At 41.5% G+C, this 257286-nt stretch overlaps 1 protein-coding gene across 5 annotated transcripts; it reads left to right on the top strand.

Annotated features, from left to right (window-relative positions):
- The first annotated feature begins 19751 nt into the window (after positions 1–19751).
- Positions 19752–250609, top strand: LOC134351649 (protein bicaudal D homolog 1-like). 5 transcript variants are annotated; one of them, XM_063058089.1, is made up of 9 exons: positions 19756–21488; positions 111056–111268; positions 165131–165283; positions 175993–176430; positions 181691–182791; positions 197381–197532; positions 208141–208348; positions 233678–233763; positions 244231–250609. In XM_063058089.1, the coding sequence occupies exons 1-9, from the start codon at positions 21267–21269 to the stop codon at positions 244316–244318; spliced, it is 2661 nt and encodes an 886-aa protein (XP_062914159.1). In that variant the 5' UTR covers positions 19756–21266; the 3' UTR covers positions 244319–250609. The 5 variants fall into 5 exon arrangements, with proteins under 5 accessions (XP_062914162.1, XP_062914163.1, XP_062914159.1 ...); XM_063058090.1 differs by having other exon boundaries at positions 19757–21488; positions 233688–233763; XM_063058091.1 differs by lacking the exons at positions 19756–21488; positions 111056–111268 and adding an exon at positions 130999–131104.
- The last annotated feature ends 6677 nt before the right edge of the window (positions 250610–257286 follow it).

Raw genomic sequence — 257286 nt, 5'->3', positions numbered from 1 at the left:
AGCGGGAAGGAGTTTCTCAGCAGTTAACATAACAAAGAAGCCCTTTCAATTATAACATAACAAAGAAGCCATTTTAATTAGACTATGCAGTGACATAAAAAAAAGAAACCCCTTACACTCTCCCCCCACCAAATAAAGTCATGTCCTCATGACTTCTAAATAACTCGCCAACCAGTCCTACAGACACAGAAACCCATCCAGATACACACAGTGACATTGCTCCCCAAACAGTGGACCTTCCACCTGTCCATGGGTGCTACATAGGCCAACCTATCTGAGAGCTTCCTAATCCTCTGAGACCTCCGTACCCCCTCACCTAAACCCAAAAGGCTCAGACATTACTAGGGATACCTCGGGCCTGCTTGCCAACCCCACTCTCACTCAGGCCACCACTACAGCTCGGAGCCCCTGTCCCGTGTCCGGAGCCCCGCTTCTTTTCCTTCCTGGTCCTGCCATAACTCAGACTGCCCACAGCCAGCCCTCCCCACTACACCTGACTCAGTGGGAGAAGGGCTAAAGGTCTCTTCCTCAATCACGGGGAAGTTAGCAAAAGGCAGCATGTACCACAAGTCCAGCACATCATCCTTTGCATCCGTATTCTTCCTCATTCCTCCAATCGGTAGCTGCTGTATGAGTTTCTCCACACTGAAACATTTAGCTGGAGCTGCCCATTCAGCCTCCTGCAGTCGAGATGTCTGCTTCTTCGGGGACTCCTTCAACTCTCGCCACAGCCTCAGTAGTTCTGACTCGGTTCTTGGCCATCTCCATCTGGGACGCAGTTACCCCACCAGCTTCTTCCACCCTGACCTGAAAAGCAGCAGTTAAAGAATGTTCAGCCTCCGGTTGTTTCTTCCTGATGACGTCCTCCAGGTCAACTTTCAGTTTTTCCACTTCATTTAAACTCGCGATAGTCATCTTCAGGTTCCTTTCAAGCGTCTGCCTCCCTTTTCCGAGATCTGTCCTCCATTTCTTCACCTCCTCGGGAGTGTAGTCAAACTCCCCTCCTTGGGCTCTTGGTTTTCTGTTGGCCTTAGTCAGAACACTTCCTTGATCTTCCCCAACTTGTAAGTCTTCCAATCTTTTCTGAATCGACGTCTTGAGTTTCTGCTGATCCCTTCGCAGGTGGGTCATTGTTTCTTCTCGCTGGATTAATTCATCAGTACATGACTGCAGTGTTGGCTCCGAATTCCGTTGCTCCTTCTCCACGTTGACGAGCGTGAATTCCAAGTCTGCAATGATCATCCCACAAGTGCGGCACTCAGTCTCCGGCCGGCATTTCTGAGCACTCAGTTCAGCGGTGCAAATCCCCTCTCTCCCCTGTGTCTCATTCAGATTGATGACCTGGGTTTCCATCCCCAGGTCCACCACCGTCTGTTCCAACACCAGGAAGTTCAACTGGTATGTCGGGTCATTTTTCTCCCATTGCACCAACCTCCTCCGGCCAAAAACTCCTCCACATGCGACACTTCGCTTCTGTTGCCCGGGCTCAGCCACTCGCCTCGCCACATAATCCCCCCAGGCAAATCCAAGCTCTAGGCGGTCATCCACATACACCAAAACTCCACACACCTTCACTTCCCCCATGGTCTTCCTCCTGCCCCGCGGGAAGGTTGCAGGGGCTCCGGATATGCCCTTGGGCATCTTTTCGGATCGGAAGAATCCTAGAGAACTAATAACGGCCATCTTCGGCTCAACAGCTGCACTCCTCGGGATCTGGCAACATCCACTCCTCAGATCCAGCACATTAAACCACGTCACATAATCCACACACACGCTGCCTTCATCTTCCATGGCACCAGGGTCCAGTTGCCGCGACCTCTCTCTCACTGAGGTGTCTTCAGCGGTCAACTCCCCTCCCTCGTGGTAGTTTGGAGCGTCTACTAAGAGGGTCTCACCCTCAGCTACTTTCCCCATGCCGTACCACCGCTGGGTCTCGTTTAAATTCAGTACCGGCTCAAGGCTGCTACACACGTCTTCAGAAGCAACTCGACACGCTGGGTGCCCAGACAATGCCCCCATGAACTCCAGGGTCATTAACCAATCATCGTCTTCTGGATAACTACTGGCACTGGTACCCAAAGTCTCCGGTGCCCTTGCGGTTGTCAAGGGTAAATGCTTCAGACACCGGTTGTAAGACGAACTGTACAACAACTTGACCTGCGCCCCGGGGTCGAGGATGGCTTTAGCATCGCTTCCCTCTAACGACACCCTGAGGCGTGGTCCCACTAAGCCCTCAGGAATAGGGTCTTTTCCTTTCGGAAGTTCATTGGTACATTGCTGGGAACGTGCTTCCCCAGAAACCCCAAGCCGTTCGCCCACTGGGCCTCCACTAAGTCTCCCAACACCTCTCTGATCAGCTGATCAACTGAAGGAGGGGCTGATCCCCTGAAATGATCCCCCTGGCACTGCAAGCAATTTAGCCGCCCTCCTAGCCAGAAAAGACACACTGAAAACCTTTCCCCTCTCTTTCAAATAACTGACAGCTGTCACTACGGTGTAAGTGAACCTGACAGCTCTAACACCAGCCCACCTACTTAAACTTTCAACCAATCCCTGTCGCTCTCCCTCAACCGAGCACTGCCACTCATCTAACAACTGAGAGATCCGCTCCGCCCACGTCTCGCACGCCTCCGCCCCTCTTGGGGTGGACACTATCCCAAACGCCAGGCGGAGCCTGCCAGAGCGAGAATATTTATTCGCAGACACTACCTCCAAATCAGACCACGCTTTCCTCTCTCTCCCAACAGCATGGACAGCCCCTAGTTCCACCTCCAACTCGTCAATGCTAGTCTGAACTCGAACAAAGACCTCACCCACCACGCATGCAGCAATAACCAGAAAATAAGCCACAGAGACACACATAACTGACTTAAACAGGGCAACCACACAGCATACCAGTACATCCAATCCTGGACGAACCCCCAGTGTAGCCCCCCTGGCCAGTCTCAGGGTCGCTCGGCTCGCTGTCGTGTAGGGAAACAGCCCTTGGCCCCACCAAACTGGGGAATCAGTTTGTGTGGATGCTGTGTGATGTACCCCACCCCGCCCAAATAACAGACAATACACCAGATACGATTAAATGATTTACAGTTTATAGATATTACTGGAACTATATAATTAATAAGAATAAAATTTAAAAGGAAAATAAATGGCACCACACCTATCAAAGTTTAATCTCTTCGTACACAAACAGTTGGAGTTCAGGACCCAACTTCTCCTTCACCCTGCGATCCCTCGGACCACCTCAACCGGTTGCCTGGGACCACCACTGGTGGTCGACCAGCCGCTCCACACGAGTCCGTCTCCGTCTCCTCTCCTCGCCAAATGCCCCGCTCGGGGTCCGACCCCGTTAGCGGACTCACAGCACCTGGTCTATCCTCTATCTCTCTCTCCCGCCTTCTGCCCCAAAACCCCGTGCATACAATATCTTACAGTTACACCAAAAACATAACAACTATTGCAATTGGTTCATAACATCTCCTTATCAGTAATGTGATTCAAACAAACTGCTAGCGGGAAGGACTTTCTCAGCAGTTAACATAACAAAGAAGCCCTTTCAAATATAACATAACAAAGAAGCCATTTTAATTAAACTACGCAGTGACATAAAAAAAAGAAACCCCTTACATATGTTTGTAATATTATGATTCCAATGAAAGATCATAACTTGGTTTCTCTCTCTACTGTGCTTGAATGGCCTGCATTATGGTTTTACTTGTATTATGTTCAGTTACTTGGCACTATATTATTGTCCAGTGACTTATCTGTTACCATGACTATGATTTCTTTTTCATTTTGTCATGGATGGCAGTGTAAGTGAATGTTCACTGTTATCATAAACTGCAGGAAGATTACCACTGTAATTACCACAGTTCAATAGTACTCTACAATGTTGAATGATTTGGCTTCAGTAGTACCTCATATGTACACTTGGTGTCTCTCCTGCTACCTATGGTAATGTCTCTAGTTTCAGAAAATTTAGTGTGTCCTTTAATTTCGAGTTTATCGTCACTCAACCATATACATAGTTGAAAGATCAAATCAACGTTCCTCCAGACCAAGGTACACAATACAGTACATGTAACTCACACACACAACACATAAAATAATATTACCACAAATAAATTCGTAAATAATAAAATATTTTCCAGAAGATTGAAATCAGCATAAGGTGCATGTACGGCACAGATTAAAAAGTAAACAGTGTAATACTGCTGGTGCTTAATAAGTGATGAGACCTGGGTGTGGCAGGGAGTTCAGTGGCCTCGTGGCCTGGGGGAAGAAGCTGCTTCCCATCCTAACCATCCTTGTCCTCATGCTACAGTACCTCCTGCCTGATGGTAGGGGGGTCAAAGAAATTGTCGGATGGATGGGAGAGATCATTGACAATACCAATGGCCCTGAGCAGGCTGTGCTCCTGATAAATATCTCTGATGGGTGGAAGAGAGGCTCCAATGATCCTCTCAGGAGTCTTTACAATCCTTTATAGGATCTTGTGGTCAGATGCCTTGTAATTCCCGTACCATTTGGTGATGCAGCTGGTCGGGACACTCTCAATGCTGTTCTTGACTATTATGATTCTAAGGCAAGGGCATGTATTGCATTCTCTGGACAGGTAGACTTGTGCATTACAGACAGCTCACTGCCCAACTAAAATGAAACTAGAATTGTTAATTTTGATTCAGACTAATTGTTTTATAACCGGATTATTTACCGTATATCCTGATGCTGTTCATACACACTACCATTGCGAGACTCCAGACTCAACACCCCAATGCGTTCATTGCAGTATTGGGAGACTTCAGCCATGTTTCTCTCTTGACAACCCTACCCATCTTCAATTATTTTGTCAAATATCAAAGAAAAGAAAAGACTGGATCTCTTGCATGCAAATGTCAAAAATGCATTTTCCACAGCTCTCTCCCCACTTGGAATATCAGATCACAGCCTGGTTCACCTCATGCCCTTGTATAAGCCCTAAGTAGAGCAACATCTAGCTACCACCAAGACAGGAAAAAAATGGTGTCCAGAGGCCATCGAGGCCTTGAGGGCCTGCTTTGAGGTTACTGACTAGAATGTGGTTTGTGAACCATATGGGGAGGACATCCTGTGCCATGTGCGAGTGAGGCGAGGAACAGAAGGATTATACAGATCAATACATGGCTGAGACGATGGTGCAGGAGGGAGGGCTTCAGGTTTTTAGATAATTGGGCTTTGTTCCAGGGAAGGAGGGATCTGTTCCGACGGGACGGTTTACACCTGAACTGGAGGGGTACTAACATTCTTGCAGGAAAGTTTGCTAGTGCTGCATGGGGGGGGGTTTAAACTAAATTTGCAGGGGGCAGGGATCCAGAATGTGAGAGGATAGTGAGATGAAGTATAACGGACAGGTGGGGACTACGCGGTTCTGGAATATTAAGTGTGAAGTAGAGAAAGGTGAGGCGGAACAAGTGATAAGGAGGATACATGTGCAGAGGGATGGTCTGACGGAGCATGGAGTTAAATGTGCAGAAAGAGTAAGTAAATTTAAGAAGGACAACAAAATTCAAGGGGCGTATAGCCTGGTGAGAGTGCGGGGAGCTGGGTTATGCACAATAGGCAGCGATTTAAACAGAGAGTGGAGAAATGGGTTAAAAATTCTATATCTGAATGCACGAAGTGTCAGGAATAAGGCAGATGAGCTTGAAGCTCAGGTGCGAATGGGTAACTATGATGTTGTTGGGATAACGGAGACATGGCTGCAGGGGGATCAGACCTGGGAATTGAATGTACGAGGGTATACGTGCTATCGAAGGGACAGAAAGTTGGGCAAAGGGGGTGGGGTGGCCCTGTTGGTGAGGAATGAGATTCAGTCCCTTGCAAGGGGGGACATAGAATCGGGAGAAGTAGAATCAGTGTGGATAGAACTGAGGAACGGTAGGGGCAAAAAGACCCTAATAGGTGTTATCTACAGGCCCCCAAACAGTAGCATGGATATTGGATGCAAGTTGAATAGGGCGTTAACAATGGCATGTGGCAAAGGAAATGTCGCAGTAGTTATGGGGGATTTCAACTTGCAGGTGAACTGGGAAAATCAGGTTGGTACTGGACCCCAGGATAGGGAGTTTGTAGAGTGCCTACGGGATGCATTTTTGGAGCAGTTTGCACGAGAGCCGACCAGGGATAAGGCTATTCTGGATTTAGTGTTGTGCAATGAACAGGATTTGATAAGTGATCTTGAAGTAAAGGAGCCATTAGGAGGTAGTGACCATAATATGATAAGTTTTTATCTGCAAGTTGAAAGGGATAAGGGCAGATCAGAAGTGTCAGTATTGCAGTTGAACAAAGGAGACTATGGAGTCATGAGGGAGGAGCTGGCCAAAGTTGACTGGTCGGATATCCTAGCAGAAAAGACAGTGGAACAGCAATGGCAGGTATTCTTGGGAATAATGCACAAGGTGCAAAATCAGTTCATCCCCCGGAGAAGGAAGGATTCAAAGGGGGGAAAGTGGCCACAGTGGTTGACAAAGGAAGTCAGAGATAGCATAGCATTAAAAAAGAGGTATAACAGAGCTGAGGTGAGTGGGAAGATGGATGATTGGGAAATTTTTAAGGAGCAACAGAACTGAACTAAAAAGGCAATATGAGGAGAAAAAATGAGGTATGAACGCAAGCTAGCTAGGAATATAAAGGAGGATAGCAAAAGTTTTTTTAGGTATGTGAAGAGAAGGAAGATAGTTAAGAACAATGTTGGGCCATTGAAGAATCAGTTGGGAGAAATTGTTATGGGAAACAGAGAAATGGCAGACGAACTTAATAAGTACTTTGGATCTGTCTTCACTAGGGAAGACACAAGCAATCTCCCAGATGTATGGATGGGCCAAGGACATAGGGTAACAGAGGAACTGAAACAGATTGACATTAGGAAGGAAACGGTGATGAGTAGACTGATTGGACTGAAGGCTAACAAATCCCCAGGTCCAGATGGTCTGCATCCTAGGGTACTAAAGGAGGTGGCTCTGGAAGTTGCGGATGCATTGGTGATCATTTTCCAATGTTCCTTAGATTCAGGATCAGTTCCTGAGGATTGGCGAATGGCTAATGTTATCCCACTTTTTAAGAAAGGAGGGAGGGAGAAAACAGAACTATCGCCCTGTTAGCCTAACATCAGTAGTGGGGAAGATGCTAGAGTCCATTATTAAAGATGAAATAACGGCATATCTTGATAGCAGTGATAGGATTGGGCCGAGCCAGCATGGATTTACCAAGGGCAAATCATGCTTGACTAATCTATTGGAGTTTTTCGAGGATGTAACCAGGAAGATAGACGCGGGAGATCCAGTGGATGTGGTGTACCTTGACTTTCAGAAGGCATTCGATAAGGTACCACATAGGAGATTGGTGGGTAAAATCAGAGCTCATGGCATTTGGGGGAGGATATTGACATGGATAGAAAACTGGTTGGCAGATAGAAAGCAAAGGGTAGCAGTGAATGGGTGTTTCTCGGAATGGCAGGTGATGACTAGTGGGGTGCCACAGGGCTCGGTATTGGGACCACAGCTATTTACAATTTATGTCAATGATTTAGAGGAAGGCATTGTGAATAACATCAGCAAGTTTGCTGATGATACGAAGCTGGGTGGCAGTGTGACATGTGATGAGGATGTTAGAAGAATTCAAGGTGACTTGGATAGGCTGGGTGAGTGGGCAGAAACTTGGCAAATGGCGTTTAATGTGAATAAGTGTGAGGTTATTCACTTTGGGAGCAAGAACAGGAAGGCAGATTATTATCTGAATGGTGTGGAGTTAGGTAAGGGAGAAATACAAAGAGATCTAGGAGTGCTTGTTCATCAGTCTCTGAAGGTGAACGAGCAAGTGCAGCAGGCAGTGAAGAAGGTTAATGGAATGTTGGCCTTTATTACAAAGGGAATTGAGTACAAGAGCAAGGAAATCCTTTTGCATTTGTATAGGGCCCTGGTGAGACCACACCTGGAGTATTGTGTGTAGTTTTGGTCTCCAGGGTTAAGGAAGGACATCCTGGCTGTGGAAGAAGTGCAGCTTAGGTTCACTAGGTTAATTCCTGGGATGTCCGGACTGTCTTATGCAGAGAGGTTAGAGAGACTAGGCTTGTACACACTGGAATTAAGGAGATTGAGGGGGGATCTGATTGAGACATATAAGATTATTAAGGGATTGGACAAGATAGAGGCAGGAAATATATTCCAGACGCTGGGAGAGTCCAGTACCAGAGGGCATGGTTTGAGAATAAGGGGTAGGTCATTTAGGACAGAGTTGAGGAGGAACTTCTTCTCCCAGAGAGTGGTGGAGGTGTGGAATGCGCTGCCTCAGAAGGCAGTGGAGGCCAATTCTCTGGATGCTTTCAAGAAGGAGCTAGATAGGTATCTTATGGATAGGGGAATCAAGGGTTATGGGGACAAAGCAGGGACCGGGTATTGATAGTAGATGATCAGCCATGATCTCAGAATGGCGGTGCAGGCTCGAAGGGACGAAAGGTCTACTTCTGCACCTATTGTCTATTGACATTAACGGACTTACTGATTGCATCATTGGCTACATCAACGTCCGTGTGGACATTGTAATACCATCAAGGACTGTTTGCGGCTTCCCTAACAACAAACCATGGAGCGCCAGTGATCTAAAGGCGCTTCTCAACCACAAAAAGGGTGCCTTTAGATCAGGAGACAGGGAAGTATTGAAACATGTGCAGAGGGAGCTAAAGGAGAAGTTCAAGGTGGCTAAAGAGGAATACAGGAGAAATCAATTCTTTAATAGATTTGACAATTGCCCTGGTCTCACCCCACTCAGCACACCAGCCCAGGTGCCAAGGCAGCCAATGCTCCCTCAGTATCAAAGCCTCCCCTCCTCCCTTCTCCCTCGTCCAGATCAAAATGTGATGAACAACGCAGGCTGCCACTGTCCACATCCTCTCCTTGTCTCCTTGCCTGCACCTACCATCCACACCTTCACATACCAACTACTATCATCCTGATCTTCACCTCCCCTAGCCCCCACCTTCCACCAACTCCCCAGTCATCATGGACTCACCTTCACTACTGAGCAGATGAGAAGGGCCCTGGAGAAACTCAGACACAGCAAAGTATTGGAACTGGATGGTGCGAACCCCAAGGTCCTGAAGGAGTGTGCTGAGCAGCTGTGTGGAGTTCTCCAACACATTTTCAATCCGAGTCTCAGCCTGGAAGGGGTCCCAACTGCGTGGAAAACATCATGTGTGGTTCCAGTACCCAAGAAAGGCCAACTGAGAGTATTGAATGACTACCATCCATTGGCCCCGGCCTCACACATCATGAAGACCCTGGAGAGTTGGTCCTGGCTCACCTCTGACCCCTGGTCAGATCTGCCCTCGATCCCCTGCAGTTTGCCTACCAGGAGCACATTGGAGTCAATGATGTTGTAAACTATCGGCCGGACTCCCATTTGGATAAGCAGGGCAGCACTGTGAGGATCATGTTTTTTTTTGATTTCTCAATTGCCTTCAATACCATACAACCCTCATTGCTTGGGGGGGGGGAAGTTCAGTTCAATGTAGGTTGGCACTTCCATTGTATCCTGGATAGTGGACCATCTGACTGGCAGACCTTAGTTTGTGCGGCTTCAGAGCTGTGTGTCAGACATGGCTGTAAGCAGCACTGGGGCCCCACAGGGGACTGTATTAGCTCACTTCCTGTTTACTCCGTATACCTTGGATTTTAGATACAACACTGAGTCATGTCATCTGTAGAAATTCTCTGATGACTCGGCAATAGTTGGGTGTATGAAGGGAGGACGGGAGGGTGAATAGAGGGCCATTGTGGAGGACTTTGTCAGATGATGCAAGCTGAATCATCTGCAGCTTAACATCAGTAAGAAAAAGGAGATGATGATAGACTTTAGGAAGACTAAGCCTGCACTGATCCCCATTACTATTGATGGTGAGGATGTGGATGTGGTGAGGACCTACCTGTACCTGGGGGTGCACCTGGATGACAGATTTGAGTGGAGCACCAACACAGAGGCTGTGTACAAGAAGGGCCAGAGTCACTTCTACGTCCTGAGGAGATTGAGGTCTTTTGGAGTACGTAGGCCTCTCCTTCACATGTTCTACCAATCTGTTATCGCCAATACAATCTTCTATGCGATAGTGTGCTGGGGCAATGGCATCAACACAGTTGATGCCAACCGGCTCAGTAAACTGATTAGAAATGCTGGCTCTGTTATATGAGTCAAACTGGACACACTGGAGGTTGTGGTAGAACAAAGGACCCTCTGGAAAATCCTGGCAATTCAGGACAATGTTTTTCACCTTGGTTGAAAAGAGGAGCACATAGACTAGAGTGCTACAGGAGCCTCCGCTCCCACACCAGCAGGCACAGGAAGAGCTTCTTCCCTGAGGCTGTGACCCTGCTGAACCTCTCATCACAGTGCTAAGCAGTATTGCATCCGTATTGTACTGTTTCAGTACTTTTATATTTGTGTGCTTTAGCACTTTTTTATTTGCAGTTATTTTGTAAATAACACTATTCTTTGCATTTCTAGTCAGATGCTAAATGCATTTCATTGGCTTTGTATCTGTACTCGGCACAATGACAATAAAATCGAATCTAATCTAATCTAGATGTTTTTTTGATTTCTCAAGTGCCTTCAATACCATCCAGCCCTCATTGCTGGGGGAGAAGTTCTGTTCAATGCAAGCTGGCACTTCCATTGTATCCTAGGTATTGGAACATTTAGTAAAAGACAACTGCACTGTTCCAAAGAGCGCTATATGAGGTCATTCTTACCCTGGCCATTAGGCTCTATAATGAGTCAACCTATAACCAGGGAAGTCGTGGCACCTCCTGTTAGACTGAGGTAACTTTTTTTTATTCTTTCTTACTTCTCTTCTAGTATTTGTATATCTGTGCACTTGTAATACTACTGTGACTCCGTTATTTCCTTTGGGATCCTGTCAGGACACTGGAGCAGGGATCCAATCACAGACCCAGTACTGTGCACAGTGATATCAATTGAGTAACAAATCCCGAGGTGCAAGCAAAGTCAGTGTCAAAATTCAGGCAGAAATCAAAACAACCAGAGAAATCCAAAACCAGAATCAGGAAACAAGCAGAGTTGATATTCGGACGGACAGAGTTCAGATACGAATGCTGGAAAGGCTCAGGAAAATTCATTGGCACAATCTGGCAAGAAACAGGTGAAAATACAGGACTGAGATACACTGAGCAATAAACAGAGTGGTAGATGATAGGTGGAGCACAATGAGACACAGGTGGCAGCAATACAGGTAATAATGAGAGACAGATGAGAGATGGAGTACTCGGTAATACAGGGACCAGAGTAGAGCAGGATTGGGGACAGGAGCACACGGCAATACAAAACCACAGACTTGACAGCTAGAGGGAAACACTCAAAAAGACAAGAGTTAACTGGAGGTACTGACAGATCAATAAAGTATCTATCTCTCTCTCTATCTGTGATCACTATTTTAGACGGCTATGAAATACAATCATTGGTCTGTTAAAATTTCCTAGTTGAATTTCTGGATGTATTATGTCATGTTGGACTTCTTTATGTTCAACAGGTGTAGCACCTACCCGGGGTATCACAACAGTGGCTATCTGTCTATGGGACGACTTATTCAAAGCAAAGGGAGCCCAGTATTTTCATAACCCATGCTTTCAGTCAGTATGTACATAAAGAACACTTGTGAAACAGCAACACAGAGTGGCTATGTTTACCTGTGTGCTATTTTTAATTGTAGCATTCTTCTGCACCAACCAAGAGGAAATTTGCTTCAGCATATGGCTCACTGCTCCACCTGGTGGTGGCTTTGCTCATTAGGCCATCGAGCAGCTTTTTTTAAAAAAGTATGTGGTACGGAAAATTCAGTCAAGGTCGCCTCCTGCTAAGCTTTGCAGCATAGTACTGGTCTGGTAGGTATCCCTCTGAACTGAGTAAGGATGTAATAGTAACATTAAATGGATGGACACGATAGTTGTGGAGCTCATCATCAACAACAATGAGACGGCCTACAGATAAGAGGAGGAAGAGCTCGAGGCGCATAACCTCTTCCTCAATGTCAACAAGACAGAGCAGATGTTTATTGACTTTTGGAGAACTCGCTCCACTCACACCCCTCTTTACGTCGGCAGCACGGCAGTGGAAATTGCGGGCAGTTTCAAACTCCTGGGATGCACGTCTCGCACAAACTCGCATGGTCCCAGAACACATTCTACAAAGCAAGAGAGCTCACCAATGCCTCCACTTTTGGAGGAGGCTGAAGAGAGCTGGACTATGCACATCAATACTCATGTCCTCTTATACAGATACGCGGTGGAGAGCATCCTAACAAGCTGCACCACTGCATGGTATGGAAACTGCACAGTGGCGGACAGGAAGGCTCTATAATGGGTAGCCCAAGCAGCTCAACCCACCAGCAGCACCAGCCTACCTGTCGTCAAGGATGTGTGTACAGAAAGGTGTTGGAAAAGGGGCACATCATGAAGGTTCCTACCCACCCTGCCAATGGACTGTTTGTCCCACTCCCATCAGGGAGACCAGGTAGCATCCACACCAGGACCACTAGACTCAAAAGCAGTTACTTTGCTCAAGCAGGAAGGCTGATCAACACCTCCACCCACTAACCCACCCAACTACCAGTCAGCCACCTTATGTACAGACACTCCTGTACCTAGCATCACCTTATGGACAAACAATTAATCTATGTATATAAGCTGCCTTATGCGATAAATATCTATATTTATTGTGTTCTTTATCTTATTGTGTCATTTTTGTGCTGCAATGGATCTGGAGTAACGATTATTTAGTTCTCCTTGACACTTGTGTACTGGAAATGACATGAAACAATCTTGAAGGGGGGTCCTGCTGAAGGGTCTCATCCCGAAGCATCAGCTCATTAACTCTTTTCCACAGACGCTGCCTGACCTGCTGAGTTCCTCCAGCATTTTCTGTGCGTTGCTTGGATTTCCAGCATCTGCACATTCTCTTGTGTTTGTGATTAAACAACCTTGAATTATATTGTTCATAATTGATGTACTTAGTATCTTTAATAGTATCAATAACTATTATAATTTGCCAAAATATGTGTCTAAAGTGCGAAATATTTTGAACTCAGTCACATCTTTTAACATGGAATTGATTATTCAGAGCTGTGGGTCCAGGCTCTGTCTGTCTCCCTGGCATACACAGAAGATCTCTTCTTTCTCTCCTCCTTCATACGTTCTCCTGGTTCATTAATGACTATATTGATGCTGCTTGCTGCCCTTATACTGAACGCAGAAGTTTCATCACCTTTTGGTGCCATTTTTCACCCTGCTCTTACAGTAAGTAGGTTTATCTCTGACTCATCCCTTTCACTTCTCTATCTATATTTCTAGGGATTTTGTATTGACCAATATCCACTATCAACCCACTAACCTCCAGCGCTTTCCCTCATACATGTCTTCCAATCCTGTTACCTGCAGGACTTAATGCAATTCTATCTGTTTCTCTGGTTCCATTGTATCTATTGTGATGAGATCACTTTCCACGTTGTTTCCAAGATGCTTCCCTTTTTTCCTAACTCTACGCAGAGTTGACAGGGCTATTAAACTCATCGGTTTCACGTCCTGCACCTCTGCTCTCACTCCCTCTCATCACATCCAGAGAGAAGGATTCCCAGGTTGTCATGCCCTGCCCTCCACTCTCCACTCCCCCTGCGAAATGTCCAGCAGAGTCTGGGATAGTGCTGGGGGCACCTATAAGTGTTGCCATGCTTCTGACATCGACATAGCATGCCCACAACTTACTGACCGTAACTAGTATATCGTTGGAACGTGCGAGGAAACCGAAGCACCTGGTCAAGCCCAGCAGTGACACCTACCTGACAATCCAGAGGATTGTCTGGGTTGACCTGTCCACTAAAAGTAGCCATAATCAAGTTCAGCCAGTATCTACCTCATCAGTCATAATTCTCAACAGAATAATGAGGTGGGAAGATGGCGGTGCGACGCAGCTCACAGCGGCCACTCCGGTGGTGATGTCTGTTATTTGTCAAGTAGAGTGCCGTGCACAATCCTGATTTGATGGAGACGGATGTGAGAGCACAGAGGAACATCTGGTGAAACTTCTGAAATGCCTGCTTCGCTGCTGCTGCTACTGTGTGGTCCAGAATCTCCGGAGGGGAAGGCCCCGAGTCCTCGGCTTTGCTTGTTGCTCGGCGGCCGGGGCACGGTTGAAGCACTCGGCAGAGGATGGTGCTCGGAGAGGCTGTGTCGGAGGGGCTGGTCAGAGGCTCGAGGTTTTTGGATGGACTCAGAGTCCGCTTCCAATGGTGCTGCATCAACAAGTTGGTGGCGCTTGGAAGTTCATGGCAGGGAGAGTTCCTCCCTTCTGCCGCCTGCGTGGGATGATGAGTCTATCGGGACTTTGAGACTTTTTTTTACCGTGCCCATGGTCTGCTCTTTATCAAATTATGGTATTGCTTTGCACTGTTGTAACTATATGTTATAATTATGTGGTTTTGTCAGTTTTAGTCTTGATTTGTCCTGTGTTTTCTTATGATATCATTCTGGAGGAACGTTGTACCATTTTTTAAAGTAAGCATTTCTAAATGACAATAAACGGAAACTGAACTGATAATGGAAGCTGTGCAGCTCATGTAGAGCTTAATCACCATTAATGTGTTTGGGTTTAACCAAAATCACCTAGCTGCAGATTTCATTACAACCATTGCTGTGTGGGAGGAGGAACTGAATTCCACAGAGTGAGATGAAATAATTGCTCTTGGTATGAAGACAACATATGACAAGCACGGCAATAAGGAACTCTGGTAGGAATCAGACATAAAAGTCTCCACTAGTTGGAATGAAACCTTGTTCACTGAAGATGTAGTGGGTGTAGGTGAGAAGTTATTTCAGGCACAGGAAACTGATGCATCACCCCAAGGGCAATGTCTAATGTTTAATCATCTACAACTACTTCATCAACAACTTTCCCACCATTGTAAGGCCAGAAGTAGATATACTCTATTCATTGATAATTAATGATGTTCAGTCCTGTCCGTGCTTCCTAGGACAATAGGGGCAATTTTCTGTTGCTCTAAGATCGCTTACTCCCTGCCCCTAGAACCATGCTGGTTTTGCAGATTACTTTGCCTCCCGGGGCATTGGGAGGCTGCATTAATGTCATTGAAAGTTGGGAGGGATTTCGATCCCAGATATGGATGTCAAAGTCTCAGTGTTACTTAATGTTGTCAATGTTGCACCTAGCAGCACTCAGAACAGGTCAAATTTAAAAAGAACAATTTAAATAATTACATTTAAGTCACAAAATATATTTGGACACTGAAAAGCAATTAAGAACACCAAAATTAACTGAAGTGAATAATAAAAAATTTCTCAATGTATTTGGTTTTTTTTTCCTGTGAACTCTTTTCCCCTATACAATTGAACGGGGATGCTATGCTTGTTGGGAGGGTCACTGGGAAGGCTTTCTCTGAAAAGATCGGCTCAGTGCACTCCACGAGGAATTTACTGAGCAGTTGTTGCCAGTGATGTAAGTGTGGAGGATGTGGCCGCTACCTTAGGCCAGATCCGGAACTGCTCACTGGGACCTCATGGTTCCAGTATATGTCCTGCCACCGGGGCAAAAAAATCTGCCTCTTTGGAACAATGTGTGCCCGCATATAACTTAACCTGGGCAACATTGAGGTTTGTACTTCCAAGTGTATGGAACCCCCTTACACAGTGTCAGACTACCATCAATAGAATGAAATTTAAGTTATCTCTTATTAACATTAAATGGCATTGCCATCTTCAACTTGAGCACTTTCAATATCCTGGCATGAAGACTCACCAGGATTCCCAAAAGGAATTGCCATGGATACAGTGGCTTCAAGAAATAGCCAGAGACTTAAGTATTCTACAATGAATGACTGACCTGTTGAATCTTCAAACCTTCTCCAACATTTGTGATTCACAGCATGGAGGTGTGATGGTAAATAACTTGTAACCAAATCCAAAATATGCATCACTATCCAGAACTAAACAGACCACACCTGGCAGTTAGTCGGGCCACTAGTGTGCCATTGTGGCAGTGTGGGCCAGCTGCTAGATTCACTGCAGCAACTTACCAAGACACCTATTGCACCATGACCTCTACCTCTAGGAAGAACAAGATAACAACCAGCTCAAGGCTGCTCTCCAAGTCACAAAGCATTCTCATTTGAAATAGATCACTCTTTCTCCATTGTCACTGAGCCAAGTTCCTGGAATTCCCTTTAATTGGAAATACCTTCACCACACGGAGCACAGTGGTTCATGAAGCAAAGTGTTGACATCTTTCTCAGTGACAATCAGGGATGAACGCTGGCCTTGGAAGAGACATCCAATTCTCATGAATAAATACAAAATAACGTGATATTTGTTGAATCTTTAACATTCCGGTGCAGAGAAATCTTACAGATTGGCTTCTGGGCTGATCAGTGCATTGCCTGTTAATTACTGGCCTTAAAAAGTTTATTGCTGTTGTGAAGTCAGTCAATTGCTTGAATTTTGTTATCATTGTACTGATGCTGTATGAGAGAAGGAGGAGACCTTCCCACTTTCAAATCTCTTACTAGCTCTTCTTTCTGTTAGTCCTGATTTTATACTTATACTTTATACGTTTGTACTTTATTGTCGCCAAACAATTGGTACTAGAACATGCAATCATCACAGCGATATTTGATTCTGCGCTTCATGCTCCCTGGATTACAAATTTAAATACTAAAAATATTAAAAATAGTTAAAATTAGTAAATATTAAAATTTAAATTATAAATCATAAATAGAAAATAGAAAAATGGGAAGTAAGGTAGTGCAAAAAAAAAACCGAGAGACAGGTCCAGATATTTGGAGGGTACGGCCCAGATCCGGGTCAGGATCCGTTCAGCAGTCTTATCACAGTTGGAAAGAAGCTGTTCCCAAATCTGTCCATACGAGTCTTCAAGCTCCTGAACCTTCTCCCAGAGGGAAGAGGGACAAAAAGTTTGTTGGCTGGGTGGGTCGTGTCCTTGATTATCCTGGCAGCAATGCTCCGACAGACGAAGGGTCTCGGCCCGAAACGTCAACTGTACCTCTTCCTAGAGATGCTGCCTGGCCTGCTGCGTTCACCAGCAACTTTGATGTGTGTTGCATGCATTTTATCAATAGTTTTATTAATAGTGACCCCAAAATTACCAAGTTATGGGAAAAGCCCATCTCATTCACTAATTAATCCTCCATCCCTGCTTGGTCTTGTCTTTATCTGACTCCATATTCATCAACATGGTTGGCTCTTAATTGTCATTAGAAATAGTATTGTCAGCTCTATCTGCAATACATAGCTGGAAACACAAATAAAGTATTCTGCATTAAGAGACTGTCCCATTGCCTCTGCCTACCAGTCCCATTGACTTTGATTCACAAGTTAGAAGTCTGATGGCATCCACTCTATTGTCTGGATGGATACTGCTCCCACAACTATTGAAAATATCATTGCCACACAAGACAAAACCGTCTGCATCCCAGGAATATTCACACTCTTCATCAGTGGAACACCATTGATGCAATGTGGACCATGTACAACCTACAGTCCAGCAACTAGCTAGGGCTTCTTTAGTGGCACCAAATTCTGGGGGAAATTAGGTGTAATGCAGGGGTTCCCAACTTCTACCAATACCGTTAAGCAAGGGGTTCGTGGACTCCAGCTTACTAACAGTTCTGTTAGTATGGAGCAAGGCAGCTTCTATAATAACGTAACTCTCACACTCAGTGTAATAGCACTCTGACTACAATTTGATGAGTCTCACATTCAGAAGTGCAATATGCTATTAAAATACTGGGTGCTTCCTGGGGCCCAGGATCTGCCAGATACAAGCACATTTCTTTTTTTTTCCTGCTAGTAAAATGGGGCTCATTTTTTTCAAAATAATGTGCCTTTTGCAATGCAATTTATAGGGCTGTAGGTGTGATGCAGTTGTGGGCAGCTGTAATGGGTCTTCTTTTACACTGAGTAGTGTGCTTCCAACACCAGATATGACAGGGACCTGGCACCAGGCACGGAAAGAATCCAGAAGTAACAAAATGGAGTTTTGGCTGAGGTGAAATCGGTTTCCTGAGCTAAGCATAATAAGGCTCAAGCATGTACGTTCTTGGACCTGCCAGTGCTAGGTGTAATGGGGACCAGCAATAATTGCATTAAGAGCCCAGACCTGTTACAAAACATGAATGCCGATGTAATCTGACCTCTATTTCTAGTTACAATAGGGTGTCCAACTCTCCTGCACAATATGTAATAAGGTCTTGTGCCAAGGGCTCTGTCAATATTTGTAAGAAAACTCACACTCTGTTAATAGGTTTCTTGTTTGATGTGCAGTAAAGCTCTGACTTAAGCTATACTGGGACAATGGCATTGGGTGTTAGGTATGTTTCACACTGGGTATATCGAGCCTTTGGCAACTAGCTAGCTTAAGTAATAGAGTGACAGCAGATGGTGAAGTGCATCTGTGCGATTGTTATAACGAATCTTGTGCATATTACAATGGGACTCTGGCACTCGATGTAATAATTAACAGTCAGAGTGTAATGGGTTTTCTACTCTGGGTATAATTGAGTTTCAGAACAAGGATATATGCAGCACTCAGTGTAATGGAGGTCATATGGTTGATGCGATGAAGATCAGATACAATGAGGATCTAGCAATCATTGTGATGGTTCACCAGAAACAGGAATAATGCATACTGATATCAAGATAAACATTATTTATAATTGGGGCTCAGGCATTGACTGTACAGTGAAGAACCTCCTGCAATGGATGAAATGAATTTGTCACACTGGGTGTTGAGGAGCTCCTTCACAGGGTGCAATGGGCAATAAAGCTGAGGGTAATGAAGTTCGATACTCATGTAATTTGGCTCCAGGGCTATATGAAATGGGAGCCTGTAATGAGGGGCCAGCAACCGATGGAATGGTTAATGCACCAGATGTAATGGGGCTGTGTCAGAGAGTGTAATGAATCACTTGCACTGGCTGTAATGAGGCTCTTGCTCTCTTGGTCCACCACTCATTTGTAGAGATTGTTCCTCACAACGTACAATTGATGAGTTGCCTGGATGTAATAATATTCCAGTATCAGATGTAACTGATTTACCACACTTGGTATAACAGGTCTGTCACACTAGGATAAAGTGTCTCTGGCATGACTGCAATAGGACTCCAGAAGCTGAGATATTGGAGCTCGAGCTCATTGCATGACAGAGTCTGGCAATGGAAGTAAAGGAATTCCGGGGTAGGTTTAACGGGTTTCTCATACTGAGTGGATATGGGCTCCAAGCTAGTTACAGAGGATTTTGGTACTAGGTATAGTCAGCACCAGACTATTTGTATAGGACAGGGACCACAGAGATTAGAATATTGCTAATTTTATGGATGCTGAGTGATATGTGGCTGGTCAAGAGTCCTGGGAGAAGTCACATCTTAGAGTGATAAAGACAGGAATTTTGGCTGCAGATGATCTGAGTTGATCAATGGTACATAGTGGACTTCCAGATGGGAGCAGGTGCTGTTTCCACTTGTTCAACGTGAAAGACTGTGTAGAGTTCAGTCCCTTTATCTAAAAAGAGCACAAGCTTGCCTTATAGGGAGTGCAACAATGATTTGCCAGAATGGTTCCTGGGCTGGCAGTTTTACTGAACAGGTAGAAACTGAGCCTAGCAAACTAGAAGAATGAAGGGCGATTTTATTGAAAATTACAACACTTATATAGGGCTTGACTGGGCGAATGGTATGGAGGATATTCCCCTTGGCCGAGGAGCCTTGAACCCCGAGGAGTCTCAGTCACAGAATAAGTGCCATATACCACAAAAATGAGGAGAAACGTTTTCATAGAGCTATAAAGTCAATCAGATGATAAATCTGTCCCCAAGAGGGCTGCAGAGGTTCACTTGTTGAATTCATTCAAAATAGAAATGGACAGATTTAGCAGATATTAAAGAAATGAAGGGACGTTGAGTCAAAAAATGGAGGTGGAAGATAGCATTATCTTGGAAGAACAGCAGAGCAAAATAGTCTCCCCTTGCACACTTCGTCCTAACCTTTTCTCAGGTTTAAACTCTCAGAGTCTAACTAACTCTAACAAGTGTTTGTAGGGAAGGAGAGTAAAGTTATTGGACAGGGAACAGCATATGTGGGAAATCATCCCAGATTTTCGGTCAAGAGTTTTTCTGTTCACCCACGACCGGTTAATGAACGAGCATCGTGATAAATGAGATGGCGTGCTGGGGTCATAGGAGCGGTAGTACAAGGAAGGAGCTGGCTGTTGTCAGCACACGCCTAGAACTTGTTGCAATGTTTCCAGACGGCGTTGCTGAGACGGTAGGTGACTGGGACAATGGAGGGGGACGGGATTAGATCCTTGGTGGACACGAGGCCATTGCCGAAGAATGGATGGAGAGGAGGGATGGAATGCTTTACCAGCCGGCAGAGAGTGGAAGGGAGAAACGGGAGGAGGGTGTTGGCCAAGCAGGATGAAGAAGGGCGGTGTGCCATTATCGCATAGCTGACCATTTGTGGGTTTGATAGGAAATTATGACTCTTTCCCACCTTTGCCACTGAACATGGAAATGGATGCCTGGCCCATCTCTGGGATTGAACTTTCATCCTGCGACAGTGACAGTCTCTATCTAATTTAATTGGTTTACACCGGGATTTTGGAGGATTATTGCTCGGGATGATGGGATTACCCAGGCAGAGCAAACACCAGGCGCACCAGTTATTGGATTATTAAGTGTCGTTGGTTCTGGGGGATGATCCCAGCTGCGGTGGGGGATTCTGGAACTGAGTTGCTCCCAGGACTGTGAATTCAGGCGGGGACGTGAGCAGCGATGCTGAGGTGGGCGTCAGCGGTTTGGGGGTGATCTGCCCGTGCTGGGACTTTACCAGGGATGCTCAGGCTGCCTTGGCAATGGGTTTATTCCGCCGCCGTTGACGTCATGAGGCAGAGGGAGGTTTAGGCACTGCCTCAGCCGAGATGGCGGCTTGCTTCAGTCCGAGGAAGGTGCAGTCGTGCTGAACGGACCCACCGATAGAGGAGGCCGGCCAGATGATGCTGTGGGGTGGAATTTTGCCGATGCAGAGGCCGTGAATCATCTGCTCGCCGTCATTCCCCCTCGGAGCGCGTATTCGCGGCTGCAGCGAGCCGAGCCGGGCACGGCAGGTGGATCATCGCCCCGCACCCTTGCACCCGCTCGGGACCATGGCCGCAGAAGGTGAGCTGCTCAAGTCGCAGAGCGTGGAGCAGTACAAGGCTGAGATCGAGAGGCTGGCCAAAGAGCTGTCCGAAACGACCCACGAGAAGATCCAGGCTGCAGAGTACGGGCTGGTGGTGCTGGAGGAGAAGCAGTCGCTGAAACAGCAGTACGACGAGCTGGAAAGCGCCTACGAGACCGTCAGACACGAGCTGGAGCAGTTGAAAGAGGTAGGTGGGGAGGGACGCCCAGCCCCGGGCAGGCAGAGCGGAGCCGCCTGATGCTACCCTCCCCTCACCGTCTCCGCGGCTCCGGTCTGTGCCCGCTCCCCCAACACGGGACCGATGCGTCGGTGTTTTGTCTCATACCCTTTCAGGAGCTGGGTTCACGGTCTGCGGCAGAGCGGAATTCACCTCAGTGATAGAGCTACGTGGATTGAGACCCTAAGATTGTACGGGCCCTGCCTCTACTCTCTCTCTCCGCTGTATCGCCGTCCGTGGAATTATTAGATACTATCCGCACTATAGGATATTAGATCCCGTCCTGTCTGTTTCTGCATGAACGGTGGGGTCGAGCTGATATTTAAAAGAAATATAGTGACTGTGGGATAGGATTGCAAAACCCAAAGGCGTTCTCTTGACATTAGTCATCAAAGTAGACCCGCTGCTGTCTGCTTCACGTTGATTTCACACAAGATTTGCCGTCACCGATCCTGCAGAGAGGCTGGGATTAGAGAGCAATGTTTGCCAGCCCCGGACTCACCAGCGCGGAATGGCTTTCTTCATTAATAAGAAAATGATAGGCCACGTTTACCGAGCGGTAGCCGTTGAAGGCGATGCTTAAAGGCGGGGAAGCTCTCTTTCTAAAGGTGTGCCGATGATATGTTGAAATACACAAAAAAATCAACAACTCAATGTTTAGTGCGGTCAGTATTCGTGTAAGCTGCCATCTATCCCATCGCTTCTCTTAGTGCAGGAGGTCAGATGGAACACACAGAGAGACCATGAAACCCCTAATGGTCCTGGCTGGAGAGCAATAATGATTTACAGTTCGCCCCTCCCTTAAACTGTGCTCGCAGAGATAACGGAGAAAACAAACGGCAGGGAGCGAGTCATTTCTGTCAGATATCTGCCAAACGAGCCTCCTGAATCTTCCTCAGCTGTTGACTTAATCCCAGTGTTGGTCGGAGAATCTGTGATAAGGATGATTTTCCACACGGAATAATTGGGATCTGGCGATGGTGGACGGCGGTAGTTTAATCACAGGGTTTTACATGACGATTGTGAAATCAGAGTGAGTCCTGGCGATCACCTGAACCCTGAAATTGATTACACTCTTGAAATCCTCCAGCTATTTATAATCACACCTTGTTACCACCTTTCTGCTGTGACATTTCATCGCCTCCATCGGTTTTTATTGCACTGTGACCTTGATGCCATATGTTAATATTGATAAATAATGATCTTCAACTGTTTAGCAAAGCTTTCGGCAGTTAACATTCTCTTGTATTTAGCGTTGGATGCACAAGTCACACTAGTGAAATGATTTGCACTGACACTTTCATTGTCACGTATGGAAGCAGTGACACAATTAATACTTCTGTGCGTTTGGGGGTTGTGGGTTTCGTTTGGCAGCCCATCCCATTTTGCCTCTGAACTGTGGTCGTTTACTCCTTTCAAAGGTAGTGGTGGATCAGCGCGTTGTTGTGGGTTTGGGGGTCACAGGTAATGATGGAGGTTTACTTTCTGGACTGAAACAAATAGGCTTTTTACGTCAGTTTGATAGTTTCATAGACAATGATACCAGTGACTTGTTACACATTCATTTTATTGCTCGGGTACTTGGATTTGATTCATGAGTTGAACTTGTGTCTCCAATACACCAGGCTTCTGGAAACCAGTCCAGTAACATTACAATTGTGCTGGTTATGGGTGCTGGTGTTTCCATGTGTTTGAATAAATGATAGATGGGGGTGGGCTCTATCATTATTTGTAGGCCTTTTCTATACAGTAATGTGCTCAGAAATATACCTGTATTGGAAATAATTCAGAAGATGTGAAGCTTGGGTACATGCATATGCCTGCTTGTACTGAACAGTTACTTGCACTCAAAAAAGATGAAGTCATTTACTGACAGAAAATAACAGCGTAAGCAACTTGTGACTGCAGAACTTGTGTCTTTTATGTTCAGTGCATCTGTAAGGCAGCATTGCCCATCCTTAGCACACAGTGACTGGTGCAGTGTCATAATGAGGCTTTGTTCCTTCCCCTGCCCAGTTGCTAGATGAGCTCAGCGTGCCAATGTAATATGCTGTCTGGACTGGCAAAAGGAAAATAAACACCAAGAGTTGTGAGGCCCCAGTAACCATAAACTTACCTGCAGTGACTTTCTCTCGAAGAGATGTTGGTAGTAGCACATGGAATATTGGTACACTGGGATTGGGTGAGGATCATAAGATAGAAATAAAATCTGTGGCCAGTTTATTGCAACTTTACAAGGAGGTGCAGGAAGAAAGAGACTGGAATGATTGTGTTCAAAAACATTTGACTGTGGGAGGGTAGGTTGAAAAAAATTAAAATGTAGAGGGTATTGAGGATCTAAAGGACAAGAGCAAGGAGGCTATCTTGAAACTTTGTAAAACACAGATGACACCACACTTTAGGAAGGATATGGAGAATGAACGAACAATTCAATGGAATGGTTCTGTGGAAGAGGAATTCCAGCTACAAGGTTAGACTGAGGAAGTGGCTTTGTTGGAACATAGGAGATGAGGAGAATTTGATAGAGGTGTATAAAATCATTCCTGGTTTTGACTGGGAAAACAGAGAAATAGCCCTGATTAGCAGAGTGCTTGAGAGTATACAAAATTAAAAGTGAGTGGGGCAAAAATATAACATGCAAGCCTTTTTCATCCAGCAAGAAGTTATAAACTGAAAAAAAAACATTACCTGTTAATATGGTGAGTGCATTCAAATTGGAATTGGAGGGATAAAAGTAAAAAGCAAATTATAGGGCAATGGGGAAAGAGAGGGAATGGGATTCATAGGAATGATGTACAGGGACTGGCAAAGATTTGATTGTCTGAATGGTTTCTTTGTATGTTGTAACAAGTCTCTTCTCTGATTCAATATGAAAAATTACTGTCTTGGCAACGGGAATAAGGGATGACTAAAAACTGAAGTGCTGAAATTAATTTAGTACTCTAAGCTAAAGAGTGAGGGAAAATCAGTCAGAGTACCTGGTCATTACACACATTGTAAATCTTCTTACAAGTGCATGGATGTTAGGCAGGGTTGGCCACAGGGATGGCAACAGGCTTCACCACAGTGCTTTGGGTACCTTATGATTGTATTTCAGGCATTAGTTTGAGTGAGAGATTAGTGTAGAGGTATAACATGGAATGGAGGGATACTAGAATTTGAGGGACAAACCATTTATTTCATTCAAGGATCCTGCTAATGAACATGAATGTAAAAGTAAAGCACTAAGTTCAGACGCTGAACAAAAACAAATGTTATATTTGCAATATGTAAATTATACATTGACATTGTTCGAAGTTCTTCCCATTTCACCTTTGTACTTTACATCCCAATCCACGTGCAACAATGTGACATCACTGGAAGGAAGTACACTCAGGTCTCCTGATGGTGAAGCTACATCCAATTGTTGTTTTGTGGTTTTGTAAGTAATAGAATTTCATTCTGCAGAAATCTTTTCTCATTTTAACAATAATGGGAAAAGGAGTTGGATGTTCCACTCCTCCAATGAATGAATCTCTACATCCTTCAGGGTAGAGAATTCCAAAGATTCATCCCCTTCTGAGTGAAGAAATTATTCCTACTACTTATTCTCAAATTATTCTTCCAGGTCCCAGACTCCACAATCAGGAGAAACGTCTTTGCTCCATCTAACTAGTCAAATCTTTCAAGAATTTCAATGTGACTCTTATTCTTCTCAATTCTAGAATCTCTCCTTATATGGCAAACCCTCTACTTCTGGAACCAGTCCAATGAAATCTTTGCTGGATTCCCACTATACCAAATAAATCTTTCTTAGGCGAGGAGAACAACATTGCACACAAATATTGAGGTGGGGGCTCACCAAGGTCCTTACTCAACTAACCAAGCCCTCCCATTACAATGGTTAACACCCCATTTGGCCTGCCAATTGCTGGCTGTATCATCACATTCACTTTCAATGGTATGTGCACATGCATACTCAGGTATCTTCCATCAGCGTGATCCAATCACTTACCACTTAACAATAATCTGCTGTTAGTTCACCAATATGGATGACCCCATATTTTTCATCATTATACTTCATTGGCTACGTTTTTGGCCACTCAGTCAACTTGTTCATATCCCATGAAACTTCTTTATTAACTCTTTATACCGACAATTTCACCTAATTTAGTATCATCAGCAGGCTTGGAAATATGACATGTGGCCCACTCAACCAGATTACTGATATAATTTGTAGATACCAGTACCCTATCACTCACAAACTGCCAGTCCTTTGTACCCTCATTGTGCTTTCTGTCTGGTAGCCATCTTTCGATCCTTATCAGTATATTGATCCTGATCTTGTTAATTAAACTTTGTAAGCTTTATCAAATGCCTTCTGAAAATCCAAATCCTGTGGTTCTTTTTTAACCATTGTATGAGTCACATCCTCAAAGAATTGCACTCCAATAGTTTTTTGTTAAAATATCCATATTTTAATTTTCCTTATGACATAGAAGAGGCTATGCAGCCTCTGTGTAGTTACTATTAAATTATTGGCTCAACAAAATACTGGGAAAATGTCTTGCCTCATCAGCATCATCATTAAGAAAGAACATAACTTGGATTTAAATCCTGTTAAACTCATTTAAACTTATCCTAATCAGACCATGTTGACCATACACTACTCCCTTTAAAGATTGCATCATCTATCAACATAATTACATATTCATAAACACAGATGGGCGGTAATTGAAAGTTTTGATGCAAGTATTATGAACTCACTCTGGAACAGCTGACAAAATGATTAATTTTCTGACCATAAACTGTGTCATCTAAAAGAATGTCTGCAATTGAATATTTACTGCAGTTACTTTCACAACTTCTCAGTAGGTGGAGTGACCCTTGCCGGGATTAGCAGGTTTGAATAACGTTCAGGCATGCACAGATAAGTGGCAAGTAACATCAGCATAAGGCCTTAGCCATCACCAATAAGACAAGTAATATCAATACTTTTTGTTTAATGGTATTGCCATTATCTGATCTGCTACCAATTTCCTGGATGTTTCCTTGATCAGGAGTCTCAATATTGCATAAATATCAAGGCTATAAGAGCAGTCTGGAGACTGAGTAAGCAGTACTAAATGATACGCTTCCTGTTCCACCAAATTCTTTACACTATCTATAAGCCATAAATCAGGAGTGTGATCAAGCACATCAAATACTCTCCACTTTCCTGGAATAATGCCACTCTGTCAACTTTCAACACCATCCAGGACCAAACAGCTAACTTGACTGGCACCTCATTTACTCACTCCATCACTAATACACTGTGTCTGAGTTGTTTATACCACCTTCAAATTTATTGTAGTTACTTACTAAGGCTTTGTTGACAACCAAGTTGCACAGTATCCTATTCTGAAAATATCACACCTGGTAGTAGGCAGAGGGCAGAAGGTTGCTTTCAGAACTGGAAGACTGTGGCTAGTAGTGTTCACCAATGCTTGGTGCTTGGCCTATTGCTATTTATCATCTATGTTAATGACTTGGATGAAAATGTGCAAGGCATAGTTAGTAAATTTGCAGATGACACTACAATAGGTGATGTTATTGAAAATGATCTGAGCTGCTGAGTAAGGAACAGCATACAGAGTTTAATTTTGATAAGTGTGAGGTTTTGCACTTTGGGAAGACAAATCAGAGTAGGACGTTCACAGTGGACGGTAAGGCCCTGGGGAGTGTTGCTGAGCAGTGAGACGGAAGAGTACCGGTATGTGGTTCTCTGGTGTCACAGGCAGACAGGGTGATGAAGGAGGCTTGTTGCATTCTGTCCTTCACCAGTCAGGGCACTGAGCATAGAAACTGGGACGTTATGTTGCAGTTGTATTGGTGAGGCTGTGTTTGAAATAGTGCTTCAATTTTGGTCACTGTGCTGTAGGAAATATGGTATTCAACTGGAAAGAGTGCAGAGGAGATTTACAAGGATGTTTCTAGGACTCAAAGGACTGAGTTATGGAGAGAGTTGAACAGGTTTGGACTTTACTCATTAGAACATGAGGGGTGCATAAATGCTACTTTTAGGAACAATGTACTTGTGCTCTTGGGTTCCTCTGTTCCACAACACTCCCCATTCGCTGTGAGAGTCCTGAAGACAAATATACCTCACACTTATCCAATTTAAACTCCATTTATCATTCCTTGGCCCACTTACACAGCTGATTAACTCACGTTCACTGTCTGTAGAGATCTATAAAATCATGATGGGCACAGATTGCCAACGTGCGCAATCCTTTTCCCAGGGCTGGGGAATCAAGAACCAGATGATATAGGTTTAGGGTGAGACGAGAGAGATTTGATAGGAACCTGAAGGGCAACTTAATCACCTTAAGGGCGGTCAGTACATGGAATGAGCAGCCAGAGGTAGGTGCATTAACAACATTTAAAAGAAACTTGGACAGGTACATGGATAGGAAAGGTTTAGAGAAATATGGACCTAACATGGACAAATGGGACTAGCAATGATGGGAATATGATTGATATGGACCACTGGGGTCAAAGGGCCTGTTTCTATGCTGCCGTATGACCTTATGTTGGGCATAATATATCAAATATTTATGCCACATTTTTCAGGATGTTTGCTTTTGTAAATAGTGACATAGTAGGCAGGGTTTACGATCAGTAAGTGATGTGCTGATTGAAAGTAAGACTCCTTAACTTTGCTGCTGATCAGGACAAGCCGAGCCACTGCCTTCTCCTTTGGTGATGGGTTCCTCTTTTTTCTGAGGCCACCTCCATTATCTTATTACTTGTTTTTATAACTAGGCCAGCCAAGTGGCCCATCTGCCTTGCAGATCCAGCGACTCACGTTCAACGTGAACATCAGTGCTGTCTGTGTGGAGCTTGCATGTTCATCCTGTGCCTCATCCAGAACTTGCATGTGGCCTCTGTAAACTGGCTCCAGTGTTTGGATGGGGGGGGGCAGAAGGTGGGGGAAATAGATGAGAATGTGGAGAGAATAAAATGATGGGGTAGGATTCGTGTAAAATTGGATGCTTGATTCAAGGCCTGTTTTCTGTACTCTGTCCATGATTCCTTAACTCTGCCTTCAGTTGATTCTTAGCTATTGTTTTTTTTTCCAAAAAAATGTTCATGTGAATGTGGAAGTTGCCGTGAATGTTAGCTTCTGCTGTCTCTCACTCGTTGCCCCATGAACAGAAATGTTGGCTGGTCACTTCAGAGTCCTGTTAAGAACCTGCCACAGATTTCCTTCCCTGAGGAGATGAGAGGACTGGATGGCCTTTTATGACATTCTTGTAGTTTCAGTGTCACTGTAATGGTAGTAGCTTTTTGTTTCAGATTTGCTTAGATTTAAAAAAGCCACAGCTGCTATAACATGAATCAAACTCACACCTCTGAATCAATAGGCCAGGCTTCTTGCTACTTGCCCAGTAACTTCCCCTATCTGTGATGGAAGCTTTAATTTCCTGAGGTAGTGTGAGATGACTGGAGGGATTTAGGATGATGATTGTGTATCTTTGTTTCAATGTGGGTTATATAAACCGGGGAAAAGAAAACAGGGATGATAAAGCATATTTGCTGGAAGTGCAGCCAGTTGCTAAGAAAATGATGGAGTTTGATTATATTTCTCCTACAAGAGTACAATACCCAAAGCTACAATTTCCAAGCTTGGCTCGGTAAAAATGGCCACTTTAGTATAACTGCTATTGTTGTTTAGTCTAACTGCATTAGGATGCAGTATGTTGCATTATAATATTGGATTCAGTGAAACACTAACTCAAGTTCAATTTAATGGATGTCTTAATGCTTGAGTGTGTATTTCAAAGGAGTACTGATAAAGTGGTTGGAATTTTTCTCTTGCATTTAGATAATCATATTCAATTAAATGACTCACGGTGCATCAAGTTGAATCATTAACACACAACCTTCCAATGCACTAGCAAAACATAGTCCATTCTCCCTTCAAATTTTGTGCCAAATACTTAATAATGAAGGCTGCATCTTTAAGTTTGAGGATTATCTTTCCTCTATAAACCTTCAACAATAAATCAATACCGATTCGCAGGAAATCGCAGAGGGATTAGATGATTCGGTGATTCTGTGCAAAAGGCAACTTTCAGAATCTTGTTAAAAAGCACCTACAATAATTGGAGTCCTTGGTCTGTTTTTTCCATATGTAAAATCATGTATGCCCCCATTCCCTTGTGCTAGCCAATCCATCCTGTACTCATTGATAGCAAGTAATGGTGTGTTCCTTTCTTTCCTACAAGTCCCAAGCCGGTATTTCTGTGTACCAGTCACAAAGCTGATCTGCAATGATCCCTGCTGTACTTTTATGTTTCCTTGACAACCATTATGCTGTCCAGTAAAACGGCTGTACGCTCAGACGGAGCTGCCTCTCTGGGTCCAACCAGGGTGTGATTGATTGCCCCTTACCCTTTTTTATGATCGTAATATTAAGAATATTAAGTACTGTAGGTCTACCCCATCAGCAAGTTGCTTGATAGCAGTGGAGCTGGACTTACTGCATACGGTATTACCTATTACAGCCAGTCAAGGAGGAATGCGTCAAAGGGGGTGCATGGAGGTAGTGTATTGTGGTCCAACAATTGGAGCAAATGATTGTCTTGGGCGTTTTCCTTGTGATTGCAGGATCCTGTTGGACATTGATAATGTAGAATACTTCAAGTCTGGTTCACTGAGCTGCATGGCCTCGATTGTTGTGCGGACCAGGTCTCATGCTGTGGGGTTGCCTGTTGCAGCCACCCAGAGGAGGAGATGCTGGAGGCGGTGTGGCATTGCAGGCGACCATGCCGGGTTGGGGGGGGGGCCGGGGGGGCTAACCTTCTTGTCAATGCTACCTTCCAGTTTTCAGTCAGATTGCATCCATCTGCGGTTGCATTAGGTTGTGATGAGAAACTGTCGTGTATTTGTTATTGTAGAAACATGGCTCCAGGACAAATTCCCGTGCACCATCAATCTATAGGCCATGATACCTTGGCACCTGGGGCTGTATTATTTATATTTTTGTGGCTGTATGTGGTACTGCTACCGTAATTATGTGCTATGTGTGGCCTGTATTGTGTGTGACTGTTACTGTGTTTTGCACCTTGACTCTGTTTCATTTGGCTGTAATCATGTGTTTGGTGGAATGACAATTAAACTTGAACTTAACTTGACCAGAAAAACTGGGTATCCTGCAGTCGTTATTCTGCAATGTGAGACAGTCCTTTGGAATTGCTCCCAAACTGAGGATCTCCCTTCACTGGGCAAGAACATCTAGTTCAACAATGGAAAGAAAATGTTTTGTTGTAGGAGGAACATGTTGTTTGCTGCATTGCTCTGGTTGCAGGGAATTGGGGGTTCATTGGGTGCTGAGCACTGTTCTCTCTCAGCTATGGGAGGGCGCAGCTGCGCATTAACTGAAATGCTCCTGTGCACATACCCTTGGTTGCTGCACAGCTGGAATGATCTTTTATATAATGTTTTCAAGCCGTGTAAAAAAATTTTCAGCTCAGAGCAAGGGTTGATTGGTGCAGCTGTAAAATAATATTCGAGGGAACATTGTTGCTGAGTCTCAGTTTCAGCTGCAAACAGTTGTCTGTAACACATTTTTAACATTGGGTCTTGCATTTTCTAATTGTTTTTCTCAGAGTTAGAGCAATAGTATCTTACAGAATGGAAGCAGGAACTCTGGTCCAGCTCGTCCTTGTCAAGTGTGTTGCCCAGAGAGTTAGTCCCATCTGCCAGTGTTTGGTCCATTGGCCTCTAAATCTCTCCTATCCATGTGCTTATCTACATGGCTTTTCAATGATGCTAATGTCATGGCTGAAAGAAGGTCATAGTTGGGAGGCTAATATCAAAGGATATACTTTGTATTGAAAAGATTGAAAAGACAGGCAGGAAGACAAAGATGGTGGTGTGGCTCTGTTGATAAGGAATGAAATTACATCTTTAGAAAGAGGTGATATAGGGTCAGAGAATGCCAAATCTTTGTGGGTGGAGTTAAGAAACTGCAAGGGAGAAAAAAAAACCGTTATGGGAATCATATATAGGCCTCCAAATAGTAGCCAAGATGTGGGGTTGAGATTGCAAAAGGAGCTGGAAAGGGCATGTAATTAGGGTAATGTCACAATTGTAATGAGGGACTTCAATATGCATGGGGTTGGGAAAATCAGACTGGTGTCAGATCACAAGAGAGGGAACTTGTAGAATGCCCCTGAGATGGCATTTTAGAGCAGCTTGTGCTTGAGCCTACTAGGGGAAAGGCTATCTTAGATTGGGTGTTGTGTGATAATCCAGATTTTATTAGGGAGCTTAAGGTAAAAGAACCCATACTGTGATTTGAGAGGTAGAAGCATAAATCAGATGATTCAGAATCACAACAGAATAAAGTGAATTACAGAGGCATGAGAGAGGACCTTACCCAGGTGGATTGGAGGGGGATACTGGCAAAGATGACTGCAGAGCAGAGGTGGCTGAAGTTTCTGGGAATAGTTCACAAGGTGCAGGATAGATATGTCCTACAGATGAAGTTCTTAAATGGCAGGGGTAGGCAACTGTGGCTGACAATGGATGTTAAGGACTGCATAAAGGCCAAGGCAAGGGCATATAAGGTAGCAAAAGTGATTGGGAAGTTTTTAAAATCCAACAAAAGACAACAAAAAAAAAAGCCACAAGAAAGGAAAAGGTGAAATATGAGGGCGAACTAGCCAATAATATAAAGCAGGATACTAAAAGATTTTAAAAATTATTTAAAGAGTAAAAGGGAGGTGAAAGTTGATATTGGACCACTGGAAAATGACGCTGGTGAGGTAGTAATGGGGGACAAAGAAATGGCAGATGGACTAAATAAGTACTTTGCATCTGTCTTCAGTGGAAGGCACGAGCAGTGCGCTGGAGGTCCGTGAGTGTCAGGAGTCAAGAATGTCTGCCATTGCTATTACAGAGGGAAATGTGCTAGGCAACCTGAAAGGTCTTAAGGTGGATAAGTCATCGTGACTAGATGGACTACATCCCAGAGTACTGAAAGAGGTTGCTGAAAAGATAGCAGATGCATTGGTCATGAGCTTTCACAAATCACTTGATTCTGGCATGGTTCTAGAGGACTAGAAAACTGCAAATGTCACTCCACTCTTTAAGAAAGGAGGAAGGCAAAAGAAAGAAAATTATAGGCCAGTTAGCCTAACCTCAGTGACTGGGTAAGTTTTGGAGTCTATTATTAAGGATGAGGTTTCAGGGTACTTGGAGACTAATGATAAAATAAATCAAAGTCAGCATGGTTTCTGTGAAGGGAAGTCTTGTCTAACAAATCTGTTAGAGTTCTTTGAGGACGTAATGAGCAGGGTGGAAAAAGGAGATGCAGTGGATGTCATTTACTTGGATTTTCAGAAGGCATTTGATAAGGTGCCACACATGAGGTTGCTTAAAAAGATAAAATCCAATGGCATTACAGGAGAGATACTGGCATGGGTAGAGGAATGGCTGACAGGAGGCAGCAAGTGGGAATAAAGGAGGCCTTTTCTGGTTGGTTGCTAGTGACTAGTGGTGTACCTCAGGGGTCAGTATTGGGACCCCTACTTTTTACATTGTTTGTCAATTATTTAGGTAATGGAATTGATGGCTTTGTGGCAAAGTTTGTAGATGATATGAAGATAGGTGGAGGAGTAGGTAGTACTGAGGAAGCAATGCAATTGCAGAAGAAAGACAAATTTGGAAGAACGAGCAAAAAAAGTGGCAACACACATCAAAGTTGCTGGTGAACGCAGCAGGCCAAGCAGCATCTATAGGAAGAGGCGCAGTCGACGTTTCAGGCCGAGACAGTGTTGGGAAATGTACGATAATGCATTTTGGTAAAAGGAACAATAGTGCAGACTATTATCTAAATGGGGAGAAAATTCAAACATCAGAGGTGCAAAGGGACTTCGGAGTCCTCATGCAAGACTCCCAGAAGGTTAATTTACGGGTTGAGTCTGTGCTAAAGAAGGCAAATGCAATGTTGGCATTCATTTCAAGGGGAATAGAATATAAAAACAAGGAGATAATGCTGAGCCTTTATAAAACACTAATCAGGCTGCACTTGGAGTATTGTCAATAGTTTTGGGCCCCATATCTCAAAAAGGATGTGTTGTCATTGGAGAGAGTCCTGAGGGGGTTCATGAGGATGATTCTGGAAATGAAGGGGTTAACATATGAAGAGCGTTTGGCAGCTTTGGGCCTGTACTCACTGGAATATAGAAGAGTGCAGGGGGATCTCATTGAAACCTAGTGAATGTTGAAAGGACTAGATAAGGCGGATATGGAGAGGATGTTTCCCATGGTGGGTGGGTCCAGAACTGGAGGGCATAGCCTCAAAATTGAGGGGCGACCTTTTAGAACAGAGGGAAGTAGGGAACTTTTTAGCCACAGGGTAGTGAATCTGTGGAATGCTCTGCCACAGACTGCAGTGGTGGCCCAGTCTGTGGATATATTTAAAGTGAAAGTTGATAGTTTCCTGATTGGTCAGGATATCAAAGGATATGGTGAGAAGGACGGTGTATATGGGGTTGAGTGGGATCCGGGATCAGCCATGCTGGAATGGCAGAGCAGACTCAATGGGCTGAGTGGCCTAATTCAGCTCCTATGTCTTATGGTCTTAAGGATTTTGCTTCACCTTTCCTGCCAGGTCCTCCTCCTATCCTCTTTTAGCCCTCTGAAATTCTGTTTTAGTTAACAGGTTTAATTAAAGGACATTGCACCAAATCTAGTTGTCTCTCAGGTTCATTAATCATGATGGACCAGTGATTAGCAACAGGAGTGGAAAATTGTCCTATTTATTTTTCTTCTACCAACTTCCTTCATGTAGCAGTGTTGCAGTTAATGCTACCTCAGCTGAGAGAAACTAAGTCAGTACATGAGCCGTGTGGGTCTGAAATTGAGTGACTTATTATAGACCTCAGATGAAATCTTGGAACTTATTGCCAGGTGTAATTACCTATTTAGTCGCAGTGGGACTGCCACTGGCTTCAAGAAAATAATGGCCTGTTCTCTCAAGATAATGGGCTTTGTTGTTCTTGGTTTTCCAGAGATTCAAGTTAATTTCTCCTCCTACACTCTATTAAGTTGATTTTCCTTTGTATGCCACACCTCCTCAGCTTTGCCTCATAACAACTGTTCCATCCTGGTGAACAGCTTCCTCTCCCCAGCACAGCCATTTCAGCAGTTGTTCAAGATAACACCTTTGATTTTTGTGTGTGTGTGTGTGTGTGTGTGTGTGTGTGTTTGTGTTTTGTTCCACTTTCCAACAAAATACAATGAATGCTCTTGTCACTGTTTTCACTTTTAAGTGCATTGTCATGTTTTCTGATTGCTTGCATGACAATCTGGAGCAAGGCAGGTCCAGGAATGAGCAAAGCCTTCCTGGGCTAACCCAGCTTCAGGAATTTTTTCATCCGCTGCTGCTGTAGCTTCTCCTGCTTTGGTTCATCAGACAACACACATCAAAGTTGCTGGTGAACGCAGCAGGCCAGGCATCAAAGTCTGCAGTGGTTTATCATTGAGACCTCTGCATTTATTGTTGTCATGTTATCTGATTCCCCTCCGCCCTGTGGTTCCCAGTTGCCACATCTCTAATGCATACCTTCCTTATCTCCTGCCTTGATTTTACCAGCCTCCCAATCTCCGCCACGTGGAACGTCAACCCTTTGAAGACAACTCCTTGCTGCCAGTAACCTAGCTTTGACAAGCATTGCATTTCCAATGACTTACTGCTGGCATTGGCTCCACATCCCCAGTGTACTGAATCCTTAGTCCTCTTTACTGTTGATAAGTTCTCCTATGGCTTCCCCCTCCTAGCTGTGTAACTCATCTAACTCTACTGGATGGCTTTCATAGTTCATGTTTCTGACACCAGCCCCTTGTAAGTGTTGTCAAATGATTGCTTCAATCACAAGAAGAGCCTGGTCTTCACATGTCCAATGTACAAGCAGTTGCACTTTACTGATGGGGCCATTACACAGTGAACAGGTCCTCCAGCCCTAGCTTGGAGGTTCCTCACAAGAGTCCAGGGTGCTGGGACCTATTCTACAGATGAGATTGCCTCAATTTATCTTCAGATGATTAAGCTCTGACAACATGTTCAATTGAAATATTTAATTTTCATATCTGTAGACTCAGTAAGGATAATGTTGCATTTAGTTTGTTAGTAATTCTGTGTTTTTCAATATTTAGTGTTCTAATTCCCTAAATGGTGTATTACAGAAAGGCTTAGTAACCAAAGGTGTCAAATGAGATGTGTAGTTGATCAGTAACTTGGCTTGAAAGGGCTGATATTTGGCTAGCCTCCAGGTTGGGTGATTGTTGTGCTGGGTTTGTTGTTAGACAATGATAAAGATGTCATCACAATGATATAAAGTGCTTTGTTCCAACTGTATGCAGAGCAACAAAGTTTCTCTGATTTGCATTGTTCTTGACGAGCAATATTTGCATTTCTCCAAAAAAGAAAATATGTAAAGGAAGGTGATACTTGATATTTTTACAGATGATGTTTTTATTTTTCTCTGTTTCTTTCCTTCCTTGCTTTTTGCTAGGATATGGTTATAAAAATATCAGCAATCTTGGTACATGGCCTCAGCAGACAATGATCTTCTGAGGCTTGCTGGTGAAGATTCTGAAAACTATTAAACCATGAAGATGAGATTCCTGCAAACCCGCTCCTGCCTTCCCTCAGTGTGATTCCAGGGTGGCAAACTGGATCCCTGGTTTATTTTATTTTTCCCTAAATCAGGGGTCCTAGGTGCATTGTAGTAGTCCAGTCTACAGCTTACCTTAAGTTCCCTCTAACCAAGCACTATTTTAAATGGGTTTTTATCAATTTTTGGTGAGTTTGTATATACACAACCAGACATCTTTGAGGAGTATCATTTCCCCAAGGTGGGAAGCCATACTGGAGAAGAGAAAGGAGAGCAAAAAGTTTAAAATTGGTTAAATTTCCTTAAGCGTAAGGCTCTAAGATAAAAAATATATACATAACCAACTCTCTTTCATGCAGTTGTTTTTCAAAAAATAAATTCAATGCTTATGTTACCGATGGTCTACAAATTGGAACATGATTTGGCTTTTAATGGATCTTGCATATTAATATCAGTAACATTTATTGGAATTAGTCATGAAAGTGATATGATGAGTCATTTCCAAATTCCCACTTAAGCTGCAATTTTACTGGAAGTTTGAATGTGTAGAGTACTTCCTATCAGTGGTTATTCCTTCAGTCTGCCCTTCACCATGACTTGTAAATAATGGTAAATTACTGTTTGTCTCTCTAATGCCTTTTATTTAACTCTGCCATTGTTGTTTCGGTGATATTCTCGTGATTACTTTAATTACTTACTGTGGAAGAGCCAAATGTTTAAATTTACCCCAATAGGTACATATCCACTAGTTTGCATTTGATTTAATTTCATTTGACTAATCCAGTTGGTTTTGATGTTTTGAATTATGCAGGAGCATTTAACACACTGAAATAAATTACTTGGTACTATTTATTATTGGCCCCTACAAAGAAACACTTGAACGCAAAGCTTGAAAGCGTACATTCCTACCTTCAAGAGAATAATTAATAATGATTCATCAATAAGTCATGGATATGCAATTAGTAAGATAACTGGAGATATTTCTGAACATAAATATTAAATGCTAAACATTATAAAGTAATTTTCAGTATTCACCGCAAAGGCTTGCTCCCACCCAAAGTATTATAGATGGCTACTTTATTGATTCCAAAGGAAATTGCAGAGTCACAGTAGCATTACAAGTGCACAGATATACAAATATTAGAAGAGAAGTAAGAAAGAATAAAAAAAAGTTACCTCAAACAATCTAGTAGGAGGGGAGTCATCACTTCCCTGGCTATAGTTTGACTCATTATAGAGCCTAATGGCCGAGGGTAAAAATGACTTCATGTAGTGCTCTTTTGGAGCAGCTGAATGGTCTTAGTCTATTACTAAATGTGCTCCTCTGTTCAGCCAAGATGGAATGCAGAGGATGAGAAACATTGTCCAGAATTGCCAGGATTTTCTGCAATGGAATGGATTGTGGTGAGAAAAGTTGGAGGGAGAAGCCATTGAGTGTTTTGGCATAGTTAACAGAGCACAGTACAGGCCTTTTGGCCCACAATGTTGTGCCAACCTTTCTAACATAAATCTAACCCTCTCTCCTACATAGAGCTCCATTTTGGGGAACTATGTAGGATGGATGTTCATCCATCTGATATTCATTTAAGAAACAGGTTTATCTCAAAATATTTAGGGCTTATGTACTTGTAACTTGGTAACCTTTCAAAAATGAGAAGTAATATTCCTAAGATAATGTAATGTGTTTACTTTCTTTATTTTGAATTGATGATGGGACAGCTATGTGAGAAGGATGTTATTGTTGTAGGAGCTTCTGAGTAATATGGATCCCATGTAATGTAAGTGGAGACTGTTTATTGGTGGCTGTGGCTATATTGTTAGAGTGAAGTGGTAGTATTGCATTATTAGAAACAGATTGTAACAGGGAAATGGAGCAGCATTTTCTGTTTGATTCTTTACGGTGATCTTCAGAATCAGATTTATTATCTTTGACTTATGTACATGATGTGAAATTTGTTATTTTGTGGCAGCAGCCTGATGCAAAGACATAAAAATACTGTAAGTTACCAAAATAAGCGGTGCAGAAAAAACTGGAATAATGAGGAAGTGTTCATGGACTGTTTGGAAATTTGATGATGGAGGTGAAGAAGCTGTTCTTGCATTGTTGAGTGTGGATCTTCACATTCCTGTACCTCCTCCACAATTATAGCAATGAGAAGAGGGCATGTCTCAGATGCCCACCTCTTGAGGCACTGCCTCTTGAAGAAGTCCTCAATGGTGGGGGTGGTTGTGCCCTTAATGGAGTTGGTTGAATCTCCAACATTTTGCAGCCACGTATACATTGAAGCTTCCAAACAACACCTGTGATGCAACCAGTCAGAATGTTCTCCATCATTCATCTATAGAAATTTGTAAGAGTCTTTCATGGCAAACAGTACTCCTTAAGCTCCTAACAAAGTTAGAATGCCTTCTTAATGTGTTGGGGCCAAGATAGATCCTCCAAGACATTGAAACTGAGGAACTTGAAGCTGTTCACCTTTTCCACCACTGATCCCTCATTAGTTTCTTTGTGGACTAAGGTTTTGTTGTTCAGCTCAGTTTGCGGCTGTGCTTTATCATTTGAATGAAATTGTTTCTCTGTCAGTACCTTACATGCTAGCTCTGCTAAAACCCTTAACTGAACCACGGTTAGATGATTAGATTTCTAATTGGTTTACTAATGTCATACGTACTGAGATACTGTGAAAAGCTTTGTTTGTTTGCCCTCCAGACAGATCATACATTAGTACATTGAGGTTGTAAAAAAGAAAACAAATGCAGAATACAGAATATAGCATTATAGTTACAGAGAAGGTGCAGTTCAGGTTAACAAATAGAATGTAATGACTATGGCAAGGTAGACGCAGAGATCAATAGTTCATCTTTAGTGTATAAGAGGTCCATTCAAGGGTCTTGTAATAGCGGGATGAATACTGTGTTTGAGCCTGGAGCCTGCTCAGATTTTTATATCTTTGCTTGGGGTGGGGTAGTGTGGGGAGGAGAGACAATGACTGACATGGGAAGGGTCCTGGAGCCCTTGATTATCTTTTAAATTTCCCATACCACAGTGAAAAGTGGGCATTAGAGGACTGGCAGTTCATTCTGCACACTCCCTGATTTTCCTTGGCATTGGAGAACAGACCAGCAATCATCTAAGAGCCACTTCGGACTTCCAGTTAGTGAGTGTGAACCACGTCCAACTTTGGATCCATTACTTCTGGAAGGATATCAAGGCCTCAGAGAAGGTGAAGAACTATTCAATAGGAGAACACCAAACATGAGAGGATTTAGTGATTTAAAAAAAAAGTTGAGAATATTGAGAGGAGATCCAAAATAATGACTTAATGTTGAACGGCCGTTCAATTGTTAGAGATAAACTCTGAAATGAATCCTCAGCAAGAAGCTGCAGTTTCAAACTCAGCACCAAAACAATTGAGGGATAGAAGGACATAATAAAATGCAGGGGAAAAGCATTCACACAATTGTATCTATGCCAGCCGAAAAACAGTTTCTGTTTCCCTTCTCAGCCCTGGTGTATCAAACACAGCACAGGAACAGGCCTTTTGTCCCATCATGTCTGTGCTTAACACAATGTCAGTCCAAACTAATTTCATGTGCCTGCACATTGCTTATATTTCTCCATTCCCTGTTCATATGTATGTATAAGTTCCTCTCAAACATTGTTATCGTATATGTTTCACCCACTTCCCTGTCAGCAAGTTCCAGGCACCCACCACTCTACACTACAAAACTTGCTTCATAAATCTCCTTCAAACTTACTCCTCTCACCTTAAAGCCACGCCCTCTAGTATTTGATAAGACTCCATGGAGTCATAAGCTGAAAAACATCCCGGGCCAGTTGTGATTATCTGAAGAATTGATAGGGCTGGTTCTATTTGCCTTCATTAATTATCTAAAAATAACAAAAGAGGGATAGTCGCTCTTTGATAATGTTTGTTTATTTGAGGCTGCGAATACCCCTGAGGCTTTGCCAGTAGTGGGTGCTGTGTCTGCAGTGCACCGGGAGCACAGATTTATCAGCAGTTAGTCACTGAAATAGACACATTGCTAGTGCAGGCCTTGCTGTAGAGGATTGGGTAGGAGACATGAGAATAACACCAGAGTTCTCTAACCGTGCTTCTGGCAGCCACTTGCTGTCCTTGTAATCACTGCTGGGAAATACTAGATAGTCCATTAACCTGCTTTGATTCGCCAACATAATTGTAAATGTTCTTTGTTGCATGTTTCCCACCTTCTCATTGCCAAACAGGGACCTCTTCTTTGGTATCTTTTACTATCTGTCTTCAGAATGTTTTATTCTTTCTCTCTGTAAAAATGCCAGATGGCTGTTGTACTGTAAACAAATAATCCTGGTGGAGGCAGTTGAGACTGTAGGTGCTGGGATCTGGAGCATAAAAAGTACTAGAGAAACTCAGATTCTGTAGAGGGATCTGGGCAGTCGATGTTTTGGGTCGTCTAGACTATCATATCTAAACAGTCATAAATCATGTGATCTTGATATGTAGCTGCAAAGGTTTAATTTTGATCAAGTATCGCATACATCTCCAAAGGTGGCTTTGCTGAGCTTTTGTTTTTGGAACATTTTTACATCTTGGTACCATTCCTTTCTATTGAGTGATTGTTTTTGTGTGGAATGGGGCTGATACCTAGATATAGCTATGTGTTTTTCTCTCGTTGTGAAGTAAGGCAGATTCATCATGGTCATCAACTGATATGTCCACATCTGGTAGGATAACTGGCATTCCCTGGGAGAGTAATTATGCTTTAGATTCTGATTTCCATTTGCAATTTTAGTTTAAAGCATTGAATTTCCTTTAGATGAGCAGAACTACATTTCGAGAACTATTACTTGCTCTTACCTAACTCCCACTATTAGTAGTTACCTCTTTTCAAGGTATCAGCTTTGTCCCGGATGGTGTCCAGGATCTTCAGTGTTGGAGCTGCATTTATCCAGACAAATTGAGCCCGGTGACCTGCCTCAGTGACTACCATCTGGTAGCACTAGCATCAGCCATAATAAAGTGCTTTGAGAGGTTGGGTATGGTGCAAATCAACTCTTGCCTCAGAGATGACCTAGAACTGCTCCCATTTGCCTTTTGCTTCAACAGGTCAGCCTCATGTATAATTCCTCTGCTGTTCATTCTGCTCTGGACCATTTGGACAACAAGAACTCAAATACCAAGCTATATTTCATCGACTACATAATTATCCGATCAAAACTCACCATCAAGCTTCAAGACCTGGTCCTCTGTGCCTCCCTCTACTCAGCTTCCTCATTGGTAGATCTCAGTCAGTGAGGATTGGTAGCAACAGTTCTTCCTTGCTGACCATCAACACAAGTGCTCCTCAAAGCCCTCTGCTCTACTCTGTATGCACATATGACTGTGTGGCTAAGTGCAGGTCCAATGTGATCTTCAAACTCACTGATAATGCTACCGTCGTTGGATGAATCACACGTGGCGATGAGTCAGTTGACTGGAGTGAGATACGTCACCTGGTTGAGTGGTGCTGACAAAACAACCTCTCGCTCACCATCAGCAAGACTAAAGAGCTGATTGTTGACAGCAAGAAGGAGAAGGAGGGAAAACATGCACCAGTCTACAATGGAGAAATCAGCACTGGAGAGAGTCAGCAGCTTGAAATATAAAGTTGTGGTGGTAGGGGATTTTAATTTTCCATACATTGATTGGGTCTCCCACACTGTTAGGGGTCTAGATGGTTTAGAGTTTGTAAAATGTGTTCAGGAAAGTTTTCTAAATCAATATATAGAGGGACCAACTAGAGGGGATGCAATATTGGATCTCCTGTTAGGAAACGAATTAGGGCAAGTGACAGAAGTCTGTGTAGGGGAGCACTTTGGTTCCAGTGATCATAACACCATTAGTTTCAATTTGATCATGGACAAGGATAGATCTGGTCCTAGGGTTAAGGTTCTGAACTGGAAGAAGGCCAAATTTCAAGAAATGAGAAAGGATCTAAAAAGCGTGGATTGGGACAGGTTGTTCTCTGGCAAAGATGTGATTGGTAGGTGGGAAGCCTTCAAAGGGGAAATTTTGAGAGTGCAGAGTTTGTATGTTCCTGTCAGGATTAAAGGCAAATTGAATAGGAATAAGGAACCTTGGTTCTCAAAGGATATTGCAACTCTGATAAAGAAGAAGAGGGAGTTGTATGAAATGTATAGGAAACGGGGTAAATCAGATGCTTGAGGAGTATAAGAAGTGCAAGAAAATACTTAAGAAAGAAATCAGGAGGGCTAAAAGAAGACATGAGGTTGCCTTGGCAGTCAAAGTGAAGGATAATCCAAAGAACTTTTACAAGTATATTAAGAGCAAAAGGATTGTAAGGGATAAAATTGGTCCTCTTGAAGATCAGAGTGGTTGGCTTTGTGCGGAACCAAAGGAAATGGGGGAGATCTTAAATAGGTTTTTTGCGTCTGTATTTACTAAGGAAGCTGGCATGAAATCTATGGAATTGAGGGAATCAAGTAGTGAGACCATGGAAACTGTACAGATTGAAAAGGAGGAGGTGCTTGCTGTCTTGAGGAAAATTAAAGTGGATAAATCCCCAGGACCTGACAGTGTTCCCTCGGACCTTGAAGGAGACTAGTGTTGAAATTGCGGGGGCCCTGGCAGAAATATTTAAAATGTTGCTGTCTACGGGTGAAGTGCCGGAGGATTGGAGAGTGGCTCATGTTGTTCAGTTGTTTAAAAAAGGATCGAAAAGTAATCCGGGAAATTATAGGCCGGTGAGTTTAATGTCAGTAGTAGGTAAGTTATTGGAGGGAGTACTAAGAGACAGAATCTACAAGTATTTGGATAGACAGGAGCTTATTAGGGAGAGTCAACATGGCTTTGTGCGTGGTAGGTCATGTTTGACCAATCTGTTGGAGTTTTTCGAGGAGGTTACCAGGAAAGTGGATGAAGGGAAGGCAGTGGATATTGTCTACATGGACTTCAGTAAGGCCTTTGACAAGGTCCTGCATGGGAGGTTAGTTAGGAAAATTCATTCGCTAGGTATACATGGAGAGGTGGTAAATTGGATTAGACATTGGCTCGATGGAAGAAGCCAGAGAGTGGTGGTAGAGATTTGCTTCTCTGAGTGGAGGCCTGTGACTAGTGGTGTGCCACAGAGATCAGTGCTGGGTCCATTGTTATTTGCCATCTATATCAATGATCTGGATGATCATATGGTAAATTGGATCAGCAAGTTTGCTGATGATACAAAGATTGGAGGTGTAGTAGACAGTGAGGAAGGTTTTCAGAGCCTGCAGAGGGACTTGGACCAGCTGGAAAAATGGGCTGAAAAATGGCAGATGGAGTTTAATACTGACAAGTGTGAGGTATTGCACGTTGGAAGGACAAACCAAGGTAGAACATACAGGATTAATGGTAAGGCAGTGAGGAGTGCAGTAGAACAGAGGGATCTGGGAATACAGATACAAAATTCCCTAAAAGTGTCGTCACAGGTAGATAGGGTCGTGAAGAGAGCTTTTGGTACATTGGCCTTTACTAATTGAAGTATTGAGTATAAGAGCTGGAATGTTATGATGAGGTTGTATAAGGCATTGGTGAGGCTGAATCTGGAGTATTGTGTTCAGTTTTGGTCACCAAATTACAGGAAGGATATAAATAAGGTTGAAAGAGTGCAGAGAAGGTTTACAAGGATGCTGCCGGGACTTGAGAAACTCAGTTACAGAGAAAGGTTGAATAGGTTAGGACTTTATTCCCTGGAGCGTAGAAGAATGAGGGGAGATTTGATAGAGGTATATAAAATTATGATGGGTATAGATAGAGTGAATGCAAGCAGGCTTTTTTCACTGAGGCAAGGGTAGAAAAAAACCAGAGGACATGGGTTGAGGGTGAGGGGGGAAAAATTTAAAGGGAACATTGGGGGGGCTTCTTCACACAGAGAGTGGTGGGAGTATGGAATGAGCTGCCAGACGAGGTGGTAAATGCGGGTTCTTTTTTAACATTTAAGAATAAATTGGACAGATAAATGGATGGGAGGTGTATGGAGGGATATGGTCCGTGTGCAGGTCAGTGGGACTAGGCAGAAAATGGTTCGGCACAGCCAAGAAGGGCCAAAGGGCCTGTTTCTGTGCTGTAGTTTCTATGGTTCTATGGTTCTATGGTACAGACCTACACAGGACTACATAAAGTGCACAAAACAGTGCAGGGCAGTACAATAAATAATAAGACAATAGGCACGATAGAGGACAAATTACAATGTAATAATAAATGACGTAGATGTCAGTCTAGTCTCTGGGTATTAAGGAGTCTGCTGGCTTGGGGGAAGAAACTGTTGCACAGTCTGGTCATGAGAGCCCGAATGCTTCAGTACCTTTTGCCGGATAGCAGGAGGGAGAAGAGTTTGTATGTGGGGTGTGTGGGGTCCTTCACAATACTGTTAGTTTTGCGGATGCAGCGTGTGGTGTAAGTGTCTGTAATTGTGGGAAGAGAGACCCCGATGATCTTCTGAGCTGACCTCATTGTCCACTGCAGGGTCTTCTGATCCGAGACGGTGCAATTCCAGAACCAGGCAGTGATGCAGCTGCTCAGGATGCTGTCAATACAACCTCTGTAGAATGTGGTGAGGATGGGGGTTGGGAGATGGACTTTTCTCAGCCTTTGCAGAAAGTAGAGACGTGGCTGTGCTTTCTTGTATGGAGCTGGTGTTGAGGGACCAGGTGAGATTCTCCACCAGGTGAACACCAAGAGCACCTTGGAGCCCGACGGCTTCAGGCCACAGCTGTGGAGTCAGTGCAGCACTGAGGTGGGGGAAGTCAGGGGCCCGACAGCCGCAGGACAACAGCTACTCCCGAACCTGGCAGTGTGGGCCCAAGACTCCTGCACCAGCCACCCGACATTAGCACTGAGAAGAAAGGGAGACAGGTCAAACCCAGGCAGACAGGATGGGCACAAGTGGAGGATCTTGGCTGACACGGAGGAGTGAGCTGGGAACAGTTCATCCTCCGCCCTCGGTCTTGACACCTCAATCTTTTTAATCAGGGCCTTATGTAATTGCAAAGATATTGATGATAAAGGCCAACACACCACTTTCTCCCTAATTGCTTTCTGTACCTTCACATTAATTTTCAATGAGTCACATATCAAGTCTTTCTGAACACTAACACTTCAATCTCACTATTTAAAAGCTACTCTGCCTTTCTACTTTTATTCTACCAGAGTCAGCAGCACTGCCAGCCGTGCTGGGGGATGGGAGGGTGGGAAGCAGTTGTCCTGGTGCTGGTTGAGGGAACTAGGCAGAATAATAGTTCAGCACAGTCTAGATGGGCTGAAGGGCGTGTTTCTATTCTGTCGTACTCTATACTCCAGCTTCAGGCTGGTACAATGGAGAAGAGTGAAGCTGGTGGCTAGGGAAGTTATCAGTAGTTCGAGACGATAAGAGTCTCCCTCCTGTGTTTTGACTGGGTGTCATGGTAGTGTAGAAGTTAGCCCGATACTATTACAGCTCTGAGCATTGGAGTTTGGAGTTCAGTTCCAAAACTGTTCTCCCCATGAATGCGTGGGCTTCCTCCGGGTACTCTGGTTTCCTCCCACGTTCCAAAGACATACTGGTTAGCAGGTTAGTTGGTCATTGTAAACTGTCTTGTGATCAGGTTAGGGTTAAATTGGCGGGTTGCTGGGTGGTGTGGCTCATTGGACTTTAGGACCTGTTCTGCTCTGCATCTCTAACTATTCCTTCCAGCTCACTTGTGGGCAATCTGTGTTAACGATTCCAGACAGCCATCAAATAAGCTGGAAGTGTTCTGGTTGAAAGTAATGTGTTAAAATGGAATGTGCTGAAGGAGGTTCATTACCACTTCTTGAGAGTTATGTCATGATTTGAGCTGGAATGAATAAACTTGTAAGTTGGCAAATTCAGTCATTCTTCTAAACCCTGCATTACACTGGGAAGTGATTCTGTCTCATGATCGCTGTTGGATGAGGATGACAGGGCTGTGTTGTAGTGGATAACACTTTCACTCATGAACCAGAAGAATATGGTTGAAAGTACCTCCACACCAGCAGCGGTAATTAAACATGTATGTTGTCACTGCATTCAGGATGCTCAGGATGTGCTTCCTAAGAACATCAGAGAACAAGACTGCAAAGATATGAGTGGTCTACCAAGGGTCTGTGTGCAGATCGTAAGAGGCCCATCTGAAACTCTGTGTTGCAGTATGTGTGATGTGGCCAGCCCTTTGGCACTGAGGACTTCCCCAGTTCCCTGGTTGATATTTCCCCAAACAATGTCACTACACCGTATTACCATACTGGTGTTTGTGGGAGCTTGCCATATGTAACGTTTCCTACAGTAATATTCAAGATCACTTAAATGACTCTGGTGCACTTTAGAATGAGTTAGTGAAAGGTGCCTTTGTGTGTGGGCATATTGTAAATGTATTTAATGTGCAAGCTAGAGAAGGAGGAGTGACATCAGATTGTAGCAAGTAAGAGCCAACCAAACTAAGCTTACACATCGAAATGCGCTTTCATATCATTCCTAGGAGCTGTATCTAAGGTGACAGCTTTCAGATCTGGTTGTTGGTGTCCCATGTTATATGGCATTCCATGGCTGTTTGTACATAGTTTGTATGTCCTCCCCATAACTGTGTGGGTTTCCTCTGGGTACTCTGCTTTCCTCCCACATGGGGGTTAATTGGTCACATGGGCATAATTGGGTGGTGCAGGCTGATTGGGCTGGAAGGGCCTGAAACTGAGCTGTAATGTGGATAACGATCATAATCCTCGACAAAGCCCAACCATAGCAAATTAATGGAGTTTGGCTAAATTTATTGACACAAAATTGATAACCTATTAATAACAACATAAAATTGATAATCTTTGTTCTTCCAGAGGTGGATATTAATGTCAATCCTTATCACAGGAATTTAAAATGGGAGGAGGAGAAGATGGCGGCGTGATGCAGCGCGTGCGGCCACTCCAGTGGTGATATCTGTTATTTGTCAAGTAGGGGACCGTGCATAATTCTGATTTGATGGAGACAGACAAGAGAGTACGGAGGAACATCTGGAGAAACTTCTGAAATGCCCGCTTCACTGCCGACTGTGTGGTCCGGAATCTCCAGAGGAGAAGGCCCTGAATCCTCGGCTTTGCTTGTTTCGGCAGCCGGGGCGAGGTCGAAGGCGCTCGGCAGAGGATGGCGCTCGGGAGGCTGTATCGGAGGGGCTGGTCGGAGGCTCGAAGTTTTCGGACGGATGGACTCAGTGTTGGCTGTCGTCGGGTGCTTCCAATGCATCGGCAGTTGTCAGTGCCTGGAGGTTTATGGCAGGGAGTTTCTCCCTTTTGCCACCTGCTATTGGGGACTCGGGAGTTGATCGACTCGGGACTTTGAGACTTTTTTGTTACTGTGCCCATGGTCTGTTCTTTATCAAATTATGGTATTGCTTTGCACTGCTGTAAATATATGTTATAATTATGTGGTTTTGTTAGTGTTAGTCTTTGGTTTGTCCTGTTTTTCTGCGGTATCACTCTGGAGGAACATTGTATCATTTCTTAATGCATGCATGCATTTCTAAATGACAATAAATGAGGACTGAGTGTTCCCATTATCTGAAAGAGTTTTCTTCTCTGTATAAAAGCAGGAGAACACCATATGTCCACAAGGCCTGAAAAATATTTCTGTGCCTGTTATATAGGTACCTCTTCAATCACTTGTGTCTGACTAAAAATGGAAGAAATGAGACTAGACTTAGGTTATCATCCTGCCTCTTTTAATGCTGATGAACTACAGTTCAACTGTTAAGTTTCAATTCATTCTTCTTAATCAATACAACTTATCTTTGTGGAATAATATAAAATAATGGGCAAACTTTGCTTTCCTACCACCATGAGTCACTTTATCTGGCTTAAACTGAATAATAACCCATCTGGCGAGTCCATCTCCAATTTTCCCTGTTTCAAAGTCATTAACTGTCCTTATGATGTTCCTGCAATAAAGCTTTAGTCCAGTTTTAAACATCTTCACATACTATGGAGATGAAAGAGTGTGTGGTGAGATGTTGCATCATATGCTTAGAAAATCTAATGAATACTTTATTTTTTATTCTCTAAGGAGGATTTTCACCAGAGCTGTTCAATAAAGATTGTGGACCAGCTGACATACAAAGACTCATTTTAACTACATCGATTAATGTTAGGTGAAAACCAGTTAGCACGCAGTGGAAGTAAATATATTTTACATATTATAACCCATCATTAATTAACAATCAATAAGTTATCACTCATATTCACACTGTCTTCTTTATCTGACCATCTTGACATCAAATTCATAAAAAGCTGAAAGTTTCCTGCACTGCATTTGCAATTAGTGGTGTTATATGTATGTAGTCGAACTGTGAGTTTTTAGTTTATTGAAGTTAGTTACATCCTAATTCCCATTTTGCCCTGTGACAGATGTATCATACCTATATATGGACCTCTAAACTTTTATTTGAGAGCTTTTTTTACCCCTTTTTAATTTGCTAATACACTGTACCTTAAAATAACAAATATTTCCTGCAGGTTAAGGTCAAAATGTTGTCGGGAAATAATTAAATCCTGATCTCGCACCCAGATTACCAATCAGTTAGTAAATTGAAAACAAACCAGCAGTGAAACAGTATCAAAGCAATAAATAGCAGGAGAATTGAAAGGGCTGCAGTAAAAGCTGGTGTTTAGCTGGGCGATTTCATTGGTGAAATGGGGCCTATTGTTGGAACTGATGACACGTGGCCTACAGTGCTGCAGGTGTGTTTGATTGGTGGTGCTGACCCTGCAGTTGCCATTTGATTAGCTCCACTGGGACTGGAAAGAGAGATGCAACAGAAGGGCAGACCAGGGGGTTGCAAAGGAAACAATCCCTTGAAAGAGGGAGAGGAATATGTGTCTGTTGCCGGATTCTTCCTGGAAGAGGCTGGTGGATGGAAGGTAAGAATCTGGGGAACTCTGCCTTGCTCTGGCCAGTGATTGTGACTTGATTAATGGTAATGGAGCTGCAGCTGAAAGTTGATTGGGTGCCATTTGGTACTTGATCAGTGATACTGGGAACACGCCTCGTCTTTGATTAGCTTGCTGCTGGAATTTGATAAATGTCACTGGGACTGCTTGGCCTTTGCTATTTGATCCTGCGGGTTGAATGTGGTGTTTGATTGATCCGGCTTACTTTGGTTGGTGATGTTGTGCAAGAGCCACAGCTCGTTCAGACTTCAATCCACGGAATGTGAGTGGCTTTGACCAAAGCGGTAAGATCCCTGTTTCACTGCAGTTTCTGCTGATGGGGCATCACAAACGACAAAACTCTCGCTTTGGGAATATTGAAACAAAAGGTAATATGTATAGAGGCCCATATTGTCAGCACACTTTTATTCAGAAGAAAGCTGTATGTAACTCTTTCAATAGGATCTAGATTTTCCACTGACAACTTGCTCATCACTTTTGGTTTGTGCACTCTTGTACTTCAGTCTCCTGTTTTCACAGCAGTCTTTATTCTATTCTATCTTATCAGCTGAGTGTACTTACAAATATCCATTGGTAGTTAATTGGATTTGTTTTTTATGTAAGCATATTTTTTTATTGCGCAGCTAATTGATGAAATCAATCCCCTGGTCTTAGTGTACCGATTACACAATATTTCTTCAGACTTCTAGCTAAACAGCCACGGTAACTTTAGAGATCCCAGGGCTGTAGTTACAATGACATATATCTGTGTTACATAGAACACTTCATAGTACACATTCATTAACAACAAAGAGCAGTAAAAAATATATCTTAGGATGGTTGTTAGTATGCACACTTGCACACTTGTTCCTTTCAAATGAGTGAGGATGTGGCAGCATTTGTCAGCAAAACGATAGTCTTGTCCTCAGCGGGTGAAGGTCAAACCTTCTAAAGAGTAAATTTTTATTTCTTACTACTTCATTTAGAATATCTGGAGCTGAAATCGCCAGTACCCATGCACTGATATCTCGCAGCAATGGCTACGGATGCTCGCGATGTTTGATGCAGCACCAACTGATCTGACATTGATGGCTGCAGTTTGGGCTTTAGTCAAGCACAGTCATGTGAAATTTGAATTAAATTACTGGAATTTGTAGAAGTTAGCTCCTGAAAATCCTTGAACTTGAACAGTGAAGTTTCATTGTGTGCATATTCCAATTCATCACAGATTGTCCAGTGGATCTTGGTCACTTTAGAACCACATTGGATTTACTTTGTGTAGTGGTAATCTTTGTGATGTGGCTTCCTTCTTCCAAGGATTTGCACTATAAATATACAAGAATGCAGAAACAAAATGCTGGAGGAACTCAGTGAGGCAGTCAACATCTGTGGAGGGAAATGGACAGAGGATATTTTGGGCCAAGATCATTGGTGCTATAATTTTAGTTTTGTTTAAGGAAGAGACTAATGCAACACACGCTTACTTTCTTATAGAAAACCTATAGTACAATACAGGCCCTTCGGCCCACAAAGCTGTGCCGAACATGTCCTTACCTTAAAACTACCTAGGGTTACCCATAGCCTTCTATTCCATGTACCTATCCAGGAGTCTCTTATAAAATCCTATCGTTTCTGCCTCTACCACCCCATTCCACGAACTCACCACTCACTGTGTAAACAATTTACCCCTGACATCTCCTCTGTACCTACTTCCAAGCACCTTAAAACTACTGTATGCCCTCTTGTGCTAGCCATTTCAGCCCTGGGAAGAAGCCTCTGACTATCCACACGATCAATGCCTCTCATCATCTTATAAACCTCTATCAGGTCACCTCTCATCCTCCGTCGCTCCAAGGAGAAAAGGCCACGTTCACTCAACCTATTCTCATAAGGCATGCTTCCTAATCCAGGCAACATCCTTGTTCTGAAATTTAACTCTTGTATCTCAGTGCTGCCTTTTACTGTGGTGCTGATTCATTGTAAGAAATGAGGCAGGAGTATCGATACCATTATAATGACTCAAGTACTGGAAAATGGGATTAGTATAGATGGCTACATGATGGTCAGGCCAGACATGGTGGGATGAAGGGCCTTTTTCAATGGTGATTATCTCAATAATTAGCAAGTGCTACCTCTTTGTCTGTGGCGCAGTAAACGATGGCAGAGGGAGTGACATGCACCACAGATGATGCGGAGGCTTTTCTCTTCGCACCACGCTTGTCGGCAAGCGTTCCATTCACGGTTCTGGGGTAGAGCTCTGCTCATACTTCTCTGCAGAGTTTAGAAGTGTTGAGGCCAATTGCTCGGGTGCTGTTGGGGAAAATGAAATCGTAGTTTGTTTAAAGGCTTAGCTGCCTGTCATTTTATTCAGGATGATTGAGCTAGAGACTGAAAATGGAGAAGATGTTGAATTACAAAGGGGTTTGTTTCTGTGCTGGAGATGGAATCTGCAGTGGAGGTAGTGGGATTTCAGGACAGATGGATGTGCCTGGACAGAAGTTTCCGTAGCATTGGTGTTAACGTGGCAGACAAACAACTTACCTGTGTTATTATTTGGTAAAATGATGTGCATATCAATCAGATACAGACTGCTCCTTGAAATTCTGGCTGCCCAATAAAATATTGTAGAATGTGCTTTCTTTGGACCATGTTGATACATCACATTCTGATCATATAGCAGTATAGGTTGTGGTCTGGAAGCGTGAAGCCAAATTAAAACTAAACAACAGAAGGGTGGATCCTGCAGAGGACAGAGAATGGGACAGGATTTAGTATGGAAATTACATGTATCGTGTACAATTCCTTAGGGAAATTGAACTGCATTGCACATTCTGCATCTCATTAAAATGCCCTTATTTCACAGTATTGTGAAATGTATTGTGAAATATGCTGTAATAAGACCATCAGACTATAAAACATAGGAGCAGAATTCGGCCATTTGGCCCATTGATTCTGCTCTGAATCATCATGGTTGATTTGATTATCCCTCTCAATCCCATTCTCCTGCCTTCTGCCTGTAACCATTTGTGCCTGAATAATCAAGAACCTATCAACATCTGACATAAATATGGCCTCCACACCTGTCTGTGGCAAAGAATTCCACAGATTCACTACCCTACTGTTCCTCCACATCTCTCTTCTAAATGGACGTCCCTCAATTCTGTGCTGTGTCCCCTTGTCCTGGACATACTCACTATAGGAAACATCCACCCTATCTATGCTCAATTTTTGATAGGTTTTAATGAGAATCTGCCCCCCACCCCCGCATTCTTCTAAATGCCGGCAAGTTTTTTTCCTATGGTTTCTATGTGTACAGGTCAGTGGGACTAAGCAGAAAATAGTTCGGCATAGCTAAGAAGGGCCAAAAGGCCTGTTTTTGTACTGTAGTTTTTCTGTGGTTTCTATGGTTTCAAAGTACAGTCCCAGAGCCATCAAACATTCCTTGTATGTTAACCCTTTCATTCCTGAACCTCCTTTGAACCTCTCCAATGCCAGCACACCTTTTCTTCGAAAAGGGGCCCAAAACTGCTCATAGTACTCCAAGTGTGGTCTAACCAATGCCTTATAAAGTCTCGGCATTGCATCCTTGCTCTTATATTTTAGTTGTCATGAAATGAATGCTAACATTGCATTTGCCTTCCTTACCACTGACTCAACTGGCAAGTTAACCTTTAGGGAATCCTGTACAAGGACTCCCAAGTTGCTTTCCACTTAAGATTTTTGAATTTTCTCCACATTTAGGAAATATCTACGCCTTTATTCCTTCTACCAAAGTGTATTAACATGCACCATATTCCATCAGCCGCTTCTTTGCCCTTCCACCCAATCTGTCCAAGTCCTCTGCAGACTCCTACTTCCTCAATGCTACCTGCCCATCGACCTGTCTTTGTATTGTCTGCAAACTTGGCCACAAAGCCATCAATTCCTCCATCCAAATCATTGACATGCAAAGTGAAAAGAAGCAGTCCCAACATCAACCCACGCAGAACATCACTCGTAGCCAGCAGCCTATCAGAAAAGTCCCGCTTTATTCCCACTCTTTGCCTCCTGCCAGTCAACCAATCTTTTATCTGTATTATAGTACCTTTGCTATAATACCCTGGACCCTTATCTTGTTAAGCAGCCTCATGTGTGGCTGCCTGAAAATCCAAGATAAACACCATCCACTGATTCTCCTTTGTCTATCCTGTCTTTTATTTCCTCAAAGTATTCCAACAGATTTGTCAGGTGAGATTTTACCTTAAGAAAACTATGTTGAGTTTGGCCTATTTCCTTCAGGTACTCATCCTTAATAATGGGCTCCAACATCTTCCCAATCACTGAAGTTTGGCTAACTGGTCTATAATTTCCTTTCTTCTGCCTCCCTCCCTTCTTAAAGAATGGAGTGAAATCTTCAATATTGCAGTCCTCCAGAAACATTCCAGAATCTAGAGATTCTTGGAAGATCATGATTAAACCCACCTCAATCTCTTCAGCTAGGTCTTTCAAAACCCTGGTGTGTAGTCCACCTGGTCCAGGTGACTTACCTGCCTTCAGACCTTTCAGCTTCCCAAGCACTTTCTCCTTAGTAATCACACTACACTTCTGGTGCCCAACACTCATGTTTCTGGCATTCTGCTTGGGTCTTCCACAGTGAAGACTGATGCAAAATACTTATTTCTTTGCCCCCATTACTAGCTCTCCAGTGTTATTTTTCAGTGGTCTGATATCCACACTCTAGCCTCTCTTTTACTTGTTGTATATCTAAAAGAAACTTGTTGTATCCTCTTTTATATTATTGGCTAGCTTACCTCCATATTATATTTTTTCTCTCTTTATGGCTTTTTTAGTTTCCGTCTTCTGGTTTTTAAAAGCTTCGGGCTGATTTTTTGTATATTATGTGCCCTCTCTTTTCTTTTTATGCGGTCTTTGACTTCCATTGTCAGACGTGGTTGCCTCATTTTCCCTTTAGAATACTACTTCATCTTTGGGATGTACCTATCTGTGCCATCTGAGTTGCCCCCAGAAACTCCAGCCTTTCCCATTCTGCTGTTATTCCTGCTCGATTCCTCTTTAAAACAACTTTGGCCAACTTCTGTCTCTGATACTGATGAATGCTGATACTCCTGACTTTGCAGAAAGCAGGGTGAAATCTATCACATTATGATCTCCTCCCCCTAAGGGTTCATTTACCTTCAACTCCTAATCAAATCTGGTTCATTCACAATACCTAATCTAGACTTGCCTTTCCTCTAGTGGACTCATACACAAGCTGCTCTACAAAACCATTCTACAAATTCCCTCTCTTGGGATCCAGCACCAGCTTGGTTTTCCCAATCTACCTGCATATTGATACCCCCCATGACTATCGTAATACTGACCTTTTTATTTGACTTTTCTAACTCCAGCTGAAATTTGTATCCTTGCTACTATTCAGAGGCCTGTATATAACTCCCACAGTTTTTTTACTCTTGCAGTTTCTTAACTCTACCCACAAGTATTCTACACCTTCTGATCCTATGTCACCTCTTTCCAAGGATTTGATTTTACTTTTTACCAGCAGAGCCACCCCACCCCTCTGCCTACCTGCCTGTGTATCCTTGGATATTAACCTACCAACTATAATCCCCCTTCATCCATGACTCAGTGATGCCCACGACGTTGTACTTGTCAATCTCTCACTGCGCTACAGGATCACCTACCTTATTCCGTATTCTGCATGCAGTCAAATATAACACCTTCAGTCATCTGTTCACCACCCTTTCTGATTTTGCCCCCATGTTACACTTCACCTCATCCATTGACTGTAATTTTGTCCTTTCATCCGCCTGTCCTTCCTCACTGTCTCACTACAGACTACATCCGATTCTATACCAACTGCCACATCCTGAGCCCTATCTCTCCTGTTCCCATCCCCTTGCTGAATTAGTTTAGTCCCTTCCCAACAGCTCTAACAATCCTGTTTGTAAGGATATTGGTCCCCCTCGGATTCAAGTGCAACCCATCCCTTTTGTACAAGTCATACCTTCCCCAGATGAAAAAAACATTGATTTAGGAATCTGAAATACTGCCCCCTGTGCAAATTGCTCTGCCAAATCATCTGATTCTTATCCTCAATGGTGCTTTGCACAGGCAACAATCCAGAGATTTCCACCCTGGAGGTCCTGCTTTTCAGCTTTCTACATAACTCCCTGTATTCTCTCTTCTGGGCCTCATCCCTGTTTCTACCTATGTTGTTGGTACCAATATGTACCACGACTTCTGGCTGTTCACCGCCCCCCCCACCTTTAGAACGCTGTGGACCCGATCAAAGACACTCTTGACCCTGGCACCTGTGAGACCAAAATACAAACCGGGTTTCTTTTTCATGTCCACTCAATCCCCTGTTTGCTCCTCTTAAATATGGAATCCCCTATCACTACTGCACTTCCCTTTTCCCTCCTTCCCTCCTGAGCCACAGAGCCAGACTCTGTGCCAGAGACTCATTCACAGCAGCTTCCCCCGGTGGGTCGATCCCCATCCTAGCAGTATACTTATTATTGGTGATATTGTTAACCTTTTGTCGCCATGAACTTTTCTCTCCCTGATCATTGTTGGAAAGCTTTATGATTTTAGTTTCATGTTTACTTTACTTGATCTATTCTACTCTATTGAAAATCATCTGAGTATCTCCACATCTATCACCGTCATTCATTTCTTTTGTCCTTCCACCATTTTTCCCCTTTCTTTTTCTGTTCAATCCATGTTGCAGTAAGCAGGTAGAGAAATACAAATATATTTCTAGAAAAGCTAGACATAGGCCTGTTTTTTCATTGACATAGACTGAAAGTGACAAAGTTGTTTGTATCGTCCAGGATGATTTTTCATCTAATGGTATTTCAGTGACGAGACTTGAGCTCCCAACTGATACATTTTGTGTCAGTCTCTGTGTAGTGATTAAACCGAGGATCGCTTAAACATATTCCTACTGTTCATTAAACGTTGCCTTTGTTTGAGTTGCCTTGTGAAGATAATAAAAACAAAAGGTTGTATGGTCTTACCTTAATGGTCATAAGGATTGATACTGAAGTTTTGTTGGTGACATTCTGTCAAAGTAGACGATTTGTAAATGTTTGAGGGAATGAGAAAATTGAACACAGATATAAGGTTATTTATTTGGACCAGGAATAAGAGAAACATTCTTTCTGTTTGGTTTATAAATGCTGTTACGTACCCCGTAACTGGGTTGCCAAACCAGCAGAAATGGATTACTCAGTTGGAGTCTGGATTACTAGAACTAAGAAAGTTTTATTAAAGAAACAAGCAACACAGTACTCTAATCAAAAGGATAATAAATGCAACAGTTCAGCAGTGATAAGCACACATGTACACAGAATTAGGATAACAGGATCAATCAAGCTCTATCGTCGTCTAGAGGTAAATGACCAGTTTCAAAGTGACGCAAAGTTCAGTTCAATTTAGTTCAGTTCAGTTCACAGTAATCACTGCCGTGGGAGATGGACAGTGGGGGGGAAGGAGAGAGAGAGCAAAACGAATGAATATTCAAATGGCTTCCACACAGACCTTCGATATTCTTCACAGTCAGCTTTCGGGCAAGCCCTTTGTGATGTCTTCTGAGGTCACCGACCGTGACCCCTCCGTTTCCAGATACGATCGTTTCTCTGCGGTGAACCTGGCACCCAGGCAAGGGCGGACACACACCAGGTTCCCGCTGATCGTGCCTTTCCACCCTGTGTGTCTATGGCTTGGTCCCGCGACCAGCCTTCCAAAACTTCCCATGGACTTGTGGGAGACGCACCACTTCCAGGGTCTCGTTACCTCGGGGTGTCGTGTGTGTCTTGCCTTAGTGAACCTGTCCCTTTTTATCCCCCTGCTGGGGTATCGCCTGTCCATCACTTCAAACAGTTCAGGGTTCAAAGGGGGAGCCGATCTTGACAGCTCTCCTTCTGTTAAACTCTCCTGTCCCTTCATTAACATCTCCAATTGCTGCTCCATTGTTTTCCTTATCTCTCTTTCTCCTGAGGACAGGTGGCAGACCAACTGCTGATCCCACTGATGCCAGCACAGGACAGCTAACATCTTAATCTATGTGTATTCTCGTCACAATGCCTAAATGGAGCTTGTGATGGAAGTTGACACATAGCAGTGGACAAGGTAGGTCATTAACGTAAAGGGATATATGATCAGTAAAGTTCTGTGGAATTTGGACTGGTGCCGCTTTTGGAGGAGAAACATTTTTTATTGGCTTCTGTTTCCATTCTGTGATTTCCATGTAATTTGCCTTCATTTAACCTTGACTATATGAATAATAGGACGATTTTTGGGAAATTATAACCATGTACTGTGCCATCCGTTTAGTTGACAGAGTACTGTAATGGGATTCCAACATGACTAAATATTGAATAACAAACGTGATTATCATCTATCAGGCACGTACACAAACAGTATTGGAAAGAAATACTCAATTCATGGGTTTAATATTCCATGTCGTGTGACTCTGACATTTTATTATTCATATGGAAATTTTCCAAGAAAAATTACTTCCACAACCAAAAAACTGGTGAGATGAGATGAGAATAATTTAATGCATCTTTTTATTCCTTAACTTTCTTTGGAACATACTGTCATTTTAAATACTTCTACTGAAAATTATCACTTTGAAAGAAATGGATTTACGTCTATAAAAAAATCATTAAATGTCTTGCATGATTTCATGTTAGATTCTTCTTAATTCAGATTATTCACATAATGCTTACTCATTACTCCCAATTGTATACTCCAAAATAAACAAAATATACTCCAATATAAACAAAATATTACAGGTAATTGGATTTATCAGAATTGGTGAGTGAGCCCCATTTTCTATCTGGCTGTTATTTAATTGCAATCTTTTGCAGGACAATGCTGTTACTACAGCCCCCAAACAGGAAAACACAAGGGTAGGGCACCTGAAGCACAGCACGAGCCTCCTCTCTGTTACATGTGCTACCAGCTCCTACTCCACCTACAGACACAATATTAGCACATTTGGAAGATAAAAATAGGGAAGTTCTATACTGGGAAACAAAATCCCATATAAAATAACACCTGCCATATTTCCAATATTCCACAAATTGCCTAGCACTCCACATTTCCCCAACATTCTACACTCCTTGTGTCCCCAACACCTGCTGGAAACCCCAATACTCCCCATATCCCCAGTGGTCTATAAAACACCACACTCTTTATATCCTCACACTATTTGAAATGTCAACATTCTTATTTTGCCCAACATTCAACAAAGTCCCCACGCATTAGGTATTTCCCAACATTTTGCAAACCTCGTGGCACTGCTCACATTCCTCTGCAGTCTCTGTATCACAAATATCCTGTTTACCTCCCAACATTCCGGAAAACCCCATCTCCAGGTACCTGCCAACCCATGATACTTCCCCTAACGATTCCTGCATTCTGATCATGCCCCCAATTCCTTACACCCAGTATTATCCCCCAACTCTCCTTATATTCCCTGACTCACTAGCACTCCTGACATCTGTGAATATATAAAACAATGCAAAATTTAATGTGCAGGACTAGAGTTATACTGTGTTTAACACAATGAATGAATACGATTGACTTGACTCTGCGCGCTCATTATCCAACCAGGCTGTGTATTTCTAAACTGAAATGGTTGCCAATGCAATCTAAGTCACTACTGGGCCAGTCAACAGCTTACTGAGTGTGGGCTCCAATTATAGAGGATTATTCTTTTACTAGATTCTTGAAATTCCAGTGCAAGTTCAAAATTTTTGTGTTGTATTTGCAATCACTTTGCTGGTTTTATTTCATCCTGGTGTCTCGCAGCCATTTGACAAAAGCAGCAGCTTCAGCAGAATCTCACAGAGCAAGCACGTAATAGATTCCTCACAGTTTATGTGTAGGAATGGATGGATCTGGTCCAGTCTGTACTGGGTTTGCTGAGTCGGGGAGAAGATGGACCAGAACAGTGTACCCTTAGCACCACTCATTGCTGAGATCACACCCATTGTTTACATGAAAATGAAGAGTTTACATAATGTATAACTTGACTGGGGTTAGCATATTGTGATTTGGCTTGTAAATCAGCAAAATGCCTCACAGTGCACATTAAAACAATCATCCTTTTTAGTGATCTAGATCATAATCATTCTTGATGTGCGAATATTCCTTGTGTGACTTTCTGAAAATCAGTCTAATTTTTCCAGTGTGAGAGGCATACTGATAAATGATGCTTTGAAAGAGGGAATCTAGTCTTTCAGCATGTTGCACCCTTTGTCCTTCAGAAGGTTAATTGAATTTTCCAGATGCCTCATAAAACATGGATTATTTTCTAAAAAGGACACGCTGGGCTTGAAGCCTTGTCGATAAAATATGATGTCTGTGCCTAAAGGCTGCAGTGTGTTTAACCCCGCTCTCCCAGCAATGTCTACTTCACAGCAAATATTCAGTGGCTGCACACACGTACTGTCTGTCTCCCAGGCTCCATTATATAAGCAGTCAAGAGTGACCGGCAGCTCAGCCTTCTGATGAGTTAGTTGCAGAGAGCTCAAGGAAAAGCATTGAATGAATATGTTTACGATCTTTCTCATTCTTCCAGCTACTATTATGCCACTATTCTCCTTCCTTCATTCAAGGTCTTTGAATATGCTGTCATCTCCCTGCTTCATACTTTCCCTTTCTGCTCATCCCTTTCCCATGCTGTTGGCAGGATCAAAACAAGCCTAAGAATGCACTGGGCAAGGTCACCAGCAATCACTGTTCCCTCTAAGCTGTGTGGGCGCGTGGCGGCACAGTAACTGAAATGCTGCCGTGCACATAGCCTTTGTTGTCGTGCAGCTGGAATTTTCTATTGTAGAATGTTTTATTAAAGTGGCGCACAGTTTTCAAGCCGTGCAAAAATTTCCTGCTCAGTCTGCCCGGTGGTGTAAGAATAAATAAATTGGAGGGAATATTTTCAGCAACATCCTCATTGATTGTGACCTCAGAACCTCAACCTCTGTGAGCATTTCTCTGATGTTTGATGTGGTAATCAGTGCCAATCCTCCTTCCATCCATCTCTTCTTGGTCTATACGAGAACGGCTCCACACTGCCGATGATCCTGCTCCAATGAAGTGCCCAACTCCTGGTTGGCCACCTGGAGTTCTTAACCGTCCACTGTTGAGCCATTGTTATCCTGTATGCCTATGCTGTCTCTCTGGAACATCTGGTGATGGGACCAAAACCAACACTCACCCCTTACCTGAACCCACTGGCTCAAAGTCTATTCCCCTTGTCCCACGATCAGTTTTCTGCCCTGAATTCCCTTCAGAATTTCCATATTCTAAATCTGCCCTGTTGACTTAATGCAATTTTGTTGCTTCGTATTAGTGTGGGATTTGCACAAACTACCCCTATCTTTGCTCAACTGTGCTACAAATTTTGCAACACAGAAAAGTTTCAATCCTGCTGTATCTCCATTATGAATATGTAATTGTTACAACAGAAGTATATAATGTTTAGTCCAATTGTTGAGTATCAGCCACAAGAGTCTGTTCCTAGATAATCAATTTTGTGCTGGAGCTGAGGAAATAATAGATTTGAGTTCCTACCTCTCCCCTAAATACAGAACCACTGATGTAATGGTCTACGTTGCCAAAATTAAATGGGAACATTTGGAAGGGGACAGCTTTTTTGTAGGATCTATTGAGGCAAGATTGTGACCTGCTCTAAAATTACCCCATTGTAATCCAATCTGACTCACAGTGAGGGGCTAGAGACTCTTGGAAATTCATGGCCAACATGATTAACGTAACACATAAAGTGAATGAGTGAATAATCAAAACTTCATCCACAAGATCAAAACACAAATCATCTATCTAAAGGCATCCATTTCAAGTTTCAATTTTTATTTTAGGATTCTGGGGCTTATGCTACACCTATTGTGAAGGTAGTTCCATGGATCGGTTGCAATGTGTAAAAAGAATGATCAATCAGAACTTGTCTTCACCCTGACATTCATTTTCATGAGTGGGAAATTTAACTTCACCATTTCTTAACTCCGTCTGTTTGTAAGATTTCCTGTTGGATTTTCTTTCCAAGTTGTGCAGCCCAAATTTATCAGTATTTTCCTCAAAATTCCGACCTCTGACCCTGGTAGTTGTGTGGCTTTTGACAATGCCTGGGTAGGTAATATTAAAGATGGTGCTGATGGTGCCCAGTTTACATCTCTCTCGTAAAGTGAAACCACAGGGTAGAGGTGGAAAGGCAGGTTCTTTTCATTAACAGTGAATGAAGAGAAGGAGGATGATGGAGATTTGATAGATTTCAATTCAGCGGAATTCTATAGGGCATTTGGACCATTGGAAGGCATTTTAGAATTGTTTATACGAAGTATATAGTAGAAGAGAGAAACTTTTCTTTCAATTTCCAAAGGAACAATGCAATGTTGTTTGTTGTTAACATCATATTAAATATGGAATACCATTCACCAAGTGGTAACCCTTCTTTTGGTTTACAGTAACCCTATATTTATGAGTGGACAGAAGAAAGAAGGATACTTCTGATTGATGTATCACCAAACAAGACTATAAACAGGTTTCAATAGGATTTTGTTCCTGTGAACTGTTCATAATCCAAGCAGTTCATAAATTGAAAATGCAGTGACAAACCAAATTCTAACACAGCAGAAGATGCCTGCAGCCTGTAGCAGCCAACAATTCCTTCCCATTGATCTCCTGAACAGTTAACTCAAATATAAGGATCTTTGTACACTGGGGAAGGCCTTTTATAAGAAATCAAATTTGTGATGTTGTTAATAAAAGTCAGCTGATGAAATCGCTCCTCTTGAAGTTAGTTAAATGAAGTAAGGCATTTATTTTTCCGTGCCTTTGCTTTAAAATGTGAGATATGTTTGTGAATTTTTCAAAGCATGGTTTCAATGGTAATAGCTCAGGGGTACTCTTCATGCAAGTCTGTGAACGTCTTCACTGAATTTGGTAGGAGGTATTTCAAGCAGCAGCAGTACAAGTGATTGAGTGACTAGGCACCTCAAAGGGACTGGAGTACTTCTGGAGAAAGATGAGAAGACATCTGCTGGATAGGAATAAAGAAAACTGTTCAGTGAAAGAGTCACCATGGCAGGGCAGGGATAGACACTGTTAGCAGCCAGTATTTACATTCTCCAGAGCAGCACCAGGTCTTAGGAGGCACTGTATGGAGAAATTTCCCAAAAAATGGTGTTGATCACTTGAAAGAATTTCCTTCAGGCTTAATAGTTAAAAGAATGTATCTAGTCCATAGCTTTGTAATGTGATCTTATTTAAAACTTAGCCAGAAAACAGAAAAGAATTTAATTAATATTGTTGAATTAATAAGATTATTTCAAGGGAACAATTGATTCATTATTACTGAATGCAGCTTGGTACAGCTTGAAAGAGGAGGAGAAGATGGCGACGCGACGCAGCGCGCGCGGTCTCTCCAGTGATGAATATCTGTAATCTGTCAAGTAGGATGCTGTGCACAATTCTGATTTGATGGAGGCAGATGTGAGAGTTCGGAGGAACATCTGGTGAAACTTCTGAAATGCCTGCTTCGCTGCTGCAGCTACACTGTGATCCGAAATCTCCGGAGGGGAAGGCCCCGAGTCCTCGGCTTTGCTTGTTGCTTGGCGGCTGGGGCCGGGATCGAAGTGCTCGGCAGAGATGGTGCTTGGTGCTCAGTGTCAGAGAGCTGGTCGGAGGCTCGAAGTTTTCAGACAGACTCAGAGTCGGACTGTGGTCAGGTGCTTCCAGGATGCTGCATCAGCAAGTTTGCGGCACTAGAAGCTCATGGCAGGGAGAGTTCCTTCCTTCTACCGTCTGTGTGAGATGATGGGCTATCGGGACTTTGAGACTTTTTTTTACCGTGCCCATGGTCTACTCTTATCAAATTACAGTATTGCTTTGCACAGTTGTAACTATATGTTAATAATTATGTAGTTTTTGTCAGTTTTAGTCTTGGTCTGTCTTGTGTTTCTGTGATATCATACGAGAGGAACATTGTGTCATTTTTTAATGCATGCATTTCTAAATGACAATAAACGAGGACTGAGTGTCCTCATAATCTAATTTAATCTACATGATCTTCACAGGCCTCTAATGAATGATTGTGAAATAAGCCTCACTCTTCCTTTTTATTCTTCAGGAACATTTTTATACCTTTAGACTTAAGGTCCATTTTAACCATCTACAATGCTATTTTAATTTACCAGTGAAAGAAAAGAAAAAACTTGTTTTTATGAGGTCCTCTTCACATATCATCTTTTGCGCTCTCCAGCCAACCCAGTTCAGTAGCAGCTCAATTTTCAAATCTTTGTTATCTTCAGGACCTTTGGTCCTCCCTACCCACGTAAACTTCTTTCTCATGAGAGTCCTGAAAACCATTTGGTCACCTCACCATTAGTAGCTGCTTCAGTTGTCGATTCAAAGTTCAAGACTTTCCTCCCTCAACCTTTCTTTTGTTTTATCTTGCCTCAATCAGAATGCTTCTTAAAGCCTATCTCTTAATTGTTGCCCTATTATTTGGCTTGGTATCAATGCTTTGTTTGAGAATTCCACATTTTGCTTTCTTCCTTCTCCATCCTTAATTGGAGGCTGACTTTGGGCACTATCAGGACACAAGAAGCAGGAGCACGAGGGAGCCATTTGCCACTTGTACCAGCTCAATAGGATCATGTTTGCTCTTTTACCTCAGGGAACTACCCATATGAATACTAGAAATCTATTGGTCTCTGTCTTGATGATTATCAGAAATTGTGCCTTGACAAGCTTCATGGGAGAGAATTCTGGGTGAAGAAATTCCCATCTCATTTATCTCCTGAATGTCTGACCTCTTATTTTGCAACTGAGTGAATACTGGCACTGTTGTGTAAGTTCACACCCACCACTGGAGCCCAGTCTGGGCCACTGTCACAGAGATCAGCCCATGTTAGAGCAGCAACCCTACACTTGTTGAACCTCAGATAGAACAATTCCAGCAGGAAAGCACTTGGCTGACAGTATTTCCCAACAATGTTTGACACAGTGTTTTGTGCGTGATCATTTAATATCTGGTTTAATAATCTCCATGTAACTTCTCTGGTTCTGCAACTTCTGTTCACCGTAGCTAATCAAGTAACTCGAATGCTTCCATTGGTGAATAGAAGGAAAAAAGTCTAATGTCAAGTTTATTGTTGTGTGTACAAGTACATCTGTGCATAGGTGCAATGAAAATCATCACAGACTCTTCATTAAATTTGTTTTCAAATAAGAAATATAAATTATGTGTAAACTGTACACTTTTTTTACAAGAAGGAGCACAATTAGAACAAAAAAAGTTCATTTTAGTGCAAAGTGATCGAAATGGTCATGTTGCTGATTAGGGTTTTGTTGGTTGGTTCAAGAACTAAATAATTGAAGGGAAGTCGCTATTCTTGAACCTGTTGGTGTAGGGCTTCAGGCTTTTGTATCTTCTGTTTGGTAAGACATGTCTCTATTGTGCTGAGTCTGGTCCACGGCTGATACTTATTCCCTGCGCCACTTCTGAGGTAGCATCTGCCTTCCAAGATTCTGCAGCACCAGTCACACTCCGGGCCCCTCTGTCACAGTGATCCCAGAAGGTGGAGTGAACCGTCAGCTGTAAGCAAGCTGCATGTGGCAGAACTTGAGACTCAGTCTCTGAAATGCCCTGTGGGTCTTTGACAATATGCTGTGCTCAAGGACTTCTGAAGTAGTTCAAATGAATTTAAAGAATTTTTTAAAAATTTAAAAGATATATTTAATCTAAACTTAAAGTACTAGATATTAATAAAACACAAAGATGTAGTAAAATATATAAAAATGAATAAATCACACAACTGCAAATATTTTCAGTTACAGTTGATAAACACTCTAATAAGTCGAGCTACTTGACAGATGCCAGCCAGCCCTTGTTTAAACCCTTGTTCAAGAATGGCTAACACAAGGAGGCATAGTATTAAGGTGTTTGGAAATAGATACCGAGAGAATGTTAGGGGTAAGTTTTTCACCCAGAGAGTGGTGGGTGCGTAGAATGCACTGCCGGTGGTGGAAGTGGATACAATAGGGTCTTTTAAGAGCCTCTTGGACAAGTACATGGAGCTTAGAAAAATAGAGGGCTATATGCTAGGGAAATTCTAGGCAGTCTCTGGAGTAGGTTACATGGTTGGCACAACATTGTGGGCCGAAGGGCCTGTAATGTGCTGTAGATTTCTGTTCTATGACACCCCTGAGGCAGTATCTGCTGGCCCTAGACTCTCCCACCATGGAAGCATCCTCTCCACTTCACTCTATCAAGGCCTTTCACCATTCGATAGGTTTCAATGAGGTCATCCCTCATTCTTCTGAATTCTAGTGAATACAGGCACAAAGCTATCAAATGCTCTTCATATGACAAGTCATTCAATCCTGGAATCATTTTCTTGAACCTCCTTTGAACGCTCCCCAATTTCAGAATATCCTTTCTAAGTTAAGGGGCCCAAAACTGCTCACAATACTCCAAGTGAGGCCTTACCAGTTCTTCATAAAGTTCAACATTACATCTTTGCTTTTATATCCTGGTCCTCTTGAAATGAATGCTAACATTACACTTGCCTTCCTCACCACAAGCTCAACTGGCAAACTAACCTTTGTGCCTCAGTTTTCTTGTATTCTCTCTCCATTTAGAAAATAGTCTACCTTTTAATTTCTTCTACCAAAGTGCATGACCATATACTTCCCGGCACTGTTTTCCACCTGCTACTTCTTTGCCCATTCCCCTAATCTGTCCTTCTGTAGCCTCGTTACTTCCTCAAAACTACCTGCCCCTTCACCTATCTTCATATTGTCTACAAACTTTGCAACAAAACCATCAATTCCATCATCCAAGTCATTGACATATAATGTAAAAGGAATTGGTCCCGACACAGACCCCTGTTGAACATTGCTGGTCACTGGCAGCCAGCCAGAAAAGGCTCCCTTTATTTCCATTGTTTGCACCCTGCCAATCAGCCACTGCTTTATCCATGTTAGAATCTTTCCTGTAATACTATGGGCTTGTAACTTGATAAGCAGCCTCATGTGTGGCACCATCTCAAAGGCCTTCTGAAAATCCAAGTACACAACATCAACTGATTCTCTCTTGTCTATTCTGTTCGTTATTTCTTCAAAGAATTTCAACAGATTTGTCAGGCAAGATTTTCCCTTGAGGAAACCATTCTGACTATAGCCTATTCTATCATTTGCTTCCAAGAACCCTGAAACCATATCCTTAATAATCAACATCTTTAAATATATGGCTGTTTTGTGAATATAAAACAAATATAAGCTTAGACTAATAAGAAGGAACATCAGGCAAGGGTGATTTTTAACCACGGCATAACTAGTGATATTTTTGTGATGAGAACCACACTGGAAGGATTATGATACAGCAAATGAAAATCTCCCTAAACAGAATAGGAACTGAATTTCTCAATGGGCAGTTATAGCACCATATAACTTTATTGAATTAAATTGACTTTATTTCTTACATCCTTCACATACACGAGGAGTAAAGATCTTTATGTTACGTCTCCGTCCAAATGTGCAATGTGCAATCATAGTAATTTATAATAATTTTTAATAAATAGAACAGTCAATGTAATATAGAATACACTCAAATCAGCGTAAGTTAATTAGCCTGATGGCCTGGTGGAAGAAGCTGTCCCGGAGCCTGTTGGTCCTGGCTTTTATGCTGTGGTACCGTTTCTTGGATGGTAACAGCTAGAATAGATTGTGGTTGGGGTGACTCAGGTCCCCAATGATTTTTGACACCTGTCTTTGTAAGTGTCCTGAATCATGGGAAGTTCACAGCTATAGATGCGCTGGGCTGTCCGTACCACTCTCTGCAGAGTCCTGCGATTAAGGGAGGTACAGTTCCCATACCAGGCAATGATGCAGCCAGTCAGGATGCTCTCAGTTATGCCCCTGTAGAAAGTCCCTAGGATTTGGGGGCCCATACCAAACTTCCTCAACCGTCTGAAGTGAAAGAGGTGCTGTTTACTCCATTTACTCCTAGTTTTAGCTGTACTACAAAGTGTTTTTTTTAATTTCCTAAACTAAGTGAAGAAAATTTTTTAAAAAATGGAAGTCTTTGGGGTTCTCAATGCTCTTTGATTAGTGAAGTGCATAAATAATATTACAAGCCAAAGAGGGCTTTCAATTTAAAGATAAAGGAATGAAAAATACCCCAATTTAGAAAGAGCTCGGCAATGGTATGTAGGAATCTTATCTCTAACAAAATGTCACTACCATGGGAGTAAGTGTATTCCTCAGTATTCCTTATCTGGAGGACTGCCTTAATATTTATCAGGATTACTGGGATTTTAATGCAATGGAAGAGGCAGACCCAGCCTGTCAAGTAAATTAATCAAGGAATTATAACTATTTAGTTGTTGAATACGATAATGCAGGTGGAAACATTTGGCAATGTTCCTGGAAGGAGCTATATAATAGAGAATGTAAAGTGATTATAGACATTAATTGAGCACCTTTAACAAAAAAATCCCCCAATTTTGCTTCTATGAGAGCCATTACTATTAATGAAATTTCCAGACATTTTAGATAGCTTTTCAGTTTAGAAGTGGCAAACTTGGGCAAAGGCAGGATATTTTGAAATAATGATAATCAATTGGAAAGATCTCTGCCTATCAGCAGCTTGACAAATAAATCTAAGTGGCAATAGTGAGGAGCGTAACCTAATCCAATATAATACATAATTGATTTTGAGGACTGTAAATGAAATCCTATTCTGCAATGCTTCCACATCTTCTGCAAAGTCATTCCTTAAAAATTCATATTTGTGCATGGGTTCATCAATTCAGCCACATCCTTAAACGCACTTGATCAGTGATATCAGGCCATCCCTCAGACACTTTCAATAAGTCGTGTCCATCTCTAGCTCACTGATATGGGTTGCTCCACTGAAAAGGTGTTTTTAAAAAAAAAAAGAACACGGAGTATTGAGGGTGATATACCATTGATGATGAAGAATTGGATAATGGGAAAAACCCACACATTTCATCTCTGGGTCAGCACTTTCCATTCAGGGGGATTCATGCTAGTCTCAAAATAATAAAATCAGTAATTTGAATCAGGGTATCTAGTGTAATAGTACATCAATGTTTCTTGATATAACTGATGTGACAATGTGGAGAAGCTTCTACTACTACGTCGACTCAGGCGTAGGGGGCCGGCGTCGGGCACGATGACGCACTCTCTACTTCTCCCTCTCCCTCATCAGTGGGTTCGGTTCATCTACATTAGCCACGCCGCTGTCTTCTAGGAGCATGTTGACCATAGTCTTGGGAGGGCGCCCAGGGATCATCCTCCCGTGCTTGGGCTCCCATATGATGACTAGGCTGGCAGGTAGCTCGGGTGGCATAGACAATGCCCCACCAGTTGCAGTCTTCTAACAGATGGAATGTGATATAGAAAAGTGTGAGATTATCTATTTTGGAGGAGAAAATAGAACAGCATAGTTTTTTAATGGTGAGAGGTGAGTGGTATGTTAGCATTTATTGCAAGTCTGGAGAAGAAAAACTCTGATTTTAAACCTTCGCTGCCTTGCGGCCATACCCACCTATGGGAAAGGCTTCGGGAGTAAACCCCGAGGAAGAAATCTGGAGCCGGCAGTCCCTAAGGGAGTTTAATGTTGTTTACAGCTTCACTCTGGCAACCTCTGCAACGACACTGGTGCCATGCTGTATGGGCGCTTGCCCTTCCCTTGGGCTACATCAGTGACGTGGAGAGGGAGAACCCACTGCATGGGCAACAGCCAGTTCTTCAAATCTTCCCACCCAGGCTTGTGCCCTGGAGAGGACACAGTCCACCACAGGCGCAAACCCATGATCCCCTGGGATCAACGGCTACCTACCTTGCAAGCAGACCTAAGCATAATAGTACAGAGATTAAGGACCAGCATCTGGGCCCTGGTTTATCATATTTGGGAATAGTTCACCAGTGTTCACCATTGTCAGTATATTCAGATTTTTATACATGTGCTGATAATTTTATAAAGCTCTACAGTGTTCTCCATACTTAAGGAAGGATATACTTGAGGAAATGCAGCAATGATTCACCAGGTTTGCTCTGTGGGCGTGCTTGTCATATGAGGAAAGAATAAGCAGGCTGGGGCTGCGCTTTAGTGTAATCAGAGGTGAACTCTCTGAAACGTGCAGAGGTTTTTATGAGGCTTGACAAGGCCGATGCAGATTGGATTTTTCCATTGTCTGGAGGGTCTAGAACAGTAGTCATAGAATCAAAAGGTCTGGAATTTTAGGACAGTTATGGGAAGATTTTTTTTTACTCAACATAGTGAATCTTTGGAATTATCTGCATGTTAGGAAAGTGGAGCTTCTGTCACTGCAGATAATAAAGCTACAAATTGGCTTTTAAACTTAAAGAATCAAGGGATATAGTGTTAGCAGAGGAAAATGAATCTGAAATAAAAGATCAGCAATGATCATACTGAATGGCAGAACAATGGCTCCCTCCTGCTTCTTGCATTTACCAGAACGTTGTTTGTGGGGCTTTTGCGAGAGCAAATCGATCCTCGGTTTATTGTCTCAGGTGAAGCAATGTGCATTCTTTTTGAACAGTAGTAGTAAAGATTAGAAAGGAATGGTATTTAAGTAATGAACATAGAACTAGCTATGGCATCTTCACAAAGGTCAGTCAATTAGAAAAAGAAGGATTATGGCATTAGCAGCAAGATGAAAATGACCCAAGCAGATTCGAAATGTGGGTGTAAATTATTTAATATTCTTAAACATAATAAGCCAAGGCTAATCCCTTCTTTACTAGACATTTTAAAAAGATTGCGAATAGCAAAGCTTGCATTTTAAAGTCAACATTGTAGAAGTTATCAATTACACTGTAGATACGCTGTGCATTATGGAGCCTAACTGACATTTTAAAGACAATTGAGAATTGTTTTTTATGTTAGCGGTGATACATTCTTTTACCCTGCAAAGGCCAAATAACCCATGGGGTGATCACAAAGTCTATTGTCTGTGTGTTCACATATTTATACGTGAGCTGATAATTTCACAAAGCCAGGCAGGGGACCTTTGCAGGTCTGTGCAGTCTCAGTGAAAAATCGTTGTTGGAAATTGTTCTTGTTAAAACAAGGTCCTAACAGTGGCAAGTCAGTCCTGTTGAGAACTTGCTCACTAATACTTTATGCCCAGGCTGGGAAAGTAAGAAGGGATGGAATTATTCACAACTCTGTTCTATATCAAAGTACTTTTGACCTAAAAAGTAAAAGTGCTTGTGCAGTGAATTCCAAGCCGAAACAGGAGAGTTCAACAGTGCGTGCCTTGCCATCTCTTGAACTCCACAGTGCAAAGACAAGCATTCGCCACAGTGTATTCTTTGAGCTTTAATCTTCTGATTTATAATCGTGGTTCAGTTTAGAGATATTCCTTCCATATTCAATAGTGCTTAGCAAAATTGAATATCTTTGGAAATTAAGAGATACACTTGTGAAGTGCAGCCATGTCAACATTAGTTATAATAATAATAATTGCATCCTTTTACTATTCTGGTCTTTTTCAAAATATTCATGCCAGTGAGAGCATATTCCATTGACATTTGTGTTTGGATAGTGATCAGCATGAGTATTTCATAAGCTATGTGCAAAATTCTCAAAGCAATGTAAATAAAAATGCAACGTCTGCATCATTGATCTTTATTGCTGACACAGACTTTTACTGATGGAAATAAAAATGAGAAGTTATTTGCCAGGTAAGCACCTGGGGATGCTTTCTCTCAAAGCTGAAACTCCTAGCCACTGTATTTTCAATGAAAATTTCTTAGAATGGGTGAAATAAAACTCTCTAATATATTAAAAAATGAAAAATGTTGCCCTGGCCATATTTATATTCTTGTTTAATGGTGAAACAAGCTATTGCTCTTAAAACTGCAACTTGTTTATCAGCATGTGCAAAGTGACGCTGGGTGAATAAGTGAGTTAGTGACTTTTGTATTTGAGGAGAAAAGTGCTGAGAATTTTGAAATGTAGAAGAGAAACTGGCTAATCTGCCCACTACTAGTGGACACCACCCAGTCCATCATGAGTAAAGCCGACATCATTGAGCACATCTACTTGAAACACTATAGCAGGAAAGCAGCATCCCTCATCAGGGACCCCCACCATCCAGAACTGCAGCCATCAGGAAGAAGGTACAGGAGCCTCAGGACTCTCACCACCAGATTCAGGAACAGTTACCACCCCTCAACCATTAGGCTCTTGAACCAAAGTGGATAACTCCACTCAACTTCACTTGCCCCATCATTGAAATGTTCCCACAACCAATGGACCCACTTTCAAGGACTCTTCATCTCAAGTTCTCAATATTTATTTGCTATTATTATTTCTTTCTTTTTTGGATTTGTACAGTTTGTTGTTTTCTGCACACTGGTTGGAATGCCCAAGTTGGTTCAGTCTTTCGTTGATTTTGTTATGGTTATTATTCTGGTCTCTGGTTCTGTGGCTCAGAAGGGAAGAGGAAGAAGAGGAATGCAGTAGTGATCGGGGATTCCATAGTTAGAGGAGTAAACAGGAGATCCTGTGGATGTGAAAAAGGCACCAGAATAGTGTGGTCCCAAGGTCAGGGATGTCTCAGATCAGATCTACAGCATCCTGAAGGGGGAGTGTGAACAGCTGGATGTCATGGTGTTTATTGGTATCACTGACATAGCTTGGAAAAGTGATGAGGTCCTGAAGAGAAACTATACTGAATTAGGTAGATAGCTGAAAAGCAGGGCCTCTAGGATGGTAACCTCTGGAGCACTGCCTGTGTCACACACTAGTGAGGGAAAGAATAGGAGGATTTGGCAGATGCATGCATGGTTGAGGAATCTCCTCAGGGAACAAGGTTTCATATTTCTGGATCATTGGGATCTTTTATGGGGAAGATGTGACCTGTACAAAAAAGGATGGATTATACCTAAACCCAGTATCTTTACAGTCAGATCTGCTTTAGCTGTTAGGGAAAGTTTATTCCAATTTGGGGATGGAACTGGAGTGATAGGGCTGAGGATGGAGAAGTTAGTATAAAAGTAGATGCAGTGTGTAGTGAGACTGTGAGTAATGACAGGTAGATGAAAGAGCAAAGTTGCAGTCAGTAGGATGAGTTTTGTAACATTGGGAGATAATCGAAAAAGGTGAAAACAGGACTGAAGGTTTTGTATTTGATTGCATGCAGTATACAGAATGAGATAGATGATCTTGTAGTGCATTTAGAGATTGGCAGATATATCATTGTGGACATCACTGAGTCACGGCTGGAAGAAGGTTATCGTTGGGAACTTAACATCCATGGATACACATTCTATTGAAACAACAGGCAGGTAGGCAGATGGTGGCCCTGTTGGTAAAAAAATGAACTCTCATCCTTAGAATGATGTGACATAGGATCAGAAGATGTAGTATCCTTGTGGGTAGAGTTAAGAAACTGCTAGGATATAAAGACTCTGCTGGGAGTTACATGCAGACGTCCGAACAGTAGCCAGGATGTGGGCTGCAAATTACAATGGAAGATGGAAAAGGCGTGTAAAAAAGAGCAATGTTATGATAGCCATGGAGGATTTCAGTATGCAGGTAGATTGGGAAAATCAGGTTTATACTGGATCCCAATTGAGGGAATTTGTAGAATGCCTACGAGCTGGCTTTTTAAGGCAGCTTGTGGTTGAGCCCACTAATGAAAAGGCAATTGTCAATTGGGTGTTGTGTAATGAAACAGATCTGATTCATGAGTTTAAGGTAAAAGAACGCTTAGGAGGCAGTGATCATAATATAGAATTCACTCTGCAGTTTGAGAGGGAGAAGCTAACGTCAGATGTATCAGTACAGTATCACAGTGGAATAAAGGGAAGTAGAGGTATGAGAGAGGAGCTAGCCAATGTCAATTGGAAGGAGACACTAACAGGGATGACGTAAGAACAGTAATGGCTGGAGTTTCTGGGGGCAATTCATAAGGCGCAGGAAAAACACGTCCCAAAGATGAAGTATCCAAAGGGAGGATGAAGTGACCATGACTGACAAAGGAAGTCAAAAACAGCATTAAAGTAAAAGAGAGGGCATATAACACCACAAAAATTAGTGAGAAGTTGTAGGATAGGGAAACTTTTAAAACCCAACAGAAGGCAACTATAAAGCCATAAGGAGAGAAAAGATGAACTATGAATGAAATCTAGCCAATAACATAAAAGAGGATACCAAAAGTTTTTCAGATATATAAAGAGTAAAAGAGGTGAGAGTGGATATCAGACCATTGGAAAATGAGAGGTAGCAATGGGGGACAAAGAAATGGAGAATGAACTTAAGCATTTTGTGCCAGTCTTCATTGTTAAAAACACAAGCAGTATGCCAGTAATATGAATGTGACAGGGAGCGTAAGTAAGTGTAGCTGCGATTACTAGGGAGAAGGTGCTTGGGAAGCTGAAAGGTTTGAAGATAAATAAGTCTCCTGGACCAGATGGACTAACCCCAAGTTCTTAAATAGGTGGCTGAAGAGATTGTGGAAGGATTATTAGTGAGCTTGCAAGAATCACTAGATTCTGGAATAGTCCAGAGCACTGGAAAACTGTAAATGTCACTGCACTCTTTATGAAGGGAGATTCAACATTCAAAGTAAATTTTATTATCAAAGTACCATATACAACCTTGGGATTCATTATCCTATGGGCATACTCAGCAAATACAGTTAATATGAATATAGAATATTACATAAAATAGTAACTATAACAGGGTCAATGAAAGATCAACCTGAATGCAGAAGACAACAAACTGTGCAAATGCAAATATAAATGATTAGCAATAAATGAGAACATGAGATAAAGAATCTTTAAAGTGAGATAATTGTAGTAGGAACATTTCAATGATGGGGTAAGTGAATGTAGATATCCCCTTTTATTCCAGAGCCTGATGGATGAAGGGTAGTAACTGTCCTTGAAACCTGTGGTGCGAGTCATCAGGCTCTTGTAACTTCCACCTGATGGTAGCAGTGAGAAGAGAGCATGAAATGGGTGGTGGGGATGTCTGATGGATGTTGCTGTCCTACAACAGCATTTCATGTAGATATGCTCAATGGTTGGGAGGGCTTCACCTGTGATGTACTGGGCTGAATCCACAATCTTTTGTAGGATTTTCTGTTCACAGCCATTGACGTTTCCATACCAGGCCATGATGCAGCCAGTCAATGCATTCTGGATCCAGGACAGGACCTCTGAAGTAGTAACACCAGGAGTTTAAAGTTGCTAACTGTCTCCACTTCTGATCCGCCGATGGGGACTGGCTCATGGACATCCGGTTTCTCTGTGCGGAAGTCCATAATCAGTTCCTTGGTCTTGCTGACATTGAGTGAGAGGTTGTAGTTATGACACCATTCAGACAAATTTTCAATCTCCCTTCTGTATGCTGGTTAATTACCACCCGATTCGGCCACAATAATGGTGTCACCAGCAAACTTGAATATAACATTGGAACTGTGCTTGGCCGCAGAGTCATAGGTATAACGTGAGCGGAGCAGGGAGCTAAGCACATAGCCCTACAGTGCATCTGTGTTGATCGAGATCGAGGAAGAGATGTTGTTGCAATCTGAACTGACTGATGTCTACAGGTAAGGAAATCCAGGATCCAATTGCACAAGGAGGTATTGAGGCCAAGATCTTGGAGCGTATTGGTTAGTTTTGAGGGGATGATGGTACTGAATGCTGAGCTGTAGTCAATGAAGAGCCTCCTGCTGTATGCACCTTTGTTGTCCAGATGTTCCAGCGTTGAGTGAAGAGCCAATGAGATGGCATCTGCTGTGGACCTGTTGCTGCAGTAGGGAAATTACCACAGAAACCATAGAAAAACTACAGCACAGAAACAGGCCTTTTGACCCTTCTTGGCTGTACCAAACCATTTTCTGCCTAGTCCCACTGACCTATAGAAACCATAGAAAAACATAGAAAATTGGAGTGGATCCAAGTCGCCTCTCAGACACGAGCTGTTATGTTTCATCACCAGCCTCTCAAAAGACTTCATCACTGTAGATGTAAGTACAAATGGGTTATAGTAATTGAAGCTGGTCACCACAGTTTTCTAAGGCAGAAGAGATTATAGGCCACTTAGCCTGCACTCAGTGTTGGGAAGATGTTGGAGACCATCACTAAGGTTTCGGGGTACTTGGTGGCACATTATAAAATAGGCCAACGTCAGCATGGTTTCCTTAAAGGGAAATCTTGCCTGACATATCTGTTGGAATTCTTTGAGGAAATAACTGGTAGGATAGACAAAGGAGAGTCAGTGGATACTATTTATTTGGATTTTCAGAAAGCCTTTCCAAAGCAGCTGCACATGAGGCTGCTTAACAAGTTAAGAGCCCATGGTATTACAGGAACGATGCTAGGTTGGATAGAAGATTGGCTGAATGGCAGGAGGTAAAGAGTGGGAATAAAGGGAGCCTATTCTGGTTGGAGGCCGGTGACTAGCGGTGTTCCGCAAGGTTATGGTTAGGACTGCTTTGTTTCACATTATATGTCAATGATTTTGATGACAGAGTTGACGGCTTTGTGGCCAAGTTTGTGGATGATTCAAGGATAGGTGGAGAACAAGGTAGTGTTGAGGAGGTGGTGGCTACAGAGGGACTTGGATAGATTGGGTGAATGGGGAAGGAAGTGGCAGGTGGAACATAGTGCAGAAAAGTGTATGGTCATGTGCTTGGCAGACGGAATAAAGACAGACTATTTTCTATACGGGAAGAAAATTCAAAAATCAGAGGTGCAAAGGGACTTGAGAGTCCACATGCAGGATTTCCTAAAGGTTAACTTACAGGTTGAGTCAGTGGTGAGGAAGGCAAATGCAGTGTTAACATTAATTTCAAGAGGACTAGAATATAAGAACAAGGATGTAATGCTGAGACATTATAAGGAGTTGGTCAGGCAAGACTTGCAGTATTGTGAGCAGCTTTCAGCTCCTTATCTTAGAAAAGATGTGCTGCCATTTGACAGGGAACTGAGGAGGTTCTCGAGAATGATTCTGGGAATGAAAAAGTTAACATATGAGGAACATTTAATGGCTCTGGGGCTGTACGCGCTGGGGTTTAGAAGAATGAGGTGGGATCTCATTGAAACTTAGTGAACATTGAAATACCTGGATATAGTGGATGTGGAGAGGATGTTTCATACAGCAGGTGGGTCCAGGACTAGAGGGTACAGCCTCAGAATAGAGGGACATCCATTTAGAACAGAGATGAGGAGGATTTTTTTTTTAGTCTGAGTGTGGTGAGTCTGTGGAATTCTTTGTTATGGTTGGCTGTGGAGACCAAGCCATTGAGTACATTTAAAGTGGAGCTTGATAGGTTCTTGTCAAGGTGTCAAAGGTTATGGGGAGAAGCCAGGAAAATAGGGTTGAGAGGGATGATATATCAGCCATGATGGAATGGCAGCACAACCTCAATGGGCCGAATACTGTAATTGTGCTTTGATGTCTTATGGTCTAATTTGCAAATCAGGGACAATTAATTTACTGTGGCCAATTAATCTACAACGTGCTTGTTTTTGAAATGTGAAATGAAATCGAAGCTCCCTGACAGGAGCAGGTCAGGACTGAACCTAGGCCACTGGATCTGTGTGAAGGCAGCAGCATTACCTCTTCTAGCCACTGTACTCATCTAATTTAACTAAAAATGCTTTTAAGAGGTTTGCACTTCACATGAAGTAGTAATGTATGACAGAACAAAAGAGGAATCTTAACTGACACTACAGATCTTATTGAATGGCAGAGCAGGCTTGATGAACCAGATGGCCTACTCCTGCTCCTATTTCTTATGTTCTTATTTGAATTTTCTCAGTTGCTAGGTTGGAGTAACACCAAGAACTTCTACTTATTAATGCCCAATGTAACAGATTTATCCCAGATTTCCAACAGCACCATATCAGATGAAATTTGACTCCAAAACTTCAAGAATTAATAGGGTGAATTACCTGAAGCTTGGTCAAAGAAGTAGGCATTATGGTGCCTTGAAATGAGGACACAGTTCACTTATTACAATGGAGAAATTGTCTTGTTTCATTCTCATGGCAAGATGTATTAAGGGATTGGCAATTGGAATTGCCATCTGCACAGGCAGAAAATGATGCTTGGAGCCAACAAAAATCCCTCAGTTCTTCAGCTGAATGAATTTTTGGTAAAGTTGTTATAAGCTATCACAGCAAATTCCCACAGGCTTCACTTAAAGGCTAAGCCAAGCACTAAGTAGCAGGCAATGCCATTCGAGGTTATACCTCATTGCAAATTGCTTCGGTTCATTTCTCCATCCAATTGCTGGTTGGTGGAAGACTTAATAGAGCATATGCTTTCTTCCTCTGGTCCCTGGTGGAGGAAGTAACACAGAAGTTAATCATCCCAAAGTGAATCACTTTACAATATTTTCTAAGGGAAAGGAAGCAGCTGATTTGTCCCCCATATCTGTTGGACAATCAAGGGGAGTAGTCAGTTGGTTGATTAGGATGAAACTGAACAAACGTTAAAGGACTCGGACCCACCCAGTGATATTAATAGTTAAGCCGATAGTCCGTAGGTGTCAGTAGTGTTATCAAGCTGCATTCAGTAACCAATAACCTGCTCATGTGTTAAGTTTAGGTTTCACCAGGACTATTTGATTCCAGGCCTCATCATCCCTTGATCCAATTGTGGAAGAAAGAGCTGGATTCTAGGGGAAGGTGAAAGTGATCTCAAGGCAGTGTTTAACTGAATGTGACATTAAGGATCCTGTTGAAACTAACGTCAGTGGGCATCAAGGAGAAATCATGCTGACATCTGAAATCATACCTGTCTTGAGGGAAGATAGTTGTGGTTATTGAAGGCCAATTATTCAGCCCCAGGATATTAGTGCGGCTGTTCCTCTGGGTCACATGCCAGGCCCCTCAACCATATTCAGCTACTTTGTCAGTGACCTCCCTTCCATCACATGATCAGAAATGTGGATGTTCACTGATATTTGCAAAAATTCCATTTATACCTACGCAGAAAATGAAGCAGTCTGAGCACACGTGCAACATGTCTGTGTGTTCAGTGTGGGCTGCGAAGTGGATAAGTGGCAAGTGACACTGATTAACCAAAAGTCACACTATGATCATTTCTAAGTGGAGAAAATCTGTCTCTGACATTCAATGATACCACCCTACTCCCCCATCAACATCTTGCAGGTCAAAATTCACATTATCTCAAGTAGCCACACAAACACTGTCTGCAGGAGCGGATGGTTATGGTTATTGGACGTCCTGCCTCGAATCGCTCATATCCTGACTCTCTGAAATGTTCCCAGCCTCCTCACAGCACAAGTGTGGAGCATGACTGAATACTCTCCATTTTCCATGATGAATGCAGCTCCAACAGCTCTCTAGAAACTCCACGCTTTTCAGAACAAAGCAGCCCACTTCATTGGCACTCCATTCATCACCCTAAATGTTCATGCCTTCCACCATTGACAAGTGGCTACCATGTGTACAGTCATCAGAATGCACATCAGTCACTTAGCTCATTTAGTCTGATGAGCCTCCCGCACCTCTGACCTCTACCATCAAGAAGGATGGGAACACCACCACTTCCAGATACCCCTCCGTGCTGCACACTATCTCAGCTTGGACATTTGTTCCTCGACCTTCAGTTTTACAGAGTCTGAATGCTGGACCTCTCTCCCCACAGAGTTGTGGGAGCACCTGCACCTGAGCCAAAGTAGGAATTCATTTATGGATGGGCAATAAATGCATGAATTCCTAGAGATGTTTAATTAGACCAGGGGTTGCAAATCTTTTTTAGAGCATGTGCTCAAATTGGTGATAATCTTCTGAAATATTTTCTTGTGTGCATTGATAATTTTGAGCAGGGCTCATAATTGATTAATGAATTAGTAACAATAATTATGGTCTTTTCAAAGGAAAAAGGACGAGTCCTTGCTTATGTGTATTCCTCATTTTAAAACATATAACAGAAGCAGATTGAGTGAATCATTTTAGAAATTTGTTAAAATATTTAATATTAATCTTTTAAAAAGGCAATTCAGAAATAACATCATTTCTAAATAGCATTGTTATTGTAACTGTTTACTATCTATCTGCGAGGATTTCAAAATGTATCATCCAATGTCATGTGCTTTCATAACCGTCTAGCTGGTGCCAAGCTAATGTGAGACGTTTCCTGCGAAAACTGTTCACTGTTCTCAGGTTGTTAAAAAAAAACATTCATTGCTTCATTTGGTAGTAAAGACTACCTGGGTATCTTTTCATATTGGTGGGGTTTAAAGAATCAAGGGGCAGCACCATATGTCGCCTGCCAAACAAATTTTTGCACGTGCCATCCTGGGCACAGGTTTGCTGCCCCTGAATTAGACTAGCCACTAGTATAATGTTATAATTTCATTGGGCTAAGTCTTAAAGACATAACATCCTGCTCTATAGTCCAGAGGAAGATGTTATTGGCCCTCCACAGCCTGGAGTGCATTCATCATCATCATTATGTGCCGTGTTATATTTCATAGGCAATTATGTTCTCATGACCATGATTGTTCTTGGCAAATTCGTATACAGAAGTGGTTTGTCATTGCCTCCTTCTGGACAGTGTCTCAGTCCTAGCAACAGTGAAATAAGCCGATGGAGTGATGCGGCCCAACCTTTGACAGCTGGCAAAGTTAACTAATAGCAAAATTCATTGCACTTATTCAAGTATTTGACCACATATAATCTGCATTTAAGAATATGAATGTGAAATTAAATACCTTAAAGTATATAGCAATATATAAAAAATTAAGGTTAGCTAACAGTCACCAAAATTAATCCCAGTTTAATCAAGTAGTGATCAGATACAGATAACATAGGAAATCCTCATTAGTTCTGCCCATTAGACAAGGGTTAAGTTGTTAACTAATGAGAAGATCTCAAGTGATCCCATTCATTTTGCTTAATTCAGTCTGTATCAAGGCTTTTTGTACCCTAGAAACCATTCCCAATAAATAAAATATCTACTGAGTGCTGAATGGGTGGTGAGGAGGAGATGCGTCTCTATCAAAGATGGTGTAAGGCGCTCCTTCCCTCCACTAGCCTGCAGCTCACCCTTGGGCAAGGTGTAGCACCTATATTTAGCCCCTCTCCCCGTCTGAATCAGGGTCACATGAAGCCATGAGAGCAGTGGTGGATGGTCGTATGAGCAGCTGTTGCATATCACAAGTCCTGGTTATGCGACCACCAACACCAGGCCATCTCTGAAGAGTACTGATAATGGTTGGGTCACCTGTCTTGTAAAGAGCATAATCACCCATGTCAAACAACATGGCACATAACAAATGAACTAAATGCTGAAAAGTGGAATCTAGTTAATTCCCTAATATAGATCAGCACTGTATTCTCAAGCTGCCAGAAAGTGGATACTTATATAATCTCAAATTTGTTTTTCTAACATCTGTGTGCGAATGTTTTAAATACATTCCTTTTATGGTGCTTTAAAATTATTTTTAAGCTTATATGAGAACTAAGAACTGCATTGTTATTTTTTGTATTTTTTTTATTAGACAGTAGATGAGGGGAGGATGCTTTCTATAATGGGGGTATCTAGGGCCAGAAGGTGCATCCTCAGATTAGAGGATGTCCCTTTAGAACAGAGATGAATAGGAATTTCTTTAGCCAGAGGATGGTGAATCTGTGGAATTCGTGGCCACAGACCGCTGTGAAGCTGAAGTCATTGAATATATTTAAAGTGGAGGTTAATAATTTTTTGATTAGTAAGGATATAGAAGGTTATGGAGAGCGGGCAGAAGAATGGGGTTGCGAAAGGTAATAAATCAGCTATGATGAAATAGCAGAGCTGGCCCATTAGGTCAAATAGCCTAACTCTGGTGGGGTTAGGTTTTATGGTTCAGGTTCAGCTTAATGTCTTTAGCCCAAACCTTGTGTTCTGTCAGTGCTGCCTGACGCAGATCAGAAAAGTTCTGGAGCTCGTGGTGAAGTGCTCATTTTCATTCTGAATCACAGGCTCTTTATCAGCCTCATTTGCCAGTCCTATATCAGACATTAAAGGCTATTCTCACAAGAAGCATAGGGTTTCCCAAGGAAGCTTAATTTTGTTCAGAGCATTGCAGGAAGGACTATACCTCACAAGCTGTTTTAATCCCATGACTATTAAACTTATTTTTAAAAAAAATTAGAAAAAAGTGAAAGAAAAAAAAATTAGTGAAAGTCATCCCAATTACTCAAGCATCTGATCAAACACAAGCTTGCTTCTCATCAATGCCAACTGCCTGGTGACAGGGGCTGGTTGTTAACTGTAAAAGAAGTTCCACCATGTGGTTATGAGATCATGACTCAAGGAAGTTATCCAAATCGCGTGTATTGTCAATGTGAAATGTACTACTTTGCATTTGGAGTGCTCAGCAGCAAATCTGTATGGATGCACCTTGCTGTAATCCTTCTCACATGGAAAGAGGTACATTGACTAATCCATTAGCTGTTAGGAGAACCATTTACTGTTTACTTTCAGGTGAGAACCTGGAAGTAGGTTAAGCTCATTTCATTGGGGAAGGCAAAAGAGATTTTTGTATACCTCTTTTTACTCACTTGTAGCATCTGGGTTAACTGATTATTGTGCAAAGTGATCAACAACTGAGCAAGATTACGGGACTCCAGTAAACTTGATTTGTTTAGCTCAGTGTCTGCTCATCACTTTCTGGAAGTTTCTACAAAGATCCTTACCATCCAAGACCATCTGAAATTTTATTTGAAGAGGGAACAACCTTAAAGTATGATTTATTCTTTTTATAAACAATACTAATAATACACTGTTTCCTTTTGACATAAAAGAAAAGAATATTTGCCTAAATTCATGTACAGTTACAAATTCGCTGATTCTCTGGGACCTTCTCAGCAATATGGATGTAATTCTTTAGCATTCACTTCGGATGCTGACTGATTATCCACTTTAGGTTTCACAATGTCTTCTGGCTCTCAATCTGGACACCACCTACAACTTCTTTGTGTTCCACTGAAGGTACGTAAAACAAACTGTTGGAAGGACTTAATGGGTCAGGCAGCATCTGTGGAGACGAGGGGGATGGCCGATGTTTCTTAGTCAAACCCCTGCGGCAGGACTGGTAACTGTGAGATCTCCTTCTGTACACTTGCTGATTTGTGACTTTAAAGAAATAACAGATTTATGTGAACCTTCCTGAGTTTTCCACTAACTTTCAGTCAGTAACTGTTGGTTTCATATACCTCATGATTTCTCCCATATCCTACAAAGATATCTGACCGAGTCTAAAGGCCTGCAACTTCTCATCCACTTCAAACTTTTTCTTCCTTGGCTAGAAATATCTCTTTGCATGCCATTTCATCTCTTCCACTCTTCACTAAGTTCAACTAGGCCAGGCTTCACCTTGTTCTAGGTCAGTGGTTCATTATCAGCTGAGCCAGGGTTATTCAGTGATGGGAAGGGTTTTGTCCTAAATACCATCAGGACGATTGCCTTCTCTGCCACGTGGACCTGTCCACCTGCAACAGTTCTTTCTTTGGAGACTCTTTCCCAGACTCAATCGGTGTTTCTGCTCAGCATTCTCTGGTTCATTGTTTGCTAATAGTTCTTCTGGCAGTCTAGCTGTAATGAACGAAGAGCAAAGTCTGGATAATGTGTGGTTTGGAGAGGAACTTACAGATGCTGTTGTTCTAATGCACTTACAGCCCTTGCCTCTCTTGGGGAGAGATATTGTGGGTTTGGGAGTGTTGTTAGAATAGGCTGGGGTGGTAGCCATAGTGTCTTTTGTATGTTATGCACATTTCAGGTTTTGTATAGTATATCTGTGCTGGAGGAAGTTAATATTTGAAGTGGTGGATGGGATACTAAGCTATTTGGCTAAATGGGCTGTCTGTTCATTGCATCAGAATCTTGTCCAGACCAGATGTACTGCACTGGGAGAACATGTTTGTGGCCAGTTGAGCTTGAGTGCCTTCAGTCAATCACAGACCATGTTTGTTGGTCCATGGGTGGAAACTGCTACAATCACTGGCACTTTCTTCATCTTATGTAGAACAGTGCACTACACCATTCTGTCCCAGCATCTTCAGTACTTCATCTAAATTTTGTATGTACCTAACAACATATTTCTACTACAAATGTAATCTTGCTGAATTTCAGATTGTATTTGTTCACCCATAACCCAGCAATCTGCAGGTGTATCCAAATAATCCCAAGATTTTGACCATTTAATGTGATAGTGGTCTTGAAAGTTTGATTGGCAACAACTCCTCCACAATCACCAACAGCACAGGTGCACCACAAGACTGTATACTTAGCCCCCTGTTATACTTACTTTATACTTGACTGTGTGGTTAAGCACAGCTTCAATGCCATATTTAAGTTTGCTGATGACATCACTGCCATTGCCTGAATCAAAGGCAGTGATGAATCAGCGTACAGGAGGGAGATTGAAAATCTGGCTGAGTGGAGCCACAACAACAGCCTCTCACTCAATGTCAGCAAGACCAAGGAGCTGATTACTGACTACAGGAGGAGGAAACCAGAGGTCCATGAGGCCGGCCTCATCACAGGATCAGAGGTGCAGAGGGTCAGAGCTTTAAATTCCCCATTGTTATCATCTCAATGGACCTGTCCTGGATCCAGCATGTAAATGCCATTGCAATGAAAGCACAGTAGTGCGTCTGCTTTCTTAGAAATTTGCAAAGATTCAGCATGTCATTTAAAACTTTGACAAACTTCTGTAGATGTGCAGTCGAAAGTATATTGACTGGTTGCATCACAGCCTGGTATAGAAACACCAATGCCCTTGTACCAAAAAGCCTACAAAAAGTAAGGGACACAGCCCAGTCCATCACAGATAAAGCCCTCTCCAGCAATGAACACATCTAAAAGTAGTGATGTTGCAGGAGAACTGCTTCCATCCAGCCAGGCCATGCTGTCTGATCATCGCTGCCATCAGGAAGGAAGTACAGGAGCCTCAGGACCCATACAACTAAGATCAGGAACAGCTATTACCCCTCAACCATCAGACTCTAAAACCAGAGCGGATAACTTCACTCACCCAAACACTGAAAGTTCCTACAATTTATGGAAAAGTTTCTCGGTATTTATTGCTTATCTATTACTATTCTGTTTTCATGTATTTGCACAGTTTGTTACCTTTTGCACATTGGTTGTCTCGTGTGCAGTTTTCATTGATGCTATGCAGTTTCTTTGTAATTACTGTGAATACCTGCAAGAAAATGAATCCATAAGACAATGAGACATAGATACAGGATCAGCCTATTGGCTCATCGAGTCTGCACCACTATTCCATCATGGCTGATTTATTATCCCTCTCAAACCATATCCTCCTTCCCATAACTTTTGATGCCCTGATTAATCAAGAACATACCAATCTCCACCTTAAATATATCCAATAACCTGGCCTGTACAGCCATTGTCGCAATGAATTCAACAGATTCACTACCCTCTGACTAAAGAAATACTTCCTCATCTCTGTTCCAAATGGATATACTTCTATTCTGAGGCTGTGCCTTCTGGTCCTAAATTTCCCACTATAGGAAACATCCTTTCCACACCCACTGTATCCAGACCTTTCAATATTCGATAGGTTTCAATGAGGTCCCTCCTCAGTCTTATAAACTCCAGTGAGTTCTGGCCCAGACCCATAAAACACATTCCTGGGATCATTCTCATGAACCTCCTCTGGACTCTCTCCCAAACCAGCACATCTTGTCCTAGATGAAGGAAAGGTACATTGCATCTGGAGTTTCTCCGGTTAGCGGACGATTTCACTCCACGCCTCTCTGACGTAGTGGGGAACCGCGTACGAGGCAAGTTACAGCCTCTGCCAGCAGTGGTTTGCCATTGCCTTCTGCCGGGTGAGTTTCCAAAGAGATCACCAGCTCGTAACCCAGCACAGATGGAAAGCGTGCAAGGGAGCCGGCTGGATTCGAACTGGATAAGGGGCCCAAAACTGCTCACAATAGTCCACGTGTCTCACCAATGCCTTGTAGATCCTCGGCAATACATCCTTTCTTTTGTATTCTAGTTCTCTCGAAATGAATGCTAACTTTGTATTTACCTTCATTGCCACTAACTCAACCTGCAAGTTATCATTCAGGGAACCCTGCAAGAGGACTCCTAAGTTCCTTTGCACCGCTCATGTTTGAATTTTCACCCCATTTAGGAAATAGTCCAACACCTTTATTACCACTCTTTGCCTCCTGCTAGTCAGTCAATCTTCTATCCTTGCTGGCCTCTTTTCTGTAATCCGATGGGCTCTTATTTTATTGAGCAGCCTTGTGAGGCACATTGACAAAGGTCTTATGAAAATCCAAATAAATAACATCCACTGATTCTCCTTTATCTATCCTGCCTGTTATTTCCTCAAAGGTGCTAACTGATTTGTCAGGCAAGATTTCCCCTTTAGAAGACTTTTGCCCATTTTGTTATGTGCCTCCAAGTTCTCTGAAACCTCTTCCTTCATAAGAGGTTTCAGAACATCTTCCCCACTACTGAAGGCAGGCTAACTGGCCTATCATTTCCTTTTCTCTGACTTCCTCTCTTCTTAAAGAACAGAGTGACATTTGCAATTTTCCAGTCCTCAAGAACCATTCCAGATTCTAGTGGTTCTTGAAAGATTATTACTAATGCATCCGCAATCTCTTCAGCTACCTCTTTCAGAGCCCTGAGGTCTAGTCCAGCAGGGCCAGGTGACTAGCCTATCTTAAACACCTTCTCCTTAATAATAGCAATAACACTCACTTTTGCACCCTGACACTTGCATTTCTGCTAGAGTCTTCCACAGTGAAGACCGACTTATTCAGTTCTTCTGCCATTTCTTTGTCCCCCCATTACTACCTCTCCAGTATAATTTTCCACAGTCAAATATCCACTCTCATGCAACACACATAAAAGTTGCTGGTGAACGCAGCAGGCCAGGCAGCATCTCTAGGAAGCAGTACAGTCGACGTTTTGGGCCGAGACCCTTCATCAGGACTAACTGAAAGAAGAGCTAGTAAGAGATTTGAAAATGGGGCGGGGGGGAGGATCCAAAATGATAGGAGAAGACAGGAGAGGGAGGGATGGAGCCAAGAGCTGGACAGGTGATTGGCAAAAGGGATATGAGAGGATCATGGGACAGGAGGCCGAGGGAGAAAGAAAAGGGGGAGGGGTATAGTGAGAGGGACAGAGGGAGAAAAAGGAGAGAGAGAAAAAGAATATGTTTATATAAATAAATAACGGATATGGTAGGAGGGGGAGGTGGGGCATTAGCGGAAGTTAGAGAAGTCAATGTTCATGCCATCAGGTTGGAGGCTACCCAGACGGAATATAAGGTGTTCTTCCTCCAACCTGAGTGTGGCTTCATCCTGACAGTAGAGGAGGCCGTGGATAGACATATCAGAATGGGAATGGGATGTGGAATTAAAATGTGTGGCCACTGGGAGATCCAGCTTTCTCTGGTGGACAGAGCGTAGGTGTTCAGTAAAGCGGTCTCCCAGTCTGCATCGGGTCTTGCCAATATATAGAAGGCCACATCGGGAGCACCGGATGCAGTATATCACCCCAGCCGACTCACAGTTGAAGTGTCGCCTCACCTGGAAGGACTGTCTGGGGCCCTGAATGGTGGTGAGGGAGGAAGTGTAAGGGCATGCGTAGCATTTGTTCCGCTCACAAGGATAAGTGCCAGGAGGGTGATCGGTGGGGAGGAATGGGAGGGACAAATGGACAAGGGAGTTGCGTAGGGAGTGATCCCTGTAGAAAGCAGAGAGGGGGGAGGGAAAGATGTGCTTAGTGGTGGGATCCCGTTGGAAGTGGCGAAAGTTACGGAGAATTATATGTTGGACCCAGAGGCTGGTGGGGTGGTAGGTGAGGCCCAGGGGGACCCTATTCCTAGTGGGGTGGCGGGAGGATGGAGTGAGAGCAGATGTACATGAAATGGGGGAGATGCATTTGAGAGCAGAGTGGATGGGGGAGGAAGGGAAGCCCCTTTCTTTAAAAAACGAGGACATCTCCCTTGTCCTGGAATGAAAAGCCTCATCCTGAGAGCAGATGCGGCGAAGACAGAGAAATTGTGAGAAGGGGATGGCATTTTTGCAAGAGACAGGGTGAGAAGAGGAATAGTCCAGATAGCTGTGAGAGTCAGTAGGCTTATAGTAGACATCAGTAGATAAGCTGTCTCCAGAGATAGAGACAGAAAGATCTAGAAAGGGGAGGGAGGTGTCAGAAATGGACCAGGTAAACTTGAGGACAGGGTGAAAGTTGGAGGCAAAGTTAATAAAGTCAACGAGCTCAGCATGCGTGCAGGAAGCAGCGCCAATGCAGTCATCGATGTAGCGAAGGAAAAGTGGGGGACAGATACCAGAATAGGTTTGGAACATAGATTGTTCCACAAAGCCAACAAGAAGGCAGGCACAGCTAGGACCCATACGGGTGCTCATAGCTAAACCTTTAGTTTGGAGGAAGTGGGAGGAGCCAAAGGAGAAATTATTAAGAGTAAGGACTAATTCCGCTAGACGGAGCAGAGTGGTGGTAGAGGGAAACTGGTTGGGTCAAAAAGAAGCAGAAAGCTTTGAGACCTTCCTGATGGGGGATGAAAGTATATAGGGACTGGACATCCATGGTGAAAATAAAGTGGTGGGGGCCAGGGAACTTAAAATCATCGAAAAGTTTCAGAGCATGAGAAGTGTCATGAACATAGGAAGGAAGGGATTGAACAAGGGGGAATAAAACTGTGTCGAGGTATGCAGAAATGAGTTCGGTGGGGCAGGAGCAAGCTGAGACAATAGGTCAACCAGGACAAGCAGGTTTGTGGATCTTGGGTAGGAGGTAGAAACCGGAAGTGCAGGGTATGGGAACTTTAAGGTTGGTGAAATGGGAAGTGCGCGGTGTGGGAACTATAAGGTTGGTATCCACTCTCATCACAGTTTAACTCTTTATATATCGGAAATAAATTTTTGTATCCACTTTTAGTATATTATTGGTTAACTTACCTTCCTATTTAATCTTTTCTCTCTTTATGGCCTTTTAGTTGCCTTCTGTTGGTTTTTAAAAGCCTCCCAATCCTTCGCCTTCCCACTAATTTTTGCTGTATTATTTTCCTTATCTTTTCCTTTTTTGCTATCTTTGACTTCCTTTGTAAGCCATGGTTGTCTCATCCTTCCTTTAAAATATTTCTTTATTTTAGGGATGTGTCTTTCCTACACCTTCGGAATTTTTGCCAGAAACAAGCAGCCATTACTGTTCTTGCATCATCCCAGCGAGTATCCCCTTGCAATCAACGTTGGCTGGCTCCTCTCCCATGCCTCTGTATTTCCCTTTACTCCACCGTAATGCTGATGCAGTCAATTTTAGCTTCTCCTTCTCAAACTGTAGGGTAAATTTTCCCACATTATGATCGCTGCCTTTGAAGGATCCTTTACCTTAAGCTCTCTAATCAAATCTGGGTCATTACAAAACTCCCAATCCAGAATTGCCATTCTTCTCAGGAGCTCAACCACAAGCTGCCCTAAAATGCTATCTCATAGGCATTTTATAAATTCCCTCTCTTGTAATCCAAAACCAACCCTATCTACCTGCAAACAACAGGAATTCTGCAGATGCTGGAAATTCAAGCAACACACATAAAAGTTGCTGGTGAACGCAGCAGGCCAGGCAGCATCTCTAGGAAGAGGTGCAGTCAACATTTCAGGCCGAGACCCTTCGTCAGGACTAGTCACCTCTTCGTCGACTGCACCTCTTCCTAGAGATGCTGCCTGGCCTGCTGCGTTCACCAATCTACCTGCAAATTGAAATCCCCTATGATTATCACAACATTGCCTTTTTTCATGCTGTTTCTATCCCCCATTGTGATTTGTAATCCACATCCTGGCTACTGTTCAGAGAGCTCTGTATAACTCCCATCAGGATCTTTTTACCCTTGCAGTTTCTTAACTCTACCCACAAGGACTCTACATCTTCTGATTCTGTGCCACCTCTTTCTAATGATTTGATTTAATTTTTTCTTACCAACAGTGCCACCCTAACCCCTCTGCCTACCTGCCTGTTTTTTCAATACAATGTGTATCCTTAGATGTAAAGCTCCCAATTATGATCTTTCAGCCACGACTCCGATTCCCACAGCACCATATCTGCCAATCTAATCGTGCAACAAGATCATCTATCTTATTCCGTATACTGCATGTGTTCAAATATAACACCTTCAGTCCTGTATTCATCACCCTTTTTGATTTTGACCCCTTGCTGCACTGTAACTCATCCCACTGACTGCAATTCTGTTCTAACATCTACCTGTCTTTCCTCACAGTCTCACTACACGTGGCATCAACTTGTATACCAACTGCCCCATCCTTACCTCTATTACTCCAGTTCCCATACCCCTGCCAAATACCCTCCCCAACAGCTCTAGCAAAGCTGACAGTAAGGACATTCGTCCCCTTGGGTTCAATTGTAACTATCCTCTTGTACAGGTCATACCTTCCCCAGAAGAGAACCCAATGATCCAAATATCTGAAACTCTGTCCCTTGCATCAATTCTTCAGCCACACGTTCATCTACCAAATCACCCCATTCTTTCCCTCACTGGCATGTGGCACAGGCAGCAAACTGGCGATTACTATCCTGGAGGACCTGCTGTTTAGCTTTCTGTTTCACTCCCTAAATTCCCTCTTTTGGACCTCCTCCCTTTTCCTATCTCTGCTGTTGGTACCAATATGTACCATGACTTCTGGTTGTTCACCCTTCCCCTTTAGAATGCCATGGAACCGATTCGAGACACCCCTGACCCTTGGCACCTAGGAGACTACATACCATCCAGGTTTCTCTTTCAGGTCCCCAGAATCTGCTTCATGCTCCTATAATTATGACATACCTCATCTCTATTACATTCCTTTTCTTCCTCACCCTCCCCATCTGAACCACAGAGCCAGACTCAGTGCCAGAGACCCTGCCACTGCAGCTTCCCCTGGTAATTCATCCACTGCCTGACAGTATCCAAAGTGGTCCACACTGGCTGCCTATCCCTATATCCCCTCTCCTGGCAGTCACCCAGGTACCTGCCTCCTGCAACTTATGTACAACAAGAAGGTAGTCTCCTAAATCTATCCCCTGTCTTTTTTTTTCATATAAACTGAAGGTCATCGAGGTGCAGCTCCATTTTATAAACACAGTCACTAATGAGCTTCAGCTCGATTAACTCCATGCAGATGTAGTTATCAGAAAGATGGAGGTCTCCCAGAGTTCCCACATCTCACATAAAGAACACTACACCCAGACCCGTTCCCAGCACATCAGCTTACTTAGAACCTTCCCCTATACTCACCCAAGCAGTACTTGTCGAAATCTGTTGGGCCTAAACTGGACCACTCTAACATTGCCCCAGTCCAACAATGGCCACTCTGCTCACACCTCCTTTCTTTTTGTTGGATCAGTGCCAATTGCAGCCCGCCAAGAAAAGAGCCAAAAAGCACCCAAGCAACTTTTAACTCTTGTGCTGCATCATCACTGAACAGCCCCTCACACTGATTGCACCCCACTGAATCTCAGCATTGTATATGATGATATATATGTACTTTGATAATTTATTGGCACATTGAACTTTGAAATAATGTTTATTTTGTTGCTACCAGTCGTGTAAATACTATTTACTGTCTATTCCTCATTATCTTCATTCAGTTCAGTATTTGGCAGAGTCCCTACATTGTGATTACTTCATTGGTGTATGGACAGTGATGTAACCTGACAATCAGCAAAGTAATAGATAAGTTTAGTAGAAGCTTTAAGGAAGTGTAAAATCAGACTCGAAGACCTGGAGAATGTTGCTGCTGACCGTACCATGTGGCGACAGCTGTGTAGGGACGGGGGAGATGGAAAGAACAACCAGAAGACAGCAGAAGAGAGCCAGGAGAAATGCAGCCATGGTTGCCACCACTACCACATATACATGTCCCACCTGCAATAGAGCTTGTGGGTTCAGGATAGGACTGTATAGTCACCAGAGATCTCACCGTCAAAGGAGTGGACGTCATCATCAAATTTCGATGGACAACCGAAGAGAGAGTAGAAATGTATTACTGTCTGAAGTTGCTTTCTTTGGTTATAGGCTTTACAAAACAGTGATGGCTTTAACTGACAATTTAATTTTACCTTTAAATTGGGAGTATGCTTCTACCACAATCTATCAGTGAAACTTTGTCACTAAAATGTCAGACCGATACAACAAACTGGCTGTTGGTAGCTGATTCATATCTAAGGCGAGGGACATAATTGTAAGCTGTTGTGTAATTAATGGCATTTAGCTCATTGAATATATTTAAGCTTGTATCCTTTGAGTCTATTACTTGTGAGATTTTGCCTGTAATGGCAATTTAATTCTACAAGGTAGACCATTCCCATGAATGGGGCATTTCTTCACTCTATGGAACCAATGTAACTGAAACAATTCATTTGTTATTGTTGCCAAAATCTCACAATATATCTTCATAATATTTGGCTCATGGTTCCTTCTGAAGTCTCTTCATTTTAACTCATGGTTTGAACATTGAGGCTGAAATAATCTGAATGGTTATCCCTATTTTAAATTATGTTCTTGTTTTCTATTCTTCCATCCCTCTATCCTACCAATCATTCATCCATCTGTTCATCCTTCCTCCCTCCTTCCCTCTCGTTCAAGCTATGCCACCCAGTAATCGCCAATTTAATCCTAGCCTAATCATGGGATAAATTACAATGGCCGATTAACTTACCAACCAGTACGTCTTTGGACCGTGGGAGGAAACTGGAGCTTCGGGAGGAAACCCACGTGGTCAAGGGGAGAATGTACAAATTCCTTACATGTTAGAATTCAAGAGGGAGTAAGTTGTAATGTTGTTATTGAATTTCTTGAAGACCAGCTTGCTTTCATTAGAACTATGAGTTTTTAAAGAAGCATTATATACTGCTTCAGTGATACATTGACAAAAAAAGAGAACTGGTCATATACAAAGCAAAATAACATCAGATCATGAAACCCTATTGCTTCTGTTCCGTCTTGCAGAACTTGAAAGCTTGGACATTCCCCCTGTTAGAAATTGCTGAGTTTGGAATATTGGAAAAGACTGTTTCCTGTCTGATTAACAGAGTGGAAGCCTTGATTGCTGGATTCAGCTTACTTAATGCATGGGCTGAACAGGCTGAATCAAAGGAGTACTTTGTAAAGAATTGCAGGCGAAGATAGATGGATATTATGGATGTTGGAGATTTATTAATAGTGTGTAAGACTCCTTGAAATTAAATGTGCTGATGCTACAACATGAATAGTGAAGAATAAAACCTGATGAGTCATGTTTGGCAACACCCTTAAAAGTATTTTGATGAATTCAGAGGGACCTTTTAGAAAATCATAAAATTGGACAATTTGATAAAGAAATTGGAATTATCTTAATTTAAGAAGAGTTGTTATCATTTTGCAAATTAAAATAATTCTTGAGAAATCAATGTTTAAGATCCATTATCCAATCTTTTAAAAATAAAGGCCAACAGGCTGCCAGACCTATTGTAAGATATACAAAAGGCATGTTTGCACAAGTATTTAATAGGCCTCCCCTTAGAATCTATTTATAATCAGTTCTTATTGTCCATTATCAGATTCAATAGTAATAATTAGTACTTGTGAAAATGGAAATGAGGCAACAACTGTGGGGAATCTAGAACTAAAAGGTCACAGTTTTAAAATAGGGAGTTTGCAACATTACCTCATTTGAAAATTTTGTTTTTTCTCTTGGAGGGTCGTCAGTCTCTGGAAATCTCTTTCTTAAGCGTCTTAGATGAAAATAAAGGCTTGGAATATACTTAAGGCAGAGTTGGAGAAAGATATGATAAACAAGAGGGTGAAAGATTACTGTAGGCATATGAGATTATAGAATTAAAATTACAGTCTGATCAGCCATGATTTTATAAGTGATGGAGTATATTTGAGGGGCTGGGCGGTTTGCTGGAGTTTCTAATTAATATGTTCCATATGTACACGAGCGTGGACAGAAGAGAGCATTTCTCCAGAAGTATTTGGTTTTGTGGAAAATGATCTGTGAAGACCAGGTCAATAATCTCATCTCATTAGCAATCTGTTCACACAATAACTGTCTGGCAACAACAAGGCAGACATAAACCCCAGGGATTTTAAGGTTCTCCAATAAAAGACTTTACAAGTGAATTTGTGATGTGATGAGGCAAGATGTAGTTCATTTTCAGTGAATGCCTTTTAATTTTCTTTATTCTTTTGAAAACAAACATCAAAACAGTCTTCCCGCTGTTCTGTGGGCATGAATCAGTCAAAACCATATGCTGCCAGGAACTATCCTTCTGAGTAGCCTCAGTTGTATGTGCAGCCTGCTGTGTAAATTGCATCATAATGTCACCATGATAACCATCACACAGAGTGTATACGGCAGCAGTTTTTTAAATCTTAGAGCCCCCTGGATTGGACAACTGAGGCAAATGTAGCTCCTATTATTCTATCTGTATAAACCAGAAACTGAGCCCTGGTCGCTAGATATTTTTTAATCGCAGTGACTTTACTCCATTAATTATGCTGCTTCCCTCCTGCAGTAATTGACCAGGCAGTAAATCTCATTGAAATGAAATTGTGCCAATCAGCAGCTACAAGGGGAAAGAATTAACTCAAAATGCCAATTATTTGAGCACTTCAGTATCTGTCCTTTATGTGACTGCCAAACATCAGCAGGACCATCTCCACATTATGGGATTTAGCAGTGGAAAAGTGAACAGACTGGGGCCATAGGGATTCACATGGTAACCCAGAGGGCCGTGTAGTTTTATGCTAAAGTACCGTGTATTAGCCATCTCAGCTTTGATCAATGACCAGAGCACCAACACTTGCTGGGATGAATTCAGCAGCTTCTTATGGGAAGATGTACAAAGGTGTAATTGGATTGCCTTTACAAGTTGACTGCCTTTGGTAAGAAGCATGTTACTGCAATTATCACTCATTTGCTGCTTCTAGATTTTGGCTAATCTGATGGTGTATATTCAGCATTCCCAATCAATTCTTGTTCAGTGTCCAAGAGATTCCTGCCCCCATTCTTCTCCACCAACATTACTTGCCATGTAATGGATGTATTAACCAGAGAGCTACCTGTACTCATCAAGCACAATGGACAAGATTTTCCAGGTGGCAGCCCTCTGTATCTCAAAAGGATTCATTTCCATTTAGCAAATGAGACAGGTGTCAGTGCTGGGCAGAAAATCAGTTGCCTTGCTCTCTTGCCCCGTCATGTAATTTAACAGTAACAGCCCACTGATACTGTGGACATTCATAGTATCTCTGTCCTGCTCTAAAAGCCACAATCATTCCCAACTGTGGTATAATTTGTTACACATCATTTCTCACACTGTGGCCTTTTATAGTGAAACTGGCAAATTAGGCTCAATTACTGCAAACAGTGGCTTTCTCCTGTGGAATAACATTGCCTAGGAACTAAGCTGATAGAAGTGGAGTCCAAGATATCATGAGCAAAAAACCGTGTACCTTATATCTATTTGTTTAATAGCCATTCACAATATTAATATTCCTTCAAACTAATATTTTAGCTATAAAACAAAAAACTACTTGATTCCTGTCAGGAAAATAAAATCTGGAGAGGCAGAAAAAAACAATGTTTTACATTTCCCAAGTTCAAGATATCTTCTGAAAATCCTTCTGAAACTGTATTGTTTCTAAAAATTAAGTTAAATCAGATAATCTGGTTTCCAATGCATTTAGAGTTTCAAGGAGTATTACTAAATATGGATCAGCAAAATGCTGCTTATTCCTTGATACATGTATATGTTCAAAAATAATCTTTTGGGAAGAAATATTTCCCTTAAATGTTAATTTCTGTGTCATCATTTTGCTGTGGCAACTCGCAGTTGAACTGAAAATGTTTGATGTTTCCTCTGAGATTATAACAATGGCAACCTGTTTTCCTTTGATATCGCCCCAGAAATGTTTAGACCCACATGTAAATTAGGTAAAAGAGGAGTCAACAAACAAAGATGCAAAATCTCCATTTGTGCTGTGATCCTATAGATTTCTGGTTCTTCCTCAGAGTTATGCAGCAGGTCAGCCTTTCTAAGTATTGACATTTACCACAAGCTTCAAAACAGGAAATATTTGCAACTCACTGGGATGGTGGGAGCCGTGGAAACAGAGAAATGGCTGATTTCCTTCAAGTGCAGGAAATTTTGCAAATACTTTCAAAATGTTGCTGTTTCTGAAAGTGAAGCTGAACCATTGACGTAGAGAACAATACCGAATAAAGCAATTGGGTGCCCGACGCCTGTGAGTCTGAGCTGGGGACTGGAGATTGGAGGCCCAATGTCTGCTAGTCTGAGAATCTGGGGCCAAGAACAGGAGGTGGCCTTTCCTGGGATTGGAGACCTTGTGAATGGGAGGGAAAGGGGCATGTGACAAATAAATAAATCTGTATCTGGAAATATTTGCAACGTACTGGGATGGTGGGAACTGGGAAGGAAGAGAAATTGTTGATTTCCTTCGAGTGCAGGATATCTGCAAATTTGTTGCTGCTTCCGAAGATGAAGTTGGACCATTAACCTGGAAAGCCATATTGAATTAAAAAAACAGCAGCGACAGAGCAGGAACACGTCAGCGAACGTTGGGCTGCAATTAATCACTATATTTACAGGTAACATGGATGAAAATACGGGACAGCACATGTCAAAGATCAATGACAAAGGGATAGTTGGTGGTATAAGCTGTTTCTGGAAACAATAATTTACAGGGATATGTTTACAGATGAATTAGATGGGAAATACTGCAGCAACTGGATTTCTATCCATACTCTGAGACCCCTCGCATTGCACCTAGAAAGTTTAGAACAATGTAGTTTCTAAATGCTGAAAAGCCCTAGAGGTCCAATGCAGGATCCAGGACTCCAGATCACTGGAGTATAATGAGTAGATGTGAAAGATAATCACAAAGACTAAAGGACTTCTCATCTCCACACTACATGAACAGAAATGCAAGTGAAGGGAGATGGTGCAAGTTCAAAACAAATCCCTGGCAAGACCACACTGGACTACCTGTGGGAAGTTCCATGTATCACACTTTGAGGGTGTTATCCATGTATTAACTTTAAAGATTGCTGTACTTTTATTAAGTTACAAATGGAAATTATACAAATTGCCAATGAATGAGAAGGTTAAATGGTGATTTGTTTTCAGGATATTCAGGGGAAACTGGTTGAGTGAATAGAGAGAAATTGATTCTGCTGCTTGGGCCATAAACTACAACTAAAGCCCAGCCATTCAGGAATGAAGATGGAACACACTTCCACACAGAGTGGTAGAAATTTGGAACTGCCTTCTTCAATAGATATTTGATAGAATATGAACTGTAGGCTTTGAATCTGAGGCTGACTAGTCTTCAGTACTAAGGAATATAAGGAAAAAGCAGAACTATGAAGAGGCCACAGTCCAGACAAGGTCTTGGGGTCTTGTGATCTCTTACCATCCCTAAGTTCCAATGGGTTGAAAGAGAGAATATGGCCTGTGAACAGTCTTGATTCATTCCCCAAAGAGGCGAAAGAGGGCATTCTATACTGGAGGTCCATGGATGATAAAGATAATGCAGTCCCTGCCCAAGTATCCCCTTGAATAGAGCAAAATAATGCTATTGACATGCCTATCTCTGAGTAAGTCTGCTTGTTCATCACGTTTCCCCCTTATCACTTCTAGTTAATTCAGGCATCCAACATCCAGCAGGTAAAGGCTAAAACTTGTGAAGTGATCTGGGACATTTTAATCCCTAACCATTGCTACTAATTACAAATTCTTGTCTTTGATTACACAGGTTTAATTTACAGTATCTACAGGAAGGTGTGATAAATTACAATGTTTTATTATGTACCACAATTTAGAGAGAACCCGATAGATCCCAGGGCTATTATGCAACTGCTGCAGTTTTATGCTGATGCTAGCTTGGGTTGTTTTTTTGTGTCAAGAGATAACACTACATACAACTTACTTAAGCTTGAACAATTATTTAAAAAAACATTAACATTATTAAACTTGTCCCAAAATTTAAGAATGCTGCAGTATGGCTATAGTCATTTCAGTGCCATCTCAGTATAGCTGATGGCTTGGGAAAGGAGGAAATGAGAGAGTTTTATAAACATGGGATGGTATACATCTCCAACTGAAAGACCCCAAATTTAGAGCGTATATTTATCAGTACACTGGTCATGACCATGCCTATTGAGACACTAGCTCCCTAACCGAGTTGAAGGGGAAATTCGCTTTTTAAGATCTGGAGATGACACTTGGATACATACAAAAGAATCATTTTAAGTTATGACAGATCTTTATTTCCAATTTCCTTTTGTCCCTCCATTGAATGATTTCTTGAATTATTTTAGCCTGTGGTAGTGTGCTTGATTCTGACACATGTCTTTGCAAATATTCTATTTTGTAATATTCACTTTCAATAACTCGTGACTCCATGTATTTTCTCTTACCTAAGTTAGATATTGAGCATTTTCTATTTAACAAGTTGAATTAGTTTAATTGGATAGTATAACTCAAATTCAAATACAAATATGAGGTTAGGGTACTGGTGCCAGTGGCTTTCTGAATCAGAACACAAATGTTTGTTTTCACTCATGCAGTGGTTTCCACTTAATTCGGACACATTGGGACCAGTACATTTGGTCCAATTAAGCAGCCAAAGTTTCATGAAAATAGTTAAAAAGGTGTAAAAAAAAGATAAAATGACTGTTCAACTGAGTAACAAATTATGTATTTAAATGAAATACAGAACAAACAAGAACACTACCAACACTAGTACAGTACTATAATCCTAATAATTCCTAATTGTTATTGTCGGAGGAATTCATTTCATGTACGCTGTCGTATTCTTTATATTGATTTAAAACAAATTATAAAACAGAACGATCAAAAAATCACTATTTTTTTGAATCAGTGCCCTTGGCCCAAATGGAAAACATAACACAAGCACATGCATCTGACACTATTTAAAAACAGATTGCGCTAAGCACAGTGCAATGTCTAATGGCCACACTGACACCCAGTTAACTGTTCGTCATGTCTCCTGTCCCAATTAAGTGGTATAGTGTCCCAAATAAACAAAGGGAATCCTGTCTATTTTCTCAATTAGTTTTTGTTCTTCGTGTCTTGTCCCAAATAAGTGGCCACCCCAATTAACCGGAATCCACAGTTAATGAGGGACTCTATTATAACTAATTTTCATCTCTCAATCTGCTATTACCACTAACAGCACAGCCTTATTTTCTCTCCTTTGGAGAAACTGAACAAGCAAGGATTTCTGGCCCTGTTTTCCTGCATCCTTTCCCACAGTGAGGATTTTATATTCAAGGCTGACAGCTATACCAGATTGCACACAGGACGCCCTTAATGAAATTAGTCATAACTAAAATAGAAACAGAAAGTGTAAGAAACGTTCAGATTTCCAGGCAGCATATAAAGATGAAATTGAGTGTTTGAAGCTGATGGCCTTTCACTGGGCTAGCTTTACAACAGTAGTCACACGTCAGAGATACTTCATTGGTTGTGAGGCATCTGGAATGTCCTGAAAGCAGCCAGATAAATTATACACAGTGTCAGCCAACCATTCTGAAATCCAGTCATTGGCATTTAGCAGACTGTTCATTTATGCAGTCTTAAGAGTGAGTCATTTCACTAAAATAGGCCAATTCTGCCAACTATAAACAATTACATTTGAACTTACTTTACTCGGGAGTGTTTTTCATTTGTTCACAGAATGTAAACATGATGGGCAATTTTTTTCTCTTATTGTCCATCTCTAATTGTCTCAGAACTAAGGGGCAAGCTAACAGTCAGTCATATTGGTAGGTTTGGAGTCAGGTACTGCCAGACCAGGTGAGAATGATAGATTTCCTTCACTGAAGGCCATGAGTGAGCCAGATAGTTGTTATAACAATCTGTTGCTACAGATGCTAGCTTCTTATTTACACTGAATTGAAAAGACATCTTCCATAGGTAGCCACTCCTTGTGAATGCATTCATCACACAGATTTCACCAGTTTGTGAAGGCAGATCATTACCACCTCCTCAAGTACAGGGGTGGGAGTGGAAATTAACCATAAATATTGGTCTTACCACTGAAGGCCAAAACCTATTAATTAATTTAATGAGAAACAAATATTACCATAGAACTGTAGCATAGTAAAATGTGAAAGCTGAGGACCAACATACTTTGTATCTCTCTCTCTCCCCTCCTGCACCATTGGCATAGAAAAAAGGATCAGCCATGATTGAATGGTGGAACAGACTCGATGGGCTAGATGGCCTAATTCTGCTCCTATGTCTTATGGTCTTATGGCATTGTTGAATCATGGCCTGGAATTGCCACTGTATTGTATATATTTTAAATTGGGATCAATAGGCAGTTTTGTCTGATTGTGTTGACTGAAAATATGTAAGTGCTTTGCCATTTGTGAAGTAACTATTCCTCTTCTAAGGCTGTACTCATCCAACTACTAGTGCCATTCCCTTTGAAAGTACAAGGCTGCATTCTCAATCAGGCCTTGTGCCGAAGCATTGGTATGTCACGATAGATCCATGCAGTTAATTGATGTTGGTTTCCTCAAACTATTCACTCTGAGGTTTGAGACAGGACTGTGAGGTCACTGTTTTCTGTCAATTTCATTGCAGTTATACTTATAACCTGATGATATTAATTTTTCCTCATCCTGGTCAATACACTTCTGAGATTTCCTTGGACTACTGTATTCCAAGTTGGCATGGAGCATCTCTCTAAATTGATCATATTTTCAAAACTTTCTGTCCATTTCTCTGTAAAACAGGGGGAAAAGTTACGCTTCAAAACACTGGATTCTTCTAAAAGATTATTTCACTGCATCTTGAGACAACTTGGCTCCATAACAAAATTTTAAAAATCCATTTACCTAGATGTGGTTTATCTTGTTGGAGACAGGGTTGGTTTGTCTGGACCATTGAATGGAAACATCCACTCTGCTGCTGCTACAGCATTTAGCTTTGACCTACGAGTACCTTGTGTGAAAGATTGGCTTGGAACGGAATGTTTACTCTTCAGTGATGGTGAAGGACCGGAGAAAGTTTGAGTGTTAACAATGTTATGAACCATAAGTCTCCCACTTCTAATGGTGCTGAAGGCAGCTAATGGAACAACTATTTCAGAGCAGCATCACAGAAGTGCTGACACAACATCAACATAAATCATGATTTATTTAACCTTCTAGCAGAGTGATTTAAAATATATCAACTGGTTAAGCATATTCAGGCTTTGTCTCCCACCTGTCCATATCAATGGTGTCCATCTCTTGTTCAGCATTAAAATTTGAATGGCTTGTTTTAATGAAGCTGTAAGGCTGCATTTGCAACTAGGCTTCATATTTACATAAAATGGTTCCTGTGTGGTATAAATTAAAGAATTGGCTTGTTCTGATGAATGAGGAGATCTATACTGACTGCAGAGCACCAAGACCATGAAGAGCATATAAGACAAATCTTTGTTTCTGTATTACTGCAGAAAGAAAATAAGTTAACAAATTTCACATCACATGCCGGTGATAATAAACCTGATTCTGATTCTGAATCTGTGGTGGGAATGTAAAGGCAGCCTGGCACTGTATTTATAATGTAATTGTGTAATATTTAAAGAATGAAGTAATTCACTTTTGTAGAAAAAAAATCAGAAGCCAAGTGCCCCAGTATGTACTTAATATTCTTGTTAAACCAGATTGTCTGCTCTCTGCAATCTTTGCATTGAATAGACTATTACCCACAGACAGATCTGTCAGCTGTAGAAGCCCATATGCATGAAATTCCACATTATTTTTAAGCAGTCTGGCAATCTTGATGTATTAATGGAAGCACCTGTGTTTCAAATAGAAAATCCACATGAAATATAAAAGCTGACTTTACTTTATTCTACACTCCCCGGTGGCACTGTGATCGGTGTGTGGTCTCATTTATTCCCATCCCAATTTGGTACAATGTGCTATTTAAAAAAAACTATCATTTTCTTCCGTCTGATACTCAGTATTCGTGCCCACTTCCACATGCACATTACACTGGGTAAAAGTTGACAATTAATCTTGCCTGGCACAGGTGTCTATCAATTCTTTGCCAAGAAATTCACTCAACATTCTGCTCCTTTGAAGGAACATGTAACATGAACATGGCAGAATATAGTATTAATGGTAAGACTCTTGGCAGTGTGGAGGATCAGAGGGATCTTGGGGTCCGAGTCCAAAGGACGCTCAAAGCAGCTGTGCAGGTTGACTCTGGTTAAGAAGACGTACGGTGTATTGGCCTTCAATTGTGGAATTGAATTTAGGAGCCGAGAGGTAATGTTGCAGCTATATAGGACCCTGGTCAGACCACACTTGGAGTACTGTGCTCAGTTCTGGTGGCCTCACTACAGGAAGGATGTGGAAGCCATAGAAAGGGTGCAGAGGAGATTTACAAGGATGTTGCCTGGATTGGGGAGCATGCCTTATGAGAATAGGTTGAGTGAACTCGGCCTTTTCTCCTTGGAGCGACGGAGGATGAGAGGTGACCTGATAGAGGTGTATAAGATATAGATGAGAGGCATTGATCGTGTGGATAGTCAGAGGCTTTTTCCCAGGGCTGAAATGGTTGCCACAAGAGGGCACAGGTTTAAGGTGCTGGGGAGTAGGTACAGAGGAGATGTCAGGGGTAAGTTTTTTACTCAGAGTGGTGAGTGCGTGGAATGGGCTGCTGGCAACGGTGGTGGAGGCGGATACGATAGGGTCTTTTAAGAGACTTTTGGATAGGTATATGGAGCTTAGAAAAATGGAAGGATATAGGTAAGCCCAGTAATTTCTAAGGTAGGGACATGTTAAGCACAACTTTGTGGGCCGAAGGGCCTGTATAGTGCTGTAGGTTTTCTATGTTTCTATGTTTCTAAGTTCACTGATAACGCAAGTGCTCAAATGGGTTTAACAATAAAATACCAGATGCATAGTGGTCTGCAAATTGCCATTGAAAGTGTCGAGAGCATCCATTGCTTTTAGATTAGATTATGAGGACATGCAGTCCTCTTTTATTGTCATTTAGTAATGCATGCATTAAGAAATGATACAATATTCCTCCAGTGTTATATCACAGAAACACAGGACAGACCAAGACTGAAAAACTAACAAAAACCACATAATTATAACATATCGTTACAACAGTGCAACAATACCATAACTTAAACATAGAAAACAGGTGCAGGAGTAGGCCATTCAGCCCTTCGAGTCTGCACTGCCATTCAGTATAATCATGGCTGATCATCCAACTCAGAACCCTATACCTGTCTTCTCTCCATATCCCCTGATCCCTTTAGTCACAAGGGCCTTATCTAACTCCCTCTTAAATATAGCCAATGAACTGGCTTCACTATTTCCTGTGGCAGGGAATTCCACAGATTCACCACTCTCTGTGTGAAGTAGTTTTTCCTCATCTCGGTCCTAATAGGCTTCCCCCTTATCCTCAAACTGTGACCCCTCGTTTTGGACTTCCCCAACATCGGGAACAATCTTCCTGCATCTAGCCTGTCCAATCCCTTTAGAATTTTATACATTTCAGTAAGATCCCCCCTCAATCTTCTAAATTCCAGAGAGTATAAGCCTAGTCAATCCAGTCTTTCATCAGATGAAAGTCCTGCCATCCCAGGAATCAATCTGGTGAACCTTCTTTGTACCCCCTCTATGGCAAGAATGCTTTTCTCAGATTAGGGGACCAAAACTGCACACAATACTCCAGGTGTGGTCTCACCAAGGCTTTGTACAACTGCAGTAGTACCTCCCTGCTCCTGTACTCGAACCCTCTTGCTATGAATGCCAGCATACCATTCGCCTTTTTCACCACCTGCTGTACCTGCATGCCCACTTTCAATGACTGGTGTACAATGACATCCAGGTCTCGGTGCACCTCCCCTTTTCCTAATCAGCCACCATTCAGATAATAATCTGTTTTCCTGTTTTTGCCACCAAGGTGGATAACCTCACATTTATCCATATTAAATTGCATCTGCCATGAATTTGCCCACTCACCTAACCTATCCAAGTCACCCTGCATCCTCTTAGCATCCTCCTCACAGCTAACACTGCCGCCCAGCTTCGTGTCATCCGCAAACTTGGAGATGTTGCATTTAATTCCCTCGTCTAAGTCATTAATATATATTGTAAACAACTGGGGTCCCAGCACTGAGCCTTGCAGTACCCCACTAGTCACTGCCTGCCATTCTGAAAAGGTCCCGTTTATTCCCACTCTTTGCTTCCTGTCTGCCAACCAATTCTCTATCCACATCAATACCATACCCCCAATACCGTGTGCTTTAAGTTTGCACACTAATCTCCTGTGTGGGACCTTGTCAAAAGCCTTTTGAAAATCCAAATACACCACATCCACTGGTTCTCCCCTATCCACTCTGCTAGTTACATCCTCAAAAAATTCTATGAGATTCGTCAGACATGATTTTCCTTTCACAAATCCATGCTGAATTTGTCCGATGATTTCACTGCTTTCCAAATGTGCTGTTATCACATCTTTGATAACGGACTAGCATTTTCCCCACCACCGATGTCAGGCTTACTAGTCTATAATTCCCTGGTTTCTCTTTCCCTCCTTTTTTAAAACTTGATGAAGAACAGGCCATGGCACAGTAAAAACATTCAAAGTCTCTTGAAAGTCCCACATCTCACGCAGACGGGAGAAGTCTCCCTGCCATGCCCGACCACAGTCCGACTCCTGAGTTGTCCGAAAACTTCAAGCTCCGATCAGCCCTCCGACACCGAGTACCGAGTACCGAGCACCATCTCTGCTGAACGCTTCGACCTCAGCCTCGGTCGCCAGCAGCAGGCAAAGCCGGGGATTTTGGGGCCTTCCCTCTGGAGATTCTGAATCGCACAGTAGCTGCGGCAGCGAACCGGGCATTTCAGAAATTTCTCCAGATGTTCCTCTGCTTCTCACGTCTGTCTCCATCAAATCAGAATTGTGCACGGCATCCTACTTACAAATACGATATCATTTCAGCGGAGAGCTGTGCGCATTGCGTTGCACCGGCATCTTCTCCTCCCTCCCCAGCTGCTGTTATTTTCATCAGCACTGCGTAATCCTTCAGCATTATTCTTTCTTCGTGTGGCCTGAAAGGCATGTCTGCAATAAGCAAAATACATATTTTAGTAGCTCAAGTGACCCTCTGAAAGGTGGTTCTAGAAGATCCTATGGTATGATACAAGTGGTAGTGGAATTCAGCCAGGAGTTAGACCCCTTTTACCAAAATGCAATAATATAATCAGATGGTCTGATCTTCCATCAAACAGTTAGATAGTTCCAGTACTTGACATTTCAGAAGTGCTTTGTTGTAGAGAGATTGCTCAAGGAGTTTATAAATGCAAATTATATTTTATTCTTATTTGCTAGTAAAAGATATATTAGTTGGACTACAGTGTGCACGTTTAGGAATTCAAGCCAAATTTTCTGTTCACCATATGGTGCTTCGCAGGGAAACAATAGTAACAGGAAGACACTTGTGATATCAGAGCTACTTAAAATAAATGTGAAGATGAAGCTCAAATGAGAAATTTTAAGTTTCTGGAATCATTTGATGGAGTGGTGGTTGTGATTTTTCCCCAGTTACGGGATGATGTGCATAAAGTTATTACCAAGAAGAGGAAGCCAGGATAGGAGCTTTTGGTTGATTTTACGCTGAGGATTGCTGTAGATACTTTGCCACAAACCGTGGTTGGGGTAGAAATTATTGCATAGTTCAACATAGATGAAGCCACATTACAGAATACCACAGATTGAGAATTGGAATAAAAATAGCAACTTCGGAAATACTCAAAAGGTCAGGCAGCAACTATGGTGACAGAAACTGAGAAAAACTTAAACCCTGTTTTTGTCTCTACAGACAATTTTTATGTTTGTTGAAGAAAAATCCATTCCAATATGGTGATGCTTTTGACGAACAGTCCCGTACTCCCTCTCATACCCTGTATCTTTAAATCACTAATTTTTAAGAGAAAAATTGATAAGATATGAAGAAATTACAGTTACAATCTACATAGAAACATAGAAAACCTACAGCACAATACAGGCCCTTTGGCCCACAGCGTTGTGCCGAACATGTCCCAACCTTAGAAATTACTCGGCTTACCCATAGCCCTCTGTTTTTCTAAGCTCCATGTACCAATCTGTTGGAAAAGAATAAAGGTTTTACTTTAGATTGCTTTAACAAAAAGCTGGCACAGATTTGATGGTCCGTGGTCTCGTTCTATATCATAAACACAAAATAATCTGCAGATGCTGGGATCAAAGCAACACTCACAGCACGCTGGAGGAACTCAGCAGGTTGGGCAGCATCAATGGAAACGATGAGTCGACGGTTCGGGCCGGAACCCTTCGTCAGGACTCAACAAAGAAGGAGGGGGAAGGATTTGAAGAATGCTTGTGGGTTCAGTTGAAAGACCAGTAATTTGATATTCAAAGGGGTGGGGAGGGGAAGCAGGGTCATCATAGGCAGGAAAACAATGGGTAGTAGAAGAAGGAGGCAGAACCATGAGGGAGGTGATAGGCAGCTGGGGGAGGGGGCAGAGTGAAATAGAGATAGAGGGGAAGGGAATTACCGGAAGTTGGAGAATTCTATGTTCATACCAAGGGGCTGGAGACTACCTAGACGGTATATGAGGTGTTGCTCCTCCAACCTGAGCTTAGCCTTATCATGGCAGTAGAGGAAACCATGTATTATGGACATATCTGAATGGGAATGGGAAGCAGAGTTGAAGTGGGTGGCTACCAGGAGATCCTGTCTGTTGTGGCGGACGGAGCAGAGGTGCTCGACAAAGCGGTCCCCCAATCTGCGTCGGGTTTCACCGATGTAGAGGAGGCCGCACCAGGAGCACCAGATGCAATAGCTGACCCCAACAGACTCACAAGTGAAGTGTTGCCTCAACTGGAAGGACTGTTTAGGGCCCTGAATGGTGGCAAGAGAGGAGGTGTAGGGACGGGTGTAGCACTTACGCTTACAGGGATAAGTGCCGGGTGGGAGATTCTTGGGGATGGACGTGCGGATAAGGGAGTTGCGGAGGGACTGATCCCTGCGGAAAGCGGAGAGGGGTGGAGAGGGAAAGATGTGCTTAGTAGTGGGGTCCTGTTGAAGGTGGCAGAAGTTGCGGAGGATAATGTGCTGGATCCGGAGGCTGGTGGGGTGGTAGGTGAGGACAAGGGGAACTCTGTCCCTGTTGTGGTGGCGGGAGGATGGGGTGAGAGCTGAAGTGCGGGAAATGGAGGAGATGCGGGTGAGGGCATCATTGATGACAGCAGAAGGGAAACCACGATCCTTAAAGAAAGAGGACATTTGAGATGTCCTGGAATGGAAAGCCTCATCCTCGGAGCAGATGTGGCGGAGGAACTGAGAATAGGGAATGGCATTTTTGCATGTGCCGGGGTGGGAAGAGGTATAGTCGAGATAGTTATGAGAGTCAGTGGGCTTGTACATCGAGGTAGTTATGAGAGTCAGTGGGCTTGTATGTCGAGGTAGTTATGGTAGTTATTATAGTTCTATATCATATGGTTAACCCAGGGTATTCTTTCAATTCATTGGAAATTGGAAGAATTCAGAAGTAATATTTTGCCCTTATGTATGTGTTCTGTGTAAAATTTTATATATTCAGAACTCTCCCTCTAGACTTAATAGAAACATAGGAAACCTACAGCTCAATACAGGTCCTTTGGACCAAGATGCTGTGCCGAACATGTCCTTACTTTAGAAATTACCAAGCGTTACCCATAGCCCTCTTATTTTTTTAAACTCCATGTACCCATCAAGGAGTTTCTTAAAAGACCCTATTGTATCCGCCTCCACCACCGTTGCTGGCAGCCCATTCCACCCACTCATCACCCTCTGCGTAAAAACCTACCCCTGGCACCTCCTCTGTACCTACTTCCAAGCACCTTAAACCTGTGCCCTCTTGTGTTAGTCATTTCAGCCCTGGGAAAAAGCCTCTGACTATCCACAGGATCAATGCCTCTCATCACCTTGTACACCTCCATCAAGTCACCTCTTATCCTCCGTCGCTCCAAGAAGAAAAGGCCAAGATCACTCGACCTATTCTCATAAGGCACGCTCCTCAATCCAGGCAACATCCTTGTAAGTCTCCTCCGCACCCTTTCTATGGCTTCCACATCCTTCCTGTAGTGAGGTGACCAGAACTGAGCACATTACTTTAAGTGGGGTCTGATCAGGGTTCTGTAAAGCTGTAACATTACCTCTCGGCTCTTGAACTCAATCCCACAGTTGATGAAGGCCAATACACTGTACGCCGCCTTAACCACACAGTCAAACTGTGCAGCAGCTTTGAGCGTCCTATGGACTCTGACCCGAAGATCCCTCTGATCTTCCACACTGCCAAGAGTTTTACCATTAATACTATATCCTGCCATTATATTTGACCTACCAGTATGAACCACCTCACATTTAACTGGGTTGAACTCCGTCTGCCACTTCTCAGTCCAGTTTTGCATCCTGTCAATGTCCTGCTGTAACCTCTGACAGCCCTCCACACTATCCACAACACTCCAACCTTTGTGTTATCAGCAAATTTACGAACCCATCCCTGTTCCTAACTTCCACCCACATAGACTCAGTAGACAATCCCTCTATGACTTCCTCCTTTTCTGCAGCTGTGACACTATCTGTGATCAGCAGTGCCATGGCCCTGCTTCTTTTGCCTCCCTCCCTATCCTTTCTGAAACATCTAAAGCCTGGTACTTGAAGTAACCAATCCTGCCCTTGAGCCATCCAAGTCTCTGTAATGGCCACAACATCGTAGCTCCAAGTACTGATCCACGCTCTAAGCTCATCCACTTTGTTCATGATCTTCTTGCATTAAAATAGACACATCTCAAGCCATCAGTCTGAGGTCATCCCTTCTTTATCACCTCCCTATCCTCCTCTCACACTGCCTACAAGCTTTCTCTATTTGTGAGCGAACCACCCCTTCTTCTGTCTCTTCAGTTCGTTTCTCACCCCCCAGCAATTCTAGATAAAACTCTCCCCAATAGCCTTAGCAAGCCTCCTTGCTGGGATATTGGTCCGCCTCGGATTCAAGTGCAACCCGTCCTTTTTGTACAGGTCATGCCTGTCCCAAAAGAGGTCCCAATGATCCAGAACTTTGAATCCCTACCCCTGCTCCAATCCCTCAGCCACACATTTATCCTCCACCTCACTCTATTCCTATACTCACTGCCACATGGCACAGGCAATAATCCCGAGATTACTACCTTTGAGGTTGTGCTTCTCAACTTCCTTCCTAACTCCCTGTAGTCTGTTTTCAAGACCTCCCTTTTCCTACCTATGTCGTTGGTACCAATATACACCACGACCTCTGGCTATTCAACATCCCTCTTCAGGATATTGTGGATGTGATCAGGAGCATCCCGCACCCTGGCACCTGGGAGGCAAACTACCATATGTGTTTTTTTCCTGCATCCACAGAATCACCTGTCTGACCCCCTATCACTGCTGCCATCCTCTTCTTTTCCCTACCCTTCTGAGCCACAGGGCCAGACTCTGTGCCAGCAGCACGGCTACTGTTGCTTCCCCCAGGTAGGTCGTTCCCCCCCCCATCAGTACTTAAACAGGAGTACTTATTGTTAAGAGGGACAGCCTCAGGGGTACTCTCTAGTATCTGACTCTTGCCCTTCCCTCTTCTGACTGTTACCCACTCTCAAGGCCCCGGTGTGACTACTTGCCTATAGCTCCTCTCTATAACCTCCTCACTTTCGCTGACCAGACAAAGGTCATTGAGCTGCATCTCCAGTTCCCTAAGGAGCTACAGCTCGACGCACCTGGCTCAGATGTGGCTGTCCGGGAGCTTGGGAGTCTTCTGGACATCCCACATCTGACACCCAGTACAGAACACCGGTGTCTCAGACATATTTCCTATTCCTCACAAGTAGCTTACCTCACGTCGACCTGTTAGCACCGAAGCCACGTTGAACCAAAGCCCTACTCTGTCGCCGGCTCCTCCAGCACCCACTCTATAAAGCTGCCTTCTTTTAAATCCTTCCCGCCAGTCTAACTCGCCGACGTCCACACACTTGCACAGTCATGCCTCGATCACACCACTGAGGAAAAAACTATCTTCTTTTAAATCCTTCCCACCGGACTAACTTAACATTGAATGTTTTTTTAACTTTTCTCCTAACTCTTTCCCTTTATGCTTATTTATGATGATTTTTTCTGTGATTGCAAATGGTTACGCATTGTATTTTTACTGCAGTTTTGCCATCTAACAACTTCAAAGGGCTACATCCCATAGATTCCATGTTTTATTATTGAGTATGAGATAGCCAGAAACTGCATAATGAAAGATCCTGAATTCCTCCAGAGGTAACCTGCTTCCGATGTGCCCAGCATGGCTCTTGAGCTAAATATAACCATATAACAATATAACCATACAAATGACTGGCAGTACATCATTAATACTTAATCATCTTGACCAGTGATATTCAAAGATGCATTTCAGTGATCTGCAATATGGCTTAAGGCATTTATACTGCATTGATTTTATAATAGTGATTGGGATCTATGAGAGCTGTTTGTAGAGTTAGTAAATCCCAGTTGACCTTCAGAACACCTTGGATTTAACAATCATTTCTAGAAAAATTGTTTGCTAGTGATTGTGTTTGGATCTGCTGATTCCTAATTCAGGATGGATCAGCAACTGCTGGGCGGCATGAAAAGAAGTGAGAAAACTTTAAAAAATTTTTATATCTCTCAAAGTAGTAAAAATCTTAACTTCTCAATTTTCTGAACTAGAGGTTGTTTAGAAAGAAAGTTATATGTGCCTCTTTTTGAAAAATCCCAAGTGATTCAGAACCAGTGAATTATTTGTGAAGTAGTCTCAGCTGTATTGTACACAGCAGGCATTCATACAGAAAGCAGCAACTAATAATGACTAATCAATCTGTTTGAAAATATATTAATACAGTGATAAATATTTGTGAGGGAGCAACAGATAACTTCCACACTTTAATTTAGTACTGTGGGACCTTCCCAATGATGGCACTTCTGATAACATAGCACTCCCTCTACATGGTATGGAGCAGCTACCTAGGTTTCAGCACATACATCTCTGGAGTTGGACTTGAACTTGAAACTTTTTGACTGATCAATTGTGCTCTTCAGTAAACCACATGTGCAATGCCATTAAAACTTTACTTGGACAAGCCACAACATTTTTGATCAAGTTTCGTCAGAAAAGGCAACGACGTTGTGGATGTCCAGGTGTTTCAGTGTTGCGTCCTTAGCAATGAATGAATGGCACTTCTCCTGAGAATTAGACAAACCCACGACACCAGCTTTCAAAACTACATGTTTAGATGTATCTTTGTGGCTGTAGGAAGTTGCTGTCTACCCTTTGCGCCATTAACATTAACTGCCTCTGTTATTTTTAATCAAAAGTCAGAGCCAGAATTTATATCAATTTGTTTTTTGCGCAACCAAGGTTAGACCTTTTCATAACTGCCAACTGTTTTCATGGTAGTAAAAATACCTATTTCACATTCTATTTTGGATTTGTTTCTACAGGCTTTGGGGTGTTTATACTTTGTGTAACATTGATTCGTTTTACGCCATGTAATTCCCAGGCACGTGTCAATCAACCGTCTGTTCCTCTCCATAGATGGTGCCTGATCTGGCGAGCTCTGCCACCATTTTATATGTGTTACTCTGGTTTTCCAGCATCTCTTGTGAAGGTTTAACTTCACCCATGTTAATCAGTTGCAGTAATGCTGAATAACTCGGTGTGTACACAATCAAAAAGGATTAAATGTTTCAATGTCTTTATTTTTCAGGCATTTGGACAGGCGTATTCCAACCATCGCAAAGTCGCAGAGGATGGCGAGACCCGTGAGGAGACTCTTCTGCAAGAGTCTGCTTCGAAGGAAGCGTATTACCTGAGTAAGATTCTGGAACTGCAGACAGACTTGAAGCAAGCCAGGACCATTGTGGCAAACGTGCAGTCTGAAAATGAACGGCTCAGTGCTGTTTCATTGGATCTGAAGGAGGTAATGATGTTGTCTTTGATGCTCCCGGAGCAAACAGCGTGACACCACATGTAGGTGAAGTCCAGGGAATCAGGATAGGCCAAGGTAACAACAGTCACAGAGCCAAGAGTGCACTGTACGCTGCTCTCTTGTTTTCCTCTGAGATGACATGTAGGCCCTTCAGGGATTGAGTTCTGTTCCAAAGTGTTCTTTCGTTTCTGTCTAATGAGTGCTGGGTTGTAGTTACACAGGTGTTTGCAGACCTACAGTATTTTGAGCAAGTGGTCACTTTTCGCTAAAAGCTTCACTTAATGGTTTAGGCGACCATCTGATTACAGGATGGAAGCATAATTGAATCTGTTTCTGCTGGCTGCTTCCCAGCTCAAGTCTTTTCCTAGTGCAGGACCTAAAGCCAAACATAGCTTCCCTACCTCCACCAGAATGTGAACATTATATATTATTTAATATATATCACAACGGATACACCCACCATTGTAACATGGAATACCTGTTAAAGCAACAAAATAGTCAATGTCGTGATGAATTGTTTGCGATATCTATACATAATAAATCATTGGATCAAGAATATGACCTATATATTTGTCTTTTTAAATACAGATAAACCTCTGTAAATACATACCCACTACCTGTGTCCGTGGGCACTAGTTACCTTGGCGAATATATTCAAGTTTCTGAGTCATTTTATTTTGGAGTCTATCCTTTCTAGGAAATGTACAAATGAGTCTAAGTGATAAGCTTATTAACTCTTGAGTGCAGGGATTAATTAGGGAAGCATGTTACCAAAAAGATTCAAAAATTTTTATTATTAATCATTATTTGAAGCTTCATTCTTTACAGAAAATGGTATGATAAGAAAATCAGTGGTTTGTATTTATGTATCTTTACTGTTATTTCTCCCCTAAATTGTCATTGCTTTCAGTAACTTTCACTGAACTATTCCCAAGTGCGTCTGAGAATGCGTTCTGAGGCATACAGTATCTGACAAAGCATTCCTTTGGCAAATGAACTCAAATTCCTCCAACCTTTCCTTTTAGGGAATCAAAGCCTAATGTTTGTAAAATCTTTTGATAATCCAGTCTCAGACCACATCAGCATTCTGTACAGTGTCATCTTAAGGTTTATTTCCCAGAAATGTTCTCAGTACATTAGGTCAGGTCAAACCAGGGCATATTATAACAGCAGCAAAAATATGAGCCAGCTAGTTTTTGGGATAGATATTATTATGGTTATCCTTGATTATGCTGCTTCCTTTCAGTAGTCTATGCAAATGGACATTCAATTATATTGTCCAAATCATTAATAAATAAAGTGAATATTTGAGATTCTATTTGCAGAACACTGGTAGTCACTTCCTTCCATTTGGAGTATAAATATACTGCATACTGCCTGCTGTTTATTTTTGTCTTTCAAATTCATCTCTAAATCAGATCAATAATTTACTTTAGTCTTCTAAATTCATCTCCAAATTGGATTAATAATTTCTTTCTGGCTCTATGGGCTTTAATCTAAGAAAATTGTCTTTTATATGAAATGATTTCTGAAAGATCATCCAAATTACTACCACAGACATTCCTGTTTGCTGCTTTAGGTACTTCAAAAATACTTGTTAGGTACGACTTACACATTACCAACCATGTTTTCTCTCATTAGCCCAGATTTCTGCAAGTCTTCAGCCACTTTTCCCTAAAGTGTGAATTCCAATAATGATAAAAGGTGCTGATCGACCGAAGTTTCCACTTGGAGTATTGCAGTTTACCTTGTTTACATATTCTGGCCTTTATGTGAATGCAGACCCACAAAGTGATGAACTCACAGCTGCCTGCTCAGTTCAAAGGAAGCTAGTCTGCCAGCATTGCCGCTGCATCCACAATATGTGAACAATTAAATGAAAAGAAAAGTCACAGCGTAAAGGACAAAATACCGATCAGAAAGAGCTTTGGATGATTACATCTAAAGCCTCTGCCATTTCCCAGTCAATTATACCAACCAGGCTTCACTCTTTAAAAGTCAGGGTGAAGCCTGATTGGTCACTTAAGGTCACTATTTTTCAAACTGTTTTCTTGTTTATGTTAACTTTAGTGAACTTCAGTTTTTAATTCATCATCAGCTTTCTTCCAATGCTTGTTGCACTGATGGCCTTGCAACATGATACCTGACAAAAGCAACCATCATCTCTGTAACTGGTGCAGCTCCCTGCAGAAACTCAGTTAAAAGCACATGGAAGTTGAAGAACTGGACCACTTATGAAATGGCTCAAGTATTGCCATCTTTATGATACTGAATTTGTTTTCCCATTTATTTGTAGAATCAGCTTTGAAAATCTTTTAATGTTACTTCACTACCTTGAAATTTTCTGAATAGACACCACGTCTCCCCTCCTCTCCCCCTCACCAGAGGATGATAGACATGTTTGGAAAAAAATCAATGTTTGCTCATTCACAGGAGCTAAGGTATTTCAGACCACAAGAAATGAGCTCTGCCACTGGTTGAGAATGCCAAAGGGTATTCATCTAGCGCTGCTTATTTTGGAATCTGATTCTCCACAACACTGGCAACATAACTTCTGCTTGCCTGCTGCTGCCTGATTTTGGCTGCAAGTACACAATTAGCTAGTTAACTTAGACAACATTACAGGAATTTTAAATCTCTCTTTTTGAAAAAGGTATTAACCATTACAGTTGTTGTACCAGCAAAGGAACAAGTGGAAAGCCTTCAGAAAATTCCTTGGAAAACAAAGGCGAGATCATGGACTGTGTCTTCCTAATGAAAATAGTGAAATTCAAAGGTGGAATTTAAATTTCATAAAACTAATTTCATTTTGATATTTTTCCTACATTCTTTTTGGATTAAGCAACTTGGAGAACAAAGCTATAGTTTTGCTTCTTGGTAGTCTATCTTGGGAATGTTTGTACTGTTGTTCAGTAAATAGAGTCACTTCCAAACTTTGCTTTCCCTCGTGGCAGCCAAAATCCACAAGGACATTTATCCGTCAAAGCCTACTTCAGCTTTCCAATATTTGTTATCTGTCCCCAGATATTACAATGTATTCACTTCCTTCTTAGTGTAAATCTCATTTTGCCATCAACCTTGTCCAACATTTGCTCCAAGCTTTTCCTGATCTGCACGAGCTTGATATGAGTTTGGAAGTCCTCCGTTCTGGGGATATTTAATATGATACTGATGCTGCTATGACTTGGAAGAGCTTGATGTGATCTCGAGGGCTTCCTGCACCTGATCTGCAAGGGTGTAATACTGATAGGAAAATTTAGTGTAGTACTGAGTTTGTCTTACTTGGGAAAGATATGACATTGACTTCCCTCAATAACTGACTTGGAAGCTGGTGTGGTATTGCGGACACACTTAGCCTGACTAGGGAGATTTGATTCTGATGTGGAGAGCTCTCCAAGTGGAGAGCTTCTAATATGTGATCTGTGGTAGCTTGTTATGATATTGATGCTGCTCAATGTCACTATGTTCAGATATGGCCCAAGTGCGGCGCAAGAGACACTGAAGCAAGTCGATAGTTCAGGGACTTTAATGTGGACGGAGCTAGAAGGAAAGGAAAACAATAAACATTAGGCCGAACAGGGCTGTTAACTAAAACTCTCAAATGGAAAATGGAGCCAACACTGCGGCTAAAAGGAATAACTAAATATAAAATGAATACCGCTAGTCTTCAGAGTCAGTTGACTCGACAATCCAATTTCTCAGGCAAGGCTGAGTGCAAGCAGGCAGTGAAATGTTGCTGTGCTTTGCTCAAGTCTTGGCAAGCGCTATGACGAAAAGAATGGAGTTAAGTACCATCACAATGAAATAATAATTAGCTGACACGTGCACATTCAGGAGCGCAATTGCCATATCTGCTGCGATGCTGAATCTGTGATTGTGACACCCGATACCTGACCTGGAGGTGTTGTTGCTAACATTGTGCACTTCCTGACCTGGCTTTCTGGCCTAGCAGAGCTTAGTGCATAGCAGGAGTTCCCTACATCTGACTTATACAAGGTGCCCTATGTATGGTGTTATTCTATTTTGCCCCAGCTACAATAAACACAACATTCACAAACGTATGATTACCATCCAAAGGATGAAGTTAGAAAATGGAAGCTTTCTATTAAGCATGGAATTATATTGACTTCATGACCCTGTATTTCCACAGAGCAGTGTAATTCATGTAATCCATGCCAGTCAGCAGTTAGCAGCAGGTCAACAGTTCAAATGCAGGTCACAACATTGCCACTTCAATTATCTGACTGAAGACCAGTACTGAGTGACTTAAATAGTGTACTATTGCTGCCACATGCTGGAGAGTGTGAAGTGTTGAGCTAATTATGTCATTATACCTCGATGAGCAAGATTTTGAGGGAAGTTCTCGCTTGTGCCTTTATTAGCACATAAAGCAAATCTAAACTTCCAGCATCCCCACCTGGGTGGTTAGTTGTATGAATTTATACTCCTCCAGAAAATGAACAAATTGAAATCTCACTGAGAGATTTGGCATTGAACTACAGTGACTGTGCAGGCTTTAATTAATAGTAGTCACTAAACAACCAGCAAAAAAGTAGGGCTGGTGCATTTAGATGTATTTGAATTTTTTTAACAATGCACTTAGTTACTGACAAACTGAACATTAGCTTTAAAATTATGGAGATTTAAAAAGCAAGTTCATTACATTGCCTCTCTATTTCTCTTATTTCTCATTCTTAATTTTCTTACCCCCTCGGTTTCTTTGTCAGAAATGTTTCTGCACAGTCTGATATCCTGATTTAGGTACTGCCTATCTAAATGAGGACACTTTCACCCAGTAAAGATGACATTGTATCACGTAGGTTCCAGGTCCCTTGTTCAGAGAGTGATGCTGTTTTGATTCTCTAGTAATCACAGTCCAGTACAAAAGCCCATAGTGTGATGAAGAGCTGGTGCTGTTCATTTCCTACTGCCTCAAAATCCAGACATTGAATAACTGCTGATTTATTGCTCTTAAGCTTGCAGTACATGTGCTGCAATCATCACTATTTCTACATAGATGTCATTGGTAGGGCAAACAATTTATTGCAACACTGCCTTGTGTGACCCTGTAAAGAATTCTGCAATTTTGCATTAAAATATCTGAAGTAATAAAAAAAATCATCATGCCTCTGCTTGATGACATGATTTGGTTTCCAACTGAGCAGTGCACTAGTTTTTAAAATTTCATCATGGCTTTCAATTCTCTCACTTGCCTTCTAGCCTCTCCCGCACCCCTCAGCCCGCTATTCCTTCTGAATCTCTGCAACTGCTTGGAGTTGTTCAAGCATCACCTCACCGTTGCTGCCCTTCCTCTCCCCCACAAGCTAGCTCCCCTCCTCAATTCTGTTCTTTTGATTATCCTTTGTTCAATTTGTTATTGATGGTCTTGAGGCACATAAAGATGTTTAAATCTCCAACATGTAACCAAGTGTACTCAAGGACAGTTTGGAAAAAAACTGCTGGGTCTCTGACAGAGATTTTTGTATCTTACTTAGCCACAAATGGAGAACTGGGAGATTTGAGCGTGCTAATGTTGTGTCTTTGTTTAATACAGGCTACGAGGACAGGTCAGGGAATCCAGGTAAGTGAGCTAAATATCAGTGATGAAAAGTTACTGGAGGAGTTTGTGAGAGATAGGATATATCTGCATTTGGAAAGATGAGGAGTGGCTTTAAGTATGGTAAATTGTATTTCACACACTTAATCAAGCGTTTTGAAGAAGTGACCAAGAGTATTGATGAGGGCAGAGAGGTGGACATAACCTATATGGACTTCAACAAGGTTCTTGACAAAGTCCTGCATCAGATGCTGGTCCAGAAGGCTAGATCAAATGGGACCCAGGGTGAGCTAGCCAACTGAATCCAAAATTGACACTGGAAGGAGACAGAGGTTGGTAGCAGAGGTTTTTTGTCAGATTAGAGGCCTGTGACCTGTGGTTTAATGATTTGAATGAAGATGTCAGTGGACTGGCTAGTAGATCTGTGGATGACACCAGATTGGTGATAAAGTGAACAATGAAGTAGGTTGTCTAAGGATGAAAAAATAAGCAAAGGAATGGCAGATGAAATTTAACTCAGACAAGTGTGAAGTGATGGATTTGGATTAAGTTAAAACAGGGCAGGGAAGGACACCATAAACGACACAGCCATGGAGAGTGTTGTCGAACAGAGAGGTCTAGGGTAAAGTACAAAGTACCCTACAGGTAGTCAAGGAGGTAAATATGACATGTGACATAAGACATATGACATGTTTGCCCTCATGGGATGAGACAACAAGTACAAGAATTGGGATGTCTTTCTACAGCTGTGTAGCGTGAAGGTGAGATGCACCTGGAATATTGTGTACAGTTGTGGTAGCCGTACTATGGAAACATGATTAAGCTAGGGAGGATGTAGGAAGGGTTCATAAGGATGTCACTAGAACTGGTGGGTAAGGAGAGACTTGAGAGACTGGACTCTGTTGCCTATAGGGACAGATGCTGAAGGATGACCTGATAGAGGCTTTTAAAATCATGAGGGGCATAGAAAAAGTGGATTTTTGCAGGAGAGGGTAGTCTAACATTAGAGGGCATTGGCTTAAGTGAACAGGCCAACATTTAAAGGGAACACAAGGACCAAGTTTTTCCACGGAGGTGGTGGTGGATTCATGGAATATACTGCCAGAAGAAGTGGTAAAGGTTTATAAAAGACATTTGCACAGGTACTTGGGTAAGAAGTCATTAGAGGGATATGAGCCAAACTCAGACAAATCGATCTAGCTCAGGAAGGCACCTTGGTCAGCATGGAAGAGTTGAACCAAAGGACCTGTTACTGTGTGTATAACACTATATCTAGAGCAGAAAAATAGCAGGCAAACTAGTATCGTCTAACTGTGGCACACCAATGGTCACAGACCTCCAATCTGGGGGAAAAAAGCCCTCCATTATCACTCTCTGATTGTACTAGTGCAGGTAAGGAACACAGTAACATGGCTTTGCCAAGCTACTAACAGAATAACAACAGAATGTCATTCTCTTCAAGCTTAAATTGATATTCTTGGCACAGAGTAGCTTGTCGCAGGCTCTTTGTTGTACATTATACTAGGAATTTAAGATGAAAGAAAGAACGGCGGGAGCCCTGTTGGGTATCACTTGGGAATAAATACTTCAGTATATCTTGTCAAAGCAGATAATCTGCAAGTACAACTGAGCATTGAAGGTGAGTTCCTGGATGTTTTATGTATTAAAGGTGCTCTGAAAATGGCCCTTGAGTTATGAAATGTACCAACAGTTGTCTTCAGCTCTTTTTAAGTAAGTAGAGCTGGGAATGAAGAACATGTCTGAGGGGTTGAAGGCTTTGAGAAACCAAGGTGATATCTCTGTTTCCACCCCAGTCCTCCACTTTTCTACAGCTAATTTCAAAACCGAAGATGCACCAGAACGCTGAAGTGTAGAACAGATGCCAGTAAGACTTACAGAGCTAAGATAGGTTACAAAGATGGCAAAGTGGATGGGGAAGGATAAGAGGATGTAATGTCACTGAACTTTTGACAAGGTCCCATCTCGGAGATTAGTGCACAAAATTAAAGGACATGGGATCGGGGGAAATGTACTGACATTAATAGAACATATAAAACATATAGAACATATTGACAGATAGGAAATAAGGAAGAAAAATAAACAGGTGTCTTTTGGCTGACAGCCAGTGACAAGTTGGGTAATGCAGGGTTTAGTGTTGGGACCCTAGTCATTCACAATATCTGTTAACTAATCAGATGAAGGGATTAAGTGTCATATCTCCAGGTTTTTAGATGACACAAACGCGAAGGGTGAAGGGGTTACAGATAAGCCCTGATGTGATTTGTACAGATTGAAGATGTGGGCATATAATGTGAGTAAATGTGAGGCAATCTGCTTTGTGGCAAAAACAGGAAGGCAATTATTATCTGAATGGCGTGAGATTAGGAAAGGAGGTACAACAGGATCTGTACACCACTCGATGAAAGAAAACTTGCAGACATGGCAGGCACTTAAGAAGTTAAATGATATATTGGCCTTCATAGTAAGAAGATCTAAGGAAGGGAGCAGGGATGTCTTACTGCAATTGTGCAGGAGTTTGTTGAGAACCCACTATAAATATTGGGTGCAGATTTTGTCCCTTTATCAAAGGAAAAATGTTCTTGGTATGAAGGGAGCGTGGTGAATTTTCACTGCACTGATTCCTGGAGGGGCAGGACTAATGTACAAAGAGAAGTGGGGCTATCAAGATTATATTCAACAGCATTTAGAAGAATGAGAGGGGTCTTCATTAAAACTTATCAAATCCTGTCTGAACTGGAAGGGTTAGATGTGGGAGGTTAGCCCATGATGGCAGAGGAGTCCAGGGAAAACACGAGTCACAGTGTGGGGTATGCCATTGAGAACTGAGATGAGGAGAAAGAGTATTGAACTGTGAAATTCTCTACCACAGAATGCAGTTGAGGCAAAATGATCTACATTTTTAAAAAGTTAGAACAAGAGTTAGCTATAGTTCTGCTGGCTAAAGAGTTCAAGGGATATGCGGGAAAAAAAGCTGGAACTGGGGACAGTGGTTTCCAAAGTGGACGACATTACCTCCTGAGGGCAGTGGGAGTTTCAAAGGGGGCGATAAAGATGAAGGGGGTTGCTTGGTAGCAAGTGGTGCAGCTGATGGATTACTGGCTTAATTTAAGAAATTAATGAGTTATTTGATCCTCAGTGCCTCATAATTGATTACAATGATCACATAATCACCTCATCCCTGGCTATTCTATCATTCGCATAGACTTTGCTTGAAGTATGTTGTCATTGTTGAAAAGCAATGTGATACCTTGGTAACACACATAAAAGTTGCTGGTGAACACAGGCAGCATCTCTAGGAAGAGGTACAGTCGACGTTTCAGGCCGAGACCCTTCGTCAGGACTAACTGAAGGAAGAGTTAGTAAGAGATTTGAAAGTGGAAGGGGGAGGGGGAGATCCAAAATGATAGGAGAAGACAGGAGGGGGAGGGATGTTGTTTGCGTGATACTTTGGTGTTTGGCATATCATAAGAAATCTGGACTGAAGAAATTGTGTAATTTCTGGGCCTGGCCTCTGCATTACTGCTGTTTATTACTGTGGTACAGTGTTAGCTCGTAAAATTCCCATACTCTAATCACACAGTGACACAATTCCTGTGAAGAATGGTATTCAATGGGTTAAAGTTCAGAACCTGCTCTTTTGAATGGTCTTGACTGCATTTCTCTAACCCATGGGCCAACTGAGATATCGCTGCTCCATTTAATGTACCTTCGGGCAGAGAGTCAGGTTTTGCCTGAGCTATGATGATGTCATAACTTTCTCCCTTTATTGATCGCAGAACTTGATATTGGACAAACAATAGGCGATTAACCATGTCATTAATCCATAAAGAAAATGGCAGAAGCAGACCAAATGAAAAAGAATTTTAGACAGTATAGTGTGTAGTATCTGAAAGATGGATTTATACCAGCACCAAGCAACCAACAACAGCCAATGCGTCTGCTGTGTGAAAAAGTTCTTTTCAAATGAGGCATTTAAATTGTCCAGGCTCCTTGAACATTTGATGGGGATAAACTATGACAAAGCATACAAGATCTTGACTTATTTTCAGTCACATTGTGCAAATCTTCAGAAACTGCAAACATTTCAAAACATGCTTGCCAACACTTCACAACAAAGTAGTGATGATCTGCTTGCTTCATACAACATTTCAATACTCAATACTAAATTTGGAATGCCCCATAAAATTGGAGAAGAACCTATTCTGCCAGCAGGAAGGGAGGTTCTGAGTATAGTTTTGCATAAGTCACTAGACCAAATAATTAAAGTGATTCTCCTCAGTGGCAACTCTGTTCAAAGGTCAATACATGAACTATCTGAGAATGTGGAAGACATGTTGTGTAGCATACTTCGATAAGTTAACTTTGCCGGGTAATGAGCCTTTGGTTCTTGGTTGTGCACACTTTATAAAAGATGAGAGCATGGTTCAACAGTTGTTACTTGCAAGGGAATTAGAGAAATGAAGGGGGCGTCGAGATTTCAGGTTGTTGAGCACTTTTTCAAAGAGAAGTCACTCACCAGCATTCTTGCTTGTGCAACAGTTGGGGGTTCATCAATATCAGAATGTCACCCTGGGGTTACTACTTTCTCGAAAAAAGATAACCTAATATATTTACCATTCACTGTGTAATTCACAGACAATATCTTGTCACAAAAAAAACCTATTTTGTCTCAGGACCAAAAAAAAGTTCTAAGTTCAGTTTTTATCAAAGTATGTATACCAAATACAAACTTGAGATGCTGCTTCTTGCAGGCAACCACAAAACAAAGACACGCAATGGAATTCATTGTGCAAAAAAGAAGGAACAAATCATGCAAACAATAAAAAACAAACAATCCACAGAAAGTGAACTACAGAGTCCCCAAATGTAAGACCGCAGTTCAGAACTGCAGCCGGTTCAGGAAGCTGATGGCTGAAGCCCACAGTGAATTGCCAGGTTTAGTGCTGGCTACAGGCTGCAGCAGCAGAGTCAGTTTAGCACTGAGGTGAGTAAAGTCTCAGAGTAAAGATCCGAATCCTGGTTTGTCCTCTGACACCTTAATCTTTTTAATCTGGCTTGGTGCTTAAATCGGCCAAACATCGGTTCGTTATCTGCTCACAGGCCCGGGCACTGCCGCTTTAGTCCGGCCCAAAGTTTTTAGTCTGGCCTCAAATCTGCTCCAGCTTTACCTGTATTCTCGAGAACTCAGTCCGTTGAATATTTCTGAATACCTCAAAAACACTAGGTCACCTCCCAGAGGAAATTTCAAGCTGTGGATTACAGTGATCATAGTTCCTGGAAAGTATTATTTGGTTTTAGAATTGTTAGCCAGTGCCATCTTCCTTAAAATCGTGCTTTTCTGATAGGAGGCAGGTCCTCCCATCTTGGGCTCCAACAATCAATGCTTAGATAAGCATTGCTTCTTCGAATTTGCTTGAGGGGAATATCTTTGTACTTGTGTGTCTGCAGGGCTAAGGTCAGCCTGATGATGAAATCATCTACATTCTTGTCACGGATCTGCCTTAGTTGTTTAAAGCTTCATATATGTCTGTCAGTTCAGATGTGTTCTATAGGTGTGGAGCATCAAAGTATTTCTGCTCAGTGAACAACTTGAAGTTTTTTTGCTTCCTCCAGCTTTGCTACTGGTGCTGAAATTGGTAGGAGTTTGATGTAGTCCAGGAAGGTTGTCTTCCATTGCAGCCAGATTCCAGCAATCAGTTTTGCCATAGCTGTGGCCCAAAGTGGATTGGTGCTTGTGGTAGAGCAGCCATTGTTGTTTTGATCCTTGTCACCAACATGTTACGTATTGGGCGGAGCAAGCACTACAACAGAATGGTATGATTTAAAGTTGTTACTGAGCTATGTTAATAACATTACACACTGGACAACTTACAGTGTGGGAGCTATGAACTGAGCCTACTGAGATGAAAGTCATGTACACTCAAAATCCTGTGCTCAAAGGGGAATGCTTCCTGCATGTAGGAGCCCCAATCAGTTCACCACAAGATAAAACATCTGCATGTGCATTCGCCACTCTTTCACAATCTATCTGATGCGGCACAGACACAAAAGTTGTTGCTTCATTAGAAGGCAATAGAAGCTTTTTTTTTCAAGAATATTCCCATCAGACTTAGTGACCTGCTACAAGAAGAGGTTTGTCTAGAATTATTCTGTTCATTGTTTCCTGATTTCCTTGTCTCCACAGCATAGCCCAATTCTGCTCTAGTTTTCTCACCTCCAGCTTTGAATTCTGCAGTTTTCCTTGCAAAACTCCCATCTTCTACACTCCAGTAATTTCTGAACCTACATTCTGGCCTGCTCATTGCAAAGAACACACGGAGCTGAGTAGCTCAGTAGATTCTACTTTGGAGAGTTTGGGATTTGTGATCTGTAGGACTGACAGAGGTTCAAGTCTTGGTCCCTATAGGTAACAATGTGAAGACAAGCACAGCATACTGATCTGACAGTGCACTCTGCGAACGTACTAATTGGAATCAGAAAGCGGATGCAGCGCCACATACCATGGCTGTTGTAATATGTCTTCATGCATACGACTGACCAAGAAACTATGCAAGTATTGATAAAGATGGTCAGACTGCTGATAATGATCAATCCAAATGACTGCTGTCCCCGTACCTCCTTCCCCACCTCCAAGCCACGGAAAGCAAATGCAGCACTTTACCATATTTTCTGGGAGTAGATGTCAGGACAACTTCTTTGAGTCTCATGCCCGGGAATAGGGAAACATCTACCTGCGTAATTTAAGCTGGAGTGATGTAAGATGTTGTCACTGCTTCCAAAATCAAACCACTTGTTTTCCTTTGTGAAAAGGTGGTTTGTCACCATGCCGAAATGAAGACAGTGCAGAGGTTGTTTCGCTGCTGCAGTACATTGTGACATTTATTGCAGTAGGAGGAATAATCTTCTCCACAGAATCAGACTGAAATTGAATTTACAGAAACTGTTTAGCTATTCATGATGCCAATATATAGGATATTGACTTGACTTAGCTTTAAGGAACATTAGATTCATGGTAATAGTCATACTTGTTTTCTCATATTTCTTTAAGAATTTGCTGAAACCTGTCAATAATTCATTAATTCTTGTACTCATGTATTGCTGGAGGGTTGTTGATTCAGATAAATGTCTAGAACCCTTTGCATTGATGTGATGGGATTGAACTGCTGCTTGTAACTTCACTATGAAATTTAATGGTCTGATTAAAAAGCTGAGAGATCAGTCAGGGCAGTACATCTCTGCAGTCATTATAAACACTAAATGTGACTTTTTAAAGGGGCTTTTAGAATAAGATATTATTAGCGGTGCTAGTTCCATGTACAGAGCTTCAATACCATAGATAAATTGGGTGCATCTTGAATGCTACTGGCAATGGGGACCTAATTTGGTTTCTCGCAGTCTAGGTCCACTTCTCAGGATCAAACAGCCCTGGCTTTCAAAGATTCAAAGATTCAAAAAATGTTATTGTCATTCTAACCATACATCAGCTCTGCAAGGCAGAATGAGACAGCGTTTCTCAGGGGCAGTGCAATCATAACATAACAAACGCAACACTAAATGATAAACATAACAATAAATAGTAAAACACAACAGCCACATGTCAGTTAAAATCAAGTTATAAGTGTCCAGTGCAAGTTAAAAGTGTCCAAAGCAGAGTCAGGTAGAGCAGCTATTTAGCAGTCTGACTGCCTGTGGGAGGAAGCTGTTTAGTAACCTTGTGGTTGTTTCACCACCCTGCAGCAAGTCAGTGTCATCATCCAGCTTTGCCTCTGAGATATGAGACTCCCTGTTGCATATTGATTTTTAATTTGCCGTTTCTTTCTGAACTCTTTAATCTGGAAGAGTAAAGTAGTTAATGAATATAAGCTAATACTGCACTTATTAACCACAACATGCTAGCCAGCATTGCAATGGACTTGACAGTTGATAACACAAGAGATGAGTCTCCTACAATACACTGAGAAAGAATTGCAGGCATGGCCTGTGTTTGGTAGAATGAAAAAGAGAAACTGCTGGAAATACTCAGCAGGTCAAGCAGCATAGATGGGGAAAGAATGTGTTATTATTTCAGAATAGTGAAAAGTTAGAAAGCAGGCATGGTTTTAGTTGCAGAGAAAGGGGAAGGGTGAAGGAAACAAAGGCAAGATCTGTGAGAGAGTGGAAACAGTAGTACCGCAGTGGTGGGTAGCTTGTAGTCAGAAGCACATGAAACAGCAGAGAGCAGGAGTGCTGCCCGTGACTGCATGGGGTTATAGACAATAGGTGCAGGAGTAGGCCATTCAGCCCTTCGAGCCAGCACCGCCATTCACTGCAATCATGGCTGATCATCCACAATCAGTACCCTGTTCCTGCCTTCTCCCCATATCCCTTGACTCTGCTATCTTTAAGAGCTCTATCTAACTCTTTCTTGAAAGAATCCAGAGAATTGGCCTCCACTGCCTTCTGAGGCAGAGCGTTCCACAGATCCACAACCCTCTGTGTGAAAAAGTTCCGCAACTCCGTTCTAAATGGTCTACCCCTTATTCTTAAACTGTGGCCTCTAGTTCTGGACTCCCCAACATTGGGAACATATTTCCTGCCTCTAGCGTGTCCAATCCCTTAATAATCTTACATGTTTCAATCAGATCCCCTCTCATCCTTCTAAATTTCAGTGTATACAAGCCCAGTCGCTCCAATCTTTCAACATATGACAGTCCCGCCATCCCAGGAATTAACCCAGTGAACCTACACTGCATTCCCTCAATAGCTAGAATGTCCTTCCTCAAATTTGGAGACCAAAACTGCACACAGTACTCCAGGTGTGGTCTCACCTGGACCCTGTACAGCTGCAGAGGACCTCTTTGGTCCTATACTCAATTCCCCTTGTTATGAAGGCCAACATGCCATTAGTTTCCTCTGGGTGCTCCGGCCCCTCCCACATGCTACAGAAATGCCAGCTGGCTACATTGCCCTCTGTCTAAGTACGTGGCAGGAGAATGGGAGGAACCGGTGAGCCTGCTCGATTAAAAAGCAGGATGAGAGAAGGCAGACTCCTATTGGTCAGCACAGAAATTGTGGGCTAGAGGACTCGCTGCTTTGTGTGTGTCTCGTGGTCATCAATAGTGCTCTGTCTCTACTTCTGTGTACCTTTCTAAAGATGAGCAACCCCTCACCTTGTCCTTAAGTTTGTTTGCTTTCTTTTCAAATTAGTTTTCTTCCTTTGCAGTCCCTTCTATATTCTAGCAGTAGACATCCTTCAATGCCTATACATCCGAGCTAATCTTGGATCTGTTTCCAGGATTTTTAAGGATCCCCACGTCTATTATTATTTCTTTCTTTGATTCAAGCAGTATGCGTAACTGCTTTCACAGGCTAGAATTTTATCATCGTCTTTTTATTCAGAACTGCTGTTAAAATAATCTCACGTCCGTGAAGCTGTAGTAGTACGTTCATGCATTGTTAGGCTTATGATGCTCCAGGCCACTGTATAATCCATCTGCCAATTGATGAGCGGAGTGGATATTCCTTTTGATGTCATTGCTCTGATAACCATGAATGTCAAGATGAGACTGTTAAATAAATATTCTCTCTACTATGCTGAGCTGTGGATTGGCAGCATTCTGGTCCTAGAAAGAACGTACAGTTCAGCATGTTTACCGACATTCTGAAACATTAACTATTTCTTTCTCCACAGATGCCTCCCAGACTTGCTGAGTATTTTGAGTATTATTTTTTGTTTCCATTCCAAGTACATTTAGTGGGCTACATAGCTGAAAGAATTGTTGATCAGTTCTCGTGATCTGGCAGACTACACATGCCTGTACAGGAACAATGAACCAGTTCATATCCTGACAAAGGAACCGTGTGAATCAGAAAAGGCACAAAGGTAGCTGGTGTGGGAAACAGAAACATCCCATAGATTCGGCAGGGAGAGCTGTTCAGAAGTTGCATAAACAACATATTGATGGCAAGGAGATCAGTCAATATCTGATCCAAACTTAATTTAACATGACATGTAGAAAGCAGATGATGTTGCTGCCCATGCAAAAGAGTGTATAAACCATGTCAACTTCAGTAAAAGCCCATTTACCAAATTGATTTTGGATAAATTCTACATCCCAGGTCACAACCAGGGACTCTGCTATGGAGTCTGGGTGCTTTCATAGGCGGGCAGTTGAAAGGGATTGACAGTCATGCTCATAGGCATGCACATTCCAGCTAATTAAGGTTTATTTGTGGTTGTACTTAACTCCTTTCCTTTTGCTTCAGTTTTGTTCAATCTTGACCAAAGCCCAGTGAAAGTAACACTAGATGTGAACAGCAAATTAATGAAAATGGAATTGGACACCAGCTTGGCTATTTCAGTTATTCCACAAAATGAGTTTGAATGGCATTTCAAAGATACTAAACTGAAGCCTGCAGATATCCAACTAGGAACTTGTACTATACTGGAGAAAAGATAATTCTCTTGGGAATGACATTTGTAACAGTGAAATACAACAACAATTAAGCCACATTGGGCTTGTATGTGGTAAAAGCAGAAGGACCAGTGTTGTGCAGATGTGATTGACTGAGACGACTACCCCAACTTGATTGGAGATCCATTCACCACTTGCATGCAATATCCCCTGCAACAGAGTCAACTGGAAGTGAATAAAGAAAGATACTGGATGATACTACATCTGTATGCCATGAACCATTGCCCCACAAAGGGCAAACAGGCATTGGTGCCAACTTCTATGCCTCTAGTTGAAAAACAAATTGGACCAAGGAAGGACCATGCTGCTCAGAGGAAGTGTGAAAGTGACTAAAGTACTAATCCAAATACCAACAGTTTTTGTAGGCAGCATATCTGAGAAAGCTTCTGATATATTAATCAGGCAGTTACCTTGTGAAATGTGGCTTGGGTTTAAGCTGCAAGAGAGTTCAAGGAGCTTCATTAAACTTGCAAGCATTCAGCTTTTGTGAGTATAAAGAACCAGAATCTACTCTAGATGCATTAATGTAGAGTAATGTGGAGGAGGAGAAGATGGCAGCGTGACGCAGCTTGCGCGGCCACGCCAGTGAATGATATCTGTAATCTGTCAAGTAGAGTGCCGTGCACAATCCTGATTTGATGGAGACAGATGTGAGAGAACGGAGGAACATCTGGAGAAACTTCTGAAATGCCTTTTTCGCTGCCGCTGTTACTGTGTGATCCAGAATCTCCGGAGGGGAAGGCCCCGAGTCCTTGGCTTTGCTTGTTGCTCGGCAGCCGGGACGGGGTCGAAGTGCTCGGCAGAGATGGTGCTCGGTGCTCAGTGTCAAAGGGCTGGTCGGAGGCTCGAAGTTTTCGGATGGATTCAGGGTCGGCTGTGGTCGGGTGCTTCCATGCATTGACAGTTGTCGGTGCCTGATGGTTTATGGCAGAGAGAGTTTCTCCCTTCTGCCGCCTGCTATCGGGGACTACCGGGAGTCAATCGGAACTTTGAGACTTCTTTTACCGTTCCCATGGTCTGTTCTTTATCAAATTATGGTATTGCTTTGCACTGCTGTAACTGTATGTTATAATTATGTGGTCTTGTCAGTGTTAGCCTTTGGTTTTTTTGTGATATCACTCTGGAGGAACATTGTATCATTTCTTAATGCATGCATGCATTTCTAAATGACAATAAACGAGGACTGAGTGTCCTCATAATCTAATGGTATTGCATTAATTTCAAGTGGGAGACAAAATGCTGCTTGCAAAAGTAGCTGCAAAAACCAAAGCCCAGCTGGATGAATGGAAGGCCAAAAAGGAAGGAGTCAATGGAGATATGAAAACAGAGAATTTATCAGATGATGCTGTGGATGAGGAAACCAAGAGGAGAAATCAGATCATAAAGGGAGCAATAGAAGGATGAATAAGAGAATACTCCAGTGAACGGAATGCACCTTCTCAAGATCAAAGAGCACAAACCGGAGGAAGAAAAAGGAAGAAGAAGAAAGGTAGCTGCCACTGTCAGAAACACTTCCCGCAGTCTCAGAATCATCTCCTACAGCCTCCAAGGGTGAAGGCCCAGATCCTGAAATTGTTTCACAGCTGTAAGTCTCACCTGCCAAGCACAGTGATCCCCTCTGTCAGGAAAGACGTTGTCCCACAACAGTACGAAATCCTCTACAGTGATTAAATCTTTAGGCCTGAATGGGATAATTTAAAATTTACTATGTCGTAGATGTCTGAAAATAGTAGCTGTATTACATTTGAGATGCATTCTCTATTGAGTTGAAGTTTATAGCTAATCGGGGAGGAGTGTTGTGCATTTAATATTTCAGTAACATTTGAGTAATCTTGTGTGTGTATAGATATATATATATATATATATATATATATATATATATGTATATATAGTTTCATTAACCAATCTTGTTCATTTAAATAAATAATTACAGGTTATATGTAAAAACAAGTGAATTACATACGTCATGATGCTACCACGTGATACGTGCGCACCTCGCTTAAAGTAAACATGAAGCTGGACCTGTATTCTGGACTCGCGTATCTTCCTTTGAATTAGTTTAATATTACAAAGCATAACAAATTTTATTTAGCAGCCCTGTTGGCCTAGCGTTTGTTCTTATTAAAATTCAGTAAACTGTTCATTCTGCTTGAGAGTCTTTCTCTCTGCACTTGGGCTGTCCCTGCACTCCTTGTCACCCCACCTCACATTGTGCTCTCTGATCTGAACTGTACTGTCACATTTGGGTTATGTCGTGGTTTCTCCTGTTCTTGCGTTGGCGCTGTGGGCCTCTTCTTGATAAATAGCCAGTGTCTTAGCTGAAGAGATGACAGAACATCAAATAGACAAGCTGTTTTGGAATGAATTACAGGAGGTGATTGCTTCAAAATCAGATTTATTATCACTGATTTATATGAAGTGAAATGTGTCTTGCAGCAGCAGTACTGTGAAAAGACATAAAAATCTCTAAACTCCAGAAATAAATGAATAGTGCAAAAAGGGGAAATAACGAGGTGGTATTCATGGATTCATGGACCATTCATAAAATCTACTGCTGGAGGGAAGAAATTATTCCTAAATTGCTGAGTGAGGCTCATCAGGCTTCTGTACTTCCTCAATGATGGCAGTAAAGAGAAGGCTTGTCCTGGATGTTAAGGGTTCTTCATGATGGATGCTGCCTTCGTGAGAGACCGACTACTGAAGATTTCCCCAATGGTAGGAGGGTCCTGCTCTTGGTTGAGTCTGTAACCCACTGCATCCCCTTGCAGTCATGTACACTGGACACTCTGTGACAGGCTGTCCTGCAACCAGTCAGAATGCTCTCCAATGTACTTCTGTAGAAATTTGCTAGAGTCTTTGATTATATGGCAAATCTCCTCAGACCCCTAATGAAGTAGAGCCACTGGAGTGCCCATTTCATGCTTGCATCAATGTGTTGAGCCCAGGACTGATTGTTTGGGATGTTGGCACCCAGGAACTTGAAGCTGCTTATCCTTTCCACCACTGACCACCCCCACCCCCCCAATGAAGACTGGAGTGTATTCTTTCGAATTCTTCTTCCTGCAGTCCACAGTTAGTTTCTTGGTCTTGCTGGTATTGAGTGTGAGGTTGTTGTTGTAACCACACCCAACATCAGTGGTGTCATCGACAAATTTATAGATGACATTTGAGATTGGTTGAAATCATCTTTTGCTTTATACCTCATATTTTAAATAGTATCTGGAAAATATAGTCCAGTTACTTTAGGAACATTTTTACACATACTGAAAGAAATGCAAACTCAATGGGTTCATTATACAGTAAATTACTAGACAGAAAGCTATTCTTGTTGAAGTGAATTGATGAATTAATGAAGTGGCTTTCAAGAGCTGCCCCTTAGATTTGCCAATGCTAATCACTGAATTGGCCCATTCTGTACTCACGGTAATTATGGTAGTTATACACAGGAAAGCTCTGTAAATTAGTATAGCTGGAAGTAATTAAGGTTCTGATTGGGATATTTTTCAGAACATTTGACATGGTGGGATGGAGGGGACAGTGCTGACGTTACATGCTGTAATGGAAGAAAGGAGGAGAGGTTAAATAATGGACGTATCTCACTGCAAATAAGGCACTGGTATTAAAAGGGACAAAGTTCTCATCAGTGGCGACAACAACCACATTATTGGCACAAAATCTGCATTAAGTTTGTTAATCTGCTGTTAAACAGCTGTGCAAAGTATCAATTTGGGAGAGAGCAGCACACATCAAAGTTGCTGGTGAACGCAGCAGGCCAGGCGGCATCTCTAGGAAGAGGTACAGTCGACATTTTGGGCTGAGACCCTTTGTCAGGACTAACTGAAGAAAGAGCTAGTAAGAGATTTAAAAGTGGGAGGGGGAGGGGAAGATCCAAAATGATAGCAGAAGACAGGAGGGGAAGGGATGGAGCCAAGAGCTGGACAGGTGATTGGCAAAAGGAATATGAGAGGATCATGGGACAGGAGGCCCAGGGAGAAGGAAAAGGGGGAGGGGAGGGGGGAAACCCAGAGGATGGGCAAGGGGTATAGTCAGAGGGACAGAGGGAGAAAAAGGAGAGAGAGAGAAAGAATGTGTGTTTATAAATAACGGATGGGGTACGAGGGGGAGGTGGGGCATTAGCGGAAGTTAGAGAAGTCGATGTTCATGCCATCAGGTTGGAGCCTGCCCAGACGGAATCTAAGGTGTTGCTCCTCCAGCCTGAGTGTGGCTTCATCTTTACAGTAGAGGAGGCCGTGGATAGACATGTTAGAATGGGAATGGGATGTGGAATTAAAATGTGTGGTCACTGGGAGATCCTGCTTTCTCTGGCAGACAGAGCGTAGGTGTTCAGCAAAGCGGTCTCCCAGTCTGCGTCGGGTCTTGCCAATATATAGAAGGCCACATTGGGAGTACCGGATGCAGTATATCACCCCAGCCGACTCACAGGTGAAGTGTCGCCTCACCTGGAAGGACTGTCTGGGGCCCTGAATGGTGGTAAGGGAGGAAGTGTAAGGGCATGTGTAGCACTTGTTCCACTTACAAGGATAAGTGCCAGGAGGGAAATCAGTGGGGAGGGATGGGGGGGACGAATGGACAAGGGAGTCGCGTAGGGAGCAATTCCTGCGGAAAGCAGAGAGCGGGGGGAGGGAAAGATGTGCTTAGTGGTGGGATCCCGTTGGAGGTGGCAGTAGTTACGGAGAATAATATATTGGACCCAGAGGCTGGTGGGGTGGTAGGTGAGGACCAGGGGAGCCCTATTCCTAGTGGGGTGGCGGGAGGATGGAGTGAGAGCAGATGTGCGTGAAATGGGGGAGATGCGTTTGAGAGCAGATTTGATGCTGGAGGAAGGGAAGCCCCTTTCTTTAAAAAAGGAGGAACTTCCCTCGTCCTGGAATGAAAAGCCTCATCCTGAGAGCAGATGCGGCAGAGACGGAGGAATTGCGAGAAGGGAATGGCATTTTTGCAAGAGACAGGGTGAGAAGAGGAATAGTCCAGATAGCTGTGAGAGTCAGTAGGCTTATAGTAGACATCAGTAGATAAGCTGTCTCCAGAGATAGAGACAGAAAGATCTAGAAAGAGAAGGGAAGTATCGGAAATGGACCAGGTAAACTTGAGGGCAGGGTGAAAGTTGGAGGCAAAGTTAATAAAGTCAACGAGCTCAGCATGCGTGCAGGAAGCAGCGCCAATGCAGTCGTCGATGTAGCGAAGGAAAAGTGGGGGACAGATACCAGAATAGGCACGGAACATAGATTGTTCCACAAAGCCAACAAAAAGGCAGGCATAGCTAGGACCCATACGGGTGCCCATAACTACACCTTTAGTTTGGAGGAAGTGGGAGGAGCCAAAGGAGAAATTATTAAGAGTAAGAATTAACTCCACTAGACGGAGCAGAGTGGTGGTAGAGGGGAACTGATTAGGTCTGGAATCCAAAAAGAAGCGGAGAGCTTTGAGACCTTCCTGATGGGGGATGGAAGTATATAGGGACTGGACGTCCTTGGTGAAAATAAAGCGGTGGGGGCCAGGGAACTTAAAATCATTGAAAAGTTTAAGAGCGTGAGAAGTGTCACGAACATAGGTAGGAAGGGATTGAACAAGGGGGGATAAAACCATGTCGAGGTATGCAGAAATGAGTTCGGTGGGGCAGGAGCAAGCTGAGACAATAGGTCGGCCAGGACAGGCAGGTTTGTGGATCTTGGGTAGGAGGTAGAAACGGGAAGTACGAGGTGTGGGAACTATAAGGTTGGTAGCAGTGGATGGGAGATCCCCTGAGCGGATAAAGTCGGTGATGGTGTGGAAGACAATGGCCTGGTACTCCTTAGTGGGGTCACAATCAAGGGGTAAATAAGAGGGGGTATCCGCGAGTTGTTGCTGTGCCTCGGCAAGGTAGAGGTCAGTGCACCAGACTACAACAGCACCCCCCTTTTCAGCGGGTTTAATAGTAAGGTTAGGATTAGTGTGGAGGGAGTGGAGAGCAGAGCGTTCGGAAGGAGTGAGGTCGGAATTGGAACAACGTGTGGTGAAGTCGAGATGGTTGATGTCCCATCGGCAGTTAGCAATAAAGAGATCCAGGGCAGGCAGAAGACCAGAGCGGGGTGTCCATGAAGAGGAGGACGGTTGAAGACGGGAGAAGGGGTCATTGGTGGGGGTGGAAGAGTCCTTGCTGAAGAAGTAGGCTCGGAGACGGAGACAGCGGAAGAACAGTTCCACGTCATGGCGAACGCGGAACTCGCTGAGGTGTGGGCGAAGGGGGACAGAGGTGAGGCCCTTACTGAGGACAGAGCGTTCTGCCTCAGACAGTTGAAGGTCGGAGGGGATGGTAAAGACCTGGCACGGTTGAGAGCTGCGATCAGAGGGGGGAGGGGGGAGTCTGGGGGTGTCAGTGGAGACGGGAGGATGGGGTGAGAGGAAGATGGAGCCTCTGAGGGCCCAGGAGCTGACGGTGGGATCTGAGGGAGACGGGGTTGCAGAGTGGTGGTGGGGGAAGGGGAGACGGGAGTCATAACAGCAGCACATAAAGACCCAGCCTGGAGTTCAAGGCTGAAGTCGCAGCTGGTTGCGGAATCGCTTTGAAGGTGTCCATGGTCAATTTGGGAGAGATGTGGTTTTGGAGATGTGGAAATCAAACACCAAAGGCTAAGTGCAGAACCTGGCCCTGAGCTGAACTGAATACTTGATTTATAATTTAACCTTTTCAGTGCAAGTGAAAGGTAAAAAGTTCTCAGTCTCTTACCAAACTCAAAGATAACATTGGAAATACTCGGTAGGTCAGAAATCCAAGCAACACACACAAAATGCTGGAGGAACTCAGCAGGCCAGGCAGCATCTTTGGAAAAAAGTAAACAGTCAAAGTTTCGGGCTGAGACCCTTCACTAGGATGAGAAAAAAGGTGAGAAGTCAGAGTAAGAAGGTGGGAGGAGAGGAGGAAGAAATACAGGGTGGTAGGTGATAGGTGAAACGGGGAGGAGGGAGGGGTGAAGTAAAGAGCTGAGAAGTTGATTGGTGAAAGAGATAAAGGGCTGAAGAAGGGGGAATCTGATAAAAATGTAGAAGACTCTGGAAGAAAGGGAAGGAGGAGGAACACCAGAGGGAGGTGATGGGCAGGGAAGGAGTTAAGGTGAGAGAGGGAAACAGGAATGGGGAATGGTGAAGGGGGGGCAATTACCAGAAGTTTGAGAAATCAATGCTCAATGCCATCAGGTTTAAGCCTACCCAAATGGAATACAGGGTGTTGTTCCTCCAACCTGAATGTGCCCTCATCACAGCAGTAGAGTAGGCCATGGATTGACATGTTGTAATGGAGATGGGAAGTAGAATTGAAATGTGTGGCCACCGGAAGATCCCGCTTTTTCAGGTGGACGGAGCATAGGTGGTCGGCAAAGCGGTCTCCCAATCTGTGGTGGGTCTCACCGATGTACAAGAGGCCACACTGGGAGCACCAGATACAGTAGATATACCCAACAGACTTACAGGTGAAGTGTCACCTCACCTGGAAGGACTGTTTGGGACCTTGAATGGTAGTGAGGGAGAGGGTGTAGGGACAGGTGTGGCACTTGTTCCGCTTGCAAGGATAAGGGAAATCAGTGCGGAGGGATGAATGGCGAGGGGAGGGCAAGCTGTCTGTGTGATCAGTAGCATTGATCAGCAATGAAATAAGGTCTAAAATAATTCTACGGTATAGATGAGCGTTAAGGTGTAGACTGTTAGTGTTTCATGTATACATAAAAAAAATATATGTATTACCATTTTTCTTAACAACTAATTTCATTACTTAGCCTAATAGGTTAGATTTACCACAGTACATAATTATCTATTTAAATGTTTATTTTGCTTTTATATCATCTCAATGTGTACTTAAGAATGTATAAATAATTGTAGTTTTATACATATAAAAAAATGGAAAAGGTTATATGTCTGAAAAAAGTACGTGATAATTGTGAACTCCTTATCCAAATAAAAAAATAAAATTAAAAAAAAATATAGTGATTTCAATTCCATAGCATTGTGTGCAGCATGGTGTGGACTATCAATGCCTTCTGTAATATGGATGAGCACTGCAGTCCACATTGTTAATAGATTACGTAGCAAGGCTGAGCAGTGATAATCCGGTCTGCTACCGCATTCTGTAGCATTTCTGAGCAGTGAATTTTAGTGAATGAATTTTGTTGTACTGAAGATCAGTGTGGTACACACTGTCAAGGTGCTCAGTGGGGAGCTGAATGCCAATTCATTCTTTTGTATTAATGAGCTGTAAGTTTCAGATTGTCATGTTGGTAATAATTGATCCAAAATATAAAAACAATTGGTGCAGTGGTTGGTGGGGCACGGATGCTTCCATAGCTCCGATGATCAGTGAGATGCATCAATGTCTTCTGTAACCTTGACGGATGGATTTGTGGACTGTAAAACCATTGTGTGTTGTAGATGATGAGTGAGTGGCAGACATTCAGTTTCTCCTGAGGACTGATGACAGGCAAGCTGCATACTGCCAAATCACCCTGTAGCATTGATGATACATCAGGCTGGGCTGCCAATACATTCTGTAACACTGACGAATTATGCTAAATCCCAGCGTGAGGTGTAACATTGGTGAGCAGTGGGACATGGGCTGCTGGTGTGTCCTGTAGCACTGAACATGAATGAAGTGTGAGCTGTTAAGTTGTTCTGGATCAATGAGGAATCAGTGAGAAGATTAGACTTTAAATACAATTTGTACCATTGATAAGGACACACGTGTGGATCCTCAGAGTTTAATACCCAGTGTGGCGCGGAATATCAATGTGTTTTGTAGTATTCAAGAGCGGTGAGTTCTGGATGGCAAATGCACGTGTAATATATTTTTATTCATGGAGAATAGAGTGTCACTGTGTTGTCAACATTGATAAGCGGGGAGATGTGAATTGGCAAAATCTTCAAACGCGCTTGATTGATAATATGCAAAGTACAACTGCAGCATTAATGAGAAATGAGGTACAAATTGTTAATGTGTTCTGAAGGATTAAATTGTTACCTGTTCAGCTATTTATCAATATTGAGATTAATAGGTAAGGTACAGGCTGTCAAACTATCCTGTAGCAATGATAACATATTTAGTGTACTTCCAATCAAGATGGCGCCAGTGAATAACACTGCCTTGGCCACATCTTCCAGGTAACTCACAAAAATGTCTTTTATACTTCTTTTACATCTGGGAATGTTGGAACATGCAATTTACAGTTTGGAGATTGGTTAAATGATAAATGTCGGTGATATCGTAGGATGATATCGTGGTTCTGCATTTATGGACTGGACTATTGCACTTATGGACCACGGACTTTTTCAGACTGATGGCTTTTATATTCCGTGTTTTTTTATCACCCATTCCTTTTCCATTTTGTTGTACGAGCGGAAGGGGGTTTCGGGGTTGATGTTCTGTTTGTGCCTGTTAGTTTCTTTGTGCGGGGAGGGCTTATTTTTGGGGGGACGATATTCCTGTTCCTCTCTGAACAACTTTCATGCTCTTTCTTTGTTTCATGGCTATTAGGAGAAGATGAATTTCAGAGTTGTGTACGCATACATGCTTTGATAATAAATGAACCTTTGAAATGTAGTGTGAACTATTGATGCATTCAATGGCACTGGCAAGCAGTAAAATAAGATTAAGATCTTAAGATCAGCTCTATTTGTTGCATTTACATCAAAACATAGGGTGACATGCTTAGTTTTGCTTCTGAGGTGTGCTAGGGCAGCCCACAGGTGTCAGCTCATTTCGAGTGGCATCATGGCATATCCACAACTCATTAACTCTAACCAGTGCGTCTTTGAAGTGTGGGAGGAAAGTAAAGCATTCAGAAGAAACCCACATGGTCATAGGGAGAACGTACAAACACCTTACGGACAGCAGCCAGAATTAAACCCCAGTCTTACTGCAGGCGCGTTGTAAAGTGTTGCACTAATACGGAATTGAAATGTATTGCAGCATCGCTGGTCATAATGTGTGCGAAGCCAACATACTTTGCAACCTTTATTGAATATCCTTCTCACCAGTCAATGCATGGATTGTATTGTATTTTTGATCAGTATTACTGAACATCTTGACAATCTGCAATTTATAGCTCGTCAATCCAACAGAATGTTTCGATAGTCAGCACCACACTGATTTGCAACATCACCAAACACATTGACAATGTGTACCCCACGATCTTCATTGCAGACTGTCAATGCCTCTTGTAACATTGACCTATTGTAGTATTGACAATCAATTTGTTTTGTAGTACTGACGTGCAGCAGATCACCAGGGCACTCAAGCATTTTACTCATACACTGAATTTGTATGATTGACAGTCAACAGTTCTGTGGCATTGATGAGCAATTGATTCAGGAGTTGATTTTCAATACATTCTTTATAATGCTGCTTTAATGAGCACTAAGGTGTAGATTATCATATTGAAGATTTTTCACCTGTTTATTCGCCTCCATCGATGCTACCTGACTTTCTCCAGGATTTTGTGTGTATTGCTCAAGATTTCCAACACCTGCAGAGTCACTTACATTTCTGTGTAGATTATCAATATGTTTTATTGTATTTACACACAGTGAAGTGTGGACTATCAAATCACACGCAGCACAAACAAACAAAAGTTGTCTGTCATTGACGATTTAGAGAGCAGACTGGGTCAGTGTGTTGGTGCAGTACTGATGAGGAGTGTATTGCAGACTGTCAATGTGTTCTACAACACTGAATGAGCAGTGTGCTAATAAAGGTCAATACATCCTTTAGTATTGATGAATATTTACATAACACAAGGAAGCCACTCAGCCCAGCTCCTCATGTCTATATTGTTTCTTGGCAGAACAACCCTATCTGTCCCATGGTTGAAACCAAAATATCTGGCAGAAATACATGTGGTCACAGGGAGAATATATAACATTCACCCAGACAGCACCTGAGGTCAGGATTAACCCTGCTCCATGGAGCTGCCTCGCAGTTAACTGCTGGGCTATCCAGCCACATTGAGATGCTCGTCGTAAATGCACTTTGCAGCTTTCCTGAGTGGTGAGAGGGACTGATAAGAAGTGATTAGTGCATTTTTGATTTTGTATCACCGTAGCCTTGAAAAGCAGTGGGGCGCAATATCAATTCAATCTGTCCCAAGGATGGATGGTAAGGCATGGATCGTAATTTGTGCAAGGACTAAAAGATGAAATGTGAACTTTGAATGTGATCTGTTCCATTGCTAAGAATTCAGGTGTGGCTTATGATTGGATTTGTAACAAAGACAAGCATTTTGATATGGTCAGTTAGTGACATGGAGAAGCAGTGAGGTGCAGATGGTAAACAACAGGAATTCTGCAGATGCTGGAAATTCAAGCAACACACATCAAAGTTGCTGGTGAACGCAGCAGGCCAAGCAGCATCTATAGGAAGAGGCGCAGTCGATGTTTCAGGCCGAGACCCTTCGTCAGGACTAACTGAAGGAAGAGTGAGTAAGGGATTTGAAAGCTGGAGGGGGAGGGGGAGATGCAAAATGATAGGAGAAGACAGGCGGGGGAGGGATAGAGCCGAGAGCTGGACAGGTGATAGGCAAAAGGGGATACGAGAGGATCATGGGACAGGAGGTCCGGGAAGAAAGACGGGGGGGGGTGACCCAGAGGATGGGCAAGAGGTATATTCAGAGGGACAGAGGGAGAAAAAGGAGAGTGAGAGAAAGAATGTGTGCATAAAAATGAGTAACAGATGGGGTACGAGGGGGAGGTGGGGCCTAGCGGAAGTTAGAGAAGTCAATGTTCATGCCATCAGGTTGGAGGCTACCCAGACGGAATATAAGGTGTTGTTCCTCCAACCTGAGTGTGGCTTCATCTTTACAGTAGAGGAGGCCGTGGATAGACATGTCAGAATGGGAATGGGATGTGGAATTAAAATGTGTGGCCACTGGGAGATCCTGCTTTCTCTGGCGGACAGAGCGTAGATGTTCAGCAAAGCGGTCTCCCAGTCTGCGTCGGGTCTCACCAATATATAAAAGGCCACATCGGGAGCACCGGACGCAGTATATCACCCCAGTCGACTCACAGGTGAAGTGATGCCTCACCTGGAAGGACTGTTTGGGGCCCTGAATGGTGGTAAGGGAGGAAGTGTAAGGGCATGTGTAGCACTTGTTCCGCTTACACGGATAAGTGCCAGGAGGGAGATCAGTGGGGAGGGATGGGGGGGACGAATGGACAAGGGAGTTGTGTAGGGAGCGATCCCTGCGGAATGCAGAGGGGGTGGGAGGGAAAGATGTGCTTAGTGGTGGGATCCCGTTGGAGGTGGCGGAAGTTACGGAGAATAATATGTTGGACCCGGAGGCTGGTGGGGTGGTAGGTGAGGACCAGGGGAACCCTATTCCTAGTGGGGTGGTGGGAGGATGGAGATGGAGGTGCAGATGGTAGATGCCTTCTGGTAGAACTGAGAAGTAATAGGGTTCGACTGTCAATATGTTCAGTGGCATTGATCAGAAATGAGGTGTGAACTATCAATACATTCTGTGGCATGGATCAATGAAGTAATAACTGTCAATGTGATCCATACCACTGAGAAGAGGTCTATGGGCAGTCAATACACACCGTAGCACTGATGATCTTGCACCAAATGTCTTTGCTTTCTATACCATTAATGGACACTGGGAAACAACCTGTAAGTGTACTCTGATTAATGGAGTGCAGATTGGCAGTTTGCAGCACTATCAGTATGTTTTGGTGGTACTGGCGCAGAGTGAGCTGTGGACTATCAATGTTTAGTAGCATTAAACTGCAATGCTGTACATGGGTCAGAGTTTAAGCATTGATCAATAATGCCTTTTATAATGCTGTGCATTGTGCTTGCATTGGAGAGGGTCCAGAGGAGTTCCACAAGTATGATTCTGGGAATGAAAGGGTTAATGTATGAGCAATGTTTGATGGCTCTGGGCCTGTACTCGCTGGAGTTTGGAGAGAATGAAGGGGGAACTCATTGAAACCTAGCAAATATTGAAAGACATTGGATATATTTAAACAACACACATAAAAGTTGCTGGTGAACGCAGCAGGCCAGGCAGCATCTCTAGGAAGAGGTGCAGGCGACGTTGCGGATATATTTAAAGCAGAGGTTGGTAGGTTCTTGGTTAATTAGGGCATTAAAGGTTATGAGGAGAAAGCAGAAGGATGGCATTGATCTGCCATGTTGGAATAGTGGAACAGACTTGATGGGCTGAATGGCCTAATTCTGCTCCTGTGTCTTATGGTCTTATAATATTGCTGATCTGTTATATAAATATAGCCAATATGTTCTAAAACACTGATGAGCAGTGAAGCCCAGCTTATTAAACCACTCCGGGCACTGCAGTTCTGCAGCATCAATGAACAGTGAGATGCAGACGGCTGGTCTGTCTTGTACCATTGCTGAACACTGAGGTATGAATTAGTAATGTGTTATGTAGTACGTCTGCACGAGTGGTGTGGCCTGTCAATGCAGACAGTGACTGCTGATACTTGCGCACTTGTTAGCAGTTATGATTTGTAAGTTGCAAAATGGTTCTGCAATATTGATGAGCTGTGAAGTGTGAACAATAAATTTGCTTTGTAGCGCGAGGAGCAATAAATTTTCTTGCATTGATAACTTGTGAACTGCACATAGTCAACGACGGCTTTAGGATCAGTGTGAGACAGTCAGTTTATTCTGTAGCACTGCGGAGCCATGAGGAGACAACTATCAATGAATTTTTTCAATTTATGAGCAGATTGTCAATGCGTTCTGTACCTTTGATATGTTGATTGTCAATGTGTTCTTCAACAATGTTGAGCAGTGTGCATGAATGGCCAATGCATTTGTTAGTACCGATGAGTGGTGAGATGTGGACCATTCTGTTGTATAGCATGACCAGACAATGAGATTAAGATAAGATTAGCTTTAGTTATTACATGGACAATGAAACATACAGTGAAATGTGCTTTTTGCAATCCATCAAATCAGCGAGGATTGTGCTGGGCGGCCTGTAAGTGTTGGGCAAAGATGCTTCCAGAGCATACCCACAATTCGCTAACCCTAAAAGGGCTCGATATAGTGGATGAGGAGAGGACGTTTCCCATGGTGCGGGAGTCCAAGACCAGAAGACACAGCCTCAGAGCAGAAGGATGTCCATTTAGAAGGAAGATGAGGAGGAATTTCTTTAGCCGGAGAGTGGTGAATATGTGGAATTCATTGCCACATATGGCTGAGGAGGAAAGTCATTGGGTGTGTTTAAGGGAGAGGTTGATAGGTTCCTGATTAGTCAGGTCATGGAGGGTTATGGAGAGAAGGCAGGAGAATGAGGCTGAGAGGGAAGTGGATAAGACATGATGAATTGGTGAAGCAGACTCGGGCCAAATGGCCTAATTCTGTACCTATACCGTATTGGCTTATGGTCAAATGAGCTAGGGAAGGTGGGAGGAAACGAGAGCACCCTGAGGAAACCCATGCGATCATGGGGAGAATGTACAAACTCCTTGAAGTTCAAGTTTAATTTTCATTCAACCATACCTGAATACCCATTCATCAAGCCAAATGATGCAATCCACCAGGGCCAAGGTGTGAAACAGTGTACCAACAGTCACACACAACACAAGGCGCATATAAGATACGCGATAAGATATCTTTAAAATATAGTCACGCAAAAAATATAGTCTACGACCCTGAGTCCAGGAACGTTGCAGAAATCTGCAGTCGACCACAATACAGCTGGTTTTCAAGTGAATACTGGAGTGGCGGGGGTGGGGTGCAACAACAACGCCAGCATGGATGCCGTGTCACACCACCACACCACCTCCAGATGAGCGCACGGACTCTGACGCCTATCCCCGGGCGGCTCTGAACAGGCAACACTGCAGCTTGAGGTCTAGTCCTCTCTGTGACCGAGGCCATCTGCTCCTCCGTCCACCAATAAATCAGTGCGTTGGACTTGCAGCATTCCACATGAACAATGTCCAGCAGGGTCTTGTGATCACAAGAAAACTGAATAAGACCATCACTCGGTATTAGAGTGCGTACCTACTTTGCACACTGACTCCTCGCATGCCTCTCTGCCGTGGGCAGCAGTGGTATCCGCACCAAGCCCAGCTCCTTCAGGTTCTCCGCCAACGAGCAACTCGCTGATGGGGTAGACCGGCAGGACTTTTAAATTCTTAATGTTCAGCAGGGTCTAGCAATTGTGGAAAAATACATTTAAAAAAGACAATAACACCTTTGGTGGACCCCGTAGAAGCTACATGATTGAACGTGCCGCCATCTTACTGGAAGACAGTGGCAGGAGTTGAACTCTAACGCAACAGCTGGTACTGTAAAGCATTACACCAACCGCTACGCTGTCATGCTACCGTGGTGGTGAATGTGACGATGTCCCTATTGTCAATGCATTTATAGCACTACTGATCTGTGAAGGCAAACTAACACCTTAGAAAGTGTTGATATGTAGCGAAGCACATTATTAATGCTTCCTGTAGCACTGACAGGCAGCGAGTGCAGGCAGTAAATGCATTCTCTAACTGTGGGGATTTGTAATGGGAAACGCTTAGTGCCTTCTGCGACATCGATCAGCAATGGGAAGGAACACACATAAAAGTTGCTGGTGAACTCAGCAGGCCAGGCAGCATCTCTAGGAAGAGGTGCAGTCGACGTTTCAGGCCGAGGCCCTTCGTCAGGACTAACTGAAGGAAGAGTGAGTAAGGGATTTGAAAGTTGGAAGGGGAAGGGGAGATCCAAAATGATAGGAGAAGACAGGAGGGGGAGGGATGGAGCCAAGAGCTGGACAGGTGATTGGCAAAAGGGATATGAGAGGATCATGGGACAGGAGGTCACCCTGCCCTCAAGTTTACCTGGTCCATTTGCGACACCTCCCTCCCCTTTCTAGATCTTTCTGTCTCTGTCTCTGGAGACAGCTTATCCACTGATGTCTACTATAAGCCTACTGACTTTCACAGCTATCTGGACTATTCCTCTTCTCACCCTGTCTCTTGCAAAAACGCTATCCCCTTCTCGCAATTCCTCCGTCTCCACTGCATCTGTTCTCAGGATGAGGCTTTTCATTCTAGGACGAGGGAGATGTCTTCCTTTTTTAAAGAAAGGGGCTTCCCTTCCTCCACTATCAACTCTGCTCTTAAACGCATCTCCCCCATTTCACGTACATCTGCTCTCACTGCACCTTCCCGCCACCCCACTAGGAATAGGGTTCCCCTGGTCCTCACCAACCACCCCACCAGCCTCCGGGTCCAACATATTATTCTCCGTAACTTCTGCCACCTCTAACGGGATCCCACCACTAAGCACATCTTTCCCTCCCCCCCCCACTGCATTCTGCAGGGATCGCTCCCTACGTGACTCCCTTGTCCATTCGTCCCCCCCATCCCTCCCCACTGATCTCCCTCCTGGCACTTATCCATGTAAGCGGAACAAGTGCTACACATGCCCTTAAACTTCCTCCCTTACCACCATTCAGGGCCCCAAACAGTCCTTCCAGGTGAGGCAACACTTCACCTGTGAGTCGACTGGGGTGATATACTGCGTCTGGTGCTCCCGATGTGGCCTTTTATATATTGGCGAGACCCGACGCAGACTGGAAGACCGCTTTGCTGAACACCTACGCTCTGTCTGCCAGAGAAAGCAGGATCTCCCAGTGACCACACATTTTAATTCCACATCCCATTCCCATTCTGACATGTCTATCCACGGCCTCCTCTACTGTAAAGATGAAGCCACACTCAGGTTGGAGGAACAACACCTTATATTCCGTCTGGGTAGCCTCCAACCTGATGGCATGAACATCGACTTCTCTAACTTCCGCTAATGCCCCACCTCCCCCCGTACCCCATCTGTTACTTATTTTTATACACACATTCTTTCTCTCACTCTCCTTTTTCTCCCTCTGTCCCTCTGAATATACCCCTTGCCCATTCTCTGGGTTTCCCCCCCTCCCCCATTTCCTTCTCCCTGGGCCTCCTATCCCATGATCCTCTCATATCCCTTTTGCCAATCACCTGTCCAGCTCTTGGCTCCATCCCTCCCCCTCCTGTCTTCTCCTATCATTTTGGATCTCCCCCTCCCCCTCCAACTTTCAAATCCCTTACTCACTCTTCCTTCAGTTAGTCCTGACGAAGGATCTGGGCTTGAAACGTCGACTGCACCTCTTCCTAGAGATGCTGCCTGGCCTGCTGCGTTCACCAGCAACTTTTATGTGTGTTGCTTGAATTTCCAGCATCTGCAGAATTCCTGTTGTTAGCAATGGGAAGGGACTGTTGATGAAGTGTGGGACATCAGAGCATGTTGTGGCATAGCTGTGAAGTGTGCCGTGGACTGTAAAGGTACTTTTTTAGCATGCATGTGCAGTGACTTGTAAAAGTGCATTCTGAAACTTTGAATAGTGAGCTATTCATCAAAGCATTTTGTACCATTGTTAAACATTGAGGTGTGACCAGGGACCAACAAGCAAGCTTGGGAACATTGGCAAGCAATGAGGTAAGGTTAGATGGTTTGTACTGTTGGTGAACAGGGAGATGTGGACTCCCAATATGCTCTCAAGCAGCAATGATCAACACATTTGTAAGACGATCAATGCATTCTGTAGAACTGCTGACATAGTGTAGGGTTGCCATTCTTACCTACTGTCGCCGCATTCTCTACTACTGAATAGTGAAGGTCAGACTGAAATGAGCTCTGTAGCGGTGATGATCAGTGAAAAGTTCACAGAAACTGTGTTTTGTTGTTTGGTCAAATGATAGCACTGGCAACAGTGAGCGTCGACTGTCAGTACACAATGCTGTACAATGACATATTGTGGGCCCAGGTATCCATGGAGTGGGAGCGGCAGTGTACACAGGTCAATGGGGCATGTCCAATAACAGTAGGCCTCTCAGGGACTTCAGGCTAATGTGGACAATGATAACCATATTTTAACTTGAAACTGTAAAAAGTGTGTTATATTGAAGAATAGTATCTTACTGTAATGTTGTAATTATTTGAATAAACCTTTGTGTATATATCTAAAAATTAGGTATAATATGGTACAGAGGAATGAATTATAATGTTGTTATGTTTATAGATGAAGTGTGAGCAGAGAAGAGAAAGTGGTTATTGAGTCAATGTGGTTCCTGTTCTCTAACTCAGCTTGAAACTGGCTATTTGTATTTGCCAGAGACCAGGATGGGTGTCATCTATGTCTTAGCCAGAAAATAAAATAATGGAATCTAAGTATTAGAGATGACAGATAATATCTGAAAATAATCCTGCAATGAGGCAATGCTGAAATGGCTGTTTAACCTAATGTGCTTCTGCTAGCTTTTTGATTAAGCTACCAATTGACACCACTTTTCTATTCATTCTCAAAATTCTGTATTTATTTTCACCAAGAAATAATCCAATTCCTTTTTGAAAATGATATTTAAATCTGCTTCTACTCATTATAGCTATCAAACTCAGTATGTCATTAAAATGTTTCTTCTCAACCTGTATTATTTTATCAGTCAACTGAGCTCTATAGTTACTGGTCCTTTGGCCTTTGAAGAACACGTTTCCTTAATAATTCAAACTAAATCCTTCAAACTTTAAAATACATGTTTGTTATCAAATCTCCTTTCAACTTTCTCTGCATTGAAGTGAGCAGCACCATTTCTCTCATCTCCATGGAACCGGACAACTACACTTCGAGTATATTTGGATAAATCCCTCTCTATCATCTGTAAGGTCTTAAAATCCATTATAAATCCTGCTGCCCAGAATTCTCCATAATATTCTAGAAGGGCACAATTCGTGGTTTATAAAGCTTTAGCATTGTTTATCACTAAATAATATATTTAATAATGAAGATGCTGGAAATCTGAAATAAAAACAAATGTTACAGTTTAAAAGCAATCTGTTTCTCTTTCCTGTTTGATTTGCTGAATATTTCCAGCATTTATGCATTTATTATAATAAATTTACATTTGGGTCTAACTATTTTTCCCTGTACTTGACTTTAACGGAGTTTTGTACTTTCAGACTTCACTATTTAGTGTAAGTGACTGGGATGAATTTCTACCCCTGTACTGACATTAGTAGATCTGAGAATTCCTTGTGGTTTTCTTTTTACCAGCCTCTCAAATTTTCCTGTACCCACATCTGAGTCCATTTGTATTCCTTTACAGCATTTAAAATTGTGCACCTTCTTTAAAATTCTATTATTATTCTTCGAACCAGTAAGTATAATTTCAAAGTTCCCAACATTAGACTTCACCTGCAAAGCATTTACCACATGCCATGGCTTCCTGAAGTTTACTATTCTCTGCGGATTGTCTAGTTTTGTGCAATCAATCCTGAATCTGTAAGTCTATATTCTTAATTAACATTGTAAAAGAGCAATGGTCTGAATACTGACCTTTAGAAATACCACAGTATTTTCTGCTTTCTGCCCTTTATACCAATTTTATTCAGAATATCCTTTTAATTTCAAAGCCATTAATTTATTTGGTACTTTCTCAAATGAATTTTAAGAGATTATGTACACAAGATCAAGTGCATCAGCTGAATCAATCTTTAATGATAGCTGAAAAGAATGATCCTCAAAATATATTTGACAGAGAACCACTGCAGCATAATGTGTAATATATCACATCACGCGAAGATATAAGTAGCAATATTTTACGACTGCGTTTGGTATTGAGTTTCATTACATCATGGTCCTTTATTTATTCTGATCATTGATTTGTGATGCAGTCATTATTTTTAATAGTTAATAATTTTCATCACATGCAGTCTGTCCTGGAAAACAATTTATAATCCTCTGGCAGGTGGTAGGATCAGGCAAGTAGATGACTGCAGTCCCCCATTGATAACAATTCTGTGTCTGCTGAAAAGAACTGCAACCCCTTTGTACAGTCCAGGCAAAGTCTGTCATCTTTGAAAAAAAGCGGACAGAAGCAAAAGCAAGAGCTGAAAAAAGCAGAAGTACTGGTAAATCCCATATCATGTCAAGAGAAGATGTGCATGAAACCATTGCTCCAAAAGTCTGTGATATAGTTTATAGGCTACGCCAACACTACAGGTGAGACAACAATAAAAATAACATTTTATATCTGACCTATTGAACCATTGAGCAACACACTCAAAGTGTTGGAGAAACTCAGCAAGTCAGACAGCATCTATGGAGGGGGATAGACAGCAAGCATTTTGGGCTAAAACCATTCATTAGGATTCTGCCCAAAATGTCGACTGTCTACCCCCCTCCAAAGATGCTGCCTAGTGTGAGTTTCTCCAGCAGGTTGTGTGTGGTGCTCAAGAATTTTAACATCTGCAGAATCTCTTAAGTTTTTTTAATTGAACTTTTGGTTCTACTTGTTAAAGAAAGCCGAGCAAGGGGCATTTCAGCTTCATTAACATCAAGATTATTTATTCTTTTTCAGAAAGAAGAATGATAGAAGGTATTGAATAATACAAGTTCATATTTAAGATTCAACAGTATACAGGGAATTCAGAGGTTTTGTAATGAGGATGAACTGGATTTCAGAATATTTTAAAATTTCAAATCCTCAGAGCAAATCAAAGCAAGTGGAAAATCTTGAGTGGAAACTTTCTCAGAGGAATTATTTAGGAACAAAAGGTTTCAGGTTTAAAAGATCTGAAAGATTAGAGATGTTTAACAGATAATTTTGTATTCAAGTCTCATTTGAAGTTTATTCACTCAAATGTATTAATTAATAATTGATGAAATGTTTGCAATTTGATATTACTCTATTGACTTCTGGTTATAAACTAGAAATTTGGGTTTGCATGCAATATTTCTGAAGACCTTGAGTAGAACACATTGAGTAATAATGAATTTTTAAGCAGTCATCTTCAAAAGCAATACTGATAGTACTAAATCACAATCTGCATAACTGAGGCAACAGGATAGGAGACAAATGATGGTCTGGTCAGCAAGGTGGCTCATTTCAGATCTCCATATCCAATAAAATGGAATTAAAATTTGAATTGATAGTGTGAATTAAATAGCTGAATTCTATTGATAATCCAGGGAATTTGCAATATAGGCAGGATCTTTTACTTCTCCCTCTGCACTGAGAACTCAATGAGTCCAACCTATTAGTAAAACCTAATGAGTCAGATTTTTTCTAGAGTGATGTCTGAACAATATGTAGCATTATTAATAAAACACAGACATAAATGTGAAACATGAATACCAAAAAAATCATATATGAATTTTGCCAATATCACTGTATGCTCTTGCCAACCCTATCTTCCCCTTGGCTGGTTGATTGGGTGAAGCAAATAATTCACAGCATCGGTGTCCTGATCAACCTTTCATTGAAATTTAAATCTCATAATCTGCCATCAGTGTAGTGTATATAATATCTCAATAATATTGTTAACTATATTGTTTGAGTAAGCATTCTTTGTTTACATAATTCATTATGGGTTATATGTAAAAAGTACATGAATGGAATATGTCATTACATCACCATGTCATGTGAGTGCTTCACTGAAAAAGGAAAAGAAAAACTAAATAGATGACACTCATCCTGGCTCCTGTGTTTTTCTTTTGATTAGTTTCTTGAGTTACAAAACTTAACAGTTGCCATGAGAAAGTTTTAAAATGAACCCGTAATTACTTCCTATTTATTGAAGCACGGCATGTTTTTCTTCGAAAGGCGAAAGAGAGACATTTGAGTTAAAAATACAAGGCAGAAAACTGCTGAAATTAACAAGCAACAAGTATGGCCAAGGGTTCATAAACAGTGAGAACCAACTGATGATAATAATAATAAATAAATAAATAGAAAAGCAGAAGTAGCTGGCTACATCGCAATGATAGACACGTTGGATTACACAAAAGATAACCGGATAATGTAGACTGAACAAATTAAACTGCACTTTGAAGCAAAGTGACTGCCAGTGTTGCTGAGTGAAATGGGTGGAAAAACATAGGTTACTTAGAAGTTTAACTGCTCCAACCAAACCAGCTGAAGTGAGTTTTACTGATATCGTGAACGTAATGCAGGAAGATTTAGAACCAGAACCATTGTTATTTGCAGAACACTTTAGGTTTCATAAGCAGAATCAAAAGGAAGGGGAGTCCATTTCAGCTTACATGGCTGAATTCCAGAAATTGTCACAGCATTGTTAGTTCAGTAATGGGCTGAATGATTCATTGAGAGATTGTTTAGTTTGTGGATCTTACAAGAAAGCATTCAAAAATGGCTCCTAACTGAAGCACAACTCACATTTAAAAGAACAATTGAACTCATTGTATCAATGGAAACAGCAGCTAGAGATGCTATTGGTTTGCAGTCAGAAACAAAAGTGAGTGTGAACAAAATGGAAACATCTAAACAGAAACCTGCCTGGCCAAACAAATTGTATTACCAGTGGGGCTCCCATACTCCAGACCAACTCAGGTTTAAAGGCGAAACTTGTAGAAAATGCAACAAAGTAGGACACATACCTAGATGATGTCAGACAGAAAAAAAAATAAATGGACTTCACAAGGAAGAGAAAAAGATTAAAAGTTAACTGTCTTTTTCAAAAAGAGCACAAATCTGCATGCTGCTGATGAAAAAAACTGATAATGATGAGATTGATACAGACCAGCTAGCCTTGAGATTTGCATTGTTAAAAGAGACAAGCAATATGGCTTACACCGGAAGTGAATGGCAAAGTAATTAAAACAGCCACTGGCTTGCCTGTTTCAGTTATTCCACTAAATGAGTTTGAACGGCATTTCAAAGATACTGAACTGAAGCCAACAGATATCCAACAAAGAACTTATACTGGAGCAATGATAACTCTGGTGGGAATGAGAATTGTAACAGTGAAATACAACAACCAGCAAGCCACATTGGGCTTGTATGTGGTAAAAACAGGAGGGCCAGCGTTGTGGGGCAGTGATTGGCTGAGAGAACTACAACTTGAATGGACATCCATCCATCGTTTGCATGCTACATCACTTGCAATAGAGTCAACTGAAAGTGAATTAAGAAAGGTACTGGGTGACGCCACAGTAATGTTTAAGGATAGCATTGGAAACTCAAACATATCAAGAGTAAAATAGTGTTAAATGAAAAGGCCATACCCAAGTTGTACAAAGCTTGTCTGGTTCCTTATACCATCTCTGATAAATGAGCCAGTGAGCTAGATGGTATAGAGGCTATAGAAATCCTTTCCACGTTTGAGTGAAGCCCCTGGGCAATGCCCATAGTCCCAATAGCCAAGAAGGATGAGTCTGTCGGGATCTGCGGTGATTTTAAATTCTCCATTAACCCAGTACTGAAAGTAGATCAATACCTCTTCCCAGGATGGAGGATATCCTTGCAAAACTTTCTGGAGGGAAACACTTCATCAAAATGGACTTAGCTGAGACTTACCTACAGATGGAGATGGAAGAAGAGTCCAAAGTGTTTCTCACCGGAAGCATTCACAAAGGGCCTATAGTAGGCTTATATTTAGAATAGCAACTGCACCTGCACTCTGGCAGAAAGCTATGGACCAGGTGCTGTAAGGTTGTCCAGGTACTCAGTGTTACCTTGATGACATCATTGTTACTGGTGAAGATGACAAGAAACACCTCCTAAATCTCAGGACAGTGTTATAAAGTTTAGAAGATTATGGTGTCTAAGCATGGTGCAACAAGTGTAGATTCTTCAAACCAAGTATCATTTATGGTGGTCACAGCATTGACGCACAAGAATTACTCAAGAGTCCTGAGAAAATCCAAGGCCAAAGGACATGGCACAGATGTGGTCCTTCTTAGGTTTTGTCAATTACTGTAACAGGTTCCTGCCAAACCTGGCTACTGTGCTCTATCCCTGGAACTCATTATTACAGAATAGGAAGAAGTGGCAGTGGTCAAAGTAGTATGAGGTGGCTTTCCAAAAGGTAAAGGAAATGGTGACATCAGACGCTACACGCACATTATGATCCACATCACCCAGTGAAGCTTGACTTGGTCGCTTTGGTTGTATAGGTGAAGTCAGGTCGCATATGAGTGATGGAAGTGAACTCCCCATAGCCTTTGCATTACGTGCCCTTACCACTGCAGAGGAGGATTACACACAGATTGACAGAGGGGATTTGAGTCTGATTTGAGGTGTAAACTATTTCAACCAGTACTTGTATGGGAGAGAGTTTGCCCTCATTACTGATCATCAACCACTAGTGTCTATTTTCAATCCACAGTGGTGTTCCGCCTACAGCAGCAGCACAGATCAGTTCTGTTTCTTGGTGGACACAGTTACAAGGCTGAATTCAAGAGGACAATTAATCATGAAAATGCTAATGGATTGTCCAGTTTACCCTTGAAAAAGAAAATATCTGAAAAATTTACAGAAAAGAAGACTCCTATTCATGTGTTCTCCCTAATGCAGATCAAAAGTCTCCTTATTATGGCAGAGATGATCCAAAGGGAAACTGGAAAAGACCCCACACTGTCTCAGGTCTACATGGCAACCCAAAATAGCCGGAATGTGCAGCAGAAATTCCCGGTCCCCTGTTTTTACCTGTGCTGGGATGAACTTCCCCTTGATAAGGGGTTTGTCTTATGTGGGGATTGAGAGTTGTACCACCCAAGCAGAGAGCTAAGCTGTTAGAGGAGCCACATGCCAGTCATCTAAGTGTGGTCAAAATGAAAGCATTATTTCAAAGCTTTGTCTGGTGGTCTGGGATAGATCAGCAAATCGAGCAGCATGCACTGTTTGGGCTGCGAACACATCCAGAAGATGCCAAGGGCAGCACCTCTCCATTCCTGGGAAAGGCCAACATTGCCTTGACAGAGGATTCATGTGGATTTTGCTGGCCCATTCATGGGCCCAAATTTCTTGGTAGCAGTGGATGCAGCTACAAAGTAGCCAGAACTGTTCCCAATAGCTTCCACTGCAGTCTTGCACTCTGTTGATGTTTTAAGAAGCCTCTTCTCAAGGACTGGTGTTCCAGAACACAGGGTCAGTGACAACGGACCACAGTTCATTGTGTAACAGTATCAGTCATTCCTGAAAATAAATGGAATAGGACATAGGACATGGCCTATCAGTGGTTCCAACAGAGCTTTACCAAGGGGGATTTCTCGCAGGCTGACGTCAGTTATTTAAAAAGGGAGCTTTGAGAGCATTTGTCCATTGTACGTGGCCTATCAACGGCGTCAACAGAACCACTGTTGGGGCGGCCACTATCAGGAGGAGGCTCAAACCAGGCTTCGGCTCGGAGGAGGCGTCGGCTCTGTTTAAAGCTTCTGTTAAGGTTTCCTTTCTGTTTTTTTTCCCCTCTCTTACTGTATCATTTAAATGGCTGTGGTGTGCGCTTCATGCCAGATGTTGGAGAACTGCAAGACCCAGAGTCTCCTGGGGAACTACATCTGCGTGAAGTGCATCTGGCTGCAGCTCCTTGAAGACCGTGTTGGGGATCTGGAGTAACAACTGGATGACCTTCAGCTTGTACGGGAGAGTGAGGAGATAATTGATCAAAGTTATAGGGAAATAGTTACCCTGAAGTTGCAGGAGATGAGTAGCTGGGTGACTGGCAAGAGAAATGGAAATAGGCAGTTAGAGCAGAGCACCCCTGTGACCATTCTCCTCAAAAACAAGTATACCACTTTGGATACTTTTGTGGGGGATGACCTCCCGGGAGAGTGCTATGGCGACCGGGTTACAGGCACTGAGCATGGGTCTGTGGTGCAGAAGGGAGAGTGAAGAAGGGAGCAGTAGTGATAGGGGACTCAATAGTGAGGGGAACAGACAGGAGATTCTGTTGACGAGAACGGGACACCGGGATGGTATGTTGCCTCCTAGGTGCCAGGGTCAGGGATGTCTCAGATCGTGTCCACAACATTTTGGAGAAGGAGGGGGAGCAGCCAGATGTCTTGATACATATTGGTACCAATGACGTAGGAAGGAAAAGAAATAAGGACCTGAAAAGAGAAGTTAGAGAGCTCGGTAGAAAGCTGAGAAGCAGGACCTCCTGGATAGTAATTTCTGGATTGCTGCCTCTGCCACGTGCCTGTGAGGGTAGAAACAGGATGACTTGGCAGATAAATGCATGGCTGAGATGCTGGTGCAAGGGACAGGGTTCTTGGATAATTAGGATCTCTTCTGGGGAAGGTATGACCTGTTCAAAAGTGATGGGTTGCACCTGAACCCAAGGGGGAACTAATATTCTCGTGGGCAGGTTTGTTAGAGCTGTTGGGCAGGGTTTAAACTAATTTGGCAGGGTGGTGGGAACCGGAGTGAAGGGACTCAGGAAAGGACAGATGGTAAAAAGTAAAGATAGCATGCAGTCAGACTGTCAGGAGGGGCAGGCAGCTGATGAGACTTAGTTGCAGCCAACCGGCTGAGTATCAAATTATTAGGGATACAGAGTCAGAAAGGATTGCAAATACAGTACTCAAGACGTTGTATCTAAATGCAGGTAGTATAAGAAATAAGATGGATGATTTTGTTGCAATATTGCCAGGTATGATATTGTGGCCATCACTGAATTGTGGCTGAAGGATGGTTGTAGTTGGGAGCTGAATGTCCAAGGTAACACGTTATATTGGAGGGATAGGAAAGTAGGCAGAGGGGGTGGTGCGGCTCTACTGGTAAAGAATGGCATCAAATCAGTAGAAAGATGTGACATAGGATCGGAAGATGTTGAATCCCTGTGGGTTGAGTTAAGAAACTGCAAGGATAAAAGGACCCTGATGGCAGTTATATACAGGCCTCCCAACAGTGTCTGGGAGGTGGATCACAGGTTACAACAGGAAATAGAAAAGGCGAGTCAAAAGGGCGATGTTATGGTAGTCATGGGAGATTTTAACTTTCAGGTCGATTGGGAAAATCAAGAGGGTGAGTTTGTTGAATGCCTAAGAGATAGCTTTTTAGAGCAGTTTGTCATTGAGCCTACTAGGGGATCTGCTATACAGGATTGGGTGTTATGTAATGAACTGGAAGCAATTAGGGAGCTTAAGTTAAAAGAACCCTTAGGAACCAGTGATCATAATATGATTGTATTCAACTTGAAATTTGATAGGGAGAAAGTAAAGTCTGATGTAGCAGTATTTCAGTGGAGTAACGGAAATTACAGTGGTATGTCATAGTTGGATACATCAGCAAGGGAGATGAGGCTGAGTACAGGGCTACGGTAGGAAACTTTGTCACATGGTGTGAGCAGAATTATCTGCAGCTTAATGTGAAAAAGGCTAAAGAGCTGGTGGTAGACCTGAGGAAAGCTAAGGTACTGGAGACCCCTCTTTCCATCCAGGGGGTCAGTGTGCACATGGTGAAGGATTACAAATACCTGGGGATACAAATTGACAATAAACTGGACTGGTCAAAGAACACTGAGGCTGTCTACAAGAGGGGTCAGAGCCGTCTCTATTTCCTGAGGAGACTGAGGTCCTTTAACTTCTGCCGGACGATGCCGAGGATGTTCTACGAGTCTGTGGTGGCCAGTGCTATCATGTTTGCTGTTGTGTGCTGGACAGCAGGCTGAGGGTAGCAGACACCAACAGAATCAACATAGAAAAAAAAACATAGAAAACTCATTCGTAAGGCCAGTGATGTTGTGGGGATGGAACTGGACTCTCTCACGGTGGTGTCTGTAAGAGGATGCTGCCTAAGTTGCATGCCATCTTGGACAATGTCTCCCATCCACTACATAATGTACTGGGTGGGCACAGGAGTACATTCAGCCAGAGACTCATTCCACCGAGATGCAACACAGAACGTCATAGGAAGTCATTCCTGGCCTGTGGCCATCAAACTTTACAACTCCTCCCTTGGAGGGTCAGACACTGTGAGCCAATAGGCTGGTTCTGGACTTATTTCATAATTTACTGGCATAATCTACATATTACTATTTGACTATTTATGGTTTTATTACAATTTATTATTTATGGAGCAACTGTAACGAAAACCAATTTCCCCCGGGATCAATAAAGTATGACTATGACTATGTATGAGAGAGGAGCTGGCCAAAGTATATTGGAAGGAGCTGCTGGCAGGGATGTTAGCAGAGCAGCAATGGCATGCATTTCTGGGAAAAATGAAGAAGGTGCAGGACATATGTATTCCAAAAATGAAGAAATACTCAAATGGTAAAATAGTACAACCTTGGCTGACAAGGGAAGTCAAAGCTATTGTAAAAGCAAAAGAAAGGGCATACAACAAAGCAAAAATTAGTGGGAAGGTAGAGGATTGGGAAGTTTTTAAAAACCTACAGAGAGCAACTAAAAATCATTAGAAAGGATGAAATATGGAAGCGAGCTAACAAATAATATCAAAGTGGTTAGTAAAAGTTTTTACAGGTATGTTAAAAATAAAAGAGAAATGAGAGTGGTATAGGACCGCTAGAAAATGAAGCAGGGGAAATAATAACGAGGGACAAGAAGATGAATTGAATTGACTTTATTTCTTACATCCTTCACACATATGAGTAAAAATCTTTACATTACGTCTCCATCTAAATGTGCAATGTGCAATCATAGTGATTTATAATAAATAGAACAGTCAATGTAACATAGAATACACTCAAATCAGCGTGAGTTAATCAGTCTGATGGCCTGGTGGAAGAAGCTGTCCTGGAGCCTGTTGGTAATGGCTTTTATGCTGCGGTACCATTTCCTGGAAGATAGCAGCTGGTATAGATTGTGATTGGGTGACTCGGGTCCCCAATGATCCTACGGGCCCTTTTTACATACCTGTCCTTGTAAGTGTCCTGAATCGTGGGAAGTTCACAACTACAGATGCGCTGGGCTGTTAACACCACTCTCTGCAGAGTCCCATGAATACGGGAGGTACAGTTCCCATACCAGGCAGTGATGCAGCTAATCAGGATGCTCTCAGTTGTGCCCCTATAGAAAGTTCTTAGAATTTAGGGGCCCATACCAAACTTCCTCTATCGTGTGAGGTGAAAGGCGCTGTTGTACCTTTTTCTCCACACAGCTGGTGTGTACAGACCATGTGAAGTCCTCGGTGATGTGGATGCCAAGGGACATAAAGCTGTTTACGCTCTCAACGCCAGATCCATTGATGTCAATAGGGGTTAGCCCATCTCCATTCCCCCTGTAATCCACAACCAGCTCCTTTGTTTTTGTGACATTGAGGAAGAGGTTGTTTTCTTGACACCACTGTATCTGAGAGATGACTTCTTCCCTGTAGGTCACCTCGTTATTGTTTGAGATAAGGGCAATCAATGTAGTGTCATCGGCAAATTTAATTAGCAAAATAGAACATTGGGTAGCAACACAGTCGTGGGTATACAGGGAGTGAAGGATGGGACTTAGTACACGGCCCTGATGGGCTCCTGTGTTGAGAGACAGAGGGGTGGAGGTGAGAGAGCCCACTCTTATTACATGCCGGCGATCTGACAGGAAGTGTCAAGGTGGCTGCTGAACTAAATGAGTATTTTGCCTCAGTTTTCACTGTGGAAGGCATGAGCAGTATGCTTGATGTTGTAGTGTGTGAAGGAAGAGAAGGGGGTGCAGTCACTTTTACGAGAGAGAAGGTGCTCAAAAAGCTGAAAGACCTAAAGGTACATAAGTCAACTGGACCAGATGAACTGCACCCTGGGGTTCTGAAAGAGACTGTGGTGGCGTTAGAAATGATCTTTCAAAAATCATTGGACTCTGGCATGGTGCCAGAGGACTGGAAAACTGCAAATGTTACTCCACTCTTTAAGAAGGGAAAAAGGCAGCAGAGAAGAAATTATAGACCAGTTAGCCTGACCTCAGTGATTGGGAAGATGAGTCAATTATTAAGGATGTGGTGATGGAGTACTTGGTGACACAGGACAAGATAGTACAAAGTCAGCATGGTTTTCTTCAGGGAAAATCCTGCCTGACAAACCTGTTGGAATTCTTTGAGCAGATTACAGGTAGGATAAATAAAGGGGATGCAGTGGATGTTGCATCTTTGACAAGGTGCCACACATGAGGCTGCTTACAAAGTTAAGAGCCCATGGTATTACAGGAAAGTTACTAACTTGGTTAGAGCATTGGCTGATTAGTAGGAGGCAGTGAGTGGGAATAGAAGGATCCTTTTCTGGTTGGCTGCCAGCGACTAGTGGTGTTCTGCAGGGGTCAGTGTTGGGACCAATTCTTTCCATGCATATAAATGATTTTAGATGATGGAATAGTTGGCTTTGTTGCCAAATTTGCAGATGATATGAAGATTGGTGGAGGGGCAGGTAGTCTTGAGGAAACAGGTAGGATGCAGAAGGACTTAGACAGATTAGGAGAATGGGCAAGAAAGTGGCAGATGAAATACAATGTTGGAAAATGCATGGTCATGCACTTTGGCAGTAGAAATAAACGTGCGGACTGTTTTCTAAACAGGGAGAAAATCCAGGAATCTGAGATGCAGAGGGAATTGGGAGTCCTTGTGCAGAATATCCTGAAGGTTAACTTGCAAGTTGAGTCGGTGGTGAGGAAGGCAAATGCCGTGTTAGCATTCATTTCAAGAGGTCGAGAATACAAGAGTAAGGATGTGATGCTGAGGCTTTATAAAGCACCGGTGAGGCCCCACCTTGAGTATTGTGAACAGTTTTGAGCCCCTCATCTTAGAAAAGATGTGCTGGTATTGGAGAGGGTCCAGAGGAGGTTCACAAGGATGATTTCAGGAATGAAAGGGTTATCACTTGAGGAACGTTTGATGGCTCTGGGTCTGTACTCGCTGGAATTCAGAAGGATGGGGGGGGGATCTCATTGAAACCTTTTGAATGTTGAAAGGCCTGGACAGAGTAGATGTGAAAAGGATGTTTCCCATGGTGGGAGAGTCTAGGACAAGAGGACACAGCCTCAGGATAGAAGGGCGCCCTTTCAAAACAGAGATGTGGAGAAATTTCTTTAGCCAAAGGGTGATGAATTTGTGGAATTTGTTGCCACATGCAGCTGTGGAGGCCAGGTCGTTGGGTGTATTTAAGACAGAGATTTTTAGGTTCTTGATTGGACATGGCATCAGAGGTTACAGGGAAGAGGCCAGGAACTGGGGTTGTGGAGGAGATAGAAAAAAGGATCAGCCGTGATTGAATGGCGGAGCAGACTCAATGGGCCAGATGGACTAATTCTGCTCCTATATCTTATGGTCTTGTATTACATTTGCACTATACCACCTGGCTACAAATGGTCTGACAGAAAGATTTGTCCAGTGTCTAAAGAACACACTGCGAGCAATGTCAGCAGAACACAGTGACTCAGAAGCCTGCCAATTTCCTCTTTGCATATCACAATACAGCACACTTCACAACCAGCAACTCACCAGCTCTGCTGTTCCTCTGTCATCCCCTGCACTCACGCTTGAATCTCCTCAAACCCAATCTCAGAAGGAATATGCAGGACAAACTGAGGCTCCTCGTACAAGGAGGTTTAGTGTTTCACTCCTGGACAAGCAGTCCTGGTGAGGGACTACAGAGATGATCAAAAGTGGGTACTTGGAAAGATTAAGGACAGAACTGGACCACTGTCCTATACAATGGAGATTGTGTCTGATGCCATCTGGAGTCGACACATCATTCTCCTTCCAGTTTTCCTTATCCATCATCAACATGATCCTAAAGCAAAATACTACAATTGTTGAACATCTGTAACAGAAGTCAAAAGTATTCAGCAGATCTGGTGGCATCTTTGTGAATTGGAGAGAATGTTAGACAGATAGAGGGAGTGCCTCTGTGAGCTGGGGAGATCGTCATGGTGACAGATTGTCTCTGCCGACTGTAGAGATGGTCAAAGAGAAGGACCATTTCCATAAACTGGGGATATGGTTAGAAAGAGGTTGGGTTGTTGTTCTGCTGGTCACACAAATGGTCCAAGAAGTTGACTGCCCAGTGCACAATAATCATTTTACCATCCAATTGAGAATGTGCTTCCCATTAGGTTGTACAAACCCACAGGAAAAAGCCAGGACAGATTTCATGAACAACCAGAATAATTGTTCCAGAGTTCTCTTGTGTCTACAGACAACTAAAAGAGTAAGTTGAATGAGGATCTCAAAAAATTTCTATCAGTAAAATATTAGTAATGCAGAGGTTAATGGGGCTGAAAGGCAGTAAGAACCTGATTACCTGCATCTGGTGCTTAAATGGATGGATGTCATGGACATTGAATCCCAAAATTTCCTCTCAGTTGGAAGGTACCAATGTAGCCTCACTCTTTGAGAAAGGAGGGAAAGAGGAAACAGGACTTATATGTAGATTAGTTTGTTTAGCATCAGTTAGATTAGTATGAAAAATTGCTAAAATCAAGTATTAAGGAAGGAGTAACATGGCACTTAGAAATAATGGCTAATAATAATTAGTTAATGGCTTGTAAATAGAATAAGAGTAAATAGGTAAGTTTTGATTTGGGTGGGTGTGATATGGGATATCAAAGATATTGATAATTTTGAAGAAGAAATCAATTATAATGTATCCATGTTTATTAATGATACAAAGTTATTTGGCAGTGTAAGCTACAAAAAGGATAGAAAAGAGGTGTGGGGGAGGGGCTGAAAATTGACAAGTTCTATGAATGGCAGGACATACAGATGAAATGTAATGTGAAAAACTGGGAAATCGACAACTTTGGTCGAAAGAAGGAATTTTGTTTAGACGGTGAAACATCAAAAGGGGTGGGTGTTCAGAGTAAATGGTCTTTGTACACAAATCTCTGAAAGTTAACAAGCAAGCACAATGGACAGTTAGGAAGGCAAATATTATATTAGCTGTTTTTTGCAACATCTTACTGTATCCTGATGAGTCTACTTCTGGAATATGGTCCACAGTTCCAGATTCACTATCTAATCATTGACAAAGTGCAGCCAAGGCTCACAAAATTGTTTCTTGGAATGGTGGATTGTCACATGAGAGGGCCTATATCCCCTTTGTTTCTGAAATTATTTTTGAATATCTCCTTACAATGTTGGTCGACCCAAGCTGACCTCAATAAAATGAGGTCCTTGGTACACAGTCCCAAATGGAATTAAATGAAATTAAAGACAGTATCTGACTCAAGAGCAAGAATGCAGTTTACTTTTTATCACTGGTTGATAAACATACAGATCCGAATGGTAGATTTTTATTGGTTAGTGGTTTATTATTTAATAAAAAAGTAGTTTTGGTTAATGTTTATGCTCCTAATATGGATTGTCCGGAATTTTATAAATCATTGTTTGATCAGTTTCCGAATTTGAACGAGTTTTCATTGATTTGGGGCGGAGATCTTAATACCTGTTTATCTCCAGCTTTGGACCGTTCGGCTCCTTTACGGACTTTACCTAATAAATCTGCAAATTTGATTAATTTTTTCCTTTCTGATTCTGGGTCGACGGACATTTGGCGTTTTCTGCATCCTCAGGAAAAAGATTTTTCCTTCTTTTCACATGTTCATCATTCCTATTCAAGAATTGATTATTTTTTCATTGATTCTCGTCTCATTCCTTCAGTGATTAAATGTGATTATGATTCTATAACCATTTCGGATCATGCTCCACTTAAGCTTTCTATTAAAATTATGGCCAATATACCAAACAATAGACAATGGCGTTTTAATTCGCTGTTGCTTCAGGACTCGGACTTTGTTAATTTTATGAATGAACAGATTGAGCTTTTTTTTACAATTAACCATACAGAAGATATTTCGGTTAACACTCTTTGGGACACTTTTAAAGCCTATATTCGGGGTCAGATTATTTCGTATTCCGTTGCTTTGAGGAAGAAACAGAAGCAGGAGGAGATGGTAATTGTGGACAAGATTAAAGAAATTGATAAGAAATATGTTATGGCTCCTTCTGAGGAGCTATACAAACAAAGAACTGAACTTCAAATGGAACACAGTTTACTACTCTCGTCCTCGATTGTAAACCAATTAAAGAAAACAAGAAGTGATTTTTATGTTCACAGTGATAAAATTGGCAAGCTGCTGGCTAATCAATTGAAATCTAATTATGTTAAATCTCAAATCAATCAGATTTATAACCAAAATGATCGATTGATATTGGATCATGTGGGGATTAATCAAACCTTTTGTGATTTTTATTCTTCTTTATACCAATCAGAGTCTCCTCGAGATTCTAAATATATGAATGATTTTTTAGATAAGTTAGACTTCCCTCTGATTTCACAGGATATGTCTTCTTTATTAGATACTTCCATTACAATGGATGAGATTAAGAATGTTATTTTTTCTATGAATCTGGGGAAAGCTCCTGGCCCTGATGGGTTTACCGTTGAATTTTATAAATGTTTTGCTTCTTTATTGATTCCTTGGCTCTATAAGGTTTTTGAGGCTTCTTTGAAACTTGGTAAACTTCCGGAATCTTTTAATAGAGCATCAATTTCTTTAATACTAAAGAAGGATAAAGACCCTGCTCAATGTGCATCTTATAGACCAATATCTTTATTAAATGTTGATTCTAAAGTTTTTTCTAAGTTATTAGCAAATAGACTAGAAAAAGTACTTCCTTCTATTATTTCGGAAGACCAAACGGGTTTTATTAAAGGTCGTTACTCTTTTTATAATATTCGTACATTGTTAAATATCGTTTATACTCCCTCACAAAATGTTCCTGAGTGTGTTATTTCTTTAGATGCCGAGAAAGCTTTTGATAGAGTAGAATGGCCTTATTTATTTAAGGTGCTTGAAATGTTTAATTTTAGCTTGAAATTTATATCCTGGATTAAACTGTTATATTACTCCCCTGTAGCCTCGGTTCGTACTAACTCCTTAAACTCACCTTTTTTTCCTCTCTTTCGTGGTACTCGACAAGGCTGTCCTCTTAGTCCCCTATTATTTGATATTGCATTAGAACCTCTTGCAATTGCTATTCGAGAATCTTTAAATATTACTGGGATAACTCGGGGATTAAAGTCCCATAAATTATCACTCTATGCTGATGATTTACTTTTATATATTTCTAATCCTGAGAGATCCATTCCTGCTGTTTTAGAGTTATTAGCACAATTTGGTCTTTTCTCAGGTTATAAATTAAATCTTAGTAAGAGTGAACTTTTTCCGATTAATAAACATCTTCCCTTATATTATAAATTTCCATTTAAATTGATTAATAATTACTTTTCATATCTTGGGATTAAAATTACTTGTAAACATAAAGATTTATTTAAGACTAACTTTTTACCATTAATAGACCATATTACTCAACTTTCATCTAAATGGTTTCCCTTATATTTAACTTTGATTGGTCGTATTAATGCAGTTAAGATGTTTTTTTTGCCAAAATTTTTATATGTGTTTCAGGCATTACCAATTTTCGTTCCTAAATCTTTTTTTGATAAAGTTGACTCTAAAATTTCTTCATTTATTTGGCAGAACAAGAATCCGAGACTGGGTAAAATACATTTACAGAAAGCTAAGAGAGATGGAGGTTTAGCATTACCTAACTTTAGATTTTATTATTGGGCTATTAATATTCGACATATGAAATTTTGGTTACTTGACCGGGACATACTATTTATTCCTAAATGGGTAGCATTGGAATTACAATCTGTTCAGGGTTATACACTTGGTTCTATTTTAGGTTCCTCTCTTCCTTTTGATTCGAAACGTCTTAAGCAGGTCTCTAACCCGATAGTTAAATATGCTTTGCGCATTTGGTTTCAATTCAGAAAATTTTTTGATCTTAATCAATTCGGGTTAGCGATTCCTATTTTAGGTAACATATTTTTTCCTCCCTCTTTTACGGATCGCGCTTTTCAAACTTGGAAGACTAAGGGTATTTTACGGTTTTTGGATTTATTTTTAGATGGTTCCCTTATGTCTTTTGAACAATTATCTAATAAATATAACTTATCAAGAATACATTTTTTTAGATATTTACAAGTTAGAAATTTCCTAAGTACTATACTTACTTCCTTTCCAATGCTTCCTCCTATATATATTTTAGATTCGATAATTAACCTTAATCCATGTCAGAAAGGTGCATCGGCTATGATTTATAATATTATTATGAAACTTAGGAAAGCTCCATTTGATAAGATTAGGGTAGATTGGGAACAGGAATTGGGGCTTACCATTTCTGTGGATGATTGGGGGCAGATTTTACAATTAGTTAATACTTCCTCTATTTGTGCTAAACATTCCCTAATTCAATTTAAAGTGGTTCATAGAGCACATATGTCCAAAGATAAGTTAGCGCGTTTTTACTCGCATATTAATCCTTTCTGTGATAGATGTTCGGGGCAGATAGCCTCTTTAACTCATATGTTTTGGTCTTGCCCTACTTTGGAAACTTTTTGGAGAGATATTTTCAATATTATTTCTAAGGTATTAAATATAGATATCTCTCCTCACCCTATTACTGCTATCTTTGGACTACCTAAAATTTCTAGTAATCTTTCCCCTTCAGCCCGTAGAATGATTGCATTTCTTACTTTAATGGCGAAAAGATGTATTTTACAACATTGGAAAGAGCTTAATGCTCCAACTACCTTTTTTTGGTTTTCTCAGACGATTTTATGTTTGAATCTGGAGAAAATTAGAAGTAACCTTTATGATTCTTCATTTAAATTTGAACAGATTTGGGGACCTTTTATTCGATATTTTCATTTAATGTAATATTTACCCTTCTTGTTTTCTCTTCACTGTTTTAATGGAGGTCGGGATTGAGGACGTGATTTTAAGTTTAACTCTGTTTGGTTTCAAGTTAGCCCATTGCTTTGCTTTGCTTTTAGTTAGTTGCACGGTGGGTTTTTTTTTTGGGGTTTTTTTTTTCTTTTTTTCCATTGATATATATAAAATCTAGTATACTATTATGTTATCTTGGTTTCTTATGCTTAAATTACATTGTTTGTAGTATTTTCTTTTTGGTATTGTTATCTTTTGGAATTTTATTATACTTTAACATTGTATTAATGTTTATATGGCTTACCTTTTTTGTATACTTACTCAATAAAAAGATTTAAAAAGAAAGAAAGATAAACATACAGTCCAACAAAGTGCTGACCTGTTCGAATGCCATATGCACTGAATGACAAAACTTGGCTTGTGGGGTAGCCAATAAATCTATGGCACAATTCAAACCGTAATGAAGTCTTTTAAAGTGTACGTGAGGTATGGCAACTTTTAGAGCACCAGGATCTTGAAGTTATTTGTTTTGCAGCATAAATACAATAGAGAATATCATCACTATTTGCAAATGAGATATAAAGGACCTGGTTCCTCTACCTATTCATATGTACGATCCAGCTCAGAAAGAAGCCTAATGAATTCCACATTTCTGCTGAGTTAAAACATCTCAGATGGAGTAATGATAGACATCCAATAGTCACCTTTTATACTGTTGAACTAAGGGCAAGAAAGATCACCAGACATACTTTATAGTAATGACCTATTAGTGAGTGCAAATGTATGGACAGTAGTCCTGGACATGTCTTTGGCGAATGTAAAGAAATGTAATATGGAAGCTGCAATACTGATTCACGAAGTTACTCTTCAGGGGATAATGTTGGGGATAAAACATTATTTTAAGAAAATTATTTTTCTTCTTTTAGTTCTCAATTATGACATCACACAAGGAAAGTCTCTGTTGGAAAAGAAAATTAATTGAATGTTGAACATGTTTTGGAAATTCAAGCCAATGGCAGCCTCTATTAAATGTTAAATAGCAATCATTCTTATTTCTTTCTAACTGGCACCAAGTTTGAGAGAAATTATTTTACAAACCTTATCCATATTTATTAATACAGTCTAAGGGTAATTGAATCATGTTTTGCAGTAGTTTGTGTGTCACCATTGTGACCAAAATGGTGTATGGTTCTTCAGATAATTTCACTCCTCCTAGAGTGAAAAGGAAGCCCATCAAATATATTGCCTCAGGGACATGATAGCTCAGCAAATAGAATGAATCAGCTTATCTTTGTCTTTCTTATTTCCTACTAAGAATAATGAAATGTTGGAGCTGCAGCGAATACGAATGAAAGATGAGATTCGAGAATACAAGTTTCGTGAAACGCGACTACTGCAGGACTACACTGAGTTAGAAGAGGAGAACATCACTCTACAGAAGCTTGTCTCAACCCTCAAGCAAAATCAGGTATGTGGTACTGGTACGGATCCATTAGATGCTGTCAACAACTTGTACAATAAAAACTAAAATGTGTTTATAATTGTTAGACTTGAAACAGCTGCACTTCAGTTCCTCTTGAGAACTTTTCTGATTTTCTTTTGCATGTGTTGGTCAAGTATTAGCTATGGTACATCTGTATGTAAATTTAATTTTTGCCTGCTTGTTACTACTCATGCAGAGTCAGCAGGTTAAAGGTGCAGAACACTTACAAAGACACTGTATGGACCCCAGTGGTATAGATTCCGTGAGCTATTGAACTAGAGGTACTACTTTATAAAGGAGTTAAATTTGTTAATCCTTAGAGTATTATGCATAACATTTTTTCTGCTCATTCAACAGGATAAGGGTTTAATAAACAAGAATAATCCACATGTAAATTTATATAAATTTCTTGAAGTTTTTACAAGACGATTTATCCACTTTGAGGTGCAGAAAACTATGCAGCTTCAATATTGAATCTGACGTCTGGATATACACTTCAGGTTACAGATAGACAGAAAAATATTGCTGATCTCCCTCAGTCTATATTCATTTAGTATATATGCTTCTAGTTTATTCTTTTAATATGTGATTTGCAGTTCAATAGATGCCATATATCTGAGCAAAATGAAGCAGAGTCCATTTCTTCATCCAAAGCATTCTTAACTGTAGCAAAACTGGAGGAATATCTGAAACGGGCTTTAGTTGCTTGTCAGATTGTATCCAATGGCAGTATGCATAAACTTCATGAGTTAGTTGGGGGTACTTATTAAATTAAGGTAACCAACATTTTAATTTTCATCTCTGGGTGCCTATTGAATATTCAGAAGACAAAGTGAATTTGCTTGTTAGAAATTTTAAGGTGGGTTTTAGAAACAGTCCTAAGGATATCCTGATATTTATTTTTTGATGCAACAATATTCTCACAGCAGTTCAATGCAAATACACCATGACAAATACTGAGCTTTATGCACCAGTAAAGTGGAGAGGGGGGATTCAAAAAACAAAAGAAACTAGATTGAGTCAGATGCCTTGTGCAAGGTTTTGATATGCAAGTTATGGCTAGTGATTGTCTTCATATTTATACAGCAGAAAAGCAATGCTAATTAATGCTGTTCAAATGTTGGGCAATGGCAAGACAAATATTCCTAAATTGATGCCTTCTACAACAGTATCAACTTAACCCTTACCCTGTTGATTGAACAGAAATGTTTGCACAAATGACATGATAAATGACAACGATATAACATACTGATATTCTCAAGCCTTAAAGTGTCAATATCTGTTTCAGCTAGGAATCTAGATACTTTTGATGCTTATGGGACAAAATGTTGGCCACATGTAGAAACCACAAATTTTAAATCAACTTTAATACCCTGTCATTTTAAGGGACAGTTACAGTACTTTGTATCACCCAGAATTTGACCCCAACATCGGCAGAGGAAGAGGCAGCAAACCTTTGCCTCTCTATATGTCCCGCGATCAATTACTGGGCTCCACTGCCAGAAGGTGGTAAAGAGGTTTATTCCCCTTCCACCTCCGTGCTACGAGGGGAGGCCTGGCTATATGCAGTCTGCAGGGAAGAAAAATGGGAGAGAAACCAAATAATTTTTCAAATGCAAACAAAACTGAGAAAATAAAAGTGAGGTCAAAAAGGCTTTTTTTTGTAGAAGTAAGTTTTGGAATCCTTGCTCCTGTTGCCACTGATTTCCCATTTTTAAATTAATGTGCAGTGATGGCTAAATGAGTTTTGTCACGTGGACAGACAATAGACAATAAAACCAATGAGCATGATGTGGTAAGCAGTGTTTCAGTGAATGGAAGGTGGGACACAAAACTGGCAGTGTCAATCGGATAATGGGGCTCAAAGTCTCTAATTAATGGACAACTTGCATAATTCATTGCCCTGGATTTTGTAGTCAGCAGTGAAGGAACAGCACTTGCTGGTCATAAGGTTCTCTTGAACAGCATCCTGCTATCAATTTGGGCTTCTCATTCATTGCGGCGCTTACACAGAATATCTATGACTTGAATGAGTAGTGAATTGTAGGAATGAAGGCTTTAAACTGGGACATATAGGAGATACAGTTTCAAAGTGAAAGCAAAGGGGCTAAGTGTGATGCGATAAGGAGAAAGAAAAAGTGCAGCTTTTTAAACTTATTAATCAAAGTCTTAAGATGATTTTTTTCCTGATATTATTAATGTTGCTTGACAATTAAAAAAACAGTTAATCCCGAATATGTCAGCTCTAACTTCCTCTGGAATAAATTAAGGTTATCTAGTGAGTAAATTTTGCAAATTTATGTCTCAAGGATTTCTGAGTTTTTAATAGGAAACTTGTTCAACTTATGAAGCGGCAGGACCTCTGAATTTAACCTCACTTAACCGAATCTAGAAGGAGCAGTCTAATAACAATGGTTGCTGTTAGCTTCATAATGCATCACCTTGGGATATATCTTTTCCAAGAGTTGCCTTTATACCCAAGGTCAACCTATTGCTGCCCATTGCTGGAATTTAAAGCCCTGTATTTCTGGATATAAATTGAATTGTAGCTTATGTGAAATTGGTTAAAATCAAAAGTCAAGAGGAACTGACCGAAGAAGTCCCTTTTCTGTAATTAATCCTATTTGAAAGCGACAGTGAATATGTGGGTAGTGAACAGACAGACAATATGATTTGTCCTACATATGATTAATCTAGAGGCTTTCTTTTAAAATTAATGGATGTGTGCCTTATGGACTTCTGATTTTGCAGTCCCTCATTCCAACTTTTTGTAATTTGGTGAAAAATAATTGAGGTGCTGAAATAATCCTTACTTCAATAGGTAATATGTTGCTCTTCATGTTCTTCTAGCTGTCAAGAGGATTGTGAACTCCTTGTTCCATTGCATGGCATCATGCCTCCATCTTTGTCACCCATGTTAGTCAATAATCCTCACAATCCTACGCACAATCCTCCCTTCTTGAGAACTCCACTCTCTTAGAAGCATTCACAGTATACAACATGAGCAATCTCGCTTCCCAGAGGTCACTCTGTTTAGTAAGCCTTGCTTTCAGTCAGATGGTAATCATTCTCAAGGAGAAAAAACAGAATAAAGTGACTCTGATACCTGATCCCAGAGTGGGATGGGATTGGGGGAAGGTGTGGTTGGTGGTTCGTAGAGGGGCTAGTGAGTGGTCTATTAAAATGCTCAGATAGGCGCACTCCAACTGTTAATGGTCCATAGCCAGTTATATGCTTACTGAGTTTCTCCTCAAAGCCGCTCTCATATAGCCAGTGATGGATTTTCCGAAGCCTGAAACATATGATCATCAATGTTAATGTGCAGTATCTGAAGGTTATAGCCTCACTGGCAATCTTAATATGACATCCTACTCTAGAGATTGTGTTAACTACCTTCCCCTATTCTGCATTCGTAAAACCCGTGGCAGTAAAGTTCCAATAATACACTGTCTGGCCATTTGTAAATCCCATTGGTTCAGTATCTGTCTCACCAAATTCTATTTCTCGATGACTTCCTTTCTACTGACTGGAGCTCAAGTTCTCATTCTCTCTTACTCACAGTTCACTGCAAAATTTATTCCAACTTTTATTCTCTTTATTATGATATCTCCCCCTTTCCATTTCAGTCCTGAAGAATGGCATCGGACCGAAATGTCAACTGTTTACTCATTTCCATAGGTGCTGCCTGACCTGTTGAGTTCCTCCAGCAATTTGTGTGTGTTGCTTTGGATTTCCAGCATCTGTGGACGTTCTTGTGTTAAAATTAATTCTAATACTGCTAACATCTAAAAAAAAGCAAATTAAAAGTCTATGGGATATTAATAGAAATAGCATCTGGTTGACCAGAAAATTTGCTTGTCCGGCACCAGTAAAGTCCTGACCTGCTGGATTATTGGAATTTTACTGTTGGAGTAGACTTTCAGACATACTTCCTTTCCCCTTAACACATAAACAAATACAATTGCATGGTAAAATGCCCACCTGATATCTATAATATAAAAAGGTAATCTTTGAATCTTTTAACCTCTCACTTTGTGTAGTGCACAGTGTGATGGTGGAATAGGCTGTAAATCAGAAATATAAAATGATAGTCCACACTGTCAATATTTTTTAATTCTTCTTAGTTTAAAATTATACTAAAATACAGGAGAATGAGGAAGAGATAAAGCCTAAACACCCCCGGAGTATTAGCAGGCAGCCTTTGTCACTGCCCAGTTTTCATTTCCATTCATGTCAATTAGGTAAAGCAAATTCCCACTTTACTGTTGTTCACATTGCATCATTGCACCCTAGAGTCTCAATGTCAATGCATTTCTCCCATTTGATTTACAGCATATTATCCTAATCTCAGCCCGACTTCCAGGCTGTGACAAGCAGTAACTGTATTCCAAGTGGCAGGAATAAAATGCTAACTGAGTCAATGAGGATGATTTTGCCCTGATTCTAGCACTCAGCGATGAAATGAGTTCTGGCTCAAATTGGGGGCCAAGGACAGCGAAGGAAAAAATGTGGCCTATATTTTTTTTGATTGTCATTCGTGGACAGCATCAGAGAAAAGTGCATAGGTGAAGGAACAAAACTCAAATGGGGGCAGGAACCAGAAGATACAAGGAAAGGATTTTTGTTTTTTGTTGTTTTTTTTGCCAGGAGCTTTGACATTATACAGTGTATATCTATTACATTGTTAATTGTCAACCACGAACTCTAGTGAACTTAAAGTATCACCAAAGCGAATGGTGATAGGAATTGGAGGAAGACTTTAGAGCAGTGGACATTTTATTGAACTAGTACCATTTGCAAATACACATATGTGAGTCTTACCTGTTTTGAATATGCAGTTACTCAATTTACATTAAATTAATTCCACAGATTTTTAATGAGCCACACTAAAACTAATGGATAAAATAGAGAAGTCATTATATTCCCACATTACATCTAACTTGCTTTGGCATAATATTGATTTAATTCTAGGGCATGGATCAGACTTCGATCTAATCTCTTGCAAATTTATTCAGTTCATGTGGATGATTAATTAACATTTTGTATATTTAAGCAGATATATTAGTCATTCATTTTAAACAATTGCTTTAATTAATGTTTAGTCCTGGGAAGAGTCTAAGACCTTGATGACCCTGGTTAAATTGTTTCCCAGCAGTTAACTGAGCAAAGGAGAAGTCTTTAGCCAAAAATCAATCTCTTATATATTGTGAACTGTAAACACTGATCATAAATTGTATGTGAAGAGAGAATACATTTCTGTGAGATGTGCTGTCACCTCTTTAAATGTGTTTATGGTCTTGTTTCCATTTTTATATTGTGTGTGAAATGTGCATCTTCTCTTTTGTAAATTCCTAATTACATCTCTTCTGATGCAGGTCATTGCACTCTATCTCTCCATTGGAAAAAGTGTGAGTGATATCACCAGAGCAGAAGGCTGTTGTTAGATTACGCACTGTGCTTCTCTTATGCTGCTGTGGGAGGGGCTTGTCCTTCACTTCAGGCTGAATACTTGTAGGACTTAGTTTGGTGAAAGGACATGTGTAGATCTGGAAGTGGAACATTCACCAAAAGATCACAAGCTGAAGTGACTTCTCCAAATTATTAAAATTTGGCCTGCAATATTTTTAAACATGCAATGGAAGGTTACATGTTTATTCATAAAATTCTAAATTCTATTAAACTTTTTCAAGGATTTCCTACATGTACTCAGGGAACTGGGGAAAGTTTAATGAGTGATACTGTTACAGACACTATTTCACAGCCACCTGCAAAACATTTCTCTTGAATTGCCTAAACATTGACTTCAGTGGAAATGAAAACCAGGTAATCATTCTGCATTCCCCCCCACCCCACTGCCACCACCACCTTCAATCAAAATGATCCCGAGCTTCTCTAAAGAGGCTTATTTAATTTCCTCTTACAGTAGCTGTGCCTTCAGCCTTCACCTGTTAGAGTGGACAGTTTATTTGTTCCCAGGTAGTTGCAACAATAATTACATTAGAATAGCATTGATTAATTGACCCACTGTTTCCCCCATGCTGCCTTTGTTGAGTGTTACTGCTTATCCTGAAAATTTTGTGCACAAAATAATCTCACCACTTTGCTGTATAGTTCAATAAAGTATCTGTTTGTCTCTTAGAAGGAACAGCTTAAGATTTGGTCTGATACAATAATGCAAGTGAGTTGCACCATCACTATTGTTCCCAGTAACAACATGGTGAGAGCAAGTAATTAACTTCACTTTTAAAAAGGTTGTACATATGTAAATGAACTATACAATTCACTTTTAATACTGTAATTTTATAATATTGAAATAGTTTTGCTTTTTTTTAAAATGCTTGGGTAATGAAGAGTGAAGTAAGTGCAAGGTCTAAAATGTGTCCTGTACTTTCTGCTGAGATCCTGACAATTTTCGAAACATTTCTCTCTAGTTGGGAAATGTTCCAATGGTTTAGAAAACTGTTCTGATCACTGGTATTTAAAAAAGAGCAAAAGATGGAAAGCAAGAAATCAGTAATCCCAATAGTTATGGAAGCAAAATGAAGACATAACATTTTCAAACTTATTATTGAACAGGGATGAAATTGTAAAGCTTAGGTCATGCTCAACAAACTTGATTAAATATTTCAAGAGTGGATTAAAGAGGTCAATAGGGAACTACCTTGTGATGTCATTTAAACAGATTACCATAAGCTATATGATGAAACTCACAAAACAGGCTGTTAGCAAAATTTGAAGATGTGTAGGAAATTGGTAGTGGGATATGATTAGTAACTGATGGTAACAGATAGTTAGTGGTGATCTGTAAGAATCTGTATTGAGCCTTAGCTATGCATCTGATTCATAAGCAATATGGACAGTTAGCCAAAGTTGCCAGTGACATAGAAGAGAACACTGTAAGATGTGGAGATGTGATCAAATTGAAGATATTAGTCAACTGAGCAAAACACAAAGGATGGAAAGCAAATATGAAGTCATTCACTTTTGACCAAAAATGATGGACTATTTTGTAAAGGATGAAAAGCTGGCAGACAAGAAATTCCATATGCTAAAGATGTGCAGCTTAATTGGCGATGGTAAAATGCCCTAAGTGTATCGGTGATTAGTAGAATCTGGGGGAATCTCTGAACCCTCCATCTCGGGAGAATCTCACGAATACATTTGTGTGTAGGCCATGCATTAGCTGTTAAGAGTCATGGTTAAAGCACAACAGGTGTGCCGTCTGTAGTTCTGAGCACTGGTTTCAAGATATTGAGGGATAGCCTACCAAATGGGTAGATAAATAAAAATTCTTTCTGCTTGTTTGTGAGTCTCAGACTGGTGTCTGGCTTTGAATTAGAGCCAGGTCTTTTATTAAAATTTGAAAGAACTTGACATGCAAAGAGCAAGAAAAGTTTGGAACTCCCTCCGTCAAACTGAAATTAATTCTTGATTAGCTGATATTATTATATGTGTTCAATAGACATAGTGCGATTTTATGGGCTGCGATATCAGATCAGTTACAATCTTTTTGAATGGGGTTGAGAGACTAAATGGCTTCTTTTCAATCTTGTATTCCCAAGCGCAGGCATCACTGGTATGCTTGTAAATATAGCAATTGTAGGTCTGAAATGCCTGATTATAGTTGAGCTGAGATCTAGGACACACAAAACAGGAAACATTAATGCAATTCTTGTCTTAAAAGAATACTTGTTGAGTGCCCACTTCAATCTCAATAATCCATATTTCACTCTAAAAGCAATCAAATCCAGATGGCAAGATCTGCTTTTCTCTGCCCCTTTATTCCAACTTCACCATTCATTACTTGCTAAAAAATACAAAACATTTCGATATTCACTATTTGCAAACATTTATATTATTCTTATTAACGTGGATGTAAAATTCAATTGTTCTGGTGATTGTTCAGAATGTCACATCACTAACACGGCTTTGCTAGTTTACATACACTGCTGGATTCTAAAGTCTTGCTTCCCTTTGCATTGAGCTGACAGTTTGTGACTTCACCTTCTGCCAATATTCCTAATTCCTTGGATGAGTGCCCCTCCTTCCTTTTTCCTCTCAGCATTCTTCCTTCTCTTTTGCCCCCTTTGGTGGTGAATAGAGAGGAAAATCTTTGTCAGAAAATGTACCCCATTATTAAAAGTTTGCTCCTGTTACTACAGATTTTATCAAACGTGTTCCATTGAGGAATGCTCTGCTTCATTTGTGGAAAATGTCCTTGCAAAGAAAATCATTTAAAAAATCAGATATTTGCTCTAAAGGTCATTGTATTGAGAGTCACTCCCATTTTTCTCACCCTTGGAAAAATAACGAACTTTCTCTTAAGAAGTGAAAGAGATTCGGGTCCACGTAAGCACAGAGCAGATGTTGGAAAAAGTTGACGCCCCTGAGGTAACCCTAAACATCAATTAGTCTGCTAATCATCTGCTTTAGCTGTCTTTGTGTGCTGCACTGTAAAGATAACCGATCTTTCTCCTTGGGGGTAAAAGAAAACTTCATGATTTTTGAATCTTATTCATGCAATCATTTCTCAAGTTATGATTTATTTTAAAATTAATGAATTAATATTTTTGTTTACTGGCTGATGTCCATGTGCACAGAAGCAGCAGCTTATCAGATGTCTGGAAATGATCATTTATTGTGACCACAAAACAGGCTTCATGATTTTGTGTTCTGCATGATTATTTTAGGTGAGTTAACTTTAAGACAAGAGGTACTGCTGGTGAGATTGTAAGTACAGCACAACTGGAGGGTCAGTGTCCTTCAGGCAGAGGTCGGGCCGTGCACACAAGGTGGTTCCCAGCTTGCAGTCCAATGATGTGTGATGTACATGCCAGTCTATTATTTTCATTAACTTCACCAAAACTGTCAAAATAAAACAACAGATGACATCAAGTTAACATTTTAAAAAATGTAGCCAGAAGATTAATCATTACACATACTATGGAAAAGAAAATAAAACTTTGAGCAATTTTTCAACAAGAGCAAAACTAATGTATTAAGCTGCTTCTGAATTTTTTTCTGCCTGTCTACTATAGTCCGAGTTCCTTATGTACCGAGGAGACATTGACAAAGGAATTTGCCTTCTTCTAAAATAGGAGTGGAATATAATGGAACATGAAGCAGAGCTGTTAGCATCAATAAAAGGGAAATGGTCATTTCTATCTCAAATTGAACAATGAAGAATTGTTCTCTGGTCAAAAAAAGTTCTACTTAGGTCAGGTTTTCTAGCATAGCCTTGTTATTAAAATCAAGGGTATGAATAGGTCAGTTACTCTTAAAATAACCAAAGTATATGTTTTATAGAATTTGTATTCACAACGTTGGAGGAACACAGACACACAGTAACTCACAAAATGCTGGAGGAACTTAACAGCTCAGGCAGCATCCATAGAGGTAAATGAATAATTGAAATAAATTGCTGAGACCATTCATCAGGACTGAAAAGGAAGGGGGCAAAAGCCAGAATAAAAAGGTAGGGGGAGCACAAGCTGGCAGGTGAGTGCAGGTGAGGGGGAAGGTGAGGTTATTAAAGGAACACAGATTTTCATTCGTGCAGCTTTACCTAGCTGTACAGCAAATTCACTAATGTTTCAATGTAACATAACAATTTGGAAGGATAGTTGAATATTACTCAGTAAATTGAATGTTGGTGGTATAGTAATTGTAGGGAACAGTTTTAAAAAATATTAGCAAGTTAAACTTGTTAGATTTCTTTTAAAGTTAGGAAAGAAAGTACAGGGAGAGATAGAGAAATTCCATCTTTTTACTGACCATTTATTTGGAGGAGAAGGAACAAATTCATTAAGTGATATCAAGGTTTGGAAACAAGACTTAAAAATTAATTGTAGCAAATCCACAAAACCGTACACTCATTGCAACTGAGAAAAAGTATTAAGCTAATTGGGTGTAAATCAACACTCGGGTCTCTCTTTCATTTGCGCCAGAATATTTGATACAGTAATCCATTCTCCTTCCAAACTTATGTTGTCTTCTACACAACTGTCCTCTGAGAATGTAAAACCTAGTGGCAGCAATGTCAATATAAAACAATCCTCTGAGCATAACACCTTTACTATTTTCTATAACTGTTATGACCACTCAGCAAATGTATCAGGTATAGTTGGGGTATGCTCTGTTAATTTAGTCGTACACTAACAATGGAGTTGCTGCAAATGAGACTTTCTGAAAATCGATGCTTATTTGGAGTATCATCTTCTTGCATAATTTATTGCTGAGACAAAAATCAGTATAGGAAGCTTCCAGCAAATTCATTGGTTCCACCACTGGTTCCTCTGTCATTAACACAATAATAAACTGCATGGACGTCTAGCACATAAGGACAAAAGTTCCAGGAACCAACATCAGCACCTGCCTCTGGCGTACCAGACCAGTTTAACATGATCATCTAGCTGACGAGCTCACCAGTATCTTGACAGTTGGGTGCATGCTAACACCCCTGTTAAACTGATGATCTTGGTATGGGAGCCAGCTTCGCCTCTGCCTGCTTGGTGACACTCCAGCTATTAGGCTTCATGCCTTGTGTGTGGAAGCCTAAGTAGGTTCACCAACATCAATACTTCAGTGCCTCCTAAGTATTTAAAGTATAAGTTGCTCCTTAAGATCTGTGTGGATTAATGAATAAATCAGATGACAATTGCAAAAGGCTAAATGTTTGTATTCTGTCCAATCAGGTAGAATATGAAGGGCTCAAACACGAGATTAAACGTCTGGAAGAGGAGACGGTGCTGCTCAATAGTCAGCTGGAAGATGCCATACGGTTAAAGGAAATTGCCGAACATCAGTTGGAGGAAGCGCTGGAGACTTTAAAGAATGAACGTGAGCAGAAGAATAATTTACGCAAGGAGCTCTCGCAGTATATCAACATGAGCGACAGCATGTACAACAACCACATAAACATTGCTGTCGATGGACTAAAATTCTCTGAGGATGGTAATGAGCCCAATAACGATGATAAAGTAAATGGACACATACATGGCTCATTGGTAAAACTCAATGCCGATTACCGAACATCTACAACCAGAAAAACTGACAACCCAGCTCTGGTCTCTGATCTGTTCAGTGAGCTGAACATTTCAGAAATGCAAAAACTAAAGCAGCAACTTATACAGGTATTCACCTCTGTTCTTCTGCCCATTCTCATTCATTTTATCCTCCAACTACTTATTCTTGAGTTCTCTGCTATTTTTCCCCCATCTTCCTTTCTAATCATTTTCCCCTTCACTCTTTTATCTTCTTTTCTACTATGCTAATTTCATCTCTCCTTCTCCACCTTTCAGAAGTCTCATATTAGTCTTCTGTAACCTGCCACAACTTTCTCAGCAGCTCTTGTTACAGTCAACAGCTCTTGTTCCGTAAGGAGCCCCAAACAAATCCTCTGCAAAGGAACTCCCTGTGCTGCCAACATAACCTTCTGTTGATTTGACAAATAAAAGCATTTGTTGATGTACTTAAGTTTTTGACCCAGTGACTGTTGAAATGAACAAAGACTTTATGTTGAATTTTCTCTATTAAATTATAAAGAAACTCCAATCTAGTGATGCTATAAATCTGCAGAGTTTCATCCTGAGTTCTGCAGTCCCTCTACATGATGGCACATTAGAACATCATTGAGGCATTAAAAGTGAGAGTTTGCATACAAGATCTGGTTCATAGTTAACCTAGGCTCACTGTTTTCCACGGAACATAATCAAGAGGCAGGTAACAAACATCAGCCTTTTTGATTAGTACGGATTTGGGAAATTTCGATGTAACTTACAATCTGCAACTTAAGAACCTGTAAATGAGCAGAGAGTATAATTTTACAATTCACTTCCCCCTGCGATAGTCTAACAGCTACTTGATATGCCACAGTTTGCACCTACTGAGCAAAATCAATATAAATTTCAGTACATTGGTTTCTTATTTGTAGTGATCCAAAGTTCAGACTCAAGTTAGTGGACAGCAATAAATATTCATAAGAAGCCAAAGTTTCCAGGATGGTACTCAGCACTGATTCTCTGTAGCATGCTTATTATAATGGACAATGCAGAAGATCCAGAGATGTTGTATTCGAATGTCACATTGCGGAACCAAGAGGGCTTTTATATTCATTCTTGTCTGACTTTGCCATTGATATATTGTCAGTCAACCCAATGATAAAACAGTTTGTTGCACCCAAGGTATTGACAGTTCATGCCACAAACCCATGACTACAAGTTTACCTTTCCCATTCTTCAGCAAAAGATAGCAGGAGCATGTGAAGTTACACCACATATTCTCAAACTCCTCAGCAACTTTCATTTCACTGGATCTGATCACCTCATTTTCACCATGGATATCCTGCCCCTATATACTTCTATCCTACAAAAAGAAGGCCTTAAAGCTTTCCACTTCTTTCTCGACAACAGTCCCAACCAGTTCCCCTCTACCACAGCCCTACTCCCATCTGCTGGAACTGGTCCTCACGCTCAACAATTTCTCTTCTAGCATCTCACACTTTCTGCCAACTCAAGGTGTAGCATGGGCATCCATATAGGCCCCAGCTATGCCTACCTTTTTGTAGGCTACGTGGAACTGCCCATGTTCCAAGCCTTTCCTTGGAAATGCTCCTCAACCCTTTCTGCATGTTGACAACTCCATTGGTGCTGCTTCATGCAACCATGCTGAGCTCATGAATTTAATCAATTCTGCCTCCAACTTCCACCCTGTCCTTAATTCCCATTTCTGACACATCTCTCCCCTTTCTCAATCTCTCTCTCCATCTCTTGAGACAAACTGCCTACCAATATCTTTTATAAATCTACTGACTCTCACAGGTATCTTGACCATACCTCTTTCCACCCTGTGCCCTGTAAAAATGCCACCATTAGTGCTGCCCTCACCCGCATCTCCTCCATTTCTACTCTCACCCCATCTTCCCACTACCTTAACACTTTGTCATGCACCTTCACTCCATCCACAAATAGCGAGATTTCCCGGTGGCCAGTCGTCTTAATTCCAACCCCCATTCCCATTCCAGCATGTCGGCCCATGGCCTGTACTACTGCCATGATGAGGCCGCTCTCAGGTTCGAGGAGCAATGCCTCATATTCCATCTCAGTAGCCTTCAACCTGATGGCATGAACATCCATTTCTCTAACTCCTGGTAATTTTTCCCTCTCCTCCTTCCCTCTACATCATTTCATCCCCCTAGCTTCCCTTTTTCCTTTTCTTTTTTCCTCACCTGCCTATCACTTCCATCTGGTGCCCCTCCTCCTTCCCTTTCTCCCGTGGTCTCCTCTCCTCTCCTATCAGATTCCTCCTTCTCCAACACTTTACCTTCTCCACCTATTAACTCCCTGATTCATATGTCATCCTCGTCCCCACTCTCCTGGTTTCACCTATCACCTTCAATCTTGTACTCCCTTCCTTCCACCTGCCTTCTAACTCTGATTCTTCCTCCTTCCTTTCCAGGCCTGATGAAGGGTCTTGGCCTAACAGAAGTTGCCTGACTTGCTGAGCTCCTCCAGCATGTTGTGTGTGTTATGGTGGAGATTCAGCTTCCGCAGCATCCCAGACAGTTCATTATATATAAAGACCCCTGTAACCAGTAGTCTATTTAAACATAGTTGTAAAAGCTGGAAAGAGACAACTGGTTGGTATATGTACTGCAAAGTGCTGCTCTGGAATTTGGAGAACTCTCCTCAAAGGCAATTTATTCTCAGAGGATACCATACATTTTTTCAGGTATATAAACAGTAAAAGACAAGTGAGAGTGGATATTGGTCCACTGGAAAACGCTGCTGGAGAGATAGTCATGGGGGACAAAGAAATGCGGACAAACTTAGTAAGTATTGTCCATCAGCCTTCACCGTGGAAAAGACAAGCAGTATGCCAGAAATATGAGTATCAATAGGCAGATGTGAGTGCCGCTACTATAACTAAGGAGAAGATTCTCAGAAAGCTAAAATGTCTGAAGGTAGTTAAGTCACCTGGAGAGGTGGACTACATCCCAGGGTTCAGAAAGAGGTAGCCGAAGAGATTGTGGGAATTTCAAGAATCACTAGATTCTGGAATGGTTCTGGAGGAATGGAAAACTGCAAATTTCACTCCACTCTTTAAGAAGGGAGGGAGGTGGAAGAAAGGAAATTATAGGTCAGTTTGTCTGACTTCAGTGTTTGGGAAGATGTTTGAGACCATTATTAAGGATGAGGTTTGGGGGTACTTGGAGGTGCACAATAAAGTAGGCCAAAGTCATCATGGTTTCCTTAAGGGGAAATCTTGCCTGACAGATCTGTTGGAATTCTTTGAGGAAATAACAAGCAGGATAGACAAAAGAGAGTCCTTGGAAGTTGCTTATTTAGATTTTCAGAAGTCTTGGCAAGGTGTCACACTTGAGGCTGCTAAACAAGTTAAGAGCACATGGTATTATTGGAAAAATACCAGAATGAATAGAAGATTGGCTGACAGGCAGGAGGCAAAAAGTGGGAAAGAAGGGAGTCTATTCTGGTTGGCTGTCGGTGACAAGTGGTGTTCTGCAGTGATCAGTATTGGGATTGCTTCTTTTCACGTTATGGGTCAGTGATTTAGATGACAGAACTGATGGCTTTGTGGCCAAGTTTGCAGACAATACAAATTTAGGTGGAGGGGCAGGTAGTGTTGAGGAGGCAGGGAGTCTGCAGAAGGACTTAGATTGGCTGAATGGGCAAAGAAGTGGCAGATAGAATATAGTGTAGGGAAGTGTACGGTCATGCACTTTGGCAGAAGGAATAAAGGTGTAGACTATTTTCTAAGCAGTGCAAAGTGACTTGGGCGCCCTCGTGCAGGAAGCCCGAAAAGTCAACTTGCAAGTTGAGTTGGTGAGAAGGAAGGCAAATACAATATTAGCATTAATTTCAAGAAGACTAGAAGACAAGGGTGTAATGCTGAGGCTTTATAAGGCATTGGTCAGACTGCACTTGGAATACTGTGAGCAGTTTTGGGCCACTCATCTAAGAAAAGATGTGCTGGCAGTGGAGAGGGTCTGGATGATGTTCACGAGAATGGTTACAGGAATGAAAGGTTTACATATGAGGAGCGTTTGACGGCTCTGGGCATCTTTAACACCCTAAGTGCTTCATAGCAGTATTATCAAGCAAAACAAAAAGACAGTGAGCTGCATCAGGATGTATTAGACAAGATGATCAAAGGCTTGATCAGGGTTATAATCATCTTAAAGAATTAAAGATTACTAATGTGTTCAGTGAGGGAATTCCAGAGTTCAGCACCATTACAGCTCAAGGCATAGCCAACCATTTCATATTTGCTAGGGAACGTGACAAAGTCTGTGTCTACTGAATGAAGTTTCTGACAGGTTCTGAAGATATGCTTCAACCATCATCTTATTTACTTGGAGGAAGTTTCTGGTCATCCAGTGAAGATCACTAACTATCCAACAACTTGGAGATCAAAATAGATTTGCAAAGCAGTAAATTCCAGTGCTAAAAGCATGCATGCAGAAACTGAGCTTGTGAGCTTGCCTTTCCAGTTGATTTTGCCCAGAGGCAGCACGTGGGAGAGAAAGAGAATGAGGCCAAACACGAGGAATTCTGCGGATGCTGGAAACTCAAGCAACACACATCAAAGTTGCTGGTGAACACAGCAGGCCAGGCAGCATCTCTAGGAAGAGGTACAGTCGAGATTTCGGGCCGAGACCCTTCGTCAGGACTAACTGAAGGAAGAGCTAGTAAGAGATTTCTTACTAGCTCTTCCTTCAGTTAGTCCTGATGAAGAGTCTCGGCCCGAAACGTCGACTGTACCTCTTCCTAGGAATGAGGCCAAAGACAGATCTTTGGGGGTGAAGGGGAGCATCAAAGATAACGGGTAGGAATTGAAGCCATTGCTGGTTCCTTTGTGAGTAAGACCAAATGGATATTGGAACCACCCATTTGATGGAGAATCACTGGAGGGGAGCGCAGTCAACTGTGTCAAAGACCACAGAGAAGTCAAGAAAGGCAAGCAGCAAAAGATCACCTTGGATACAATCCTTTGAATGATATTGAACAGTTTTACTTCATTTCTGTGATTTCACCGAGATAGATTGATTTAAATAAGGAAGGAGGGTTAGATATGTGGGGAGAGGGGGTTCACTCTTTCTTTGTGGAAAAAGATGCACAGTGCAGAGAAAGTTCACAAATGAGTCAATTGTGATGGTTTTTCCATACATTCTTCCCCCCTTTCACCAAAACAGGCAGCCAGTTGGCCCTCACTTAAATGCTTAAATGCACTAAAATCAAAAATCAACTTGTCTCATTACCTACTTTTCCTGTTGCCTAACCATTTTGTGAAGTAGTAGACACCCGAACTGGAGATGCCTGTGTTTGGAAGTGTGTGCCATGTTATAACTTCTCCAAATGGCTTATGTTAATGCAGGTGGAGCGGGAAAAAGCCATACTCCTGGTCAATCTTCAGGAATCTCAGACACAACTGGAGCACACCAAGGGTGCACTGACAGAGCAGCATGAACGAGTCCACAGTCTGACGGAGCATGTGAATGCCATGAGGAGGCTCCAGGTCAACAAGGACTTAAAGACCGACCTGGAAAATGAGAAAGGGCGCGAGTCTGGGGAAGAAACTCATGACTATGAAGTGGACATTAATGGACTGGAAATTCTGGAGTGCAAGTACAAAGTTGCAATCACGGAGGTAATAGACCTCAAAGCAGAACTTAAAAGTTTGAAGGAAAAATACAACAAGTGTGTGGAGACATACACCGAAGAAAAGACCAAATATGAAAACCGTATGCAAGAGTTGGACAAGCAAGTGAGCTGTCTGGAGAAAATGAACAAGGAATACGACGACAAGATCATACACTTTGAAACAGAAATCAAGTCGTTGACAGTCATGGCAAACGAGGGACATAACACACTCAACGCAGCGCAGGATGAGCTGGTGACCTTCAGCGAGGAGCTAGCACAGCTTTACCACCACGTCTGCTTGTGCAATAATGAGACCCCGAACAGGGTGATGCTGGACTACTACCGGCAGAGCAGGGTGACCCGCAGCGGGAGCCTGAAGGGACCAGACGACCCTCGGGCTATCTTGTCTCCACGGCTCGCCCGTAGAGGCCTAGCTTCGCCGGTTGACTCCAGAAACTCACCGGAACATTCACCGAAGGAGTCCGGGAAAGACAATACACAGCAGAGCCCAACCAAGCCGGTGAGCACTGTGGGCTCACCGGCAGTAACGGCGCCTCCCTCCTCGCCCGTCTCCGACCCGAGCGACATCAGGAAAGAGCCCATGAACATCTACAACCTGAACGCCATCATATGGGACCAGATAAAGCATCTGCAGAAGGCAGTGGACCGGTCCCTGCAGCTGTCCCGGCAGCGGGCAGCCGCCCGGGAGCTGGCCCCCATGATTGACAAGGACAAAGAAGTTCTGATGGAGGAGATCCTGAAGCTGAAGTCGCTGCTGAGCACCAAACGCGAGCAGATAGCGACCTTACGGACAGTCCTGAAGGCAAACAAGCAGGTAACTGGGATTGACTGCGCTTGCTTGGTTGTGTATGTGTGTGTGGTTTTGTGACGTATCTGTGAATGACCATTGGAGACTGTGCTGCAAACCTAATAGGATGACAGAACAATGCAAGAGTCGGTGAGTGTGATCTCAGTGCCGAGAACCTCCCTTGGTCTGTTGGGGCAGTGCAGGTAGATGCCAACTGCACGAGTTGGGAAAATCTTGTGAGAGTAAAAAGATAACATTTAATTCATAGATCTTTCATCTCCAGTGACTGGTAGATGGATTAGGACATAGGACAGTACAGAGAGAACCAGGTCCTTTGGCCCATGATGTCTGTGATAAACATGCCAGTTTCAACCAATCCCAACTGTCTGGACACGTTCAATATCCCTCCATCCCCTGCCTGTCCATGTGCCTGCCTAAATGTTGTTTAAATATTATTATCATTACCTGTTTCCAACTCTTCCTCCGGCAGTGCATTCCAGGCAACTGTGTGAAACAAACATCATAGATCTTTAAACTTTCCCCCCCTCGCCTTAAAGCTATGTCCTCTAGAATTGACAACTGGGGTGAAGATTAATGGAGGAGGGGTGGTAAAAACTGCACCCGATGTGTTAGAGGGAATCTGGAAATCTCTGCCTGGAAGAACGATAGAGGCAGAAGCCCTTATCACACTTATTCCACGACTAAAGGCCAAGTGCTGAGAATTGCGAAAAGGGGCTGGAGAGCTTATTGTTAATGACTATAGATATGACTGATGGAATGGCTTCTCTCATTTTCAAGTCCTGTCGTTCTGTAGTTTCTAAGCTGAAATTACCTGTCTGGGAACTATATTCATTGTTGTAATGGGGTCTAATCATGTGCCGTAGGGAAATGACTAGAAAGCTAAAGTTGAAAGCCAGAGGAACATGGTGTGGCTCACTGACCTGTTCTAGGCCCCTTTTTTTTTTAAACTACATATAGCTAATCTTTTTGAAACTGAATTACATAAATTCAGGTTTGATGGCAATGCTAAGGTAGGAAGCAGATTGTGGAAGTTAGTAAAGGAAGTTATACAAGGACATATATATAGGCATCTGTTAGTCTCATGAGACCATGGATTTGGGCCTTGCAAGGTTTCCAAGGCGCAGGCCTGGGCAAGGTTGTATGGAAGACCAACAGTTGCCCATGCTGTAAGTCTCCCCTTTCCACGCCACCAATGTTGTCCAAGAGATGGGCATTAGGACCCATACAACTTGGCACTGGTGTTGTTGCAGAGCAACGTGTGGTTAAGTGCCTTGCTCAAGGACACACACGCTGCCTCAGTCAAGACTTGAACTAGCGACCTTCAAATCACTGGACAAATGCCTCAACCACTTGGCCACGTGCCAACAGGGACATAGATGAAGTCAATACAACTATTGCAGATATTGTTTGATGTAACTACATGTAAAGCAGGAAGTTTATTTGTATTTATATTTCTACCAAGGACAACGTTTGCTATCCATTTCTATATGCCACATCCCATTAGTCCCTGTGAAGGTCAGCTTATGGTGCTCTAGGGTCTGACGTTCTAGTGTGATGAAGAATGCCTTTATTAAAGTCAAGAAGCTCTGTATGACTAAAGGGGAATTTTCAGGTGGCGGTGAACCCATAGTTCTGTTGGCCTTCACCTTCTAGATCATGGGCTTGAGAAGTGGTGTCAAAGGATCCTTGGTAAGATGTCACAGTTTATTTTGTACAATGTATGTATCTTAGATGGGCGCACAGTGGGGAAGCAGCCTGTGGCAGAGGGATTGAATGGTAAATGAAACTATAATAAAGTGTCTAACAGTTTAAAAGGAAATTAAGAAGTATTTTGCAAACAGAAAAAAATTGATAGAGGTAGCTAATTGGCCACATCACCACGTGTAGAATTATGGAGAGAAACTACTTCTGAACTCATGGATATATCTCCGCCCATATTCCGTGGCCTGGAATTTACTGAAAAATGCCAGAAATTCCATCAAGTCGCAACAGGTTGAGTGATTTGCTAACTGTTGCCTAATGTTAGACTCCTTGCGGTGTGCAGTAACAGAGAGTGAACCTGCCTTAATTTGCCCGCACTTCCACTAGTAAACCTACTGAACAAATCCCTGCCATTTGAATATCATTCATTTTAATGGAGAGAATAGATGTGCTGGACAAGAGTAAACACAAGGCAATTTATTTGTTACTTAATTGAGTTTGTTTAAAAGTGTTTGCTCTTAAATGATTAATTTTTATTTTAGTAAACATAGAAAACCTATAGCACCATACAGGCTCTTCAGCCCACAAAGCTGTGCCAAACATGCTCTTACCTTAGAAATTACCTAGGGTTACCCATTGCCCTTTATTTTTCTGAGCTCCATGTCCAGGAGTCTCTTAAAAGACACTATCGTATCTTCCTCCATCACTGCCACCAGCAGTCCATTCCACGCACTCACCACTCTCTGCATAACAAAACTTACCCCTGGCATCTCCTTTGTACCTACTTCCATACACCTTAAAACTGTGCCCTCTTGTGCTAGCCATTTCAGTCCTGGGAAAAAGCCTCTGACTATCCACACGATCAATGCCTCTCATCATCTTATACACCTCTATCAGGACATCTCTCATCCTCTGTCGCTCCAAGGAGAAAAGGCCGAGTTCACTCAACCTATTCTCATAAGGCATGCTCCCCAATTAAGGCAACATCCTTGTAAATTTCCTTTGCACCCTTTCTATGGTTTCCACATCCTTCCTGTAGTGAGGGACCAGAACTGAGCACGGTACTCCAAGTGGAGTCTGACCAGGGTCCTATATAGCTGCAACATTACCTCTTGGCTACTAAACTCAATCCCACAACTGATGAAGGCCAAAGCACCATATGCTTTCTTAGCCACAGAGTCAACCTGCGTAGCAGCTTTGAGTGTCCTATGGACTCAGACCCCAAGATCCCTCTGATCCTCCACACTGCCAAGAGTCTTACCATTAATGCTATATTCTGCCATCATATTTGAGCTACCAAAATGAACCACCTCACACTTATCTGGGATGAACGCCATCTGCCACTTCTCAGCCCAGTTTTGCATCCTATCAATGTCCCATTGTAACCTCTGACAGCCCTCCACACTATCCACAACACCCCCAACCTTTGTGTCATCAGCAAATTTACTAACCCATCCCTCCACTTCTTCATCCAGATCATTTATAAAAATCATGAAGAGTAGGAGTCCCAGAACAGATCCCTGAGGCACACCACTGGTCACTGACCTTCATGCAGAATATGACCCGTCTACAACCACTCTTTTCCTTCTGTGGGCAAGTCAGTTCTGGATCCACAAAGAAATGTCCCCTTGGATCCCATGCCTCCTTACTTTCTCAATAAGCCTTGCATGGGGTACCTTATCAAATGCCTTGCTGAAATCTATATACACTACATCTACTGCTCTACCTTCATCAATGTGTTTAGTCACATCCTCAAAAAATTCAATCAGGCTTGTAAGGCATGATCTGCCTTTCACAAAGCCATGCTGACTATTCCTAATCATATTATGCCTCTCCAAATGTTCATAAATCCTGCCTCTCAGAATTTTCTCCATCAATTTACCAACCACTAAAGTAAGACTCACTGGTCTATACTTTCTTGGGCTATCTCTACTCCCTTTCTTGCATAATGTAACAACATCCTCAACCCTCCAGTCCTCCGGAACCTCTCCCGTCCCCATTGATGATACAAAGATCATCGCCAGAGGCTCAGCAATCTCCTCCCTCGCCTCTGACAGTAGCCTGGGGTACATCTTGTCCAGGTCCCGGTGACTTATCCAACTTGATGCTTTCCAAAAGCTCCAGCACATCCTCTTTCTTAATATCTACATTCTCAAGCTTTTCAGTCTGCTGTAAGTCATCCCTCCAATCGCCAAGATCCTTTTCTTTAGTGAATACTGAAGCAAAGTACACATTAAGTACCTTTGCTATCTCCTCCACTTCCATACACACTTTTCCACTGTCACACTTGATTGGCCCTCTTCTCTTACGTCTTATCCTCTTGCTCTTCACAAACTTGCAGAATGCCTTGCGGTTTTCCTTAATCCTGTCTGCCAAGGCCTTCTCATGGCCCCTTCTGGCTCTCCTAAATTTATCTCTTAAGCGCCTTCCTGCTAGCCTTATAATATTCTAGATCTCTATCATTATCTATCATTATTTAGTTTTTTGACCCTTCCATAAGCTCTTCTATTCTTCTTGACTAGGTTTACAACAGCCTTTGTACACCATGGTTCCTGTACCCTACCATCCTTTCCCTGTCTCATTGGAACGTACCTATGCAGAACTCCACACAAATATCCCCTGAACATTTGCCACATTTCTTCTGCACATTTCCCTGAGAACATTGGTTCTCAATTTATGCTTCCATATTCCTGCCTGATAGCCTCATATTTCCCCTTACTCCAATTAAATGCTTTCCTAACTTATCTGTTCTTATCCTCTCCAATGCTATGGTAAAGGAGATAGTATTGTGGTCACTATCTCCAAAATGCTCTCCCACTGAGAGAACTGACACCTGACCAGGTTCATTTCCCAATACCAAATCAAGTACAGCCTCTCCTCTTGTAGGCTTATCTACATATTGTGTCAAGAAACCTTCCTGAACACACCTAATAAACTCCACCCCATCTAAACCCCTCACTCTAGGGACATGCCAGTCGATACTTGGGAAATTAAAATCTTTCACCACGACAACCCTGTTGTTATTACAACTTTCCAGAATCTGTCTCCCTATCTGCTCCTTGGTATCCCTGTTACTATTGGGTGGTCTATAAAAAACACCCAGTAGAGTTATTGACCCCTTCCCATTCCTAACTTCCACCCACAGAGACTCCGTAGACAATTCCTCCATGTCTTCCTCCTTTTCCGCAGCCATGACACTATCTCTGATTAATTACTTTTAAAAAAGTGTTTAATTTTAATAAATTTCTATTACTCCTGAATGTCAAGGACACTAAGGACAGCTAACAAAGCCTAAGCCCTGGCTTAATCAGCTGCCATAGTCTTTTCAGTACCTCCCCAGCTCCTCAGCCCTGTTATAGCTTTACATAATGCAGAACTTGCACGTTTTTGAATCAGGATAGCACTGGACACCATTAGATTAGATTAGATTAGATTACGAGGACACTCAGTCCTCGTTTATTGTCATTTAGAAATGCATGCATTAAAAAATGATACAATGTTCCTCCAGAATGATATCACAAGAAACACAGGACAAACCAAGACTAAAGCTGACAAAACCACATAATTATAGCATACAGTTCCAACAGTGCAGAGCAATACCGTAATTTGATAAAGAGCAGACCATGGGCACGGTAAAAAAAAGTCTTGAAGTCCCGATAGCCCCATCATCTCACGCAGACGGTAGAAGGGAGAAGCTCTCCCTGCCATGAACCTCCAAGCGCCGCAAACTTGCCGATACAGCACCATTAGAAGCACCCGACCGCAGCGGACTCTGAGTCCGAAAACTTCAAGCCTCCGACCAGCCCTTCGGCACAGCCTCTCCGAGCACCATCCTCTGCCGAGTGCTTCGACCCCGCCCCGGCCGCCGAACAACAAGCAAAGCCGAGGACTCGGGGCCTTCCCCTCCGGAGATTTCGGATCACACAGTAGCAGCAGCAGCGAAGCAGGCATTTCAGAAGTTTCACCAGATGTTCCTCCATGCTCTCACGTCTGTCTCCATCAAATCAGGATTGTGCACGGCACCCTACTTGACAAATAACAGACATCACCACCGGAGTGGCTGCTGCAAGCTGCGTCGCGCCGCCATCTTCTCCTCTCCTCTCCATTAGATGGAGACAAATTAAGTACTTGCTTGGTATGTGTGTCTGCAGCAAGTGTGGGTGGCTCACTGCTTGCATCAGGCTCAGCATGAAGCTGTAATCACAACATGAGGTCAGGTCTGTGGATAACAAAAAGAGGAAATATTGCAATAGCACCGAAAGACCTGGTCTGACCTCGCTTACTCCATGGTCCTTGTTTATTTTTAAGGGAAAAGGGTAGTGTGGACTTGGAAGAAGCATTTAAGAAGATGATTTGTGGTGAAGGAGCAAGTGTGAACTTACCCAATTCTGTGCTGTGCAAACAATCAGATTTAATGCTGGATTATATATTCCCAGAGGGAAAATTTATAGTGATAATTCAAATGATGTCAACGTATTTCAGGGACTGTATTTCAGGGCAATAGATAAGAAGTGTGGCACAGCACACTGAGCAGTTGGTTTTGATCCAATTTATATTTCATTCGAGGGTATACTACCAAAATTGCAGAGGGAACTGGATAAGTTTAGAACAGTGTCAGATATAGAGGGAGAGAGGTTCACGGTTTGGGGGAGGAGAGATAACCTGTATAATGGTCAAGGCCATTAATGGATGGGTCAGAGCTGGAACTGGGAGAGTGGTCAGGCCCGGTGTTTGGCAGAGCGATCGGGATGAAGTTTGGTAGGGGTTGGACAAAGAATGATGGATGTTAGTAGACAGTTTTGGGGAGTGGGGCTTTGGTCTCTACAGTTTAGAAGAAACTTTCAAAACTTGTTGAAAGGCTTGACAATCTAGATGCAGGGAGGGTGTCAAAGAGGCCAGGGGAAATATTGAAAATAAAGGGCAGGCAGTTGAGGAATGAGATGAGGAGAATTCATTCGGAAGGTGGAATTCCCTGTCCTGAAGGTTGTGGAGGCTCAGTCACCAATTCATTCAAAACCATGATTGACAGATTTCTGAATATTAAGGAGAGAGTGCTGGAGAGGGCATTAATGTAGAAAAATTAGCTGTGCTCTGGATAAGTGGTGCAGCAGAAGGTTAGCATGGCCCAATTCTATTCCTTTTTCTTGTTCTTGTTTTCTTAAATGTCTCTTTGAGGTTATGATCAATAGGAGCAAACTAGCTTTTACCGCTACCTTGGTTTATGTTCACCTGGGGATTTCTTTGCATATCTGGTTTCTTTTGGGTTTCATGACTGCAGCTGTGGAAGTTGTCAGTGCAGCTCTGCATCGTCAATCCAACTGCTTTTTATCTGCTTTCTATTGAAGAGCAAACATAGGGAAATTTCTTTTCCTAGTTATCTACAATGACTCACAGCACGCTGGAGGAACTCAGCAGGTCAGGCAGCATTAGTGGAAACGATGAGTCGCGTTTCGGGCCGGAACCCTTCGTTAGGACTGAAGAAATAAGGAGGGGGAAGGATTTGAAGAATGCTTGTAGTTTCAGTTGAAAAACCAGTAATTTGAAAGACAAAGGGGTGGGGGAGGGGAAACAGGGACATCATAGGCAGGAAAACAATGGGTAGTAGAAGAAGGAGGCGGAACCGTGAGGGAGTGATAGGCAGCTGGGGGAGGGGGCAGAGTGAAATAGGGATAGAGGAAGTATGAACATAGAATTCTCCAACTTCCGGTAATTCCATCCCCCTCCCTTCCTCCCTCCCTTATATATGTCGCATATATGATGAAGGGTTCCGGCCTGAAACGTCCACTCATCGTTTCCACTGATGCTGCCTGACCTGCTGAGTTCCTCCAGTGTGCTGTGAGTGTTGCTGTGATCCCAGCATCTGCAGATCATTTTGTATCTACAATGACTATTGTCTATGCTTTACACATTCTAGACATGGAAATAATTGTTGAATGGAATCACTGGGATAGAAGCTTGCCTTGGTCAATAAGCATCAGATAGATTGTTAATTTTTTTTATGAAAGATAGGCTGCTTGAGGTATCACCTAAGAAATAGACAAAGAGGCATAGTTGAGTCATTAGCATGGGACGTAGTGCCAAAATATTGATGTACTGTTGTTGGAAAGTTCTTTACCAGCTTACAGAAATCTGCATATTCTCAAAATATTACATTTTATCATGAAGTCACTCAAAATATATTTTGACAACACCATAAAATTAAGCAATTTTTTCAGCTGCCTCACTTTTTGCCAACTTTTAAGAGACCAGCTTACCTAGGTGGACCTGGCCTAACCTGTTCCCATGACGGATCCACAGATTTCATTGAACTTCGTTTACTCTCAAACTACTTATTGGAATGCATTCACTCCCTGATCTGAAATGAGCTGTCCTTAAGTAGATAACTTTGTAATCAGGACTGTAAAACAAAATAGAGACAACATGATAAACTAAACACTGTTTCTCATGCTCTGTTTTACTGAAATTGAACTTGCATAGTTTGATGGAAGGAGGCAGTAGCATTGCAGGTGTGAAAGAGGCATAACCTTCAATAGGAGTTGTGCCTCATTTGGACTGGTCACCAGAGAGATAGTGGTTTTTGTTACCTATAAGACTATGCTTACTGTAGTTTCTGAGATCCAATACTGTACTATTCACAAGGAACAATAAATTGCCAAGTTGCATCACGCTGCCGATTCCAGTTTGGCAATTTGGCAAATTCATCCCAGTGCTTACTTGTTGGAAAATTAACAGACCACCACTCAAAAGCCACAATGGCAAAAATATAACCAATGTTTGCTATTGATTTTTAAATAGCCTTGCTTCCTTTACTATCCATTTTAAATGTTATCTTACTGCACTTGTATTTCTCAAAATGGTGCCACGATTGCTGTTTATTTGTAAAATTAGAGAATCAATACCTTAATCTAGCCAGTATTCTTCCATTTCTGGGAAAAATTGATGGGGCGTGTTATGAGGGATTCGTTGTGTATGACCAGCAGAAAAGTTTTCGAGGTGTAAAGGAGATTTAAATGAATCACAATCAGATTCAGGTTTAGTATCACCAGCATATCTCATGAAATTTGATAACTTTGCAGCGGCAGTACAATGAAATACATGATAAATATAGGAAATAAACTGAATTACTGTAAATGTATAAATGTATATTAAATAGTAGTGCAAAAACAGAAATTTTAAAAAAACACAGTGAGGTAGTGTTCCATGGATTCAATGTCCATTTAGAAATTGGATGGCAGAAGGAAAGAAGCTGTTCCTGAATCGCTGAGTGTGTGCCTTCGGGCTTCTGTACCTCCTCCCTGATGGTAACAATGAGAAGAGGGCATGCCTTGGGTGGTGGGAGTCCTTGATGATGGACGCTGCTTTTCTGAGGCACGGCTCCTTGAAGATCTGCATCCTGCAGATGCTGGAATCTGTAGCTAAAAACATGATTTTCCAGAAGTTAAGACTTGTGCTATTACTCGTTCTGTTATTTGTTCTAATATTTTCTGCGTTCAAACATTGCTAATACATTGTTGTTGTGAGTCAGTAATTTCATGAAATGATTACAAGGTCGGTCTGGAAGCATTATTTCTCTCGAAGAGTAGAGGGTCGAACGTTAGGAGAAACTGAACCAAGTTAACCCTGGTTGATTTAGGCCTTGGCCTTGGTAGGCGGACAAACACAAATAAATAGAGAAGAAAATAATTTAACGAAATGCAGAAAAATGGAAAGCAGTGTTGGGGGAATTGGTACTGGGCAAGATGCAATGCACTTGAGCAGAGATAGCACAGATATGGTAGGCTGAATGGCCCCAACTTAAAAGTTGGGGTTCTCAACTTTTTTTTATGCCATGGACCTCTGCCACCAACCTAGGGGTCCGTGGCTGGGAACCCCTGTCCCCTATATAGTAAGCTTTATGAGATTTTTTTGAAACGGCATTTCATCACTGGCATTCTAGTAGTAATTTTCTAATTACAAAACCGACGAGTGATGTTAGCTGAAAGATGGCGAGGGTTTTCAAATTGTGGCAGCTCTCCACCGAGCTTTGCCACGGACCTGTGGGCTGCTCTGCATCTTCTGTGGCGAGGCTGTGGCTGGGCCTTCTGCTTAGCAGCGCACGGGCTGCAGGATTTTGGCACTACTCGTTGGCCCCTTGTGGAGTCTAACACAACTTTTGCAGATGTTCCCAGGTGTCAGGCTGGGCGATCTGCCCACTGAACCAGTGCCAGGTTAACCTGATAGAAATACAAGTCCACTGAACGCAGGGCAGTAATTTTCAGCAGGAGAAATGTAAGGGAAAGTTCATCTTTTATTGCCTTCATCAATTTTACCTATTTTAAATGTTTTAGGTGTGTGCGTTTTAACCCTTTGGTTAAGTAATTTTATTAATGCTATTTCAAATTTCTGACAGGTCAGGAGAGACTGGGCTACTCTGTGTTGAGAACAAGACCCCAGTGGAAGACTCTGTCCTGGACCATGCTGTAAGAACCAATATGGTCCAGGACGTGCAAGGGGTTGCAGAATCTCTACCTGGGGGTCACATCTTGGGCTGCCAGTTTGGAACTAATAAGAATCCAATTTCCATTTCATTTCTGATTCAGGTTGCTGGGTGAATATTGATAGCTGATAGCACTTGGCAAGAAGATGCAAACAGGGATGGAAGAGGCAATCAGTAAAATAATTTGCTTCTCATAAAGGTACAAACATGTGAATCAGGAGCAGGACCAGAGCCCTCAGCCTAATAGCTGATCTGATTGTAACCCAGGCTCTGTATTCATCTGCTAACCTTTCACCCCCTTTAACTGAAGTGTCGCGGGAGATTGAAGCATTGAGACAGCAGGTGTCAAGAGAAGGCCCTTGAGTTAGAGGAATTTGAACAGGAAACGCTGCAGATTGTAATGATGAAATGCCGAGCTATTGGTCTCCCTCTCATCTGTTGCAGGAGTGATATCTCTCTCTCACTAGTGAGAGAGAGAGCTTGTTTGAGATGTCGAAATGTGGGATGGACAGCAGTTTTTGAGGGACTCTAGTTCATGGTCTGTTGGGGGGCTCTGCTGGTGCTTGCGTGGTGGGGGCTGGGGTTGATTCTTTTTCTGGAGCAAGTGGGGGGAGGGTTGATGCTTTTGCTACTGTTGTGCATGGGAGAGGGAGGGGAGAGGTGCTTTGGGGTCCTAAAGTTTTCTGTCATTCATTCTTTGGGATTTTTCTGTTTTGTGGATGCCTGTGAAAAGTAAGCATTTCAAGTTTTATTCTGTATACATTCTCTGATATTGAATTGAACTATTGAACTGAGCCACTTCTGGATGCAGCAGGGATTGGTTTCAATTATAGTTCTCGTACACTCGAATGGCCTCATTGTGAAGACAGACTGACAGGGCAAGAGCTAACTGTGCTTAAGGAGAAAAGTGAACCAATGTGTCACTCTGTTTTGGAAATTCTGCTGAATTTATGAAAAAGCAATTCTGTTTGTGGAAACCAAAAAAGCACAAGAAAATTCGTGCCTTTCATAAGCGCCGTATAAAAGCATGATTGGTACAGTCAGATGGAGGTTGTGCTGTGGCTGACAAGATCTATGTTCAAGTTCCAAACAGTCTATTTGGATTCACCTAGGAATGTCCAAGTTTGCTGGAAGGGTCTGTTATACAGATTCCAGAGTGCACAGATCAGGAACATATACATGAGGATAATTCACACCATTCTCTGAAACAGTGATTTACCAGGTCACAATCCATGAAAACCACCACCAGCACTAATCTGCCCCTGATCCCATCACCGTTCAATTATTGCTCTCTCCCAGATTTCTTCTCTCCTCACAATCACCACTTACCAACTAGTCTGGCTCACACTCCAAATAGCTGGGTCTGCTGGTCCCACTTCTGCCACAGCACCCTATAAATTGGACCTGAATTTCAAACTATTAGAAAGAAATGAGCTGGAGAGGTTGCTGTGGATTGGGCCTAGAACTTGGATACAGTGGGTTTGTGTTGACATTGCATCTTTTAAAGACATTTCCATTAAGGCGTCTTTGCAATTGAAGAAGAAAGCAGAAATAGAAACTGTGGGGAAAGATTTCAAATTTTTCGAGAAGGTTAAGTTTCAGGTTATTTATACTTTTCCTATCCTTGCTCATTATTAAAGAGATAAATTGTTCTTTGGTGATGTTTATAGGTAACTAGAAAAATCACTGTACAGTAAAGATATATTTAGAATTGTTAGTATATCCTAAAAATGCAAGAGTGCCAGCACCTGTTTCTCTTGCTGCACTCCTGGTGGTTTTGGCTTTGTAAGTGTGCTACCAGCCCTCCTTTCAGAGACCATCTTCATGTGGTGAGGTGGCGGGAATTGAGCCCAGCAGTCCCTGCAGTTTGGAGGGCATGTCAGAAAATGTAGAGGAGACTTGGCCCAAAAGCAGAACACTGCAGATGATCCAGGGATGAACGATAGCTCTATAAATAAACTGTGAAAATAACAAGCCATGAGGGGCCACAAAACAAGAGAGGACACAACACATTAGCTGAAGAATCACAAACATCAGAAATTCTGCCGATACTGGAAATCTAAGAGAACACACACAAAATGCTGGAGATACTCATCAGGTCAGGCAGCATCTATAGAAAGCAATAAACAGTCAACATTTCTGGCCAAGACCCTTCATCAGCACTGAAGGCGAGGAGCAACTGGTTGAGGCTGGCTGGTTTAATAGGTGAACAATGACTGTGGAGGAGAGCTGGGTTGAAATAGGCTGCACGTAATGAGTTGGAAACAAGTGGCAGGTAGCTCCTGTTAACTACGTGGAGAATGGGAGGTGCCTGCCTGTGCAGGTCTGACAGGGTGAAACAGAGATCAGCTGATTGTGGGGAAGAGAAGAAATCTGAGACAAGGGAATGCTTGAATGGAACTGGCAGATCAGAAGGAGATTAGGACTTGCAGGTTGCTCAGTGGTTGGTTTGCGGTTTTTACGGGCTGCAACTTGGTCATTCCTATTTAGAGCTGTTGTGGAGCAAAATCAGGAACTGCACGTCAGTGTATCATTCAGTAATGGAGGTTGATCAGGATGGAAGGGTACCAACAGTTTGAACAATGATTCACTGTGGTTGGGGATGGAAATGTGCTTGGGATTCAGGTGATTATGAGGTCCAGGAAATGGACAGGTGGGGGGAAGACCCAAAGGATGAAGGTAAGTAATTCATTTAACTATGGGTATCAACTATCGTTGGAGAGCCTAGCTGTCCTTGGAAAGACTAGCAGTGATTGTTCCCAAGATAACATCCAGGATCTCCTCTGCACATGAATAACATCACCCCAGTGCACCCCAACACAGAAAATGCATCAGGGTTGCAAGGTTGACCATGTTTAAAATACCCAGTCAGATTTGCACAGCGGTGCTGAACAACTTGAGAAGAGTCATTGTTGCATTGCACTCCAGGGGGGGAAATGAGTTTTTTGGTTGCTAAAAAACAGCATTCTGCATTTGTTTGGCTATTACATTTCTTGTTGAACTCCAAGAATCAGGAAATTCAAATTCTACGCATTTATCTCACAATTTATTTGCTCCAAATGACTCCTGAAGTGCTTAACTTAGGACAGATTATTTTTGAGTTGGATTATTCAGATGGAAAGTACAAGAAAGGACTGATCATCTTTTCACAGGGGCTGACAGAATAAATCCCATAAAACCAAATGCAGCTTTTGATCCTTCGTGATAGATATAGATGCTTTTAACCAGATTATAGTGTGAACAGTGTTGGATATTCAGTGTGTTTGGTTATAACTCCCAACCAAAATTTCATACCTGACGATTATCCAGTATTGAAAGCATTAGTATATTAGTAAAGGTTGAGTACCCCTTATCCAAAATTACAAAATCCGAAAACCCTGAAATCTGGTTTTATTTTCAAGTGCTGATATGATATCATAAATGAAAAATTCCACAAGGTGATGGGAAGGTTTCTAGGCGATGCACGGGTCTGTGCGCACTGCTGTTTTGATAAGTGACCTCGTATATGTATTGAACAGAAGTGAATCAGAAATAGAAAATGTTGCATAAAGCAAAAACTGAAGATCTCAATTGTATATTTAAAGAGTGGATTTGTCAGCACCGGAGTGAACATATGCTGCTTAATGGTATGATGATCACAAAACAGGCAAAGATCTATCACGACAAACAGAAAATTAAATGCAATATTGAATATTCAAAAGGCTGACTGCAGAAATTTAAGGAAAGGCACGACGTTAAATTTTTAAAGATTTAAAAAAATTTAAAGATAAGGCATCTGCTGATTAGGAAGCAGCAGAGAAATTCATGGATGAGTTTGTGAAGATTGTCGCTGATGAAAATCTATAACACCGGAACAAGTCTAAAATGCTAATTTATTTTATACCTTATGTAAACCTAAAAAAAAGTAAAATACAAATGCAGTGTACTGTAATTTTTAATCAAACATGGCATCGTAGGTGAGACTGAAAGCCTGCTGTTGTTAGTTGTTGTTCAATCCCTGATTCAGGTATTCTTCTGATGCTGCTGTGCACACATTATATTTTCATTATATTAATAGCATGTAATAATTTTTACTGTTAAGTACATACGTGTGATGAATAAGTGTAAGACAAAGACTACTTACCGGTAGCACATAAATTCAGAGTCGGAAATGATGGCGATCCAAAGCTATCTCATTATATATTCCAAAACAGAAAACACCTGAAATCCAAAACACTTCTGGCCCCAAGCATTTCGGATAAGGGGTACTCATCTGTAGTAGTATTTCAAGGCCAGAAGTAGGTTTGAAAAGTAAAGTTGGAATGTTATGAGCCATGTGCACGAATAAAACAATCCATGTTTAGTAAAAGAATGCCCAATGGATTTGTTTTTGCCACGAGGGTGGTCCTTATTCTAATCTTTTGCATTAATCCTTGCAGACAGCAGAGATTGCCCTGGCAAACCTGAAGAGTAAATATGAAAATGAGAAAACCATGGTGACCGAGACGATGATGAAACTGCGAAACGAACTCAAGGCCCTGAAGGAGGATGCAGCGACCTTCTCGTCCTTACGTGCCATGTTTGCCACCAGGTGTGAGGAGTTGAATTTCCTGGCTGTTGGAATTTATATACTTTAATAATTTTTCTGGAGGGGAATGTATTCTAACATTTGTATTAAAGGGGTCGTATTACTCTTTGTTATTAGGTAGTTGGATTCGCATTTTACTCTGGCAAATAAAAAAAAAATTAACTGCAGAGACTGAACATCTGAAATAAAATAATACTGGAAATCCTCTGTAGGTCATGGCACATCTGTGGGAAGAGAAATAGAGTTAATATTTCAGCTTGAAGACCTTTCATCAGAATTGCAAAAGCCTATTAGAGACTCTCCCACCCCATCCTTCCTGTGGCTTAAAGAGCTTCTTTTCTCTCTACCCAGTTCTGATAAGGGTCTTCAACTTGAAATGTTGACTCCTTTTCTCATCCCACAGATGTAGCCTGACTTATACAGGCTGGTCTTTCTTAAAGGGTATTTTCCATAGAACAGAACAAAAAAGATATAATGAGATGGTGGTGCTTATATTCAAACATCTGTCAGGCGAAGATGATGCAAAGGATAATAATTAATGGAAAATAATTTGGATAGCTTCTCTATAGTTTGTCTCCTGCTCAAGCACCAAGATATATACATAAGTTCCATTGCACTTTGCTGACTGGCAGATTAGCTTTAAATCTGCCTGGTGTGTATCCTGATTAACAAATTCAGTGATTAATAATGACAGTTAAAAATTACTCTGCTTTTCCTCGGAGGCTATAATAATGTTAAATTCAGCTCCTCTTTCTGTAATGCATATTAAGTGCCTTTGCCATTTTTTCATTTTATTAACAAGTATATATTAAGTGCATAAAATTAACATGATAAAATCTCTTAATTCGAGTTTCTATAGCCAAGACTTAACTTTCTTTGTTGGGCCAGGTTACCAACGCACAAGGGAATGTAGAAATCCACATGGGTTCCTCTTTAGGTGCTCACTTTAAATAAACATTTTCTTGTGAATTGTCCAATGAGGCTTAAGTAAAACATCAGTCCTGGGTGGGTCAGAATAGTGCAGGGGATCCACGGATCCCTTGGATCATGGTAGGTGTCCGTGGCATAAAAAAGGTTGGGAACCCCTGGAATAGTGGGATGGGTGGGGTGGAGCGGTTAGTGATGGGAATGACAGTGGATGGGATCCTGTTTTTATCATTTGTCTCAGTCTGTTGAGAATCAGGAGGAGCGTGTTCCCCGGGTTTCTCGCTCTGAGTCACCATCCAAAAAACCCGCCACTGTGAGCATGTGTTGTTGTGAAGAGAGGGTAAAAGCATCATCCTACTCTGAAACCACCCCTGTAATCAAACTGTTTGCTATCAAGGTTAAAGCAGAAAGGGGCAAAGTTCCAGTGGAAGTGTACTCCAGCAAGGAATCATTGGATTCCAGAACACAGAAGATGTAGGAAAGAAGAAACTCTTTGACAAGGAAAAGAAGCCCATTCAGGAAATGTTGGAAATACATTTGTTAAACATGGTAACACCATGGTACTGGGATATGCCTAACTAGGTAGAAAGACATGTATTTGTTCCTTTTTGAATCATGTGTTGTTTCTAGTGTCATCGTTTGGAAGTGAGTTAAACGTCAAGTGGGTAATTGCCATAAAGAGATGAGGGATGGGCTCAATCAGGGATGGTTAACCTCTGGCACGCATGCAAGATGACACACACAAATTTTTTTTTGGCATACGGCACACAGTGCCACCCCTTGATTCTTTAAACCCTACTCACAATCAAAAAGATACATAATAATTATCTTTACTGCCAAATGAAGCAGCAAACGATTATTACAATCACAGAGAGCAATGAGAACAGTTTGACACCAGCTAGATGTTTGTGAGAACCTGTGACATTGGATTATATGTTTTGAAATCCCCGCAGACCCAGTGTGCACATCATTATTCAGATTGTAAACGGTTGGGTCAGTTGGCATTGGCTTTGCTCTGTTTATATTTTTTCTTCTGTCATTTGTGAGTGAACATTGGCTATCCAGTGATAATAGTGGTAGATAGCATATGTAGTTTAGCACCTCCATGAACATTTATGAAAATTATTGTTTTCAGTGATGAACTGGGTCAAGCATAGTTATAGGATGTACGTACATAGCTCTCAAAACAAATAAATACAAACGGCATATAAAATAATTGTCATCGTTCGTGCAGCAACACAACTCCTACTGAGAGTAAGGTGTGTTCAATTTCCTTTCCTTGATCTTTTACAAATATGCACCAAATCTCATAATTTAATGTCCACATTAAATTATGTTATGCACTGAGTGGCCACTTTATTAGTTATCTCCTGGACGTAATAAAGAGGTCACTGAATGTATATTTGTGGTCTTCTGCTGCTGAAGCACAACCTCTTCAAGGTTCAATGTGTTATGCGTTCAAAGGTGTTCTTCTGCACACCACTGGTGTCATGTGTAGCTATTTGAGTTACTTTTGCCTTCCTGTTAGCTTGAACCAAACTGGCCACTTTCCTCTGACCTCTCATTAACAAGGGATTTTCGCCTACAAAACTGCTGCTCACTGGATGCTTTTTGTTTTTCACACCATTCTTTGTAAACTCTAGACACTGTTGTCTGTGAAAATCCCAGGGGATCAGCAGTTTCTGAGATATTCAAATCACCCCATCTGGCACCACAGTCAAAGTCACTTAGATCAGATTTCTTCCTCATTCTGATGTTTGGTCTGAACAACAACTGTAGCTCTTGACCATGTCTGCATGCTTTTATGCAGTGAGTTACTGACCCATGATTGTCAGATTGGATAGTAGCATTTAAGAGCAGGTGTACCTTATAAAGTGTATGTGAGGTGCAGTAACAATACTATTTAGAAATAATGTTATTCTTCAGTTGGCCTTTCAAAAGACTAATATTAATAATTTTGGAACAGGTTTTCTAAAATGCTTCATTTATTTCAATCTGTTTCAGTTATACTTTTATTAATAGTAAAACAATGAAAACATGCAAATAAGCAACAGGATTCACCCTTGTTCCTTAAAAAATTCCTTAATTATTGTTACTAACTTGTTAATAACTGATAACTGTGCTCAACATTACCATGGCAGGTAAAAGAATTTTTTTTAGAAGATTATCACCAATTTGGGCCCACACTCTCAAAAAGGTTCACTACCCTGAGCACAACCATCAATGGCCGTGTATGTTCCAGCCAGCAGCTCATGAGCAGTTGGACAGAGCGGTGGAGTGCAGAACTCACTCATTTATCCAATCAGTGACGTGTGCCTGATGCCACATAGAGAAGGCAAGATGAGCCTTATGGCATGCTGCACCGATGAGGCACACTGAAACATATTGTCATTGTGTGCATGTATGTATTTGTTCAGTAAAAATAAATTTGAAAAACAATTCCTACTCTTTGCACTAACTGGTGTTTGAAATCTTATCCCTCGAGCATGAGGAAAATTATAGGGACACAGTCTTCATAAAAGTGGTGGTTTTGCAAACTTTTCTTTTCAAAACAAGTTGTCTGAAACATAAATGGCCATTTGTCCCGACCAGTTTGCCCTGCTCTTTATGTGTTTCACATGACAGAAATGGGACAGCAACAAGGTGCTGCATAATTTTATTTACGATGTCGAGTATATGCGACACAGTGATTCATTGGTATATTTGTGAACTGAGGAAAAGGTTTGCCAAACACTCACTCATGAAGATGATAACTCATGGCAGGTGAAAGGTCAATGAGAAGAGACTTCACTACCTGCTTTGATGCTTGAAAATTACTTTCCCAACATTCTCAGGGAAGGCAGCTGGTGGGCAGAGCTTCTGAGGAACAGGGCAGGTAGACGGATTGCCTCAGGAAACCACTCCACTGAATGCTTTCCCCTCATTTTAATCCCAGCTCAAGTGCTCAGTGTAACTTTTTATCTGAGGTAAGATTTTCAAGGACTTTATCTTTGCACCTCCCTCCTCCTGTACTAAAACAAACACCCCCTTCCTCCTCACTCCCTTTGCACATTCACGTTGACAATATTTTCAGCATAAAAAAATTAATTCCCAATCACCTTTCAGTCTCTTACACCTTCCTCCAACTTTTCAAACATTTCACCTTAAACTTCAGGTGGAGCCAGAGTACTCATCAGTGAGTATACCGATGCTTGACAGAGTGAAATGAGGTATTAGCTGGGAAAAACAAAAGCCACAGTTATATGATCTCTTAGAGATTGAATGCAATGGATGATTGAACACTGCTTATAATGACCTGTGGCAAAATATATTCAACTTTTAGGACAAGGAACTTAGAAAGGGGTCGGATCATTCAGGAACATTTAAAATATTGAAAACTTAATACTGTATAAATAATTAAATGAAAAATTAAAATGATTAAAGCTTTAAGGAACAACTGATACTCATAGAATACATTTAAATCAAAATCAGAAATAAAGGGAATCACTTTGTACCTGAACTTCTGTCCATAGCCATTTATTCCATGGATGGGCTCAGTGGACCTGCTTCATGTTAACGGTACAGAATGTGCAGTTAGATTACACAGCCTAAGGGCTGGGGAATCTCTGGCAATCTGCCCTCCCCCACAGGAGCCCATGAGGGGAAAAATCCCAGAAATCCCATCATTTTGTAGGAGACGATATTTGGAACACTCTGCATAATTTTAGTATGCACACGTTAGGAAGAATGTACCAGTCTGTGCAGAGCAGAGTCACAGGGCTGATTCCTAGGATAAGGCTTTGGTCATTTGAAACGCAATTTAGGAATTTAGTAGACTGAGAAGGAATTTCATTAAGCATGGAAGATTGAGAAGGATTGACAGAGTACAGGCTGGATGGTTGTTTCCATATGGAGAGGTTTCTAGAAATACGGGACATCGTATTGGTATGAGGGATTGGCCATTTAGGCTGAGATGACGGCAGTTTTCTTTACAGAGCCAATTGTTGCCGATCTTCTCTGCTTTTGTCACTGAGTACATTTTAAAACCCTGGTCAATAGATTTTTGGACATTAGAGAGATCTGGTGATATGGCGACAAGGCAAAAATGAAACAGCTATGATCTGACATGAAGTAAAAAAAAACAAGTGTTTATTTTAAGGGATGTATGCCATACTCCTATGTTTTATGTTCTCAGCACTGCTAGTTTAGTGGAGTATTACAAAAAGTTTCAAAGAATGTTGTTAAAGGAAGGCTGACACCAAGGCCCATAAAACTATACTGACTAATGAGAAAGAACTTGTTCAAAGAGGTAGGGCGGGCACAGAAGCAGGGAGCTTAGAGAGGCCTTGGCATCACTAGCATGGCTATCGAGGTAGCATTTTGGTGCAGGTGGCAGAACTGCTGCCAGAAACTGGGTTTGATTCTGAGCACAGATACTTATCTGTGTGGAGTTCTCCCTGTGATGCTGATTCCTCCAGGTGCTTTGGTTTCCTCCTGCTCCCAAAAGTGTGTGCTGGTGGGTAGGGTAACTGGCCGCTATTAATTGTCCCCAGTGTGTAGGAGTAGAATCTTGGAGCGGGGAGAGAGGGAGTTAATTTGTTGACATACAGTACAGCGCAGAGTAGGCCTTCCTGCCCTTTGAGCCACGCCACCCAGCAATCCCCCAACTTAATCCCAGCCTAATTATGGGGCAATTTACAATGACCAGATAACCTAGCAACTGGTACATCTTTAGAATGCGGGAGGAAACCAGAGGACCCGGAGGAAACCCATGTGGTCAGAGGAGAATGTACAAACTCCTTACAGGCAGTGGCGGGAATTGAACCCAGGTCGCTGGTACTCTGAAGGACTGTGCTAACCACTATGCTACTGTGCCACCCCAGTGGGCATGTGAGAAGGATACAAAATGGAATTAGAATAGAATTAGTGTAAATGGCTGTCTGATGATTACTGTGGTCTCAGTAGACTGGAGAGCCTGTTTCTGTGGTGGATATCTCTATGAGTCAATAATTCTGTCGATGCTTGGTTAAGCTCTGGGACATGGAGGAGACCAAATCAGTTGGACACTGACAACTCAGAGGAAGTTACAGAAGTAATTCAGCATGAGGCCATGAAGGGATTTGAAAATATGGAGGACAGTTTTAAAGAGACGTCCTGGGCAATGGAGGTCAGCAGGCATGGTGGGAAAGGAGGAAGGGGTTTTTCTGCTGGTCAGACTACAGCTAGTAGACGCTGTAATAAGATAAGTTTAGGTAGGCTTGATGATTCAAGTCAGGAGATCTTTGAGTTTTCAAGATATCAAGCAGTTTATAAACTTGCAGAGTGGACTTCAGTGGAATATTATGAAACAAAATGTTACCTACAATGTGGAATGAATTATTTGAAAGAAACAGAGGAGCAGAGGGTCTGGAAGTACACTTACATGACCTAGCCTACCCTTTACTAAGGCCATCTTTCACATCCCAGGCAGGATGAAAGGACAGCTTGCCCATTGATCAGCTCTTTCACTTTCTGTATGTAGCCTCCTTATCTCCCAATGAACTCCTGTAGTCTTTCGATACTTGCTTGGTGATTCCTTTTCCATGTTCTACTCTGTGCTTTCTTATCCCTTTTCTTTATAACCATGAATCATTGCCGACTGTTCGGACTTAGAGTTCTAGAAGTGTCACCAGCTTTGAGGAAAGGCTGTTGACGGTCAAAGGGTAACACATAAGAATACAGGAAATAAAAGCAAGAGTAGGCCTTTTGGCCTTTTGGCCTACATTTCCATTCAATCATATCTGTGCTGATCTTTTCCCTTAGTCTGCCTTCCTCCGCAAGTGCATTTCCAATGACTCTTAATACCTAAGAAAGATGCTTGAGTGTGTTTGTGTCTGAATGTTGTGTGTATGTATGTGCTGGCTGGAGGAAGACATTGAGGCTGTTGTAAAGAAAAGATAGATTTAAGCAAGGATAGTGCAAACTAAATTTCTTAGAAAAACTAGGGATCATGAGTGATTGCTGAGAAATATTTAGATTTTAAATTCATTAGCACGAACGACAGCTTTCAATTATATACTGATACCTTTATACAGAAACACTTCTCAGGAAATGCAATCAGAAATAAATTATACCGATCTAATCAAGCTGGTAATGAGAGGAGGGAGCAAAAGCTGTGCAAGGGTTGAGATGTGAAGAGCTCCACCCAAGGAATCCCAGAATTCAGTGCTGTTATTGTCAAAGGCATGGCAATCAACGAGAGGGCCAAAGTGGGGAGGGAGGTGGTTGGTGCAGGCTAGGGTATCAGACATTTGAATGAGCAAAGGTTGGCAGAAGGTGAAGGAAACAAAAGTCATAGGTGAAGAGGTTTGCATGTAACTCCACAGCATCTTCACCCTTTTTTTGCCTCTAATTTCTCATTGACCTTAAAGCTACAGACCATTCCTCATTTCTGCCAGAAATCTGTCATCCCATTGTACAGATCCGTTTGTTAATTTCAGCATCTTCCACCGAAATATTTTATCCTCTTTTCTTTCTCTACTCAGTGCATATGCACTACTGGCTTTTGAGGAAAATTCCATGTAACCCTGACTTTGTCTTTCATTGCTTATCTATTATTTATCATAAATTAATCAATATCTGTCAGCAGGTGAGTGACTTCATCAAATTTCCATAGTTTACATTCCAGCTCAAGGGAATTTGTTTCCAAAGCTTTCTATGCCTTGTGGTTTGTTGGTCTATATTAATGGTACTCAGCTAAAAGTTCATTGCAAATTCCTCCAATTGATCAGCATGTCGCTCAGTTATACAAAACATGGAGCTACATGGCCTATTAGCTATATCAAGCCCAATCTGATGTTGGTCAGTGCTGAGACGGTTAATCACAAGCAGGGACACTGTAATTATTTTGAATGCATTTGGCTAAAGAATGTGAAAAGCCCACTCTTGATCACTGTCTAGTGAACAGTCAGCTGGAAAGCACGGATGTGGAAGCATATCAGGTATTGCAGTGAGGAGCTGTAGTATCCTGCCATAAAACCATAAGCCATAGGAGCAGGCTATTCAGCCCATCAAGTCTGCTCCACCATTCAGTCATGGCTGATATATTTTACCTCTCAACTCCATTCTCCTGCCTCCTTCCCGTAATCTTTGATGCCCTTACTCGTCACGAACCTATTAACCTCCGTTTTGAATATACCCAATGACTTGGCCTCCATAAACATGTATAGCAATGAATTCCGCAGCTTCGCCACCCTCTGGCTAAAGAAATTCCTCCTCTAAAGAGATGTCCTTCTATTCTAAGGCTGTGCACTTTGGTCCTTGACTCCCCCAGCATAAGAAATATCCTCTCCATATCCACTCTATCTAGACATTTCAATATTTGGTAGGTTTCAATAAGATCTCCCCTTAATCTTCTAAACTCCTGTGAATACAGGCCCAGAGTCATCAATCACTCCCCATGCATTAACCCTTTAATTCCTGGGAATATCTGCATAAACTTCCTCTGCCAGCACATCCTTTTTTAGATATTGGGCCCAACACTGCTGTCAATACTCCAAATGTGGTCTGACCAATGCCTTATAAAACCTCACTATTGCATCCTTGCTTTTATATTCAAGTGCTCTCAAAATTAATGCAAACATTGCATTTGTTTTCCTTACTATTGACTCAACCTGTAAGTTAACCTTTGAGGAATCCCTCACTAGGACTCCCAAATTCCTTTGCACCTCTAATTTTTGAATTAACTCCCCATTTAGAAAATACACTATGCTTCTTTTCCTTCTATCAAGGACCGTGACCCTACACGGTATTCCAACTGCCACTTCTTTGCCCATTCTCCTAATCTGTCCAAACCTTCCTACAGACTCTCTGCTTCCTCAACCTTACCTACCTCTTCACCTATCATATAATCCACAAACATGGCCTCGAAGCCATCAATTTTGTCATCGAGACCATTGATATATGAAGTGTAAAAAAGCGATCCTAACACTAACCCCTGCAGCCAACAAGAAAAGACCTCCTTTATTCCCACTCTTTGCCTTTGCTTCCTGCCAGCCAGTCAATCTTCTGTCCATGCTAGTATCTTTCCTGGAATACCATGGGCTCCTACCTTGTTTAGCAGCCTCATGTGCAACACCTTTAAAAGCCCTTCTGAGAATCCAAGTAAACTATCTTCTGACTATTTTGTCCATCCTGTCTGTCATTTCCTCATTAAGGAAAATATGCTGGCTTTGTCCTATTTTATCATGTGCTTCCAAGTATCCCAAAACTTCATCCTTCATAATGGACTTCAACATCTTGAAGTCCAGCTAAATAGCCTATAATTTCCTCCCATTTGTCTCCCTCCCTTCATAAAGAGTGGAGTGACATTTACAATTTTCCAGTCCTCTGGAATCACTACAGAATCTAATGATTCTTGAAAGATCACCACCCTATACCTCCACAATCTCTTCAAGCTACCTCTTTCATAACTCTGTGGTGTATGTTTGTTCCATCTGACTTAACTACCTTCAGACCTTTCAACTTCCCAAGCACCTTCTCCTTAATAATAGCAACCACACTCATTTCTGCCCCCGAAATCCTCAAAGTTTCTGGCATGCTGCTGGTGTCTTCCACAGTAAGGACTAACAGAAAATACTTAAACAGTCTGTCCACCACTTTTTCATTGCCCATTACTACTTCCACATACGTTGTCTAAACTTGCACAAAATGAATGAAGTTATGGCAGGCTAAACAAGGGGAAAGGATATTTTGAGACAGCTGGCTCACTTCCTGACATCCTAAAATCTTTCAGCAGCCACAAAACCCAGAGTGTGTTGGAATATTCTTCACATGCATGGATGAATGCAGTTCCTGCATCAGTCTGGAAGATGAACACCGTCAAGAACAAAACACACTATTTATCTGCATCCTATTAGGTATTCACTCACTTTACCATGTTGCATTGAGGTTGGACTTTGTACTATCTACAAGATGCACTGTAGAATCTTGCCCAGGCCTCTTCAATCCAAATTCATCACCCCCCCCCCCCGCTTAGACTTTACTAGCGGACACAAGGAAACATCTTATTCCTTCATTGTTACTTTGTTTAAAACGTTGAAAGTGCTTATCCCAACAGCAACATAAAGTTTTACTGACTTAAGAAGTTCAGGGAAATACTTCATCCCAGGGGCAACAAAAATGCTTAAGTATGCACTACTAGGAGAGGAAGAACAAAAGGTAAAAATTAGGGCAACAGTGGTATTACTACTTTTCAAAAATGGCACTTTAAAGGAGTACAAGTTTCATCAAAAGTCTCTGCTAAAGCTTCTTCAACTTCTTTTACATGCACTTGAAGCAATGACATAAATTTCATTCCTGCATCACTTGTGCATGGCACCATCATGGCAAATTATCATTAACGCCTTCTTACGTGTTTTTTTCTGCTCAGGAACTCTTTTGTCAGGTCGATAAGTGTGACCAGTAAAGACTTACCTGAATTGCAATGGTGAAATAAAAAGAAGCAGCCGCAAGTCTGACCTGGGTTCCAACAAGCAATACAAATTTACTATTCCCAATACTTACCTCTGGAGTTCCTTCTCTGTGATTCGTGATAAAGATTAATGTTCTTCCTCTTTGAGCCTTTTTAAAGAAGAAATTAGATTTGCAAAGCTTACAGACAAGTATAAATGATTGACAACAAAACGTGTTCTGGTGTCTGACCGCTCGGTGTCCTCAAACCCTTAGGTGTGACGAATATGTGACGCAGCTGGACGACATGCAGCGGCAGCTGGCAGCGGCCGAGGATGAGAAGAAGACGCTGAACTCCCTGCTGCGTATGGCGATCCAGCAGAAGCTGGCCCTTACGCAGCGGCTCGAGGACCTGGAGTTCGATCACGAGCAGTCTCGGCGCAGCAAGAGCAAACTGGGGAAAAGCAAAGTTGGCAGTCCTAAAGTAAGTGTGGAAGCAGAGGCAGGCAGCCTCCCTTTCCCAGCTGCCGTTGACATTCTGACTCTGATTGCTCAAAGGTCAGAGCAATAAGCATGCGTCAGGCAGTCAACAGTGGTGCTTTAAGGATGGGACCTTGCAGTGGCATTGGTAGGACTAAAAGCCAGTGTAAAAGAGAGTTGATCACGTGCGTCAAAGAGGAAATCTGCAGCAACATTCCTCGTTGAGAGGGAATAATTGTTCCTATTTTTAATTTTTCATAACCTGACATTTGTGCTTTTTTTATATTAGTATGTGATTTTAATTGAGCTTTCAGGAGAGTGGCTTTTTTCCTAACCCTGATAGCCCTTGCAGTTTTCAAGTATTTATATTAAACACTGGCAGAGAGTAACTGTGTAGTTGCAATGTATGATACGATGCCTGTCTCTGGAGACCCCTACACTTTCAAACTAACCTCACCCAAAGGAAGAGCTTTACTCTCACATGCACTGCTCAGATGTATCAGAATCAGATTTATTATCACTGTCTTATATGACTTGAATACTTTTTAATGGTGAACGGAAAGCATTGGTAGATATCTGCTGGCGTTAACAAGGCCCCAGTTCTGATCCCTTCCCGTTCTAAGAGTGAGGAAGTGGGTAAAAAGGGGATCTGTTGTTGCCTCTGTACCAAAATACCAATAACACTCATCTATAATGTTGCTTTTTATCCAGCCCTTGAAATATATTCGTCCATGACTAATCCAATTAATTGGGAAGGAAACATGGTCTAGGCTGTAGATTTCGCTGTGGCTGCTGTGCATGATGAGGTATGAAAAGTAGTCCTGGTTAAGATTCCAGTTAATAATGTTAGCCAGTCTGAATAGATAAAATCAACGTTCGGAGAGCAGCCTTGCCCTGGTTTGAAAATGATCAACTTTTAAGTATTAAATATCTTTTAGGATCCATTAGGTCGTAAAGTATGATTTATGAAGTGTGACTGTAGGTTGAGGTGTAAGACTATAAATTCCACGAGAGAGCTCTGAAAATACCAAAAGCCATTAGTGGTCCCAGAGTGGGTTATCAATCTCTCATTAACAAGTGAAGAAACTGTAGCCCTCAATATGGTACGTAGTACATCTGGTTTTATGTGAAACATTTATTGTACGTAATCTTAACATTTTAAGCTTATTTGTATTTGGAATCAGTCTTTTTATGCTGAAACTTAGTTTTTGCTATCAACAAGATGATTGATAGGAATACAATCATCATGGTAATTTTAGGTGGAGTTACATCAGGAAATTACTGGTGCTCAAAACAAGGGTAGTACAATAATGAACGTGATTTTTCTGTATTGAATCCAATATACAGTAATAGAACATAGAACATTACAACACAGTATAGCCCTTTGGCCCCAATGTTGTGCTGATCTTTTAGCCTACTCTAAGATCAACCCTTTCCTCCTCTATAACCCTTCATTTTCCTATCAACCATGTGCCTGTCTAACAAATCCTTATATGTCTCTAATATTGGAGGAACACTACATGCAGAACATTCAAGATAGTTTGCTAGATGCCCATGTACAGAAATTAACTCGGTGAGACTCAATATTGTGCAATGAGTCAGGACTAATTAATTACTTTGCAATAGAAGAGGATCTGGAGTCATAGGCTCAAAATAAGGGATCAGCCATTCAGAAACAGAGCTAAGATTTTGTTTTGCTCAAAGAGTAATGAATCTTTACAACCCCCTGCCCCAAGGACTATTGATTTTTAAATGCTGAATATTAAAGACAAACTTGATTGATTTTGTATGTGAAGAGGGTCAAGGGATATCAAGGTGATGTAGTTAGTTAGAACAGAATAGAAAGGAAGTCATGATCATCATGTAAGGCAGAACAAGTTTGAAGCACTAAATGGCCCACATTGCTGACTTCATTTAACAAAAACAGCTAGAAAATTTGTCGGATATCTATTTCTTATGATATTTTAAATTTATTCTGAAATAAAGTATTTATTATTTTGTGAATAATATAAGAAACAGGAGGAAGAGCAGGCTATCTATCAATAGCTAACAATTTTTCACCTCAGCTCCATGGAAAACATCCTCACAGCATCTACCCTGGCGTGACTCCTTAGAATGTTACATGTTTTAATGAGGTCATTCTCATTCATCGATCCTATAATAAGCACTGGTCCATTCTGCCCTTACCTTTCCTCATATATCAATGCATTCATGCCATCAATTTAGCTGATGAACCTCTGTCACATTACCTTGAAAGCAAAAATACCGCATTAAGTAGGAGATCAAAACTGAACATGGTTCTCTACAGATGCAGCAAGACTTCCTTTATTTCGTATTCATTTACCTTTCTTTTTACCTGTTCTACCTGGGTGTTGACTGGTCTCCTTGAACATTATGATGTCACACCCTTTAAATATTAGTTTTCTTCTCTATTCTTCCTGCTAATTTTCCCCATTAAACCCCATCCATTGACCAATCACCCAATTTATCTCTGTCCCCCTGCAGCCCCTTACAGTATTTGCTTGTTCTAAATTATAGCATCCAAACCGTTCTTCCCCAACCATCCTTTTGTAATGCTCATAAACAGCAGACGCTAGAGGGCACTTGAAGCACTTTAACAGCATCATGAATGTGGATGTCAAGGTTGTACAATACTTCATTTCTTCACTCACTGAATCTTTGTTTCAAAACTTCATTCAAACAGTAGTTTAGAATTAAATCTTTCATAAAACATCTTTAAAAGATCATGACTGTTTTAGAGTCATTTACTTCCAGATACTGAGATCACAAGAGAGAAGTAATCTTTTGGGAGACTAATCTTTGAGAAATAATTTATTTTAAAGCCATGTTTCAGAAACTAGCCATGCCAACAGTCAGTGGGACAGGACCGCTGAATATTCCAATATTTACCAATCTGGTAAATAGCCTTTCACAGACTTAGTTTGCAGCATTATTCATTTTATGATTGTGGATTATAGTTCTATGGTGCATGGAATAATAATTTCAGAATTAACAAATTGGAATATCCATTTAATTATATTAAAGTACAGTTGAGCCCTAATTTATGCAGGCATATGTTCTAGAAAAACAGCATGAAAATTGAAACAGCATAACTTGAAGCATTAATTCCCCTGAAAATATGACCAAGGATCTGATACTAAAACTTAATAACTTTATGTCATACTAAAAGGATTCAAAGACAAATAATGGAATAAATATCATTAAACTTCACTTGCCAACTCCAACAATGAAATTATATATTAATTTCATATGAAGGGATAGACTGCAGCTTGAAGTATAGGTCTGAATTCTTGGTCGATTTCTTGTGGGAGTCCTTATAACACAAACGGTCTGATCTGTGCCCCTTTTAAAACTGAAGCTATTTTCCATGATGTGGCCTGATCTTCAACCTTTGCTTGAGTGCTGAGTCTACAGCAGTGATTGTTGGTTTAGCAGATCCTGAATGCGGCAGGCTACTCATTTTCCTCAATTGGCGGGAATAGATCAGTTAGACCATCTCTACATCCGAAATGTCTTCAAGTGCCTCTTCTTCCAGCTGTCTTACTGGCCTGACAATTTGTTTGATGGGAAACCTCCAAAGTATACCAAAGATTAAGGAGTTCTGAGGAATTCTAGTCACCAACCCTTTCAAACTCATGAGAGTTGCCACATTTACATTTACATTGAGTAATTTTTGCTCACTTTTAATGACACACACATCTTTTAATGGTACACACAGTCAGATTCATTTAAATTGTATTAGTGAAAAGTTCAATATTACACTATTGCCTTGTACTTTGTCAGGGATTTCTAATTTCTGGGCCAGGGTAATAGAGTTCAAGCACTTTTGGCACAACATGACAAACACTTTCAATGCCATTTTCACAAGCATGGAATGTGAAGCTGAAAGACAACTGACTGGGATTCTGGCTGAACTGTGTACAGTATAAACATGAAGCAACAAATCAGTTTCAAACATTATTCAGAATGTTTATATCTGAATTTTCTGTTACTCAGAACCATTTAACTAGGGTCCAGCTCAACTTGTTTCACACTTACATTGGTTGACCTTACCTTTTCGATATCTCATAAACAAAATGGATGTAAATGAGGTTTTTTAAAATCCTATTTCATACAAAATATTTAATCACTATTGTTGACAGATTTTAATGTGTAAATATTTAACTCTTGACAAAATAATTTTTAATAGATCTGTTCCCATATTTAAAGAATTGTTTCACTAACTTTTTGTCAGTTTAAAATCAAGGTGCTCAATGAATATATGTGATATGTGGCCTTCAGTTGGTGTACCATCTTCATTTCATATTTTCGATAACATTTTAGTGAGAGCTGGTATGGTGAGCATTACTGCTTCTGTAAATTAATTACTAAAATAGTTTATTGTATGCATAAGACTATCTGTGAATAAGAGAGTATTTAGGGAATAGAAGAATCAGGAAGTAAATTAAATACCCAATCTTTGTAATGATTGGCTTTGTTTATTTGCAATAGAAATGTTCTCCTAGCTGTGTAATTCTGGATACTCAGAGTTTGCTGAATTATATCCAATGAGTTACAGTTTCGTTGTAGGAAAATGCATGTGATAGAGATCTCGTGGCATGTTGGTCTAGAGATATAGGAGATAGCTATCTGAGGTTCCTACACCACTATGTAACTTTTTGCGTTATTATCATTGATGCAGTTTTCCCAAATGTAACTTTGAAGTTTCAAAAAGACACTGATTACATGCGTGTCATGCCAATGTTGGTCTTTCTCTGTGGGCACCATATATTGGGGTAGATCTTAGGATTGTATGAATGTGAGGAGATAGCTGATTTTACATTCCTCTTCAATTTGTAATTGAAGTCAATGGAAATAAAACTCAGGGGGTATGAAAACAGATTTATATATTGCACGTTTTATGCAAGTCAAGATCTACCCCATTACCCTGAAGAGCAAATGTTTGAGCATTGAATACACCTAAGTGGTGAAGATAATATGAGATTTGGGATGGTTGAGATGAAAAGGGCTGTCAGGGTCAAAGGGTGTGGATGGTGTTATAATAGCAGTGATACTCCACCCACCCACAGGACACTACACTGTCTTTCCAACACTACAGAGTTAGGAGTTTCAGGTTGAGGGGAATTGATGCATCTAATGGACCGTACCATCAAATGTTTAGGTTTTATATTGATGGAAGCCTTTAGTAAAACTATTCAGTATATACTGTGGGCTTCATTAAAGTGTATATACATTTCATTAAAGTGTGTGCTTTTTCAACATAATATGTGGAAATCAAACTTCATTCTTTTTATATAGCCAGAACTATTTTCATTTTTATGAGCAGTATTAGCCAAGTAAGTCACATTAAGATTGCATTGTAGTTCAAAGAGAATCAGGTAAATTTATGCAGTGAAACATTAATATAATTTAAACTTTTACTTTAATTATTTCAGAATTCCTTCTCATGCCCATACAGCCGAATAGCCATCCATTAAATTAAGTTCAAGGTGGTCCGAGGTGAATATAATTACAGACTGTACCAGACTAACAGTGGGCATGGAGGAATTCCATGCCTTTCTTTTTGCCACAGTTATATCCCTTATAGAAATATGGGGATACAGAGATACTTTGAAGAATGGTTTTGAAGTAGAAGATCTGGCATGATTTAGCTGAATGGGAAGCAACCTCAAAGGGTTAACTGGCTATTCCTGCTGATGCTTCTTACATTCAAAATGTTTGTTTCCCTCATTCTCAAAGAGAATTTTTACTCCTTCATAGGAAGATTACCTTGTGTATATAAACCTACAAAAGTTTTTAGAGTTGAATCTGTTGATTACCAGTATGGTGATCTCATCCCTTAGATTATGAGCTGCCTTCCAGTACTTCTTCGTAAGAAACTCTTGATTATTTTCCATTTTCTTAAAGAAATCCTGTTTCATTAAAGTTTGTGCTTTTTCAAGATAAAAAGGGTTGGTTCAAAGAGCCTCCACTGATAAATATGTGTCCTTAAAGTATTTTATCTAATTCACCACATAAACCATGCAAAGCTTCATACATTATTTTTAATACGGCTTAATTGGGACACATAGTTCACAACCATTCAACCGCCCAAGGATAAATACTCCATATGTTTTCAAAACTGTTTAAACTGTTGAAATCCAGATTAAACTGTTGAAATTTGGAATTGAAAATGGTTGAGAATTCCTGAGACCATGGGCATCAGATATATTCAAGATCAAGTACAGCCCTTTTCCTCAGTCCAGTAAATAGAAACATAAAGGTAGATACAAGGAGAAATAAATATGTGGAATGATTAAGTACTACATAATGATATAGCAATTCATACTGCTGTCCTGTTATACTTAAACAAAACTGATCCAGCACTTGTATGCTGTTATGTCCAGCTTCACCGAGATGCGATATTTTGTTGAACCCCTTTTCACCGGTATTCCATGATGTATTAAACCTTTGTGTTGAATGCTCTTGAAATAAATCAAATCAGCAGTTTTATTTTGGTTTTGTTTCATTATTTTTGCTGTATCCAACTTTCTTCTGCTTTGTTTTTTTTTGTGCTCATTTTACCTCTGAGGGTTTTGATGACTGACACTTCCACCACGTTGCTCCTCAGTTGGTACTTGCATGAAACAGGTTGCTCATCTCTGCCAGCTGAATCAAATATAGCCTTACTTTTGTAGCAACTTGAGCAGATAATACATTTCATCTTTGCATCCTTCTATAAGTATATGACAAATATATATATACACACACACACACACACACACACAATTTTAAAGAGGGATCTGGATAAGATTCAGAACCAGATTTAATATCACCGGCATATGTCATGAAATTTGTTAACTTTGTGGCAACAATACAATGAAATACATGATAAATAAATATAGGGAAAAATGAGTAACATACATATAAAATAGCTTTAGGCTTCTGTACCACCTTCCTAATGGTAACAATGACAAGAGAGCATGTCTTGGGTGGTGGGGATCCTTAATGATGGATGCTGCTTTCCTAAGGCACAACTCCTTGAAGATGTCTTGGATACTACAGAGGCTGATACGCATGACAGAGCTGACTAATTTCACAAGTTTCTGCAACTTATTTCAATCTTGTGCAGTAGCCGCCCCCCCCCCCACCATTACCAGATAGTGATGCAGCCAGTCAGAATGCTCTGCATTGTACATTTGCAGAAGTTTTTGAGTGTTCTAGTCGACAAGCCAAATCTCCTCAAATTCCTAATTAAATATAGCCACTGACTTGCCTTCTTTATAGCTGCATCAATACGTTGCATCCAGGATAGGTTCTCAGAGATAATGACACAAAGGAACCTGAAATTGCTCACTGTCCACTTCTGATCCCTCTGAGGATTGGTTTGTGTTCCCTCATCTTACCTTTCGTGAAGTCCACAATCAGCTCTTTCATCTTACTGACATTGAGTGCAAGGTTGGTGCTGCGACACCACTCCACTAACTGGTTTATCTTGCTCCTGTACGAGATCAAAATCTTCTGTAATTATTTACACTGCAGGCGATTGTGCGGTTGATGCTGGCTGGCCACATCGCTTGTTTTTAGCATCATCCATCATCCATTTTAAACCCAGAAGGTCACCTTCAGAGAGGGAATCAAAGCAAATTTCCTCTTCCAATCTGATTCAAATGTCTCAAAACATTGATATTTAAATATATTTTCCAAAAACTCTATATAGGATATTTAAATATCCTTTATATATGTTGGTCCATAATCAGTTTGGGAGAAGGATGCATTGAAATAAAATAAAATGTAATTGTGCCAAAATAAAATCATAAGTGCTAGATACCCTCAGTCACCAGGTCAGATAGCATCTGTGGGAATGTTAATGTTTCATGTTCAGAAACTCTACGAAGTCCTGGATTGAAATTGTTAACTTTCACTTTCCACACATGCTGCCTGATCTGCGTGTTTCAGTATTTTGTTATTGTTTCAGAATTCCAGCATTTAGAGTTTTTTTCAATTTATTATATTTTATTATGTTTAGGAAAAAACTTAAAGGCTTGCCTCTAAAACCCTGTGAAAACTGCTATCATTTTGACGCTTTACTGCAATGTGCTGTACATTTGCAAGCCAATTTAAACCATGGGTTACAGCAGTGCACCTAATCATGTTACACACATCAAAGTTGCTGGTGAATGCAGCAGGCCAGGTAGCATCTCTAGGAAGAGGTACAGTCGACGTTTCGGGCCAAGAACCTTGTCAGGACTAACTGAAGGAAGAGCTAGTTCAAACTTAGTCCAAACCAGCAACTTTGATGTGTGTTGCTTGAATTTCCAGCATCTGCAGAATTCCTCGTGTTTACACCTAATCATGTTAACAGCTTTCTAAAATTGCTCTTTGCATGGTGCAAGTGAGTAGGATTGATGAAAAGGGTGTGGGTAGAATGGTGTATGTGTTCATGATGTGTGTGTGTGTGTGTGTGTGTGTGCAACAGAACCTGGTCACCATTCATCTTGGCCCTCCTTGCCATTGGGCTAGGTCCTTTCTCTGCCAAGTTCTTGTGAGAGACGATGTGCAAAAGCCACTGCAAGTGAAATGTCCTGATGCAGCCTGCGCTGGTCAGAACTGCCCAACTTTGATCCTGAGGGACTGCCTAAGAAGTAATTCTCAATTCACCCTTAAGCAAATTTGTGAGGATTTTTTAAAACATATATTGGCAGTGAAAAAATGTTGGCTTTCTGTGACGTGAATACTTCAATAAATGCTCCTCCAATACTTTAGTTCTGGGAGTAAGATTAAGATAGCAAATTTACAATCTGCTTTTTCTCACAGATATTCTTTAATTAGTGAAATGTATTCAACAATTCAGGTGATATTGTCTGGTGTGAATTTCTTCACAACAGGGGCACTGCACGCATTTTTTAAACCCTGGTGTGAAGTGATTGCTGTTTTGTGGGTAAAGCTGCATTTCTGCTAATGCAGGCCTTGAATTGTTATCAAGGTAGAAACGTGTGCCACCATGTACCAGGTAACACTGATGGTTTGTCTTAAAGCACCACTGTCTGATCTTCAAACATAGTTTTCTTGTTATACAGTGCTGGCTTTCATCCAAAAGAACTTTATGGACTGTTAAATCACTCTATACATGAGCATTGTAAGCTTTATAGACACAATTCCCGAAAGCAAGAAATATCGAAACAGCTCTATTTATTGTCTAAGATTTGTATGCAGAGTTCTGGGAAAAAGTATAAATGTTGATGAATAATAGTCTGGTTAATCTGATGGCATTCTCCTAGCTGACTGAAATTTTACTCAAGTTGTCCAAAAATGAAGCCTTTCAGAATATTTTATTAACACAACTAAAATTCATGATAATAACATGAAATCACTCTAATAAATCTCTAGATTAAAAACCTCACACCTTAAAAAAGGAATATAATAACATTTGACTGACAGCTACAAAGAGTTCTATTTCTAATAGCAGTGTTGCCCATGTGGTAGCATTCATTGGCTTAACAAGAACTGATGATGATTCTTACCAATTAAAGTGCATTTGAAGGACAGAATCCTTTTTATTATGTTGCGGATACAGTCTCTGGAGTACCTTAAGTAATGTTTCTGTCAGCTACACATATCTCAGCCTCAACTCTTCAGCTGATGTACTATGCATACAAATCAGTGACATTCAGTACAGTGTTTCTTTGGTGCAAATTAACAAGATGCCTTTGAACTGTTGTATATCCCTTTTGTAAAATAAACTGAAAATAGCAGGTGTTTAAACATATATGTTAAATGTTGTTCTGTGTACTGTGTTAATGAAATCTAACAATATATCATCAGACACCAATGTTTGGTGTTTTTTTTGTTAACCTTTTGCTAATTACTAACACCATTTGTCAAACATTTCCAGAGAGATTTAGTGAAGATTAACTTTTCTTAAATGTATTAATGATTATTAAATACGAAGATCTATTAAATACTAAGGTTAAAGATCCTTTGTATCAAAGGTTTGTGCCAATTTATACAGAGCCGTGTGAAACCTAGGATTTGACACAGTGCTGCCAGATCCAGACCTACTATAAATCACTTGCCAGTTAGGCCATCCTCATTCTTGTGATGCCTGATTAATTCAGAAAACTTTCTTTTGACTTGTATTTACCTGAAAGTTGAACACCTGGTTCCTGGTAAGTTTACATATATCGCTGGGACTTGGGTGTTATACTTTCAAGATTTGCACTGTAAATTGTGAATTCAGTTACGTAATTGTTAAAACGAGCACCCTGCCTCAGTTTTTTCCATTCACTGACTATTATTTGAGAGTGCAAGTGATACATAATGGTTACTTCTTTTTTGATAGTGGGAGACAGCGCTCAGTAAGCCGATGTAACTCCAGTTGCAGTTCAAGACTTATTAGTATTGAATCAAACCAGACTAAATATATTTGACTGAGAGTTTTGAATCTTTGTCCATGATCTTCACAAGCTGATGATTTGTCAATATTACATTATAGAATGATGCATTGACAGAAATTATAAGCAAAAAATCTTAATGACTTTTACAGTAAATTGCTGTTGATCTATTGATTCAGTATTGATTAACAGTCACATGTCACTTTACCCCTTTCAGGTATTTCTTCAAGATATAGTTTGGAAACGAGTTTGACAGGTCTTGCTTTTCAACAATTTCAATTCTGTTGTATGATTTACAGCTTCTCAAGCTTCCAGTAGAGTTAAAAGGTTGAAATTTAATTCAAAATACTGCAAAAAAAAATTGAACTGACCAAAATGGATATCAGCATGGCTATCATGACACAAATCCACAGGTAACAGAATGTTATAAAAGGAGCTATTTTATAACATTCATTTAAAGAATAGCAAGAACTTTAAAAGAGTTATCCAGTTGATCCATATGCTCCTTCGAGATATATCAGTTTGCTTGTATTTATGGACAGCCACACATTTTTCAAACCATTGCTTATAAATGCCCTAAATCAACTTTACCCTGTCTACAGAACTTTTCCCACCAGCTGACAAACTCTGTTCTTCCCTCCTACCTTTGCTGACTACAGATGCAGCCCAGTAATTCTCCAAAACCAGAATTCACAACAAGTTTTCTGAGCCACTCATGGGCCATAATTTCTGATTCTAATTTTCCCCACCAATGTTTTTTTCTTATTTTCCTTTTACTCCTAGACTTTTTCCTGTCTTGTAGTCTACTTTAATCTCTTCCCTCCTGATAACTCTCACTTCGGCTCTTTAACAGTCATAACATTCTCGTCTCCTGCTGCCATCCCCCACATGACTCAGTCTTAGATAACTGGGCCTCGAGACAATTCTTTCCTCTTCCATGGCTGCCACCCGCACTTACTGCTTCTCATTGCCTCAGAGCATTTCTCTTCTTTCTACTGTGAATCTCGTTGAATTTCGAACACAGAATCCTCTAGAGTGGGCATTCCTGTGCAGTGATTTGCTGCAAATGAATCCTCCTTGGATAACTTGCCAGAAATGGGAGGCAGTAGAGAAGAGAAAGGAACAGGCCTAGAAATGCCTTTTTGCAAGTCACTCTCGACCTCCCAGCCTCAGGAACTTTCTGCTGCTGCTGATCTCTGCCATATCTCACACTTCAGTGCTCACTGCCACAGCTGCAACTTACCCAGGCACCATACTCAAGGAGAAAGGACCTCATCTTCATTTCTTTTAGTGGAGTGAAACAGGCCGAAAACAAGAATTTGCTGGAATTTTTGCCTTTTCCAAAGTGTGGACATTTGTGTAATTTCACTCACGTGAGGCTTTACTGTTTACAGAAACTTCCTGGTAAGCTTCTGCTTGGAGTGACTGACTGTAGTTGTGGAGAATCTCTATGTAAAAAGCACATGGAATCAGCAGGCACTGCCCTTCCACAACTGCCCCAGTTTCATTGATTCACCCCGCCCCCCCAGAACACTTGCTTAACCCCTCTTATCAGTTCAACATCCACGTGTGGGGTAGAACCACCCCAGTGTAGATGAAGAAATGCTGCCTACATTGCAGCATGTCCCATGAGAAATACTGGCAGCAGATATCATGGCCATGAAGCCAAATGCTGGCACTTGCACAGTTTGCAGTAGATGAGTAGAATGGACTGCATTGTAACTGACACAGTCAACCAGTCAGTGTTTCACGTGAACCTCTTGTCTCAGTCCTGTTCTGTAACAGTGTTCAAAGATTGCAAAGCAATATCTAGGCTCCCATTTCTTTGAAAGGGTGTAGGTTAGTGGAGAAGATTAGCTTTATTTGTCACATATATGTCAAAACATTGAAACATACCGTGAAATGCATCATTTGCATCAAATCAAATCAGCAAGGATTGTGCTGGGCAGTTCAGACGTGCCGTCACGCCTCTCACACCAACACAGTTTACTAATCCTAACACGGGCGACTTTGGAATGTGGGAGGAGACAGGAGCACCCGGAGAAAACTCACAGGAGAATGTGCGGTCTCCTTGTAGGCAGTGGTGGGAATTGAACCCCAACTGGTGGTTGCTGGTGCTGTGAAGTAATGCACTAACAGCTACGCAGATAGCAAGAGGATAGGGGAGGGAAACTTTTAGTAAGTGGCAATTCATTGTGATCTGGCCTACACTGCAGTAATAATTTCCAAAAGAGATTGGTTTTGCAGCTGAAATGAAAAGAATTGTAGAATTATAGAAAATGGATGAGGACAAATGTGTAGCCCATACTTAATGATATTAGCAAAAGATCTCTTCTAATAAATTTCATTAAAGGCAAGTACCCGGCCCTGCTAGCAAAAGTGCACATCTTACTGGCTTTGTATGGCATCCAACTTGGAGATGTCCCATGACATCTGCTTACTTCTTACCAATGGTGCTGGATCTCTTGTCATCCCTGTATACTTATATGTGTCAATCGCTATCTTTTTCCATCTGCCTTCTTTGTAAATTTCTCGCTGCCTATGTATTTTTTCCTAAATGTGCCCTACAGATACATCAGCCTGGGAATTTATGCATGAAGAGCAACAGGGGCTTGCTCTCTGCCTCCAAAATTCATTCCATTAACTTCAATTGAACACATTTCTTAGACAGAGTAAAACACACTGAAGGAGGGTGAATTTCTGATTAAAGATGGTCAAAGTATTCTGTCATTGCGAATGTCAATCATTTCATTGACAATCTCCTTGAGTGGAACTAGGAGATAGAACATAGAACTGTACAGCATAGTACAGGCACTTTAGATTTAGATTATGAAGACACGTAGTCCTCTTTTATTGTCATTTAGTAATGCATGCATTAAGAAATGATACATTATTTCCTCCAGTGTGATATCACAAAACACAGGACAGACCCCAAGACTGAAAAAACTGACAAAACCACATAATTATAACATATAGTTACAACAGTGCAACAATACCATAACTTGATGAAGAAGTCCATGAGCTCAGTAAAGTTCAAAGTTTCTCAAATGTCCCACATCTCATGCAGACGGGAGAAGGAAGAAAAACTCTCCCTGCCATGCCGACCACAATCCGACTCTGAGTCATCCGAAAACTTCGAGCTCTGATCAGCTCTCCGACACCAAGTACTGAGCGCCATCTCTGTCTGAACAATTCAACCTCCTTCTCGGTCGCCAAAAGCAGGCAAGGCCAGGGATTTTGAGGCCTACCCTCTGAAAGATTCCCGACCACACAGTAACGACAGCAGCAAATGGGCATTTCAGAAATTTCTCCAGATGTTCCTCTGTGCTTTCACGTCCATTCTCCATCAAATCAGAATTGTCCACGGTCCCTACTTAACAGATACAATATAATTTTTCACCGGAGGGCTGCACACACGCAGGCGCGCCATCTTCTCCTCCCGCCTCTTTAGCCACCATATTGTGCCAGTCTTTTAATCTAACCCTTCCTTCCTATAGTCTATCTTTTCTCTTTTATCAATCCAGGTTCACCTTTATGATTCAGAATTTAATCCATCAAGCTTGAAATCAACAATTTTGTTCACTCTGCAGCTGAATTCCCACTTAATCACAAATTTACTGGTAGTCTGAACTTGAATAACTCTTCTGAGTATAATGCAAACTTTTCACAACTGAAGTCCCAAAATACAATGGTTCTCAACATATTTGAGAATCTAACGGTGGGATTTATCTTGTGTAAGCAGACTTCATTTGGGTTAGGAACTGGTGTCAATTTAATATAGACTGATGAAAAGGTATCCTTGCTGTGGCTGGATAATTAGATTGGGAATAGCACTGCCCTGTGTACTCCATACAAAAACACTGTTGGCATTACCGTCTACATGCACACGCGAGCAATAAACTGTCTTCTGTACAGGACCCTTTTTTCTTGGCCTAAACTTGATTGGTAATCTGATACACATTTTGATCGAGCTGCAGTTTCACAAGCAGGAGTAGGTCACTCAGTCCCTTAAGTCACGTTTGCTAAGCATGACCATAAGACCATAAGATTTGAGCAGAAGTAGCCCATCGAGTCTGCTCTGCCATTCAGTCATGAGCTGATCCAATTTTTCCAGTCATCCCCACTCCCCTGCCTTCACCCCATACAATTTGATGTCCTGGCTAATCAAGAACCTATCTATCTCTGCCTTAAATACATTCAATGACTTGGACTCCACAGCTGCTCGTGGCAACAAATTCCACAGATTTAACACCATCTGACTAAAGTAATTTCTCCGCATCTCTGTTCTAACTGGACGTCCTTCAATCCTGAAGTCGTTCCCTCTTGTCCTAGACTCTCCTACCATGGAAAACAACTTTGCCATATCTAATCTGCTCAAGCCTTTTAACATTCAGAATGTTTCCGTGAGATCCCCTATCATTTTTCTGAACTCCAGGGAATACAGCCCAAGAGCTGCCAGATGTTCCTCATACAGTAACCCTTTCATTCCTGGAATTATTCTCGTGAATCTTCTCTGAACCCTCTCCAATGTCAGTATATCCTTTCTAAAATAAGTAGTCCAAAACTGCACAAAATACTCCGTGTGGTCTCACTAGTGCCTTATAGAGCCTCAACATCACATCCCTGTTCTTATATTCTATACCTCTAGAAATAAATGCCAACATTGCATTCGCCTTCTTCACTACCGACTCAACCTGGAGGTTAACCTTTAGGGTATTCTGTACAAGGACTCCCAAGTCCCTTTGCATCTCTGCATTTTGAATTCTCTCCCCATCTAAATAATGCCCATTTATTTCTTCCACCAAAGTGCATGACCATACACTTTCCAACATTGTATTTCATTTGCCACTTCTTTGCCCATTCCCCTAAACTATCTAAGTCTCTCTGCAGGCTCTCTGTTTCCTCAATACTACACACTCCTCCACCTATCTTTGTATCATTGGCAAATTTAGCCACAAATCCATTAATCCTATAGTCCAGATCATTGACATACATCGTAAAAAGCAGAGGTCCTAACACTGATCCCTGTGGAACTCCACTGATAACCGGCAGCCAGCCAGAATAGGATCTCTTTGTTCCCACTCTCTGTTTCCTGCCAATCAGCCAATGCTCCACCCATGCTAGTAACTTCCCTGTAATTCTATGGGCTCTTATCTTGCTAAGCAGCCTCATGTGTGGCACCTTGTCAAAGGCCTTCTGAAAATCCAAGTACACCACATCTACCGCATCTCCTTTGTCTACCCTGCTTGTAATTTCCTCAAAAAATTGCAGTAGATTTGTCAGGCAGGGTTTTCCTTTCAGAAAACCATGCTGGCTTTAGCCTACCTTGTCATGTGCCTCCATGTACTCTGTAATGTCATTCCTAGCAACTGATCCGACAACTTCCCAACCACTGATGTCAGTCTAACAGGTTCCTTTCTGCTGCCTCTCACCCTTCTTAAATAGCAGAGTAACATTTGCAATTTTCCTGTCATCCGGTACAATGCCAGAATCTATCAGTTGATGACTGATCTGTTTGTAACTTCAACTTGGCATTACAGTTTATGCAGTAACTTTTCATTCACTTACTTATCAGGAATCTACCTACCTCTTTCTTGAAAATGTTCAAAGGCTGTGCTTCCATTATCCTTTCAGAAAATAGGTTTCAAAGATATGAATCTTTGGGACAAAAAGTTGTCTCATTTCTGTCTTATTTTTAAATCCCTAGTTTTAGATTCTCTCACAGAAGGAATTATCCTAGCCTCTACGCATCTAACCAATCAATTTATGCAGTCTCAACAGAAGGAATCATTCTTGAGATTAGATGATGTTTATTAACAATGATAACAGCTGATAATAGGGCCTCAAATCTATCAACTATTATTGCTGAGATATAATTTCCTTTGGATAATTTAGTTCCCAAAATGTGATGACAGCTTAAATTTCAATGTGGTATTTACAATGGAATGTTAGATTCAAATTGAGAAAACTTGTGAACGTCTTTACATTATTTTCATAGCAATGACAGTGGGAAGCCCATGACCATAAGACAGCAGCAGAATTAGGCTATTCAGTCCATTGAGTCTGCTCCATCATTCGATCATGGTTGATTTATTTTCCCGCTCAACACCATTCCCCTGCCTTCTCCCCATTTTTTGAGTATACCCACTGACTTGGCCTCCCCAGCTGTCTCTGGGAATGAATTCAACAGAATCACCACACTTATTTGTCTGAAGAAATCTAAGCTTATTTGTTCTAAAGAGACGTCCACCCTGGTTCTAGACACTTCCACTACTGAAGCATCCTCTCCACGTCCGCTCTGTCTAATAATAATAGGCACCCGTTAGTCTCGTGAGACCATGGATTTGTGCCTTGGAAAGTTTCCAGGGCGCAGGCCTGGGCAGGATTGTATGGAAGACTGGCAGTTGCCCATGCTGCAAGTCTCCCCTCTCCACGCCACCGATGTTGTCCAAGGGAAGGGCACTAAGGCTGATACAGCTTGGCACCGGTGTCGTCGCAGAGCAATGTGTGGTTAAGTGCCTTGCTCAAGGACACAACACGCTGCCTCAGCTGAGGCTTGAACTAGTGACCTTCAGATCACTAGACCGATGCCTTAACCACCTGGCCACGCGCCAACACTCTACTGTTGCCGCTCTGTCTAGTCCTTTCAATATCCAGTAGATTTCAAAGTGATCCTCCTCATATGTTAATCCTTTCATTTCCAAGATCATTTTTGTATACCTCCCCGGACCCTTTCCAATACCAGCACATCCTTTCTTAGAAATGGAGTCCAATACTACTCAGAAACTCCAAATTTGAGGCATTAATCGTGTGGATAGCCAGAGGCTTTTTCCCCGGGCTGAAATGGCTGAAACAAAGGGGTATAGTTTTAAGGTGCTTGGAGGTAGGTACAAGGGGGATGTCAGAGGTAAGTTTATTACACAGAGAGTAGTGGGTGTGTGGAATGCACTGCCAACGATGGTGGTAGAGCTGATACAATAGGGTCTTTTAAGAGACTCTTAGAGAGGTACACAGATCTTAGAATAATAGAGGGCTGTGCGGTAGGGTAATTCTAGGCAGTTTCTAGAGTAGCTTACTTGGTCGGCACAACGTTTTGGGCCGAAGGGCCTGTAATGTGCTGTAGATATCAGCGTTCTATGTTCTGTATTCAAATATGGTATGGCCAATGCCTTATAAAGCCTCAGTCAGAAAGGGGTCACTTTATTCCCAAACTTTGCCTTCTTCCAGTCAGAAAGTCTTCTGTCCGTGCCGCTATCATCCCTGTAACACCCTGGGCTCATATCCTGTTTAGCAGTCACTGGTGTGGCACCTTGTCAAAGGCCTTCTGCAAATCCAAGTTTAAGATGACCTTTGGCATCAGGTGAGATCACTGGCAAAGCTAGAGTTTATTGTCCCAGTGATATTTTTTTATCCACTTGTATATGCTAGGCCCTGTCTGAATACAGGCATCGATTGATATGAAAATTTCTGAATATATTTCATTCACAGTTGTGATGTGCTCATTCGAGATGGTCTGATTTCCTTGCCGGATAAATATTGTTTCCATTATGCCTGTACTGTGTCTTATTACCTTTGTTAAAGTCTACCATTGTATCACACATACTTCCTCAGTAGCTCAGTAGTAAATGTACCACTGTTTTGCAGGCCAGAAGAGCCTTAGATGATATCTAGCCTGTTTGGGATTTGACAATCATGACTGGGCAAACATATGAATATTACACTTGTACTGGCTTGCACACTGGACCATAGCAGCAAAGTCACACTGGTTGATCACATGATCCACTATTATGGTAGTAGTTTTCTTGACAGGAAGGCCAATTTTAAATTCTGGCGCTAAATGTTTGGCTGACCTTTGTTCCTCAAAATTACAGTTTGGTTTCCACGTGTTATTATCAGAGTTTAACATGCAAATAAAGTTATCTCTCTCCTGAAGTAAACATGCACATTCGCTCCCCCCACCACCACTACAGGCCCTGCAGTACAATTTGAGGCTGTTACCACTCCACTTTTACAGTATGCTGAATCTCTACAGTTAAAATCAGGCTTGGTAATTGTCTTGGCTTGCGTTAAAGAGTGGCTACACTCCGCAAAGCTGTGGAGAACCACTAGAATCTGTGAAAATTGCAACCCACTACCTTTAGCTGGAGAATTCATGAAGGGAAAAGGGAGCCGTGGTTCCAAGGCACATGCAGGAGATGGAGTTCACTGCTGAGAGTGCGTCTGGGTTAAAACATGCTGAGAATGAGCAGGAAGTATTCTGCTTTTTTATTTTTAATGTGTTTTTTTAGTGGCAATGATGTTACATTTAAAAAAAATTGTGGTTTTATTTGCTTGTGGAGGGAGAATTTTCACTATATTACCAACATTCCAAGTCGTAGAGTTCTTTGGTTTGTTTTATATTTTGTCTTATGTATCTGTAATTATTGGAACACAGTTAGGTCGATCAACTGAACTCAAGAGTGTAGTTATTAATAAATTAATTAGTAAATAAGGTGAACAAAACTAAAGCTTGGGGAATACATTTGGTTTCAGGTATTTTCACGTAGTCATGTAAATCGATATCATATGTAACAGAGGTTCCAGTGATGTGCACTAAAACCTTGTCTATCCCTAAACATCCATGTTTGTTTTGATACAAGGCAGTTTGGAAGACAATCCAGGAATGTTCCACCAAGCTGTAAAATCTCCGCCTGTGATCAAAGTAAAGTGTTTAGAACACAAGGACACACAGATCTTCTCAGTGATATGCTTTTTAAAGACTAGTTTGGAGACATTGTATTGTTAGCAGTGACTCTGAAATACATCCTTGCCACAAAAAGAAAAGCAACGTAAAACGTTTGGTTTGAAATGAACGCAAGGTCCCATTGTAGTAAATGAAAAACTTATATTGGAGAGTATAAGGTTTTATTTGGTGTTTTCCTATCACAGAATGATTTGATACTAACCTAGATTTTTTGAATGAGCTCAATCCCAAAAATCCAGATTTTACGTTCAAGGTGTCTAAAGATCTTTTCTTGTGAAAGAGGAATCTCTTCATTATTACAAGTTAATAGTTTCTATCTATTTAGAAAACAAACTGGTAATAGCTTCTGTAATAGACATGCAAGGTCAACAGCAAGGCAAAGGGATCTCAACATTGAGCGTTATGCTCAGAAAACTTCTAGAAGGAGAATGAGTTCTGATTGTACAGGAGAATTTGCAGGGACCGGTACTTGTATTTTCATACAGTTCTTTGCTGCTTAAACATTATTTGGAGAGTATTTTATTGATTAGTTCAACACTTTCAGTAGGATGGCTACCACTACATGGATGTTAACATTTTTTTTGCTGTTAGTACAGCCTCATTAGACCTGCATGAATGAAAGGGTGGAATTTTGTTTCTTGTGAAGGAACTATTCGTTCTTGGCATTTGGAAATGCAGATCTAATAACTGAATTAAATAAACTTTTGACAAATAAGTTTAGAGTTTAATGATAGCTTTGAACCACTGCCGGGGAATTATTAACCCTCTGGACAGTGGAAAAAAGACAAAGTGTTCTCAAAAACAGCTGATCAAACATAATTGTTCCTTAAAGCAGTCACTGCCATAAATGATTTCAATAACTTGTCATTTCCAGACACTAGGCCACACCCCTTTGGCCAAATGCAACTTCCTTCACTGAGAGTCCATGGTAGTTCATGGTAGTTCATGGTAGTCCATCTGAAGCTCAGACAAAGAAGACTGCTGGTGGTATCCTGGACTGCAATCTGGAGTCTTAACAATTCTTGTTAAAATTGATTTAAACATGACATCCCTTTGCTTCTTAAACACTCTGTCAAATTGTCCTAAGATCACAAATGGTATACAAGTTCATTTTGGAATTCTGTAAAAATAATGAAATTAATGTTTGAAATTTGTCTTTCTTTTGTTTATTTGTGCCACAATGTTTATAGCAGAAGAGCAACTCTATTTATCTGGGCTAGATGGCATTTACTCTGCAGCCAAATTTTTCAAGCTACAGGAGAGAGACCCAGTCCTCTATCTACTGCTGCCCCGTTTCCTGTTCTTCACTAAACCTTTAAAATGGTCTTGTGGTTATAATCCCTCAAAACCAGGCATAATAATGTTAAACCCATGACCATCTAATGTTCACCTTACTCTTCAGTTTTCTACAGTTGGGTAAATAGATACATTCTGGTTTTGGCAAGCCAGTGGCCTTGATGATCCGACATCTTGTATCACCCATCCATCTCTATTTCTTTTCCCTAGACTTGTCTTTCCCACACCTCCCTCAATCTGGTTCCATCTGTCCACCATCCCTTTTGTATCTAGTTCCACATCACACACCAGCTTCTGCCATTAAACTCTCCCCTCGCATTCTCCCATTCATCTCCTTCTGTCCATTATCCATCCCTTGATTAGACTTATCACATCCAGCCTCACTCTCTACCTTCTCTGCCCTCCCCAACCCCCAACTGGATCCAGCTGACCGTCATTCATTACCTTACCTGATCCCCCCTATCGTAAATACAAGAGATGCTGCAGATACTGGAAATCTTGGGCAACAGACACAAAGTGAGTAACTCAGCAAGCCAGACAGCATCTATGCAAGGGAATAAACAGTCGATCTTTTGGGTTAAAATCCCTCATCAGGATTGGAAAGGGGGAGGACAGAAGCCAGAATAAGGTGGAGAGAGGGGATGGGGGACAAGTTGCCAGGTGAGGGGAAAGTGCAAGGGAGGAGGGGTATGAAGTAAGAAGCTGGGAAGGGATAGGGGGAAGAGATAAAGGGCTGAGTAAGAAGGAATCTGATTGGAGAGGATAGTGAACGATGGAAGCAGGAGGGGAACCAACAGGAGGTGAATGGGGAATAGAAGAAGAAAAGGAGGTGGGGGGAAAATTTACCATAAATTACAGAGATTGATGTTCATGCCCACAGGTTGGAGGCTACCCAGATGGAATATGAGATATTTCTCTGCCAAATTGAGTTTGGCCTCATTATGGCAGTGGAGGAGGCCACAGACATGTCAGAATGGGAATGAGAAATTAAATTGAAAGGGATGGTCACAAGGAGACCCTACCTCTTACCTCTCAGCTGCCAGCTTCCATTTCAGTCCTTCCTCTTACTGGCTGTCTTTCCTCCGCACTTTCAGGCCTAATGCAGGGATTCTAATCAAATCATCAACCACACCTCTGCCCCCGTAGATGCTGCTTGAACCACTGAGTTGCTCCAGTCACTTGTTTTTTGATCCAGTCTCTGAGCGTGCCTTCACTTTTTCTGCTGAGGATTATAAAGAAAGGCTTGGGTTTTGGTTTGCATTTGGATTTGGGAAGATGGCATTCTGTCCAGCTTGAAGTAAATTTGTTATAACATTATCTCTTTTTGTTGCATTTTCATGTCTTTTAGTAAATGATAAATGCAAAATGAAATGCCATAATATGTGCTAAACTCTAAGTAGAACATGACACATTAAATTATCGTTATCCCAACATGTATAATTTAACAGTGTTGATCAGTAATATCGCAGAAGTGCATTTTTTGTGATAAAGAAGGGCTGTCATTTACATAGCAGCATATATCTCCCTTTCAGTTTGTCCCAGAATACCTTAATAGCAATGAAGTACTTCTGAAGTGTGATTGTTGTTGGATTACAGAAAATGCAACAACTCCACAAACAGTAGCATAATAGTAACTTGGTTTATTTTAATGACATTGAGATATGTATTGACCAAGACACAGGGATTAACTCCAATTCTACTAATCAATCAATGCTGTGGGATTCTTTTTACATCTACATTACATGAAAAGTTTAATGTTTCATCCAAAAAGCATATGCTGCATACATCTATTTCAGTGAGATTGCAAGGGTCTCAATCATTTAAAGGTAATCAGATAATATCTACCTAAGTGTTATGAAATCTCACAATAATGACAAATCGGAAAAAGTGAGCAGACAGGTGCGACAAGCAGTTGAGAAGGCAACTAGCATATTACATGTTTTTCAAAATGATTGGAGTTTAGAAATCGGGAAATGTTGTTACAAATCTGCAGGGAATTCTTGAGGCCGCACTTGGAGCAGAGGTGATTCCCATGTTGAAGGGTGGGATGGGGGTGGAGGTGAAGGTTGCACTTCTAGAAACCTGTCCGAATTGGGATTTTCTGTAAAACAAAGGTAGGTCGCTTGCATGTGGATCAAGAAACGCAAGTTGAAAAATTATATTGTGTATATTTATTTACTACTTTTGTATAAATTCTATGACCACATTTTATTCTATATCTTAACTTTTTGGCCAGTGATTTGTGAATTTTGTAAGGCTGAACTTCTGTTACCTGACTGCTATAACATAGGAGTTGCCTGCACGGTGTACAGTTTTGTTCTCCTTCTAGAAGAAGGTATTTAGTAGTGTTGGAGAAAGTCCAAAAGAGAAGCAGCAGGCTGATCAGTAGCATGATGGGATTGCCCTCTCATGAGAGGCTTAAGAATTAGAACACACACAGAATGCTGGAAAAACTCAATAGGCCAGGCAGCATCTATAGAAAATGGTAGACAGTCGATGTTTTGGTCCAAAACCCTTCATCAGGACTGAAGTAGTGTCTGTTTTCTTTTCTGTTTAGAAGGGCTGTGTACAATAATATCATAAGGGTGTCTGACAGAATGGCTATTGATAGAAGAGTCTTGAAGAAGTGGTCATAGTTACAAGGTAAGGTGGGGTAGTCATTTAAAGCAGAACTGTGTAGGAATTTCTTCTCCTGGAGGGTAGTACATCTCTGCAATTCTCTGTCCCAGAGGATCATTAGGTGTAACTAATGAGGAAGTCGATTTTTTGGAATGATTGGGAAGTGAGGGCTGTGCATAAGAGAAGCTGAGACCAGGCTGGATAAACGACGATCATATTTATTGATTGGGCAGATGATTGATTTGAAGGGCCAGACTGTTTACTCCTTCTACTATCTTCTTGTGTTCTTGGGATTAACAGCATTGTTTTTACCTAGAAAAGGCTTAGCAAGCCTCATGCTTTACTACTGTAACTTTGACAGAAGCAACAAATTAGAGAAATTTAGAGGAAATTCATGGCTGCTGTTCATATTGAAAATACTTAGCCCTTACATGCGGCGAAGCCCTTGCATTACTGAATTGCTTTTTAATCCTTAGACTGATCAACGTTAAGCAAATAAGAATCTTTGAAATGAAAGGGCTGGATTCATTCATCTCAGGTCCACAGAATTATATTTATTTTTTTTGAACAGTTTTTTCTGTAAAGTTCTCAACTTTGTAAAGGTAATGTTTTTCAAGATACATATGTTCCTGTTTTGATGCATTTTGAGGTTCTTAGTTATTAGGAATCATCCATGGGGATGTAAATTCCAATATATTTGGTATCATGAACATGATTACATCTGTTTACATCCTCATACCCATTGTGCCAGAAAACACGATAGTTATTTCTGTATTTTAGCAGGCCTATGTGAGTCTTTCTAAAATCTATGCAGAACCTTAATCAATAACAATGTCTTTTTTTCCTAAAGCAGGGACATGGGCTGTAATGGTAATTAGAGGCATTCTTCAGTGGCTTGTCTCATTTCCATCGTTCTTTATCCATTTGTGAGTAGTAATGCAAAGACCAACAGTTGTTTTTCTGAAAATGTTATGGTCATCGGCTCTCTACTTGCCAAGTGTACAGAAATTATGCTCACAGTGTGCACAGGATTCATTAGGACAATAGCATTTATTAGAATGTAACTCAGCCCTCAAATCCTACAGGAGCCATAATTATTCACCACTCATCATAAACAAGTGCTACTTCAGATCACCAGAATAAAAACTAACAGCCTTATTTATTTATTTATCTGTCTATCTTTTTTATCCATCTGTCTATATACATGTTCATTTGTTTGATTCGTTTATTCCAATTCAATTCAAGTTTAATTGTCAATTAATCATATATGAATATTCATGAATACAACCAAACAAGATAGCGTTAGTACCGGGTCAAGGTGCAAAGACACATCACCAACAGCCACACACAGTAAGCACGCACAAGATCACAAATAGAGTCCCGACACCGCAGCTTGATGTCCAGTTCTCGCACGTACAACTCAACAAACCCATATAAAATATCAATAAAATTATTTAGCACAAGTCAGGATTTTCTGGCTCAACGAGCCCTGCCTCCCAGCAGTCCACCTGTTTACCAGCAGCTTAATCATAGGACAATTTACAATGACCAGTTAACCTAATAAGTGGCACATCTTTGGATGGTGGGAAGAAACCACAGCACCCTGAGGAAACCCATGCAGTCACAGGGAGAGCCTAATCCTTTATGACCAAGAGCCACTCAACATTTGCTACTTTTGAATAGAAGAGTTCAGGTTTTGAAGCTGGGGAATTAAGACAGGTATAACCACATTAGCCTTTAGTTAATGTTTCTTTTTGATGAGGTGTTGTGGCCCTGGTTCCACACCTGTTTAGAGATGACAACAAGTTGTGCAGTTAGCTTTGGGATCATATTGCTGAACAGCTCCTCTGCAGTAATATTGTATTTGTTGTTTCTGTATAACATCGTGAGACAGCAATAGAGTTCTATTAAAGGACTCACATAAGGAAGTAGTTATTGATAAACTCATAAAGAGCTTCAAAAATAAACTTTCCACCAGCATTAATTTCTGATATTAATGACATAGTTCTAGTATTGTAGAACATGGCAGGTGATTTTGCCTGCCTCTTTTCCAAAAGGTCAAAGTTCATCTACAATCTTTTCCAGGGCATTAGTTCTCTAATCCTGGTTTCACACTGTCTCTGCTGGACAAAGACTCGGCAATATGTACATTTGAATAAAATAAATCGGGCAGCAGAATTGAAAAGTGGAAACTCCTCACTAAATCTCTCAGTTCCGTCTTTTTCTATTTACTAACCCACTTTGATGTGTCATCTCTCTGTATATTTGTCTAATTTGTCAGTTTTTTGCAGATTGTCAGCAGTCTGCTACATCCATACCGCCACACTGCTCACAACTAGACAGAGGATGTGACTCAGAAACTGAAAGGTAAAGTTTTAATTACCTCTGAAATCAGTCCAAAGCATGCATTGTCCATGAAATACATGTCAAAAGTGGCCCATCTTATCTTTGCTGCATTTTGGCAAGCTGTTTTCTTCTCACTTCACTGCATGCTGGGATCCTTTCCTTTGAGGGTTTATTCCTCACAGCTTCAGTTCAGTTTCAGGTCTTTACACTTCCGTCACAATGTACTTTACCATAGTGACTAAACAAATGTTCTTGTAATCACTGTCAACTTGTGTAACTTTGCTTCTTTTGGATCATTCCATACACCCTACATTCTCTCTTTGTTATATCTGTTCTTTTAAATCTTTCAACAAATAAAAAAAATAATTTGACATTGTGTCTATGAACTAACTCCCTAGTTGGCCATTTATTCCTTTAAAAGATTGAAAAGTCATTATGTTTTGTCTTTGTAACTATGAATGTCATAGCATGATGCCTCCTTTGTAGTTCAGCATTGGGCAGCTGCAAATTGTACAAACCTTGTGACATTTAACAGTTGTAAGATTAGATCTAAAAATAAGGTATGCAAACTTCTTATTATTAGCATCCTTACTATTAATAGCCAACAGAATATGGCTATATATGTTGTTGTGTTCATCAGTTACAGATGTGGTATTTGTTTAGCCAAAGTAATATATATGTATAATTTTTAGGGTAATTTGGAACCACTCAATTATGATACATTCTTAGTGACTACTGCTCATTTTTGTGATGGAAGTGGAAACCTGTAACATTGAGGACAGTTTCTTTGTTATTATGTTATCTTCTTAAAGTCCTAGATACATAACAGCTTAGATGTCAAGATGTGTCATTTTGGAGATGGGTTCCCCATGTTTAGAGGTACAGGATGGATGGGAAAATTGTAAAACGGAGTAGTACCGTGTGAGAAGGATGCAGTTTGGACTGAGGTTGATGATCTCTTTGCTGGTTGTGAGAAATTGCTGCATGTGGGGGCAGGAGAAGCTGGTTTGGAGGGCTGAGGGACTGGACTTTGGGGCTTGCAGCACAGTGCTTGTGGTTCCAGAGATTTGGAGACTACTGGCTTTGGGGAAGAAAAAAGATGGACAATGCCGTTGTGCTACTGCCCTAAACAAATCCTGAAGAATCAAGAGCTCCTCTTCAGAAACATCTTTATGTCAATGTCCCTTGAGCAATCTACTTTAAGTAAGCAATTATGTTCTACCCCCTGTCATATTCCTCTCCTCCATCCTAACCCCATCTCCTCCACATCCCACCATGAAGTTAAAGATATGAGGAGCCTTTTCTTCCTTGTTGGGAGTATAGCATATCCTTAATTATTTTCTAATTCTGGACCCTCTTGTACACTGTGGATCACCCAATGTTGCATCATCACTAACACTCCCAGACTTGGATAAAATATCTTCATTTTATTTCTGGGTCATGGAAATCATTGACAGGTCCAACTTACCAACATATATTACATATCTATGGGTAATAGTGGGGTACTTTCTAAAACAACTTGGGTCTGTGGGGTGAAGGTACTCACTTAGCATTAGGAAACTTCAGGATTTTGATCAAGCAGTTATGACAGTACCAGGATAAACAGTATACCCAAGGCAACGTTATGTGTGACTTAGGAGAGAACCAAAGTTTTGGTGTTTTCCTGTCCATGTTAGCTGGTGGGAGGAGCTATAATAAAATTAAACTAATTACAGTTACTGATTGCCATTGGTAAAAGGAGTCTATGCTGACAGATACATTACTGGTTGAGTAGAATAGTTTTGCTGGATAATAAAACGTTACTTGAATGCTCTCTCTGAGCACAATCCTGACTGATAGTAGGGAGGCTCTGAAGAGTCTGGCATTAAACTGCACACCTCACGGTAGCAGACCTCTTTTCTGCACTCGTAGTCATATTATTTAAATGTATGTATTTATTTATTTATTGACATACAGTGGGGAGTAGGCCCTTCCGGCCGTTTGAGCCACGCCCCCCAGCAATCCTCCAATTTAATCCTAGCCCAATCACGGGACAATTTACAATGCTGAATTAACCTACCAATCGATGTCTCTTTGGACTGTGGGAAGAAACCGGAGCACCTGGAGGAAACTCGCACGGTCACGGGGAGAATGTTCAAACTCCTTGCAGACGGTGACGGGATAGCTGGCCTTTTTAAATGTTTTGCTTTGCTCTGCCTGCTCTCTCTCTCTCCCACTCACCCAGAAAGTTGATGATTATGCTGATGCCAGTAGGTGAGAAGGACTAGTAATTAAAAAGATTGCGTTCTTAAAACTTCTACCGTCAGCTCAAGTCAGGGCAATGCTTTTCATAACCAAAGTACTGCCTTTGAAGAATGGCCACTATTCTATATCAGATATATTCTTTTGTAAGTTTACTCTATTTTGTTAGAGAGTGTCATTGTCAGCTACATGTTTAAAATGAATGTTACTTACCAAATGTCACTCAAAACTAACATGATACCCTGGACTTGCTGTCAGTATGCACTGATTGACAATCTGCAGAATTTTGAATGAGGATGAATACTTTGGAATTGTCTACTTATCAATATGATAGAGTGGAGAGTACTGATGAATCAGATCAGGGCAGTTAAATCTAGGACATGGCCTTAAAAACTTCTGCAACGATATACTGAAGACCCGAATAATGAATGTCCCAAGTACACCCATCTTCCTGCAATGCATGGCATGACTCCAGCCATTGCAGAATTCTGTCATCAACTGCTGCTGACAAAAGAATAAACTGGTGCCACATCCAACTATTGCTGCCTTGAGCTCAAAGGCAGAGACTCTCACTTAGAATTCAAATGCCACATCCATGCTTGGACCAAGACTGAGGTTCTCACCTCGTGGTCCCAGAACACAAACTGAGCATTGGGGAGCAAGTGCAGCTTGCTACCTTGTTCATTCTTGCCTCTTGATAAGTAAGTCAACAGGACTGTAATTTGGATTTTTGGGAAAATTCCACAGCTTCAGCTGCTGGTCAGTGTTGTAGATATACCCGTTTCGGGAACATTGATATTCAGACATGGTATTGAAAAGGTTGGCAGACTCTATTATGTCCAATACAGTCATTATTTTTTGGTAGCACACGGAGCCCAACTGGCTTGCCCAAAGACTGGAATCTGTGATAGTGGGAGTCTCAGGAGGAGGTTGTGAAGGATATTGCTCTCAGTGGTTGTGCTTGAAAATGGATGAGTCTGCTTTAACATTAACTATTGACTCACATGAGTTTTTGAGGAAGGGCCATCATGGCATGTTTGATTTCCATTGGTTGCTTAATTGTCTACCACGATTCCTGGCAGGTTACGACAGGACTGCGGAGCTTGATGTGTAGGTGGTGGAGTTGCTTTGCTCCATCTACAAGCTGCTGCTTCTGCTTAGCATCTCAGTCATCCTATGATGTAGTTACAAATCCAAAACTGGTATTGGTGGAGACCTCTGCAACTGGCACAGATCAAGTATTCCTCATGTTCTCTGATCACCTGCCACAAACCCTATCCTTCTGGCTGGGATGAACTGAGGTTTGACAGGATGAGGTCTTGGCATCTGGAGTCCCAGAAATGATCCCTGCTAGTCAGAACCCCGATCTGAAAATGGCCCAACTTTTCTTACTCTATGTTTTCTCTCCATTCATCAGTCAGTAATCTATGCCAGTATATCAACACTTATACCATATTCTCTAATTTTGTTTAAGAATTTTTTGTGTGGCATCTTATCAAAGGCCTTTTAAAAGACCAGCTACATCACAGCCACTGGTTCAACATTATCTTCTGCTACTCGCATCCTGTTAACTGATTTGTGAAACATTGCATCGCATTTATAAATCCATATTAATTCTACCCAATATTAATGGCCCTATTACCAGTTTACGAATAATAGAATCTAGAAATAATAGATCTCTTCCTAGCAAGCATCTGAATTTGAACCAGACGGCCAGGAATCTTGGCGAGCTCCAAGATCAGTATTGGGCCAAATGAATTAATATTATTTTGAATGTGATTCTCAGTCTCTCTCCCACAGTCCGCCTTTGATCAGCACTAGCTCAAAAGCTGGTGAAGCGCTTGCTCGCACCATTTTTAATCTCTAGAACTGACATTTGACTGCACTTCCGTGTAGAATTCCTCATTCCATGCCTTGAAAATTTGAAACGGTACGATAATTGGCTGCCTATATTCTAACAGCAGGACCGAGACACATTCATTCTGTACTTACTGACTTACATTTGGTCCCATTAGCACTTATTTAAAATTCTCATTCTTGTCTACAACTGCTCTGCTCCCCCACCCACCCCAACCCAACCCCACCATGGTCTGGCCCTGCCAAACTTGTGTAATCATCTAGTTTTACACATTCACATTCTTTCAATTATGGGCTCCTGGATTTGCCTGAATAATGTCAGCCTATCATTGGCAGCTGTACCTGCAGCTGCTAGAGCACTAAGCTCTGAAATTTCCTATCTCAACCTCATAAGTAACTCAGTGTCAGTTTCTGGTTGTTCAACTCTCTTATTAAATACTGTATGATGTGCCAACAGAGATACTACATAGGCAAAAGATTTCTCAGGACTGGATGTCTACTTCTGGTGAAGGGTGTCGGCCCGAAACATCAACTGTTTATTCATTTCCATAGATGCTGTCTGACCTGCAGTTGTGTGTGTGTGTGTGTGTGTGTGTGTGTGTGTGTGTTTGTGTGTGTTGCTCTGGATTTCCAGCATCCTCAGAAGCTCTTGTGTTTATGGTAAAAGCACCCGCCGATAAATCCTGCTTGTTAAATTCTCTCCAAAATAAAAATTACACTCAATAGTAAACAACTAGCATCCACTAAGGGTGTGTGACCATTCGGAAGTTTGTAATTATACTGAGTAGATTAATTGATCAATGTAAATTGTCCTGTGGTTAGGCTAGGGATACATAGGGAGGTTGCTGGGCAACGTGGCTGTTTGGTCCTGAAGGGCCTATTCCACATTAGCTCTGAGAAACAAAAATCACCACCATCCAAAATGGCAGATAAATTCACAGGCAAACAACAAATTTTCCAGTTACTTAATTTCTAAAAAGCTGAACGCATTTATTTTTAGGTATTTAATCCTTTGTAATATTGTTATAAAGATTATTAACACACTTCCATTACTTTCCTTTTTCCTCATTAATTATCCTTGAACCCTTTCAAGATTATTTCATTACCTTGTAAAATATGTTCTGTTACTTACAAGGTCTATATTTTAAAAATTCTTTTACTGACATTTTTCGTACAAACTTTATGTTGCTGCGTTGGAATGTTCATTTTGAAGGATTATCGATTGTGAAATGTTACACTATGCATGTTGAGAAATAAATTTGCAGTAGGTTGGATGTCACAAGGCTGGCAAACACAATGGTTAAGTTAACCGAGAAGGTCATAGCTTTGAAATTTTTTTTTGGATGAAATAGTAAACCAGCCAAAATGGAAGTAAGGATATTATATCAAAGTTGCTGGTGAACGCAGCAGGCCAGGCAGCATCTCTAGGAAGAGGTACAGTTGACGTTTCAGGCCGAGACCCTTTGTCAGGACTAACTGAAGGAAGAGTTAGTAAGAGATTTGAAAGTGGGAGGGGGAGGGGGAGAAGGAGATCCAAAATGATAGAAGAAGACAGGAGGGGGAGGGATGGAGCCAAGAGCTGGACAGGTGATTGGCAAAGGGGATATGAGAGGATCATGGGACTGGAGGTCTGGGGAGAAAGACAAGGGGGGGAGAACCCAGAGGATGGACAAGGAGTATAGTCAGAGGGACAGAGGGAGAAAAAGGAGAGAGAGAGAAAGAATGTGTGTATATAAATAAATACCGGATGGGGTACGAGGAGGAGGTGGGGCATTAGCGGAAATTAGAGAAGTCAATGTTCATGCCATCAGGTTGGAGACTACCCAGACAGAATATGAGGTGTTGTTCCTCCAACCTGAGTGTGGCTTCATCTTTACAGTAGAGGAGGCTGTGGATAGACATGTCAGAATGGGAATGGGATGTAGAATTAAAATGTGTGGCCACTGGGAGATCCTGCTTTCTCTGGCGGACAGAGCGTAGGTGTTCAGCAAAGCAGTCTCTCAGTCTGCGTTGGGTCTTGCCAATATCTAGAAGGCCACATCGGGAGCACCGGACGCAGTGTATCACCCCAGCCGACTCACAGGTGAAGTGTCGCCTCACCTGGAAGGACTGTCTGGGGCCCTGAATGGTGGTAAGGGAGGAAGTGTAAGGGCATGTGTAGCACTTGTTCCGCTTACAAGGATAAGTGCCAGGAGGGAGATCAGTGGGGAGGGATGGGGGGTACGAATGGACAAGGGAGTCGCGTAGGGAGCGATCCCTGTGGAAAGCAGAGAGCGGGGGGAGGGAAAGATGTGCTTAGTGGTGGGATCCCGTGGAGGTGGCGAAAGTTACGGAGAATAATATGTTGGACCCGGAGGCTGGTGGGGTGGTAGGTGAGAACCAGGGGAACCCTATTCCTAGTGGGGTGGTGGGAGGATGGAGTGAGAGCAGATGTGCGTGAAATGGGGGAGATGCGTTTGAGAGCACAGTTGATGGTGGAGGAAGGGAAGCCCCTTTCTTTAAAAAAAGAAGACATCTCCCTCGTCCTGGAATGAAAAGCCTCATCCTGAGAGCAGATGCGGCGAAGACGGAGGAATTGCGAGAAGGGGATGGCATTTTTGCAAGAGACAGGGTGAGAAGAGGAATAGTCCAGATAGCTGTGAGAGTCAGTAGGCTTATAGTAGACATCAGTGGGTAAGCTGTCTCCAGAGATAGAGACAGAAAGATCTAGAAAGGGGAGGGAGGTGTCGGAAATGGACCAGGTAAACTTGAGGGCAGGGTGAAAGTTGGAGGCAAAGTTAATAAAGTCAACGAGCTCAGCATGCGTGCAGGAAGCAGCGCCAATGCAGTCCTCGATATAGTGAAGGAAAAGTGGGGGACAGATACCAGAATAGGCACGGAACATAGATTGTTCCACAAAGCCAACGGAAAGGCAGGCATAGCTAGGACCCATACGGGTGCCCATAGCTACACCTTTAGTTTGGAGGAAATGGGAGGAGCCAAAGGAGAAATTATTAAGAGTAAGGACTAATTCCGCTAGACGGAGCAGACTCTGTAGGGCCAGTTTGAAGAAATCCAGTGAAGCGCGGGTAACCGGCGGGAGTAACTATGACTCTCTGGTCGAGGTCGTCCAGGAAGCGCGGACCCCAAATGTCATGGACTATGTGGGGCACCCGAATCCTTGCACTATATTTTACAATCGTGCTGTGACCCATCGGGCACGGTGTGCAAGGCATAATCAGGTTGCCTGTTTTCTGGCGAAATCCCTGCAACGTGCTGGTTTGAGGTGCTCGAGGAGCCCAGGATCCCCACTGCACAGACACTTTGCAAGCCCGACCTAATTGTCCATCAGGGTCGGGCAGCGATTGTTATGGACATAGCTGTGCCTATGGAAGACCGTTTGCTGGAGACTCAAATAATGTGAGCCCTCTGTGGGAAGGGCCATCTTGGACTATGTTAAGATCTTCGGCTGGTACATTGGGAAGATATGCCATGGACCGGTGGTGATTGGGTGCCACAGTATTATGTTTAAGAGATCTTCATCCGCACTCACTTCATTGGGACTTTCGTATCTGGTGCGGTTGGACGCTGCTTTCCTTGTGATACGTGGGTTGCTGGGGTGTTATGATCTGTACATGCGGAGCACGGGCGGTGGGCGCGGGTACTTTCGGGACACGGGTTAAAATGGATGATGTGGGCCCTTTATAGGGTTCCTGAATGATCTGGCTCTTGGGTTGTTGTATATATGTACCACGTTCTTGGATGTACATTCCTTTCTGTATGATTATCATTTTGAAAGTGATTGTAAAATCTGACATCCAAAAATAAATGTAATAAGGAGGCGGGCCCATGGGCCAACGAGGAGTTTCTGATAAATATCGGCTGGGACATTTTGACGGTGGGGCATGAACCAGTTGTTACTGGGGATGAAGGATTTGTCCTCAGCTGGTTGTTTATCGAATTGTCAGGACCGCCGGGACGGTTAACTATTTGCCCGGGCCGGCTTGGTTAACGATTTGCTGGGGCAGGGTTGGTTAACGAATTGTCAGGAGTGGACGCGCTTGGTTCACGAAATTGCCTGTTTCGGGTTTCTAGAGCATCGTCAGGCCCGGCCGGGCGGGTTAGCGGGTTGCCAGGGCCAGTTTGAAGAAATCCAGTGAAGCGCGGGTAACTGGCGGGAGTAACTATGACTCCGTCTAGCGGAATTAGTCCTTACTCTTAATAATTTCTCCTTTGGCTCCTCCCACTTCCTCCAAACTAAAGGTGTAGCTATGGGCACCCGCATGGGTCCTAGCTATGCCTGCCTTTTTGTTGGCTTTGTGGAACAATCTATGTTCCAAACCTATTCTGGTATCTGTACCCCACTTTTCCTTTGCTACATCGAGGACTGCATCGGCGCTGCTTCCTGCACGCATGCTGAGCTCGTTGACTTTATTAACTTTGCCTCCAACTTTCACCCTGCCCTCAAGTTTACCTGGTCCATTTCCGACACCTCCCTCCCCTTTCTAGATCTTTCTGTCTCTATCTCTGGAGACAGCTTATCCACTGATGTCTACTATAAGCCTACTGACTCTCACAGCTATCTGGACTATTCCTCTTCTGAACCTGTCTCTTGCAAAAATGCCAACCCCTTCTCACAATTCCTCCGTCTTCGCCGCATCTGCTCTCAGGATGAGGCTTTTCATTCCAGGACGAGGGAGATGTCTTCCTTTTTTAAAGAAAGGGGCTTCCCTTCCTCCACCATCAACTGTGCTCTCAAATGCATCTCCCCCATTTCACGCACATCTGCTCTCACTCCATCCTCCCGCCACCCACTAGGAATAGGGTTCCCCTGGTCCTCACCTACCACCCCACCAGCCTCCGGGTCCAACATATTATTCTCTGTAATTTCCGCCACCGCCACCTCCAATGGAATCCCACCATTAAGCACATCTTCCCCCTCCCCCCCGCTTTCTGCAGGGATCGCTCCCTACGCAACTCCCTTGTCCATTTGTCCCCCCCAATCCCTCCCCACTGATCTCCCTCCTGGCGCTTATCCTTGTAAGCGGAACAAGTGCTACACATGCCCTTACACATCCTCCCTTACCACCATTCAGGGCCCCAGACAGTCCTTCCAGGTGAGGCGACACTCCACCTGTGAGTCGGCTGGGGTGATATACTGCGTCCGGTGCTCCCAATGCGTCCTTCTATATATTGGCGAGACCCGACGCAGACTGGGAGACCGCTTTGCTGAACACCTACACTCTGTCCGCCAGAGAAAGCAGAATCTCCCGGTGGCCACACATTTTAATTCCACATCCCATTCCCATTCTGACATGTCTATCCACGGCCTCCTCTACTGTAAAGATGAAGCCACACTCAGGTTGGAGGAACAACACCTTATATTCCGTCTGGGTAGCCTCCAACCTGATGGCATGAACATTGACTTCTCTAACTTCTGCTAATGCCCCACCTCCCCCTCGTACCCCATCCATTATTTATTTATATACACACATTCTTTCTCTCTCTCTCCTTTTTCTCCCTCTGTCCCTCTGACTATACCCCTTGCCCATCCTCTGGGTTCCCCCCCCCCTTGTCTTTCTCCCCGGACCTCCAGTCCCATGATCCTCTCGTATCCCCTTTGCTAATCACCTGTCCAGCTCTTGGCTCCATCCCTCCCCCTCCTGTCTTCTCCTATCATTTTGGATCTCCCCTCCCCCTCCCACTTTCAAATCTCTTACTAACTCTTCCTTCAGTTAGTCCTGACGAAGGGTCTTGGCCTGAAACGTCGACTGTACCTCTTCCTAGAGATGCAGCCTGGCCTGCTGTGTTCACCAGCAACTTTGATGGGTGTTGCTTGAATTTCCAGCATCTGCAGAATTCTTGTTGTAAGGATATTATAATTGTCCTAAGTCTTCCAACTCTACAGGACAGCATTGTTCCAGGGTAAATAATCCTGCTGAAGTTGCATCAGAATTATTGGACATAGGTTTCAGATGGTAATGTTGTCTGTCTTCACTATGGGGCGTGTCACATTCTAATGGCTGGTTAGAATCCTAACTCTTTGTATCTGTGGATGACCACTGTCTTCAGATCTAATCCCTAGATTTACTCAGTGGAGATTGGTTGAGTTCATATTGGGTACTCACCCATTTTATATCTAGCTCGATTATTCTTTTCATTGAAGACAGGGAGCAAGGAGGACAACAAATCTGATCTCTTCACGTTCCTGGTAGTTAAATGAGGTTAGGATTACATCAAGAATCTTCAGTAAAAGAGTGGAAAGATTAAAAATAAGGGACATTTAGAGATATATTAATTTGCAATTTGGCCAGCTTATCTAACATCTGTATTTTTTCCAACAGAGTCATTTTGCTTTGTAAGTGCATATATTTCTTACTGCTTGTTGTTGTTTTTTTTTTAACTTTGCAGTCCTAATATAGCTCTCCAGGAAGAGCAACCACATTCCAGATCAAAATGTGTCCCTCTCAGATGTATTTCTAAGGCTCCCCATTCCTAATCATGCCACAGGATGTTATCCATTGGAGAAGAAAGCAAGATTCCACTGGCACTGATGTGTTGCCAGGAAAGCCCAAAGGCTCCTCCTATGTTGCTTCAGTGCTGAGCCCCAAATCCTATTGATGGTGAGAACAAAGAAGAGAATGTTGACCAACGTGAAATGTGAAGCACTGAGCATTTGTATGGAAAAGCTCGTTTGCTGTTATTTTCCCCTTCCTCCATCTCTTATTTTGGAGTATAAAGGCTAACTAACTTTTGTGAAACAGTAGTTCACAGTCACTTGGTTTTTGCCCATGAAACACAAATAGAGATCGGAAAAAAGGGGGCAGAGAAAAGCACTAAAATAATTAATTTGCAGACGATGGACATCAGTCATTCAGCATCTGAGATTAGAAACAGGAATGGATTTTGATGTGTGTTTCAGTAATTTTGGAAGCATGAGGTGATGCATTTATTTTGTAAGTTTGTCCTAAATGATGTTTCATATGTTGTGCACTTACATGTTTGTTTGTTTTTACTTATTGGATGATCTTTGGTAGGAAACTATTATTTGGAAATGATGTTGTGATTGTCTAAAAGTAAAAAAGCAGTATTTTGACATGGTTAGCATTCCTAGATTATGCTGTTACTATACCGTGAGTTGGGCATCATAAGGGTCTGTGGCAATGGTCACAACTGTAAACCAAGCATCAGTTCTTCTTTTCTGATGCTAGAGATCTGCTATTGTATTTTTATTTATTCATTTGTCCTTGTATTTAACTTATAAATGGATGCACTTGATTTATATCTTTTCATAAAACCAGAGTATTAAGATATTTATTTGATGTTTGGACTAAGGTAGCAAACAGAAATTGCTTGATCTGCCATGTGTTTTTTTTTCAAAAGGTTGATACTGTTATTGTTGAATAGCTTTTTTTATTGCTTCCAGACATGGTATTATTAACTTGTTGCCACTGTTCAGCAAAAAAGAAAAACAGGATATTATTGCCAAGGTACTATCTTCTAGATAACTGACTATGTAGGCTACAAACATTTTTCTATTTTGTGTGCAAGGGCTTGGAACATTTATCTGTAAGTATAATGTCTTAAGGGTGACAAGTTTTACTTCTTGTTAGATAAATGTATCCAAGAACCTGCATAGACTGGTGTTGATACTTGAAATGCCAGAATTAATTGTGTTATCACCATGGATCGGTATTAATAGAGTTTGAAGAGTGCTGAGGCTGAGCAAAGCCTGGGAACATGTGAGCAAGTACGTGAAAGTCATGGATAGTACTGTTATCAGAGTAGTAATGATGGGAATCTTACCGACTATTCCCTTTTTACAAGATGAATATTCCTTTCACTCATACAGTCAAACATACTTCAGCTTCTCATGAAGCCAAGAGTTTTCTGTCAGAGATGTTTACATTTTTGTTTTCACCAAGGTGATGTTGGAAAAAAAGCTTTATATCTGTTGACTTTCTGTTTTCTGTTTGGCATATTTCACTATTTGCACAATTCACGCACAGTTGTGTTATTATAGAATTTAATTGATTTATAATTATAATTTAGTTTACTTAGTTAAACAACTTATTACTGGATGTTGTTTTGATTTGTAACTTTTCATAAAACAAATGATATATATATATATATGAAAATAGCAAATATTATGCGTGTGTATATATAGATACCAATTTGTAATTATTCATTTCTATTAACAAAATTCTGGGAATGCACTGTATCCACACCTGTGGCATAACTGTATTGCACTCATGCCGTGCAAAATATTTTTTGTGCACATCAACCTTTCTGTGGTGTGAAAGCAACTTCAGCCTAATAGTCTTTTTTTTAATGCAAGACTATTCTCAGCACTGCCATCATAAGGCAATGGAATATATCATATTAAAGAATCACAGTGAAATAAAGGGCAATCAATTAACAAAGGGAAGATGAACTATTTGGGAAAAAATTAATTTTAAATTCGTGGCAAATAGAAAAATGAAGTACATGAAAGTACTCATGTTATTGGAGCTGGATATCATTGTGCTGAAAATACTACACCGTTCTTCTTGGTCTGAAAATATTTGCCAAATAATTCTTCCTGACGACAGTGCCCTATTATGGATTTATTAATATAAATATTACTATCTTTATACAAGCTAATAGGTTACATATAACAATCTGAGACTAAAGTAAGAAGCAATTAGAATTTTTAAAAAGTAGTTTCATAACAAATCCATGCCAGTGTAGTGAGCCACAGGAAAAGAACTGTTTAGATTCCTTTTTATGCTCATTTGGAAACTGAGATCTGATCTACAACCCACTCCTATCCACCGCAGCTGCAATGAAGGCAGCAGGGTCATATGGGTTGGGAAACCCCTGAAGCTGAATTTCGGCAATTAATTGAAATGATTTCCCTCAATTTTGTACACACCCTGAATCAGGATAGTGAATCTGCTTTGGGCTCCTTCAGCTGAACAGAGTAGGTAAATAAATGATGTGGCAGCTGAAAAATTCTGTGAAACTACAGTTTTGAGAAGAACACAGATTATGTTGCAGTCAGTTTGTAAATATTTGTAATTTATACGAAAATCAACAGTTTATGCTAATTATGTGCAGTTATCTACACTGAACATGCAAATTGTGAATAATGATTTAAAAGAATGACATCATCATTCCGCATTCCTTGCCTTCCAATTTGTTGATGTGTTGATCACTACAATCATGATTGCTCTCAGCTACTGTCCTGTTTTTTAACAGTCCATTTGTGAACAATGACAAAAAATTCTATTATTACTGACATTGTTAAAGCATTCTGACATAATATCCTTAGTTAGTCTGGACTGTTATCAAATGGTGTTGAAACAAAGTTCACAGTGTGAACAGGATTGTTACTGTAAAGAACAAGCTGAATTCAACTGAACTTAAAATTGCGCACAATATCTATTTTTTTGTTAAGTTACTTTATGCATATTTTTATATATCCAACAAAATAAATTAGTGAGATATATTTTCCATGGTATCCAGCTGGAATGTCAAATACTTTTGACATAGCAGCTGGATGTCGCAAGGATAAAGTGGTCTAAATTATCCACCCCGTCATATATATTATATAAAGAATTTAACAAATTGCAGTATTAACGTTCTGTCACTTAATGTTACTGGCACATTAAGCAAACAGTATGGGCTACATATTTCTCTCTGGTAAATTGAGCCACAGAGAAAAATGTATTTCAATGTCATATATAAAAAGCACACAAAAGGCATTTAAAGACAAAATATTATTACTGCACTGATATTCTTTCCACCATTAACTCCTAAATCCAGTAACATTGGGCTCATGTAAAAATTGGATATTGAAACATGAGAGATTATTGACTTTGGAATCCTGGAGATAATAGTCGTTTGCATGTTATTAGCTATTTTACAGCAAGGGTTAACTTTAAGAAATTTTTGTCTTCAGTGTTAATGTTTATGTATAAAACTTCATCTGGTGATCTACTACACCCTGTACCTTCACGCCCATTGTCAACCATCCCTTGCGTTTTTTTTTTGTACCGCCTTAAAACTGAGCACCTAGTTCAAGAGCTCTTACTGAAAAGGATACATTGAAATTGATAAAGAACTTGATTCTTCCTTCCACTGGAGAATGGTTTCAGTTTAAATGATCAGTTTTCCTGTCATGGTAACCTGTTTGCAGCCATTGTACTTAGCCAGAGAAATCTTGAGCTCTCAGGGTTGGCAAGGTCATTCACCGTAGACAAGTTTCTTTTCCAAGTTTGCTCTCAACATGTTGTACTAGCACAATCAAAATCAGCAGCTCCAAAAATATTATCTCAGCCTTTGCATAACAGATGTAACATTTTAAATGTGTTATTTGATGGGAACTTCCTTGTGGTCCTATCCAAAGATAATGGTGTGTGTGATTTTTTTTTAAATTACAGTACTTTTGAAGTCCTCCATGACCCTGAGTTCCAAAAACTCCTCTATTCACTTCAGCAAGTTCTTGTAAACCAATAATATTTTCTAGGTATTTGTGTTTTTGCTTTTTGTTGCTATAAATCCAGGAATGAAGAACTGCAAAGTATAATAGGCAACCAGTGGGTTTTATCATGTGTAATAACTGCCTTATTAAAGTACAATCACACACACTAACTGCTCAAGGTGTCTCATATGAACACAGGCAAATAAAAGTAACTTATAAAGTTATGATTTGTTAAAAGCATACTGAAAATATGATTGAAAGTTCTTTTTCTGAGTCTATAATGTATACTTTTCATTTCTGGATACTATTTAAAAAATTTTTGGGCATTCTATTTGAACATTCAATATTGTAGAGGTTTAAGTACTGACTTCTAGAACAATGATTAAAACTCTTACAATATAATTATTTAAATTATTTCAGCCTTAAATTTGAGTTTTTAAGTATAATACACACACACACACACACACGAGAAGACAATGAATCCAAACAAATTACTCTCTTTTCCACAGATTAGCTGTTCAATATTCTCTCTATGGTACTATAGCTGTATCCACCAAACCTATACCATTTAACTTTATTTCATATCTGCCTTTGGTACAATAGCAAGTGTCTTTTATAAGAGGCTTGGTACATTTAAAATTTTTCTCCCTTAAAAAAAAGTTTTGTTACACAACAGACTGCTTGCCTGAAGAATGGTTCATATTAAAAAGAACCATTCTTGATATTAATTTCATAGCTAATCAAATGTACAAAGAGCACCAACACATGAGTTGAAAGTGAAGTTTTATTTAATGATCAGTGTCCACTGTGACCAATCCAAGTGCAGAGATGAGATTGCACTTAATAGCAAGAAGACAGGCACTACTGCTAGAATCTCTGATTTACTAATCATTCAATCCACTTTCTCAGTATAGAAATTTTTTTAAATAGTCTTTTTAATCATTGTTCTGTATGACATAGGCTGTTTTGGGGCTGCTATAGGTCATAATTAATTTAAACATTTATGGTAACAATTGTCTTTAGTAAAAATGTGATGAAACTTCAACAGAAAATCAGAGGTAGTTTGGTTGATAGATTATACTTATTATATGCTATGATTCTCAGGTCAGTGGAGATTACTATTTGACAGGTCTCCACGTGTTAAAAGTACTGATGTCATCTTAAGGTAGACCACTTAGCAATCTATCTTCTAATGGCATCATTCAGGCTACAGTGATTTCTATGCTGGAACATAACTTGACCTGATCGAAATCATTTAGTTGTATGGCGACCTTCTTAGCTTTGAACTCTGCTTTGGTCAGTTCTAGCCAAACTCTCAGAAATTTTGCTTTACTCTGTGACAGTCTCAAGGCCAAACTTACATATCATTTATTCCCCTTCCCTTCTCCATTATAGAAGTAAATCTGGAGTCATTTTCTATTCCAGCAGAGAATATCTGGAGTCTGAACTATTATTACAAAATTAATTTGTTTAGAACATTAATTGTTCCATGCCTATTTTGTGCCTTTTTGCAAAGTCAATAAAGTCATAAATTTAAATTTGCATGTGCTAAATACCTGAAAAACAGCTATTTGTTTAACTATCCTTAAAAAAAAGAACATTTTATATAGCATAATGCACATAGCCGAGAAGTGCAGATAAGTTGATGTACTATATGGTATGTACTACCCAGATGGGTTGGTATCATAGAAATTCTTATACTTCCATACTATTCATATTCAGCTTCATAAAGTATTCATCTCCCTTGCTGAAATTTGTAATTTGGGATGTATAGTAACTATTTGGTTGATTCGTAGACTTTAGGAATGGTATTAGTGGATTGATCCTTTGAATTTAATGTGTTTGATTCTGGTCTGTATACAACTATTGAATTTTTTCCCCTTGGATTATAAAATGTAATGGAAGTATTCCTTTGTGCTAAAAAAAAGTGAATTCCTATATTACTGTGTATATTGTAAAGCAGACAATCTAAGATTCCCAGCTTTGAAATTGGCTCCCTTTTCGTGTGACCTAATTTGAAATTAATCCTACCAAAGGTTGAAAAGGGAAATCAGCCACGAGGCCTTTGATCGATTTGGAAACGCAAATCTGGAGCGAATCTTTAATTGAGTGGATGTAGACTGACAGCACCATCGTGGTGTGGTTTTAATGCCCAGGCTGCCCATTCCTGCCCTTGAAATGGTGAAAAGGCTAATGAAAAGCTTCAGAGATGAAAATAAAGCAATTTATCTGTTTTTAAATTATTTCTTAAAAAGCAACATAAAACAGTGTAATGTGTAATTGTTTCCAATAAAGAGGAGACAGTTTGTTTCTTGTGATCCTGTCCTTCTGTGCGTCTGATGGTTTATTTAAGAGGTGCTGCGTGAGTTACACTTCTAATCATCACCTGTATTCTTACTAGTAAGAAACACAATATTAAAAATAAAATCAATATAGTGATGTGTCTCATCCACTACTGCAAGGAAGTCACAACTAAGATAATAAAATATCAAACCAATAAATACATGGGATATCTGAATAAGCACAAAGATTGCAGTTATATTCTGCCATTACCAGGTTCAGAATTTTATTTTTACGCTGTCAAAGACTTGTATTTATGTTGCATCTTATTAAATATTTAAGAAATACAAATAACAACTTAAAATTAGTTGTAGTAAGAACAATTTGACACAGCAGAATCTCAATAACAAGGTGTATACTGTTTGAGGCAGAAATACTGACTAAGAAACTCAGAATCTGTTTCAATCATCTCCATTTAGTTCCATGGTATCTTTACCTATTTGTCAAAGCCACCGCAACAGACTCTTGTTTAATTTCTCAGATCAAGAAATAAAGCCTCATCGTTCAATAGCCCTTCAACTCTGAAATATAATGCCATATCAGTTTATGACTCAAATCCCTACTACATGATTCACCATTGAATTGAGAGATGAGTTTGCTTTCTACTATCAAACACAGAAAGATGTAGGAGTTTTTATCAGGCTGCATTAGTGAATACCTCTGTTTCCGTTTAATTAACTTTCATTAAGGCTCATTGGCCAAAATACGAACTCTGCGATAGGATCAGGACTGGTGGATTTAAGCACTTAAAAGAGTTATTTTATACTTGCTGTGACAGAATCCGATATTGAGGAAAGTTGAACATGAAGTGTCAATATTAATTTTATATGGTGGTGAATCACAGCATGACTCTGGATGGGATGGAGATTTTGAAAAGTTTTTTTAAGTATTAGTCATCTGATAATGTTAACTTTAGTATAATATAGTGGAACAGGTGAAGGCTTTAGCTGTTTGGTATTAGAGAAACATTTTTAATGTCCAAACAATATACAGCAAAATTGCATAATGTTATATATTTTACAATAAAAATCGCTTGTCTATCATAAATATAATGATTCATGCCTTAATCATGGTTAAATCAAGCAACAATACAATTCCTACATGTCACACTGATGACTCCCATAGCCTCTAATTTTCTAACTTCTTTGTCTTTAACTTCCTTATCCATTTGAATACTTCTTTCATGTTTATTAATATAGTAACCCAATTCAAACCACACTTTTTTCTGCTGTTAGATCCTAGTGTCTCCGTGTTACTCTTCTACCTGCCATTCTAACATTACGTAAGTATTGGCTCAGACAACTTAGCCCCACATCGTCTGATTTTTTTGTACTCTACACAGGAATATCCAGCAATTTTACTGCTCATGGGTGATAATCCAGAAATGAAAATCCAAATACAAGTAATAATGCTTGATAGCTGTCATTAAATTATTTATATGTGTATTTTTACTCAGTATGGAGCTGGAAGAAAGACCCAGTCATCACCACATCACAGGTAAGTTCTGTTGTAAGAATTACCTCTTAAAACAATGATTAGTGAGGCACAGAGAGATCTGTATTTACTGACAAGCACCTTTATTGTTTCAGCTAGCAAGTACGTGAATTCATACAGTAAATACCTTGTATGTACACCCACTAAGGTTCCCTGACTTTCCTAAATAGTCAAAGGTATTACCCAGGCAAAGGAGTCTACACTGGCCAGGCATTTCTCGTTGTCCCAATTCACTCACCACACGTTTCACGCAGGATTGCTCATGTTTGTATCTGCGATGGTTATCCTTCAAAGTTACCACTGCCAGCACACATGAAGCATCCACTTTTATATCTATTCCTTACCAATTCAAATATTGCATTCCAGTGTCATTGGCCACAGGTCATGTGTCTGTCCTTTAATACCTTGTTATTGGCTCTGCTCCAAGCCAGCATCCATTTATGGCCCTCTTCCCATCAAGAGACAGTGGATAATTTATAGCTTTTTGTTCTCAATCAGCAATGAGCTCAAATCACTCCAGGCAGGCACCAACCCCAACATTCACAAACCTGCATATTATATCCAACCAAAGAACATCTCTCAAATAACTTCTTATTTGGAAATGATCTCCAGTTAAGCAGATTACCTGAAGTATCATTGTGTCTTCTTTAAAACATTGATCATGCTCACAAAATGGAGAATAGAGTGTCTTCACAAAATGGCAGCCTCCATCCCCAAGCACACGGCAAGAACAAAGACAATTAGTCTGTCTGCTTCCACTGTCCTTGACTCGTTTGAATTCACTGATTTGTGGACTGTCATTCTTTCTGGTCTACAGTTCCAAGACTCGTTTTGCATTTCTGACATTGGTTATTTCACACAACCCTGAGAGAATGCAATAACTCACCAAGGTCAATACTGAAATGGAATGGAAGAAAACTGCAACAGTACGTACCACCTATAAATGTGAATCATCTGCCTGACTAACTGGAATAACTGGTGTCAAATGGAGTATCACAAAAAGGAACGAATAGGTAGGTGTTTGATACCCTGGGAAAAGGAACCTAGAGAACAAGTTTTCATGTAAAAGATTTTCAAAATCTTGTTGCTAATACAGTATTTTATTGTTGAGCTTTTGAAACGTACAAAGGCTTGAAGTTAAGTAATCACTTAATTTGATGGTCCATTAGTTCAATGTGACAGTTTGATTGGACGATAGTGTGGGACTTGGGATAGTCACTTCTAGCTAAGTGATTCTAAATATCTCATTAATTTCTAATGATGAAATAAAAGCATCCTGTTGAGTTATCTGAATTATCAGAATGACTAAGATTATCGCAGACATCTACACAATAATATTAACTAAATATTCTGGGCTTCATAAGAAGATAAAACCAATTATTGCAATTGGCTTTCTCTCCAAATTGCAGTGGTCAGCAGAGAAAAAAAAACATCTTTCAATATGCCTGGGAATCCTGTACTGAAACAAGACCTTGCCTGATAGGCAATTTACATAGGGTGAGCAACAGACCTTTAAATCTCCATGTCACTCCTTGCTCTTTATTGGATAAGATTGTTACACTGAAGTGAAGAGGCAACCTGCTTACTGAGATTAGTCTTCCTTTGATTTTCATTGTTGCCTCTTACTAAAGGAACTGCATCTTGACTCCACATCTTCGAAAAATAGGTCTAGGCCATCAGTCAATGTGTATCCAACCTCTCCAATTCTTTTATCCTTGAAATACCTTTTGGGGAATTACACCATGAGAATGAAATAAACAGAAATCACAATAATACACAGTGAATATCCATTTACCTCTGACAAACATATCTGGACGAACACAAGAGAGATTCTGTAGATGCTGGAAATCTGGAGCAACACACAAAATGCTGGAAGAACTCAGCAGGTCAGGCAGCATCTATGGAAATGAACAGTCAACGTTTTGGGCCGAAACCCTTCTTCAGGACTGAAAAGAAATAAAAGGTAGGGGAGAGGAAAAAGAATAGCCAGAAGGAGATAGGTGAATTCAGGTAGGTAGGAAAGGTAAAGGGCTGGAGATTAAGGAATCTGATAGGAGAGGAGAGTGGACCATAGGAAAAAGGAAAGGAGGAGGGGCATTCAGAGAGAGATGATAGGCAGGTAAGAAGGTGTAAGAGGCCAGAGTGGGGAATAGAGTCAGAATCAGAATTAAAATCTTGGGACACTGGGAACTTCTGCTTTTGGCGGATGGAACAAAGGTGCTCAACGAAGTGGTCACCCAATTTACAACGGGACTCACCAGTGTAGACGAGGCCATATCGGGAGCTCCAGATACAATAGCTGACCCCAGCAGATTTGCAGATGAAGTGTTACCTCACCTGGAAGGACTGTTTGGGGCCCTGAATGGAGGTGAGGGAGGAGGTGAATGGGTAGGTGTAGCACTTTGGCCACTTGTAGGGATAAGTGCTGGGAGGGAGATTAATGGGGAGGGATGAATGGACAAGAGTATCATAGAGAGAGGGATCACTGCAGAAAGTGGAGAATGGGATGAAGGTAAAGATATGTTTAGTGGTAGGATCCCTTAGGAGATGATGGAAGTTGTGGAGAGATGATGTGGAGCTTGATGGGGTGGTAGGTAAGGACAAGAGGTACTCTATCACTGTTAAGGCAGCAGAAAGGTGGGGTGCACGCAGCTGTGTGGGAAATGGAGGAGATGCAGTTGGTGGGTGAACAAAATCCTTTCACTTTGAAGAAGGAGAACATTTCTGAGAGAGAAAAATCAAGAAAGGGGAAGGCGGTGTCAGAAATAGACCAAGTGAATTTAGGGTGGAAGTTGGAGGTGAAGTTGAGGAAATTGATAAGCTCAGCAAGGGTGGATGAAGCAGGACCAATGCAGTCATCAATGTAGCAGAGGAAGAGTTGGCGAACATTACCAGGGAAGGTTTGGAACATACCGAAATGAACACTTACATAGAACCCTGCGGACTAAGAACTGTAAAACGGGATTAGTATAGATGAGTACTTGATGGGCTGTTAGACATGGTGTGCTGAATGGCCTGTTTCCAGGGCTCCATGACTTCATTGTTTGCTGACCTGATTAGATTTTAGTGTTAATTAATAATCTATTGACTCTTGGTATTTGTGTAATCTTAATTATTACTTTTGAATAGATTTATATATCTATCACTAATCCACTCTGTTCATATATAAAACAGTACAGAAAAAAATAAAACTTGAAACAAAAAATACAGAAAAACACTCAGCAGCTCAGGGAGCATTTGTGTGAAGAGAAAATAATGAATTAATATTTCTGGTTTAACAACCTTCATAATTCAGGGCTCCCAGTCACACAGGGAGAGAGAGAAAGTACTTAGCCAACCAAAGTTACTATGGTTGATGTTTCCAAATGGTTCCTACAGAAATGTTCTCACCACTTTCTCCTTCTCATTCCCTATGTGGAAGTTGAGTATTTCCCCTTTCCTATTGGGATTCTCTAGATACTGCTTTAAAAACGCCTCTTGAATGCACTTAATGCATTCTACCCCATTCAAGCTCCTCATAACAAGGCCATTCTAGTGAATATAGTGAAAGTTAAATTCCCTCCACTACTACAAGCTGACTGTTTTTGCACTCAACTTCAATTTACCTGTGTCTCTGCTCACCTCCTGCTGACTATTGGGAGGCCTATAAATTAATCCCAACAAAGTGATCATCCCTCTCTTATTCATAAATTCTATCAATTACAAGGCTTACTGTCTGATGTATGGACATCGGTACATAAAAAGGAGCTTTTGGGAGACACTGGAGAGGCATGGGGATGGATTTGCCAGTTGCTACAGGATGGGAAATGGGCCTTCTGTACAATGAGATTCATCATCATGCCATATGATGTGAATGATCATAGTCTTCCATCTGTCTTTATTCTGAGAAATTCTAATAAGCTCTTCCAAAACTTTTGCATGTCCATCCCTTGATGTAACTCATGAATGTCATGTGCTGTCAACCACAACGTTTTCTTCCATCAATTTTTCCTGTCACTGCAAGATTTTTGAGCTTTTCTTTCCTCAGTACATGTCCCAGAAATTCCAGCTGCTGTTTCCTAATTGATGATTTCAGCTCTCATATTATTCCGGCTTATCGCAACATTTCCTTATTTGTTACTCTGTCCTTCCACGATATTTTCTTAATTCTTCTCAAAAACCACATTTCTGCAGCATCGAGTCTTCTCATATTTTGCTTTGATATTCTCCAGCATTCCTTTCCATGTCAATGTGGAATGAACGTAGCACTGCAACACTCATTTCATACCCATAGAAATTATATTATCCTTTAGTATCTTGCTCAAATGCTTGAACATGTATTTAGCAAACCCAATCCTTCTAATTTCAATATTAGCCCTATCATCAGATGTTATCATGCTTCCTCAGTAATTGAATTTCCATGTTTGTTCAATTGTTTCATTGTCCATTTTCAGTATTTCTTTCTTCTTTGTGACAACCATACATTTGGTCTTCCTGCAGTTGATGGTCAATCCTGTCTTTGCACTTTTTTCCACAACTTTATCTAGTATTTCTGGGAGTTTCTCTTTAGAAGTAGTTATCAGCACTGTGCCATCTCCATATCATAGGTTGGTCAAATTGTATCCCTCAATTACCATGCCTGGATTACTGCTAATTCCCCTTCAAATCTTCTCACTATAAAGATTGAATAAGTCAGGTGAGAGAACACAATCCTATCTGACTCCTCTCTTAAACTGGACAAAATCACTAAGATTACAACCCTAATAAGTCTTGCTTTTCCACTTTCCACCTAACTCCATAATTCTCTTTGTAGGACCTCAATTTATAAAGTTTTATACGACTCCTGTTTTTATTATTTCTAGTCAGATTGAGAGAACCACCTCACCAAATTTGGAGTTATAGTTCAGCTCCTTTAAATTAGTTGCTATAGTATTTTAGCTTCCCAAACTTCTTCCAGTCAGGGATTCACTTAAATATGAAGTTGTCGTGGCTATCCCTCAAGGCTGAGAATGATGGTCTTCATTCTGAAGAGGTGGCCCACAGAGCGAAGATGCCTGTGCATGTATTTGTTTAACATGTACTTGACGTTGCACTCCAAGAAGCACACGATACTTCACAAATCAACCAACTGATTCCAGTGGAATGGAAACCACGACGATTGGAGCTGATGGATTTGTTGCAGCCTTCAT

Source organism: Mobula hypostoma, chromosome 9 (genome assembly GCF_963921235.1).
Source record: "Mobula hypostoma chromosome 9, sMobHyp1.1, whole genome shotgun sequence".
NCBI classification, from domain to species: domain Eukaryota; kingdom Metazoa; phylum Chordata; class Chondrichthyes; order Myliobatiformes; family Myliobatidae; genus Mobula; species Mobula hypostoma.
Note: the sequence above shows the minus strand (reverse complement) of the source record. Positions and strands in the feature narration are given on the sequence as shown.

Excerpts from the sequence above, each read along its gene's own strand:
- LOC134351649 (XM_063058089.1), top strand. The coding sequence starts at position 21,267 with ATGGCCGCAGAAGGTGAGCTGCTCAAGTCGCAGAGCGTGGAGCAGTAC. Across the intron at positions 165,284-175,992 it reads CAACCCTCAAGCAAAATCAG|GTAGAATATGAAGGGCTCAA; the intron begins GTATGTGGTACT and ends CTGTCCAATCAG. Across the intron at positions 197,533-208,140 it reads CGTGCCATGTTTGCCACCAG|GTGTGACGAATATGTGACGC; the intron begins GTGTGAGGAGTT and ends TCAAACCCTTAG.